Source organism: Gambusia affinis, linkage group LG17, assembly GCF_019740435.1.
Source record: "Gambusia affinis linkage group LG17, SWU_Gaff_1.0, whole genome shotgun sequence".
Classification (NCBI taxonomy): domain Eukaryota; kingdom Metazoa; phylum Chordata; class Actinopteri; order Cyprinodontiformes; family Poeciliidae; genus Gambusia; species Gambusia affinis.
The window spans coordinates 3,868,685-4,152,266 of record NC_057884.1 but is presented as its reverse complement, the minus strand read 5'-3'; the positions used below and the strand labels follow the sequence as shown (position 1 = coordinate 4,152,266).

Below are 283,582 nucleotides of genomic sequence, written 5' to 3'. Positions count from 1 at the left end.
TTTGGTTTAAGCTAGCTAGCATGGTGTTAGCAACCTTCACTGGAGGCTCGACGACTGAGGCGCTCACTGAATCAGACACTTTGTTCAGAGTTGTGTCTTTCACCTGGGAAAGCTGTACGTTGATTATAGCACAACCTTTTAGGTGTGAACAGTGTTTGTCACCAGGACATAAAGAACAGCCGTCACGTCACAGTAAAGCTGATTGTTTGTTGTTGTTTTTTTCCCCCTTATCTGCTTGTAGGATTCCCACTACTTAAAAGAAAACAAATACCATGAATACATTTAGATTCAAAGTATTGGGATCAGTCTTTTCATTGTTTCTGGTGTAAAAATGGTGATTGTCTTTTTCATCATCAGTTATCTTTACAAATACATCCAGTGGAAAACAGCTTGTGAATCAATTAACAGCCTCACAAACTGATGACATTTTTAAATTCACTCATTATTTGGTTGGAGATTCCAGGGAACCGTGTATGTGGAGTAAAGAGTTGTTCTGGACAGCAAGGATGCTTTGAAGGGACATAGAAGAAAGCTGTTCTTGTGGGTGAAAGGTCAAATGTGACGTTCTCGTGTTTCGCTGCGTTATTCATTCAATAAATAACATTCAGATTTATTGTCAATCTAGAGAATTCATCGTTAGATCACTAGTTCACGAATTAATCATTTGTGTTCTAAGCAAAAAAAAAAAAAGATCAAAACACGGACAATAAAATAGTGGCTCCCCAAATCTAATTAGTAACCTTTGACCTGACATGGGAACCGCTATGACTTACTGACTTCACATGGCGTCTTTAATGAACTTAGTTTTACTTTGAAATAATATAATGAACTTTGATGTTACAGACAAGAAAAGACGAGCTGTGCATCGTAACCTCTGACCTCTCATACAGTGACCTCTGTTAAGTTCAGTATGTACAAGTGAAAACAGCAGCAGGGTGAAAGAAATGCTCTCTCAATAAAAGGAGCCACGTTGTCAGTGGAGAAACATGATTAGATGGATGTATTTTAAATTGCTTAAAATTTCAACTTTAGCTCTTCCTGATGACCATTATTTAGTAATATTTTAATGTTTTGCACTGGAAGACTTTTCTGCATGTTTTTTTGTGATTATTTCATGAATCTATACTTACTTATGCTAACAATACAAGTTTATCCAAGTAAATTAGTGTTATAATAACCACGGTGAGACGAAAACCTATTCAGTAACTTATTTAACTCCGTTTTCTGTAACGCTGGATTTGGAGACTCAAGACTTTCTGAAGGCCCAAATAAGACAAAGGGTATTTCTGTTATTATGTCATTTATTGTGAACTTTGACCTGCTGACGAAGTTTAGCACAAGTACCCAGGAATACCTGCTAGCACTTTTCTCTGTTGTCTGATTTATTTATCCAGGACACATTTTTATTAGTAAAGCTGTTCGTCGGCAGGCTTTGTGTTTTTCCTCGCCGTAAATCGTTTTTGTCACGTTTATTGTAGTGATGCCGTTTGTTTTCCTCGGCCTGAGACTAATCCTCGCCCTCCTTGAGGCGAGTGTGTCACCTGTGAAAACACTCCAGGAAATCCTCCGGAGCCCCTGTGCACGGGCTCGCTCTCGGCGCCTCCGCTCCTCTCCGGCATTGATTGGCGGATTCGTCGCCACGGGCTTCTCCGCTCCGCTCCTTTCAAACGATTGCGCTTCTAATCAAACATAATTTACTCACTATCTGAGCGCTCGCCGCAGCCCCGCTCACCCGCTCACCCTCACCCGTCCTCACCCCCCCCCCTCCCTCACCCCCACCGACCCCCAGTAGCCTGTAGCCCAGGGCCTGTTGCCAAGGCAACTGGCATCTAATTTCTGAAGTGTCAGTTTGCATTATTGTCTTCACGCTTTCCAGCAATAACCTCTCTCCTCTTTCTCTCTCTGGCCTGTTTGTCTGTCGTTTCTGTGCAAACACACACCGATACTCATACATGCAGCAGACACACATACACACACACGCGCACGCATGCACACACACACACACACACACACACACATACATACTTTCTCTCTCCCTGCTTGTTCTGTGCCTCCTCTGTGGCCTCTTGCACTTTATCCTTTAGATATTTTTTTTTTCAGAGCCGTCTCCTTGAATTCCTTCTCTTTCACACACACAATGCAACCCAAACAAAACATCATGCATAGAATATGTGCTGCGACTGCAGAAGAAAACCCACACCAAACATTACACTGGCTCTGAGTCTGAACAAATCCAGAGAAAGAACAGCTGGAAAACGAGGCGCCGCCGCTGCACATGTGCATACAACGCAATAATAATAATAATAATAGAAACGTGTTCAGGTGGGAGGTAAGAATGGATTATAATAAATAAACATCAACAAAGACTGCAAACTGCAATGTTTATGTATAGATTTATTCACAGTAACACACTTATTTGTGATTTTGTGCTAATTAATCGCTGTTTAATGTAATTTAAAAAATAAGTTAAGCAAAAAATAATAATTTTCAAACCTCGTTACTGATGAAGACAACAGAAATGGGCGTCTTTGTTAAGTTTGGCTCAGACGTAACGAAGATGAGATGAGACTCTTAAGTTGATACTCGTCAGTTCTTACAAGCTTAAAATTCACACAAAATTGTCATGTGAATTTTAAGTTGACTTTTAAAATGTCGCAAAAAAACAAAACAAAGAAAATGCAAATTGGGTGTGTCTCCATCTTGGACACATAAAGCATAATTTCGTCAGATATTAATGTTACGTAGGGCTGCAACAAACAGGAAGCAGAGATTGTGTATCTATCAGAACTTAGTCAGCAAATGTGTTTCCATCTCATTTTTTCGCACATTATCTCTTTTCCAGAAAAGCCGAGAACCACCTCAAGCAAGTGTCAAACGTCTTGGCAGTTGTTTCGAGTTTCGGCGTTTCCGTCAACCTTTTTGTAACGCCATGCTTCAAAATTTGCACCAAAAAAAAAAAAAAAAAACATTGATAAAAGTAAAAAACGGAAATCACTTCAATGATGCGGCTTTTTGAAGCTTTATTTGGAATCTCTAAACACGCCTCCAAACAAAAGTCTGCACCTGTTTCATTATATTCAGTCAGTAAAGGGAAAAAAAAAAAAAAAGAGGTGAACTTCCAATTTTTGGTTTAAAAAAACAAAAACTGGCAGGAAAAGAAAGAGGAGCTCAGGTGGGTGCTTGAAGACAGTGAGGTGATGCCACAAAGTGAGCAGCGGACTCATAAAACAGTTATGTTAAGTGGAGCGTTTTTGAAGGTCTTAAGTGAGTGCTACCTGTGATCACATTCTTATTAGAAACTGAGAACATTGTGAAGTGTCTCTAGTCGCCTCAGTCTGAGGATGTGCGTGAACGTGTGAGAGCGCTGATGTCGGAAAAAGGGGGGGGGGAAAAATTTAAAAAATACCGTTTGCCAGTCTGGATGTAGGCAGCAGACAGCCGCAGAAAGACGAGGCAGGAGTGGAAACTTTAAAATCACTACGACGTGTTGGAGGAGACTGTGGAGAGTGAATCTGTTGTTTTGGCAACTGAGTGAAACAAGTCTTAGGCTGTGAACTTTATTGTTCAGTTCATCCGGAGAAACAAAATGGCGCAAATATGAGCTATGTCACCTTGTAGCACCAAGGACGTAGCATATTTATCTGAGCCTAAGACCTAGCATAGAGTGTAAGTGTTATTATAAACATTACTGAAGATTTTCTGACCTGCCAAGTCAAAAACAAGGAGACAAAGTAAAAATACAAATGAGCAAATCTCTGTTCTGGCACAGTTTGCTGCTTTAAAACTGAAACGTTATGCATGTATTCATAAAAAGAAAAAAAAAGTACATTTATAAAAATACTTCTGATATAAATTAAAGTCAGCAGAGAGAAAAAGCCTCCAATTCAGAGGTCGGTGCTATTTGTAGCATAGCAGGGCTGCAACTAACAATTACTTTCATAATCAGTTAATCTATCAATTATCCTGACGATTAATTTATGAATTGTTTAAAAGAAATAGCACATTCTACCGATATTTAATTTAACTACTTAAACGGTTTTTATACAATACTAGAAATACATTAAAAGAGATTGCTATGAGATTTTATTGTCTAAAATCCAATCTCATAGCAATCCCTTAGTAAATCTGAACAGAGTGAAACTAAAATTAGTTCCCCTTGATAAGTTCTGGCTAAAACCAATCTACAAAGGTGTTTTATCTTAAATGCAAAATGTATATATATATTTGTATAGTTGTGGCTTAAATGGATTTCTAAATTAGTAACCCGATTAATCATGATCAATCCCAACATTAAAATACGTCTTATATTAATCTGACATCCACAAGCAACAGCAAAGGACAATCTGAAGAGACGCTGGGAGAGATTAGTTGTACATTAACAAGTCAGCCTGTCGGTGGCGCTGTTCTAGCCCAAAATAGCATCTCAATGGTGAACATGTTGCAGTGACACAGACGTCCACAACGTTAATGTGTTTGTCCACGTTTCTAAAGACGTTCCATGAATGATCAGGCATTCCTGAAGGACTTGAACGCTGAATGGGTATAAAACCACTTTGCACCAATCTGATGGTTGTATAACCCAAATAACAGATTCAAAAGAATAAATATCTTTATCGTTGAGCCCATGTGGCTTTTTATTCCGTGATTCATCAGTGAAAATGTTTTCTGATTTGAAAACGTTGTTTATTTTGTCACTATATTGTTTTGCAATGCTATTAATTAGTTACAGACCCGGAAATTAACTCAATTAAAAATGTTAAGTCCCACCATGAAAAAAAATATATATATTTTGTTTTGCGTGTCTGTTAGGATTGCACAAGTTTATATTCTGTGAAAAGAGGAAAAACTCAGATCCACTGCATGAAATGCCTCTGCTTTTTGCTCAGACGTGTCATTAGAGCTATTTGCTTTGCAAATGAGATGCAACAGAGAGCAGGTGCAGCCCAGTGCAAAATTTCCATCACCATCAGAACGATGTTAGGAGTTGTGACTCTATGCATCTTATATTGTAGTTTTTTTACACCTGGGATAAAGTTGACCCGGGCAGAAGGGTGTTAAGAATGACTGCAGTAAATTTCTCTTACGCTGTTGCGTTTATATGGTTGAAATGTTATCAATATATTTTTTTTCCCTAGTTTATTACTCAGTGGTTCAATAGTTATTCCCTGTCACCTCCATACCCATTTCCAGCACAAAGAAGGTGTGGACAATAGAGAAAGAACAAACCAAACTATTATTTTTAGCACCAATAAAGAAAAAAACTAGGAAGGTTACCTGGTGACATGGGAGCAGAAATGTAGTTACAACAACTCTGAGATCTGAATAACTTCTGGCCACAAGTTGTTGTTTTTTGTTTTTTTGTTCCTTTTTTTCCATGTCACCAGACAAGTTTTGTAAAAAAACAAACAAAACTACAGCATTAAAAAAGCTGTTTTTGTTATCAAGGACAAAAAGTGACAGTACGTAATATGAAGGAACTCTTAGACATATTTTGTAACACATAATAAGACCTTTATTTTCAACAAAATGTGTGTTAGCATAACGTTTCGAAGGCTATAGAAATATTTAAGGATTTCAGCTGTATTCAAAAATCATCTCTTCAGCGGCTTACGGATGCTTCACTGTCAGATTTGCTTTGGAGTTCTTCGGTGCGTCGGAGCTCAGCAGGGCTTGTTGTTGAGTTTTGTCAAAGAAACTAGATGTGCCGTATCTTTTTTTTTTTTTTTTTTTTCCCCCTTTCTTGATGCGATACCAGTTATCTCTGTTTGGACTTGTGAGAGGAGGTCTGCTTTATAAACTGGGACTCCAAGGCAACATTAATCTCTCTAAACAGATGTCTGGATATAAATATGCAGAATGCTCTTCGTGTCTGGATGTCTGTAAACAGCCAGTGAGGGGAAGAGAAACATGAACAGAGAAATCTACAAACCGCAAAGCCACTGACTGGTTGGGTGGGGACAATTTTCGTTTGGTGAGTTACGCCGAGGAGAACGGCGTGCAGATGAAACAGGAAGTATCCCCCAGAGAAAGAGGTGTAAAATCGTGTTTTACTGGTAAGTTATTATATTTGGTGTGTGGCTCTGGAGAGTAAAGTGCGTTTTTACAACTCGTTGCATAATATTGGTCAACGGATGTCTGTAGAAATGAACGTGCTTTTTGCTATTTGATTTGCAACTTTTCAAGCATGGTGGAGTGTTTGACTGGGATAAGACAATAGCTGCATTTCCATTGACCGTATAATTGCTCACTTTGACGTTTTAAAAATAAATTGGCATAACGGAAATGGAAAATTTCTCAACTACAAAGTTTGGTGGAAGGGATGAGGTGGGTTTTTTTTTTGGCCGTGTCAAAATGGATTCATTTTGCAAATAAAACAGTTGTTTCATCACACGAGTCACGTGATCAACAACCGGATGTGGCAACAGGCGCAAAACCGTGAAGAAGACGACAGGAAGTCGCGAGAGGATCGTGGAGCGACTTTCCTTTCTTTCTTTTTTTAACGACTTGTCGTGTGAACAAACTTATTAACGTGTGATTTTAATCGCGTTTCTTATTTAATTGAAACACAGCGATTGCGAAATTGTGTTGTTGTTTTTTTATACCAGCGGAGTATTGATAAAGTTTTGCTCACTTCTACAGCAAAAATGCAGCCACTGTTAGAGAATAAAGGGTTTTTCTTTTCCTTTCTGACGTTCACAAAGGGTAAATATGATTTCAGTCCATAGTCTAACAATAAAAAGCTCTTAAATGCCTAATTTCTGACTATGCATCTGAATGTGGAATATGGGTGTTCTTAATAAATATCGACTTTTTTTCATGTCATTTATACCTACAATAAAAAATTATTCAAACTCCTGGCAGATTCAGGCTCAAAGTATTTTCTTTTTATTTGACCAACACTTTTGTTCTGAGAACTGTGTGAGTAATATTAAGATGACTGTATTTTTAAAAATACATTTAAGTGAAAAGATTTCTCCCCCCAACAGTTGAAAGTGTTTACCTTTTCACAAATGCTCGCTTTTTGTTTTGTAAGAGAAATGGACTTATTGATTAAATGAAAATAATTTTCCTAAATCTGTGAGATACTAACGATTCTGTAAGTAACTTTGTTTCTTTTGAATTATTCAGGTTCACACTATTTTTCATGATCTTTGGTTGTGTTCAGATCTCCGCAGTATTTAATCTCCTTGGTTTCAGTCGCTCTTTGTTGGATTCTTAAACTCTTCCTGTCGAATGACTTTGAGCGGATTTTCCAAAGGCGGAGTTTCAGGAAGAGCAGGAGCTTCTTAAAGAGACAGGCTTGATTTGAAGGTGAAAATTATGAAGCCGTACAAGTTGCTCTACGTCATTTCTCCCAGGAATAAACTGATATCTAAACATATTTGGTCAATAATTTGTGGAAAATGCGAATCGCCCAACGTTTGAGTCCAGTCGGTCTCCGCAGACAGGTGCTTTTTTTTTTTTTCCCCCTCTCTCGTATTTGCCCACCTTTTTACCTTCACGTCTCTGAACAATCTGAGCGTTACCACGTGCCCGTCTCTTCAAACCACATCCGGGTTTGAAGAGACGTCGCCCCTGTCCAGGCCATCAAGTCCACAGTGCAGGGCTGAGCCGTAAGAGGCCTCCCAGGACCTGGAAGGTTAATATTTGAAGGAGCGATGGCTCATAAATATGAGCAAAGGGACTTTTAATTAAATAAGCACTTCTTAAATATCCTCCTGAGCCCGCTGCTTTTGTTTAAAGATGAGTGATCGACCGCTATCTCTCCGGGCAGGACCATTAGTTTCGCCACTCCCCGACATACTCCAGCCGTCCCCACTGTCTCTCTATTTTTCCAGATCTGTCAACATCTCTCCTCCCTTTCTCTCTCAATTCCCCTTCCTGCTCTCATACCTCTCGCTCTCCTTCCTTCCCCGCCCCGTCTTCCCAGCCCCCTCCCTCCTTTTGCGTGCGCCTGCTGTCAGCTCCCTTTTCCCTTTTCTGTTTTCATCAGTCCACGTCCCTGAGCCTCTCTCAGGAGGCCCATATTTCTCCGAGCTCGTGACAAGGTAATGAGGCCATGCTAAATCCTGCCACGCCCTGGAGCTACATCAGAAGGCGGGGGGGAGGGGGGTCGTTTCCCGCCTGGCCTGGCCCGGACCCTGACTGCCTGCCTGCCCGGCTGAATGTCTGCTTTGGGTTTAGCATGTCAGCACCTGCTCTGCGAAGAAAACTTTTCTTTTTTTAATCTCCAAAACTGTGAAAAGTAACACAAAAAAAACTTGAGAAAGTTCTCAGGATGAAATAACTTTTTTTATTATTATTATTTTTATTATTCCTCTCTCTCTCTTTCGTTCCCTTCTTCTTCCTCCGGAGCTTTAGTGCAGCAGCAGCCTGCCACGGTCTGCTGATTTCTAGCTGGAAGATGGGGATCGGCAGGGGAGCTCAGTCTGGCTGTGGGCAGCTGAGCCACACACACACACACACACACACACACACCTGCACACACACTCACAAAGAAGCAGGTATGCAAGGCCGCTCTGGGTGTAAATGTGTCTTAACTCTTGTACCGTGTCATTCTTTACATTTCTTTCCGAGCGGGTTATCCTTGTGCTTGCATGAAAGACGGAAATCTTCATATACCGGCATAAACTACATCTAGAGGCAGCAGGAGAGTTCCTCGTGTGTGTGTGTATTGTTCTGCTGTGCATTGAAGCTTCCCGTGTTTGACCATGACGTTCTTCCTCAATAGAGTCTATCAAGAACCTGTGAAGTTTATTAATATCTGTAGCAGCGAGGTACAAGACGAGCATACTGTATTTCACACCATCACTTAATGAAAAGCAGGGAGAATCCTACAAATGTTAATGATACACTTAAAAAAACACAATAAATGAATATAGAAATATAATCTTGCTATTTGGGGGAGATACTGGAGGGTTTGCAGTGAAGCAAATACTGTTGCTGTAACTTTTTATATCACTGTTGGTTCAACATTGTAGTTTAGACCTGGAGGGGACATTTTAGTGATGCAAATGTAGCAAGTGATACATTTGTAACACAGTTGTAAGCATTAAAATTGTTACAAATGCAACAGATGTATCGCTTATTACATTTGTATCACATTGAAAGAATGTTAGCGGATAAAACAGGTTTTGTACAATTCAATTTAACAAAGAGGATATGCGTTGGGTTATCCAGAAGTCTTCTTTTAAACAATCGGTCAGCATAGTTCAACAGAGCAACGCCACTAGCTAAACACTTTTAAAGATTATGTTGATTTACACGACTACTAGGATGTTAGGGGGGTTTAGAGCCCTTTAAAATGCAGATCAATCAATCAATCAATCAAGTTTTTATTTGCATAGCAACAAGGCATCTCAAAGTGCTTTACATCATAAAAACACAAAGTCATAGAGCACACAGTCAACAACATTACGTTTTGCACATCAGATCATTGATTAAAGTTTCATGATTAGGTTTCAAAAGCATCTCTGAACAGCTGGGTTTTTACTCTAGATTTGAAGGAACTCCGTGTTTCGGCTGTCTTGCAGTTTGCTGGAAGTTTGTTCCAGATTTGAGGTGCATAGAAGTTGAATGTTGCTTCTCCTCGTTTGGTTCTGAACTTATTTGAAGAAACGAGGAGCAAGAGCTATGAAATTGTAGGCGTACGGACGGCACACGCTCGGTTTTCCAATATTTGGCTTCGTTACCTCTGAACCGTACAGCTCCGGTTACAACCGCAGTCTTCCCGACGTGCACGCGCTTTCCATGTTGCCTTCATACTTTGCCTGTTTTTACTAACGCCCAGTGTGGCTCTGTTTAAGCCTCCGGCTCTAATGTGTCACCAAGTACTCTGTGTGTATGTATTCTGTAAATTTCTGGTAAGACCCTTTTGATTCACCATACACAGGTACTGAACAAATGTCTTAAACCTGAATACATATTTATGCGGAACTAACAGACAGAATTTTATGTTCCCGCTAACGCCATCTTTAAAAGGGGACACCAAAACATCAAAAAATACATATATATAAAAAATGCGAGGTATGCGGACTCCCTGTCACTAAAGTATGATATTTGGGAACTTTATGGTTTCCCATGGAGCTATAGTGACACAAGAGGCTCAGATTATTCAACCGAATCGGTTTGTTGACCCGGATTAACGGACTCACCAGAAAGCACTGCTGACTCAGATGATTCGGCTGACTGGCTCCCACTTGCTTTGTGTGCCGACTTTGACAATACGAGAGTCTTTCAAAGGGTGGTGCTTTACAAAAACCGGGCAAAAACAAGCACACGTCCAATCTAGAAGAAGAGATCGGCTGTTTTCCCTTCTGGGTGTTGATGTGGGATTATTCAGGACACACTCTAAGGATGGCGGATGGTAAAGGTTGCCATTTTAGTCCTTGCTTCTGAAGATGAGCTCAAATCTAGACCTAGCCCAGCTAAGAACCTCCAAACAGATGAGTTGAGTTGGAACGGACGATGGTTGAGAAGAGGCATTGAAAAGACGGGGTGTGGGGGGAAATTACTCGTTGGAATATGAATGTAGTTTTTGTGTCCTTTTTTTTGTCCCTGAGAGAAATAATGATCCACATTAGGATCTCCTCACCGTAAAACTTCCAAACTCATGATACAAAAATCTACAAACATACACAGAAGGACCCAGCGGGTGAGTGCAGATGATGAAATTCATTTCACACAAGATTTCTCGTTAACAGTAGCGAAGACCGAGGTATAAATTAGGCACAAACAGGAATGTCACAGGTTTTTTAGAGCCTGGACAAGTTTTTGTCACCTCTGAAACACTTGGACCACACTTATGAAACGCCAGTCCTGCAGGGAGATAGTCCTGTAACTTTCAGATGTGTCCCAGGTCGAACACGTGGATCTGATTGCAATGTCACTAACGATACCCTGTAGAATCTAACTGCACGATGAAGAGCTAATTCCTCCTTTTGATTCAGGTGTGTTGGACACCTACCAGTTACAGAACGCTGCGAGAAACTGAGATTATTTCGAACACAGTTTGAGATTTATGAAACCTTTATGTTTCACAAGATATAGTTTTACTTTATTTCCTAGACTGTGTAACTGTGGGGACAAAGTGTTGCTTTTACAAATGTGTGTAGCTGATAAGCATCTCAAAAGCACTAAAAACGTGCGACGCACGTTTAGAGGCCTTGAGTCCTCGATGCGGCCGTCGTGGGTTCGATTCCCGGACCCGGCGATATTTGCCTCATGTCTTCTCTCTTTTCCTGTCAGCTGACTTTCATATAAGGAACACTGGAGCCCACAAGAGACCCCCTAGAGGGATAAAAAAAAAAATTGTTTTTGAATTTGAATGAAAAACCTGAATCTTTTCAATGTTTCTGGCTTCAAGTAAGAAATACATAAAAACCAAACCATGCAGCCTAATCAAAACTGAACTGAATTATTCTCTGTCAAGAAAAAATACTAACAATTTTGAGATTAATCTCAGGAATTTTCTAGGGGAAAAAAATAGAAAATGTTTGACTTTTAAAACTCACAAATTTCCATTGTTTTCTGACAATCTAAAAATTGTTGCAAGTTCTCGACTTTTCAAGCTTAGAAATTTCCAAGTTTTTCTTGTAGGAAATTTCTGAACATAGTCTAGTTTTTGGGCAGAAATCTTCTCCTCTTTTTTTTTCTATCTACAACGGCCCTAACTCGCCGTCGCAGCAAACAAATTAAGACAGAAGCGGCGTAAGCTCCTCTGTCCTGTGACAGACCGCGAACCGCCGCGTGTTCATTAGCACCTATTGATCCACGTGTTTACCAAACACTCTTAATGATAGCTGTGAAAACTGGAGCAGCAAACAGACAGATTGACGCGGGCCGATCCGCGTGCGGGACGGAGCCGAAGGCAGGAGGCGAGGCGATGGCGTGATAATGGAGGCGGTGGAGAGGAAACACTTGGAGAGGATATAGAGACGATGGTCAGGGCTCGCGAGTATTGGACGGCGAGGTAAGGCGAAGTAGGTGAATGGAGGAGTGGGATTGTGTGAGGAGGAGGAGGAGAGAGTGTGAAGTCGGGGCGAAGGAGAGTAGAGGAGGGGGGGGCAGCCATATTAAAAATGCAGCAGTGGGGAGCAGGCCGGGGATTCACAGTAATTAGATGACAAAACGGCAGCGGGCTGGAGATGAGAGAGAGGGGTCACACACAATGCCACTGCCGCCGGGTAATTTGTAAGTGTCAATCACTAGCCTGCCAGGGGAAAAGCGAAAGAGAGAGAGGGTGAGGAGAGGTAGGAGGAGGGGTGAAGGAGGGATGCAGGCAGAGGTAGTGGGAGTGAGACTTAGTATGAGGGTGCAGGCGAGGCCGAGAGAGACAGGTGGAGAGGAGCTGGGGATTTTTTAATACAAGAAATAAAAAGCAATTCGGAAGGAGTCAGGAGAAAGAAAGTGAAAATTTAAAGACAGAGACTGAAAATGTGAGAGCAGGTATGGAGATGGAGATCCAGGTTTTATGATTTGGTGTGGAATATATTTTATAAATGTTCCTGGTATATTTTCTGGCTTGTCAGTGCTTCGAGAGTGACATTTCTCACGTTCGTTTTTTTTTTTTTTTTCGCCCCCAAATCAAAACATGTCCAGGTGTTGCATCACATGAACCCGTCACGCGTGATCAGCGACGCTGTAAAGGGTCTGCATCTGCAAGGTGGTCACATTTTCCATCAAAGAGAGGAAAAAGGGCTGCAAAGTCGTCATACTTATTTCAATAAGAATACACTGACAATAAAAACGTAGCAAAGTGCTGATGAATCCTGAAGAGGAAACAGCAGCTAGTTCTGGATATTTGTGTTGACGACATCGGAAGAGGTGCAGGAATCAATACATTTTGTAGAGTTGATGCATGCTTTGACTCATTTTTAAGAAATATTGAGCCAGAACAGCATCCGGCCTTACATATTTAAATCAACTTTGACGAATGAGTTATGGATAGTCCAACATTTTGATGGAATCCATGAAGTGTTTTTCAAACAATTACTTATTGACCCCCGTTAATGCATCAAAACATAAGTCCGTAACCTCTGGTTGTTTTTACAATGTACATATTAAACTGCATCATTGTGCTGCTACTGCCACCTGATGCTCTTGTAACTTTGTTTAACCAGATGATTCACAGATCAAAGCTGATCAAGTGAAATTGTCTGATTTTGATCGCTGGTCAATTGTTGCGTTACTAAAGTTACTAAAAATTATTAAACAAGGGAAAAATAATGAGTAGAACTAATGTTACATCATCAGCAATGGCAACACATAAAACGACGTTTTTGCTTTTATTTAAAGGGACAGTATCATGTAAAATTGACTTTTTTGTGAGTCAGTTTTGTTCCCTCATCAAAAACATTCCTCAAGTGTTGATTATAATCTGTTTAAACAAGCAGATTATAATCTTGAGGTTTTCATGCTTGTTTGAGAAATCCTTTAATCTCCCGTTGCAACGCAAAACGCCTGGGTGTACCTAGCCCTGCCTTCGATACCACGCCGCTCCTTCAGACTAGCCAGCAGCCATTAGCAAACTCCTGGTGGTACTGCGCATCAATTGAGCTCCTTAAACAAACTGGGTCTCAGTGAAACGCTGTAAAAACTTTGCTAAAGGGTTAATAGAGGAGCCAAGTTGTGATGACTTCCTGAAGGTGGAGTTTCAGACAGAGCAGGAGTTTCTTAAAGAGACAGATGCCCAATTTCAAGGTGTTAAATATCGAAATAAAATTTCTTTTAAGTCATATTTGATACGAAAAGTATTTTTTATAACATAAAAACATGAAGGTAATAAGGTTACTTGATTGTGCTATAAAATGTCATTATGCTCCTGGAAAACACATAATAAAACATAATAAAACACATAATAAAACATAATAAAACACATAATAAAACATAATAAAACACATAGTACTGCCCCTTTAAAACAGAAAAGCAAGGATTATTCACACAGTGGCAAAAATGATACAACAGATTATAGTTCTAATCATGTGTTTATATTTATTTATTGCTATTTTGTTACATACGAAGTGAACACTAATAGTCTTTATTTCGTATGAATTGTGTTTACTAGCTAAATAAACACAATTCATAATATATATTAGATATTATTTTAACTACATGACACTTTTTTGCTGGCACATTGTCATCTTCGTTCTTTGCCAGTTGTTACTGTACCAACCTTCTACCTTTTGGTGACAATGTTTCAGCCACAATCTTTCAGTTTAATTACGTTGATAAGTATTTTCTTAAATAATACAAAATACTCAAATGACATGCATTGTTCAATTGGATATTGTTTTCTGGAGATTCTACCCCTGACTTCCAGTCATTTTTGATTCCTGATTTTCATTTAGGCCGGTTGAATATAATGATAGATGATGATCTCAAATGATCGTCATACCAAAGTAAATATGGATTAATGGCAGATATTATTTACTTGAGTCATATATAACATGAAATTTAAAAGAAAAATGACGTTACAAAATGCATTCAAGGTACAGGAAAGTCCTGCATTTATTTGTTGAAATATACAAGCCAGTGTATTGACATATTAAGCCACCTGTACACCCTGTACCCCTTCAGATAAATGAAACGATCTCTATTATTTAGTACCTGAAGTCATCGATGATTCATTTTGGTGCACCTGGATAACCAGGACGCAACGACCTTCCTCTGTGAACTCTCCAACGGGGACACGTTCGCCGAAACGAAGGCGAACAAGGAAACGGGATTAACCTCTACGGCATTGGCCATTTATGTAAATATTCGTCATGTTATAGGCTAATTGTGTGGCTTTTTTGTTGCACGGTATGACGGACGGTTGAAAGTCTGTGTGTGCGCGCGAGCGACAGGCCTTTCTTTCTTTTCACAGCGGGTACAATGGGGGGCAGTAGTTGGCATCCAGCCAGAGAGTGAGGATCCAACACAATGAGCAAGAGACGGCCGAGGGTTGCACGGCTAACCCGTGTTTCCTGTGCACGCAGATGCGGCAGCATACATCCGTACAAGCATGCACGTGGAGGAAGTTGAAGGCACGTCTTTACACATGCAAAATGCTCATGGCGGTGCGGCATTGTGCGCAGGAGGCAGGGCAGTGACAGGACATGACACGACAAACCTGACATATAAAGGAATCCTCCAGGGTGGGTTAGCGGAGAGGGGAGGGGCCGCTGTCCTGCAGGACCGCTGGCCTCTTTATCTCCAGCCGTCCTCACATCTGGACAAGCATTTACATGCCTACGTGTGTGTACCAGAGAACCTGCACACTTTAAACGGCAACCCCATGCAAAAGTCTACGTTTTTCAGCTATTTTAAATCGACAAAGTCTCGGCACATTCTTAAAATAATGACCCAAGTAATTTTTTTGTACCCCTTTTTTTTTAAATGATTTGAAAACTCAACTCATTTCTTTCCAAAAGATGTTTTAGACAAAAAAAAAAAAAAAAAGAAAAATTATTTGGCAAGAAATCACTTAAGTTATTATTTTAGGAAGGTGACGATATTACAAATCAAGAAATTTGTGGGGGGAAAAACTGGCTTATTTTTCTTGTCCGTCATTAAATTAAACTAGAACATTTGTTCTCGTTTTATTTTGGGTTATTGGAGTAAAAGGAGGCTGAATCCCAGAACACAACACAGATTTCTTCTTCTTTTTTTTTTAAATGCATATGCCTTTTAGGGAATTTTCATAATTACTTTTGTTGGTTTACCTGGTAAAAACTCAGTGAAACGCATTGAGGTTAGTGGCGGTAACGTGACAAAGTGAGAGAAAAAATAAAAAATAAAAAAAGATCAATAGGGGTGTGAATACTTTTTCACAGCCGTTCCTGTTCCTGTGCTTCACTCGGTCTGCATCTCGGCGAGCAAACAGGTTGTCCTCACGTAGAAAAAATCAATTAAAACTCAACCAGTTTCAAAGTTCATCCACTGCAAAGGTTCATTAATTAAATCAGCATGAATAAAGGCAATTAAAGCATTCACAGCTGAAATACAGAGAATAGAAAAATTCATTAAAATCTAACTGAGATAAAGATAGACCAGTAACCAGTGTCTGTGCCGTAATGAAAAGGAGTTTTGATCACTCCAACACACACGCTAAAAAGAAAACTCCTTTGGAAGTCTCTCAATTGGGAAGTGATTAAACTCCTTTTCCTTGTTTATACTTTAGTCAATAATTGGCAGCTTATAATCAACAGTTGAATTATTGTTACTTCTGCTTACCAGAGCTCTTCCAGAGGTAACAATGAAGCCTGAAAGGACATCATGCCGAGACAGCCAGCTGGGGAACACTGGGATGTTGTGTCCATCAAGTTACCGCTAAAAAATAATAAAAAAAAAGGATTAACTAAGGACATTTTTTGTACTTTTATCCTCATCAACAGCTTATGAGAGAGGTTGTTTGATTTGTTTATTTTCTCATCCACAGCTTTACCAACCAGTCTCCAAAATGTCAGAAGTTGGAGAAAATTGTTATTCGCAATTCCTTGTGGCCGTAACACGTAGCCCAAATGTCAAATCTTGTAATGATTTTTTGTTTTGCTGTAGGAAAATTAGACTTTTAGATGTTGATTTCTACAAAGACAGACAGAACAGAATTAGTCGATGTGCTGACATGCTAAAAACCCTAGCTAACATGCTGAAATTAGCATTTAAGGATGACTAACAATGGCAAGGATGAACTATTATCCTAGCATTAGCAGACATGCTAACTATAAGTTGGTGGAAAGTGAAATGAAATTAAAGAAGAAATATTGTCTAAAATTGACTTTTTTTAGTTAAAAATGTTGCTAAAGGGTTAACAGAGGAGCCGTGTTGTGATGACTTTCTGAAAACAATTTCAGAAAGAGCAGGAGCTTCTTAAAGAGACAGAGGCCCAATTTCAAGGCACTAAATGACAAAGTCAAAATTCTTTTAGGCCATTTTCTGTCTGAATATCAAAAATAAACACCACAAGTGCCAGAAAAACTAAAAAAACCAAAACACTTAAACAACTGAAAATCACCCATTGTCTTGTAGACTATTTAAAATTTAAAGGAGATTTTATTCTAAAATAAGAGGAAGTAGCTTTTTAAACCTTAAAATAATGCATTCTATTTATTTGCAAACTTTATTCATTATTCTCTGAGAATAATTTTTTACCTGAAGGCTAAACAATTGATGGCAATTCCCACGATAAACTCTCAAACAAGTACAGGTCTGCTGAAACACGGAAATGTTTTTTTAGTCAAGTTCATAATAACAAAAACAGAGGCGACATTTGTGTGGTGGGATGCCAGATAAAAGTTGCCAATTGCACCTAAAACAAAGTCAGAAATTGACTGACCCAATAAAACAACAAGTTTCCAGTTAAAATCAAAACGGCAGCGTTGCCGGAAAACAGTGAATTTGCGGCTCACAGCTGTACAGGACCCCATAGGTTTCGTCTGTGTTTACGTGCGGGCTTGTGTGTAACCTGACAGCCTGCCACCCAATAGGGGTCCCGGCGAGCGTGAGCTCCATTCGTTCCCACAGCTGCCATTAGCAGACGGAAGAATTGGCTCTTGCTAACAAAGTGAATAAATAAATAGAGCTTAAGGAGCCGTGTTTACCTCCTCGGTCTCTGTTGATTAGTGCTACTTAACGAAAAACAGGATTTTCTGTAAGCGTGGATTAGGGTTTATATATATTTACCCTGGTGATTACAGTCATCTCCGCAATCCTGCCGAGTAAGATTTTAGTACACTGGAAAAACACAAAATCCTACAAGTATTTTCTGGTCTACTTTCACGTGCAAATATCTTATTTCATTTGAAGTAAGACAAAACTAACCTATGAGTAACTTTCCAGCAAGATATAGGACCTTGTTTTAAGTCAATAATTTTTGAATATTGATAAAATTACTAGATCCACTGGCAGATTTATTTTTACCTTTTATAACGAGACATTTTCCCCATGTTATAATTGAAGAAATCTGCCAGTGGAACTAGTAATTTCTATCAATATTCAAGAATTATTGACTTAAAACAAGTGACTATATCTTGTTATGAGTTAAACGGCTGCTTAGGGCCCCCACACCAGCAGGGGGCCTCCAAGTGCACCAAGATAGCATAATAAAATATATATAGATACTTAAAATAACATTGAATAAAACAAACTAAGTCCTATTATACAATGAAAAACAATTTCTATATTATTTTTATAGTTACACGAATAATAGTTTTTTTTCTCTTCCTGCTGTTGGCTGCTGCTATTGCTGGGGAAATATAAGACATCAAACTTGTCAACTTGTTTATCAGCTGATGTTACTTTGAAATAATTAAAATAATACAGCACACTCAAATTCCACTCTGCATCTCAAAATACTTTTTTTTTTCTGTTTAGTTTTCTACTCCCGTACAGTTAAAATCAACAACCATATTAACCAGTACGATGTAATCTAATTATGAATTATGGCAATGATGGTAGGTATACTGCATGTATAGAGGAGCTTAGGAATAATAAAGCATCTGGTGTTTGCATGGTGGTATGGGGGACTTCAAATGAAATTCTGATCAAGGCCCCAAAAACGTTTTGGTCGGCCCTGGCTTATACCCACTCACATTGATTGGAGATGGAAAAGAAAAGCAACAGAAACCCCCTGAAAGTGCAATTCCCCAAATGCCCATTTATTTTTTTACTTTTCTTGCAACGTGGCATCCCCACCTCCACCCCATTCCAGGCCATGCTGCCCTGGGCAGAAACCCATACAGCCCTTAATAAAAAACCACCTCTGAGAGAGATAAACCAAATTTACTGTTGGTATTTACTTCGCCTCGTGCCACAACTTTACTTTTCACAATGTGTTGTCTTAAGTTTTTTTTTTTTTTTTCCTGCCTTAAAGTGGAGGGGAAAAAATACCCTTACTTTGTGTTTAAAACAACAAACGAGGCGCCTGATAACGTATATCTCTGTTATTGCGAGCTAAAGCCGTGAAAACCGAGTCTGTACAGGTCACAGTGTTTAATTTAGTCCCTCCTCGGTGTGTGGCATGGAGCCCAGGGGCCATTTACTCCTGCTGAGGACAGTAAATCTCTTCGGCCAGATTACAGATATACTGTTTCGGGTTTTAGCTCTCCACTTATTTGGGAAAAGAAGAGAACGCCGTGATTAGGAAGAACCTAGAGTGATGGATTGACTGAGCTCTGATGACTTAAGATATTCAGTCATTACCATTAAATAAACTTCACTGTGTGAGTGTTAGTTCTGATGAGTAAGCATGGTATCCATGACAACCCTCCAGTTTTTTTTAACCAGTGGATCATTCAGCTTTTGGCCACGCAGGAGTGAAATATTGTCAAAATGATTAATATGTTATTCAAAATTGTATGTTTTGAAAACTCTCCCGCACACGGACTGGTTCCGAGAGCAAAACGCAGATTTAACATTTTTAAAGAATCCTACAATTTCAATAGCACGTATAAAAAATAAGACATTTATTCAATTACACAGGTCAATAAGTCATTAAGCGACCAGGAATAATGAATATTCACTACATTGAAATAATCTAAACAAATTGTGTCAAGGTAAATGGCCTTGCTACTCAAATGCTGAAATTCAAAACAATAAAAACATGACAAAAAATATCTAATAAATTTTCTCGCTATAGTTTCTGGCATTTAGCAGATTGAAATAATTTTGGTAATTCTACTTGACCTAAAACAAGAGAAGCTTGGTCTGATTTAACTTCAGACAGTGAGAGAAAAAAAATATGTGTGTTTGTCTTTTTATTAGGTTGATAAAAATATCTGGTTTAAGTGTAACATTTTCCAAATGTAGGCTTTTGATCAAAAACTGCGCCGTTTGAATTTAAAGCACTTTCAAGAATTTTATACTTTTATACTGTTGTATTTTCCAGGCACATAGAGCCACTTTATGTCATAATCAGTTAACCATGGTAACTTCTGTTATTATAAAAATCCTGCACATATCAAATTAACATAAAAGAATTTTTACTTTGTATTTTAACTTAAATCGTATTTTATATTTAAATTGGGCCTCTGTCTCTTTAAAAACTCCTGCTGTTTCTGAAACTCCGCCTTCAGGAAGTTATTAAAACATGGCTCCTTTATTAATGACATTTTTATTAGCGTGTCACTGAGAAGTAGCTCCTATAATGAACTCAGCAGATGCACAATACCACCAGATGTTTGCTAATTGCTGCTGGCTAGTCTGAAGGAGCTGAGTGTGGGTGTGGGGGGAGCTGCTCTGGAGCTTTGAGGAGGAGCATTGTCTCAAAGGTGGAGCTAGATCCACTCAGCTGTTCTGCACAGCTGAATGGTTGCCACGGGAGCTTAAAAGATTTCTCAAACAGGGATGAGAGAATCACGGCGCCACTCTATTTATGTTTTTCATGAGGGAGTAACATTGTAACATGATGTAAAATTTGGAGGTCAATTTTATCTTGTTCTGCCCCTTTAACAGATGCACTAGTTTGCAGTTATTTCACATACTCAGTAAGCATGTGGTGACAGTGGAACAAAATAACTCCATTTCTACAAGCAAGTGGTTTTTACACCTGTAAAGCCGTTATATCTATTTATCTATAAAAACTTCCAACTGTGAATGCAGTGAATCAGGCTTCTACAAGTCACTGACCCAATGAGACAGCCATGTTGTTTATTAATACAAAATTAGCAAACGTCACATAAACAGTGACTTGTAAATCATCAGAAAATGCTGAGTAATTCTGTTCGGCTTAGCAGAAACTGCAGCTAGTTTCAGAAATCTTAAGAAACCAACATTCCAAATCTCTAAAGTCAAGATCTTCAACATGCAAAATCAGGCAATGAACAACATGCTGCCAATGCTAGTGAACAGCAAAAATCCTGATATTTTGGAGTGTGTATGAGAGCAATTCTGAAATATGTGTAAAGATCTGCCCTGCGTGGTTTGTTTGTGTTTGTATTTATCCGCTATAGGCCATGGCAGATAAATAATAAACACACACACACACACACACACTGCACTTTCCTCATTTTTGTGAGTATTAAAAATGTACAGCCATAATTTACTTCGATTTCAAAAATATGGTTTACTTTGGTTAAAATCCTACTGCAATAAATGTAACTTTATGATTGCAATGTGTAAAAATAACATATATATGGCTTTTTGATGCACAGTGTTCTAGCTTCTACTGCACAAACGCCAGTCAGTTCCCCTCTATTTGCTGCAGAGAGCTCAGCAGATCGAAGCAGAAAGATCCGCATGGCTTGGCCCCACTACAGATAAGTGTAAAAAAAAGAAAAGAAAAGAATAAAAAACAGGTGGGTTGTTTTTCTAACTTGGGTAGACTGACCCTTTTCGCTTTGACATCGCTGCTGCTTTTGGAAGGAAGGAAAACAAAGGGGAAAAACAAAAACAAAACAAGACAAAAAGTGACATTTATGGTCTTCAAGTGCTGATGCAGCTACAAAAGGGACAAAGATAGAAGAGGAGGATCAGCAGGGGGAAAAAAAATGTTTAGCTGGTGGATGAAAGACTGTAGAGCGAGGATAGTGAGGGGGAGATAGAGACGGAGGACAGAGGGATGGGTGGTGGTGGGAGGGTGGTGCAACAAGATGGAGAGAGACTGCCTGCACATACTGTCAAGGCAGTTAATATAAGGCGTGGAGATAAGGCCCCACAGACAAACATTGACCAAATCAGGCATTTCAGCAGCGCAGCCCCAACTGTCAGTCAGCCTGAGAGACAGACCAACAATCAGCACTTTACCGCTGATAAGGGCTCTACTGGGCGCGTGCAGGAAATAGCCAATCTGCGGCCGGGGCCTGGCGGAGAAGAGAGGAGAGGAGAGGACAGGAGAGGAGAGGAGAGCGACGGCGGAGGAGTGGAGTTGGGGGGAAGGGTGGGGAGCGGAGGGTGTTGGAGATGATGGAGAGTGAAAGGGTTAGAGATGGAGGGGTGGAAAGTGAAATTCAGAGAGAAACGTGGACTGAGAGTTCACAGGCTGTTGAGAGGTTGGAGAGAGCAGACGCGGAGGGGGGGGGGAATGGGATGATGTTCCTCCACACCCAAACGCTCTTGAGGAGGAAGGGATTCAACGGGGGAATAAAAGTGACAGGGTTTTTTTTTTCCTTTTTTTTAATGAAAGGAGGGGACCAGAGGTGTGATGCTGGCTCTTAAAATAGCGTCTCTTCCCAGGTTTTTGTCACCTGGGAACAGCTTGCTCAGAGAGGGTGTGAGAACTTGGTTTAGACCAACACCTTCCATTAATGATTTGCCAACAGCTTTGACTAGCTCATTCTTCAGCGCGCTGGTTCGCCTCTGCCTTCGCCTCGCGCGCACAATGGCATCGTTTCATCCTCTCTATTGATTAATGGCGCATAAGAGTGTGTACAGGAGCAGACCCGCGTGCGCCCCGAGAGAAGGATAACGCTAGCTGCTTTAATGGAAGAATAAGTGCGGGGCTATGAAATTCCCTCCCCATAACAAAATAAACACATCCCAAAATAAAAATAAAAATCTGGACATGGAATGCCTTTGGAAGTCCAAGGAAGTGAAAGGCCAGTGCAGAGCGCTAGTTTAGGTATACACTGACCCCTGCAGGCGGCGTCCGGTAACCGCATTCCCCGGCTTTTAACTTTTGAAGGAATAAATTCCCAGTCGTTTACCTTTTGTCAAACACATTTAGGCTCCTCTGAGCGAAAACAGCAGCGCCAACAGCTGGCGAGTGTTTATTTTCGGAAGCGGGAGTCGGTCGGCGGGCGTGGAGAGGGGCTGTCTGAGCCTTCCTTGATCATGAACCAAACCGCCATTAGCATGACCGCCGATAAACAGTAGGAATCGTAAACAAGCTAATCACCCAGGGCATATTTGTATTCGCATTTGTGTTTGCACGCACTGATGTACAGTGAGGGGGAAAGGAGGGGAGGGGCAAGATGAAAGGGTGGCGCGAGTGTGAAAGGGTTAAGTTCCATCCCTGGTTGCATGCTGCTTTCTCTTGCTCTGTCAAGCCCCATTAAACCTGCTACACCACAGCAATATGGTGCCATCAATTACAGGCATGCTGCCATCAACGCGGCGCGCGCGGAGAGGAGAAGGAGAGGCAGGGACACATAAACAGGACAAACGGCCACATAAAAAAGCCCCGCAGCCTTCCTCTGTGTCTCCTCTCTCCTTCTCTCCTTGCACCTTTCACCTCCGAGGTGTCACTTCGTCTGTCAGTGACCAAACTACAAACAGCAGCAGCAGCAGCAGAAGAAGGGGAAAAAAAAAAAAAACTTGACGCGCTTCAAGTGCACTGTCACTCATGACAGAGCTGATTTGTATAGAAGAAGAAGAAAAAGGGCCAAAATCAATTCGACGATGTTAATTGGAAATGTGCCTCTACTGCCCCCCTGTGACAGAAGTTAAACCGTTCAGGTCATAAGAATCAAAATTCAGGCACACACAAAACAACTTATCTTCCACTCCTCATACTCTCTGCTTTTATTCTTGCTGCCACAAAAGAAGAAGAAAAAGAAACTGTTTTTTTTTTTAAATCAATAAGATCATAGCAGAGTAAGAGCAGTAGCATTGAGCGTTCTTTGTCAGCAACACTTTGAAATCTGTGCTTCCTCTCCCCACGATGCCAAGGAAAACATTCATGTCTCAAGATGTTCCGAGTTATCGGCCTTTCAAGACGAGAAGGACGAAGCCGCCGCTTGGTTAGCGGAACACAAAGACATGCTAGAGCGGAGATCCCGACCAGCTCAGATATGACTCGGCTCTTCTTCCGCCTTTTGTTGCTGGAGAATCTTCAGCCGAAGCTTGAGTTAAACAGAAGGAATTTCAAGCATTCAGCTTTGGTGATATCGCAACAGCCTGCAAAAGAAGTGAAATATTTGAAGGATGTTCATTGAATTCACACCATGCCGCTAGCTAACGCTTTTCACTGTCTCAGCTAGGAGTCAGAGTGTAATTTGCACAAGTCAAATTATGCAAAGAGATTTGCAGTTCAAGGAGAGTGACCTGAAGGAGTTATGTAGCCTGGAAGTGTGGCCCCGACAACAGAGCTGTGCGCTGAGATAATAAAACTTCTCTGCTTTTTGTTTTTCCAAAGATTTTTCTGGCACTAGAGGTTGAGCAGTAATTTGACGGGAAAGAGATGCAGCAAATGGCCCAAAACCAGGAGTTGAACCCAGGACAATCACATTGAGGACCACGACCTCTACGCTTTACCAACTACCCTTTCTTTTCTTTTTCTAGTATATTTTAGTGGGTTTTTTTTCTTATTTTCAATCCATTATTCCAAGCCAGTAGCTTGGCATCTGAAATCTGCCTTTGTCAGGAGGACAGCGCCTTTATTTAATAGTGGTTAGACAAGAACGAAGTAAGTGGGAAGACATGCGGCAAAGGTCATTAGACCGGGACTCGAACCTGCGACATTCGTGTCGAGGACTAGGGTCTACATACATGGGTTGTGCTCTTCCTCTGTGCCACCACAACATCCCAGCAATTAGTCTTTGTGAGATTATTGTCTAGTGCCGTCCGTCATTTTCTCTTCAGCCTCATATCTCTTCTTCAGGCCACATGCCTTAAGATTTAGCTTTGTGGACAACTGTTTGGCATGCAATGGTTGTTATGGAGACGTGGTGACCCAATGATGCAACAATGTGCTGCAGTGACATCTGTAGACATTTTTCTTCTGTCACATACCTTACCATCCTCTGTAATGGTGGAAATGTTGTCATAGTTTCACTTGATTCAAACTTGTTTTTGTTTTTGTTTTTTATTTCCTGTCCAGATTGTAGATCTGGGAAGACGACTCTGGAAGTGAACCTGTCAGATGCAGCAAAAGACTTGAGATTCAGGTGGTCCTCAAGAGCCTGTATCATGCATGTTTGAGTTTTTCTGGAGGTTTGACAGCTGAATGAAAATAATGGTTCATTAGTGGACCTCTAGATGTAATTCAACTATTTGAATCAGTTGAGTTCAAGCGTATTAAAAGGTTGTGTCTGGTAAGAAGAAATCTCCATGGAGAAATGCACAAACAGTTAGATCTGCAAGACAACTCTGCCGTAGGGCAGAACAAAAATGGCGTAAAACTCAACTTCACGTTCATTATGATATCTATAAAGAAAAACTACGTTACTATCATTTAACACTCAAACATGCAAGACAGGCCTTCTTTGCAGATGTCATAAACAAAAACATTAATAATGCTCGAGCTTTATTTGCAACAGTTGACAGACTCACAAACCCTCCTATCACGTTACCACCTGAATTTCAGTCTATTGCCGCCTGCAACCAGTTTTCCAGTTTCTTTTCAGAGAAAATTCAAAAAATCAGAGGATTAATCTGCACATCCTCTATAAAGTCAGTACCAACACTGAACCCAAACAAAACAAATACAGGAAAAATGACCCAATTTCAACTACTTAATTATAAAACCCTAGAGGAAATTACAAGTCAATTAAGCTCCAGTTCTTGCTGTCTGGATGTCCTACCCACACATTTCTTTAAGAAAGTCCTGCCTGTTGTTGCTATTGATCTGATCCAAATAGTAAATACATCGCTCTCATCAGGCGTTTTCCCCCAGGCTTTGAAAACGGCAGTAATCAAACCACTGATAAAAAAGAACAATCTAGACAAATCACTACTGCAGAATTACAGGCCGATCTCCAACCTCACATTCATCAGCAAAGTTATTGAAAAAGTTGTGTGTAAACAGTTAAATAGCTTCCTAACGATAACCAACTGCTTTGACTCCTTCCAATCTGGTTTCCGGTCTCACCACAGCACAGAAACTGCCCTCGTAAAAGTGTTCAATGACATCCATATAAATACGGACTGTGTGAGAACCACAGTGCTGGTTCTGTTGGACCTCAGTGTCGACCAAGACATATTACTGAATCGACTGGAGAGTTGGGTCGGACTCTCCGGTCCAGTGCTTAACTGGTTTGAATCGTACATAAAGAACAGGAATTTCTTTGTTTCAATTGGAAACTTCTCATCAAAGAGGTCAAAGGTCACATGTGGGGTACCCCAAGGTTCAATCCTAGGACCCCTCTTATTCAATATCTATATGCTCCCACTGGCTCAGGTTATAACAGGAAATAATATCAGCTACCATAACTATGCAGATGACACACAGCTCTACATTACGATGTCACCAGGAGACTCAGAACCCATCCAATCACTGAACAGATGCTTAGAACAGATAAATGTGTGGATGTGCCAAAACTTCCTCCAGCTGAACAAAACAAAACTGAAGTTATTATCTTTGGACCTAAAGAGGAACGATCTAGAGTCAGTGCACAGCTTCAGTTATTACAACTAAAAACCAGCGATCAGGCCAGAAACCTGGGAGTAGTGATGGACTCTGACCTGAACATTCAGAGCCACGTAAAGACAGTCACAAAGACGGCCTTCTATCACCTGAAGAACATTTCCAGGATTAAAGGACTAATGTCTCAGCCAGATCTAGAGAAACTCATCCATGCGTTTATCTTCAGTCGTATTGATTATTGTAACGGCGTCTTCACAGGTCTGTCCAACAAATCAATCAAACAGCTGCAGCTGATCCAGAATGCTGCTGCTCGTGTTCTCACTAAAACCAGGAAGATAGAGCACATAACACCAGTTTTAAAGTCCCTCCACTGGCTCCCTGTAGCTCAAAGAATAGACTTTAAAATACTGTTGTTAGTTTATAAATTACTAAATGGTTTAGCACCACAATACATTAAAGATCTGCTGCTGTTGTATCAACCTTCCAGACCTCTCAGGTCTTCTGGTTCTGGTCTGCTCTGCATCCCCAGAACCAGAGCCAAACGAGGAGAAGCAGCATTTAGCATCTATGCACCACAAATCTGGAACAAACTTCCAGAAAGTTGTAAAACAGCTGAAACACTGACTTCCTTTAAATCTCAACTAAAAACCCACTTGTTTAGAGTTGTATTCGAAACGTAATCAATTGCAAATTTATTGACGGAATCTGACTTGATGTTGTGTTTTGATTGTTGATTCTGTGTTGCATTGTATTTTTGTGTTTGATTTGATGTAAAGCACTTTGAAATGCCTTGCTGCTGAAATGTGCTATACAAATAAAGTTTGATTGATTGATTGATTGATAGACCAGTGGTCTCCAACCTTTTTATTTCCGACCGGTCAAAAGTTGGACATTTGGCTGCGGCCTGGGGACACGGAGGGGACCGTCACATAATGCTTATGCATGTTGGTGTTTCTGCTAAGGCCTTTTGTTTTTTATCTATAAATAAATTCTAAATTAAATTTTTTATATATATTTATTTATTTATGGTCACCAAAAAGTTATTTATTTAAATAAATAAATGTATTATTTATTTATTTCTAAATAATAAATGTATTATTTATTTATTTATAAAAATGTAATTTATTTATTTATTTACATCAGTAGTTGTAAATAAATAAACCGGTCCCTGGTGGACCATTGACCGGTCCACCAGGGACCGGTCAATGGCTTTTTTACTGCCCCCCACCCACCCACCCCCGCAGTAAAATTTTCATGTCTTTACAATTACAATATATAATCAATCATTTTAGATTCCCTTATTTTCCAACTGCTGGAGGATCACATGGGGAAATAACCAAAATACAAACACAAAGGAGTAAGTAGACTAAAGGAACCTAATTAGAACAAACAAAAAATAACTAAAAACAAGAAATAAACATAATTAGAATCAAAAGAATCCAAAAGAATCTGAGGAGGACGCCAGTGGAACAGCAGGAACCAGGAGGCCCACGGGACTTTCAACGAAGACTGGAAGTCAGCCTGGAGACCACCAGGACTCGCTACGAAGTCCTGGAAGTCAGCCTGGAGACCACCAGGACTCGCTACGAAGTCCTGGAAGTCAGCCTGGAGACCACCAGGACTCGCTACGAAGTCCTGAAGGTCAGCCTGGAGACCACCAGGACTCGCTACGAAGTCCTGAAGGTCAGCCTGGAGACCACCAGGACTCGTTGCAAAGCCCTGGAAGTCAGCCTGGAGACCACCAGGACTCGCTACGAAGTCCTGGAAGTCAGCCTGGAGACCACCAGGACTCGTTGCAAAGCCCTGGAAGTCAGCCTGGAGACCACCAGGACTCGCTACGAAGTCCTGGAAGTCAGCCTGGAGACCACCAGGACTCGTTGCAAAGCCCTGGAAGTCAGCCTGGAGACCACCAGGACTCGCTACGAAGTCCTGGAAGTCAGCCTGGAGACCACCAGGACTCGTTGCAAAGCCCTGGAAGTCAGCCTGGAGACCAACAGGACTCGCTACGAAGTCCTGGAAGTCAGCCTGGAGACCACCAGGACTCGCTACGAAGTCCTGGAAGTCAGCCTGGAGACCACCAGGACTCGCTACGAAGCCCTGGAAGTCAGCCTGGAGACCACCAGGACTCGCTACGAAGTCCTGGAAGTCAGCCTGGAGACCACCAGGACTCGCTACGAAGTCCTGGAAGTCAGCCTGGAGACCAACAGGACTCGCTACGAAGTCCTGGAAGTCAGCCTGGAGACCACCAGGACTCGCTACGAAGCCCTGGAAGTCAGCCTGGAGACCACCAGGACTCGTTGCAAAGTCCTGGAAGTCAGCCTGGAGACCACCAGGACTCGTCGCGAAGTCCTGGAAGTCAGCCTGGAGACCAACAGGACTCGCTACGAAGCCCCTGAGGCAGGCCGAAAGGCACTGCTGGCGCCAAGCTCCTCATCCGACGCCTAACTAAAATAAAAACAAAACTAGAGTTCATAATATAACTCTGAGCTGGCAACAAAGGAATCTTCTGGTGACGAAGGAGACCTGAGTTCGATGGCCTCAAGTTCCAGTGGCACCGCAGTCCTGCGGGCCTCAAGCTCTCCTGCCAACATCTTTCAAGCGTTAAGCTCTTCCACCATCAGCCCCCTAGTGTCAAGCTTCCCCTGACACCGCAGTTCTGTTGTCAAGCTTTTCTGCCACCGATAATCAAACATGAAGCTTGGAGCCCTCATGGCACTTCTATATTTAGAAGTAAAATATTTTTAGTAAGTAACTTATTGTGTGAATAGAGCCTTCCAGAAATGTCTTGGAGACGCTTCCGAACACACTTTGAGATACAGGCACCTGGTCCTGTGGCTGGTCTGAAACGGGCTGGATGTCTTCTTGGGTTTCCTCTTCTGTTGAGTCCTGGTTCAGATGTTTCATTCTGTTCCTCAGGCAATGGCGCAGCTGTTCCAATTCAAGCTGCATCTCAGTGGACATCTGCTCCAAGGAAGTGCTCTTCTCCTCCAGGACATTCTTTTCCTGCTCCAAGGCAATGATTATGTTGTCCAACGCGGCGTTTTTTTGCTGCAGACCGTTGCATCTCAACTTCAGGGCCTTGTTTATTTCCTCCAAGAAGGTGCTTTTCTCCTCAAAAGCATTTTTTTCCTGCTCAAAAACGCTGCCTTCCTCTTCCAAGATGCTGTTTACCTGCTGTAAAGTGAAGATTTCCTGCTTCAGGTCAATTCTGTCTTTTTCCAAAAACGTGTTTCTCTCCTCCAAGAAAGTGTTTCTCTCTCCTAGAATATTATGTTGCTGCTTCAGGGCAATTATTTCCCGCTTCAGCATAAATTTTTCCCTTTCTAAGACTATTCTTAAGTGGTTCAGAGCGTTGTTTATCCTCTTCTGGGCAGCGTTTCTTTCATCTAGAGCAGTTTTTTCCTGCTCCAAGGAGGTGTTCTTCTGACCCAGGGTGGTGTTTCCCTGTTCCAGTTCAGTATTTTTTTGTTCCAAGACACTTCTTTCCTTCTCCAAGTTGGTGTTTCTCTGATCCAGGGCAACAATTTTCTCCTCCAAGGCAGTGGTTTTCTGCTCCAGAGCAGTTTTTTCCTTTTCTAAGGCGATGTTTTTCTGCGCCAGGGTGATCTTGTCCTTCTTCAGGGCAGTGTTCATTTGCTCCAGGGTGGCGATTTTCTGTTCCAAACTAGTTTTTTCCTTACCGCTTTGACTCATGGTTTGAAGATTTGACTTTTTGTCTTGAAAAGCTTTCGGTTCAGTCTCTAGTTGGGTTACAATCCTTCTGTTCGCTCTCTCGCTCTCTTCTGCAGTGGTTATGACGGCAGCTTTTTGATATGGTCCACAAAGTGCATCACTCTTTGTGACATCAATTCGCGTGATGTCACAAATGATGTCACAACCTCAGCAGAACAACTAGAAAAATGCTGAAGTTTGAATCAAAACAAACTTTATGGCTGAATGCAACTCGCCTTAGCTGATGGCTATTGGAGACAGTTGAGCTGGTAATTTATCACCAAGACTGAAATACGCACTTAGGAGACAGCGGCTCTTGAGGACAATGAACTGGCACAGCAGGGTGCCAACGGTCAAAAGGAAACATTGTGCCCGAAAACAGAAAAAGGGGAAACGGGCGGGCCTGTTGACCCAGATGATGCCAAGGAAGCCACCAATTCTGACTCTCTTTCTGGCCAATGGTGATTACTGAGATTCGTGGTTTGGGTAATGTTATCATTAACCAAAACTATATGAGTTACAACAACATTTAATTTCCCTTTGGGATCAGTAAAGTTGAATTTTGACGGCAAAATTTTACCAAGCATTTTTTTTTGTACAGTTTCTAGTGAAAATATCTTAGTGCACTTAAAATAAGACAAGAACTGACTAATAAGCAACTTTTAAGCAAGATATAGAAGCTTGTTTGAGTAAATAATTCCTTAAAATTGCTGAAGAATTATTAGTTCCATTGACAGAATATAATGCTTAAAACAAAACATTTTTCCCCAGTTATAAGTTAAATAATCTGTCAATGGAACTAGTATTTTTTCATCAATATTAAGGAATCACTGACTTAAAACAAGCTCTTATATCTTCCTGAAAAGTTACTCATAAGTTAGTTGTGTCATATCTTAAGTGTACTAAGTTGTTTGCACAATAAACTAGACCAAAACTACTCTTCGACGCAGCATCGTTCACCGACGGTGGACAACTTGCTTTGTAGTCCTGACCAGTCATCTGTTTGTAGTCCATTTTCAGCTTCAGTAGCAGCTGGACAGCAGCATCAACCTGCAGAAAAATAAATAAAACAGAAAATTTGTGTACCAGTGTTTGCTTTAGGTTCCTGATTTTGCTGTGGTGTCTTGGTTTATATACAGTACAGACCAAAAGTTTGGACACACCTTCTCATTGAATTCAATTAGAAAGTGTGTCCAGACTTTTGGTCTGTACTGTATGTTGTATAATGGTTAATAAATTACATTTTGAAAGCTACATTTGATTTTTATCCTTACAGGACTTTAATGTAAGGTAGCTATGAAATATAGTTTAAATCCCCAGGCTCCTTACCTTTGTGAAATGAAGAGCAAATTTTTGAAGACTTACTGGTAAATTAATTTATTCCCATGTTATAGAGTGGGAACGGATTATATCAGGTGGTTAAAATATTTGGTTCCCCTCCTTTAACTTTGACAAATAATAATCAAATGTCACCAAATCCACAGGATTCGTTGTTGATGAAGAGAGGAATAAACACAGTTAAAGACCTTCTGGAGAATGAATTTGTTTCCATGTTATGGAACGGGAACGGATTATTTCTGGCAGCTGAAATATCCATTCTCTCCTCCTCCCATAAGTTTGGGAAATAAAGAGCAACTGTTTCCAGATTGTCAAAAATTGTTATGTGTGATAGCATGTAGTATACTTGAAATTTCCTTAATCCAGTAATCTGTCATATTTTACATTAGAACAGGATTTAAGAGAAAGTCTACACTCTCATCTTTCAGGAAGTCTTAATTTTGTGTCCTGCTATCAGCCAGCTACCGTTCTCTAATATCAGCAATGAAAAATTATAAATACACACTACGTGTTGGAAAACTGTGTTTGGTGACTGACCTTTATTTCTGTCAATCTGAAATGACAAAAGTTGGAAAAAGACCGATTCTCTTGGCGTTTAAAATAACACAAAACAGCGTAAAAAGAGCTTGTTTATTTATTTATTTTACAATTTTGTAAACAACAGCTGCCGATTAAACTGAATGTTACAACCTTGACATGATTATATGAGTTGTTTTTACTGAAAAATCCATCAGAAGAGCCGTGAAAATGGTCAGATCCGCGCTTCCGACAGGGAACAGATTTTCACAGGGGAACAGAATTTCGCACAAAACCCGTCAAGTGTTTAATGCAGCAGCTCACACCGTCATTTATCCAACGCCTTTTCTTTTTGTTACGTCTTTTATCGCCTAAAATGAGTCCACAAACTATCACTACTGTTTGATTAGTCTAAATTCATGTATGGTATGTTGGGGATTCTATGGGATTTTCTTCAGGAATCGGTTCTTGTGTGGTGTGTTGCTCCTGCCGTGTGGCTGGACACTCGAACCAATCGAACCTGTTGGACTTTTATCGGCTCTGTGGTCACAGAGGTTTGGAAAATCGGCCCACAACGCTCTCTGACTCTGGTCGCTATGGTAACGTTCACACAGGCCTTCAAAATAAGATACAGATTGCGTGCTTTGTTTCTTACTCATTCTGCGGCATGTTGGCGCAAGACGTAACCGACAGCATCTGGTTTAGGATTTTCAAAATAAAAGCTCCTCCAGACTCAATACATAGAACGGACATTTCATTATTTTTTGCGCGGCCCGGTACCAATTGGTCCACGGACCGGTACAGGCCCGGTGGTTGGGGACCACTGCTTTAAAGGGCAATCACAGGAAAATCTGCTTATTCAGCAAAGTTAGTGTACGACTTCACCATGAATATTCAACACATTGCGTTAAATTATTGCAGCAGAATTAAGAGGAAAGTGAACTACTGTGTTGAGATCTGTCAAACTGACAAAAGGGTTCATTTGGTTGAAATCATTAAAAAAACAAAACAAACACGGCAAGTTAATCAGATTTTTATTTGAGTTTAATGATATAAAAACATGCACACATTTGGGTTTTTAAAATAAAAAAACGTAAATATTTGACATTACCATTAGTACGTCACTTAAGGTAAAAGCTCCATTTGTCAAGCAACAACTATATTAATGGACGGATAAGGAGATACTTTTTGTTTGCAAAGCAATCCATCATCCCTTGTGCTGAAAGCACACTCACTAAAGAGGAAGGGCGGTTTTAAATGTTGAGTATTATTTGTCAAAATGAAGGTCAAGATGAAAAAGTAACATTTCTTTTGTTGTTGACAAGCCAAATGGACATAAAACACCAAAACAAAGAGCAAATAATTCTAACCATTTGAAACGTAAACAGTGACAGAGTAAAACAAATAATTTATATGAAACAAAGCCTACATATTTACATAAGGTCCCACACTGAAGAGCCTCTCATGAGGAGTTTATTTGTGACGAAGAGCTACTGCTGCCTGAGCTCTTGGTCTTCTGCCCTCTGGTGGCGCTTGGCTGCCGCTGCACCTTCTGGCTGGAGTTCTCTCGACTCTTCTCACTCTGGCTTGCTCCGGGTTTATTGCGCACTGATTGAAAAAAACAAAAACATAACCAATCAAACAAACAAATTAGAGGGTAAAATAAAATGAAGATGATTTTCTGATCTCTGGTTCCAAGCAGCACGGCACTTATGGAGTCAGGGAAGGCAACGATGGAGTGAGATGAGGCACATGTTGCCAAATTTTGATTAATGTTAAATGAATCCAAAATATACAGAGTCTTCGTATATCTTTGAAAAAATCCAGATTCAATTTATGAAAATAATTTTTTATTTTCCAGATGTATAATTTCTAACTGGCTTTGCTTAATCTGATAAAAGGTGATAAATAAAAACAGTTTCTCTCCCCCATTTTTTCTTCAACTTTTTTTATGCTAACATAAAATATTTACCAACAAATGTTTTAGCATAAGAAAAGTTGGCATAATATTTTTAAATGTCAAGTTGGCATGTTATTTTTATGCTAACATGCAAATGTTAGCATAAAAACATTTATGAGCTAGCATAACTGCGTTAGCATAACTGCTTTAGCATAACTGCGTTAGCATAACTGCGTTAGCGTTGTTGCGCTTTCAACAACCTGTTTTCAAGTTATTTTAGGGAATTTATGCTTTTGTAAATCTAAATTAATCTCCATTTTTAACTGTTTCTTCATACATTTCAGCCTCTTTGAAAACAAAACAAAATAAATGGCATGGTGAATACGAAAACAGTCACGGACGTTCTAGTTTATACATGCTCGCGCGCACAAACACACACACATGCACACAAAACTGTTTCCATTCAAAACAATCAATGGGGTGAGGAAGTCTCTGGTTTTGTATTGTAAATATGACGAGAACTGCTATTTGTGAGAAAAAAACCCAGATGGAAGTGAAGGAGAGGGGACCTTGAGAGTGAGCTGAGCTAGCATCTTGGGGGCCGTAGACTGCAATCTTAGTGTTGACCCTTGCGGATCTGGGGGCTGACGCTGAATGGTGGGCTGCGGCGGGCTTGGGGCTTTTCCCAGAGACCAGAGATTCTTCCTCTTCAGAAAGCAGGAGGCACAGAAAGAAAAGAAACAATTTGTGCAGAACAGAAAGGAAATCTGAAGGAACAGTGGCAAACACAGAGGCTATGCTTGGTCTTCATTTCACCCCCATATAGCTGGAAAGCCCTAATCGGTGAAGAAAACAGGGAGGAATTGGTGTGAGTTTGAACTGAACAATAACTTAAGCAACGTGTGTGTTTTACAGATCTGAAACAGAAAGTTAAGAGCAAAGAAAAGATTGTGGGAGGAAACTAGTAATAATAACAACAGCATTTATATTTGCTGGGCATTACCACGTTACCAAGGCACTGCTGAGGTATGAAGCAGCAAACGGAATTTATTTTTCGGCTCTCTCCGTTGAGATGCACTGATCCGATGTTAATATCTGTATTGGTCTTGATCCATTAGGGCAGATCTATTCAGTTTAATTCCACACTCTGTGCTGTGAGGGACGTCTAATTGCACTGAATGAACAAATGAAAGTTGTGTCGTTTTTACATGTTTGACCAGGCTTGTGAAGATATTGGTGTGTCTGAGTGTGTTGTACTGGTGTAGAGTTATCAAATAAATCTGTAATTCAATCTGTGTTTAGAAAAAAAAAACTGTTTTCCATATTTATCTGAACGTGGAAAATTCTAAAAGCAAACTTCTTCAGACATTTAAAGTCTCGGTGGTTGTAAGGTGACTAGTTGTGACACAGTTCCTGGGCCATCAATACTCCTATAAAGTAATGTTTATCTAAACCGGTCCTTTGAGGTATTTTAGTTTAAGTCTTAAGACAGCTGTTCCTTCCTTGTCCGTCCTAACTTTAACAAACAAACTGACCTTTGACCTCTGGAGGCGCTGCGGTCGTGCTGGCTGTGTGCGAGGACTCTGCGGAGCTTTCAGGGACTCTCAGGCCCGCACACATCGCCTTCAGCGTCTGGAAAACTGCTTGAGGGGCCACGTTCATCTTCAGCAGGTCCGCGATAATCCTGGTCGGGCGACGACAAGTCAGTTCACTTCTCCACTGGCCAAACAAAAAACTTTACATTTCTGCCGATTTGGGACACTCACTTGAACACTTCCTGATCCACTGTGATCCCTGCAGCTTGGGTCAATTCAAAGAGTTCACTCTCTTCAGCACTGAGGACCTTCTTCTTCTTTATGGCATATTTCTGCACGTTACTTGTGACGACCATCACGGGAGAGTCAGGGGCCGTGGCCCCCGTCTGCTGGGCCTGCTGAGACATCACTGGTGGAAACCTGAATTATTGGCGATAACAATAACAACTGAATCAGAAAGTGTTTCTCCCGCCCAATATAAAACCATGGCACATTCGTCTTCCTATTTTTTTAGATATTAACTCATAGAGGACGACAACAACACGTTAAATTAACAAACATACCAAATCACAATGCTTCATTCAATAGGCTTATTGTTGTCATGAAAGGAGTAGTTTACCGATTGTAACGGCATACAGAATCAGTTGACGAAACAAGACGCGCCCAAAATGCGTCACTGATGCAAAATAGTGCCGCGTGGGATGACGGGATATGTAGTCAGAAGCGCTTAGACCTGGTTAGAGCTCGTTAGTTTATGCAAACTTAGCTGTAGCGTCTATTTGTTATAGTTAGCGTACCTGCCTTGAACAGTAATATGTAAGCTACAACGCCGCCTGGCAGCACGTTAAATAAAAAAAGATAAATAAGCGTATATAGTTGCTTTGTTTATCACACTGTTTCATATTTCTTTTTACATTTCACAATTATGCGCTACTTTGTGTCGGTCTATCACATAAAGACCCGCTAAAATACGTTGCATTTTATGGCGTTGACCTGATAAAATGTGGAAATTTTCAAATTATGAAGTTTACGCAGGGTAGCTGCAGATGCTATCAAGTCCTAGCAGACGAAAGCGGAAGTGCTCGGGGGGCTGTCCTCTCTGCTGTCATCCGAGAATGGCCGCCGCTGCAGCAGGGATAAACAAGCAGGGCGCTGTTGCGACGATGGAGTCCTGTCTCCGGCACGGGAGGGGAGCGAATGGAGGCGCCGTGAAGGTTGGAATAATGTCACTGGACATTAACAGCCAGACTCGGGTCGCTGTGCGGGGTTTCATCGGCTAGTTTTGATGTTAATGAGGAGCTAAGGCTGCTGCGTTGGCGTTGTTGGCAACGGATGCTAAAGAGCAATCTAGCTCTTATAGGAACTGCGTATGCATATGTATTTATTTATTTATTTATCTATCATAAAAGGGTTGCTTTCTGGTTGTTTCTTGAAGATGTGTGTAGAATGTAAGGCGGGCAGGTGTTGTTGGGAAGCGTTGCTGCATGCTAATAGAGCTCCGTGTGCCAGTCGCTAGTCGGCGTTTGCACTGGTTCAGGAGCACTGCAGCTGTTTGAAAATAAAGCTCAGCAATCACAAGTTCACGTGTTATAGAAAAGCTGCGCTTTGCTTTGCATTTGCATGAAGCTAACAGAAAAAAAAGAACAGAGGATTAAAGTTAATTGCAACTTTCCCCTTCGGATTCACACTTCATAACTGCATTCCTTGAAAGCATCCTTCCGCTTTGGGTCAAATTAATCGCCCTCTCTTTGCAGTTGTCAAAGCTTCAGAGGACGGGCAGTTCATTTTTGCTTCGTCTGTCGCAGGTGTTGGAGTGTGGCGTGTGTGAGGACGTCTTCTCCCTCCAAGGAGACAAGGTCCCACGCCTGCTGCTCTGCGGTCACACGGTGTGCCATGACTGTCTCACCCGGTTGCCGCTGCATGGCAGAGCGGTCCGCTGCCCCTTCGACAGACAGGTCACAGAGCTGGGTGAGGCACCGGGAGCTGCTACATGCTGAGCACTGATGCAGACTTTCTGGAAAAGTTAAATAGCAAGACTAAAAGGGGGAGAATAGTTTCATTTACTACGGAGCTCCTTGACTTTTTTTTTTTTTCTAACATTTTGTTATGTGTCAACCACAAACTTCAGTATATCTTAATGGGCCTGTGCGTAACTGATTGACACAAAGTACAAAGTCATGTTCAGGAAATTTAAAATATTAATGAAAAAGGTATTTATTACCATTAATTATTTTTGTGCTAGGTGAAATTGAAAACAACGTCTAGAGATGTGTATCTGACCGTTGCACCAATGGTGGATGGTGATCAATTTTTCCCCTCAGAATTATATTAACAGAAAATGACCCAACACTCACAAGTCCAAATTTGAAAAACAAACAGTTTTCATCTTCATGTTTTAATTAAAAGTTAGAATACAAAGAGAGAATTGGTTCCACAGACTTAGACACCATACGGGGGTTATAAAGAAAACCTCAACCATACAGACTGTTTATATTGAAGTAAACTGAATATTTTTTTTGGATTTTGATGCAAAAAGTTTTAGTTTGTTTTGAATTGCATACAGTAAAATGCAGTGGGATTCACCAGCCTGGAAGTGGGCAGAGTGCCCAAAAATTGGCACTCAAAAAGTATCCATTCAACAAATCGAGGCCAAGTCAAATTTATTCATATAGCATGTTTACAACAGCACAGGGTGCACAAAGTGCTTTACAAGGGAAGAAACCAACCAAAAGGCACCAAAAGGTCAAAAACCAAAGCAATCAAAAGCCAAACTTTAGACAGAGGAAAAAGCTTAAAAGACTGTCAGGCTAACAAAGACGGGTAGAAAGGAAAAAGACTAAACATTAATAAAAAATATACCTCGAGTTAAAGTAGAAAAGTATTTTGTAAAACGGCTGCTTGATCAATCCATCAATCATTTAATATTACTAAATTACATCACCAGATGGACTGAAATATAAATGGAAATGATGCATATAAACAACCAAATGAGGCAAAACAAAAATATTTTCCAAATCAATTACTTTTAATATAAAACCTATCAAACTTTAACAAAAACTGCAGCTCTGTGATGCTGAATTGTTGGAACTTCATTGAGTGAAGTTGCTCTTAGTTGGTAAAGTATCCAGATATTTTTCCTCAAGAAAGAGTGGCCATACTGCATTATAAAATAACTCTAGGAAAAGTAAAAAGTACAGTGTTGTAATAATTCTCCTAAAACGAAATTTGACTAAGTAAACGTAAGTATTTACCATCCAGATCTGCACCAGACCCTTGAACACTGGTTGAGTAACCAAAACATGAACACTATGATACTGGTAGGTAAATTGTTCTTTTCTTCCAAAAGGGACAAATAAAATTCAGCTTGTACAGTCGTGATTGAAGTCGCACCTTAATGTGGCCCAACTTGTCCGGCTGGTTCTCTTTCAGTGCTTCTGCCTCTACAACCGTTGGGGTCACAAATTAGTTTCCAGAAATGAAGCTTACTAGTCCAGAATCTATTGGACAGTTCACACCCTCTCTCTCCGTTTCTTCCAGTTTGCTGTAAAAATCTTTTACTCACTCAGTCAGTCTGTCTGTCTGTCTGTCTGTGTAGGGGACTCTGGAGTTTGGGGTCTAAAGAAGAACTTTGCTCTGCTGGAACTCTTGGAGCGCCTCCAGAATGGAGCGAGCAACCAGGCCGGCCTGGCCGAGGACGCTCTGAAAGGCATGGGAGAAGTAAGGCGGAAAAACCTCCACGCATTTTAAAGAAAAAAAAAAAAATACAAAATCCAATCATCTTCTCTCTCCCGTTCCTCAGTGTATAATCCGTTGCGACGAGGACGAGAGCCACACAGCGTCCATGTACTGCACGGTGTGCGCCACGCACCTGTGCGCCGAGTGCTCCCAGCTCACCCACTCCACCCGCACGCTGGCCAAACACCGCCGGGTGCCGCTGGCCGACAAGCCTCACGAGAAGATGCTGTGTCCGCAGCACCAAGTCCACGCCATCGAGTTCGTCTGCCTGGAGGAGGCCTGTCAGTCGGGGCCTCTCATGTGCTGCGTTTGCAAGGAATACGGCAAGCACCAAGGACACAAGGTCAGGCTGCGCCCGCAGACGTTGGTGTTTTTTATTAAGTGAAAGACAAACATGTCTTGTATTTTGATGCTTTTCAAAACTTTTTTTTTTTTTTTACGTTGGTTTGCACATTTCTGCTAATGAGCTAATTTTTAGCTTAGCTCTTTTGCTAACTCCTGAAAACATTTATCTCGCTCAGCTTCATTTCAGACACAGGAATTATTAGAAAAGTTTGTCTGAGGGCTACACAAAAACATCAGACTAGATATCAGTATTATTTTAAAGAAATCAGTGAATGTTTTACTTAACTAAAGACTCCACTGATGAAGAAAAATTATGCCTGAATGCTTTTAGAAATCGTTCCACAACAGTCAGACAAACTGGCATTGGTGGGCACTCTTGTGCTAGTTCACTATTAGCGGAGCAAATTTTTATTTTTTTTTGTTTAGCGTTTTGCTAACTTTGAGCTTTTTAGCACACTTAGTTTCCCCTGAATTAATTTACTTGGTTGCTTTGTAAACCTTCAGTTGGAATAAAGTTCGACATCTGTGTTGAACGTTTTGGTTATGAACTGTTAGCATTTCTTCAAGTAGTTAGCCAATTATATCCATGCTCTTATTTTGAAGGGGGTGAAGATTGTTTACCCAGCTCTTTTGAAATTATATTTAAAAGAAGAAACTGGAACAAAAATAACAGATTTGATCGTGTTGAAGGCAACATACTATGACGGGATATCAATATGTAGAAGTTAGCGCTTTAGCATTAGCTTCTGCATACACCATGTTAATAGAGGTATATTACATACAATTAGTGCTCTAGGGTTAGCACAGCTAACTCTTTAGTTAGCACTGCCCTCCACTGCTTTTTAACAGCTAAAAATAAAACAATTGGCATGGCCAATCAAAAGCCAGACCTAAACCCAAACAAGAATCTGTGGCAAGGCGTCAGCGTTGATATTTACAGCTGCTCCTCGTCTGACAACTCGTGAAAAGGTACGGCTTCACGTTCTGTGCAGCACGCGCTTCTGGAAACGGAAGCCAACCAGATCCGTGCGTCCATCCTGGACATGGCCCACTGCATCCGAACGTTCACAGACGAGGTGTCCGAGTACTCCAGGAAGCTGGTGGGCATCGTGCAGCAGATCGAGGGCGGGGAGCAGATAGTAGAGGACGGCGTCGGCATGGCGCACACGGAACACGTAAGGCGAATGTCTTCCACCTGAATTATGGCGCTTTTTCCTGCAAATGTTTTGCTTTTAAAACTTTTTTTTTTATTTGATTTTATTTTAATTTTTATCCCGGGAGGTCCCTGGTACGGCGGAAAGCGCGCGCTCCTGCGTCCGGGCGTACTTCGCCGACCTCCACGAGACGCTGTGTCGGCAGGAGGAGATGGCCCTGAGCGTGGTGGACGCTCACGTCAGGGAGAGGCTCATCTGGCTGAGGCAGCAGCAGGAGGACATGACCATCCTGCTGTCTCAGGTCTCCACTGCCTGCCTGCACTGCGAGAAAACCCTCCAGCAGGTCAGGAACCTTTTTTTTTTTTTTTTTTTTAAAGCAAACACAAACGAACAATCAGACGGATTCAGACACATCACATCACATCATTTCCCACCGCAGGACGACTGCCGAGTGGTGCTGGCGAAGCAGGAGATCAACTGTCTGCTGGAGACTCTTCAGAAGCAGCAGCACCAGTTCACAGAGCTGGCTGATCACGTCCAGCTGGACGCCGGCATCCCCGTCACCTTCACTAAGGTACCCACTGTCCCCACCTACAGACACTTAAAACAAAACAAAACAAAAACAAGCACCAGACGGCTGACGGACGTTGTCCTCCTCCCAGGACAATAGAGTCCACATCGGACCAAAGATGGAGATCCGAGTCGTGACTCTGGGGCTGGACGGAGCGGGAAAGACCACCATCCTTTTTAAGCTGAAGCAGGATGAGTTCATGCAGCCCATCCCGACCATCGGTACGGCCTCTTGTTAAAAACATGCTGCAATATCAGCGATTAACACATAAATCAAAGATGTTTCTCCTTCCTGTTTCTCCCAGGTTTCAATGTGGAGACAGTAGAATATAAAAACTTGAAGTTTACGATCTGGGACGTGGGAGGAAAACATAAACTGAGACCTCTCTGGAAACACTATTATCTGAACACTCAAGGTATGTTCAGGTTGAGTATTTAGAAAGAAAAAAAAATTACTATCAAGTGGGAATAGAAAATAAACCTAAAGGACAGTATTAAAACTCCACCTAAATCATACATATATGTCTAATTTTCAACTTTCAACTAGCTCCAAAACTTTTTTTTCTGTCTTGAAAATATGTGAAATTAATTGCAAACTTTGAAGTTTTTCTTACAAATTTACAACTTTTTCAGCCTTTTCTTTTTTGCTAATTTCTGAGCTTTATCAAAAAGATTGTTTTAATCTACAATGGTCCTACATGCAGGTGTATTTTTGCCTCTATCTCCGTGCTGCTGCAGTTTTCTTTTGTACATTTCTGTCGTGATAGACGCCTTAAGATTTCTTCATAATGGTCACAAAAGAGTTCTTAAAAAAAACCTTGAGTCTGAGTTTGTGAAAGCTTGCGTTTGTTCATAATGGTCACAAAAGAGTTCTTAAAAAAAACCTTGAGTCTGAGTTTGTGAAAGCCGCCGTTTGTTCGCACAGCGGTAGTGTTCGTGATCGACAGCTGCCACCGAGACCGACTGATGGAGGCGCACAGCGAGCTGGCCAAACTGCTGACGGAGAAGGAGCTGCGGGACGCCTTGTTGCTCATCTTCGCAAACAAACAGGTAACGATGGAAAAGTTTTTATTATGGTTGCTTTCAACTTTACCCTCTCCCGGCCTGGAAACGAGCCCTTCACTTATTTTGGCGCCGCTCGCCTTCGCAGGACGTCCCGGGCGCCGTGTCGGTGGAGGAGATGACGGAGCTGCTCAGCCTGCACAAGCTGTGCTGCGGGAGGAGCTGGCACATCCAGGGCTGCGACGCCCGCAGCGGGATGGGGCTCCACGAGGGGCTGGACTGGCTCTCCAGGCAGCTGGTGGCCGCCGGAGTCCTGGATGTGGCTTAAACATCATCATCATCATCATCATTAATCTGCCATCAACGCGTCCTGCACTTACTCACTTACTGATTTTACCCTAAACCTCCAGGATTCGGCTGAAAGCCCGGTTTCATCTTTCCTCTGGAGTAAAGATGGAAATGCCTCCCCTGGCTTTGTTAAAACCACAGACACCTTCTGAACTTTCAGAATGAACCCCAGTCATTCGTGGTCAAAACCTTCATTTCAGTAACTAGCCTATTTACTCTGAAACGCTCCGTGTGCTGCGACAGTCTAGACTCTATTTTTTCCCATTCAGAGCAGTCCTTGTTGTGATTTTATTATTATTATTTTTCTCAGCTTCAGTTCTGCAAGTTTAGCTCACTAACCGTTAGCTAGTTCAGGTAAGCGACTACAGTGACCTTGTATTGTAAATCCAGCACATCTTTGCAAATGACGTTATCAACAGAGCTAGTAACCAGTTATCGCTTCAGTGAGTCCAGTGGCTTCTAGTTGCCTCATCGCCTGATGTCAGCAACACCTGCTGTAGTGCAATCGGCTCGTTTCGAGTCGTCTTAAGCTAGTTTGTCCAAGTGTGTGAACCTGTTTGATTTTCCGGACTGGACTTGAAGGGGTCGCACTGCTTGTTTCCGGTTGATTGGATTGCTTTCTGTTACAGAGTGACTGTTTACTGAATTTATTTACAGACAGGAAAGGAGGGAGAGATGTAGAGGGGTCGGGGGGCGTTTCTGTGAGCAGAAGATGAAATGCCAGAATTATATTTAATTTTTTTCTCCAGTTTCTCTTTTTGAAATCCGTTTCCGCCATGAATGGGGGAGAAAAATAAAAGCCCAACAGGAAGTCACGATTGCGATTCAGTCATGACTTTCTGAGTCGTGATCTTGAAATGCAAAATTGTAATTTTGACTTGTAAAGTGACGAAGCGTAACTTTCCATCTCATCGTTCCGAGTTTGAATCTCACCACGACTTTAAAAGTCGACATTGACAAAAAAACATTTGCGTTCGAAGTCGAAATTGACGTCGGATCTTACAATTATAACTTTGAATCTCATAAATGTGACTTCCTGTTGGGCTTTTTTTTTTCTCTCTCGCAGCAGAAACAAACTTCGGTATGTGGAGCCAGATGAATCACCTCCTGTTGCGTTAACCTCGTTGTTGAAGAGAAAACATAAAAAATGTGAAACTTTGATATGGGAGTGCGTAGAAGACGGCGCGCCGTTTTGATCCGCCGTGTGAATCCGAGACGTAAACCGAACACTGACACTTCTTAACGACGAACCATGGTTTGAGTTGGATCTTTTATTCATTGCTATGTAATGTTTATTATTTGTATCTATGTATAAAAAGGAAAAAAAAAATATCACAATGCACGTGTGAAAAAGCCTTTTCATGTAGTTTGTGAGAACTGAGACGTGGAAGCACAGTACGCAGTGAAACCTTTGTTACAAGTGGACTTGATGACGGCTTTTGTAAATTATAAATAATGTGATGCTGCAAAAAAAACAAAAAAACACATTAAACTGTTTGACATCATTTGTACGGCTGATGTTTCCTCCTTTCAACAGTTGTGTAACCCAGGACTTGATGGGTTAAAAAGAAACAAAAAACAATCCAACAATCCAGAGTTTTCTTTTAATAAGTCTGTAAAAACGTCCATCACTGTACAGGCGATTGACAGAGCGAATCATTTGATGGTGATGTTGATGATGCTGATGTCTTCGTAGGGCTTGTCGGTCTTGGGGTTGACTTTAGCGTTGGAGATCCTCTGCACCACCTCCATCCCTTTGATGCACCTTCCAAACACCGTGTGCTTGTTATCGAGCCACGGCTGCAGAAGAGCAAGAGAAAACGAGGAGAGTAAAAGTCAGTCAATGGAGTTTCCGGATGAGTCACCAAATTAAATTTAAGACTTTTTAATTCCACTATGGATGGAATTCGTAGCAGAAATGGCAAGAAAATTGCATATTTTGCTAAGTTTTCTACATCTTTAACCCCTGTAGAGCCAATATTTGTTCACAGAATGCAGAAACACCCGTTGTCCGGCACACTGGGGATAAATTTGCACCTATCCAATACGATTGCAAAAAAAAAAAAAAAAAGAACTAGCCAGGTAGCTATCAAGTGTTTATTAGCTAATGGTGGTTAGCGGTAGCCTGAACCACATTGAATCACAGACATCTGCGTGTGACTCAAACTGCTGCTCAACAGGAAAGTCCTGTGAGAAAAAAAATAAAATAAAACTATGTGGCTTGTACGAGTTAAATGAAAAATCTATAGAATATCTTCTTTTAAATTTTGTACAATTAATCGTCAGAATAATCAACAGATCATTTGATTACTAATGTATTTATTTTACTTTAAAAAGTGACGTAAGATAATTATTTTTAATTATATCATATTCAAATTTTCTGTCAACTTTTTAAAAAATTTAACTAAAAAAAACCACAATCGGGCGCTGCTACCACTGCACTTATCTAGTTTTCTAGGGGAAATCCCACCGTGGATATCTTTATATTTTTCCATTTTTGAATTTTCAATGCGCTGTTGTCGCCCACATTTAACACGCCAGTAACATCTACATGAATCTGGATGGGTGCCACGTTCAGGTAGCCAAACGTCAAAGGTGAGAGTCGCCTGCTTGTTCAAAACTTGACAATCCTTCAGAAAGTAACCAAAGAAAAGAGAAGTAAAAGTTGAATTTTTTTTTTAAATGTTTAAAAATGGCAGTAATTCCTGCTTGGCGAGTCGGCCGTGAACGCGACTTACTGTGGGTACCACGGTGACGAAGAACTGGGAGCCGTTGGTGCCGGCGCCTGCGTTGGCCATACTGAGCGTGTACGGGCGGTCGTGCCTCAGCGTGGAGTGGAACTCGTCTTCGAACTCGCCTCCCCAGATGCTCTCCCCACCCATGCCTGTGCCGGTGGGGTCTCCGGTCTGGATCATGAAGCTCTGTGGAAAACGAGAGGCTCCACTTCGTTTGTTTTGGTTTTCTTTTCAGATTTTTGAATCAAAGTCCGGCAATCTCCCAAAAAACCCCAACAATTGTTCCGCCGCTGGTGACAAAAGTCTACCTTAATGACTCTGTGGAAAATGTGACCGTTATAGTAACCGTTCCTGCTGTGAACGCAGAAGTTCTCCACGGTTTTGGGACACCTAAACACACACACACACACACACACAAAGAAAAAGCAGAGATACTTTCTAAATCCTGAAACGTAGGAAGCAGCTCTGAACGCCTGGTGCTCAGAAGTCAAACCTACTCCACGGGGAAAAGCTTGAGGTGGATGTCGCCCATGGTGGTGTGGATGATGGCGCTGTCCGACACTCTCTTGGGCCCCTCGGCCTGAGTGGCGGCCATCACCTCCTCCTTCGAAGGCTTCTCGTTGAAGATGTCCCTGTCCGAGTCGGCGCTCTTCGTGTCCTCTGGTTCTCTTTTTGTAAACTAACAACAAAAATCCCAATGAGAGATTAAAAAAAAAACGGTGAGAAAAGAAGCTGGCCGTCGAGACGAGACGTCCTGCCGTCCGTCTCACCATGTAGAAACGGTTCTTCTTGAAGGCGGTGCAGAAGATGGTGGGGTCGGGCTCCACGTTCTGCAGGGCGGGGTTGTCGGAGGCCTTCATCTCTATAGTGGGCGCCACCTCCATGGCCTTGGCCACGCCCTGGAACAGGCACAGCTGCACCACCCGGATGTTCTCCTGCTTCCCCAGGATACGCACACATCTGGGACGAGAGGCCGGACAGCAAGTCGGCGATTTATAAGAAATAATAGTAACAATAATTGAATTATGTGACTAAAGTTAACGAGAAGCAAAGTTGTCTTAATGGAAACTAGTGGATTTAATGTAAAACGTTTTGTTTAAACCGCCCCTTCCTTTAGATAATGTTTTTATTATTTACAGTCCATTAAAAGAAAATAAAAGTTGAAACGAGAAGTTTACACACACCGAATAAAGAGACAATCAGAGCTGCGTTTCCACTGGCCATAAAGTTCCACAATTTGACATTTCAAAAATAAATGTGGTTAATGGAAACACAACATTTTAAAAAAAACCAAACAAAAAAAACCCTTTTTCGTAAAACGTTTTGGCCTCAAGTTGAAATCTGAGTTTATTGGTTTATTTTGCAATGCTGCCATGGAAACACTTTTTTGCCACATCTCGAGTCACACCATCAACAACCGGATGTTGACACTGACGCAAAAAAATAAATAAATAAATAAGCGAAGGAGGAGACAGGAAGTGGTCAGAGGATCGTGGCGCGGCATGTTTTCAAATGACTTATCGCGTTTCATTTTTATTGCGTTTTTTGTTTAATGGAAACGCTGCAACTCCGATATTTGTGTTTCTTCAACATTAGCGGAAAACTGACAAAGTTCTGCGAGCTTTCGTAATGGAAACGCAGCAACACTCTGAAGTCCAATCAGACCAAACATCTCTTGTTTTTAGATCGGATTCTTTCTCACATTATTGTGGCAAATCGAAATAGTTTTGTTTAATTCTAATTGACCTAAAGCAAGAGAGGTTTGGTGAAAATCAAAGTGTACGTAAACTTCTGGTTTTGAATGTGGAAGAGAAACATAGACATGTTGAAAAAGATGTGATTCTGTTTGCAGTTTCCCACATTGACATGAACTCACCGCTCAGCAATAAATCAACTGCATGATGAATTCAAATCAGAGCAATAATTTAAAATTGGACAAAACGTAGTTAGTTTGCACTACCTGACACTTTTTCCCTGTCTAAGATGAATGATTGTTATTTGTTGAAATGTAATCTTGGTTACCAAAACTTCATAATCCATTTTAATTATTTTGGTTGCTTTGGTTATTTTGAATATTTGAAATATCTTCCATTTCCAGTGGTAAAATTAAAAGTTTTATTTTATCTTTGAGTGGTTGTACTTCAGCTATTATTATTATATTACTTGATTATGGTCTCAATAACTATATTATCATTTATTGCAATCATTTCTGAGACTATTTATCGTCCAGCAGAATGCATCACCCACCGGTTCGTTTCCACGTTGATGACCTTGATGCCCAGCATGGTCCCATAGAGGACGAAGTGGCCCGTCTCGTCGAAGATGATGTTGGTCAGGCGGACGGCGTCCACCTTCTCCAGCTCTCTCTCCACGGCCATCCGCCGGCCGAACTCCATGTCGGGCAGCTGCGGCCGCATCTGCTGCAGCTCTGTGAACATCTGGACGCGCAAAAAAGACACCGGCGTCACGTCACTGCGGGGCGCTGCGGGGTGCGGCGCGGAGGACCTACGGTCGACTCACCGTCAACGATTCGTCGAACACTCTCATCAGCTTCCCTGTCAGGAAGCGGAAGATCCGGACTTTCCTGTCGGACGCGATGGTGGCCATCTTCTTCCCGTCGGGGGAGAAGGCCAGGCTGATGGGATAGGTTTTGTGCTTGGCGAATTCGTACAGGTCCGTGTCCGTTTTGTACGCCCAGCCCACGTGTTTGGGGAATTTGAACTCGTTGGGGAGGCCCGTCCAGTATTCCAGCATTCCCGCTTTGTCGGCCGACACGATGACTCTGAATCTGGGGTTCAGGCGGATCTGGGTGAGCGGCGAGGAGTGCAGCCTGTCGAAGAGGTGAAGGGGCTCGTTGCTCCCCCTGCCGTCGTACACGAAGATCTTTCCTGTAGGCTTTTCTGAGCAGGCCACGGTGCAGATGGCGTCGCCCGGGTTGTAGATCCACTCACACTGACCTGGATGAAACCTGCAGGCACAGAGAAAAACTGTAGCACAGCCAAAAGCATCAATGTGTCTTTAACTTTGCACACATTTTGAAAAGTCGTAATGATACGAGAAAATCACACCAATACCAGAACGAAGTCATAATAATATGCGAATAAAATGGTATAAAGGTAAAGTTGAAACAATACAAAAATAAACTCATTATCTCAACTAAGTAATTGTAGGTTTGTGGCTGAAACATGAAAGAAAGAAAAGTTTTACTCCAACTCTGTAGATGCATGTAAAAATAAATAAATAAGTAAAAATAATTAAATCAATATCTTCTGTGTCCTTGACGTGTCGGACTCACCCCATCTTCAGCATGTTGATCATGTCGAAGTTGACCACATCGAACACCTTCATGGCCTGATCGTCCCCGACGGAGCAGAACAGAGCTCCTTCTGCGCTCACCGCGATGCTCTCAATCACAGCTGCACACAGAGCAACGACAAACGGTCAGAACCGGACCCGGAGCCACAGCGGAACGGGCGTTCGGCTTCAATTCAGCTCATACAGAGATGACTGCGGAAGTGTTTCACAAACTCAATTCCCTCGTCCTCTTTCTTCTTCCAGAATTTCACATGGCCGTCCTGGCTGGCGGTGATGATGAAGTCTGTCCTGGAAACAGGGGGCGATATCACAACACGTTTACACATGTTGACTTTTTCCAATAGATCTTTTTTCAAACATCTACCAAATAAATAAGACCATCATGTTTATTTTTTACAATGCCTGTGTCTGTTATATATGGGTTTTTTGTGTGTGTCTATTGAACTCCAACACTTACAGTTTGTGGATTCAATTTGTCGTCATGATTAAAAACACCATTACAGGTTTCTGACTTAACAAATGTTAATTATTGACAAAAATAATGTGATTAAATACCAAAAGCAGCGTTCAAATGATGATTTCATTCCAAAACTATCTTAGAAAGCGACACATCCTGCACCATTCTGAAGACATTCAAGAGCAGACGAGAAACAAAGTAGGGATGCACGATATATCAGTACTAATATTGGTATCGGCCGGTATTAGTCATTTTTTTAACATATCAGTATTGGTCCGATAAATACAACTGAGTCGATTTGAACCGATATTTCTTTTTATCTTGTTGCCGTCTGTGTCTGGTCCTTTTTTCCTCCCACAAAGGTGTCAAAATAGTGGTGATTTTACCACCATATATATCGATCGATTGATCAATATAATCACAAGTTGTGATTACATCATTATAATCACCATACAATATGGCAAAGAACTTTTTGGAGTAAAGTAATTGTCGACGAACATATTTCAGATGAACATTTTGCAAACCGATGTAATACTCAGCCATCAACGAGTCTCAAAAGAACCCAAAACAACATCTAAAGCACTGCAGGTGTGATTTATCTCAGGTAAGGTCAAAATTCATGATTTAACAAGATGGTCAGTAGTAGTACAGACTGAGACTTTATGCATGAGAAAGTCCCAGATCCAAAACAACAAAAAGCCAATTCTTACATCAGAACTTAAAATACTTTTGAAGTAGGCCTGATCAAAGCAGTCGCTCTTTACTCAAAGTGTCCGATGAGTCCTGCTTCAGGAGTGAACTTTTCTTGTTGCTCGTCACTTACTTTGAACAGACCAGGTGTGTGATGACGTCTCTGTGCATGTAGCTCCGCTCATACACGGCAGCTGATGGGAGGTTGTCCAGGTAGACACGTTCAAATTCGAGCACTGATGAAAAACAACCAGCAAAGGCAGCAATAAACAGAAGGGTTCATTAGAGAAGGCATTAGAAGTTGGACATGACCGCCATAATGTTTTTTAAAACACCACCTTTTCTCTTTTTAGCTTTCGTGGCTTCGCTTGGCATGGGTCCGACCCAGTCTGCATCTTCTCCATCTCCATCCCCATCAGCACCTCTCTCCTTCTCCTGACTATCATCAGCTTTTCGCTTCATCTCCACACTGTTTTCGGTGGCCGCCATTTCTGCAAAGCTTCCGTCTGGTCCTTCTTTGGTTGCGGTACTTCCGGTCGGCTCGGGTTTTCAGTCTATTTCTTTTATAGCTCCAAATGATTCATTATAGTGCACATGTATATTTTTTGTTATACCTAATATTGACTTCAAGCATGTCATTAAACTGGAATATGTTCTAAATAAATTTTCAAATTTAATTTGTGACTTCCGGAACTAAAAACACCCGTTGCTGTTTCCGCGTGCCAATTATCATGGAACATTCAGATTAAACCAATGCTCATCCACTGAGGGGTGCTATTGTATGATATTAAATAAAATATTTCTGTGTATGGTGGGGTTTCTTGTTTTATCTTCATTCAGGTTTACTAATAAACATTAGAAAAGTATTCTCAACTTTAATCATAACTAAAAGTCATAAAATTAAAACAAAATAATAATTACACTTATTGAAACTACCCTTAAACTCGGAAATAAACATTACACTAGCCAACATGGTTGTGGGACGGAAATCATAATAATTCTCTCATTTACGAAAAGCAGTTCTCAGTTTAAGTATAATTCGCTTTCTTGTTACAAATTTTTTATATAAGCAAAGCGTTTAAAGGTGAACTAACGATTCTCCCTATATTACACAAAAAACGTATTAGCTCAGCTGCAGAATGAGCAACATTTACATCCAGGAGCCTCCCACGAGTGGAAAGGTGGGCGCTTTTCTCGTAAAACCTGCAAAGTTTATACATTTGCGGGGTTTTGACAAATAGCTGTGTCCTTGTCAACGGAAGGTAATGTGGGGAAAATGCGGACTGCAGAGTTTCAGGTTAATATGTCTGCCCGTGTGTTGCGTTTTAGGTCCTGTTGAAGACCACAGCAGGGGAGATTGATATCGAGCTGTGGTCCAAAGAGGCTCCTAAAGCATGCAGGAACTTTGTGCAGCTGTGCATGGAAGGTAAGAATTTACCTGCAGTCATTGCAGAAAAATCACAAATTTACAGCTAAATGATCCTGTATCTAGAATACGTGACAGAAAACTGTTGCGTTTATGCTCAGAAATAACGCACTAAACTCTATCTAAATATTAGCTGCCATTAAACAACCATTAAAACAATTGAAAAATCCAGCTTTTAATTTTATACATTTAATTTAGTGGCAGTCAAATTCTACATAGAAAAAAAAAATCAGATTTACATGAAGACATACCCATATCATTTGCTTTTGCTGCTCCTCTGTAAACCTCTGGAGGGATATTATTATTATTATTATTATTATTATTATTATTTTAATTTTATTTTATTAATAATAATAATTGGATATTTTATTTAAATTAGTATCTCAAATGGTACTGCACAATAAAATAAGAAAATCATTTATTGTTAGTCCCAACAGTGTGAGCAAAATGTTGTTTCTTGAGTATCAGAGCACAGAAAAAAAATACTGAAAAACTATAAGTGTGACTATAAATACATATACACATATATAAGTCTTACTGGTGCATCTAAAACAAAAAAGTAATAAAATGAAAAAATAAATCTATAATGAATATACAAAAATATAATGCTATTTTTATACAGCTTAGCATTTTTCAGATCTCAGTACATACATTATATATAAATTTACAAACAGAAACATACTTACAATAGTAAAGTAAATAGTAAGTTAAGCCAAATTAAAGCTCTAAACAGCTGCATTTCTCTCAAAACTCAAAGTGCTGCTGCTCTGTTTTGTAATGCGGTTCTCTCTTATCCAGGGTATTATGATGGAACCATTTTCCACAGAGTGGTTCCGGAGTTCATCATTCAGGGGGGGGATCCGACCGGCACAGGAACAGGTGGAGAGTCCGTCTACGGCCGCCCGTTCAAGGTTGCGATGCTTTTAAAAAAAAAAAAAAAATTCCTTAACTTTTTATAGACATCTACACACCGAAGACGCTTGTAAAGAAAACAAACTTAACTGGCATCCAAATACTTCTTCCCTCCTGAAACGTTTAGGATGAGTTCCACTCCCGGCTGCGCTTCATTCGGCGGGGGTTGGTTGCCATGGCGAACGCCGGGCAGCACGACAACGGCAGTCAGTTTTTCTTCACGCTGGGGCGCGCGGATGAGCTCAACAACAAGCACACAATATTTGGCAAGGTAACGTTTGAAAGCCTGGCATTTCCTCCACCTGGACTCCAGAGGGAGATAACGGCGTGGCCCCTGTCTTCCATCCGTCTGCAGGTCACCGGAGACACGATCTACAACCTGCTCCGGTTAGCGGAGGTCGAATGCGACGCAAACGAGCGGCCGCTGAAACCGCACAAGATAAGAACAGCCGAGGTATTTCACTGAAACGGAAATTTCATTGTGTCTCCTTTTGGTTTGGTTTGGGGGTTTTTTTGGGGGGGGGTTTCCCGCAAGCTTTTAAGGGTTTGTTTCTAATACCTTCCAGGTGTTGCACTCTCCTTTCGATGACATCACACCTCGGGAAACCAAAAAATCAAGAAGGGAAAAGGAAAAAGAGGAAGTGAAAAAATCCCAGTCCAAAGCCACAAAGTGAGTATTCAGATTTTCTCTTTTTGCTGCTGATGAAGGCCCGTTGCACTAGTTGCTTTTATGAAACAGAATTTTTTTAAAAATGAATAATAATCATACAGATATTACCAAACATTGCCTAAACATGATATTCTGTACTGTACAAGAACCGATCTGAAAAGTCCATCATTTTGGACGTTATTTTGATCCATGTGAAATGAGGCGTTAATAAACTATTTGATATTATATGAGTTATAGCTACTTGATCATATTAATTTGATCATTGTGTCTTATTTGTCTTTCTTTACACATATTGCCATTGATTTATAGTGTTATTCTGACAATCAGATAGCGATGCACCGATTCACTTTTTTCACTTCCGATTTCAATGTCTGCAGCCATCACTGACCCAATGCAGAAAAAACATGCTGATTTGATTTAAATGGCTTTTTTTATTTTAAACACAAACATAAATCTACTGAATTACACATTTATTTAATAATTTAATAACAACAGGTTCGGGGTGCTGTGGTGGCGCAGGGGTTTAACATAACCCACATGATGAGGCCTTTGTCCTCGATGCGGCCGTCGCAGGTTCGAATCCCGGCCTGGTGACCTTTGCCGCATGTCTTCCCTTTCTCTCTCTTTACCTACTTACCCGTCTTAGCACCTTCAAATAAAGGCCACCAGAGCCAAAAACACCTTAAAAATCAGGTTCACTATCTCGGTCAAACATGTAAAAACATTAATTGCAACCCAAATGGTTCGGAAAGCGCAGTCAGGAACTCTGAATAATAATAAAGCATCACGTTGCTCAGAGCACAAAGCGTAGAAGTAGACTGAATAGATCCTCCTTTTATAGGTCAGACGCATTCTAACTGGAACTCAATCTAGATATTTTTCAGTATCATGACCGATACAGATATCAATATCAGATCGGTGCATCTATCCAATCGGATGCTTTAAGTAATTTTTTATCTCCGTCATGTTATGTTTGTTGTCGACGATTCGGTGAAAACCATTTAAAAAAATACTGTAATGTTTTTTTTTTTGTTTGTTTTGCAGGAATTTCAACCTATTATCATTTGGAGAAGAAGCTGAGGAGGACGAGGAGATGGTGACTCAAGTTAGCCAGGTGCAGATTTATTCCTACCCTCATTTCACCTCCATCTTCAACTAAACGCCACGTTGTAGATTTTTATCTGTCAGAGGGGCAGTATTGTGTAAAATTGACCTTTTTTGAGCTTTATGTCATGTTATAATGTCATTTCCTCATCAATAATATACCTTGATTATTTCATGCATGTTTGAGTAATCCTTTAATCTCCCGTGGCAACCATTCAGCAGGAGTTTTTAAAGAGACAGAGACCCAATTGTAAGATGCTAAATTATGAAGTCAAATTATTCTGAAGTGATATTTGATATATATTCAGCAATTTTATAACAACTGAAGTTAACATAGTTACTTAATTGGGCTATAAAATGACACTTTGTGTCTGGAAAATACATAAAACTGTCCCTTTTAATGGGTGGGGATACTTTCAGAAGACGTGTAATTGGGACAGTTGATGGATAAACTGCAGCTTGGTATTTAAATCACTTAATGGGTGACGTTTTTGCAGCTCAAGAGAATTTAGGGAAGACCAAATGAGTTTTTCCACTTTTCTCAAACGTTGTTTAATCGCTAACCTTTATCTTTATTATTTTTTTCATCAGACGCTGAAGGGAAAAAGCAAAAGCAGCCACGATCTTCTGAAAGACGATCCCAGACTCAGCTCTGTTCCAGCTGTTAAGTACGTCCATGAGACAATCAATACTGCACCTGTTATTTCTTATGTTTAAAAACATGCCTGTGTTTATCCTACTTTTAAAAGAGGGAAGAAGAAAGCCAGACCCGGGAATGCGGCTAATGTAAGTCAGACGGAAAGCTAGACGGATAAAAGACGAGTCGTGTATCTCTGATTGTGTTCACGTATGTTTAAAAAATATATATATATTATTATTTTCCAGTCAGGCAGCGAGGCAGACGACGGCGATGAGGAATCCGACTCGGAAGAGAAGGAGAGGATGAGGGAGCTCATCAGTAAAAAGCTTAAGAAAGAGAAAGCGGCTGAACCCGGCGAGGCAGAGACAGAGGAGAAGAAGAGCAGCCGCAGGTCATTTTTTTATTTTCACAAGTTTAAACGCAGCTTTTCCTCATTTATAATCCCATCTGCTCTTGGGTTTGGTTCCTAAACATTAAAACGGGGGAATTCACTTGTAATGTAAGGCGACGGCCTGCAGGTGGTGCTGTTGGAGTGCTTCTGAAAACGCTGCCACCAAAACCTTTTATTAGAAATGAACAGTCCAGGTGAGACCATCAAAAGCTTATTTTATTCAGATCAGACTACTCTCATAATTGTTCATCTCAGTTTTCAAACATATTTCTCATCTATATTAAAATAGAAAAAAAGGATATAAAAAAAAAGTTATATTACAATAAGAAATCTAAAAATGTCTCATCTTGAGACGATCATAAACTCAACCCCAGGATTGTTTGACAAATTTGATGTAAAAAGGTCTGTAAACTTCCTCAGCGCTACCTTGAAATTTCACAACCACATGAAGGATTTTATGGAAGACTTTGGCAGCTTCTGGGCGAGGCCCTCCTAAAACAATCCTGAAGTCGTATTAAATTTGTCTTATTGTGGCAGGAAGTTGCTGCAGAACAGCAGCTTTGTTGCATCTGTCGGTTTCTCCACTGGGTTTTGTGGTGGATTTTGTTAAAGCTTTATTTTTTCTTTCTTTTCTTTTTTTTTTTTTTTTTTTGACGTGCAAACAATGAACAAAGGGATGAGTCTTTTATAGTTTAAAAATAGCTGCCGCGTATTTACTGTAACATGGTTGGTTTGTTGTCAAGAAGCAGAAGGTGAAACTAAGTTCTCCTCCACAGGTTTTCTTCAGTTTTGGCTCAGAGAAATGTTAGCCAACGTCTTTTTAACGTCTTAAGAGAGCCACATGTTAGAGATGTTTGATAGCTGACGGTAAATTTGTCAACCTAAGATAAATGTCTCAGTTAAGTTTAATGGAAGGCGAAATCGCTCCGTCTCTCTCAGAAATTCTGTAAAGTCAGCCGTCACAGAGAGACATGTCGGCTTTGTATATTAGAAGTGATGTAAATTAGACATCAATTTTAAAAAAATCATGTTAGACCTGGTTTTGTAAAGTTGAGGCTCACTTACTCTAATAACGTCCAGACAATTACTATGACGTGTGATATCAGAATTAATTTACAGGAATTTTATTCATTTTGGAAGAAAAAGCCTCAAATATCCAACCTGAATTACAGTGACGTGCGGTCAGGGGAAGCAGGTGAGGCACTGCCTCACCTGCCTCCCCTGACCGCACGTCACTGCTGAATTATGCCGGCGGCTTGTTGACGGCGACGAAAATGTTGTGATATTTTCTCAAAGTTCCAGTTACAAAAAGGCATTTATCCAAATATTAACGGGTGTGAATTTGTGTATTTTAGCGTGTTCTCTAGCATAAAGGGCAACATTTTCCATCGTAAGCTCAGAGTTTCCCACCGTCTATTATAAGCCTGGCGGGCCACCAGGCTTTACTTGTTCTCCCACCAGGTGTAGCATTGCTTATTTATTTTAGGTTTTTTTTAACCATTGTTTTTTAAGGCTTTATAGTTGGTGTTTAGGTATTAATCTTCCAGTCTTCTAGTAACACATAACTATCAAGTGATATTTTCAAATTTCCTGTCGACTTTAAACACGGCGGCCGGATGGACGACTGCCCTAGCGCCCCAAGCACCGGGTTTAGCAAGTTTTCTGGGGGGGAAAACCTTGTATGCTGGATTATATTATATTTGAATTCTAAAATAATTAACTTTTAACATTATTTTGGGTGAGCTCCTTATTAAATACTGACCCAATAAACAGAAAATTGTGGGGGGGTTTTTCGCATTGTTAAACTTAGACACGCTTGTAAAATATAACAAAGCTGCAACCTCTTATGTTGCTGAATAAATAAAAAAAAAGACAGAAAGAATAAAGTATGTGAAACACTCAGTTCCCCATGAACAGAGTTGTTCGTACAGAAGTACGGAGTGTGGCTGTTCTTGTAACAAAGTTAAAATTTGACCCCATGAAGTGGATTATTTAACGTCAGCCCTCAAAATCAACCTTGCTTATCGCATCGTGCTTTTTTTTTCTTAATTATCCCCTCCATTTTCATAGCACATGAATACATTTTCGTTAAGTCAACGCCGCTCCGTCATGAATGAGCGCTATTAAAGGTTAACTTAACGAGCTTGTCGAGTGTTTAGATTTCAAGACAAAAAGTGCATTTTGCATCCCGTACCGGATTCTGTTTGGATCGTTTCTCTTTCCCGTTGTGATATGGGCTCTGCCATCTTTAACTCAGTGTCAGCATCAGGATGACCAGCGGCGCCCACTGCTGGATGGAGGCCAAACATCAATAAAAGAAGGTCTAAAACTCTGATAAACTCCAAGTCATCTCAACAGATTTTCCTGACTCTTGCTGTCAACCTCCATTTTCCTGAGCTCCATTTCCATCCACATAAAAAAAAAACCCAAAACAAAAAAACCCTCACGCCTCAGTTGTAGCTCACTGGACCAACATCAGTCGGCCTGCTTTTGGAAAATAGGAATGTTGGCACGCAACGCAAATTACTTTCTCTGTTGAAGCAAACAGCGAATGTGTCTGAGCCAGCAGTGTGTGTGTGTGTGTGAGTGAGTGTGAAAAGAAGGTGATGGTCTGCGGGTCAACGTTAGTCTGAAAATGACCCGAGAAGAACGAATGGTGGTTTGTCTTTCATCTCGCTTTGATGCTGCGGATCGCTCTAGTTATTCCTCCTCCGTATCCTCTGAGCAGGTAGCCCTCAACACGCGTAATGAACGTATCCTTCTCTCATTAGCACTAATGGGACGAGGAGCCGGTCCTCACTCGGTTATATGTGTGTGTGTCCTGACTGACAGCCAGCCCGATGCAGGAAGGCTGAAGTATATTAAACACAAGTGAAGATTGTTTTGCCACAAGAACTGCAACCCAACACAGTGGTTTGTCTTGGCAGGAAATCAAAGAGCAGGCTGGTAGGTACGGTGTTAGTCCAGGACAAAGGGGGCATTGTTGCAGGGTGAGCTCCGCTCTCCCACCGCCGTGAGTGCTCAGCTACTCTCCGCGCGTAGGACAAACAACGACCGGCGTCAGGGTGAAGGGAAAACAAGATGTCATTGAGTCGTACAGAATTATTCCCCTTTAACCTTTGCACGTTTTGTCAAGTTGCAACTGAAAACTCGAGGGTATTCAGCTTGGTTTTGAGGTGACAGACATGGACCGACACAAAGCTTCGCAGAACTGTGAATAGAGATGAAAAATATCCATGGGTTAAAGGGGCAGTATTATGTGAAACCAACTTTTTCTGAACTTTATATCATTTTATAAAAACATACATGGAGTGTTGCATGTTTGAGAAATCCTTTAATCTCCCATGGCAACCATTCAGCCGTGTAAAGCGCCCTGCTCAGAGCTGCAGTTTACAAGTTTCCGCATCATAGCGCACTCTTCCCCTGTGACTCCCCAACTCTGCTCCTTCAGACTAGCCTGCAGCAATTAGCAAACAACTGGTGGAGTAGCACATCTACTGTGCTCATTGTATGAACTACTTCAATAGTGCTGGTGAAAACATTGTTAAAGTGTTAATAGAGGAGACGTGTTGAGACTTCCTGAAGACGGAGTTTCAGAAAGAGGAGGAGTTTTTAAAGAGACAGAGGCTCAATTTCAAGCTGTCAAATTATGAGATCATATTTCTTATAAGTGATATTTAATATATACAGAGTTTTTATAACAACTGAATGTAACACAGTTAATTTATTGTGCTATGAAATTGTATAAAATACACAATACTGCCCCTTTTCAAAACGTATGACTGGATACATACTTTTTGAAAAGTATGTATCACATTTTTTCAGATAGATTTTTTTTTCTAAACATTCTTGAAAACCATGCATCACTTTCATCCTCATCCCTCATATAAATGTTTTTCAATCAGCCATGTCACTCTGATGCAATCCTCTTCCTGTTAAATTGAATAAAACACAATTCTGTCTAAGCTAGAGAAAAGCTCCAGCTTCTCTCTAGCTCAGAGAGCCAGAAAGCGGGTCTTCAGTGTCTGCTGCGTATTAAAGTAAAATTTATAAACCATAGTAAATTTTTCTCATCAAAGTTTGGGAACACCGTGACATTCGGAGTCCCTCTCAATACCAAATGGTTTTCCCATCAGGTCAAATCAATTTTGCTTTGGAAACAGCCACCAGATGATATTCCACTGCATGATGTCATGATTGTGGAAACAAAAAACTTGGAGTGAAGGTTGTCAAGTTATGGTTAACTTCACCTGGGCTGAAAAAAATACATGCACACAATTACATAAGGAATGTGGTAGAATCCAGTTAGGGTCTTAGGCTCAGGGTTTGACACACATTTGTCCCTCCACTGATCAAGTCTTTGTTTTGCGTGTGAAGATGTCCGCTTTAATCGAGAGAGCGGCGCTTTATGAAAGACACCACGGAAACGGGGTCCCAAAAGCGATGTATGCGGTAGTCGGCACCTTTGTTAAAGCCGACGGGGCATGACTGGGGGAAGCAAAACGCTTCCATATGGCTCTGGGACACAATGTGAGCTGCTTCTGCCAGCAGGGCCCGGCTCCGTCTGCTGCTCCTGGTAATCGCTTTTCAGTTTCTGCAGGACGGCGATGTGGCTGCAGAGCCTGTTATTCATATTATCTAGCCGTACTTTTGGAGATTTTTAATGATGCAGGTGGGGGATGCTATAGCCATAAAATACACGGTGACATCCAGCTTTGAGCATTGTCAAAACGAAGTCCTGTTACGGCACGTTCCGAAATAAAGAAGACGATCGGTTATGGGAGTCCTTCCTCCTTGGGTGAGAATCGGTTTCTGTCCCATTGACATTTTCTTTAAAGTCCAGGTTTTGGGGACGTGCTTAAAGAGTGAATTCTGGCAGGTTAGGAGACATATTAGGAATGAAAAAACGCCAATGAACACTTCCAGGTAGGGATGAAAATTTGGGCCAATATTGATAATTACTGCAGATACCAGCTAACATCTCAGTGTCTCTATGGCTTGCAACATTTGAGGTCTACTCCAACTTTCTGTTGTAATGATGAGCAAAGTTAACATGGCTCTGACAAAGACATGACTGCGTTCCTTCACCAACCTCATCACTGAGAGCAACAGCTCTGATGAAACACAAGTTGCTCAACTTTCTAATTTTTTTAATTTTCATTTTTAATCATTTGACCTCTAGGGCACCACTGAAGTTGTGTTTTGCTTTTCGGAACATCTTTCTAACATCCACAGCACTTTCAGAGAGCAATCTTTTATTAAGAAAAGGTGATTTAAAGGGGACATCAAGCCCTAATTATCCTGACCAAGGGGCCATAGCGCAGACAACATGTCACTGCGTATTAATTGGCTGCACCTGTCTCTTGTCATTGGTCATAACCCAGTGAGTTCTCAGGGAGAGGTCACAGAGATCAAGAAAGCTTTCTCTGCCACTTTTGTGCAGACAACTATTTGAGATAATCCAGTTCTTGGCAGCTGGGTCGTGTATGCTTTGGAACGGCCGAGTTTACACATCCCCAGACCCTCAAATGTTGGGCACTTTCTCAATAGTTCCAGGCAGCAATGCGCAACAATCACATGGAGGTTCCATTTACAGGACAAATTTAGAGACGAAGAATTAGATGCAGAAATCATTTCCCAGTCCATACACTGCTGCATATTTATTTTAAACAAGACTTGGAAGGCAAAATTTCATTTTTAAACATATATTTGACTCATCCGAGTACCGTAGCTGCCATGTTCAAAGCTTGATTTCTTTGCCAGTATTTACATTTCTTGATGACAGACAACTGTGTCTGTTTTTTGCATTTTGGAAAAGTTACAGAATTTTTCTTATGAACCGTACAGTCATCACTGTACTATTTTTAAGGTTGTCAAATTCCTGTGTCAGCTGTAGACTCCGAGCAGACGCTGCACGGTTCGGGTTCATGAGGGATTTCTTCGTCCACTGCCAGTCACCTTATATGCTTTCTTTATGAAAAGTTAATCATCCACAGCTTTCTGGTTTTCACATTTTTTACATTTTCTGAAGGAATGACAGTAGCTGGCAGCCGCCAACTGGAATCTGGTTGCCAGGACTTGCTGGGAGTCACAGAAAGGATTCAGAACGGCTTTGCCAGTTTTGGTCTATTTATCTGGAGGTAAATGACAAAACATGAGTGAGGAATGAGAAGACAACAGAGGGATTGGTAAACACATGGAAAGTCTTTTTGGTAATTCCTGAAACTGATACTGATACAGAAATGTTATTCTTCATTGAGTTCAGAACTGAAACTGAGTTGTAAACAACATTTCCTTCACTTTTTATAACTGCTAGCATGTTTAGGGCAAGTCGGTTCTAATTTTTAATCATGACACCAATCTCAAGTTAATGTTTGACAGCAAAATAAAAATATGATAGGGTCATTAGCCCAACTGTTGGTTGAGTACTTTGGCATTTTTACCAAATCAGTTAAAAAAAACATTGTACAGTGACGACACAGTCAACATTAACAGCCAATACTTTGGTCCGGATGTCAATATCACATAGACTGAATAATTTCAAAATTATTCAGTCTATGAATAAGTTACATTATGACAGCCCCAGGCTAGCCCAAAATTGTGTGTTGGCCCCCTGGGCATTGCCTGATACACCAGATGGTCTATCCATACGGTCAGAGCATCTCCAAACATGCAGCTCTTTTGATGCGTTTTTGCTCTGTAATGTTCAGTATCTGTCAACAGTTCTCCAAAGAAAAAACAATAGTAAACCAGTGACAAGGTAATGGGGGCCGTGGCTAATCGATGTACATTGGAATCAAAGGCTGACGTTTGAAGTCCTAAGACGTTCATGCTGTTTCCAAGGCAGTGATTCAATGGATCCTATAGAATAAAATGTATCCTGTGCCCCTCATACTCTGTATGTACCCAAGTGCTTCACCTGCAATGGGGTATGTGGCAGCGTGGTTGGGCAGGGTGTTTGGTATCTAAAAAGAACCTGCAAGTTTATTTTGTTACTTATGGCAAAACCATCAAGTAGTTAGCCGGTTAGCACCTGTCTATAAAGTAAATATAGTGTTACACCCACTGCTTAGCAAACATGTACAAAGTTCTATGTTTTAGATCAGGGGTCTCAAACTCCAGTCCTCAAGGGCCGCAGTCCTGCAGTTTTTAGATGTGCCACAGGTACAAAACACTGTAATGAAATGGCTTAATTACCTCCACCTTGTGTAGACCAGTTCTCCAGAGCCTTAATTATTCTATTCAGGTGGTGCAGCAGAGGCATCTAAAAGTTGCAGGACTGCGGCCCTCAAGGACTGGAGTTTGAGACCCCTGTTTTAGATGTTTTCTTGCTGTTGCTTTGCTGTTGCTCAGCAAAGTTGGACAACACATTGGAAAAAAGTTGCTTGGTTTGTTGAATCTCAACAAGTTGCTAAGTCCAAATTCTACAACTAGACTTTGGAGTTAGCAACATGAACGTATGGTGGGAAGGATAATTTGCCTCATTGATGTGAAGCCGACAAATCTCCAGAAACGATGTGATGCTGTCCTGGTCAATATATGGACCAAAATGTCTGAGGAAGGTTTCGAACGCCTTGTTTAATCTTTATGATACAGAAATAAGGTATTTCTGAAGGGAAAGGAAGTCCCCAAAATCTGTGTGGCATTACTATCGTGACGCAATGTCTCATAAAAAAGTTTTGTTTTCATCGCCTCTGAACAGATCTTGGGAAGCAACTTCCTGATTTGGTTAGAACATTTTTTTTCTTGGTTACAACCTTATTTCTAACTGATTCCTTGTGTATTTCTCAGAGAAGCCCAGGAAACTAAAAGAGGAAGAGACATGACATCAAGTCACACACAGCTGTTAATATTTCCCAGGCCCAACCAGTTGACACCCCTTGGTAGGATGCCTCATTGCTTTTCCTCTGACAGAGTCAGAATACAACCAGTGTAACATGAGCTACAAGCGACAAACCAAAGCCAAAGATAAAAGCAAAGAAAATAATAGAAGCAAATGTCAGTCCAGAGAGGCAGATGTAGGTAACAAAAGCTTCCATTGTTTGTTCTGGAGATGCCTCACATGCTGCTGGGCCAAGGGCCAAGACTCTGCAGCTTACCTGTGCTTTTGGGCAAGTGAATGGGATTACACCAATAGTTGTCAGGCAGTACAAAAATATAATTATTTTCTGACATAACATTTCTGCTCTCTACATAAAGTAGTATTATTCCCTAACTTATGAAGAGGAACAATAGCTGGCATTGACAGTCCTGTTGAGTTGAGTCTTTAGCCAAGAGGGACAATATCTTGGATCAAGGATGTGCCTTTGCCTGCCTCTGCTATCCTGCTAAAGGCTTTAAAGGAAAGGGAGGCCACGGCCAGTCACTGTAAATCTTAATGTAGTGCCAATTTGAGCAGAGGAAGTATAAAGTTTGTTTACTACCTCTGGCACTAACAGGACTGTCCAATTCTTGTACTGCAGAACATTTTTGTGATTTACTGCACACAACCAAAGTTTGTTGTACAGATTTACTTGCATATTCGATTTTTGACAGTGTTCTTTGAAGGGTTGTGGATTTTTTTTTAATTGGGACAAAAATATAAAACTGTGTGCTACATGGAAGCCAGAAACTTTGGCCAATGCTTTAAGAACTGAGGTGCTCATAAATTTACATCACAATGTAAAACACAAGCTTTTTGTTTTGTGTCTTTTTATATCTGCATGGTCTGGTTCTACCAATCTGCTTTTGACTTTCGACTTGATGGCGTTAATCTGAGACTTGATGTTTTCGACTCTACACTTACTAGTCTTGACTTCTGTCTCAAGGGTATTTTTAACTTTTAACAGTGGGCGTGGGTTTAGACTTAATGATCTTGACAGACCTAGTGATCAAGGCTTTAAGCCAAACGATTTTGACTTTGGACCCAGTGACCTTGACATTAGACCCAATAACCGAGTATGTTGACATGAGACTCAGTGGTCTTGACCTTATATCCGATCTTGACTTTAGACTTAATGTTTGTGACTTTACATCCAGTAATCTTGGCATACGGCGCAGAGATTTGATCCAATAAAGTTGATTTTAGACCCAGTGGCCTTGACTTTAGACTGAACCATTTTGAAATTAGACCGATTGATCTCGATGTGAGACCCAGTGATCTTGGTCTCTAACCCAGTTGTTTTGACTTTACACTCAACCATCTTGAATTTAGACCCAGTGAACTTGGCCTTCCAGTCAGTCATCTTGAATTTAGACTCAGAAATCCAAACATTAGACTGGGTTATCTAAACTAGACGTAGTGGTCTTGACATGAAACTCAGTGATCTTGACTTCTAACCCAGTGCGTTTGAGCTTAGACTCAACTATCTAGTGTTTGAACCTGGATAACTTCAGATTCAGTCATCCTCAGACGTGCCAACATTAGACAAGGTGATCTTAACTTTAGATGTAGTGGTTTTGACTTTTGAACTGACGATCTTTACCCTTCATTTAATCATCTCGAATTAGTCTTTTTGGTAACTGGCTTTTCCACTTAATGCTGTTAATGGTCTTTTCTCACATTTCAAATTACACGAATTCAAATTATTCCAAACATTTTATAGAATTTAAGTATATCAGTAATAGCTGCAGTTTTCTCTGAGATAAATTTGAAGTGAAATATTTTTGCTCTAAATATTTTTGTTAGAAATTAGGACCCAAGTTTTCTGGGGAAAACCTTGCCGTGTCGGTAAAATCATATCCAAATTGTCAAAATACCTCATAAATGTTCAAGACGACTCACATCACCTAACATTGTATTTCCATATTTACAATTTGAGAAAATGATATGAAAAGCTTGTTTTAATTGTTATTTTGTGTCACCTGCAGTCTTACCCTCCCTCTTTATTGCAGGGCTGGTAAAACTGGTTGCAAGAACTTGCAATCTGCATGTTGTGTCTGTTTTCTCAGAGTTTGTTCCTTTGCTCACAGTGATGAATTAAAGAAGGAGGTCCGGCAGCTGAAGAAGGAACTACAGGCCATAAAGCAAAGGAGAGAAGAGCGTTTAAATCCTCCTGCAGAAGAAGTCAAGGAGGGTATGTGCACAGCTTTTATTTGTCTGGTCTGTATGTACATGTAAACGTTTACTGGCGCAAGCCATTAAATGTTGAATTTATTGGCGTTCCAGGACAAACTGTAACTGTACATGCATCTTATTATAACTTAGGTGCCTTATTTTTAATGGCTTTCAAAAGTACTCTGTCATGGCTCCAGCTTTCAGTGTGAACACACGCTCTAAGAGGGTGGTCCATGCTGCATTCTCTGCTAATGCACACCAAGTCAGACAACCCTCTGATTTAGTCAATTAGCTGCAGAAGTTTATCCTCTCTCCAGGGGTCTGCATTTTTGTGTTAGACTTGCTGAAAATTGCATGGTTGGAAATTGTTGAGTGGCCGCCTGTAGTTGCACATCAAAACCATATCGTGTTTTGTTAGCTTGCAGTTTCGGCCAATGCAATTCTATAAAAATAAAAAAAAAACTGACCCCAAATCTCCTCGGGGTCCTCGCCACACCGCAGTCTGTCATGCTCTTATCAATTTTTGCAGGGGGGGGAGGTGGGCGGTTTGTGTTGTCTTTTTTTTTCTCTTTCTTTTGTTGGTGCTGAAACACACTTTTAACATTACAGAACACACTTAGGCACAAAGGTTAGCCTAAGATTCTGTGTGTGTGTGTGTGTGTGTGTGTGTGTGTGTGCTGTTGTGCAACAGCAGAATAGCTTGCAGGGGGTTCTTCCAGCCAGAATTTATAGGAAACAATGCAATGATGAGGGGTTTAGTTGCTCAAATGTTGTTTTTCTCTCCACAAACACTCATGTGGGTTTTTTTTTTTAATACAGAAACTGAGACCAATCCTAACTTGTGTGATTTTCTGAAATATATTTGGTGAAAGAAAGCAGAGCTGGTCTCAGTGTAATTTGATGATTTTCTTGGATGCACTGATCCAATATAAATATCGGTATCTTTCCTGCTATTGAATTGAATTATAGACAGAGTATCATAATAATGTGCCAAATCCATAAGGGCAGATCTATTCAGTCTAATTCCGTGCTCTAAGCGACAACATGCTTTATTATTTATTTTATGTAATATTTAGAATGCCTAGTTGCACTTTCTGAACCATTTGTTTGTTTGTTGCAGTTTATTTTTGCATGTTTGACCAAGGTAATTAGTCAATTTCTTTAGAATTTATTTCACACTGACTGTTCTACTCCTAGTTGGACAAACTCAACAAATTAAAGTTGTGTTGTTTTTACATGTTTGACCAAGCTTGTGACGCTGTTGGTGTATTTCAGCGTGCTGTACTGGTGCAGAGTGATCAAATAGGTTTGTAATTAATTTATGTCTGTGTTTAAAAAAATTCAATTCAGCTCCATTTTCCTGCATCGGATCGGTATCGGCCGATGGCACACCTCAGATATCGGTATCGGAAGTGAAAAAAAGTGGATCGGTGGATCCCTAATTATTACGGTGGCCAGCCTTTACTTGCACCTACCTTAAGATTAGTCTTTATCATAGAAGGTATCCGACCTTCTCTCTGTGCCTCCATAAGTCTGAGGCAGGAGTTGAGTTTAAGAGGCCGTCATTACATCTCCGCGCTGGAAGAAACGGTTAATTCCATTAGATGGAATCCGTAGATGTCTCGGGCCAATGACCACTGCAGGGGAGACGGATGTCTGACCAAGCGCCGTAAATCTCCGTGCTCTGCTCAGCCGCAGACGAGCACTGTGGCCAGGATTTGTTTCATCTCGTCCCACTGGGGGAAACGGCGCAGCTGAATCGCGGGGCTCACATTGACACCGCCGTCGCTCGAGCCCTAAATCTCTCTCCGAGTTCAGCCGCCGTCTCGGCGAAGACCTCGCCTGTGGTCAGCGCGAGCCCTAATGCGCACGCGCATTCAAATTTTCATGTTTGTCATTTCCGAAGAGCAGGGTTAGCGTGTTGTGTGTGGCCTCCAGTCCAAACCCAGAAATCCATATAATAATATGAAAGTGTTGGAACTAGAATACATTAAAAAGTGGTTCTACAAAGTATTTTTCAACGGAGCCTGAATACAAATGCATACCACATTATTCAGATTTTTATTTTGTAAAGATAATTTTGAAAAACAGCTCTCTTTTTTTCCCCCTTTTTGTTTCTTCAGCTAGTTTTAAATAGTTGTCACCTGTATTTTCTTGTTTTTATTTGTTATTATTAGTTAAATATTGATTAGAATTAGTTTATTTTTTATGAGTTATCGTGGTAGTTTGTTCTTTTATACTTTGGTACATTTTTTATAGTTTACATAGAGTATTGTGATTGTATATTCATCCTTTGGGCAATGAATATGCAACAGAGGATACTATTTTCAAAAAAATCTTCAATTATTGTTGATCAACCGACTCACTCTAGTGTCTTTTTTTTATGGGCTAGCCCATAACTGCCACCAGGAAAGATTTGGAGGGCCGTAATTTGTTGATAGCTCCCAGGAACTGCGTGTGTGTGTGTGTGTGTGTGTGTGTGGGTGTGTGTGTGTGTGTGTGTGCGCGCGCGTGTGTGTGTGTTTGGGGGGGTTGCTTGAAAGGCTAATAAATGGATTCATAAACACAAAAGCAAAACATATTATATCTATAATTTCAGTATGTTCTAGTTAGTTTTATAAATGCACATTGTAGTTCCTGTTAGCTAAGATTTTCCCCCCATTAATTACTGTATATATTTATTTCAGTTAACGAAAATGTTTTTCCAATTTCAGTTTTAATTACTTTGTTAGTTTTAGTTAACTATAATGACTTTGGTCCACACAGTCTCCATCAGTTGGTCCAAAGTTAATATTTAGTCTTTCGGCTTGGTGTTCAAAAAACAAAAAATAGCACAATTCATAATCTTCCACCAGGGGGCGCTTGTTGTAGTCCACTATTGTATACAGATTAACCCTCCTTCATCCATCCATCCATCCATTTTCTGTTCACCCTTGTCCCTAATGGGGTCAGGAGGGTTGCTGGTTCCTCTCCAGCTGCATCCTGGGCGAGAGGCGGGGTCACCCTGGACAGGTCGCCAGTCTGTCGCAGGGCAACACAGAGACACACAGGACACACAACCATTCACACACACACTCACACCTAGGGAGAATTTAGAGAGACCAATTAACCTGACAGTCATGTTTTTGGACTGTGGGAGGAAGCCGGAGAACCCGGAGAGAACCCACCATGCACAGGGAGAACATGCAAACTCCATGCAGAAAGACCCCGGGCCGGGAATCGAACCCAGGACCTTCTTGCTGCAAGGCAACAGCTCTACCAACTGTGCCACTGTGCAGCCCAACTCTCCTTCATCTGTTGTTAATGTCAGATTGTCTTCGTTTTCCAATCCTGCTCTTATATCTGCAGTCTGTTATTCTCCCTGTGAATTCATTAGTGGTTGGTACAGTTTATAAATAGTTTTCTAATGTGATTTATCCTTATATCCTGTATTTCCAGGAACGTTATGAGCATATTGTTAAGCTTCTAATTGGACACTCTTTAACATGTGATAAAGAATATTGTTGCCTCACAGCTTGACCTCACCCTTCTGTGAATTCCTTTCAAAATTGTTCGATTGTTTAAGAGATAAGGGGCGTTTTCATCTCTCAGTAGCAGCGTTTTGTCATTCACAACGGCCTTCGGTTGCTACAACATTAGCAGGTTGATTTGTTGCCCCCCGGAGCGCAGGTGACAGGAGAGGGGCAGGAATGCAGCTAGAAAGGCCATCAAACTTGAAGGTTGTAGCTGCTGACAACAGCTGGAAGACGGTGATGTGTGTTTCTCGTGTGGAACCCGAGGGCATCATCAGTCAGCATGCAGCGTGTCCCGGGAAGGCAGCTGCAGCGAGAAGGCCGAGTAGCAGAGGTGACGGAGGGTGGGATGGAAGGAGATCACTTGTTGGCCTCGTAAATCAGGTTGAAGAAAGTTTCCCCTAAAGCAGCACGGTAGAGAGCACTGCAGTAGACAAACCAAAGTTCAAGGCTTCCTTCATCACATGTGACGTTTCTGCACAGAATTAATCTTTATGATTTTTCTCTCCAGATAGAGCCTTCTTGATATTAGAAGGTCATTTTTTTGTACAAGTAACTTCATGTAGAAAAACTTCCACTCTGAAGAGTGTGGCAGTTGTTCTGATCAATTAGAATTTAGCTGAGGTACATTCAATCGTTGAAAAATGTCCGCCGCCAAGCATAGAACTGTCACATTCGGGTTGCCAGACCGTTTCACGGTTCATCTCTAACAAAGATAACAAAACGCATTACTGTGGAGTTGGACAGCCTGAATTCACAGAGGTTAGCGAGCACAACCACCTGCAAATGTCTGCAATACGCAAGGACTTGAGACCCCTTCTAAAAATGCTTACAATGTTTTATTTTAATAGTTTAAGCACCATACATATTACAATATACGTTAGTATTCACAGTGGAAACTGTCTTAGCACTACCGCAGAAGCTATTGTCAACAGTCTTCCTTGTCTCCACTGTTGGGTTGCATCCAATAAACACTGAAAAAAATGAATGGCGCTCCTGGATTGGCTGCTTTACAAATGTGCCAGCCGATAGGATGTGAAGGAGCTTTGTGTTTCCGTTTCCCAAGATGCCTTTTCTTTCAAATATTTTAGATATGCTGTATCTGCAAATAGGCAGATTTTCTTCAAATGATTTGATAGTTATGTTACACCAAAAAAATCAGCGAATAGGTGCAGTAGCAAATAAAAATCACAGCATGTAGTGAGTGTATGTTCCCAGGTCACGTCATTCAATCTGCACTGGACTTGCCCACAACTTGAGCAGATATAACCATAGACTAAAAACAAACAAACTACACTGCATTGTAAGTCGATCAGCATTTTTCTCCTTCTCTTTCCTCTTGAATGAACAGTTGACAAACGAGGACATTGTTTCCATTTATAGAGACGGAGGGAGAACTGCATGCCAACGAGTGGAACACTGTGGTCCAGCTGACCAGGGATAAAATGAAGATGGTCGCCTAAAAGTCCAAAATCAGTTTGCATGAGCCCTAAAATGACACAGTGTCATTGTCTAATCTTAACTACCAACTTGGAGAAATTATACTTTTAAAAATTAAATAAGCAATCAAATAGTCTTTAGAAAGCTTTCAAATATTGATAGTTTAAATCACTGCAGATGTTTCCAGCATCCTCTCCAAAGGAGAGATTGGTTGATTTTTTTAAATAAATAATCAAATTTATTTATAAATAAATTTATTTTTATTTATTTAAAATAAATACATTATTTATTTTTCCATAAATAAATAATAAATTCTATTTATTTATTTATGGTTGCCAAAAGGGTATTTATTTAAATAAATAACAATATTTTATTTACATAAAATAAACAAATGTATTTATTTAGAAATAACTAAATTCATTATTTATCTATTTATTTGTTTATAAGGAAATTATTTACTTATTTATAAATATAATCTTTTATTTATAAATGTATTTATTTATTTAAAGGATATTTATTTATATATACATTTATTTATTTTAAATAATCAAATGTATTTATAAATAAATTAATTTTATTTATTTAAAATAAATAAATGTCTTATTTTTTATTTATAAATTTATTTCTTTATTTATTTTAAATAAACTTTTATTAAATAAATAATAAAATATATATTTTATTAAATAAATATTTAATAAAATAAATATTTTATTTTATTAAATAAATATTTAATAAAATAAATATTTTATTTTATTAAATAAAATATTTATTTTAAATAAATAAAATATTTATTTATATAATATAAATATTTATATTAAAAATATTAATTTTAATATATATCTATTTATCTATAGATAAATTTATCTATTTATAAATGGATAAATGTATTTATAAAGAATTTATTGATTGATTGATTGATTTGCTTGATATTCTATGATAAGGAACATCAAGCAAATGTTCTTTATTATTTTGGTTTATGATGGCCTTAGTTTGCATGGTTGACAGGTGAGAAGTCTTCGCTGTATAACCCTCAATAGTCTTGGCCCTTTTACTTGTTGACAAATCCTTTTGTGAAGTTTGCTTTTTTCCAACTAAAACAAATTGGCATGGTGAAGTCATACCTCCCAACCAAAGACCTTGAAAAAGTGATTCATGCTGTCATTACCTCTCTGTTGGATTATTGTAATTCCTTGCATGTTGGACTAAATAAATCATCTGACATCGCCCACGAACCATCCAAAATGGTTTGTCTTTCTTTTAACAAGTACTAAAATACAAGAACATTTATCTCCATTTCTGGCCTTTCTTCATTCTTCTGTTTACCTTAAGATGGATTTTAAGATGTTTTGGGGTTTTTTGGCTTGGCTCCAGTCATATCTCTGTCCACAGGCCAGTAAGAGTACTTCGGTCAACCAGCCAGTTTCTCTTAGACGTTCCGAGATTCAGGTTAAAATTCAGAGGTGATCAGGCTTTTGCAGTTTGTACACATTCGAACGATTTACCTTTTTTTATACAGACGGCAGAGACTGTCAAGTCTGCTGTGTCTTTACTTCAAGACCCATTTTTTTGTTGTTTGGCATTTGACTCAGAGTTTGAGTGTCTTTTCTAATGACAAGCATGGAGTGTATTTGTATTTTGTTTGAACTTTCCCTTCATTTATGTTTTCTTGTTTTAATTATGATTACCTTGCTTTATTTCATTGAATTTTACAGCCCTTTGGTCAACATTTGTCACTTTTGACGTCCGTTTTTCTTGTGCCATCTTTCCCCAGTCAAATCCTCTGAATAAATCACTTCAAAAACACCAACACACGAAACAGAAACACGTGACATTGAAACTCATACTGTCATAAAACCCGACAGACTGGTGTTTACTTTGTTACATCGTTTATTTGGCTTCGGCCAAACACGTCAGAGCACCCAGCCACTGTCTGCACATCGCGTCCAGACAGGTAAAACTCTCCTCGTGCTCGCCGTTGATGTGACATCACATTTTGTTGGGGAAAGAAAGCGCTCCTCCAGCCAGCAGACAGAGCTCACCGTCTGCCACTCTGACTTCACAGGCTGTGTCGGAGCACAGATTTACGGTGGGCTGCTGACTGCACGAGCTACCGTTCGGATTGTTGCTCCTGAATAGTGTTTCCACTCATAAGTTGGGCTTAATTTTCCTTTTAACGTCATCGTATTATCTGTGGGGTTGCACGTAGCAATATGCATCCTAGTGTGAAAAAAAAAAAAACAACTGTCTGCTCTTACTTCAAACTTTGGAATCTGCGCCAAAGACTCAGAATAAGGTCGTTTCTGTCCTAGACCAGAGAAGTGCTTTTGTTAGCAGCTAGGGGCGGGCCCGCTGGAATCAGCAGCCAATCAAAACATTTTGTTTCAGATCGTTTGGTTTTAAAGCACAAAAAAGTAAATCCGCCTCTGAAAATAAATCTAAACGTCCGATTAGCATCAGAATGTTTAACTCTCGTCTCCCTGCAGTTTATTTTCAAATCAAACCTTCCCAGAGTTTAAGTAGGTCAACGTGCCGCTTATAACTGAGGATGTTCCGCCAAATCCATAAACTTTATTTCTGACTGTGTTCTCGAGTCCTGTTGGTCTTTCAAAAATCACCAGGTGGCGATCATAAATCTCGCTCCGAAAGCTGTTTAGCTCCCGTTTCCCAGCTGTTGGTGTCGATGAGAGATCAGCCGATCAGGATTGCGAAGCGTTCACAAGGCAGTTGGTGGTTTCGAAACAGCTTCATTGAATTATGGTGGGACATATGAGAGCATCTATTTGCAGGGATACAATGATAATTTGTGTGGTTAAATTGTCTCCATACACATCTTTCACAAAAATACTGAATAAATTGAGCAAAATAAAACCTAACCCAATGATGTAATTGCTTTGGCTGTCAGGTGACGGATAAGTCTTTTGGATCCTCACGATGTCTCTTGGCAAATGAAGGATGAATCCTTGTGGTTTCCTTTTTTGGTCAGTAGTTTTCTGGCTGTACAAATTTTTGTCTAGCCTCTACCTAATGTGAGACTTGCAAAGATGTTGTTTAGATGTTGTTCTTGGTTCTATTTTGACCTCCAAGTTGATTTGTATATAGCATATTTAGCAACAAGGCAGTTCAAAGTGCTTTACATCAGTAGTTTATTACCACCAGGGACCGGTCAATGGCTTTTTTACTGCCCCCCACCCACCCACCCCCGCAGTAAAATTTTCATGTCTTTACAATTACAATATATAATCAATCATTTTAGATTCCCTTATTTTCCAACTGCTGGAGGATCACATGGGGAAATAACCAAAATACAAACACAAAGGAGTAAGTAGACTAAAGGAACCTAATTAGAACAAACAAAAAATAACTAGAAATAAGAAATAAACATAATTAGAATCAAAAGAATCCAAAAAATCTGAGGAGGACGCCAGTGGAACAGCAGGAACCAGGAGGCCCACGGGACTTTCAACGAAGACTGGAGGTCAACCTGGAGACCAACAGGACTCGCTACGAAGTCCTGAAGGTCAGCCTGGAGACCAACAGGACTCGTTGCAAAGCCCTGGAAGTCAGCCTGGAGAACACCAGGACTCGCTACGAAGCCCTGAAGGTCAGCCTGGAGACCAACAGGACTCGTTGCAAAGCCCTGGAAGTCAGCCTGGAGAACACCAGGACTCGCTACGAAGCCCTGAAGGTCAGCCTGGAGACCACCAGGACTCGTCGCAAAGTCCTGGAAGTCAGCCTGGAGACCACCAGGACTCGTCGCGAAGTCCTGGAAGTCAGCCTGGAGACCACCAGGACTCGTCGCGAAGTCCTGGAAGTCAGCCTGGAGACCACCAGGACTCGTCGCGAAGTCCTGGAAGTCAGCCTGGAGACCAGCAGGACTCGCTACGAAGCCCTGAAGGTCAGCCTGGAGACCACCAGGACTCGTCGCAAAGCCCTGAAGGTCAGACTGGAGACCAACAGGACTCGTTGCAAAGCCCTGGAAGTCAGCCTGGAGACCACCAGGACTCGCTACGAAGCCCTGAAGGTCAGCCTGGAGACCACCAGGACTCGCTACGAAGTCCTGGAAGTCAGCCTGGAGAACACCAGGACTCGGTACGAAGCCCTGAAGGTCAGACTGGAGACCACCAGGACTCGTCGCAAAGTCCTGGAAGTCAGCCTGGAGACCACCAGGACTCGTCGCGAAGTCCTGGAAGTCAGCCTGGAGACCACCAGGACTCGTCGCGAAGTCCTGGAAGTCAGCCTGGAGACCAACAGGACTCGCTACGAAGCCCTGAAGGTCAGCCTGGAGACCAGCAGGACTCGTCGCTAAGCCCTGGAAGTCAGCCTGGAGACCACCAGGACTCGTCGCGAAGTCCTGGAAGTCAGCCTGGAGACCAACAGGACTCGTTACGAACCCCCTGAGGCAGGCCGAAAGGCACTGCTGGCGCCAAGCTCCTCATCCGACGCCTAACTAAAATAAAAACAAAACTAGAGTTCATAATATAACTCTGAGCTGGCAACAAAGGAATCTTCTGGTGACGAAGGAGACCTGAGTTCGATGGCCTCAAGTTCCAGTGGCACATGATCCTGCGGGCCTCAAGCTCTCCTGCCAACATCTTTCAAGCGTTAAGCTCTTCCACCATCAGCCCCCTAGTGTCAAGCTTCCCCTGACACCGCAGTTCTGTTGTCAAGCTTTTCTGCCACCGATAATCAAACATGAAGCTTGGAGCCCTCATGGCACTTCTATATTTAGAAGTAAAATATTTTTAGTAAGTAACTTATTGTGTGAATAGAGCCTTCCAGAAATGTCTTGGAGACGCTTCCGAACACACTTTGAGATACAGGCACCTGGTCCTGTGGCTGGTCTGAAACGGGCTGGATGTCTTCTTGGGTTTCCTCTTCTGTTGAGTCCTGGTTCAGATGTTTCATTCTGTTCCTCAGGCAATGGCGCAGCTGTTCCAATTCAAGCTGCATCTCAGTGGACATCTGCTCCAAGGAAGTGCTCTTCTCCTCCAGGACATTCTTTTCCTGCTCCAAGGCAATGATTATGTTGTCCAACGCGGCGTTTTTTTGCTGCAGACCGTTGCATCTCAACTTCAGGGCCTTGTTTATTTCCTCCAAGAAGGTGCTTTTCTCCTCAAAAGCATTTTTTTCCTGCTCAAAAACGCTGCCTTCCTCTTCCAAGATGCTGTTTACCTGCTGTAAAGTGAAGATTTCCTGCTTCAGGTCAATTCTGTCTTTTTCCAAAAACGTGTTTCTCTCCTCCAAGAAAGTGTTTCTCTCTCCTAGAATATTATGTTGCTGCTTCAGGGCAATTATTTCCCGCTTCAGCATAAATTTTTCCCTTTCTAAGACTATTCTTAAGTGGTTCAGAGCGTTGTTTATCCTCTTCTGGGCAGCGTTTCTTTCATCTAGAGCAGTTTTTTCCTGCTCCAAGGAGGTGTTCTTCTGACCCAGGGTGGTGTTTCCCTGTTCCAGTTCAGTATTTTTTTGTTCCAAGACACTTCTTTCCTTCTCCAAGTTGGTGTTTCTCTGATCCAGGGCAACAATTTTCTCCTCCAAGGCAGTGGTTTTCTGCTCCAGAGCAGTTTTTTCCTTTTCTAAGGCGATGTTTTTCTGCGCCAGGGTGATCTTGTCCTTCTTCAGGGCAGTGTTCATTTGCTCCAGGGTGCTTTTCTCCTGCTCCAGGGTGGCGATTTTCTGTTCCAAACTAGTTTTTTCCTTACCGCTTTGACTCATGGTTTGAAGATTTGACTTTTTGTCTTGAAAAGCTTTCGGTTCAGTCTCTAGTTGGGTTACAATCCTTCTGTTCGCTCTCTCGCTCTCTTCTGCAGTGGTTATGACGGCAGCTTTTTGATATGGTCCACAAAGTGCATCACTCTTTGTGACATCAATTCGCGTGATGTCACAAATGATGTCACAACCTCAGCAGAACAACTAGAAAAATGCTGAAGTTTGAATCAAAACAAACTTTATGGCTAAGTTTTCTGTCACTTAGGAGACAGCAGCTCTTGAGGACAATGAACTGGCACAGCAGGGTGCCAACGGTCAAAAGGAAACATTGTGCCTGAAAACAGAAAAAGGGGAAACGGGCGGGCCTGTTGACCCAGATGATGCCAAGGAAGCCACCAATTCTGACTCTCTTTCTGGCCAATGGTGATTACTGAGATTCATGGTTTGGGTAATGTTATTATTAACCAAAACTATATGAGTTACAACAACATTTAATTTCCCTTTGGGATCAGTAAAGTTGAATTTTGACGGCAAAATTTTACCAAGTATTTTTTTTTTTTGTACAGTTTCTAGTGAAAATATCTTAGTGCACTTAAAATAAGACAAGAACTGACTAATAAGCAACTTTTAAGCAAGATATAGAAGCTTGTTTGAGTAAATAATTCCTTAAAATTGCTGAAGAATTATTAGTTCCATTGACAGAATATAATGCTTAAAACAAAACATTTTTCCCCAGTTATAAGTTAAATAATCTGTCAATGGAACTAGTATTTTTTCATCAATATTAAGGAATCACTGACTTAAAACAATGTTATAGGTCCCGATGTCAGAACTGCTGTAACAGTGATGATGCAGTCTAGAGGAGGAGTCAGTAGCGAAGTGTAGCGCTGCCTTTAGCTTCCAGATTGCTTCTCTTTTTATTTGTAAACATACAAAACCTTTGTATCATATAAAAGTAAACCATTTCACACTGCCACTGGTCTACTTTCATAAAAGCCGAAAAATTCACCTGATACTGTTGAAATGAACCGGGGCACATACATTAAAAAGAAGAAATCAACTGCCGCAAAACCGGAGCGTAATCTTACTGTATTCCTTCTTTTTAAAGAAAAACTAAATAAAACTTCTACAATATAACGGTCCTACAAAGAGACGTTATATTTCAACGGCCCCAACTGAAGAAGTTAAAACATAACGGTCCTCGGGGCGAGAGGGTACAACAGTAACACCACCCTCGTCCGAAAACACCAACACAACAAGTACACAGAAACCGCGGCTCAGGGATACACCACGTCAGCCAACACACAAACATCCTACAAAGTCGTCTTAGTGGACTTCTTCCACTATATACTGACCTAGAGGAAAAAACATAGAGGAGTCAGCAGCGAAGCGTAGCGCTGCCTTTAGCTTCCAGATTGCTTCTGGGGCAGAGCGGAAGTCCATCCCAAAACCAACCTGGAAGCAACGCCCCCTCAAACGAAGGTTCCGCTTGGCCGCCACCACTCCCGTCCCCACTCCAGGAAAGCATTATAACTGTAAACAAAAATGCAATTTGTTATTTTGTTATTTTCCTTTTAGAACATAGAATACATTCTATCTAAAACTATTTGAAAATTTATTTTAAAAACTAAATAATGTGGTGGGATTTTTTTAGGTGCACCACAACAAACTCCTATATCTTCCTGAAGAGTTACTCATAAGTTAGTTGTGTCTTATCTTAAGTGTACTAAGATGTTTGCTTTGCACAATAAACTAGACCAAAACTACTTGGTGAGATTTAGTGTTTTTGCAGTGAGGGAGCTGAAAACAATCGGAAATCATTTTTACTTCCAAAAGATGTGAAAAATCTTTAAGTTATGCACTAAAATAGAGCATACTGAAGGTCGTTTGGATTTTGTCTAATACTGCAGATATTTACATGGACTATAAAGAGACGTTCAATCTCTCATTACTTCAGATCTGCAAGGATTATCAGTGTCATTTTTATCTGAATAAATATTTATCTCTGCTTGTTCTAGAATTGCTTTGTGTTAATTCTGATTTGTTCATTTTGTTGACGTCTGTTCATTATTTATTTATTTATTTTGTTGTTGGGTCGTTGCACATTTAGACTTTTATTCCACATGGTTTTGGACACTGTTGTTGCGAAGGGATTTCTGTTCTTTTATCACAGTTAGTGTGAGCAGCATAGTGACGTTAATCACACTTATTTATGTGACTGGTTTCCCCCAAAAAAAACCAAGAAGAGCATTTGTGTTTTTGGAGCTACGCCTAAAGTTACCTAAAAAAATGGGTAATAAATATTTCCCATCATCACATTTATTGTTATCACAATAGTACAATAAAATATTGTGGTAAAACATTAATCCACATCGCTTTGCCCTGATCTGTAGAGTAGTTTTCAAAGTGTTCCTTAAGTTAATTTCTCTTTTCAGGCTATTATAAATGCCTACAATAAGTTGCATTTTTGTGTTTCACATGTTACTAAACAGAGGAAACGTCGGCATACGGTCGTTAACTTGTGTTGCATTTGCGTGTCGTCTTTCTGGCGCAGAGAAAAAGCCAAGCAGCGAGGCCGTGGCGGAGTACCTGGAGGAAAGGAAGAAGTACGACGAGCTCCGGCAGCGGAAAGGGAAAAAAGGCTCCAACAGAGAGGAGCAGGTAACGTCTCGCCCACCCAGTTCCTCTCCTTGGAGTCGCTCCGCTTGGGATTTGGTGAAAAGCTAAGATGGATGTGTAACGAATCTTCGCAGACGTTGGCCCTGCTCAACAACTTCAAGTCCAAGCTGTCGTCAGCCATCACCGAGGGAGCAGAGGAGGAGGACGTGGAGGAGCTGGCAGAGGATGACGACAAAGGATGGTCAGTGAGATTCACACTCTGATTTTGTGTTCAGGTTTTTGTTTTGTTTTTTTCAATTTTTTTAATTGTGGCTGTACGTTTTCCAGGTCTTGTAAATCCGATGAGGACACCGTTTGATCTGTCATTTTGGCTTGGCGGTGTTGCCATAGTTACTGTTTTTAGCTGGACAGGAATCTAATGATTTTCACAACACAACAGTTTCAAACTCAATGCCTACTGGGAAAAGTAGTCAACCATATTTGATACCGCAGCGATATTTCTGAAAGGTTCTTTCTAATTAAGAGCAACAAATATGATTAATTACAAAATGACTATTTTAACTAAGGCAAAAGCAATAAGTGAGGGACAATTCAGCCCTTTAAAAAGGACATCATCACTGGGCTGTTCGTCTCCATGGAGACAACATTTAAAGACATAGCATTAGCTTATGTCATCCTGGAGCAGAGTCGGGAAGTAAAAATTGCTTTTACTTTGACTTTTACTCGAGTAAGTTTATTATGAACTATTGCTACTCTTACTGGAGTGAAATTTAACCAAAAATTGTTTTAACCAAGAACTTAGTTGCTAAAAATATTTTTTTAACTTTTCAGACAGTGGCTTCCTCTGGGCTCTCATCCCTGTTAAGGACCAACTTCGGTATTTTAAATTCCAGGTTAAAAGCCGTTTATTCCCATAAATTTCAGTTCATTCTGAAGAGACGTTTTCAGCTTTGGACAGCAAACAGTGAACAGGTCCCACTGTGAAGCCGACCTCTAGGAGCTAAAGCTCGCTCTATGTTGGTGTAGATGTATGTGAAAGTTCAAGTTGTGCTTATGTGTGTGTATGTTGTGTCTCTGCATGTGTGTGTGTGTGTGTGTGTGTGTGTGTGTGTGTGTGTGTGTGTGTGTTTGTCAGGCTCAGAATTTTCCTCGCAGCCACCAGATTGGCCATCAGGAAATCAGCCCTGACGCTGTGTTTTCCTCTCATATTCTGTTTTTCACCAGAGATCTCAGACGGCACCGAGCGAGGGGTTTGAAATGAATACCATGTGTGTGAATTTGAGAAAAGTGTCTGCGCGCGGGGAGAGAGATTTTAGAATAACAAAACCTGTACTTGCTATTAGTCTTGAGACGCTCTCTGGCTGCGTGTGGGGGGGCCTTAATGAATTTGCGAGAAGCGTCGTCTGGCGCTCGGAGCGTCTCTCGGCCAAAGATACTCCTCACTATGCCAGGTAGGGGGGGGAGGTTGCATAGCAGTCCTAGAAGAAGAAGAAAAAAAAACACAGTGGGAAGTCTGTGCCACTCTAGAGGAACTGTGAACAGAATGTGGGTTACAACAGGTCAGAGACTCAAAGTCAAGTCTGGGCCAGAGGAGGTAAACTATTCCATCTGTGTGTGTCTACGGCTCCTGGCTCTCTCCCTCCTCAACCCCTTCAGCTAACGCTCACATCCTCCCAAAGTCTACCAGGCGCCCGATTGGCCGACTGTCACCGTCGCTTTGCCGTTTTCTCTTACGAAACGCAGGGAAAACAAACCAAACACCTTTTGCGTCACGGCAGTGGAGCGCCGTTTCGCCAAAGCGTCGAGTTTCCGCGCGCCACGCAGAGGCCGAACGGTTGGCAGGCTGTCATCGCCGAGGCTGGTAGACGAATTACCGGAGGAGGCCCGCTCACACAGCAGGGCTCCAGAGGAGCCGCCAGACTCTGGCTGTGACACTCTAGATGAGCTGTCACAACAAATGAATACAGGAAACACACACACACACACACACACACACAGGGGCTGATACAGAACTATACCCCAAACAGTTTGCCGACAATATGGAAGCTAGAAAATACCAAACATGGTGAACAGAGAGAACAGGAGTTCCTCCAGAAAACCTGGAAACGGTCACCAGGAAATCAGTCCTGATTTCCTTTCATGCTGTTTTTCAGAGATGTGTTTGACCTCTGGTGGTGGGGTTGCCATGGCAACCCACAAGCCTCCCACCGTTTTTGTTATTTTTTTGTGTAAAAAAAATGCTAAAAGTTGCAAAAAAATTCCAAAAATATAAACGTACACGTGTGTGTGTGCGTGTGTGTGTGTGTGTGTTTGTGATTCCAGGCGTTGCTCAGCGCTGCAGCCTCCTTACACTAAAACACATTCCTGTAGGTGAGCTGGTGTTTGTCCTAAACATTCAGTCTGGTTTGTGTGTAGATTTTATTCTTCAGATGGCTTTGATTTAAAAAAATAAATAAATAAAATGTTTGAGTGGGAAATTTCCAAATGTGCAAATCATTTGTTTCCCCAAAGCAAGCACCAGCTCAGAATATGTTACAAAGTCTAGAAAGTTGTGGAATTTGATTTTCCAGGTCAGAAAAAGTATGAAAATAAATATAGAAAGATGAAGAAATATTTGTAATTCCAGGCTGCTTTCCCTGTTCCATTGTTCTTCCTTCATCAGTTCATTTCTTGTGTCTTCCCTTAATTCCTTCCTTGTTCTTCCCTCTTTCTTTCCCTCCTTGTTTGCTACCTTCCTTTCTTCCTTCCACATTCCCTTCTTTTTCCTTCCGCTCTTTCCTTACTTGTGGGTTTTCTTCCTTTCCTTTCTTCTTCAGGAGGTTACTTCCTTACTTGTGTTCTTCTTTCCTTCCTTGTCTCTTTCCGTTTTCTGTCATTCCCTCCTTCCTTCCAGTTTCTGATTTTTTTTTTTTCCAAGTTCCTGTTAAATCCTCCGTCAACAGTCCTTTTGAAACCAGGAGGGAAAACTCTGCACTTTGTTAAAAAACAAAACAAAACAGACATGCTCTGACGTTGCATACTGCATACTTGTACATTTTTCAGTAATTAATAATCGAGTTAATTCTGCTGTTTGTGGCTGAGTGGAGGAGAGTCGTCTCAGTCGAATCCTCTGCTTGGACTTTGAGCCCAGACCTTCACACAGACGAAGCTGCTTGACAACAGACGGTCTTCTCTTCTTTGCTGCTTCCGTCGACCAACAGCTGAAGAAATGTTTTTGCTTCTTTATCTGCGAAGTGCCTGACGCTGACGTCTCCTCGGAGGAATTTACCGACGGCGGAGAAGAGAAGGCCGACTGGAGAGATCGAAGATGCGTCAGCTTCTCCGCTCGCGGGTCAGATCACGTCGGTTTCTCGCAATCTGAACCCCTGGCCGGTCTGTTCACAGGGTGTCCCTGTGTCCTTAACGAGACGAAAATTACACCAACGTTCAGGTTTGTCTTGTTGCTGTTTGTTTTTGGTGGGTAAAGGGAGCAGGCTGCTCATGTGACAGTAGCCATGTTTCCATTAATCATAGAATTGTGCAAATTGAAACAACGAAAAAAAATTTGCTAAAAGGAAACTCGCTAATTTTGAAAAACGTCTTGGCTTTTTATATTTATATATATATAAAGTTTGTCCGCTAGGATGAGGTGGGTTTTGTTTTTCCAGCTGTGTCGAAAGAGATGTATTTCGCAAAACCGCAGTGGAAATACTTTTTCCGCATCACAAGAAGAAGAAAACAGGAAGTAGTCTTCTTCGTGGTTTGCTGTTTGCTTTTTTGGGACGACGAGCCGCTCACAACATCACACAGCTCATAAAAAGGATTGTGGGAAGATTAACGGAAGCAGAGAAGTAGTGGAGAAGTGGTTTGGTTGTTTCTTCCCAAAGCATCGAAAGGACAGTGAAATATATAAACAATATCGGTAAGTATTGGTGATTGGATATCTGGCTCAAAATCGTCTGTCGATATCGGCCCAAATTTTCACATCTGGTCATCCCTAACTAGAATAATTCTGCAAAGAAGAATGGACCACAGTTAATAATGTTCATTCATTAAAACACGATATTTTCTGTTTCTTTTGCTTTGTTTGTTTTGTGTTTTTTCACTAATGTAATGTACCACACCATCTGTATAAAAAAAAAAGAGCAGTGGGCCAAAATTCCTCAAAACTGTAACATTTGTCGTTGCTGATTCAGCCATTTTTTAGGCTTACTGGATTTCAAAATTTTCTTTATTCCCATTTAGCTTCTTCTTTTTTTTTTTCTATGATGATAACCTAGTTTTCCAGTTGGTCGGCAGCCGAGCCGATCGGCCTGTAGGCAGAAGCGCTCTGGAGGACTGACTCAGTGGAGGCTTTGAACTCAACCCGCCTCTCTCCGTCTGGTTTAGGATGGCGCACGTTCTGCAGTTCGATGAGCAGAGCAGGAAAGTCAAAGACGCCAACATGCAGGACGAGGACACGTTCGAGATCTACGACCCGCGCAACCCCGTCAACAAGCGCCGGAGAGAGGAGAGCAAGAAGATCATGAAGGAGAAGAAAGCCAGGAGGTGAAGTCCTGAGGTCAGGGGTCACGCGCCGCCCCGCCCCGCCCGGCCTCTTTCCTGCCGCTTTTCCCCCCCAAACAGTCTGTTAGGTTTAAAGATCTGTGACTGAACAGCTGTTATGGACAAACTGTAGATGATTATTACATGAAATGCTTTTCACTTCTGACTTGTTGGGCTTGTGCTGTGGGTGGGGGGTTCTGTAAAAATGTCCAGAAAGATCAAATAAACCACATTGATGTGAATTTTGGATCAATGGTCCTTTTTTTTCCTCCATTAGTTGCTTCTGGACAAACAAAGTTCAAACATGGAGTAGAAAAATGTCAGATTATTGTGCAATAATTATCTTGTGTTTGAGTCAGAAAGCAATTCATTTACTCTTAATCTGCTTCTCATTTTATCACTTTAGACGAAAGAAGATCAGGGCCAGTGAAAAAGAAATAAAATAGAAAGAATTCTCTCGGAGCTGATTTTAATCCCTGAATTCAGACGACTTTCTCAGAATTCCGACTTTAATCCTCCGAGATCAAAAGTCAGAATTAATCTGAATTCTGACTTTACACAAATGTTCTACTTCATCTCATCAAATCACAGTGAAATGTGTCGAAGGTCACAGTTACATCATGACGACGTGGAAAAGTTTGCAGACTGAATATTTTTGGCAGCAGTTTTAACCTCTAGTTGTTTTTGGATAAGTGATTTGCCACCGCAGTGTGTGTGTGTGTGTGTGTGTCCGTGTGTGTGTGCGCTAACACACCATTTCTCTTACTCCGCTAATGGGATTGTGTTTCCATTTTTGTCTGGAATAATAGGCAGAGTTAATGTTGCATTATGGGAACGCCCGGTGCCTGTGTGGTGGTGAAAATGTGAAACAGGTGAGACACCGATCCTCTAACCGTGTTCTCCTCTGGGGCCCTTGTCAGGTTCAGATGTGTTACTGTTGACTTACTTAGAGAAGCTAAAGAAAAAAAAAAGATGACGAATAGCTTGAAGCTTTTAAGTCTGAGTTCAAAGAGTTCTGCGTTTTCAGGGTAAGTCTTCTTCCTGTCTGCGCGTCGCCTAAAGAGCTCCCCATTTACTGGAGCTTTTATTCAGCTAATGTCATCTTTAGGGGTAAAAATATATTTTCCTCATTTGTTTTAATCATTTTAATGCATGTTAAAAAAAAACATTACAGGTACGTCTTTGGGAATACATTACATTTTTGCTTTTTGTTTTATTTCCCAGAAGAGAAGTAGTTTTGTTGCACATGTGGTCTCGTCCTTCACTCTTTTAAACTTCAAAGATTTTCCACTGTCAGGTATTTATTTGATTGAAGATGGACAGGAAAGCTTTGACTGCTTTTTTTTTTTTTTTACAAGGACGTCGCCCGACACGTGAATCAGTAATTGACGGTGCAAGCGAAGGACGGGACAGTGTAATCCGTCTCCATGGTGATGGATTACACTCAGCTCAGAGCATGAAGCCACTCTTTACTGTGTAGAGTCACTCTAAAGGAGCCGAGGTCATTATAATATTCTCACACTGTACCGCAGCAGATGAGCTCTTAATACAGGCAGCAAGTCTTGAGGTCTTGAGTGTCACAGGTTCCTCTATCTTCTTGTTTGCTTCCTGTGAGTTCAGACTGACCTTTGGCCTTTTTATCAGCCAGAGTCACACAGATCAGGCCTAATTCCCTACAGCACGGATTCACTCTGGAAATACGCGTCATAAGATTCCCCTCATGAAGTCGGAGTTCCAACTCGGGAACAACGTTCCGCTAAACCCGTCGGCATCGACGGTGATATCGATGTGGAGAAGCATTGAGATGGTATAAAGTATCTTCAAAAAACTACTAAATCCAATATATGAGATTGAATAGTCCTGCCAGGACAAAATTTAAGACCTGTGATTAACGCATTTAAGACCAACTAACATTTCTGTCACGTATTTAAGCCTTTCTAAGGCCTTAATTTTAGATACATAAACACAAGACTTTTTAAGGATGCCCTGCAATAACAGAAGAAGCCTTTAGTTTTTCATGGGTACGCCTGACATACTCGGCTCTGCTGCTTTTCCTCACCAATTGTTGGGGTCAGGACTGGGGTCAAAATTAAAATGTCTTAAAATGGAGGTGGGATACAAGATCTTGTATCTAATTAAATGTAAAGTATTAAAGAGATTATGTTGCTTTTAACCAGAGTATGAATGTATGTTCAGAAAACAAAAAATGTTTTCCCTTTTTTTAAAGTGAAATCCTTTGACATTTAACATTTTTGTCTGATATCAGCAAAATGCATTTTTGCTTTGCATCGTGGTTAGAAGTTTTGTTACAACAACTAACCAACCTGACACACATTTTCTTTCCTTTTCTTTTTCTTTCACTCGGTTGTATGCTTTCACACTCTAAAGAATTATGTTCTCTATACTGTATGCCACTTTGTGTGCTCGTGTTAGCTTAATTGCTAGTTAGCACCTACAACCATTAGCAATTAGCACAAGTTACAACCACAAGTCGCTCAACTCAGGTGTGATGTTATTTCTGTTTTCCAATGGGAACCGATGGATGGGGCATCACTCCCCAGAGACTGTAGCACCTTCTGCTAGCTAGCCTCGTCCATTTCCTACATATGTACGTTTGGTAAACCGTTCCTGACCCGTCCAACTGAGACTGTTTGATAAGGTAACTTGAGTTCAACCAAAGGAATAGTGACGACATTGAGAAATCAAAGAAAAGATTCCGTCAATTAATACTGAAGCGTTTTATGCATCAAGGCTGCTCTGCCTCAGACTTCCAAGTACAGAGCAGTCACTGCATTTGTCTCTGCTGACAGCTCTTGGTCTGAGCCTCAGTTAAAGGACAGCTTTCAGAATGTTCATAGGTCGCATTAACACAGCAGACATTTGCTTGTGACTACACTAAAACACTGAGTCAGTGTTCTTTCTGCTGGAACTGGCTCTGGAGAAAGCCGAAAGGCAGTTCCTTTGTCGTCAATATAGGCGAAAAAGAAAATAATGAATGGAAATTAGTTCAAACAGCTAAAATGTGTAGACGGTTAAAGGTCAAATTCAATTTGGTTTAATCAAATCAGGGCGTTTAGTAAATAAAAGCAAGTCATAAGATTGGTTTTGGTCCAAATTTAGTACAAATAAAACCAGCTCATCCCAGCCATATAGTCATTAGACACATGACGTCCAAATCAGGCCAAATGAAAACACATTACAGTCAAGTTGAGCTGATCGTTTGACTCCAAATCATTAAAACTAGTTATCTACAGAAGACCACCTGATAATACTGAGTTCATTTTACACCATCTTGATAAGGCTTGTGGAGACTGTGGACAGAGACCAGGAAGAAACCTCCAGCAGAACCAGACTTTGAGGAGAAGCTCTGGGGACGAGATTCCTGGGTCCCAAAGCAGAACCAGTTAACTTTGGGAAGCCTCTTGTTTCAAGGATCTCATTCTTTCGATCACATCTCATGACCACAGGTGTGGGTCAGATGGTTTTATACGTTGTGCAATTACAGTTCATGCGGCGATATAATGAAGGATAACAGAACAGGTTTTCCAAGTGCAGAGTGCTGTGTCCAGGTTTTTCCTCTAAAACAAGCAGATCCAAGACTTCTTCCCCTTTTATGTGCTTCACTTGGATAAATATCCTCATGTCTTTGCTTAAGTTTCACAGCCACTTTATAAGATTTATTTTATTCACACAAGCCAGCTCTACCTACCATTTTTTATTTATTTTTTTCCCTCCGCATAGCTCAAAATCTACTGAAAAAGAGTTTCTTGTGTTCCACTGAGCTGAAATTACTCTAGTTTGAGTACAGGGAAATGAGGCAAATCAGCGGCTGAGCTGCGGCGCCCTGCGTTGACGGTGTGTTTGTTGACAGCAACACGTTCCTCCGGAAGCTTCCTGGACGTGGTTCCAAACATCGTCTGCCACGGCGATTGGTCAGAGCAGAACAAGAATCGGTGCCTCGTCTTTAAAAAGCAGATCAAGAACACCGCTGTGGCTAAAACCAAGGTTAGCGCCTCCCCCTCTCCGTCAACAGGAACCCCTCCACTCCCCTCAAAGCATCACAAATATTTCACCCCAGAATTGGGGTTGGATTATTTAGCATTGAGTTACATGAGTTCTAGCAAACATCTTATTCCGATTGTAGGAAACGCAGCCCAGGAATTCACCGTAAGTATGAAGCATGAAAGATATTTAAAGAGACCCACAATCACATAGCTTGTAATATTATGGTTTGGCAAGCTTGAAAGCCAAACAGTCAGAGTACATGTGCTGCAGGAGTATTTTACATATTAGCTTTAGTCAGACACAGTGGTTGCTGGTTAAATTTGATCATGTAAGTTTTGTGTTTCCAGCCACTGTGACTGTGTGAGGGGATGCTGGTGTCAGTTTGTTGGCCAGTCTAACTAAAGCGGACGAACCACGGCTGTAGAATGTGGCGCAGATGTTTGTGGTTCACCCAGTAATGCGTCCTGAAGATTTAAATGTTGTTGTGACCTTTCTTTTAAAAAAAGCAGTTTCAGCCAATTATTTTTTCTACTTGAATGCTCCAAACTTTTTGTAGCAAGATTGACAATGACTTCAAATTCTATTATTGTAAATCCAGAATTATATAATTTTCATTAAAGCCACTTAATTCTGACCTATCAATCATTTGGACATAACCCCCCCCCCCCACCTATTTTAATAAATGAGGGAGCATTTATGATGCCTGTGACACTAATCTGTACAGTATCTGCCTTTCCTTGGTGTAGGAAACATTTAACACTGTAGCTTCCACAAAAATAGCACTGCGGCTTTCACACACTATGTAGTCTATTCATCTTCACCACTGCTACAACTAAAATATTGCATCACAGACCCACTGATAACATTCCTTGATCTCAAGCTAATATGTTGTCTTCAAAAATTAACCTCCACTCACCTCTGCATGCTGGAAGCATGAGACTGAATGTAACAGTGGCAGCTTCATCTTTCTTCATTAATTCAACTGATGATGAGCTTATTGAAGAACTCAAGGAACTACCCCTGATTTTGATTGCCCAGAAATCTACCCCAAGGCAATCAGTTGATTCTATATAAAAGAAATTAAACACAAAAGGATGGCAAAAGCAAAATACCCAATCCTGATGTAGGCTTTCATAGGGAAGAACTCTATGAAAGCTTCTTGAATCACTCTAATTAATTTCAGAGAGCTGGTTGATTAGTTTGTCTGGTGAGCTCAATTAAAAAAAATCTACTTAAGAAGGATGTTCCACATTATTAAGCAGGCCACAGGTTTCAATCAATATGGGAAAGAGAAAGAATCTCTGCTGATTAAAGTGCCGTTTGAGAAGGTATGAAAACATTAGATATTTAACGAAAACTAATGTTTTGTGAAGAGATTTGTGGCTGATTCAGAACAAAGATGAGTTTGTACAGATAAAGGCCTCATGAGGAAGGTTCCTGTTAGACTAATACATGGGATTATAAGAGCAGCTGTTAAAATGTCCTTACAAAGCAGCAAACAGTTGAGGATGAGCTGGGATGAGCTGGTTTTCAAGGTGGAGGATCCTCCAGAGGCTTGTGGTCCATCAACCTACTATTGGACCAACACTAACCAGAACTCACAAGCAGAAACGGTGGCAGTGGGTCCAGCCACACATCAAGATTAGTTTTCAAACAGACTTGTTCACTGAAGACTGCTGTGTAACCCTGGATGGTCCAGATGGACGCAGTAATGGATTGGTGGTGGATGGACACCACATCCCAACATGGCTGTGACATCAGCCAGGAGGTGGTGGAGTCATGCTGTGGGCTGAAATCATGAGGAGAGAATCATTGGTCGACCCCTTCAGAGTCCATGAAGGTCTGAAAATGACCTCAGTCAATATATGGACTTTCTGACTGATCACTTTCTTCTGAACCTTCTGAACCTTCAGTAGCAAAATCATCTTCATCATGACGAGGAATACCACTGTGTCATTGGCTGCTATGGGCATGAAAGGGGAGAAACTCATGGTGTGGTCACCATCCTCCTCTGACCTTTGACCTCAACTCTATTGAGAACCTTTGGAGTTTCCTCAAGCAGAAGATCTGAATGCAGTTCATATCAAACCAGCAGCTCTGGGAAGGTTTTCTGACATCATGCAGAGAAATTCAAGCAGAAACTTTCTACAAACTCACAAGTTCAATGGATCAAGAATTGTTCTGTGATATCAAAGAAGGTTCTATGTTAACATGTAACTCTGTCTGTTAAGATGTTTTTGACTGAAATAGCTTTTGATTTTAGTACCTGTCAACACTTAATGCTGAACATTCAAAGATGGACCGTTTGCACTTCTTTATAATCCATAAAATGTTTAGAAAATCTGCTGTGCATAATAATTTGGAACAGTGCATTTTGAGTATTTATTTTTTTTAAATTATTGTTCTCATTGGGAGTTTTGTTCAGTGAAATTTGATTTATACTGTAATAGTTCATGACTTGAAAATTATACTGATCATCATTTGCATTGAGCATTTAGGAAAATCTGAGAAAATATCACTTGCATAATAATTTTGAACGCGGTGTAAGGTTTCCCCATGTAAGGAGCTTGACAACATAGTATTCATTGGAAAAATGGGTCTTGCAAGGTCAGAAAGGACACACAACATAAAGACACACAAGACTGGACGCCATACACCAACACACTCTATACTCCCAGGTCCAAGTACCAGTACCCCATCCTGGGTCAGGGGCCTGGTTGTCCAGATGGTGAACCCAGATGGCAAACAGAGAGCAGGGCTCTGGAAAGACTCCAAGCTTTTCTCTGCCAGCTCAAATGTGCTGCTAATGCGTGTTGCTACAGGATGGTTTAAAGTGGCAAAGCCTTAGTTATTAGTATTACTTTACTGCATTGTTTCTGTTTCTTTTTAAGGACAGGAACAATGTGCAGATTCGGCCAGAGAAAAAGCAGCTTAAAAGTCCAAAGCAACTTTGGGAAAACCTAAAACTATTGATTGAAATCACTTTGCATGATTACATATTACAAACTATAAAGGAATTAGGGTTGAGCAGATATTTTTGTGGAAGACTCTAATCAATACTTGGCTGAAATATGAAAGCTTTCACTTAACAAAGTGTCATTTAGGAGCCAAGAGTTGGTGAACTGAGCCAAAGAACTTGCACTCTGCGACTCCTTATCTTTAAACTATGCAGATTCACGTTCACAAAGAAAAAACCGATCTAAGTAGTGTTGAAGTGTGGTCTTGATGTTGCTCAGAGAATAAACCAAATGTGAAAGTAAATTCCCAGACATGGCACACCTCTAGTGATGTTTCAGCCACAAACTTCAGAGTATTTTATTGCGCTATAGTGACAGTAACTAAGTTACTTTCCAAGTCAAGTAGTAACTAACTGCAGGAAAGTAACTAACTGCAGGATTAAGTAACTTTTTAGTTACTTTCAGCAGCTGCTAACAACAACGCTCTGCCTCCTGTGAAAATCACATTGAGCTTTGCCAATACTTAATTGTAAGTTATTTTATAATGGTAACATCAACAATGTGTCTCCACTGATAAGGTTGAACTGAAGAGGAGATTGTACAAAAAATAAAAAACATGAGTAATTTGTGTGGTCCACTGTTGTCTGGAAAACTCTAAGAAGAATTTTAAAGCCCCCCTCCCCCCAGCCTCCAGATTCTGCGTTACGCCCCTGAGTTTGATGTCGCAGCACAGAGCTCCTACTGCAGCTCCACAGCTCCGATGGCTGCGACACTTACCGTAATATTAATAATTATAACGGTGCTAACTTGCCATTATAACTATTGCCAACTACGGACACGTTTATTCGTGGCTGTTTTCACGTTTATTGCGCTGTTCATATTAGTCTCGATGTTTGCAGTTTTCTGGAGCGCAACGCGAAGCTCGACGTCATTCAGAGGTAATACATTAACTTGACATTAACAAAGACACAGCGGGACGGATCATCCTGGAAATGATGAACAGGGAGAGACGGAGTAAAACTACCTTAATGACGGACAAATTCTGGGATTTATTATGAGTCTCTGCTTATTTCCAAGCCCAAATGAGCAACTTCACGTTCAAAAACGAGCCCAAAAAGGCGCAACCCGCCGCTCATTAAATCTGCAAGCGACTTTAAAAAAATGAAGCCCAAAGCCGCTTATAATAATCGAACTTGTCGACAGAAACTCAAAATAGTTCCAGTTTTTCCACCAACAAAACGCGCATCTCCCTCCATTGTTTACATTTATGTTGCATAGAGACGTCGGTCACTCGACAAGACGAGTAGAGGAAATACAATTAAATAACTAAAGAAGATAGTAACGCAAAAATGATTTTGATAAGTAACTGTAGTCTGACTACTGGATTTGAAATAGCAACGCGTTAGATTACTTGTTACTGAAAAAAGTGGTCCGACGTCAGTAACGTTACTGACATCACTGGCCAAAACATCCTCTAAGGGGGGAACATTTCCACTGATCCCCGCTCCACACGCGCACCCCACAGTACCAACTTTTTCCTAAATCCACAGAGTTGATCGTGTGCGTAAAAGACGTTTCTCTCACATCAGTAGACAGCAAGCAGATAGCTTTTCCGGTTTATTTTTTTTTCCCTCGCACCGCGCCTCCCCTAAAGTGCTCTGGCGCCCCCCCGGGGAGGCGCGCCTCACACTTTGAAAACCGCCGTTCTAAGGGTTTAGGAAAAGTCACACAATGAACTTCTCAACAGCGCCCCCCGACAACTTTCAAAACACCCTCCACATTGAGGTTACTTTATTGTAGAGACATGATATTTGGTACACTTGTACAACTCCACAGGACCAACAGAAAAGGCTCTGGAACCCAAGCTCTACACTAAACAGGAAGTCGGCCATCTTGGATTGAGCATCTGATTTTTACCAAATTTTGGCTGTTTACATCCTCCATATTTGGTTGAACTCCTCCCAGAGATTTTGATTGATCAGTTTCCTACTTAGTCATTTTGCTCATAAGGCATGACGGAATAACAGTTAGCAACGCTGCTTGCAGCTTTATTTTTTGTAATTGTTTTATTATTTATTATAAAAAAGACTAGCCTTTTCGGTCAGGTGGGAGTACCAGTTTTTATTTGGCGAATGCCAGTGTTACTCTTTGCGACCATGTTGGCTGTATGCTTAGCATCGTCACTCAGAAGTCTCATTTGTCCCCAAACTTTAACTTCCTGGTTTATGTCTTGAGATGTTGCCTCAACATTTCTACATAATGCACCAGTTCCACAACACCACCATACATCTTATTGGGATCATTGTTAGGATGATAAACCAGCTAGTTTCCTGCTCTTTTTTACTCAAAATGTAACCATGGCAACTGTGCCCAGAGTTGTTTCCTCCCACGTATGATGTTTTCCATGTAGGGCAAACAGTGCAAACTTCTGTGCCATTCAACTGATTTCTCTTGCAAGGCGCTCTACCTTATATAAGATGCTCCGTACATCCTTTTTTTTTTAATGAGTCAGGCTTTAAAGTTTTATGTTGACTGCTTCTTTACATAGTTTTGTCTGTGCCATCTGAAAGTCGGAAAGACAAAAGAACAGGGACTTTGAAAGACTGGGATCCAATTAAAGATTTTGTCTTTTAATTAAATGAATTGCCCTGAGGCAGATCATTCCATCTTTTATAGCCTCCTTTTTGCCGCAGTGAGAAAGCGGAACGATAACACTTAGTAGAACTTACGGAACCTATAAAAAAAAAAAAAAGATGACTCAATGTAATTTTTTTTTGCGCTTCAGCCCATGATTACTGACGGCTACAGGTCACTAAAAATGATAAATGTCAGGGAACATTTGTCTCATCGTAGCTGCCAAAAAAATTTCAACTGGACGATCACAGCTTGATCGGATTTTATGAAGAGATTCACCTTTTTCCTGTCTTCTGGGAAGGACATGTGAGCAATCTAATACAACTAGAGAGCACAACTGTCCCTGTCATCGTCCGTCTCCTTTAGCTTGTTGTCATTTATTAGCCGAAGGCAAACAGGGCAGCGGAGGATAAATCCTGACATAATTCATTGGTGATGCACTTCATAATGTTCTTGCTGTTATAAAGTGCCATTTACCCAAGCGAGGCACATATCTCATCACAACAAAGAAAAATGCCCTGCACTTTACTCCAGTGGCCTAAGTGATTGGCTATTGATTCTTCATACACATAATCCACTTACCTGTCCTCTCTCTGAGCTGACAGGACGGGCTGGACGGGGACAGCACAGCAAGAAGGAAATACTCCTTGAAGGTGACTTTCCCTCCAGCCAAATTATGATACATGCAAATCCAGAAGACTTAAGCCTTTAATAAACTTGTAGCACACACACACACGCACACACAAAAGTATTGAAGGAACACAAAGTCGTACAGCTCCAGCTCACCCAGATTGAATACAGAACGTCTGTGAACAGATGTTTCTAAGCAGCCTGGTAAAAATAGAGGGTCTGGACTCTGAGCTATTGAGAAGGATTGCTTCCTGGAGGCGTGGACTCTGTTAAAGGTTTTAACAGAGTTAAACAAAGACAAATGTTACCAAATCGCTAACAGTTGTCTGGGAGTTGTGCAGTTTCTATTTCGGTGTCATGAAGCTAACCAGAAATTGTCTGTGCTAGTGCTGTGCTTGTGTAACTCTGCACTCTGCAGTTCACATGTTCCGTTAGTAGTTTTAGACGATTAGCTTAACCTGGGATGACACGGAGAGGTACACACTGCGCGCGCTGAGTGACTGAAGCGGTACCAACACTCTCCCATCCGAACCTGGCGCTGCAGGACAAACAGTCCCAGATGGTGTGGCTGGAGATAGTGCATTCACAGACCCAAGGGGGGTTGAAGAGGAAGGGGTTGGGGGGTTTGGGGGTATGACAGGCAGGAATGTTGGCCTGGGATGGGAAGGTCACGGCTCCAGCACCTGCTATCAACAGGCCTCTGTCGTGTTAATCCTTACTGCTCTTTCCCACAGCTGAGAGCTCAGAATGAGCTGTTTGCAATCAAGGCCCTGAAAAAAAAGAAATAAATAAACCTCAACACTGTATGAACCAGGAGGATGTGCAAAGAAACCCCCCCCCCCCCCCCCACCTCCACACACACACACACGCACACACACACACACACACAGCTGGAATAATCTGCGAAGCATCACCCAATCTGAAAATTAAAAAAATAATAATAATAATTCTTTCCAACACGCAATCCTGAACATTCACCCAAAGAAAATTTGAGTTTTCATTTATAAAAGAAAATTTAATTTATAAAATTAAAGAATGGCCCAGTCAAAGTCCAGACCTAAAACCAATTGAGAATCTGTAGCACAGATCTGTAGAACAGATTGAGAATCTGTAGCAACCCCTACGCAGTTCCTCTGTATTTTCATCTCTCTTAACCGATCCATTTTAGTTTTCTCCCTTTAACTTTGATTCCTTCAGTTGAGTTTCTACCGGGCCAATCAGCAAACAGAAGAAGTTGTGAACAACGATGTTGGTTTTCTGTGGATTATTTTTTTCTTCTTTTTTTCTGAATTGTAGTGTGCCTGTAGTTTTATCAATAGCAGCAGAGAAAGTGAATGAAGCCACTCACTCCAGGTTGGCCAATCTTCTAAACATTGAATTAACATCAACAACCATCTTATTAGTCTGGGCACTTCTCTAGCTCCGTATGCTAATGTTCAAATGTCTAAATGTTTGTCTATGTTCTGCTGATGTGGAAAAAAACACCAGTTTCAGAATTACAGCGTTTCCACTGAGTTGAGAAACGAAATGAAATTCACGCGTGAAAAAACATTGTTCACGAGATAAGTCATTAATTCGGTCATGACGCTCGCGCTTATTATGAACATGGGAACAGGCTGATTCTGGTGTGATTTTAGTTTAATTTTATTTTTTAACATTATCAGGATATAGACAAAGATTTGTGCACATTTGTAATGAAAAAGCAGCTGATGTTCATGCTTTGGATAGGAGGTTTTTTGAAACCGGCCTTTATTTTTTTTCCCGATGACGTAATTTATTTTCGTTATTTCAATTTGTGCATTTTTATGGTCAACAGAAACGCAGGATCCAATCCGAGAGCAGCGCCACAACTCTGTGGGTTAAAGCGCTTTAAAAGGACACAAACTCTCTTTGAAGGACTTCAGCACAGCTTGAGCAATCAGACCTGCTGCTATCGCCGTATCTGCGTGGCTTCGCTTTGTAGTTTAGCTCCTGAGGTATTTCATGGCTGATAAGCAAAATGCAGTGGCTTCTCTTAATCTCAGAGGTTTCCATTTGAAGTGCAGAATCACAGAGTAGAGGAGAAATCTGTTCCCCGTCCTCTGCACACCTCTTATCATAAACAGGCTGTGAACACCATGTCTCCACACGCAGATGCGCCAGCAGTCACTGTGACAGTTGTCCAGTTGGAGACACATTTTTTACCAGTCAGGGAGACTAATGGAGAGGGGGGGGGGGGGAATCTTTCCAAAACTGTCAACACACTCGTCGGAAAACTCCTTCAACTCTTGCTGATTCCGTGGGATTCGGGAGGCTAAGTATACCACGGGTTGCTAATCAAATGCAGCTGATCATTAGCAGCTGTGTGACCAGCTCGGGTCTTAGCGGTTTGCTGGTCCGAAGAGTCCAGATGTGTGTGTTTACACAATGCCAAGAAGGAAGACATCAGCAATTACTCTGAAAAGAAACTGTTATCCATTAATCTGAGGAGGGTTTGTAAATCCATTTCCAAACTTTTTGAAGGGGCGTTCCCTTTGACTTGCACCCGACTACTTAAAGGGGCGGTATTATGTATTTTCAAGGCGCATAGTGTCATTTTATAGCACCATGAAGTAGCTGTTGCTGTAAAAATACTTTGTCAAATATAAATTAAAATAAATTTGACTTTGTAATTTAACGCCTTGAAATTGGGCCTCTGCCTCTTTAAACACACCTGCTCTTTCTGAAACTCCGCCTTCAGGAAGTCACAACATGGGTCCTCTATTAACCATCTAACATTTCTACTCGCATTTCACTGAGACGTAGCTCCTATAATAAGCGTATGTGCAGTTCCAACACATGTTTGCTAATTTCTGTTGGCTGGTCTGAAGGGGCTGAATGAGGCACAAGCTCAGAAGCTTGGAAACTTCAGCTCTGAGGAGGAGCTGTGTGCTCAAAGGCGGAGCTAGATCCAACCAGGCGTTTTGCTCAGCTGAATGGTTGCCATGGGAGATTACCCCCCCCCAACCCATGTTCATAAACATGTAGGAACAAATCACACTCCAGGTGTGTTTTGGATGGGGAAATAACATTATAACATAAGTTAAAGCTCTAAAAGGTTTACGTTTCATGATCCTGCCCCTTTAAAGTTTGTGTTCTGAGTCCAGCAGTAGGGCAAAGTTAAAATAAATCATTCAATCTCTGACATAATATCGTATTCATGTCATAAATGAGTGTAAGTAGACCTCTGACCAGCCCAGGATCTCTCTCTCTGTCTCTTTGTGTTTCTTTGAGCTCTGCAGGTCAGAACTAATGTAATCCCAGAACCCCACAGAAGCTAGCCCTATTCTCAACCGGTTCTGCTAAGCCAAAACAGGCCACCATTCTCTTTCTGTAATGGGACACCGCGGATTAGACGGAGACGGCGGCATTTCCCAGCCGACTGGGCTTAGTGGCTGTTTATTTGGACTTAATTACCAAGGAGAGTGGAAACCCTACAGCTTCCGAAGACGGAGCCCTTTCAGTCCAGGACGAAGCAGGAACAATGACTAAGACGGTTCGGGGAAGGCATTTGACTCTTCTCCCGGTGGTCCACGTTTGTTCTGTCGAGTCTCAGAAGTTGATGAGACCGAAATATTGGATTAAGAAAGGTAAGAATTATGAGTGCTTCCCCTGTTTGAACACCATAACCCGAGTCGGCGTGTAAATGGATCTCTTTGGCTTTGGTAACACGTTTGCTGACATCATGCCAGCAGTTGTTCTCAAGCTGTGGGTGCTTTCCAAGAGCTGAATGAATGAACAAGAGTTTATCACTCTCTAAAACCAAAGAGACGCCAACTGTTCTTGTCTGCAAATGTTTGGACGTGCCTGATGGTACAAGGCCTATGGAAAGTATTCATCTCCCCTTCGATGTTTCACGCTTTCATAAATCAAGTTATCAATTTGAGTTGGATTTTTGGACGGAAAACTTACATGACAGTACATGACAGTACTTTATCGACATGTGTAGCATGTAGATTAGACTACAGGCGAGCATCACTCCTCCCCTTCAGGTCAATATTTAGTTTGGTTGAGTTCACAGTACTAAACCTGTGTCATTATGTGAAGTCTACTTTTTTTAAGCTTTACATCATATTATTCCCCCCATCAAAAAACATACTTGGAGTCTTGCTTTGACTTTTTTTTCATGCATGTTTGAGAAATCCTCTAATTTCCATGGCGACTATAAAGCTGTGCAAAATGCCTCGGTAGACCTAGCTACGCCTTCAAGGATGAAGCTCCTCTGAGCTACCGTTTCCAAGCGTCCGCCTCAGAGCAGCCCTCACCCACTGAGCTCCTTCAGACTAGCCAGGAGCAATTAGCAAACAGCTGAGCTCATTATAGGAGCTACTTCTCAGTGAAATGCTGGTAAAAACGTTGTTAAAGGTTTAATAGAGGAGCCATGTTGTGACGACTTCCTGAAGGACGAGTTTCAGAAACAATTTCAAGGCGTTCAAAGAAATTTAACTTACAGCATTTTTATAACAACTGAGGTTAGTATAGTTACAGTGGTGCTATGAAATTTCACTGTGGCTGGAAAACACATTACAGCCCCTAAAAGTCAATAATTCCTTACCATGGATGAAAAGGTACTTGTTCCATTGACAGATTGTTTCATTTGTAGTATCATAATCTTTCAAGTCTACTAAGATATTTGCACTAGAAACCAGACCAAAAGGTATTTGGTAAGATTTTGTGTTGAAGAAAATTTGTAAGCTGCAGCAAAACATTTTAGACCAGGCCTGGCGACTGACAGTCTCACACCACACCAGCCCTAAACATACAACCAGAGCTTCGACAAAAACTGACTTTTTCCTACCATTTCACAATAGCTGCGTTTCCATCCACAAAAAAAAAAAATGCGCAAATTGAAATTACGAAAATATATTCGCTCAGTGGAAACAGTGCAATTTGGGGGAAAAAATGTTTTTGGATAAAAAGGGCTTTGCTCTAGATTGAGGAGGTTTTTTTTTTTGTTTTTTGTCTGTATCAAAATTAGGGTATTTTTCAAAACTGCAATGGGAACACTTCACATCACTCCAGTCGTATGACGCCATGTTACTAGTGGCGGAAAAGATTAAGACAAGGACAGGAAGTGGTAGGAGGATGATGGCGCCGCGTTATTTTTAATGACCTATCCCTTAAACAGTTATTCATATGTGAGTTCAACTACATTTGTTACTAGCACAATTACGAAATGTATTTTTTTTTTTTTACATTAGCCAAATATTAATTAACTTTTGCGCACATTTTTAATGCAAACTAATGACGCACAATTTTGTAATAATTTATTACATAGAATCTTTATATGAAGTGGCAAAATGTGAAACACTCACAAATGCCCCTCTGTAAAAGCTCTTTATTGTTTCTACCCCTTAAAAAATGGTGAAGAGCTGCACCACTGCACTTTTTTCACTATGCGTAATTTCAGTTTGCATGCAGTGAAATAAATGTACAAGTGAGACACAGCAATAAATTAGCACATTATTAACATCCGAAAAGGAAAAAAAAGTAGTAACAGTTTACCAACATTAATACTGAATATAAAATAAATGCAATTAATCACATGACGCTCATCATTTCTCTACAGACACGAGCAACGTGACATTCAGACATCCAGGTTCACAGCAATGAGTACCAGCTGGACTGAGTTCAGATCTTCGCTCCGTGATGGCTGCTGTTCCCCACAGCTGGGTCGGTCCGTGCAGAAAATGCTTCTCAGCGTCCTCGCTGAGGCTTCTGCGGCTAATAAAAAAAACTGTTCCACATCGTCACATGGAAGGTGGCTACCAAAAAAAAAAGTATTTTATTTTTATTTTTTTTAAAAGTAGCAGCAGCAAGTTAACAGCCTCAGAGACGTCGTCATGCACTTCCTGTGTTGGCGCTCGGATTTGTCCCCCAGTGCCGCCCGCGTAGCGTTTCAGAGGTGTTCCCTTTCACACCCGGCAGAAATGTCACTTGGATAGAAAAGATCCGTAATGTCCGGGCAAACGTCCATTTTGGTCAATTGGACGAACAGCGTTACCCTTTTTGAACAGCAAAAGTTCCCAGTGTGAGGTATAAACAAGTAAAAAGAAAACAGAAAATAAAAAAAATCAAACACGACCAGCATTTACCAGCAGAGATACTAACAAGTGTATCAACTTGTCTTATTTGGCTCAAACTTGAACTTTTAAGCACACTGGAGAAGGGTTTGAATGGAAGCACCTGTCGATAGCACCAGAAGCCCGGAAGGCTCTAAGTCTTGGAGGCAAGAAGGAGGAAAAGAGGAAAAACCTAAAATAAAAGAAAGAAAGAAAAAAACACCAGTAAAAACTGAGAAAAAAAATGGAAATGTTTTTTGTTTTTGTTTGTTTGTTTCTAACAAAGACAAGGAAAAGAGGGAGCCACTTAAAGGAATAGTTCAACATTTTTTAAGCTAAGTTCTGTTATATCTTAGCAGACGTAGCTGTATTGGGAGGCTAACTAACAGCTGAGAGGGGCTGACAGAATGATGTCTCAGTAAAATTCATTGGTGTCTTCACTGGAAACTAGTGAATATTCTTGCTTTTTACTCCGCTTTATGTTTATCATATGAATACTTTAAGAAGAACTGTTTCACGCAGGAAGATTATTGGTGGCGCGCAACCTCTTCCTTCATTTTCCCACTTCAATAATCATTAGCTTCCCAATAATTAGCCATGGGATGGAAAAGTATTAAGGGCTCAAATGTTCACCTGACGTTTTGTGACATTCAGTCCCCTCTCAGACGGAGTGTTAGCTTTAGCCTCTGGGTCTGCTATTCTGAATTCATGCGAACCAAAGTCATGCAAAGTCTCTTTGTAGCGTAAGAGAATAATATCCATACCGTTAGTCAAATGAACAAGGTGCTTCAAACGCTTCCTCAAAATGAATCCCTCACTCGTGAGCTGTGCTCTGACTGAGTAGAAGTTGAGAAAAGGCTTCTTGTTGGGAATGTTTCATGTGGTCCAAGCAAATTCAGACAGTCTATCTGGGGTTAATGTGAAATTCTGCCCTACTGAGTAAAGCTGATGCACCTGTCTGGGCGAGAAGTAATGGATGCTTCTGTAACCATGTGTTAGCTTCTGGTTTTAGATTAATATCATTTATAATAGACAAATCCGTAGAGTATACACAATTCTAACATGGATTGCAGTATAATTCCATTCCAGCACACAACGTTATTGATTATAAACTCAATCACATTACATTCCCTTCCATGGCAGCAAGCTACTGTTTGACAGAGACAGCCGAGGACGCTCTGTTTGGAGTTGTACAATAAATATACAGTACACACGGGTCCTCGACTGTGTCTGAACTGTAAATTGGAGTATTTACATGGGAAAAAGTGCACCAAAGCCAAACGTCAACCCAGCACCTTCTCAAAGGCGGGAATCCAGCGGAGCGGCTCCCCTCTTTCTTGTGTTCGTCTTGTGGGTACATCGTGTGTGGAGCAACGTTGTCCAGCCCTGTGGATTTACACCACAGCAAAACACGCAGGAAGACTGACGATGATATCGTCGATTATTATTATAATAAAAATAATATCATCCAACAGTTGATCTTCTAAATTCCACTTCACAGAAGCGAAAAATACAAAAAAAAAAAGATATAAAAAAAAAGGAGGAGTTTCTTTCAGCGCTATGGGCTGAGCAGTGGTTTGATTTCCACCAGGAAGGAGGGGAGGAAGGGCAGGACGAAGGGCTCCGACAACCAGGGAAGGCCTTTTCTTGCAGCTCTGGTCTCTTCTTCTTCTGACACTCGAGGACTGAGTAGTTTTATCAGCCCTCCTATTTTTTCCCCCCACTTTTCCTCCCGCTCAGTGCTTTATCCCTCCATCTTCTCTGCCTTTGTAACCATGTCGTTGTTTATCACTACTCGTTGCTTTTGCGCCACGGTCAGTGCCCCTGGCAGGTCTTGCAGCACATCTGTCTGAAGTAGCCTCGGCTGCAAAACTTGAACTTCAGCACCAGTGGGCAGTAAGCCACTTTGTTTACATCTTTGCATTCTGGGGGGAGAAAAAAAAAAGGAACAATGTTTGGTTGAGAGGGAACAGCTTTGATCAGCATGTAAGCCTTTTAAATAGTTAACCAGCATGTGTTTTTCATTTTCAGATACAGCTGACATAATTCAGTCAGAATGACAAGGATGTGAAATATCAGTACATAGAAGGTTGTTCAAGCTCAAAGGGAAACTGTGTCACTATGAGCTTGTTGGGGAAGCAAGTACATCCTCAGAGGCTGGTTCAAGCTAACTAGCTAGGCCTTTGGATGTCCACAAAAGAGAACCAGACACAGTAACAGTGTTCTGTAAAATGCTGCTGTTAACACTGCTAGCACAGTGTTGGATCCCACTGATCTGAACATTTTCATTTTCAGTTGAATTAAAGCGCTAAAGTCGTCAAAAACAGCGCACGTCTGATTAGCTTGCTAGCTTAAACCACCGTGATGACGTCCAACAACCTGTAGTGAAGTTCTACAGCTAGTGAAGCTTTTTCTGATAATAACTGCATAAAACCTCACTTCAAAGAATCCGAAGTAACCCTTTACTCCAGAACTAGTCAAGAAACAAATGGAAAATCTTCTGTTTCCATATCAGCTGGTTATTAAAAACATTATCCCACATGTTAGATTTAGGCTGCCACTTTGTTGTTCTCTGTCTTTTATCCAGAGATTAGCAAAGAAATAGACTGATGACCAAGACTGGATGAGATGCAGTTTGACCAGCCGATTAGAAACTCAAAAATATGACCTTTTTACCAAGCAAATGCAGCATACCTGCAATATCAAGCTAACAATACTCTGCTCTGGAAATTGGTTCAGCAAGAAGAGGACTCAGACAAAGCTACTTTTGGTATCAGGAAGGTGTTTGGAATGAAGTCAGACGAAGAACAAAGTGTATTTATTTTTGCAGAAGCATGTTGACACCACATCAAGGCTACGACAGGCAGCCTAGCTAAACTTCAGCACGTGATAATTTGCTATTTGGGTTTATTTATATCATATTTTAGGCCAGAAAAGAAGATGTTTGTTATTCATCTGCACCCTGATTGGGAATGTTTTTTTCAAATGAGCAGAATTGCCCAACTCTGCAATGGGAAATTTACAACAAGACACCCATTAGGCTAACCATGCTAACTGTGCTACACGTTAGTAAAGTTCTTTTGGGTTTAATTTGAAACAGTTATGAAGCCAATGCTCTCTTACATGTTGGAACATCACATCTGCTCCTAACATACACAATTACTGACCAGGAAAGGTAAACAATATTCTTTTGTAATTATAATTAGCTAAAGCTATAACTCAAGATGGGCTAATCTCAGCATTGGCTGCTCAAAACCTTACAAAACCAGAGATTTGCTCTAAATCTCTGAATAGTGCATCTCTACTTTTTATCTTATGATCAGCTTATGTTGAAATTTGACTCTAATATCGCTAACTACCATAAAGTGTTATTCCACAAAAGCTGCAAGAAAGAATTCAATCAATGGAATTAACCTGTGAAATGGACTAAAATATATATTTGATGCATGTTTGATCTATATTTCTTTACCCTGATTGTTGCAGGTGAACTTAGGCTTAGAGAATGTTCTTCTATTGATCATAGGTTAGTGAAACTACCAGGTTTAACACTTAAACTACAGCTAGTTTATGCTAGTTTGTGTGGAGCAGGAGCCTCAACAGAACAAAACTCTGCAGCTACATTTGGATACAGAAACTAGGACTGAGACAGATTCTGGCCTCGCTCACTAACTGGGCAGACTGCCATTTCTGGGTTACACACACACATACACACTTAAAAGTCCTGCTGGATGCCAGACAAGCAGTGCTCTAAATGCCTTATCAAGATCAGAGTGTCTTCCCTTATTAGGCTTTGGCCCCTGCCTCCACAGAGCCAAATGAAACGAGACGTTGCCTCACTGCTCTCCGTAAAGGAACAATTAGCCTACAGCTAATCCCATTAGCCAGCCTGTAAAGGCTGCTCACGTTTTCCATTCGGCCTAATCGAGAGCCCCCTCTGTACGCATCCGAATAGCCATCCATCATGTGTAAGTGTATATGGAGGCTCGAGCTGCTTCGCTTTGACCACGAGCCAGCATCACTGGAAAGATTAATGTAGCTGGCAAAGTGTAGAGGTGTGTGTCATCCAGGAGTGTTTGGGTCACAGCAGAACTGTGAAGTTGAAGACAGAGATGGTTTATAACCCTTTCTGCTTGGCGTTTGGGCAGAAAGCCGTTTGGTGTCCGAAAGCTTTTATTCTTCTCCCGTGCGCCCGTTGCCGTAAACCAGGGGTCCCCAAACTCGGTCCTGGAGGGCCGGCCTCCTGCATGTTTTAGTTCTCTCCTTGGTTTAACGCACCTGAATCAGATGATGGCTCGTTAGAAGGCCTAAGAAGATCATTGATCTGCTGAAAAGGTTGTTGGTGCCACCAGGGAGAGAACTAAAACGTCCTGGATGCCGGCCCTCCAGGACAGAGTTTGATGACCGCTGCCGTAAACGTTCTCGTCTAACGGTCTTACCGTCGCTGCTGGAGTTTGGGATGGCGTCGCACTTGCTCTCACACTGCTGCATGGTGGCGGGACGGAGGGAATCTGGACACTCATTGGACATCTGTCCGGTGTAGGACAGGCAGGTGACCGTCCTCATCTGCTGACCCAGGCCGCACTGAGCTGAACACTGAAACAGAGTCATGGCAGAGTATCATCAACGATGATGGTAAACCTTTGACACAATGCTCAGGGTTACATGCTACCGTCCAGTGGTGGACTGTAACGGAGTACGTTTGCTTAAGAACATTTTTTGAGTATCTTTACTAGAGTATTTATTTTGGGGAACTTATGACTTTCGACTCCACTACATTTCTAGGAAGTTTGGCGTTACTTTTTTTTGGCTAGATTTGTAGTCCGCTGCTGCTGTTTCTCTTTACTGAAATGCTATTGGCCACACGCTATGCTCCTCACGAGAAAGGGAACCAATCACAGTCGCCCAGCACACCTGGGATTTGGAAGGATTTTCAAACAGCAAGTACTCCAGTACTTTAACTTAAGTAAACTTTTGACTGATCAACTCTTACTTGTAGTGGAGTAAGATTAGTTTTAGTGAACATTGTTGACAAGTTACTAGGAGCTCTTTGGAGGGTCTAAAGATTCACACCACTGGTCTACAGCAAGACTCCATGAGCTGCAGTTTACGGTCAGATGGAGTTTTGCTGGTTTTTGTGAGAGTATCTGAACACCACCACCAGTTTCCTTTACTCTAAAGGATGGCAGGTTGCAGGAACTGTTCAAACTTGGTTCCCCGTCCACCAAGACAAGCTGTTAAACATCCATCCAGAAAAACAAAAGACGCCTCTTGCTAAAGGACAATCACATCTTTATGTTTTTTTTGTAACCTTTGTTTCAAAGTTACATGTTGTAAGATCTTTCCACCCTGGAAAGAATCTCTTGTATTCAAAAAAGCTACACACAAGCAACTAATAAATATTATTAATCGGGACTGATTCCCAGAAGAATGAAATGTTTTATTAAAACGAGCAAACTCTGACGGCATGCGGGTCAAGCTGACTCTGACTCTGATCTTCTGGAGGTAACTAATGAATGTCTTGGTGGGATGTGACCCAAAGTGTTTTTTTTTTTTTTTGACTAACCTTTGTCAATGTGCCAGTTGTAATAAAAACTGATGTTTGGCCCTTTAAAGTTCTCAAAAGAACCAGAGAATCAAACAAAGGCTAATAAAAACACAAAGACGGGGGGGTGCCAGCTCACCTTTGACTTCACTGCAGTAAACAACATTTTCCTACAATGAAGCAGCTGAGGTTTTGTGTTGTGTTTCCTCACTCTACGCATTTACATCTTCTTTAGAGGGTATGATTTAAAAAAAAAAAAAGTGACTCTTTTTCTGTTTGGATTTTAAGGCGTGGTCGAAAAATGTCAACATTCTGAGATCAAAGTCAGAATCAATATAAAAAAATAAAAAAAAAAGTGAATTGAAATAAATTCTGACTTTTTCTTCAGAATTTTGACTTTAAACTAAAAAGAAATCTGACTTTTTTCCCTTAAAATTGAAGCCAGAATTCATTAAAAAATTTTTTTGATGCATTTTAAAAATTAAATGGAAAAAAAATTCTCAGATTTAAAATCATAATTCTGTGAAAAAAGTCAGATTTATTTACTTTTTTTTTGCAGTGGTCCTAATCATCCTCTGTAGACATCAGGGTGTGATCTCATCGAGTGTTTTTATATGATTCGGGTGTTTCGCCAAACTTACTTCAATAAAATAATGCTGAATATATAGGTGGATGTGTACTTTACCTGTACTTTGTTCTAATCAGCAAAATAAAGAGATTTTTCATCTCAATCATTTTTTTCCTCAATAAAAAAAAAAAAAAAAAAGCTGAATAAAAATAAAAATGAACAACCTGTGAGCACAAAAACTGAAGTCCTACAAAGCAGGCTCGGCTGCGGCTGTGCAGCGTGAGCTAACATCCTTCTTCCTGTCACCTTCAGAGATTTCATCTCCCCCTGCCAGATCAGCGACCTCGCATGTCATCCCTTCCCAATTAGAGCGTCTTTATTATGGCCGGCCCTGACAGACGGCGTGCGTCAGTGGTGCAACGTATGTGGGATTTGAACTCCTGACCTTTTGCCCTCAGACTTTCCACCTCTCTTTTTCTACCCATGCAAGGATAAAAGCTGCTGCAACATCTGAATCATGACATCGTGCCAAGGCGAACACGGCGTTTAAAAATACCACTTTCACTTTAAATTACAGATGAATCCTGCACAAAAAATATCCTGCCATAATTTTTTTTTTGCACATACAGCTATGTGTGACGCACAACTTTCTGGCTTCTTCTCGCCCGTGTGAATCAGCTGTGCTGTAATGTGTTCAGCAGATTTTTTTTTTTTCAGGACGCACTCAGTCATGTCAGGCTGAGCTCAAGAATGCTACTCCTCTGTGTCTCTCCGTCCAAACCGTGTTCCTGGAAGTGACAGAGAGTCCTGCTCCGAGGCAGAGATAAACTTCAAACAGCCAGGAGGATATTACTGCCAACAATCACACACAGGCCTGCTGGAACGCTTGGGCCGCTGCGCTCGCGCACACACACACACACACACACACACACACACACACACACACACACACACACACACACACACACACACACACACACACACACACACACACACAAATACGTGTCACAGGAGCTCACTGTGCAACATTCAGGTGTAAATTATACAAAAACTACCATGTTTTCGATTCAAACATTGCTTCAAAATATTAAACAGCATGCTATGTTTTAGAGGTTTTACTCCAGGTTACATATTTATGCTTTTTCTCACACACGACAAACCTTTATATATTTTATTACGTGCATATCTGGGACATACATTCATTTTCTATACTTCTAAAGTAACCAGTTAACCTGATATTATGGTCTATAAAAAAAATTTATCAGATTAATCACACTATCCGTTGTGATTTATCACAATTAATCAATATGACTAACTTTGTAAGCTTGACATATGAATATGAATGCAGTTATGTTTCTTGCAGGAATGGTTTAGCCCCTCCTTCTGATGCACTACAACCAATTAAAATGGAAATAATTGTCTGTGTTTTAGGGGGGATGTAGCAGAAAGCAGGTAGTGGAGTCTTTCAGTACTCAAAAGCTACTAAGTAGCAAATCTTTCTCGGGGACACCTGACAGATAATTTTGCAGTTCTAGGCTGCCCCCCCTCCCCCTCTTTCTGATGCTTCCCTGGGCAACTGCCCATATAGCACCTGTCAAAAACTGCCACTGTTCACGTTTTCAAAAAAATGTTTAATTGTATCAACCAAACATGTGTGAAGATTCTCTGCTCTCCAGGTTTTTATATTCAGAGAGGTTTAAAGGCAGTAATTTTGTTTTAAATGCTAACTTAGAAACGTCCCTCGCCATTCATTTCCTACGTTCCACATTCAACAGATTCTGGACATTTCAAAATAAATGCGACAACACACAATTTTATTAAAAGCTTTGTGCTTTTCCATCGCAGGATGTCGACTATTTTGAAGGAATTTAAATCTGAAAAATTGTCAGATGTTGTGAAAAGCAGCCAAAATCTTTACAACCAGCCCAAAAACAGTTTTGTTGGGGGTTTTTTTGTCCCAAAAGAAGCTCTATTGGGTCAATCTAGCAACCCCGCTCCAGTCGTACCTGTCCCCACTCCCCAGGGATCCAGCGAGGAGGAGGGCAGCGCCCCGAGCTGCAGCGCATTCGGACCGGCGGCTTGTTGTGGCTCGGGCAGGTGGTGGGCGGGAAGGTTTTGGTCAGGTCGCTGCTCTTGCACAGGGCGATGCGGTGCTTGAAGCCGGGGCCACACTTTGGCGTGCACTGAGGCGCGAGAAGAAAACGATGTAAAGATCCCAAGATCCCAACGGCGCAGTTAGCTTCAAGAGACTAGAAAACGTCGTCTTACCTCTGACCATTCCAGAGTTACCCACTTCGGCGGGCAGGACTGGTTGTTGCAGGACTCTCGCTCAATGGGTCGATGAGTCAGGCAGAAGGTGTCTTCCAGCGTCTCCTCCTCAGTGGGGCCAATCTTCCTGATACACAGGACGGTCCTGGTCCGAGTCCCACCGTCACACGTCTTTCCGCACTCTGACCAGTCACCGATAAACCACCTGACCGAGAAAAGAGAGAAAGTTACCGGGATGCCGCGAAAAAGAAAAACAGGAAAATTACAACAACAAAAACTTGTATAATACCTAACAAAAGTTTTTACATTTTGAGCAATCGACTTTTCCTGTAAAAACTATAAACAGTGGAACAAGCTACCTGCTAGTAGCTCCAGAAGTTACTTCAAATCTAGTAAAAATAAATAAATCTCATTAAGGCCACTTAGAGCTGTATTCACTGAGTAATGTGAGTCATAAAACAGAATCAAACAGATAACATTTGATACAACAGAGTAAGCGGATGAGCAAAAGGAAACAACCGCCTGCTTGATTTTAAGATGTAAATCTTCAGCAGCGTGGATGAGTGTCTCTGTTTGGTTGGCATTTAAAACGAGACAATTTTAGCAGAGCCAGTCACTGACCTACATTTGTATGTCATCCCCATAGACATACAGGAAAATATCAGTAAAAAAAACTGATAAAAGGATGTAAAAAGAAAACAACAGGGGAACCAGAAATGAGCCTTGCAGAACACCACAAGGCAGCAGAGGCAGAGTCAGAGGAGAACTGTTCTCTCCTGATGGAGGATGACCTCTTGTCCGGTCAGAAATCCAATTAAAGAAATGGAAGTATGATGCATGAAGAAGACATTTTGGGCCATTTTCATTTATCTTTATTGTGCCCTGACTCGATGCCCAGGCGTTCCTGATAAACCCGACTTGCCTTGCACCTGTTCTCAAAAGTTTAAGATTCATTTATCAGGGTAACATCAGTCATTTAAAAAGTGTGCAACGTCATCTGTATAGAAAGTTTATTTTTAAAGAAAGAGATGAAATAAGGTTGGCAAGCGTAGCGAGTCTTATCAAGTGGACGCTGCATACGCCTAGAACCTCAGCAACTAGCTAACTACTGGAAGTAAAGACGTATTCTAAAGCTTATCTAGAAAACAACGTTCAACACTAATTAGGACCTTGCTGGTCGTACGTAACCACATCGACATGAATGATGTCAGTAAGTCGATCGTGGCTACTTGGCAGCCAGCTAACGATGAGCGTACTTTAGTGTCCGGTGCGTCATATCGCAGACCAGAACGGCTCTTTTGGCCTGGAGAAAATATGACATTCCTGGTCAACTCTGTCTACACACTAAAAAAAATTATCATAAAACAACAGCCCTCCAAACATTTTCAGCCAATGAGATATTACATCATCTGCTGGAATGTATACAGAATTAACAACTTGGTCAAACATCTGTGTCAGCTTTCATTAGCAGAGCCCATAAAACCTGGCCATTCTAAAACAATGATGTTTATGGTCTTCTTTAGCAGGCCTTTCCTGACTCGCTGAGGGGTTGTTTGCCTTCCTTAGCAGAAACAAATGTCATGTGTGCGCCATAACTCAGCACAGAAATGCAACGCTGCAGCTTTAATCAAAATAGATGCGACGCGGCACGTCCGAGTCCGCCGAACACAACTGCGGATAATGAACGTATGCACTCATCCTCCATCTTCCAGGCCTTCGTTCTTTGTATTACAGATTGGACAAGGTGTCAGAAACATTTCTCAGACAACTTTGGTCCATATCTACATGATGACATCACATAGTTGCAACAGATTTGTTGGCCGCGCATTCCTGATGCAAATCTTCCACTTAGCCGCATCCCAGAGGCGCTCTGCTGGGTTGAGATCTGGTAAATACGAAGGCAACTGGGGTCCAGTGAACTCATTTACATTCTCAAATAAAAGACTACGGCAGAGACAAAATTCACTCGTAAACTCACCAAGGCTGTCAATCGATTACACATTTTAGTCTGATTAATTACAGAGTAGCTGTGAATTAACCATGACTAAATAATATTGAAAACAAAAGTTTTTATTGATTAAAATAAAATGCAGCAGGGATCATTTCTCATGTCTTTGATGCTTTATCATGGCTCATGTTTCGTATTTGTTCGAAGCAGTTCAGTGTTGCCTCGGTCGAGAAAAGCTGCACGTTGTTTTGTTGACAACAGTAATATAATTCGGCCGTTCTTCCTGTGCTCTGGGGTGGAGAGGAGAGGAGAGGAGAGAGAAACAGAGACGGAAATGATGTTCGAACGCAGCGCAGAGTTCGTCCAAAAAGTACACAACCCTGTGTGTTGATCGTATGCAAAAAAAAAATTTTTAACCTTAAAAAAAACCGCAAACTAACGTATGAAATTTTTATAAAGATGAAAGAAGTTTATAATTACATCAATATAATAAAATAAAAAAACCAAAAAAAAGGTAAAAAGTAAAAAGGGCCACTCTCAAAAAAGGGATAATAGAACAAAAGCACTCAAATATTACGAACTGTTAATCCTCCAAGAGGATTCCTTCACACCATATTTGTTTGGTTTCTGTATACTTAGTGGTTTGATATTACTATAAGATTTTATGCTTCACCTTTTAGAAACTCTGCAAGTGGGCAACCTTACAAAATGCAGGCATCTTGTGAAACAGCTTATTCAGCATCAGAGGCCCAGATCATCAGTCCTGAGACACTGATTGGGTCCGTTGGGCTGTTTCATGTAGTTTTATGCCATTTAAATCATAAGTTGTTACTGGTCACCACACACATAAGGATGAAATGTTACCAGAAGCGCGCACACACATAAAACTATATAATTTAAGCTTAGGATTTATGGATCTGCAAGCATGCAGATGTTAGCAAAATGGTGAAGGTTGTTAAATGGTGAAGGTTGTTGGGGTAAAGACCAGGAGGGTTGATGAGCACTTTGGAGGACTAAATAGAAGGTTTGCATGTGTCATTATTGTTGGGACAGAGGTTGGGTTGATTTAACCAAATATTGGGTCTAAACCTGAGACCTCGTTTTAGATTAGAGAAGAGATAAAGGAGACTCATCGCTCTTCAGAGACCGCCATTGTGGACGACAAAACACAGCGAATTCTGCAGCACATCCACATGTCAAGTTATCAAAGTCAAGTCAGTATAACTGAACTACTTCCCCCGCTCTTTGTTTTTGATTAAAGTTTTTTACTGACCTATGAAACGTGAAATCCTGGACCTTGTTATCTAGTTGTACTGCTGACAATTAGTAGTAAAACACTGAATCCCATTTCCTTTTATATATCACCCAAACATTTCAAATTTAACACGTCATGTTGACAATTTGACAGTTAGAACCAATAGTAGTCATTGGCACCTTGTGTATGTGACCCAAACCCAACCAGCTGATATTACAAGCTCAAACGTTACGGACTCTGGAGGACACGGCTCGGGGTTGCAGTCTCTCAGGTTCTCTGGCGGTTTGCTGTCTGGCTCACAGTAGCTGTTCTGCACCACCGAGTTGTCGTCCAGCCTCTTACACACCACCTCCTGCTTCTGGGAGCCTGCAATCGGGAGAAAAAACCCCACCCCCAACAAAACAAAGATCAATACGGCAAGTCGGCCCTTCAGATGCACGCCAGGCGCCGTGTTTGGGTATTGTTTGCGTTCTGCAGCAGATCCAGACATGTAAATTCACAGTTCTTTGCGGGATATGTTGGCAGATGGCTTTTACAGAGCAGGGAGCTCTTTACTTTGGCTCCTGCCAGAGAAAGTGAGGGCTACCGTATCGGTGTCGCACCGTCCGCTGTGTGAAGGCGTGTGCAAGCATGTGTGTGTGAGTGGCACACTAACCTGTGCTGGGTCTGTTTGGACCCTCAAGGGACATATTCAGCGTTAGACTTGTCTGGCAGATGTAATGAGATATGGTTGTAGGTGTGTGTGTGTGTGTGTGTGTGTGTGTGTGAAGAATAGGAAGTCTATCCATCTGGGTTCTGAGTGAAACACAGTTAAGATGAATAGCCCAGGCCTTGTGGTTAAACAGTTTCAGTTGTAATGTGTCAAAAAGTGTTTGTTTTGGACATATTATTGGTTCAGTGACATACTAAATGCCATTTAGTGATTCCTTGATCTAGTCCTATCAAAAGGGAGAATGATTAAACCCCATTTTGCTGATTTAAATCCCCGTACGGTCAGAAGACGCATACATTTGGCTCAAGTTACAAAGTTCTGATTTACAATACAAAGTGGAGTTTAGGAAACAGGAAAGCCAAACGTGCTTCCCCACAGAAACAAAAAAAAAAAAAAAAAAAAACTGCTCTGCTGTCGACTTGGAAATCCTTCCCCAGAATAACCCACAAGCTTACTCAGTCATGCTTTTACAAAATGTTACAGACCCAGTCCAGGCCACGCTTGACAACTGCGTAGAAGCGCTATTTATTGTTACATGAGACTTGTATCTTTTGAGCTAAAATGTTTGGTTTTGCTATTCTTGAGGTCATGGACAGCATTTCACTGTGGTCTCACACTAAATGTCTCATTTTGTAAGACGTGTAGAGCGGTCGCATCTCTGCGCAGCACGGGTAAACCAAAAGCTCATTCACAGAATGAATTTCCATTAGACTGGATCAAATCAAAATATATTACAGTATTTTGCTAGTACACTAAATACTATATACAGGAAAACAAGAAGCTGTTTTGAGATCCCTGTTGAGGCCCACACACAAGATAATAGTTGTGTGTTTCGATATTATTTCAACAATGCAATCAAAGCAGTTTCCTCTGTATGCTGTCAAATTACATCAGTGCCAAAAGAAGTCCAATATTATTTATTTTTAAGAAGTACTGGCCCTTTAAGGACATTCCTAATCTTGGCATGGCCTTAAATAAAAATGGGTTTGGCACACCTGAACTAGAGTCTATTCAAGAGTCTAGAAGAATGTAATCAACATTTTTGTCCTTTAATGCATCTGCAAACTCTAAATAGGTTGTTTAGGTTGCTTTTGGAGTAATGGCTTCTTCTTCTCTGAGCGGCGTTCCAGGCCATTTTTCTGGAAGTTGCATGTGAGCAACTTCTTAAAAGAAGAATGCATCATGTCTGATGAATGGCTGTTTCTCTTGAATATCTCTGTGTTACGAAAGGGTGAGACTGTCCAGGACAGACGGACGGACAGGCGGGCGGATCACATTTTAGGGAGAAAGGGAGCTAAAATGGGGTCATAAAGTTTGATTAAAAAAATATAAAGTTGGGCAGAAAGTTTTAAACAAAAAAAAATATTTTGAGATTGAAAGATAATGTTGGAACTGAAAAACTTTAATTAAAAATTAAGATTAGAAATTTAAAAAATGTTCATGTGGAGTTTTTTTTTCAGCTTCAGATTTTTTATTTTCCAGTTTCAAACCTTTGGCTCCGTTTTAGCGTGGGGGCGGGGCCTCAGATGTGGAATCAAGAATCGCAGTTCACCACAAAAACATCTTGAATCTGAAACGTAGTTATGAAAATATTTTTTTTGTTTGTTTTCTCAGGTTCAAAATCATTTTTCAGTTGCAAATCTTTAGGTTCAGCTTAAATTTTTTTTTCTCCTTTCGGATAAACTTTACGGCCCCAATTTAGCTCCATAGAAACGTTTGCAAGCCTCAGGGCACTGATTGTGAAGAACGGGGCGCCAGCATCGTGTTGTGTGTGTTTGGATGAATAAGGAATTGTTGCACTTTACAAAACAGAACGCTATGGGGAATTAACAATATGTGGAAATATTGAAACAACATCTTTAGACATCAGCCAGGCAGCATTCTCAGCTACAGAGTGATGGAAGGACAACAAAGTACATTTTTTGAGTGGTTACAACATCGCTGAGATGAAAATGTGTGTGTGAGCAAGACAGCCTATGTCACTGACTCTGCTTCATTAGTTTTGTCAAGAGGAATGGGCCAAAAATGTCATAGAATCAAGAAACATTTACAAGGCAATACAAGAATTTAAGAAAATGTATGCAAACTTCTCACCTTGTTTTTAGAAAATGCCAAATCATTTCAATTAATAATTCTAACTAACCTAAAACCAGCAGAGTTTAGGCAAACAGATGTAACGTGCATAAATATAAAGATGCAGGTTGATTCCAGAAAAAGGTTGCTAGGTAACAACCTCCACATGGTCCTGATACCAGAACTGATTGGTATATAAACACACTAGCTGGGTTTCCTTTGCAAATGTCCACAAAACTTTGTCGATGTTCTGCTGATGTTGAAGAAACAAAATTTTACAATTGCAAAGAAAAATGCAATCAGGAAATAATTGCCATTGAAATCACACATGAGTAAGTTTGTTCATGAGGTAAGTCATTAAAAAGAATGCAGCGTCATTATCCTCCTACCACTTCCTGTCGTCTTCTTCGTCTTTTCCACCAGTAGAAACATTCAGTTATTGATCGCGTGATGCGAGGAGTGTTTCCTTTTCAGTTTTGCGAAATAAACAAATTTTGGTACAATTCTGACATGTTTCCATTAAGCAACTTTAATTTCGTAATTCCAATTTGCGCATTTTTATGGTCAATGGACACAAATTAGTGGCAGAGTCTCATTTCACAAGCATGAATGTAACAAATGCATGATATATATTCATTTTTTCCACCGTTCCAAGATGTTTGACGTGTCAATCAAAATGTAAAAAGTGCAAAAACTACAATACTGAACATTTTACTAATGTTCTGACATTTGGCCCCAACATTCTCTGAACTTAAAAAAGAAATCTTCCTATGGCGGCAGGAATAAGAACAGTAATCCCAGGCTTACCACCAGCGCAGGTAGCCGAGCACTCGGACCAGGGCGGGTGGTGCCAGGAGAAGCCCACCTCGTTGTCACCGCTTCCTGTCCGCTGGATGGGAACGTTGAACCTGTAGCGTATTCCTAAGTTCTGTTCTTGAAGGAGAACCTGCAACAACAGCAGGGAACAAAAAGGTTCGCTTAGCTTCTCAGACTCGTAGTAGATATTTATTGAAAGGAGAAATGCTTGCAAGAGAACTAGGAGGGATGAAGTCAGCGGCAGAAAGAGAACCACTAGTGTTTCTGCTGGTTTAGACCAATCTGGACAACCCACAAACTCACTCTTTGGTTGCCTAGCAACAACTTGTTGAGTAACTTGTTTTGAGTGTCACTTTGATCTGTCACATGAAACACATGGAGGTTGTAGCTTGACAAATGTGGGAAAGCTCAAGGGGCGTGAAGACATTTGCAAAGCACTGTTCATCCCGCTAACAGTGCGACAGACATGAGGGCATTACAGTTCATCACCGCACTGTTCTCTGATCGTCACTCGAATGGCAAGAAAATACAGCAATTCACCAACAAACCTGAAGAGAAAGATCAAAGGAATTGATGTATAAACATCACCACCACTGGGTGTAAAATAGTTTATGATCACATTTATTGGAGGTCAAGTGTGCTAAAGCAGTGATTTTATAGGAACTACCAAAGAGTTTATGAGGAGGGGAAAGAAATGTGTTTTTTGAAAGTTATGAGCACAACTTCAAACTATAATTAGCCAATTCCACGTCCTACTTCTCTCTCGCTGTGAAATACAAGTTTGATTTTTATCACTTTTCATGTTTTTATAGCACTGAGTTGGACACCAAAAACAGCTTTCCTACCATAATGGAGAGGTTTTCGTTGGTGGGTCCCAGCGCCTCCAGAGACTCGGGTTCATCTGTGGGTCTCCTGTAGTGGAAGGCCGTCCCGGCGATGTCAAACTTCCTGGGCCAGTCGATGGTCCAAGCTCCATTGATGTAGTAATCGTCCTCTTCGGATTTTAGAGCTGAGATATTACAAAAAAAAAAGAAAAAGAAAAAGTAAGAAAAAGCATTTGAAAAGAGGATTTATGACTTTAAAGACTTGGAGCTCGTCACCGAAACATGCAAAAACGTGACCAGCACTTATAGAAAGGATGTCCGACTGACTATGGAGAAGGTTAGCAATTATTTTTAATGAATATATATAAATAATTTTTTTACCAAGAAAAAAAATCTAAACATCTTAATTTTATAAATAGATGCTTCAACATAAAGGTAAACAGTTTGTGCCCAGGATGTGTGGGATACTAGCTGCTCTTTTCCTGGATGACCTTCCTGCCTTAATGAGTCACTGGAAACCAACCAAATTAAAAAAGCTTCACTAGTTTGGAGTTGCATTTGACTTTGTAAATCGCCTTGAAATTGGGTCGCTGTCTCTTTAAGAAACTCCTCCTCTCTCTGAAACTCCGCCTCCAGGAAGTCGTCACAACATGGCTCCTCTACTAACCCTTTAACAACGTTTTTACCAGCGTTGAACTGAGATGTAGCTCCTGCAATGCGCTGATGCGCAGTTCCAACAGATGTTTTCTAATTGCTGCTGGCTAGTCTGAAGGAGCTGAGTGGGGGTATTGCTGGAGGAGAGACTGCTCAGTGAGGCAAAAGCTAAAATATTTGGAAACTGCAGCTCGGTAACACTGTTTTTGAAGGGGTGTGCATGAGACTGACATGACACTGTCATAAACATGAAGGAGTCATGAATGTTTATGACTGTTGTCTTGAAGTGTCATTTGGTAAATAATAACACTTTTAATGGACTTTTTATGCAAATTTTAGTGCAACTTTGCATTTCATGACAACAGTTGTAAACATTCGTGAAGACTCTTTCATTACATGACAGGTGTCATGTCAGTCTCATGCACAACCCTTCAAATAAAGTGACACCCTGCAGCTCCAGGCATGTCTTTGATAATCACAACATGATATAAAACTCAAAAAAGTTCATTTTACATAATACTGCCCCTTTAATCAAAAATTGATGGGGTCTGAGGGCAGGCCCGGCAGGCACTGAGGGGCGTTGCCCGCCCACAGAGTCAGCCGCGACCCCCTGGACTGGAAACTGTTTGTTGTTTTTACCTATCAGTGACCAACTCGCTATTATTCCTCTATCAATTTGATACAGTAGAGGCTTCTGCATTTGCATATCTGTGCCCTCTGTCACTTTTTTCAGCAGCTAACACGACGTGTTAACAACTGTTTAATCCGTTGTTAACACGTCGTAACCTGTTTTTCCGAGCTGCCTTCAAACACACCAAGAACGCTGAGACACTTGCGCTGGGTTTACACCTGTGAGGCAGCGACAGAGACCTGCTGCTGCTGTGCAGAGCTCCTCAGGTTTGTGTTGGAATCATGGGAGAAAACCAGCAAAACGCAAAGAACTTTTCACAGTTTTTCCCCCAAACCAACCGAATGAGTTGAGAAGAGATGTTGGATGCAGGTAATGATAGCTAAAAGATGACTAGCTAATAATTCAGCACCTTAACCTTGTCAACTAGTAGCTTGTAGGCTACTGATGTTGTTGTCTATGTTCAGCCACATAGATTCATTTTGCCGCCCCAAAATAAACTCGTCTGGGGCCGGGGCTGTCTGAGGGTCAGAAAAAAATTCACAATCAATTCAAACATGTTCACTGAATCCTTGATGTAAACAAAGGCCAAATTATGGCAACCTTGTCGGTAAAGAGCATTCAGGTGGACTAACACACAAGAGCATCATTTTCAAAGTTACGTTTTCTGTGCATCCAATCAGGAAAAACAAACTATGCAGTTACTTAATATTCCGACACTCTGTATCATGTTCTGCAGATTGTCCTCCACAGCCTTTACTTGACAAACAACGCTCCTTAACATACCACAGCCTTCTCCTTTATCTATAAATCCATTTTCAGCACATCTGGCCATGAACTCGAGCATTGTGATTTTTTTTTTTTTTTTTTTTTTGATCAGCGCAGTCCGCAAATATTCCCCTCCCTCACCACCACCACCCGTCTCTGTATTTATGCTTCCTCATGCAGACCTAATAAAACACTGGGGGGAAAAAAAGTCCAAACTTCTCTAACCAGAGGAGCAGAGAGTCAGGCAACGCTACATAAGAACAATATTATCATTATCAACTGAGGTCACAGATGAAATTCATAACAAAGTTGCAAAGCGCTCGGATGGGAAAATAGTAGCCTCCCCCCCCAAAAAAGCAAGTCGTTAAACTGTGATATATGAACATCATATCCTCGGCGTTCCCGGAGGAGCAGGCAGCTGTCACCACGGCCCTATAAATCCGACGCGGCTCTCCGCTTCAGAGTGTGACTTAAGTCGTCCATCAACGCCGTCCGGTATAAATCCAACACGCTGCCACACGTCTTTCTGTGGCTAACGATAAGACGCGGGGCGGGCTTAATTGAATCCGGTCGTCTGATTGTTTTGCTTCTGACGCTGCCAGCGATGTGAATACTATTTTTTTTTTTGTTTGTTTAGTTTGGAATAAAGTGGATGAATCTGATGCCAAGGTGGTTATTAATAGGATTCGGGGAGGCTTTTTTTTTTTCTTTTTCTTTTTCACTTATGAGAGACTGTGTTTTACGGCTTCGCTTTAAGCAAGAGGAGGTTTCTCCAATTTGCTTTTTTCTTTTTTTTTAAAAAAGACGTGAGGAAATGTGGATGACATGGACCTAAATATGAAACAGCTTGACTTTGCAAACTGCCAAATCAGCGCGTGGCGGTGAATTAACTCCTCTACACATCAGCAAAAAAGCTAGACTGTATGGGAATCTCCTTAAAATGCTTGAAATTTTGCTCAGCTGCATGTTCGTGCAGGATTTCTTACCTTTAATTTTGAAAGAGGTGAAACGTTTGAATATTGCTAAGAATATTAAATCTCTGCAGTGATCCAGATCTTCACGGCACAGTTACAAAACGTTACTAATTCTCCTGTTTTCTTGTTACTCTTGTATACATTTTTTGCTGCCGTGCTTTGAATCGTGGCCCCTGTCGCCTGACCTAATCTCAAGAGTGGTTCAGAAAAATTTAGATGTTTATTCTTATTGTTTTGCACACACAAAAAAAATCTTAGGCTGAGGTTTCAAAAATTGCACCGCAGCTTTAAAAAGCAGCCAGAAATGAGGTCGTCTCGGGATTATTTTGGACACAGTGCGATCTCGATCTTGCCACAGAATGGCTCGTTGCTATGGTTGCAATATATCAGGGGCATAATAATTCATCTGTTTTCTGAGATCAAAAAGATTAGAGCTCCACATAAGATGATCCCAGCTGGGCAAAAAGGCACACACACCTCCAAATTGCCCATACAGTGGACCCCCGGTATTCATGGGAAGTAAGGACCACAGCAGCACGCAGGTAACTTAAGTCTGGGAATGTTGGATGCCCCTTGAAGTTTGTTCAAAACAAAATGAATTTGAAACAGAAACACAAAATGTTTGGAAACTGAACAATAATTCCACACCCCGTCAACTGAGGCCCAGATCACAGGCTAAAACAGAGCCACCATGAAAATAGGCAGCTCTAAGCGGGTCTATGGAGCTAAATTATGGCCATAAAGTTTGTTTAAAAATAAATAAATAATTTAAACTGAAAAAAATTTTTACCTGAAAAAAAGCTTGAATCTGAAATGTAGTTTTGAATTATTTTTTCAGTTTCAATGACATTTATTTTTAGAGTTTTATGCTATTTTTCAATTAAATTTTTTTTCAGTTTTAAATCTTTTTTTTGCCAGTTTCACATTTCTTTCCTTTTATGGCCCCAATTTAGCTCCATAGACCCACTTACAGCTGCCTATCAATAGCTCAGCCACCAAATATACCTTAAAATACATTCATATCTGCAGTGGAAACCATCTTAGCACTAAAGCTGAGGCTAACACCTAAAGTCTTTTTTATTTCCACTTTTGGGGGTGCAACCAATCAACCAATCAGGTTCAAGGAAGATAAATAGTGAGACAACTGAAGCACTCTGGGATAATATTTAAGTGCAGTTGAGTCCCAGAGAAACTGGTGTTAAACTGCTATCTCACTGCTAACATGATTAGCACCATGTCAGTCGTCTCAATAGCACCACCTGCTGTGAAGGGGTAGAAAATGCCTAAATTCATCTAAGGTGTCTCATGACTTTTGGCAGAAATTTGTTTTGTGTGCGAGTAGAGATCATTTTGTCCATGAGGGGAGTTTGTATAATGTTTGTTTGGAATATTCTGACAGGAAATTAACTCCATAGACACTCCCTGCTGATTCCAACATATTTTGGCATCTCATACCACTAACTTGTTCTCAATAAGGTTGCAAAGAGAAGCAAACTGCAGTCTATAACTCACCTATGTAGTTCTTTGACACGGCGACTTCTCTGATCTCGATGTGAACCGATCCTTTTGGGATCTGAACCACCTCCACGTAACCTGGGAAACAAAAACAAAAAAAAAAAGAAAAGAAAATTTGAAGGGACCGTGATTCCCCCTCCCCACCCAACCTCCTCTATGTGACATATTACTCCAGCACAGACGTAGACAGACAGCACAGAAGTAGGAGTACATATAGATTAAATTCCAAACCAACAACCCAAAAAGGACAAAGCAACCCTGCAGGAGGACAAAACGGTTCTGTTTTTTAACCCCCTTTTCTTTTTTTTACTGTCCATCATGCACACGTCGTATTTTAGGTGGTTTACAAGCCATACCATAGAAGGAGAAATATGTTTTCTCCTACTCCTGCTCTCTATAGACAAACCCAGACTGCACTAAACACCAAGCGGCTGAATTCTGCCCTCCCTGACCTAATTAACAGGAAAAAATACATTTCCATCTGTATCTTGACACAGCTACGGTAATCGTGATAAAGGGAAACGATTACCTTCCCAGTTCCAACCAAGTACAACACCGGTTTACCAAAAGAGGCCTGAGTCACATTATGGTCTTACAAGCAAAGCAGAAAGGGCTATCTCGGTTCAGTGCCGCAGTTCATCAGTGGAGATCAAACACATCTCTGACATGTCGACCCTCTTCTCCTAAACGCCGGTGCAGGAGGTCAGACATGGTTTACCTCCTCTGGGCAGAGAGTCGTTGAAGAGCCCCTCGGTGGCCTCACAGGTGCTGCCGTCCCCTCCGCACACACGGCAGCGGTCTTCTCTCGCGACCGAGTCCAGGATGTTGTCGCAGCCCACATGCTTTGGAAGCAACAGAGGAAGAGAGGCAAAGTCAGGATTGTTTTAACTGATTAAAGGCTGGGATTGTTTCATCTCGGTTCATGTTAGCTTTACCTTACGTTTTGTTTGAATTTTCTAATGGATAGATTTAGTTGAGAACAAGCTAAGCTACTCGTATTCAGTCTGACAGAAGGCTTACAAAATGCAAATTCAACATAATTTATGTGGTGATAGACCAACATAAAGTAGCTCATAACTGTGGAAGGGAGAGGAAAATGACCAAGGACTACATTAGCAAATTAGCGAATGGCTAGAAAACCTACGTACAAAAAACAATGGCTGCTCTGTTTTTGACATGTATCATTGCTTAAAGTTCTGTCCTTGAAGAAATGAATTTGAATCGAGTTGAATACACGTCATTTCCGATTTCTTCTCCGATGTGTTCAGGATTATGTGCAGTGTAAGGTTAGCGGCCCACTTAGCATTTAGTTTGTAGGACAAAAAGTTCTTTTTTTTGACCCACCTGGCAAGGACCACACAATATCACAGAACGTCTCAGAAAATTCAATGAAATCAGTGATTGGAATGACACACAAAAAATGAGAAGCCTTAAGATGTGTAAATACAATCCAGACATTAGCAGGTTAGCTGCTTTAGATAGTTATGGGTTGAAAAATGTTAAAAGTTTCAGTCATATACAAAAGTTCAAAGATTTTTAACTAATATGCCAGAGAAACTAGGAACGACGTGAGTTTTCACTACCTGTGTGGAGCAAAGCGCTGCCCCTCCCCTATTGTTGCGCCACCGCAGGTCAGCTAGCCAAAAGAAGGCTACTACGACTCTTTTCTTTTGCGAAAAAAATATAGAAAGTCATGCTGTGGAAACTGAAACATGACCACCCATGGATCTTATGAAGGCAGTACTGTTTTAAAAGGGCGATAAAGGCATGTCTGCCAAGCAGCAGACTAGGCGGATAGCCATGCTAATGTACAAGCTAACGTTAGCTTGCTATAGCAGTGTTACTCTATAAACGGTAAAGCAGCAAAAAGGTATATTCTGTGCAGTTGGAATTGGAAACTTTTAGTTGGTGTTTATTGAATGTAGCATCAAAATGTACATAAAAACAATAAATAAATCTTAGATATTATTTGTTATTTTAAAAGAAGAAGGAATGCATATTTATTTGGTTTAAGATAAAAGTAAAATTTTTGTAATATTCTCATGTTTAAATTGTTGCATAGACAGTTATACTGTATAATATGGTGATTTCTTCATCCATCCATCCATTTTCTGTTCACCCTTTGTCCCTAATGGGGTCAGGAGGGTTGCTGGTTCATCTCCAGCTAACATTCCGGGCGAGAGGCGGGTTCACCCTGGACAGGTCGCCAGTCTGTCACAGGGCAACACAGAGACACACAACCATTCATAACCATTCACACTCACACCTAGGGAGAATTTAGAGAGACCAATTAACCTGACAGTCATGTTTTTGGACTGTGGGAGGAAGAGAACCCGGAGAGAACCCACCATGCACAGGGAGAACATGCAAACTCCATGCAGAAAGACCGCGGGAATCGAACCCAGGACCTTCTTGCTGCAAGGCCACATTACCCTCCCTTACACGTTTTTTCTAATGCTTTTCTTTCTGGACCAGAGTGAGACAATTGTGCTATTAGCTTAGGTTCTTATTTTTGCAACACTTTTAATCGAGAGCAGCCATGTCAGGATGGGTTTGCGCAGCGTTTTTTTACTGTTTGCAGGCTTGCTGCGTCCTTCTGGCAGAACCGTCCCAGTGATTTCTGTCTGTTTCCAGGGTTTATGCTACGCTAAGCTAACAGCTGCTGCATATGAGGGAAAGCTAAGCAGGTTTATTGAGAGCTGGCATCAGTCTAACAGAAAACAAATGAACACGGTTCCCTCCTAGAGCTGAAACAGGACGGGCTCATCCAGTGTGGGGGATTTCAGAGGGAAGGATTTGTCTTTTGTTTATTTATGAAGGAAGTCACCAGAGTGCAACAATGCCCTCCACCTTTTATTTAGCCAGTATTCCCACAGCCTCATGGAAATCCACTTCCTCCACCGTTTTAACTCCAAATTCAGACATTTTATACATGTGCTGTAGTATACCAATAAAATGTTTGTTGTTGCTAGAAAGTTAATCCTGACTTTACTCTTTAATGTTCTGATAACACTAACTATATGATAATTCAGCTCAGTTCAAAGTCAAAGTTACCAGATTACTTTGTGTTTCATTTTTTATTTTTTTTTTCCCCACCAGGGGGTCCTTTTTGTGGGCTCTAGTGTCCCTTATATGACAGTAGGCTGACAGGAAAGGGGGGAAGACATGCGGCAAATGCCGTCGGGTCCGGGAATTGAACCCGCGACGGCCGCATCGAGGACTGAAGGCCTCCAAACGTGGGGTGCGCTACCCTCTGCGCCACCGGAGCACGCCCCAACTTTGTGTTTCATTTTGACAGCAGACTTTGGGAGCTCACTGACATCCAGCGCCTTGATTCGTCATTTGACACCTCGGCTTTAAACCATTCCAGCTCCTTCCGTATATTTTTTTTTTTTAAGCACAACAATACACAAAAATCAATCAGATTGTGGGGGAGAGCATCAATAGTTCAGCCTTGCCACAGATTCTCAACAGAATTTAGGTCAGGACTTCGACTAGGCCATTCTTACAAACTGCTCCGATCTACACCACTCTGTTATACCTTTGGTTTAGTGGAAGATGGAGGAGCACTGATAAATCGGCCCTGATTTTCTTAATTTTGCCAGATCTTCCCCCCCCCCGGCAAAAGCCTAACTCACCAATAGTCAGGTTATATCTGCACGTTCGCAGTTAACAATAGTCACACTTGTTGCCAATTCAGCGACTGCCTTGCTGTGTTTAGCAACATTTCAGACAGAAACATCGGTATAGGGGTAAAATCATAATCGGCAGGTCAAGTGTTTTGAAAATCGTAATCGGCAATCAGGAAAAAAACTGTAATCGGTGCACAGAAGGTAAAGTTCTGCCTCAGCCTCGAGTCTGTTGTGGCCTCCATCAACTCTGCTGAAAGCAAAACACCATTGCATGATGCTGCCACCACCATGTCTCACAGTGGGGATGTTGTGAGCAGACAGACTCTGTTTTACACCTCAACTAAGACGTTCCTCAAAGGGAACTAAATGCAAGTGTTTGTCTTTTCAAATTTTCTTTGTAAAACTGAAGAAAAAAGTAAAATTGTTATGTGCTACTCCTTGTTGGCACATAAAATACAAATAACAACTTAGTATTGCTTTTAATTGTAAAATATTTAAGCAATTCTGAGTTGGAAAAAGAAAGTTCATGGATCAGAACCTCGGAGACAAAAGTGGGTCGCAGGATTCAAATTGTAAACAAAAGAGCGCTGGTCAGCTTCTGGCCATCTAACAACACGCGGTGTGGTGTGCGTTTCTGTGTGCGCGTGTGTTGGTTCCACTCTCTCTTTTTTTTAAAATGAGAATAAGATTAAAGTTGTGGGCAGAGCCGCTGCATTTCTGTGCCAAGATGGAATTTGTACGGTCAGGTGGAAGTCAAAGCAAATACTTTAAGTGAGGAACCAAAAAGTTATTTCAGCTGCATCTGGAAGATTACACAGAAAAACCTTCTCCTGCACGCACACACACACACACACACACACACACACACACACACACACACACACACACACACACACAAAAGCCCCACAACATGATTTATGCTCATGAAAACAAAGCGAGCACCAGCTGCCAGCTCCTTTCAATAAAACCGTATTTTGCCTTGTTATTAAATCGGCCTTTTCAAATATAAAGAAAATCGTTATTCAATAAAAACTGGATTTTTTTTTTTTTTTTCTGTTTTATTTACCATGAAACAATCCAGAGTGAGGCTGCAGGGCCCTGATAAGAGCTCCTCCAGCGTCACTCGATCGCAATCAGAGACTCAAAGACCTGATTGTTCCTCACTGGAGAGTTGTTGTTTTTTTCTCTTCTCTTCCTTTTTGCTTCGGGAATCGTGTTTATAGAATTCAGCCGTCAAAGATGACCCAGCGCCGAGGTGGAGGAGGAGGAGGAAGAAAAAGGGGAGAAAAAGAAGGGAAAAGCCGAGATAGAGCGACGGCGGAGCGTTTTATTTGACAAAATTAAACGGCCAGCGTTTACAATCACAAGAGCGCACTTAAGATTACGCGCTATCGGAGCGAGCTCGCGCTACGGCCGTGTGATGAATGCGGGCTTCCAGGGCGCGCGTCTCCGCTTTCCTTTGAGCTCACTCAGACAAACCAAAGGGAGGGTTTTCTCCTCTTTTCTAGGGAATTAAGTATAATTGGGAAAATGACCATAACTGTAAAATGTTGACTTAATCCAGAATTATTTCAGAGGGAGGCTGCTGCTGCATGAAGTCTGGAGCCGTGCGAACAGACCTAAATAATCGGTTTCCTTGCGAGCGCCGCTGTGCCAGGTTATGACTGTTTTCAGGGCTTTGTTTGCGACTCGCTCTCTGCCTCTCATTAGGGCTGAGCTGAGTGAAGATCAAAAGTCACAATTCTGAGATTAAAGTCAGAATTATTATTTTATTTTTTTTTTCCCTTTTCGCAAGCCTCCAAAGACAGCTGTTTACAGATGTTCTCCATCCAATCCGGATGAGTCGAGCCATTTTGCAAAGAATGTTGCAGAAATACAAAATCTTTTGTTCTGGTTTCTAGTGCAAATATCTTAGTGCAGTTGAAACAAGACAAAACTAACTTACAAGTAACTTTTCAGCGAGATAGAAGAGCTTGTTTAAAGTCAACGATTCCTTTTGACTGATGAAAAAAATAATAGTTGAATTGGCAGATTCTCTCAGTAATAAGAAATTTTCCCGTGTTATAAAAGAACATTATTAGGGAATCACTGACTTAAAACAAGCTCTTATAGCTTTCCTCAAAAGTTACTTGTAAGTCAGATTTTTAAAAAGTGTACTAAGATTTTTGCAACACAAAACTGGACAAAAAGTGCTTGGTGAGACTGTTTCTGCAGTAGAGTGAGGAGCAGCCCATGGCGTCACGAGGCCTGCTGAAGAACTCCCTAAAACAGAAGCTCATCAGGCTCCACCTGAGTCCTGGATTGTATGAATTGCTGCCAAGCTTTGCTTCGGGGCCAGCATGCAGTTCGGGAATTGGCCATATCTCCCACAGTGAAACACAGAGGAAATTAGAAAAAGAACGTTGGGTAACTTAACGTAATCCCTGGTTCTTTGATGACAGAGTGAGGTGTTTCACCAACACATCCCTTCTTACATGGGCACGGAAATAAACTTGTTTGGAATGAGTTGAGGGGGTAGGTTGGCCGTGATACTGGATGGTGGGTGGAGCCACGGTCACGGCTCAACTTGTCTGTCACAGACAGACGTGATGTCATTGGAGCTTCCATAGTTGGGTCACACTGAGGCGATTCCCATAGTGAAACACCTCACTCTGTTATCAAAGAGCCAGGGATTACGTTAAGTTACCCAACGTCTTTATTGTTGTACTTTCCTGCTACGTTTGCTAACATACTGTGCGACTCCAGGGGGCTAAGCCCCCCTTTGTCTTTAAACCTTAGTATCACCCCTGGAAATGAGCTCAATCTCAGGATTTAAAAAGCATTTTTTTTTTTACACCCCCCCCCCCACTCAGTTTGGGGTGTGAGTACTTTTGCAAGCCACGTTTTATTCCTCAAATAATCTCAAATATTTCTTCTTGAAGGCTGTTACAGTACTCAAAAACTACCAAGCTAGATTCCATAAAAGATCTCATAAAACACATTAATTTATGCACAAATCTAAACGTTAATGTTTCTGTATAAAAACAACCACTTAATTGAAGTTTTTCCTTCAGATGTTAGGGTAAATTCCCTTGGCATGTGCTCAGCATTCCAGATGAGTGATGCTTGCTCGCCTTACCTTACACTCCCCATTGATGCAGATGTCCAGAGAGTCAGCCTGACATTGGGTGCCGTCGACGACAGCAGGGGAGCGCTCCGTGTAGAAGTTATAGCCCTCCGCCAGGCAGTTGAGCGCGCAGGGCTTCACGCCACCTGGAACACACAGCGAACACGTCGTCACCTCCAGCTGAGCCTGCGCACCGAGAGAGGTCGGCGTGACCCGAACCCTCGCAGTACCCGAGCCGCACGCTAAGCTGCAGCAGGTGTTGACAAAACGTAAAGGCGGAGAGAGGCAAAATAAAATCCACCCACCAAAGCAAAAAGACGAAACGTGAAATCCAAAAGAAACGCAACGACCTGCCAACGACAATTAGCGTGCGTACTCTATCCGTTTCTTTTTTTGTACGCAAACATGAAGCAATGTAGGTCAAGAAGTCAACGGTTGAACTGAACAGCTCTTTTGACAAATGAGATCACACTTGCATTGCAAGAATTTCAATTTCCCAAAATCTCTGCTAGTTCGACTCAACTATGTCTCATCTCCTGGTTGACTGTTGACCCCGAGATGCAGCGAGTGAGGAGTCCAGGACTCCAAGTTTGGTCCAGCAGCAGCGGCTGAAAAGATTTAGAGGAATGTCAGGAACTCTGCAGACATCACACAGAAGTGGCTCTCTGTTGGTGTGAACGGGGAACACGGCTCCAGAAGGGCCTGCAAGCTGTCAGCGGTGACACGGAGAGGACGACAGACCTCACTGCTCTGGGCTTCTACAAAACAGGCTTCCTATGCAGTCTGGACAGACTGGACGGGTCTGGGATCCGATTGAAGTATTTGAAATGTTTGAGTAGGTATGGAAAAGGAGAGTAGAGTATTTATAGAGTATGTTTTGTTCCCACTGTCTCCATTCCTTCATTAATTTCTCTTTCATTTGTAAAATCTAACCACTGTGGATCTTTTTATGGATTTAAAGGGGCCATATTATGTATTACGTATTACAAAGTGCCATTTTATAACACAATCAAGTAACTGTATTGTTATAAAAATAGTGAATATATCAAATATGACTTAAAAGATTTTTGATTTTGTAATTTAAAGCCTTAAAATTGGGTTTCTGTCTCTTTAAAAAACTCCTGCTCTTTCTGAAACTCCGCCTTCAGGAAATTATCACAACACTGCTCCTCTATTAACCATTTAATTATGTTTTTACCAGCGTTGAGAAGTAGCTCCTATAATGAGCTCAAAAGATACTCAGTTCTACCAGGTGTTTGCTAATTGCTGCTGGCTAGTCTGAAGGAGCCGACGGGGGAGTCGTTAAGGGACGGTTCCTCTGTGAGGCGGAAGCTTGGAAGCGGCAGCTCAGAGGACGAGCTTCGTCCTCGAAGGCGGAGCTAGGTCCACCCAAGTGTTTTTCACAGCTGAATGATTGCCACGGAGACTAAAGGATTTCTCAAACATGAATGGAAGAGTCAAAGCAACACTCCAGGTGTGTTTATAAAATATGATATAAAGCTTAAAAAAGTCAATTTTACATAATAACACCCATTTAAGGGTTGGCTTTAGCCTGTGATTGTTGCTTCTTTCACGAGGATCTTGTGGAAAAACGTGCTGCAGTCGTGAACTCACCACCAGTGTAAGGCTTCCAGTTGTAATACTTCCCACGGAAAGGCATGTTATCAAAATCAGCGCACTGCTTCTCCCTGAAATCTTGAGATCCAGCTGGGCATGCCTGGGAAAAAAAATAGATTTTTTAATACTTAGGATTTGACTAATCCAACGCTTAAACATTATTCGCTTCTTTTTTATTTTCCTGTGATACAAATCCCAGACATGTTAAGTAAAGATCCATGTTATATCCCGCCTCTCACCCAGTAAACACTGGAGATAACATTACTTTCAGTCAGAAGAAATGTTAATAGGCTAAAAATTTTATTTTACCAAAACACCCCAAGGGTATGAATAATTTTGGCCTCATCTAAAAATTCCACCTAAATATGAAGTACTTGTGCTGACGCTATAAAGCACAGCATTTCTGTCCAAAATGTATTTTATTCATTTTTTTTTTTTATGCATGAAAAACATAAAAACTGTGATTTTATCCCCCCCAACTCTCCTGAACCAAAGTTTACATAAACACCTTTCGATATCTGTGTGTAAGTTTACCCACGCAGAATCCGATCACAATAACTCCATCTCCAGTACCTCCAGTTCGCAGCAACGGGCCAATAAAAACGCCAGGATCTCCCCCAGAGACAGCAGCAAAGGACAATTTAAAAATAAAAATAAAATAAAAAAAATCTGAGCATCTTCCAGCGTTTCATTGTTGACTCAGTGGGAACTGTGGTCCGCGTCTCTCTAGCGCTTACTTTTCATCGGGAATCTGTTCTACGATAAATAACTGATCCGATTTAGAAACAGAAACAACACAAACCGCAGTCTGCGCGGGGAAGCGTTCGTAGTTTTCACCAAACATCACACACGCGCTCGCAGAATTCCCTGGACGGAGATCGGTTGGCGGTATGAAGCAGCGGCCGGGGCCTCTTGTTTGTTTTCCAAAGAAAGCACTCGCCGCTTGCTCGCTGTTATTCATAAGATTTGCGGTTAAACGTCTAGTAGGGCTTAAACTATTTCAATTTTCACCAAGAGGGGGGAAAAAAACCCAACAACAACCAAACAACAATTTCAAAAATAGTTGAACAGAGGTCTCAGTTTGCAACCATCTTAAATAATTGCACAAAGCAAAGCCCTGAAGCTTGGAGAAAACTCATGAGAATCAGCTGTGAGACTGACACAGAAGTGTCACTAGCGATCCAAAATGTAAAATAAAAGCAGAATAAATGCAGACATACCTGGGGAACAATAAGGACTTTTGTTTCCAGGCAATGTTTCAGATTAAGGATGCACCGATACACTTTTTTCACTTCCGATACCAGTATCGATATCTGAGGTTTGGTATCGGTCAATACCGACCCGACACAGAAAAACAGAGCTGAGTTGACTTGAAATGGTTCTTTTTCTAAACACAGACATAAATGTTCTGAATTACACATGCATTTGATAACTTTCCACCAGTGCAGCACATTTAAATACACCAATAGCTTCACAAGTTTGGTCAAACATGTGAAAACAAACTGCAACAAACATTACAAATGGTTCAGAAAGCAATTAGGAATTCTAATTTTGATGCAACATATATAATAAACCATGACGTAGATCCTTATGGATCGGGCACATTGTCACCGATACCCAATCTAGAATTTTTTTCAATGTTGGGACCGATACGGATATTAATATCGGATTGGTGCGTCTCTATTTCAGATAAAAGAGGTCTGATGACAGACCTCATATGAAAATAATGAATACATCTAAACTGTTAGAGTCGTTTTGGAGGTTTGATTATTCTGCGTTCCTTAGCCTCTTCCTTTGATTAGACCAGTCTTGCTTCTGTTTTATTTTCATTCGATCCTTCTTAGTGTTTCTCGCTATGTTTATGTCTAGTTATTATTTTTTTTCTTAGTCTAGTCCTGTTGTTTCTCTGCCCTGCTTTGCTCCTGGATTCCTGGTTTTTTTTTGTTTTTTTTTCTGCTCTGGCTCCCTGCGTCCCTCGTGATTTTCTCCCAGGTTCTTTCATCATTTTGGGGTCATTAAACATTCCTCATCTACAAGCTGCCTCTGCGTCTCTCCATTTGGGTCCATTTTTAAACTACACATCAAACCAACCTGGCCTTGTGTAAAAGTAGAATAATAGGTGCCCGTCTTGTAAAATTATACAATAACTGTAATGAACCACATTTTCTTGGTTCAATTTCATGAGCAAAACTTTTACAATAAAGAAAAAAAATTTTAATAAATCACTTAACAAGAACTTGTATGGAAACATGCAGTGAGTGAAAATATCTCACTAAAGTAGACAAAATGCACAAATGAGTGAATTTCCTGCAAATAATTTAGTCACTTTTAGGCCTGTCATAATGAGACATTTTGCTGCACAATAGATTGTCCTAGAGGATATTGCGACAAATGACAATATTGTTGCTCTGAGACAATTGTGGACCTTGATCTCAGCATATCTGAGGATGAGGGACACTATGCTGTTAAAAAACTGTGTCTAACGTCAAATGTCACCATCTCATGGTCGTGTGATACAAGCCGTCGACTCTCAGACCTGATTTAGGTAGAAATGTAAGAAAATCCACTGAGGAAAATATGAGAAGTGTCTTTCTTTTCAAGAGTTTGAGATGATAAATAAAGAAAAATAAACTTTGCAGTCGATCAAGGTGTATGGAATAAAGAGACAGGGCCGGCCCAAGCTTTTTTGGGGCCCTATAGGCATATTTTCATTTGGTGCCCCCTCTCCACCTACATGTCAACACCAGAAGAATCATCATTCTTAAGCTACTCTACTCTAGCTATGATTAGCATCATTTAATTGGCTTACATCATACCAGGGTTTTTATGGAAGTTGATGTTAACCTTACAAGAGTAGCAAAAGGAAAAGAAAAAACACAATTATTTGGATTTTGAAATGCAGAGGGGTATTGAAGTATTTTCACTATTTGAAAGTATATCAGCTGATAAACATTGAATTTACATTAAGCAAGTTAGGAAGTTTAATTATATTTCCACAACAGTGGCACAAACGTCCATCAACAGCAGAAAAAGATTAATTTATTGTGTAACTACTATACAAAATACTATAGAAAAATTTTTTTTTTGCAAGTGTAATAGCAAATACTATATATATGTATATATAACTTTTTATCATCCTAACTTTGTGCTCTTGAGGGCCCCCTGGTGGTGTGGAGGCCCTAAGCAGCCACTTAACTCGCATTTGCCTTGGGCTGGCTCTATACCATGATATGGACATAAAATGTTATTGTGATCTTTTGTGTCACGGTTGTGATAACAATTAAGATTATAATTAAATTTTTTACTTATTTTCTAAGCTAAAAAAAAAAAAAAAAAAGCAAGATGTTGGCTGCATGGCACATCATTCATGGTGCAACAAACACAAAGGTTGTTCTAGAAGCCCATCCCCACCTGAAACAGGCTTCTTCAGGACACCACTTACTTTAAAACATGTGATTCATGTCACTAAACTGTACACAGTACCTGCATTTAATCCTATTTTTGAATTGATATGAATTGGTGCTGTTACGGAGTAAAAAGTGGCTAAAATAACATTTTTGATCACAATGTCACCTTACCTTCTTTTTATATAACATCAATATCTGAAATTTATCATGACAGCGATACATCCAAACTCTTATCGTGATAAGAAGTTTTCCATGATAAATGATAAACGATACGATAAATGCCCTCCCCTCAGGCAAAGTCTTAAAAATGGACTCACGTCGGTGTTACAGGATCTGTACCGTTTTCTCTCTCCAAGACAGTACTTTCCTCCTCCAGACGGTCTGAAAGGAACAGGAGATGTGAATGAATGGAGGGGAGGGAATTAAGAGAGACGGGAAAAAAGATATTGTTAATTTGGCATCTCGAATTACAACCATGATTTATTTTTAGGATGCAACACTAGAGCGAGCGGCTGCACGCCGCACACGGACAAGTTCTGGTGACAAAGTCTCTGCCGGGACACAGAGAAGCGTGTTTGTGTGTGAATGCGCTGCCTTGCTGAGTCTGCGTTTCATTCATGAAACCCAAGCTCCGCCGAGACCCCTTAAGTGTGACGTGACATTTAGGTTTGGACGAGACGAGCGGTCTGTAACTCCAGAACCATTCTCTTCTCAGAAATCTTTTTTTTTTTCTACCTCCACTCCGTCTTTGAGAGATTTATTTTTCTTCTTTTATTCCTCCTTTCTCCTTCATTAGCCTCTCTTTTTCCTCCATGATTATTTCCACTTCAGTGCAAAAGAGGCTCCTGTAATGAATGTGTTCGAGGCTCCTCTGGCTGTGTTTATTCATCCCTCCCCTCCACTTTGCACCGATCCCTGAGCTGCGCTGATTACCGTACACAGGTGGTCCACATTACGCTGGTGCCTTCCCTTTCCCACCCTGTTTCTCTCTCCACCCCTCATCTTATTCGCAGTCTCTTCCTTTTTTGTCTTCCCGTGGCGTGTTGGATGAAACACCTCTGCTTCCAAAACAACAGAATGCGACAGTGGAAGGAGAATAAAACCCCCCCAGATGTCTGCATGAAGGCCGGAGATGCTCTGGTTGCTTTAAAATTAAAAAAAGACAATTAAAAAGCATCACCAACCCAAAGCTTTGAGGAATTATCCACTTCAGGTTTGACTAGTTTTAAAACTGTTAAGATTTTGAATTGGAAGGTGATCATTTGTGCAGTAGCTCTGATTTGTTCTTGTACACTTTAGTTCTGAATTTTTCGGGGTTAAGACGTTTCACATTGAACATTAACTTCGTCTAGTTTTGGATGCCGTACAACTGGAAGGATTCTTGGGCTATTTTTTAAACTTTCGGATAGTTAGTCATAAAGCGTAACGGTTAGCAGTGCACCGATTGCAGTTTTCAGGCTGATCTTTAAAAAGCCTGACCTGCTGATTCCCGATTTGGCTTATACTGATTTTTTTTTTTGTCTGAAATGTTGCTAAATATGGCAAGAAAGTTGCTGAGTTGTTAATGGTGGGGTGACTATTGTTAACCGTAAACATGCAGATGTGACCTGGTGGACAGACGAACCTCTCTCAATGCAGAGAAAACAGGACAGTGGTTGATTTTTTAGAATTTTTCTTTTTCTTTTGCCGATAAGATCAGTGGATACGATTGGCTTCACATGGCCGATCACCAAAAAGTAAGGAAATCAGGGCGACTAGCTGATTAGCATCTCAAATGCTAGCTGAACTACGACACCAAAGGAGTTGAAAAGGAGGCTTCATGGATGGAAGGCGGGACCAATGAGAGACGGAGGAAGTTCAAAACATCTTTTCCATCTATCTGAACAAGCATGGATTATACCCCCGACTCCAACATCTCTCAAACGACCAGACAGGAATTACAAGAGGAGCGGCAAAAGCAAATGACACAGATTAGCAGTGCTAGCCAACAGCTGATAAATATCATCTCTGCTGCCTGGATGTTGAGCTGTTAGCATGTGATGAGAGTCACGAGGGTGTCATACAGCAACAGCCTTCAGTCAGAGGCCTCTTCAGATTCACTGCACGACTGACTGATACTGGAGCCTCTTCCTTCCCACAGCGTCAGCATCCATGACGACATTTTGAGTATTGGCAACATTTAATTTTTTCGGGGGGACAAATGAACTAGGGCTGTATAATATGGCTCAAAAATATTTCATGATTTGGAAACATCGTTAGAAGTTTATTTTCCTGGAGTGTATAGGATAACCTATCAGTTTGCTGACTAAAAGGTGTATTGTTTGACTTGTCAATTGCGGGAAATGGGCGTGCTGTGGTGACGTAGGGGATAGCGCAACCCATATTTGGAGGCCTTTAGTCCTCGACGCGGCCGTCGCGGGTTCGATTCCCGGACCCGACCGACATTTGCTGCATGTCTTCCCCACTCTCCTTCCCCCCTTCCTGTCAACCTACTGACATATAAGAGACACTAGAGCCCACAAAAAGACCGCCTGAAGGGGGAAAAGAAGAAGTGGTAAATCAGTGTGTAAGACTGAAAGACAATCATTCATCACTCTTCAACATTTTTGTTTTCTTCTTTTCACCGCAAAGTGAATTAGGATTAGTGTAAAGTGATTTCATTTGAATTTTTGGTGTTTTTCCAAAGGAAACATGTCAGATTTAGGAAGATCGTTTTCCAAAGTCTATTAATAATTACTTTTCAGTATCAAAAAATATTTGCTTCACGTATGCCACTGCCTCAAGCTTTATGAAAGCAAATGCTCATAAAACATAAATTAAATGGGTTTTTTTTCAGTCTGTGAATCAGGAATAAATCCACCCGAAAAAACATTTCAGAGCGTATTTTACAACAAAAAGCAGCCCAGTTCCTGTCGCTCTGCTCCCACGTGGATGTAGCGCACATGCAACAAACAAAATAGACACAAACACACACTTGTAGGCAGGACCTGGGTGTGTGTGTTCGGCTTGCTGTGGCTTACTTTTGCCTACTTACGCTGGGCTGTCACAGTGCCTCATGGAGGAAGATACGCCGCCTCCGCAGGTCCGGCTACACTCTCCCCACAAGGACCACGGCCCCCAGCCGCCGTCCGCGCTCTCGGGCCGGGAGCCGAAGGCGACGCATTCTCCCTGGAAACACCACTGGTCACGGAGGGGCGAAAACAAGCAGAGAGCAAAAAAGGAAGGTTTTGTTAGTATAGAGTTAAATCTGTTATTACGTAGCGGTGGAACTTGATTAAAATTAATCGCAGTGTCTGTACTGAAAGAATCCCATCGTCATCAAAAACTATATATGAACGAAATAAGCAACATATAAACCCTTTTTGCTCCTGAATTATTGAATAAATAGACATACAGGCTCAACAATGATTGTTTTTAATCTACTTTTTCATCTGTTGTGCAGATGATTCAGCCCTCATTTTGGTGCAAAGTGTTATTATATCCATTCAGCTTTCAAGTGTTTCAGGAATCAGTCATGAAACTGTTTTGGAAAAAATCTCTCTACAAATCCTGACGTTCGCATTGGGAACGATGACTGGCATTGAGTTGCTATTTTGCATCAGGCTAAGTTCTTTTAGCCCAACAAGTCTTTTCCAGTTGGGTTCAAGTTTCTTAGCAAGGAACTTCACTTTGAGACAGTGATTAAAATAATATCAATGAAAACCTGCCATCACAACCCCTATAGTTGTGCAACTAAAATAAAAGCTGGTTATATAATCATAAGAAAAGAAAAACTTTCACCTATTATATGACTATTTGAAACATTCTAGCTCATGGCTTGACAATTTCCGTGGATGTGTGATGGTTCCCGAGGCAGGAGAGGAACAAAAAGAGCGCAGAGTTATTTTTCAGGGGCTAAGCCGGTCAGCGTTGGTGGTGGAGGAGGGGATCAGAAAGTGGCTTTTGTCTCTCCAACTGGGTCAGTGGGTTATTGTCCCACTGAAAGTGAAACTGAAACGGTCAAGGTGAGGGCTTCGCTAGGGCCACCGTTCTATTTGTCTGACTCGCTCCATTCATGTGCCAAGGCCCTGTCTAAACAAGAATAGCATTAGCAGAGGGAGAGAGGACAAAGGGATCGGTGCTCAAAACTTTAAAGTATAATTCATATCCATGGGTTCGTTTGAAGACAGTAAAAACTCAAAAGCTTGACTGATCCTCTCTTATCCCCTCCACTCCCTCCTATGGTCTCTTCCGTCAAACTCGCTGCTTCTCTGCTCTTCATACGCTAGAAGAGAAACGGCTGACAATCATATTCCTCCAGCAGGGGCAGGGCCCCCCCATTCCTCCCCTATGGTTTCAACCTGGGGCCTCCCTGTGTACGTGGGCTCCGGTCCTCAAAGGCTCCAACCAGCTAATGGTAATCACAGGCGACAGCTCATGACGCTCTCCTATTCTTCCCTTTTGGAGCGCGGACCGTCCGGCGACAATGGCTGCTGTAATCCACGTTAAAACTGTCTCCCCCTAACCTGGCTGGCATAATCAGAGGCTTGATGACCTACAACTCTTCAGGATTGGGTGAGTGTGTGTGTGTGTGTGTGTGTGTGTGTGTGTGTGTGGGTGTGTGTGTGTGCGTGTGTGTGTGTGTGTGTGTGTGTGTGTGTGTGTGTGTGGGTGTGTGTGTGTGCGTGTGTGTGTGTGCGTGAATGGCAGCAGCAACTGGAGGAGAGCATGTTTATGGAAAAGAACCCTTGTGGAAGCTGAGATTGGTGAATGTCACCAAACAAATGATCGCCAAAAAGGGTTAAAGGAAGAAAAGCTAAAGAAAGTCTACGGACCTTAAAAGGTAAGGCATGTACATCGATGACGCCTTGCAAAAGTATAAATTTCCCTTGAACTTACTACCAAAAAAACTATTTTATTTCATAGATTCACCCAAAGAAGTACATAATGATGAAGTGTAGGAAAATATCAGATGGTTTTTACGTGAATGCGTAATGAAACTCTGGTACAAACTCTGGTTGGCCTACAAACCTCGGTCTCGGTTCAGTTGAAGTGAACTCTGGTGCGGTTCAAATGGATATGTGATCGCCACGCAGACAGGAGCAGCTTCCTGCTCCAAAAGCAGGAAGCTGACCATAGTGCAAGGCATTCTGGGTAAAATACAACCAAAACAAATTTCTGAGTGAACCGTTAGGAGAAATAGATCGCAGTCTTTAGCTAAAGACAAAAGAGAAATCCTACAACAGCTAAAAACCAATACCACTCCATTTTGTTTATGTTTTGTGAAGACAGAAATCTTCTTCAGAGGTTTTTATGTTGTTTCCTTCCGTGGTTCTTGGTGCAGCGCCACCACAGGTGAGGAGGTGAACAGTTTTCTTTATGTTTTTTTGCCTGCTTAGATGCATCCACTGTGAAGCTAGTTTTATTACGGCTTTAAGGATGCTGTGACACAGTGGAAAACGAAACACAAACTAATTCCTCGACTGGTTAACTGTTAGCTGTCATTCCTTGTCTTTATCTCTTCAATAACATATTAAATAGACATTATCTTAATAAACCAAAAGTAAGCTAATTTTATTTTTTAAAAAACTAAAAAAAACAGGTCTTGCATAGTTGCTGTATTCAACAAGTAAATATTGTCCAAAACCTTTTGGAGTTTTATCATCCTCGTTTTTTCTCCTGTTTTTTTTTTCCGTCTTTACTTTTGACAACAAAGGTTGAGCAATGGTCGCTGGAGTTAGCGAAATGTAACCAATAAAACAGAAACTCTAAACACTTTGTCTTGTACCTAAATAAATGTTTAAGAAGATTTTATGTGGATGTAAAAATCTCAAATTAATTCTTAAATTGTGGACCAAAGGGCCAAACAAAATCATCCAGAGGGGCGCAAATGGCCCCCTGGCCACACTTTGGACATCCCTGGTTTAAGATGAGGTTCAATCTTCTAACTGGTTGTTAGCTGTGGGTGATTTCATGAGTCTGGAAAAAAAAAAACTAGTTTCTTTTTGTTGTGAAAATAAACTATGGAAAAGTTAGGAGAGGGGTTCTTTTAGGTTGTTTCCAATATTTTTTATATGCAAAAAAAAAACAACCATGTGACTGACTTACCCCTTTCTCAATGCTGCCAGTCTGGCACAGAGTCCCCTCTGCAGCCGGGATACTGTTAGTTACACAGCGGTTGCTTTTGCTAAGGCACCAGAGCTCTCTACACACTTCCTAGGAAAGAAGGCAAAAAGCAAGTTGGTCAGAATAAATCACATCAGCAGACTGGAGGGCTGCAGGGGGTGAACTGTTGGGAAAAGAGTGAGGCTGATTTATCATTGGATTTTTGTGGTTTTCCTTTTGGTGTTTTTCTTCTGCTGCCTGGCAGTTGTGAGATCAGCAAAAACAAAAGAAGACAAATGACAGAAATTAATCTATGAATCAACATCATTTGAGATGAAATCAGAAAACGAGAGGAGTTGAGACCGCGTCTTGTCTTCTGACATCAAGAGGCCATATGCTTTAGATCACAGTGCATCTTAAGCAATAAGCCAAGGGTCATCCGGTGCTCTTAATGCGCTTTTATGAGAAATGAAGAGTCAGCTGGATCAACAGCATGACTAACATTTTTTCTTTTTTTTCATCATTTGCCTCAGAACCACATGGGACCGTGACATCAGTTCAAGAAATCCCCATTTTGGCGCCTCATTATGGGAAACCATGGGTGAGCAACAGGCCTCCCAAGTCTAAGATGAAGACAAGCTCCAAGCCCTGACAGATATCTGCACTATTACTGAGCGGCAGGGCCAGACTAAGCCTTTTTGGCGCCCTAAGCAGATTTTCATTTGGGGCCCCTATGCCAATATGTCAACACCTGATGCGTTTTCATTCATACGCTACTCTTATGTGTGTAAACGTGTCTGTTGTGATTTTCAGAAATGAGTGGTATTAAAGTGTGCCATAGTGTTTTAATTATTTGAAAGTAACATCAACTGATAAACATTAAATTTACAGTGAACAAGTTGACAAGTTTGATGTCTAACATTTTCCAAACAGCAGGAAGAGATTAATCTGTTATGTGTGTACAAACTACAAAAACAATAGAGAAATTGTTTTTCCATGGTGTTATCCAATGTTACTTAAAAAAACCAACGGGGGGCGTGCTGTGGTGGCGTAGGGGATAGCGCGACCCATGTTTGGAGGTCTTCAGTCCTCGACGCGGCCGTCGCGGGTTCGATTCCCGGACCCGGCGACATTTGCTGCATGCCTTCCCCCTTCTCCTTCCCCCTTTCCTGTCAGCCTACTGACATATAAGGGACACTAGAGCCCACAAAAAGACCCCCTGGTGGGGAAAAAAACCCCAAAAAAACATTCCTTTAAATAACACTGTAATTAAAAAAAGTTACATTTTTTAAAAACATTTTTAAAACATTTCAAAGTGACATTCTTAAATGTCACATTCTATTGTGACGTCACCATGACAATCATCGGTTTTAGCTGTGAAGTTGTCAACATGATGTTAAATCTTAAATGTACGTGCAACATACAAAAGAAAAAGGGACGCAGTTCTTTGCTACTAACCGTGTACACTGCGACAACTAGATTTCAAGGTCGAGAAAAAGTTTGAATTTAAAAATTAGTGAGGGAGAGGGAAGTAGGTCAGTTATGCTAGCTTGACTTTGGTAATTTAACATGTAGATGTGCTGCAGAATTCGGTGTGTTTTGATTCAGTTAAAAAAGAAAGGGCGACTCACACACCAACTGCGACAGATCATCAGTAGAGCAGAGGGTTAAATTAGCTGATCATCCACCACTGTGTTCAGATGACCATTTATTAAAAATCGCAAAATAAACTTTGAGCTTGAAAGCATAATACTGTAACAGACTGAATGTTCTGTGCTTTGTGTGGGACTTTTTAGTTTGTTTTTTGGTCTTGAATCCTGATACACTAGAGGAGCTGTTGTCAGTCAGTTGCTATGGCAACAGTTCTGTGTGTAGCATCATGTCATCACCCTGGTGGCGTGGGATCCCTAAGCGGTAATCAGCCGCTTCACTCTCATGTGCCTTGGGCCGGTTCTGCTGAGTGGTTCTGAAGCATCGCTCCTGGAACTCCTACAGAATCCATTTGGACTACCGCAGAAAAGGAAGGCAGCATAAACGGATCATCCGTGCTACCAGAACAGTCCTGTACAGCCTTGCATTAGATTTCCCATTGAGCCAAACTGGATTGCCCCCCATCTCTCGACTTCAAAGGCTTCTTTTACGGGACAGTTGTAAGCGGCAAATGAAAGAGAGTTATGGCTCCTCGCATAGATCCTGAGACCCGGGGTCAGCAAATACGCCCACAGCTCCCAGAGCCTGTCCATATTAAATAAAGCAGCAAACTGACACTCTCAGGTTGCAAGTTCTCCCCTTCTGCCAGGTGCTTTCAATAAGCCACCGCGCCGCTCCGTTCACTATCATCAGCCACACTCAAAGGTCAAGCCGTCCAGACCTCAAAGAACGCGGATGAGCGCTGGGACGGATTTATGCTAGCCAACGACAAGCTGACGATGAAAAAGACTTTTCTAATACAGGCATCAAACGGTGCTTGTTTTATTTGAAAGGTTTCGGCTTCCACTGCACTTGGGAAGAACTCCCATCTGTGCCGGTAAGCTTCCAGTGTGACTCAACGATGGGATGGATCCACGTAGCTAAATTACCGCTGTAAAAAAAAACAAAACATCCTCTCTTGACGACTGTAATGCTTTTCCCACCTCTGACGCAGTCTCAAGCTGAGATTTAAAGTCCGTGACGACCCCCGGGGCTCAGTCATCAACAAGGGTACGCTTAGTTAAAGCCTCTAAAGCCCATAGTCGGAGAAATATGGTAGCTGTGTTGTTCTGCACCAGTGTTTCCAAACTATGTTGGGCAATTCCCCACCAAAATACCAAAAAACACAAAATAATATACTGTGTGTGCTCTTCAGCTCAAGAAAGTTTTGCTTTTTCATTGTGGTAGATTTTTAACAAATCTATATTTCCCTTCAGGTACCTACCCTGCTGGACATGCCGATCAAGACGGTTCTGGCTAGCCTCAAAGAAATTAAATATTTCATGTTCTTTGAATTTCAATCTAAAGTTACAGGTCATTCGTTACGTCCAATGCTGGTCACTGCCTTCCGACGCAATTCCGCTCCACTTTAATCTCTTTTCACATGATGTTCTGGAATTTCTCCCGTTGACTTGGATTGCCTCCAGGAAAATCTCTAGCAGGCCAATCAGTGAACAGAAGGAGAGGTCGTGATCAATGACATTGTTTTTCTTCACTGATTTAGACTTGTGGTCTGCCTGTAGTTTTAGAGATGGTGACAGAAGAAGTGAACGAACGAACCATTCGTTCAATTCAGTCCCTGTTGGCCACGCCTCCAAATACTGAATTAACATCAATGACCGCCTCTCTTTGGCACTTCTCTCGTCGCAGTGGAGGACGGTTGCTGGCAGCGCATTCTTCTTCCAGTAAGCTTCACGACACCCAACCGGTGAATTACATGCATCGCAGCTAAACGTTAGCATTGTCTTTGCAGTCTAAGATGTAAAGCTGCAAATGTTCAGATAAATCAAATTAATTTTATGTCATTGTGACAATGGGACAGGCTACAGTGATATTCTGCCGTCCATTGACATGAAGCAAACGCGCCACGGTGTTATTTTCCTCCCTCTGACCTCTAACTTGCACAATAATTTAAAGGGAACAAAAAATAAAGCACACATACTTAAAATGTGCTAGGATGACACCGGGCAGATGCCAGACTGCTGTTTTTTATTACACAGTTTCGTGAGATCATCTTTGTTTGAATCCCAAACCAAACGAAGAAGTCAGCCATGCGGGTTTTCGTTCTGTTAAATCTTACACGTCTGAGTAATGTATGACAACGCACAAGCAGCTCATTCCCACACCTCTGTAATTTATAGGCTAAAAAAATAAAAAAATCTTGTGGAAGCCAGTTCCAAACAAAAAAAAAAAAGAGAGAGAGAAACTTTAAAGGAAATATCTCTTTGCTTATTTAGGACTAAATTTACCATTTTCTTTCTTTGCTAATAAAATATGAAACACTCACTTTATCATTCTTCATTTAAGCAACTCTGCTTTATTTATCCACGCGTGGCAGTGAATTTTTTACGCAGAAGATTAATGAACGTAGTGCAGATTTCTGGATCCAATTTTGCATTTTCTCTATCTTTAATCCTGCAAATCATTTTTTTTCCCCTGTCATTTCACACACTGAGCCAGAGGAATGACGTGTTAGGCAACATCTTTTACCAGTGAAATACTGCAACCATAAAATGACTCTGCACATTTATTAATGCATATATGGGCAAGATGTAAACTATCAGATATCGGATAATATAATAGTATAAGAACAATAATTTTTTTTTTAAAGCATGAAAAAAAGTTAATAGTTGGAGTTTGATCCACAAACGAGGCATTTTAACTTATTAGACCTGGTGTCCTCAGGTCTCCTCTGGAGCTGTGATTATAGGGGGAGCATATCAATCATAGAAGGCATTATCATTTGATTTCCATAATAAAACCTCCAGTCATGCTGTGGTGGATTGTCTCCATAACTGTGTGTCTGTCATCCTGATCTAAAACCACAATTATGAGCTTAGGGGCCAAAACAGCGGGACGTCATTTTGGATTCTGTCGTAATCTGCTGTCAGATATTTGTTTCAATAAAATGTAATAACCCAGATAATCTCTCATGTTCTTAGCAAATCCCTGTTTAGTGGAGATTAGTTGGCTTTTTCTTCCTGGTTTGTGCCAAAATATTTATGTAATGAGCAGCAATCTGGGTCCACTTGTTGAAAAGTCTGCACGTTTTATCCTGAAGTTGCTCTTGGTTTTTGACTGCCTCTGTCAAAGTCTTGTAGAAGGTGGACTGAGAGCTGAATTATTTAGCAACTTTACAGCCTTGGAAACAAATAAAACAACAATAATTAGCCACATTTAATCCCCACACATTCAGTGTTAAATCTGCTAACATTCTGGATTTGAAGGAACATTTTCAAAAGGCTGTTTAATAATTGACCCCAATTTGTCGTACATCCATCCCTGCTTTAATAAGACGTGGAGTCTCACAGGGAGCCATTTGGGACCACTTTTGTTTCTCATTCATATTACTGATCTGTCTGGAACATAAGTTTCCTTATTTCCTGTACTGATATCGTCCTGTTAGATTTTTATAAATGTTTCCTGGTATCGATGGCTAGAACTGATGCAGAACTTAAAGAATATTTTGAAGTGCAAAGAAGTTATTGCTTCATGTAAATAAATCTAAAGTCCTCTATAACTATTTGCCACGGCTTATTTTATTGGATCTTATGCAATAATCTATTGTTGTTCTGCAAAACATTTTTGTAGAATTGTGATGTCTGACTCTATGTGTGATCATTCGGTGTCGCTATTTAATTATCTTAAGATCGTAACCAGTATTTAACTTGTGTTTTCATTTCCTAAATGAACTGTTTCCCAGGCTTTATTCTTAGGTCCATTTAAAACCTTACTTATGAAAATTTGTAAATGACACAATCATGAGACTAGACCAGAGCCTAGCATCATAAGGTCACTGTGTGATGGCTAATCCCAACTTAAGTTACAGAACTGGAAAAGTCATCCTGGATGAGAGAAGAAACATCTTCAAGATAACTAAAGAAGTCCAGTTGCCTTCATTTAAAAGACTTTTTATTTCCTGGACCACTGAGGATCTGTACCGTCATATTGCAAAAATCTTGCTGTTGGCGTGTATAAAATAGTTTATTTAATAAGTTTCAAGTTATGTAAAATCGTGCCGTACGAGCTGCAAAATTAAAACTATTGCTTAGCGGTAGCTACTCTGTTGTCGCAGGAGGCTTCATCCAATCACATATTCATGAGCCAGATATGGATCTGATTAAAAATAGGCTGATACCGGTAACTAAGCAACCACCTGAGTGCACTGGCGAATGAGAAGGAGATTACTCATGTGCATAGGCTAGCAGCTAGCATGCCTTGCCTGGTCACCCACCTCCTCTGATTACTTCCTGCTTCCTCTCCTGGCCATTAGCATGGCTAGACAAACGTTAGCATTGGATATGTTGGCAACTAGCACCTGTGACTTCTACTTTCTTCTTTAAAGGAATCTTTACCAAGCAAGCGTCATTCATTACATCCACTGACGTGTTGTTTTCACGGTTTACTGGACTCTAAAGTTTCCCAACAGTTTTCATTTTGCTGCTGATACCACAACAGAAATAAAACCAACCTGGATCTGTTAAACGTTTTATTGTCAAGTTGAGTTGAGTTTGACTTTATTGGATGTAGTGCAATAAAATAAATAAATAAACTAAGTTGTATACAAAAAATAATTACATTTTAAACAAAAGCAAGCCAAAGAAGAGCAGCAGTGAAATATATTTACACGCTCAAATGAGTCGGTAGGAGAACAAACTTATTTTTACACCAACACCTTACTGTTCATGCTGGTTTACTGAACAGTAATTTAGCTCGGAATAAGGGATTAAATGCTTGTGCAGAATCAGCACTGAGATGTTATGGCAACATTCTTTGCTCTACAAAAATAACCAGAAGTATAATTGGTGTTTTAACATAAAAGTGATATTCTGGAGGGTCAGGACTAGGGAAATGTTTTGATTTTTTAAAATGTTTTTTCATCATTATTATTCTTAAAGCATTACTGCAGCGGGCCAGATGCTGCCTTCTTACCCCATACTTGCACTGACGCGAGGAGGTTCCGTACTGGAAGCGACACTGCTCGTCGGCGTCGTACAGCTGCCCCGGGGCCACGGTCGGATACAGGAAATCTTGTTTTGGAGGCTCGTTGTCCAGACACGTTCCCCGACCTGAGCTGTCGAAAACACAAACCTACATTAGGACTGTTTCCAACACGAAGAGGCCTTCGCTGCAGCCGTCCGCAGGACCCAGCACACCTCGTCTGCTGCTGCTTGACTCATGCGCTTTAACTACCAAACCACCGCGGCGGGACGCTTGTCAGAGGTCCAAAATAATATGTCATTAATGTCGATATTACACACCGACGCCTAATAATGAAAGGGAAGAGACAAACAAACAGCAACGTTCCACCGGAGGCAGCAGGAAGGAACTGACCGGCCCTCTCTGATTACACGCCTCTTTGATACGATACTGTATATGTCTCTGCCTGGACCGTATCCATGGAGGAGCCAATAAAATGGCAACGCAGGTGAGAGAGAAAGATCTGGAGCGGGTTCAAAGTTGTGCGCTCACACCTGAGTGGGACTTAAATCTCCGTGTGCACCCGCCTGGTCCGTTTCTGACTCCAGAGGTTTCCTGGAGGACGTTACGTGAACAAACGGCGTTGCGGAGACCAAGGAGCCCGGCGGACAGCTCGGGCAGAAAGCAGTGGTGATGTTTGAAACGGTTTCTAAGAGAATTTGAGAATGAAAGGAGAATGAAAAGGGGCTGGTTGTTTTTCTCATGTTTCTACCTCTTTCTACCAAATACAGGAGAAAAAAAAAGTCTGGTGCGTTGGTTTCCGGGGGACTCTTACTCGCAGAGACTTTGGTTTGCATTTTATTTCCTGTTTTGTTTGTTTTGGGGTTTTTTTTAGATATTCAAAATGTCTTCCAGCACCAAATGTTCGTTAGTAATTAAAGTTTATTGATCTTTGAGAGGGTGAACTTTATTTTATTAAGCCATTACCATGCTGAAATTGTCTTAAGACAACAATATTATCGTTTATCGTGACAATTTGAGGATAAAATGTCCCAGAAATTATAGTGATAAACTATAATATTGCTTTTTTGAGACCACTTTAAACTAATATAATAATAAGCATGATAATAGCCTATTAAATGTCATAAATTTAAGAACATTTAACAATGGAACTGGGACACATTTAAAAGATAATAAAAAACAATCAGGACCACAATAATAAAAATGGATCATGAAGCCTCAGTATCCAAAACTGCATTTGAAAAACCAATAATCATTCAACTTAGACGGGGAAAACTGGAAAAAGTGAAAACTGTCTACTTTGTAGTATCAAAATGTTTGCAGCGTTTCTCAAAAGTCAACAATATTTAAAATTTTTAACGACCAAATGAAAATCACTGCGCTCATTTTAATTTATGATACGAATAATGGATTTATTGCTTATTGGGAAAAGCTTACATACATCCTATTGCTTAAAATAAAACATGCAACCAGTCCAAGTTTCATTTCATTCTTTGTCAAGACAGGAGAACCAACAGACCAGAGAACAACTCCGCATCTTGTCCGTCGAGGGAATCAGTCATCAATAAGAGAAGCGGACAAACCCAGACTCTCTCTGTGCGCTCTGGGCAGACGCCGCGGAGAGAGAGAAAATGATCACGCCGCCAACATGGCCGCCGCTCTGTGACGTGGTCTGCTGTACTCGGCCAAATTCAGTAGAGTAAGCAGAAATATTCTCTAATAAGCAGCACAGTCAGCGATCAATGAGCTCACGCAGCGTTCATTCATGTCACTACAGAGACGACGCTGGCAGCGCCGGGGCCAGAGGGATGATTCACTCCCACCAAAAAAACCCTGCAGAAAAAAACCCCCCCACCAAAACACTAAAACTGAGTTCAATAAACTTCCTGACCATGGGGATTTATAACAAATTGGCAGGCAAATTGGGAGAATATATGACTCCTAAAATGTGAGTGAGGGTACTCATAAAACATCCCTACAAAACAAGGCCAATACCTCCGCCAGGGTTGTTTACTTGGCAGAGAGACGCCTGCGCGACATCCAATGCTCCGCTTGAGAGAGCGAAACTAAGGATAATTAGAGTTTACACACACAGCTCTTGTGCGAAACGATGAAAAAGAAAAGGCAGTAAAAACCCAGAGCAGCCTAAAAACAAGCTTCTATAAGGCACAGGTATGGTAGAGTTCAAGATTATTCTCCCCAACGACAAAAGTTTTTATCGCTTTGAGCCGTTATCCGCTTTCAGGAAAACACTTTTACAGTGACGATGTGCGCTGTGTAAAGGCAACACGTGGTCCCAGTAACAATGGTCTTCAGTGTGGAAGTTGTTACTGAGGGAAAATGAGCCAAAGTTAGCTTTTCGCCAAAAGATTTTTGACTCGGAACAACGTAGGATGGAAAGATGCGTCTCAGTGAGAGGTGTCAGTTTATGGAACAATCTTATCCTACATTTAAAAGAAATTTGAAAATAATAACAAAACTATATGGCTTTGAATAAGTGGATGTTTTGTTGTGTATTTTCTTAATGTATTATATATAATTTGCTGTACTCTTCAGAGTTGAGTAGCTAGTATTCTTTTCATGTGAAACGGGGGACAGATTTAAAGTTTTACTTCTTTCTGCTCCTTTTCATTCATGATTTCTTTTAGTTGTTACATGAGCTATTCTAGGCTGAAAGCCCTTATTAGTAATTGATTAATTTTGATTAATCGATTATTGAAATAACCATCAACAAACTTAATAACTGACTGATTGTTAATTTGTGCATACAGATTCAAAAAAAGGTGATTTGATGAAAGAAAAACACACTCAGAGCAAAAACTAGAGCAAAACTGTACAAATTTTTATTTTTTTTTTACATTTTGCCTTGCAGATAATAAAGCAACTTCTGTGTCTGTAAGCGTGTTTTACACAGAACTCCTTAAGTGTCAGTTTTAGCTTCACACGGTTCAAATTTATTTAAAAAAAAAAAAGTTAATTGTTGTTATTTCTAATTTTCATTATTGTGATCTAACTACCTAAGCTACAAATGATCAAGCTTTCACAAAAACTACTATTTTTACACTTTAGCCAGTAAAATTTTTATTTTCCTACTTAAAAAGGGACTGGATCATTATTTATTTATTTGCATCTTTAATTATATTTCTAATGTTGCATAAAAAAGGGCTAATGTGGTTAAATGAAAACCCCGCAGAAGTGCCAGTTTTAAAATCCAATCAATCGATTAATCGTCCTAATGACCGATGACTAAAATAACCGTTACTTGCAGCCCTAAGCTTTTTACTGAGCGAATGAAATAAAAATGAAAGGAAAGTGGACAGGGAGTGCAGTTTCTAAAGAGGAAAACCCTTTGAGTGGATCTTGCCGCGGAACTTGAAAAGCGCTTCGACGTCACAGACGGCTAGAAGGAGGTCTGGTTGTGAGCGAGCGGGGCGGGGAGAGACCGACCGAGGAACGCTAGGGGCAGCCGAAGGCAGCAGGTTGTAAACCGAGACATCTGGGAGCGAGCAGGAAAACATCCAAGCACCTTTTTCCCTCTTCGGCTCAAAACGCACACACACACACACACACGCACCCACACACACACACACACACACACCCAGGCGAGGGCCAACCCACTCAGACAGTCCCACGGGGGGGGGGAGCAGCCGTCATCCACTTACTCGAGAAAGCTGGTGATGTAGTCTTTGCTGCAGGCGGACCAGGAGAACGGGTTGGTGTTGGCCGTTATGTGAGCAGCCATCAGCTTGGCCGTCTCGTGGCCCTTGGTGCCGCAGGAGTTGCCGATGCCGTCGTGGTTCATTCCGAAGCTGAAACACACGAAACAGGAAGGTGAATGAGAAGCAGCCGCGAGCGACCGCGGGCCGTTTCCTGCAAACGCACAGAGAGAAGCTCCAGGTTGCCGATGAGAGGAGGACATATCCGCCTCAGTGGAGCTCTGAAACAGATGTGGTGGCAGGGGTCAGGGGTCAAACGTTGTCTGGGCGGTAACCCAAGAAAAAAAGAAGAAGAAAATTCTAATCACCGCTCGGATGCCTGCCTGTCAATCAGCGCCTGCAGGTCTGAGCAGGTCGCCGGGGAGAGCGGCGGCCGGCTGCAGCCAGGACGCAGGAATCCTCTGGATCCGAGAACAGAGAAACTCCCAAACAGCTTGTGTTCAGACGTGAAAGGATTTATGTCGAAAAAAAACCAAAAAACCTATCATCATCAAATAACGGAAAGCCTTATCTGTCTGGAAAGAAAATTGAACGATAGAGCAGGATGTCAAATCAGACTCTTAGGAGCACAAATCAGGTCTGATGCATATAGCAAACGCGACCGCATGGCGCAGTCTCAAGCTGTTTTTCTAAGCCTTGCGTTTATGACATTTTACCCAACTCTGGAAATAAATCAGGCCGGGTGAAGCCCACGCCAAGTAGCGCGTGTTTTTTTTTGTTTTTTTTTTTAATGTTCTTTTCTTATACATCCTCCAGAAGCCGAGACTATTTTTACAACCGCCCTGCAACAGAGGCAGACACGAGACATAATAAAGGAACTCGCCATCTTGCTGACCTCTCCCTGACAAGGATACGTAGACTAATACATCATCATTATTATTGTTAATATTTTTTTCTTTTTTGCTTTATAACCAGGCGGAGAGCAGCAGAGATATGTAGGTGGGAGACACGTCAGCAGGAGGAGGAGGAGGTGATGTTTGTTTAGGAGCGAGGAGTCGGAGTTGTGAAAGGGATCAAAGGTGTTTAGGGACGACCTGAGGCGAGCTTCACCTGACCGACACGGCCTGGAAACCTGACTCCGGCTCATAACGCGCAACACAAAGCTCCACAGGTCCTGTCTGGAGTTCACCACAAGTGAGCATGCCAGTCGTGTTGAGTGGCGTTTTTGGTAACCTGGCCATTGATTCAACTCTCGCTTCACTGCTCAGTTGGGGCTTTCTCAGAAAGGAAGTCGTGAATGGTGGCGTTGATTTTCTGCGCCGCCATGATGCTATATGCATAATTTTGTCCACAGCAGTGGAGGAAGTGAAAACAAAGATGTTCAGTCCGTCTTGAATCTGTTTCCAAATATTGAGAGACCTTCAAAAGCCGCCTCATTCGGTTCGTGGAGGACGGTTGTTTACAGCTTCGTAACGCCGAAGAAGAATCAGCAAATATAAATACTACAGAATGCTAATATTTCCTAACTCGGGCTGTTGGAGAGACGTCGGCATGGACTGCAAACCAAAGTACCGGAGAAACTCAAATTTGCACCTGATAATTGGGCAAGATGACAAATCGGGGGAGAGCCCAAAACAGAGCAATCCATCTGCTGGTGTTCACTGCAACCTGAAGAACGACAGCTGCTCAAGAGTTCCCGTGCAAGATCCGGTCACAAAATCGTCTAAAGGGACAGTCCCGGATTTCTGGACTTAATGACTCATCGCGTGTACAAACGGATTCACATGTGATTTTAATTAGGTTTCTTATTTAGTGGAAATACTGAGAAAGTTTCTGCACAGGCTGCAGTCAGCAGAGATGTTTGGCTGCAACGCGCAGCAGCATGTTCAGAGATACTTTATCTTCACCAGCTAATCAGTAGAGGGGTGAAGTGAAGAACTGACAATTTGGGTTCGAGCACAAGAAAGAAGAATGAGTCAAACCTTCAGAACAACAATCTGACAGACGGATAAAGTTATATAACTGAGAGTTATTGCTGCATTATGAACTCATGCAACATTAGGAACTGAAACTTACCAAAGACTCTTCGGAGAACAAGGTTTAAAATCTAGTAAAGGTATAACAATCAGATAGATCTTGCCCATCTTAATGAGTTAATAATGGAGTAAAAAAATATGTTAAACGTTTATGTAAAAACAGAAAGGAAGTCGACACAATGCTCACAAAGACAGAAAACACACAACAGGATCTGTGTTTCTTTGAAAATCTGTTGAAGGTCGTATTCACACCTGGTGGAGCGGAAAACTGGGTTCAACAAGAGACTGAAATTGCAACATTTCTTACACTTTCAGCTGCTGTGGATCTCTTTCACGCTACACTGTGTCAAGGCCCAAACCCTTCAGAAACAATCTGTTCCCCCGCTGGCCTGTGGTGGCGCTACATCAAGAAACATATGAAGAAAGGACACAAAAACCTCTGAAGAAAAGACCTAGCAGATCTTCTTTCTTAAACACAAATGAAACGATGTCAGAGGTTGTAGGATTTCTCTTTTGTCTTTTGGAAAAAGACTACGAGCCGCTAGTGCTAGAGACGCGTGTTTGTTTTGGTTGTATTTATTTGTTTGCTGTAAAGTGCTTCCTGGTTTTGGAGCGGTATTCGGTCCGCTTGTCGTTCACATATGAATTTGAACCATGCCAACCAAACCCAGACCAAGGTTTGTAGACGGACCAGAGTTGTTTTTTGTTTTGTTTTTGGTCCAGATCAGAGTTTGATTGCACATTCACACCTCACCAAACGAACCTGGCTTTCTAATCAAATAAACGTGAATTCGATTTAAGCTGACTAAACACAGCTGAAGTGCATGCGCCACAAGATGCAGAGCAAAAAATTTAGCAAGACAAGCTAACATCATTAGAAAAAAGCAAAGTCTCAGACATTTTTAACGTATTTTTAAGAAATTCAATTTTCTAGAAAGCCACACAATTAGCATCTGATTGAGACTCGATTCAATTTGATTCAATTCCATTTCATCAAGGACAGCACATCAAACACTGTTACATTTTAAAAACAGAGCAACCGTTGTTTTGTGCGTAGCTTGTCTAGCCACAGGATCATTTGCAAACCCAATCCTTGGTTGGACCTTGAAATAACGGATTCTGAATCAAAGATCAAACATGTTGAATTTCGGGGGCGTGCTGTGGTGGCGTAGCGCGACCCACATTTGGAGGCTTTCAGTCCTCGATGCGGCGGTCGGGGGTTCGATTCCCGAACCCAGCCGACATTTGCCGCATGTCTTCCCCCTCTGTACATCCCCCTTTCCTGTCAGCCTACTGACATATAAGGGACACTAGAGCCCACAAAAGACCCCCTGGTGGGGGGAAAAAAAAAAACCTGCTGAATTTCTACGACAATAAAGACTATCACGACATTGAAACACGAGAAAGACCTGACACTGAAACTCTTGAATCCCAACAAGTCGCTTATAAGCTGGACTGTTTCGTTTCGCCTGATCCGTCTCCATTTTGCATCGTAACGTCAAAACTAATATTTCACGTTAATATCTCGTTGTAAAAAAGCCTTCAGAACTCACTTGTGGCCTATCTCGTGTGCGATGGTGAAAGCCGAGCCAAGGCCGATGTCTTCATTGATGCTGCAGCTTCTCTCCGGCTCACACATTCCAGCCACGGAGGCCAAGCCTGCAGATCCACACACGCCAGACAGACACACAAACACGGGGTCAAGGCAGTGCATTCTTAGGAGACATGGTCATAAAAACGGGTGACTCCTCAACAAGCGCAAATGGAGATTCAGGATGGAGATTTTAGTTTGAAATCACCCGCATGGTTGACTTAAAAAAAAATAAAAAAAAAAGACTCAGGAAATGTCTGGACAGGGTTATGGATTTATACCTATAGGTTTGCGGTATGGGCTATTGGCTACAAAGGCAGGGATTGCTAGCGCCGTGCCTCAGCAGAAACCTGTCAGACGGTCTCTGTTTTCCTCGTAGAGAGGTGGAAAAGGGTTGGGGGGCGGTGGGGTTAAAGCCAAAACCGCTCTACAGTCCAGGTGTCGCAGGTTCTTTTTTTTTTTTTTTCTCCCCTAAAGCCTGACAGGTCAGATAAGGGGACCGCTGGCAATTCTTCACAGATTACATCTACCGGCCTGAGAGGGGATCATATAACAGCACGAAGCAGGTGTGTGAGTCTGTTTGAGAGTGTGTGTTGAGTTATTGTGTAATGGCTTACTTTGGCTAAAACCATTCCCATACTTTTTTTTTTTTTTTTTTTTTAAGTTTGGCTTTTTTTTTTTCTTTTTTTTTTTGTTTTTCTACAAAGTAGTGCTGCTCGAAACCATCTGGCCTAATCTAATCGAGTTGAATCTGACTTGATTGCAAGAAAACTTACAAGCTCACGAGTTAGCAGCAATCTTGTTACGATTCAGGACATGAGAGAAGAAATTATTTAACTGAACGAGGGCCAGTAACGTCCAGGCATTCGTTTTGTTCTTGACTCTTGTGGAGTTCCACTTACTGAGCCTTGAAAAGTATTCATATCTCCCCAACTGTGCTCCAACCATTCAGGGTTTCCCCCAGAAAACATGCTAAACCCGGTGTTGGGGCGCAAGGGCGATCCACAAGCGGCCCACCGTGGTTTTGTGTTAAAAAATGTTAAAAGTTACACAAATTTGGAGGTGCTCGTGCACCTCCAAATTTGGAGGTGCTCGTGCACCTCCAAATTTGTGTAACGTAATTTGGAAATGTGTGTGAAACCAATGGGAAGAGGCAGGGAGGCCGCAATTGGTGGTCGACCTCTCGCATGCCCAGTTCAATATGTCAACTATAAACCTAGCTTAATCTGTATTTACTATCGGTGTTATCTTTGTCTAGAAAACCCTATTCAAGTTCCCGGTGGGGTGGGGGAGCAGGTAAAGCCTGGTGGACCGATACGGGTTACAACACTCTTGAGGAAACCCTGCAACCCTAAACATCATTGCAATCGAGTGGTGGGTATTCCCCAGAGACATGGCAGAAAAACCTCCAAAGGGAGACAAACTGGTGGCTCCCTGATCAGCACCTCACCTGAATCCTTTCGATGTGGGGAAGCAGTGGCTTTCCCTATTTTGCAAGAGCGAATGGACAAAAGGGATCTTTTTGTGTCCAAAACTGGTAGACATACCCCAAAGATATGTATTGCTTTCCCCTACTTCACAATAATATGCTACTTTCTGTTGTTCTGTCACATCAAATCCAAATGAAATACAACAAGATCAGCAGTAGCCACATGATGGACGAATGGAGGATTCGCTTCATGCCAAAGTTAGCCTGATCTGTCACCATATTCACAACAAGGACAGCACTGCTTGCCTTTCCACCTCCTGGACTGGTGGTAAACACTGTTCAACATTTTCATGCGAAGCCTAACAGAACTCCCAACTTAAGGTGGCTTGGCTTTAGTATCCTCTTCGCTAAGAGGCTAAAACAAGAATAGACTCGCAAATCAGGGGGCTACTGAAACCATTACCGTGGGGGGGAAAGAAGGAGCCTGAAGGTGAAGAAATAAGGAGGTGAGGGAGGGGAAAGGAAGAAGGGTGGCTACTCTACGATTAGCCTGAGAATGTTTGTGTGTGTTGGGTTTGGGAGGACGGGGAGGGGATGAGAGTGAGTTGAGTGCAAACACACACACCGCACTGAAGGCTGTTTTCTTAACACCAGGGCGTACTGCGCATTATCTTCCAGCCCCGTGATTACTCGGCGACCCTTAGGGTCTGTTGATCTGACCTCCGAGCGTGATCCCCGACGAAGAGAGGGAGAGCAGGGGAGAGGGGAGGACAACGGAGTGGAGAGGGGGACGGAGAGGAAGCCGACCAGATGCCAGGGCAATTAAGGCGACCGGGGGGAATGTGACGAATGCGGTCAATCTGTCAAAGCACCCTAGAGGTCACAATATTACCTCCGAGATATACTGTGGAGCCTGCGGGGCCTTCACCCAGATAAGATGGGGAGAGATGGACAGGGAGGAGGTTTGAGGGGGAGTTGAAGGGGCAGTTTACCACTGGTTGATGTCCTACTCACCCCCCAATATCAGCAAAACCTGGTTATCACCCCATCATTCCCCAACTCTCCCTGTAATTGTCTCTTTCCCCTTCCATTTCCCTTTCAACTCCACCTCCTCTACTTGCAGTCCATCTCCTCTTTCTACCTCACTCCAACAGCCCCACCATTCCTCTCCCCTCCCCAACACTCTCACCCTCTCTTTTCGAAAGCCGCCAGTGGACGTGTAAACACCTTAAACAAACGGAGGTTAGAGTTGGAGGACAGACACGGAGAAGTTTTATGAACTGGAGGAACCTAAGAGGAGTTGACCGCAACTCGTCCAGGTTCTGGGCCCCCGGCCTCAGCCAACAAGCATGGGGGTAGGGGAGAGGGGCAACAGAGGAGCTATATTAACACAAATTAAAACATCCTTCTCATTATGTCTCACATGAACCGTCTGGAGTTCTTCTGAAGGAGACGCACAAAGTTGCTAAATAAAGTTTGCCTGAGGACACGCTGAAGGCCAAACTAGAAAACCAACACAGCTAGTTATCGTGAGTGAAGTTAAACAACTCACCTAAAGTCCCGCAGGGTTTGTTCTTGTAGGTGCAGATGTCATATCTAAAAACAGGTTCAGAAAAAAAAGGAAGAAGACAGAAACACAAATATTAACGTTAAATTAACCATTTTCTTTTCACGTCTACACAGCTTTTCCTCCGCTGGCTCCTGGCCATTCCATTCTTTCTCTGTTTAATCACAGTCTGGCCAGATATAATCTCAGCCTTTAGTATAACAATGGTGAAGTCATGACAGGTTTGCTTCTAGAAAAACACCTGGTTCCCTCCTCCGTCCACTGCCAGAGCTTTCTGCAGCCTTAGCTACAGCGCTCTAACGCAAAGCAGAACAAACAGAAAGGCTTCGGTGGACAATAACGCCACACGGACGTAATCCAATAGAGCGGAAGAAAACTCTGACACGCTCCAGCAACACGTAATACAATTCAAATGAAGGATCCGGTCATTGCCGAAGCTTTTAATCTATTAAATTCAAGAGCGCCATGAACTGAATTTCCGCCTTTTCTGCGACCGTCTTCCCTTTTGAGTCACAGTCACTTTCACGACATTTATTTGTTTTGATTGATTCCCTCAATCTTTACTGTTTTCTGAGCCTGACAGGTCATATTTCCCTTTCTCAACACTGCACTGTGTCAAAAGAACCAAACCCTTTGAGCAAACTGTTCCCCTCCACACCTGTGGTGGCGCTGCACCAAGAACCACTCAAGGAAATGACCTGAAAACCTCTAAAGATGACACTGAGCGCAACTTCCTTCTTCACCAAACCTAAGTAAAAATGGAGTAGCGTCAGATTTTAGCTGTTGTCTTTTGTCTTTCTCTGCGTATTTCACTACGCTTAACTTTGTAAGCTTGAAATGTCAAAATGCACACTTCCAGAAAATGTTTGACAAAATGTTTTAGTGTCTCGCACCAAACATCTCAGTTTTCCAAGTTTTCTCATTGAGCAAGGTTTTAAAGAAGTAATTTTGTTTCAAACGTAATTTAGAAATGTATATTAAAAACTGGTCAGGCTTCGATGGAAGGATAATTCACCGTTGCAATAAGTAGGCTACATGCTGCCTTGATTTTATTCAAACGTCCGTCACAGTGAGGTTTTTTTGGTTGTCTGGACGTTGGTTTTTTTGTTGTTTTTTTGGGATGGGAATGTTAACTTTTTGTGGCACTAGTTGACTTTCTTCGACATTAATGTGACAGAAAGAAGGAAAAAGTAAAGGGGAGGAAAGCATGCAGCAAAGCGAGGACTTGAACTCAAAGTCACAGTCTGTAACCTCTGCATGCGGAGCGCCTGCACTAGACATGGTGTTTCTTAAAGCAAAATTTGCCGCTGAGCACAACAATCTGACTCTCCTCGCTCAGCTTTAGATGGGCAAAGGGATTAATCTGGTTTATGTAACATTAACACATTAAACCTTTTAGATTAATTGCATGTGTTACCGTAATAAAATTGGTTTATTTGTGCAAAACTGCAATGGAAACGCTTTTTTCACGTCACAAGTCAGTAACAGAATGTTTCTACTTCTGCAAATTACAAAGAAGAAAACAGGAAGTAGATGGAGGATCGTGATGCGACATGTTTTAAAAGATTTATTGTATAAATAAACTTATTCACTTGTGATTTTGACTGCGTTTCTTATTTAATGGAAACACTGCGACCGCATAATTGTGCTTTTTTTTTGTTTTGTTTTGCGCACATTTATAATGGTGACAGCCCTAGTTAAAATAAAGCTGACTGTTCTCCAAGCCTAATTTGGCCTTCTGCCCCTCAGAAGTTGACATGTTGAAACATTTAATTCTGCAACACTCCTTACTGCCTTCTGAATGTAGCCTCTTGTGCTCACCACATTCAGCTAGAAATGATAAAAAGCAAAAAGAGCCTGGAGAACATCAAGTGACAGACAACATGAAAGTATTCGCTAATGATGGAAAAGCTGTTTTTTGTACAGAAACCAAAAGCTCCTGTCAATCAAAGCCTTCCTCCCCAGACCAAACCAGAAGGAGAATACAGTTTCCAGTTGCTACGTAACCCGGCCAAAACACTTCTGGGTACATTGAAGCCTTTTTCCAGCTAACGTCAGGATTCTTGCTGCTTTATGCTAACAGCCTTGACATAAATTGCTGGGTGACAGGTACAGTACGTCTGTAAAAGCACAATTTATTTCCAGTACAGAGTTCTTTATTCCCTCACAGGCAGGTATACACACTGTACGGATGTGAACCGGACCGAACCGGTAGCGCATAGCTGGCGGCTGCTGAGTAACCTGCAAGCTATTTGCTCTAAAATGAGACAATTACCCTGAATCGAACGCTGGATCGCTGTGCTGGCAGTAAGCTAAGCCTGTAGCGGCAGCGGGAGCTGCAGGCCGACTCTTACCGGGTGATTAGGACGGCGTTGTCGTGATGAGCCATTCCGTTCTCGGGAATGCTGTTCCCGCTGCTGTGATGAGACAGGATGGACCTTTGCCACTTACAGAAACTGTCCAGAGACTTGTCAGCATGGTGATTAATTTCCAGGTTTGGCTGGGAGAGAGACACGTGCAACACAGTGCAGCATGAAACAGCTGCATGCAGCCAAGTGATGCATAGAGTACAAACCTGTTCACATCAACACATCCTGTCCTCTGTTGTGGCCTATTTGGTACATGTTGGACGTAATTATTAGATTCTGTTTAAAAGCTTGGGGTTTGCCGTTTTTATAAACATCTCATTTTGAATGAAGCATCAGAAGTTTTTTTATTTATATAAATAATATATGAGGATAACATTTTGTTATTAAGTGTTTTTCTCTCGCCGTTTGGTCTGAACTTAAATCAGACCAAACTTTTCTGGCTTAATTTAGTTAGAATTGCCTAAATGTTTGTCACAAGTCATGCAGTTTAATGGTTCACCCTGATTAAACTGGTCAAATGGAAAAACATTTGAATTCAAGGAAATTTGCAAAATTTTCTCTAAAATAAAAAAGGTTTTCTGGCATTTAGCAAAAGAAAATAACTTTGGTAATTCTTGCTAAATTAAAACAAGAAAAGTTTGGTCTGATTTAACTTCAGATGGCGGGGGGGGAAAAAAAGGTTTGTGTCGTTTTATTCAGCTTATGTAAATACGAGGTTTCAACTGTCAGTATCTTTGAAAAAGCAGATGTTTTTTCCATCAACCATACTGTATGTTCTGTGCCTCTAAAACCTTTAATCAAAGCTCCCTGAGGAGCGATGCTGGAGCGCGGCTCTCATGTACAGCACTGTCCATATGGTGAGTAGTCTATCTTCCCTCTGCCCCGTTAGCCACGGCAGTCAAATAAAAATACGGCAGCTCACTGATGCCAAGAGCATCCGTCTTTACACCCACTGCAGACAAGAGAGCTCCAACTTGAAAAGGTGAACGATTCAGGCTGAGGAAAAGAGACTCGGACGTACCTGGTCCTCCGTGAGAACAATTAGACGGGTCACAATAATGTTCACAACATTTCCCAGGCTGGAATCACGGTACAGTTTGGCAACCTGACCTCCAGAAAAGAAGGAAAGACACAAAGTCAGATGTCTTAGCCCCGTGAGTCCATAAATCCGCCGCTAACCGCGGACATCTGCAACCCGTTAGAGCAAAGAGTAGGACCAAACTTACAATATTCATCACAGACAGGATGTAGTGCTCTATGTCTTTGCGTCCGTGGTAGCCGACCATCATCTTGTCGGCGACCACGAGCGTCTCTACGAAGCGCTCGGAGCTGACGGACCTCCGGCGCCTGTGAGCGCCGGCCGGCTGCTGGCTGGAGTTTTGAAGGACGGGGGACAGGTGGACAGGGGAGGGTGTGCTAAACTGGCAAGGTGCGTTGCTTTTAGTGATGTCTGTGAACGACATGGAGGCAAAGAGAGAGAGTTAGGACGGGGCAATCAGAATGACATTGTTATCAGAGAGGACTGGTTTGTGTGTGATAGAGGCAGATCGGGAATGTTCCCCTTTGAACCTTTGCAGAGTTTGTTTTATGACCCAGATGCTACAGGAGGAGCCTTAACGTGGTACGTGTTAGCGCATGCTAGCTTCCAGCCAAGGACAAGTCTTTCCTGCTTCTTACAAAGCTCTTGGACTAAATACCAAAGTATCCACCTCGGTCTTTTTTCCAATTTGCAGTACATCTGCATAGATATATATCTTTTTTTCCCTCTTTAAAAACAATTATCCTTATTATTAATGGTTATTGCTTCTAAAATGTCAGACGTAATTACTACTGGAAGCACCTTGTAAATGTTCTCATACTCCTTGAACTTCTTCGTGTTTCTTTCCGTTACAACCTTTGATGTATTCATGTTTTATGTGATAGACCTACACAAGGTATCACATCATTGTAACGTGAAAGGAAACTATACAAAGCTTTTCAAAACTACTTTACACTTCAAAATCTGAAAACTGGCATGTATTTATAACCAGAACGTAACGTAACCTGAGGCTGTGTTTATAGGAGACCACTGTCTGGAAGCTGCCGTTATTTTCGGATGTTGATTGGGGAAGACAAGGCCGCCATGACACCCTGAATGCAGAATAGTTCTTATGCCAGGACACGAGATGTTGCCGTGTTTTCAGAACGTCGTCAAAACTTTGGACCCTTATCTTCCACTTCATATTGAAAACAATACGGCCTCGTCCGTTATTGGTACGCCGTACGGCTATACACTATGCCGTACTTCACATTTTTGCGGCGGGAGTTACTGAAACGTTCCCCTGTGAGACACAGTGTCAAAAAGCACTCCGAACACTGGTGACGTGTAAACGAGTAGCTGAATTGCAACAAAAAGGCTGCAGAAGTTGAAAGCTGGGAAAATCCTCTGGGGACTCTGCATGTATGAAAGGCTCTGCTGAAGGAAAGCCACACAAAGTCCAATTTGAACACAGCAAGCATGTGGAAAAAGGTAGTGACGCCCAAAACCGATTGTTCTCACCTACATGCAAATAGATCCATGGGGGGAAAACCTAACGCTGCACGTCACAGCACCGTCATCGGGAAACGTGGTGGTGGCAGAATCACTCACTGTGGATGCTTTTCCGAGTTGACAGAGGGATTAATGGAGCTAAATACACCATTTTAGGGCTAAAAGACGCGAGACTGAGGCGAAGGTTCACATTCCTGCATGACAACGACCCAAAGCACAGAGCCGGAGCTATAATTAAATAGATTATGGGGCATTAAATTGATCCACTGAAAGTCCACATGTGAGTTCAACTGAGAAAGCCGTTGATGAACACCAAACCCTCACCATCCAACCTGACTGAGTATTTCGGAGAGAACACAGAATAAAACATCAGTATTTATAAAAGCAAAGCTGACAAAGAAATACTAAAAAATATTTCCATCTGAAACTACAAAGACAGTTTTAACTCAGGGCGATGAACTCCTACAATTTTTATTGGTAATATGATTTGAAAGCTGTGGATGCACTCTACTTCACGTTGGTCCGTCAGAACATCCCGGTGAGATACGCCGAAGTTCGCGGTCGCCATGCGACAAAATGTGAAAGAGCTGAATCCTTTTGTACGGCGCTGCATCCCCCCTGAAGGGGCTTTTGTGAGAGTCAAAGCGACGCTTACTCCTGCCGGCTGAAAGGTGTTTGCCGCAGGAGCTCGTTTTGGCACACAAGAGGTCCAGTTATGTCTACCAGAACCCGGGCCTGGTACCAAACCAGCATTTCCTCTGACCTGCTATGTTTAGCTCTTCCTTTACGTCAGCTCCACCCACACAGAATCCAACCCAGATGGAGGTTCACCAACCTGAAATGCCACAGCTGAACTCCTGGCTTTGCTCTTGCGGCGAGGGGATGGCAGACGTTTTATAAATAACATGTTGCTGAGCTCCGTCCAGGCTGCGTTCGCTGGAGGTGGCGGAGGACGTGTTCTTTAAAGGCTCTATTAAATACTGTTCTTCCTCTGTTGTTATGACGCCGTGCTGGTGGGGTGAAGAACATCACAGTAAGACACAGGTCAAAAACTACGGGGGAGAAAAATTAAATAAAATCATGATAAATGCATACACTGAATAAAAAAGTCTCAGAGGCGATATCATACAAACAGGCTAATTTTGAGTTAATCTGTGTTCAGGAAAAAGATAAAACGCAGATATCTGAAGTTATGAAATGAAGATATCTTCAGAAATCTGGCATAATATGTCAGTCCTGGCAAACAGCTTCCCGTTCGGTTTAAGTACCCACAATATACAAATGATTCTTTGTCTTAGAAAGCGCTGTATTCGTACAGTTGCTAGGCAATTTGAGTGCACTTTCAAAATATACCTAAATGGAAAATGCTCATCTGGCATATATCCACTAATTGGCTTGGAGTCGTCGCACAGAGGAGATGTTTTCTCTGCGATCCAACAGCCCCAACAAACTACAGATTGTAGGAAAATAGGAGTGGAGTACTTTGTTTAATAATACCAGTCAGTGCACAAAATACCTTCAATTCTCATACTGTTTAAAGAAATGAAGAGATAATTACAGAAGTGCATAGGAAGTTTACTACTTTTTAATCACATTTGGGACCTCGGCGCATCATTTTATTTACATGACAGCAACAAGTTTCAATGTGTTTTACTAGGATTTTAGTTGATGGACCAACAAAGCAATAAAGCACTGTAATGTGTAAGAAATCAGCTTCTTCCAGGACTAAAGTGTAATCACCAGCTTCCCTGTCAATGAATAAGAAACGAATCCCCACAGCATGATGGAGCCACTTCCTGATTGGGGATCGTGAGCTCAGGGTGATACGCAGTGTTAGTTTTCCTCCACACACTGTTTTGCACTAAAGTACAAAAGATAAATACATTTTTTTTAAAAGTTGCGTTTTGGTCTCACTTGTTATGATTTTCTTTCACCACTATTTTTATTGCTACTTTTCCATATTAGTCATGTTTGCGTAGACCACAAGTAATCCATAGTGGCCTGGCCAATTCAGAACAGCTCTATTTAAAAACAGCACACAGCTGGGGCGTGCTGTGGTGGCGCAGGGGGTTAGCACACCCCACGTTTGGAGGCCTTGGTCCTCGACGCGGACGTCGCAGGTTCGACTCCCGGTCCCAGCAACCCTTGCTGCATGCCCTCCCGTCTCCCCCTCCTCACACTCCTTCCTGTCTGCCTACTGTTGCAAAAAATACAAGCCACTAGTAGTGCCACAAAAACTCTTCGGAGAAAAAAATGGGGGGAAAAAAAAAAACAGCACACAGCTATAGGACTCTAGTTACCAATCCGGTGATTTCTGAAAACAGTCAACAGCTGTGTTTTCATTACAAATGAGCGCAAAATTTTGTCAATATTCCACTAATGTGGAAAAAATACAATTTGACAACGGCGGCGTTTCCACTGAGAAACTGTATTTAAGTCGAACATGAGCAGGTTTGATCACACAACAAGTAATTTAAAATAATGCTGTGCCATTATCCTCTAACTACTTCCTGTTGTCGTCTTCTTCATCTTTTCCGCCAGTTGCAACGTCTGGTTGTTAATCATGCAACTCGTGTGATGCTAAATAAATAAATAAAATGTTTCTATTGCAGTTTTGCTACTCAAATCAATTTTGATGCAACCGAAAAACCACCTCCTCTTAGCAGGAAAACTTTTTATTTAAGAAAGTCTTTTTTATTAATATTATTATTGCTGTGCTTCCATTAAGCAAATTCATTTTCAACATGTCAAACTGTGTGATTACATGATCAGTGGATACACAGCTAATGATCCAAAGCAGAAGTGCTAGCTTTGTTTTTCTTAGATCCCCTGTTCACCAATCTCATGTCATAGTAGTCTCTTCCTGCGACTCTTTTGTTTTCCTGGCTAAAGGTTAGCATCACTTAACAGTAGCAGGCTAGCAGCAAAGACCATTCTTCAAAGTCACAGGTAGCCGTAGTAGCACTGCTTTAGAACAGCTGAAACCAATTCTCTACTTGTTTCTAATTACGAACAGGCCATTAACACTGCAGCACAACTAACCGCTAAAGTAATTTAGAAAAATAGCCGTTTAAAAACTACAAAGAGCCATCGCTTCAAAGATCCAAAAGAACACCAGCTACTACATCTTCAGTGGATTTCAATGTCAGTAAAGCCGAAGATGGCGCTTCAATATCAGCAAACAAAAGCCGCCAGCATAGAAGTTGTCCTAACAATGACTGCCGTCTGCGTTTAATGGGCATTGCTGTGAACTCCTGAAACTATGAAAACTTTCTGAAGCATACATAGAAACAATTTTATGCCAGCAGTCATCATGTGAAACCTTTTTAACTTCACCACACAGTACCATCGAAGAACAGAGTATGCCTCTGTTTGTGATAATGCTGACAAATTTGTTGGTAGTCATAAAACCTTCTCAGAGGGAAAAGAAAGACATTTGCTGAAGTAGAATCTCTATTTGTTTTTGTTCATGTGTGTGCTAACATTTACCTTAGCTAGCAGCTACAGAAAAGGAGCAGCTTAACAGCAGTAGTGCTAACAAAGTAAATGCTAGCACCGTGGGTAAGTTTTCCTTACCAGCTGATATTTCTTGAAAAGTCAGTCTTGAAAATTGTCTGGCAGCCATTTTATTAATCATAATTTCAGGGATTATATTCAGGGGTTTTAAGTGTCAATAAAGCTGTAAAGGTAGAACTTTGAAGCTGACAAAACATAAAAGTTCATCGGACGAGGGCTGTTGCCTGAGAAGACTCAAAACAGTGCCGGGTTGCTAGAAAACATTGGTGTTACTACATTTTATAACTGAAAAAAGTAACAATTATAAATATTATTCCTGCAGCACAGCTAAGTACAAAAGGAAGTTAGAAAAGGCCCAACACACCTACACGTTGGGAAATGCTGAGTTCTAGGTGCAGCCATCCATAATCGCAAAAACAGGCAGCAATAGCTTAGGAAACTCTGTTGAGTTGGAACTATTAACATCTCATTATTTGCCACTTTAGTTCTGGTTTCTCATATATATATATATATATATATATATATATATATATTCAGTATTCTGAATATATATATTCAGTATTCGGAAACACAAAGTACTTCATAAAATTCCTATTCTGTCCAGTGAAGCAGTGTTTTACGTACATGTGAATTGGTAATCTTTTGTTACTTTAACGAACCAAGAACAATCAATTACCCCAAAACAAACTTTAAAACATTCCTCTTCCTGTTCCAAGAGCTTGTGTGGAGCACAAACAATGAGAAGCCCAATCGGTTTGGGTTTATAGCGAACACGGTCTTGGCTACGCAAAACCCACAATAAAAGCAATTCAACACGTAACACACTCCCATGTAGGAACACGTTCGATGCAAAGGTTTTACTAGTGTGTGATGTCAGGATCTCATACCGTCCAGACAGCTGATTACATTAACGCACGGACACAGTTTTTGTCCATTTTTGGTGCTGGAGGGGGGGTGAAAAAGCAGCAAACACTAATTCAATTTATGATACTCAGCGCGGGTCTTGCCAACACATTTGGCCACATGTTTGCTCCGCATGATTCCGGTTGCCAATAAGAAGCTGGGCCCTTTCTTCCTTCTTTAGAGTTACTCGAAGCACGGAGGGATAGCAGCTATTAAAACCTCGTCCAAGTTCTTGATTAGCAGGGAGACGCTGGACAGTCACAGAGTCTCTGGACGACTAAAAGCCCAGACAGGATAATTAGACACTTTATTAGTGCTTCTAAAAGTTTGTTTTATAGTGCCTTGCATGACTATTAATATCCCTTGGAGTTTGGTTTTTTTTTTCATAACTATTTTGTCACTTTAGAGAACCACTAACTTACATTTATTTTATTAGAATTTTATGTGACTACTAACACAAAGAATTGCATTCTTGTAAAAAAGAAAAAGAAATAAAGGATAATAATAATAATAATAATAATAATAATAATATGTGGTTTTAAAAGTACAAATAAAGTATGAATTGAATTGAACAGATACGCTAATGCCATAGAGATGTTAAGCTAGCTGTACTGATTTATAAAGAAAAGACGTAAAGGACAAAAATCCCCAATCAAAAATGTGGTGAAAATGACTCAAAAGATTCTCCTTTTAAAGCAGCAGTATTATGTGTTTTCTATGCACGTAGAGCCATTTCACAGCATAATCAAGTATTAATGTTATATTCAGTTGTTATAAAAATGTTGTATAAACCAAGTGTGACTCAAAAGAAATTTGACATCCTGATTTAATGTGTAAAAATTGAGCTTCTGGCCCTTTAAGAAGCCCCTACTCTTTCCGAAACTCCGGATGGTTGAATGGTTGCCATGGGAGATTAGAGTAAAGGATTTCTCAAACATGGATGAACAACAGGTATGTTTTTGATGAGGGGATAAAATTATAACATGACGAAAAGCTCAAAAAAATGTATTTTACATGACACTGCTCCTTTAAAGGAAATGAGACCGGTATCTCACAAAAGATAACAAAACTATGTCAAAGGAGAATCCATTTGGAAGGATGTTTGTCATTTTGAATTATTTGTTCTTTACTAATATTTTTAAATGTTTAGTAAAAGTTTATTTGTAAGGTCAATGTCTGTTTGGTCCAATGAGATTTTAAACCTCTGTGGGTCTTTCTTGATTAAATATAGTAATAATACAAATTTATATTGTTAGAATGATAAAAAAAAAACAACAACAAAACGTGTTATTAGCAAAACATAAAATGTTTTTCTTTTTAGAAGAAGGTTTTGCTTCAAAGTTTGTTCAAGAAAATTACTTTTCGTGTAAAGGAGTCTGGGTATGATGAGGTTACAGGTTAAAAGAGCAAAGATCACTAAAATGATTTCTGATTGACAGGAGATCTGCGTCTATAGAGATGTTACGTTATTGCCTTATAATTTTTCCTTTCTGTTTGCTTCTCAGCGTCTGTTATGCCACCAGGCTTGTTGTCTGCGACATTAAACCCTAATAAAACACTCTGACATTCGTGGCAAAGAAATGTGAAATAGTTTAACGTGTATTAAGACTTTTGTGCTTGGTGGCATCCCTCAACTGTACATGTACATAGAGCTGAAACTAGAAGGTTACATACACAGTTTAAAAAAGATATGATTTTTTTTTTTTTTACACCGTCTGACATAAAATCAGAATAAACTTCTTTTTTTTTACGTCCTAAATGCCAAAATAATGAAACTGAATTTTTTAAGGCCATTTTTATTATTTCAATTCAAACGTTGTGAACACCCAAAAAGTAGATAGGAAACAATAAATATTAAGCTTTTATATGTGTGTATTTATTCAATCATTTAGTAGCAAAAAAAGGTTTTTGAATTGAAAACATTTACTCTGTTGATGTCTAGGTTTAGATTAAAACGTGATTTATTAACCAACATCTTGAGAATTTTAAGCGCAGTCTGCCAGGCTAACAGTTAGCATTGAGATTAACGTGACAACCGGAGGAACGTGAGCCGAGCTGCTGAGGCGTCACATTCCCAGATCGCAGACATTGTTTGTTTCTCCTACATGAGCATGACCTCACTCTGAGCTGCCAGCAGACTCGGCCTGCCAGGTGGAAAAGAGCCAAGACAACCAGCGGGATCCTCCGGCTGAGCAGCGGCGGCAGCATGTGTGAGTTATCTGACGTTTATGTGAGGGTTTGTTTGATGTAAGCGGCGTGAATCGTCTCGTGCCCTCGTCGGCTGAGAGGCGCGCGTCGTACTCACCAGGCCCTTGCAGTTGCTGAGCGCCACTCGGGTCGTGCTGTGCTGGCTCCGCAGGGAGCCGACGTAGTGGCAGTGGTCCAGCATGTCGTGACGCCACTCGGGCCCCTCTTTGCCCCAGTACTCCACCGTGAAATGCTTCGACACCAGGTTGGGGTTAAGCGTCAGGTTCAGGTGGAAGTGCTTCCCGTACGCCGACAGCCTGTAGAAGATCCGGGAGCCCGGCGGGTCGGCGGCAGGTTCCGCCAGGGCGCGTCTCCGGCGGCCCGGCCGCTGGTGCTTTACAGTGTAGCTCAGGAAGTTCCCGTTCTCGTCCACGCGCACCGGGACGGTCAGCTGGTAGTGCTGCAGGTAAGACAGGAACTCCTCTTTCACAGGAACGCGAGAGAAGAAGAGCAAAAAGATGAATCAGTTGAGGGTTTTGTTTTTTTTTACCAATTGTCCCACAGCGTACACCAAAACACTGCATTTAATTGAAAAAAGATGAGTGAACAACTTGACTTTAGTGAAGGTTTTGCTAACACTCAATTAAACTAAGTCCAGTGAATTTTTGGGTGCATGTTACAAGACTGACTTTAGTTGAATAAATGAAGTGGATTTTCTATCTGGTTATAACAAGTAATTCATTTAAAGGGGCAGTATTACGCAAAATTATTATTATTTTTTAGATTTACATCATGTCATAATGTTATTCCCTCATCAAAAACATACCTGGGGTTTTTCTCAAGCATGTTTGAGAGATTCTTTAATCTCCCGTGGCAACCATTCAGCTGTGAAAAACGCCTCAAAGTGGAGCTGCAGTTTCCAAGCTTCCACCCCACAGAAAGCCCCTCCCCCCCGCTGCGCCCCACTAAGCTCCTTCAGACTAGCCAGCAGCAATTAGCAAACACCTGGTGGAAGTGCACATCTGCTTAACTCATTATACGAGCTGGTAAAACCATTGCTAAAGGGTTAACAGTGGAGAGATGTGATGACTTCCTGAAGTCAGAATTTTAGAAAGACAAAAAGGTTTTAAAGAAACAGAGGCTCAATTTCAAGGCTTTAAGTTAAATTTCTTTCAAGTCATACTTGAATATATCATTTTTATGAATACTGAAGGTGACATAGTTAGTTGATTGTGCTACAAATTGGCACTATGTGTAAGCGTCTTTAATTAAGTTGACAGTCTCCTGATGTGAAAACTTTTTAAAAATTCATAAAAATTCATTTAAATCATATCTGAAGTAATTTGAAAGGCTGGGGATCTGGGGGGGACAAAAATCAGTGGGGATTATTCCAAAAAGATGATCTAGGCACAAATTAAAAAAAAAATTGGGAAGGTGACTATATACAAAAGAAATTCAGCTTCAGGTGCCGTTTAAATAATTACAACATAGATTTATTAAGTTAGCTTAAGTTACACTCAGTAAAATTACACAAGTTAATGTCAGTCAGTCAGTTTTCACATATTTCTAAAGTATGGAGAACCAATTAGGTTTTACAGTGCTGTCCTACCTTGAGAGCTGTGCGAAAGTCTTTGAAATTCCGAAGCTGCCATCACCACTAGGCTCAGCGTCCAAGTCAGCGTCTTCCACAAAATTTCCATAATTCGGGGAAGGCTGTGACATGGGGTGCGGCTAGAGGGCGCTACAGTCGGGTTAGAGGCGCAAAGTCAGTCTGGCGCCGCGCCGTAACAGGTCCATGGTTTCTCTTCTTCACTGAAACGCTCCCGCCTGTGTCCCGCGGCTCATTCAAGGTCTCAGATTTCCCCCGAAGGCGAGCCAGTCCACATCTCACAGGCCTCTGAATGCATGTCAGCAGCTCGGGGGGAAAACGCCGTCCTCCATCAGTCCCGGGCGGAAGTCGAGAAATCAGAGGCTCTGTCTCGGACGCCTGTCCTGACTGACCCATCTGCGTTCCTGTGAAGGACATCAGACTGGGTTTTACCGTATGTCAGAACTATTGCTTTTGAAATCAACCCGTTGATCATGTATCGGAATATTTGGTTGAAAAAAACATAAAATGTAAAAGCACGTTTTAGTTTGAAATGATCTAAAATGACAAATGACTTAAAAAAATATAGAATTTAACCAATTATTAGTTGTTTTGATTTGGGCAATGACTCTTCACTCAGGTCAACCTTCCACAAGGGGGCGTCTCCCAAATGAAAAAAAATAAATAAATTTAATGCTCGTCAGTGGCAAACCAACAGTCTTTAATATTATAATAAGCACATCCAATCAACAGAGTCTGAGCGATTCCTCTGGTTTTAGATCATCTTTAGCTTAAGATTTAACATCTTTAGACTGCTCAAACCTGGCTTTGGTCCACCTCGGAGTTTGAATATCCATTCACACCTCCCCAAATGAACTGGATTTTCTAGGCAAACGAACCAGAATTCAATTAAAGCTAACTAAGCAGGGCTGGTTCATTCAATAAAGGTGCTATGGAAATTCAGTCTGTTTGCTTCATAGGTTTGCTAAGCTACTTTCCCTATGGGCGTGGCTTGACCGGTTCTTCCTCAGACAACCCAGGCCAGATTCGTCTACATTTGCAGATACTGAATGGATCTACCCCATTTTTTTGGAATCAGCAGGTGCAAGCCGGACCTAGCTGAGTATTGCACACAAGCGATTTAGTTGACTGGTCAGTGGATTTATGAACAGCAACGTCTCAGCCGCCATTATCAACCTGTAACAAGACCGTAGAAGTTTGGGAGATGACTAGATGCAAAATCAATAATTCCACGATCAAACCTTGAGGTTGAAATGTTTTTATCAGGGTAACACTGCAATGAACAAATATACCAAGAGATTTTGGAGAAACCGGCAATTGACATAAGAAGAGCACTGATGATAGTTTCGGTGGACCCATTCTTCTTCACACACATTCCCACCAACTTGGCTAGAACTGAACCAGACATTAACCATATAGAGTGAGACTCAACGGAGAAGAGGTTTTAGAGAACCTGGGGAAAAAGCAGCCTTGTGCAGAGCAATGAACACAGGTCATAAAACAATATCTCAAGCTACGAAGATCACACAAATTACAATTTAGTCCAAAGAATATGGCAAACCTGTCTAGACATAGCAGTCAATCTAAACTGACAGTATTTTGGAAATGATCCAGAGGTCTGGTTAAGGAAGCAACTGAAAGGGGAATTATTAGCCCACGATCTGACCTGGAGTGGCAAGAAGAAAGTTATTGTTTAAAAGGATAATTTAGGAAGTTCTGTTTGAAAGGTTGCCAAAAGCCATGTAGGTGACAAAGATGAGACCAAAGTGAAACTTTCTTCCCTGCCTGTAAAATGCTGTGCCTAATGCTGTTGTCAAGCAGAAGAGGGTCTCTGTGAAGCATGGTGGTGGAAACGACATACTGCGGGGATGCTGTCCCTCTGAAGGGAAAATGGATGGGGGCCTATGAGTTAGGAGTTAGGAGACCAGTCTACATACTGCCTCACATTCAATAAGCAAACAGCAAGACTTTACAATGGAAAAGCTTTAAACTGATGTTCGCTGAAGCTCATCACCCAAACTTACTGAGTTTGGGCTGATAAAAACAAACCCTGAAAGACTAGAGGCGAACGGAAGATGATTCTGCAAACTGCTGACTTGTGGGAGGGGTGGCGAGGGAGGGCACCGCTCTTGTAAGAACCACCACTGTATACTGGATAAACAGAAGGTTTTGCTTCACCTCATCTTCAGCTAAAACATCCCAAAGCTCCGGGCAGATGAATGGAGGCAGAACCCAAACGCGTCTCGCAGTGTCAACAGGTTCCTCGACAGATTCTCCACTTTACTTTTTGCCTCTTATTAATCACACATTGATGACAGTTTAATGACCGACTCGGTGGGACTTAAAAACCGGAGGATTTGTGACGTGTTGAAAGGCGCGCGTGAATCCCAAAACGCCGGCGTGACCGAATTTCTGTACGTCGATGATTTCTGACGCGGGGACACGTCCGGTGATTTAAAAAAAAAAAAGGAGTGGTGGGGGTGAGGGGGGGAAGTGTGGCGAAAGTGACTCGGAGAACATCTCGGGTTATGAGTGTATTTCCCCCAGCTGTGGAGCTCCAGCGGTCCAGACAGAGCTCAGCCTACTTGGCCACTCTGACCCAGACAGCTGGCAGCCGGCCCGCATGCATTACACCGGTACCTCAAACGCAACCCTCCGGGAGCCCCAACAAATCAAAATAAACCTCGCCGCTTCTTATTATTATTAACATTCTAATTATTTGCTGCATGCAACGTGGAGATCTTCAAAGTTTGTATACGGCCATCCTGCGGAGCTTCAAACTCTGCAGACATAAAAGAAAGAAATGAGAGAGAAGAAGAAAAAAAAAACCTGTGCGTAAAACGTTGCGTTTATTTCCATGCAACCGGCTCCCAGAACTACCCCCAGGCTTCAAACTCGCGTCGCCCGAAATAAACTGAGGCTGCATGTAAATGCGGCAGTGCAAGAAAACCCAGCCTGAGAGGATTTAACTGCAGGCACCGAGAAAACGCAGCGCGAAGATACCGACCTGCTCCCTGAGAGGTGAGAGAGAGGAGTGTGGGGAAGAGATTTACCATGCCCATCCTCATTGTCAGCTCCGGTCCGAGTGTGCAAAGTGAAGCTCGGCACAAAAGTCTTCTCCAGCCCTTCTTCTTCTTCTTTTTTTTCCTTTTTAAAGTTCCGCACACAAACTTCCTCCACTATGCTCTTCTCACCTCCTGTTTGAATTCTGCCATCCTCTGCTGGATCTGCAGTGAGTTCTCCCCCCTCAGCCCGTGGGGACACCCGAAAAAAAAAAAAAAAAAACTAAAAAAAAAAAAAAGAATTCTTACTCAGCTTTTTTTTTTCACTTTTTTTTTTTTTTTTTTTTTTTTAGAGGAGTATTGTACTTCCAGTAGAAGGGTCCAATTTAAAGTCTATCTACTCCCCTTTATAATCTGGACTTTGTGTTCATGCTTGTGGCTCAGCGTAGCTCTGGAAGGTCTGGATAGAGGAGGAAAGGAGAGAGAGAGAGAGAGGGGAGCGGGGGAGAGTTGCATCAAACAGCAGGAAAAGTTGGCTGGGAGGCAGCTTCTCCTCACTCGCAGAGGACCGGGTATGTCCAGGACGGCTTCAAATTGGCTGCTTGCGTTCTTTTTTTTTCTTTTTTGCACAAACGGAGGGGGGGTGGGGGGTGACGTCAGTGCAGATGTGCCTCTCTTCCATCAGCTGTGCGCATGTCTATCAGTGCTGGCCTGAAATAACACTTGAGCTCTTTGAAGCCCTCACTGAAGAGACTCGCATCCCCAACTGGAAAGGCTCCGGGCAGCTCCACGGTCTCTCTGTAGTAACAACGTACGTCTACATATTTCACGATCATCGTTTTAATATCGGTCAAATGGAACAAAATTCAGATTCGGAAGGAAGTTTTCATTTATTAAGGGAGCATCTATCCAAATCAACCTGGAAGCTTCACAACTCGTGAGCCATTGCAACGACTACTTACTAATGAGTTAATCTGGAGTTGGTCGATCTTATCCATCAACTAACAAATAATTGATAAGCGGCCATTTTCTTAAAAACCTGAGTTTACTCTGGTATCAAGAGTGCTAACTATCTTTCATATAAAAGGGCTATATTTTTAATGATATGCTTAATTTAAATAAAAACATTAAATACATTATTTTGTGTCCAGAGTACTACACACTGAACATTACGGTTTTCTCACATTATAAAACATAGACATATTTATGTAAAATAACAAAACATTGACTAACCTCTTAGGTTGCTGAATATAGAAAAATAAAATATAAAAATAAGATATGTGACACACTTAATCCTCCATTAACACAGATGTATACAGAAATACTGTTTGCCCTGGAAGGAGAGTTAAAACTTTACACCACAAAGTGCATTAATTCACGACAGCCCGTCCTTACTGCCACAATATTTTTTTCCATCATGTTACAATTTTTCTGCTTTATGTATCTTACCTCTCTGTCGGGTCAATCATTTTTGAATGAGAAGTTGACGCGACTGAATGAACCCTGTCAAGGTGAACTTTTCGTGTAGCTATATTTCAAAACAGAACCACAGTAAGTGCAATTTCCATCCCACAACAGACTCCTTCTGGGCTGTTTCTCTTTCCCGTTCAGGTGCGGCTCCGCCATCTTTGTTTCTGTACGGCTCCGCTTAAGGATGACCACCAGCACCCTCTGCTGGATGGCGGCCAAACTGAAACACTGGAAGAAGGTCTAAGAAGATGTCATTAGTTAACCGACTGGAACTAATTTTAATCTATTAAAAGTGGATTAATTGGTTGAATCCCTAGTACCAACTATGGTGCTTAAAGTTACCATTTTAGATAGCATTTTAGATAGCTGGCGATCAGACTTTTGCGTCACTTTGAAGGAACTTTGGCACACTTTCCTCAGCAGAATTATTTTTAATTCAGCTGGAGGATTTTCAAGCAAGAAACACCTATTTAAGGTCATGCCAAAACATTTCAATTAGATTTCGGTCCAGACCTTGCCTTATGGTCATAAACTGGTGGCAGGACTTTCTCCTTCAGTGTTTTCTGCTAGAATACCGAGTTCAAGAGTGCCACCACCATGTTAGGCATTGTTAACCCTGATGTAATGAGATGCACACCTTCCAAAAACAAATCCACATAATCTCCTTTTACCTCACCGTGCCTCATTATAGCCTTGGGGATCATTAATATATTTTGGAAAAATGCGAGATGAGCCTGTGAGTGTTCTTGGTCAGCGGTGGTTTTTGCCTTACAAACCTCCCGTTTTTGCAGTCCCCCCCCCCTCCCCTTACCTCCCAGTCTTTCTTTCTTCTTTTTTGAATCATGAACCATAACCAATGCAGGTAAGGTCTGCAGTGCCTTAGATGTTGGTTTTTCCTTTGTAAACTCCTGGTCGTTTTTAAATCAAACACTTAAATATTTTTACTTAAAACCCAAGTTTAACATTTTAGAGACTGAGCACATTCATTTCCACGTTAAATTAGGATTTTGGAGGTATTTACATACTGTAGCACATGCTGAATTGAAAGCAATCGCCTCTATTTTTTTTCTAAGCCAGTCCTTCATCCTTAATTGATTTAGTTCAGTAGGGCTAAACCAACCCATTGACTCAATCGAGGTTCTAACTGGGTTAGATTTTCAATCTGAGGTCAAAAGACTTGAGTTGAAAAGAATCGATACTTGAATTCCTGAATAAAGTAATACTTGGGTTGAATTAAAGGATTCTGTGTTCAGTCTAGTTTTGCATTAAAAGTGATCAGATAAAAAAAAAAAAACTCATACAATCTAATAAGACTTTTGTTGACCACAAGATGAATTAATCATTTTATATTGACATGTAACAATAGAAAAGAATATTTTATCCTCCTCTTTGGATCTTTATTTCAAAAGAGCTTACATTATTATATTAATAATGTTCAAACAATGTTCAAAACACAATTGTTCCAAGAACCTACCTGTTCAATTGCAGTAAAATTTTGAATAGAAAAATTTTACTAGTTTGTGTAAACCAACTTTTTGACCAAGTCTTTTGGCCAAAGTGTTAACTACTTGGCGAATAAAAGACTAATGCTACTTAAGTGAAGAAATGCCTTTTCCAAAGTCTCCTACAGCCACTGACAGTAAAAATATTTGAAAGCATTTAACCATCTAATTATTTCATATTCGATCTTCTTCTTCAGGTTATTAGTTATTTCTAAATGGTTACCAGTAAACAATGATGAGGCTTCTTCTGGTTTCTTCTTACTGCCAACAACTTGGTTTAGATTTTTTACTCTACGTTTGGTTCAAACTAATTTAGGAGGACCATTGAAATAAATCCTGTGAAACTAATTCAGAGAGACCCTCAAATGAGAGTTAGATTGGATTTACGTAACAGTTATGGGAAAAATTACTTTTCCTCTTGCATTCAGTTTCGTTACATTTCAGTGTTTCAGATTTTTAATTATGACTTTGATTATGGGAGAAAAGTCTGTCCTATCCACTGGCCCAGTGATAAAACACAATCTGAAGTTTAGAAATCACTAAAACAGAACCTGTCTGACCATATGAATTGTACTGGAAAAATATCATAAAGCAACACTTCATGTCCTGATCTGAAGAACTTCAAGAACAGAAGAAATAAAATCATGAACATTGATTTCAGTCTTGAAAGGGTTACAAAGGCTTTTCTGGAACTGAACCACATTGAGAGCCAGTATTCATATCAAGAGTTCAAAAAGCTTTGCTTGCTTTGAAAATGGTCAAATTTTCCCATCATGCCATTTTAATGCTTTGTGGATGTTTTATTGAGAAAGCTCCAAGTTAAGATGTTTGGAGCTTAACATAAAGCACCTGCACTCTGCTGGTCAACTGGATGAACTGAAGAGACTACACTTTTCTTTCGCTTACAAAAAAGACAAATGCTTAGGAACATTAACAATAGCAAAAACAAAACAAGTCAGTCAAATTGTTACATTAATACGGTGATGGTGTGATTTTTCAGGTTATCAGAATGTGAAGAAAGATTTTTTGAGACAGGTGATCAAAGCACAAAATGAACAATAATCCAGTGATAATGAAGCCTAGTAAAAGCCAGTCCCATGTTCTACGTTTTGTTTCGTATACAGAGGGTCTTGACTATTGATAAACGATTGCCATCATTCGCCCACGACGTCTGTAGGGCGCCAGTCCGATGCTATGAAGCTTATCCGAAGTTGCCTGCGCTGTAAACAACCGTCCTCCACTGCGCTGTTGGATTCGTTCACTTCCACTGCTGCCATTGTTAAAACTCCAGCCACATTAGGATTGTAAAACATCATAGAAAATTGAAGTTTGTCGTTCCCAACTTCTCCTCCTGTTCACTGATTGGCCCGGTAGAAATTCTGCTGGAGGAGTCCAGAGTTAATGGCAGAAAAATTAAGTTGTAAAGCGAGATTTGAATCGAATAGTGCATTCGATTCAAATCTCAATAATGCGATAACTTGGCAGAAAATCTGACATCACTGTTACTTTGTTATAATCTTGACAAAAATCCAAATTTGAATGTAGCATCATTTACAATTTCAGCTATGGTCTCCAAGATATTACAAATAAATAAATAAATAAATAAAAGAAAGAACAATTTTTTTTGATGGAAACACTTTGATACCGTCTTCACTCACGTGGCCATTTGTAAGGACTCCCACTAAGAGATTAAACTTTGGTAATACCAACTAATGATTACAGAAGAAAATAACAGTATGATTTGCCCGGTTTGTATTTAAATCTGTCTTAGCAACAGTCAGATGAATGGGAGTATAAAATGTTTTTTGTTATTTAATAAAAATTTTATTTTATTTTTTTTTTTAGAAAAAAATCAGAAAGCATATCTCAACACACGTGGACCTGCGGGTTCCCCTTTAGAGCCGCTCTGCTCGTCCTCGCCAAGAACCCACGTTTGAGAAGCCGCGGCCTGGGAGCTGCTGCCTAATGACAGCCCTGTTCAGAGTCATTTGGAGCGCGTCTATCTTTATTCTGTCGGAAATTGAAAATCATGCTCCTTCCTGAGTTTCAGTTACAGCCGCTCATTATGTCGGGAGCCCATGTCATTACAGCCAGGTCGTTATTATGTGAGCTCATAAAGCAGAAAGACTGCGGAGGATGGAGGAGGGGGGGGTCGGTTGGTTTCATAGGGAAGCAGCGCCACCGTGTGTGCAAAACGGAGCACAGCACGGCACTTACAAACACGAAGGTTCAGAAAATTGTTGAAAAGAGAGTCATGGAGGAAAGCAATGGATACGCAAATGTATCTGCGGTTGTAAAAAATCAAATGGGACAAGGTGTGGCGCTGGTGCGTCAGCTTCTTGGTTTATGGCGTTGACATGTAGGGACAGAGTTGAATGTTTTGAAAAGCCATGAGCATATAATTTTTACGGTTTATAAGTAAGCAGTATTGAGCAATATGGTGCTATTTGTCATGTCTGTTTATTTTAAGCAGAGTCCTTGTGTTTTCTGATGTGCAACAACCTTTTTCTGTGACGTGTTCAGTTATGTTCAATTGTTGACCATTTAAAGATCCATATTTTTATGTTTGAAATATAAATAAATAACCTGTTCCGATGGGACCCAAAACAAGCTTTTTGGCTAATGTGCAAAGTTCTTTCTGCATAAGAGAAATACAACACTGGCGGTGGCAGCATTGTTGCCAGAAACCCTGGAAGAAAACCTGGAGTAAGACTTTTTCTTTACTTCTTTTTTTTTTATTGTGGTGGATATTTATCACCACAATCCAAACCTTTACAACCCAAAAAAGCCATTTTCTATGCCAGAGGGGCACATCTTCTAAATATGGAGCCAGCACTACAAATTCATTGCTTAGACTGAAGGCTGTTCATGTTTTAGAATGGCCTAGTTGAAGTCCAGACCTAAATCTTGGGTGTCATTTCAAAGAATTTTGAAAACTACGCATCAGTTCCCTTCAGCTACCCAACTGAGTGCTCATGTATGTTGTTCTGTAATGTACAATTTCAACAAAAGACATAGATTTGTGTGGTTATAATGTGAAATAATATAAAGTGCAACAAACTATGGAGAAGTTTGAGGGTATGAATAGAGTTTAAAGGGGCCCTATTATGCAAAATTTTACACTTTGTAAGTTTTTAAACTTCCATTTGTGTCTCAAATGCTTCTAGAAACAGTCAATTTTTTGGTGACTGGGAAAACAAGTCATTTCAAAAAATCCCCAGGATTGTTGAGCCAGAACCTGTACCGTTACCTAGCAACCCAAGCTGAGCTCCAGCACGTTAGGTGAGCTGGCTTTACGGCTGTGTGCTTTGTACAATGGCTGCTGTAATAGGGTGACCAGACGTCCTCTTTTTCCCGGACATGTCCTACTTTTCAGACCTAAAAAAAATGTCCGGGGGGAATTTCAAAATCGTCCGGGATTTTGGTCAACTGCCTCAAAACTGCCGATTAACCAAAATGGAGTCGTTGTCCCGATGCATATACCCAGTTTATTCTATGGCCATACCTAACAAATATATTAAAGCTATAAATCAGCTGAACTTTAATTTTATCTGGAAGAATCGAGTCCACTACTTAAAGAAAGCAAATATGGTTAAAGACTTTAAAGATGGAGGTTTACAAGCTATTGACTTTGAGTGTTTAAATGCGGTTTTAAAGGTAAACTGGTTGAAATCTTTTCTTATGAATGGAAATAGTATCTGGTATTGTCTCCCCAAAGGTTTGTTTAAAAAGATTGGTTGCATAGATTTTGTTCTTAGATGTGACTTTGATGTCAACAGACTTCCTGTTAAGTTATCTGCCTTTCACAAGCAGGTTTTGCTGTGTTGGAAACTAATGTACACACACAACTTTACTCCTCACCAAACTCCCATCTGGAACAACAGATATGTGTTACACAGGAATGAGTCTCTGTATTTGGATCTCTGGATGGAAAAAGGTATTTGGTCCATAAGACATTTACTTAATAACAGTGGAGATTGGTTGTCTTATGACAAATTTTGCTTGTTGTACAATTTGAACTGCTTACGTACTCAATTTAACACAGTGAAGAACTCTATCCCCACTGCAGTCAAATATCTGGTTCAAAATATAAATATTCACTCAGCTAACCTTCAGTTACCATCTCTTCAACTGTTTGGAGTTAACCTTTTGGACAAAAGTAATTCTAACAAGCGGATGCGTCAGCATCTAACTAATTTTATATTTCCTGTCAGACCAAATAAAAACTCCATTTTAAATCTGTTTTCTGACTCAGAGGTTAATAAGTGGAGAACTGTTTACCTTAAATACCCTCTGAGTCCTAAAGTTAAAGAAGTTCATTTTAAAATTCTCAATAACATTTTTCCATCCAGGGAACTATTAAGACAAAGATTCAACTTTGATACCAACAGCTGTACCTTTTGTGACATTGATATTGAAACTACAGATCATCTCTTTTTCTATGGTGTGCACGCTGGAGCATTTTGGAGAAACTTCCAGGACTGGATCTCATCAAAACTTTCCCTGCATTGTTCCTTAAAAAGAGAGGATATCATATTTGGAACCACCCACAGAGACAAAAGAATTGACCTCATTCTTAACAACCTGCTGATCCTCGCCAAATTCTTCATCCACTCCTGTAAATGGGGAAATAGAAATCTTGACTTTTCTGCCTTTAAAAACCTCCTTATGGTCAACCACTTCAGAACCTTAAAACTGTTGAAAAACAAGCAGGGAATACAACTTTTGAACGCCTATATTGATCTAAATTTATTTGAGATTTAATGCCCCTTTGTTTTGTCCTTTTCTGTTTATTTTAGTCTCTGCTATCACTTTGTTTGATATCTGACTATTGTAACTTATAATTTTATTTTACTTTCTTTATTTTTATGTTGTTTTTTTTTGTTATAATTATGTGTGCCATAAGCCTGTAAGACTTGTTTTCTTCTTGCGTGTACATGCCTCGTGGTATTGTAAACTTGTTCAAATTGTTTAATAAAGTTATAAAAAATAAAAATAAAAATTTCACGTTGGAGCGTAAACTATGAGTTGTGGGATGCAGGGGGGCGTGGCCAGCAGCAGCTGGATTTAAAGAGACAAGAGAACCTAGAAACTCATTTTGAATGGAGCTCAGAATGGACAGAACCTGACACACTATAATTTGATTTCTAAGGGATTTTGTGCAAAGAAAAAAAAAAGTAATGATAATGTATTGTATTGCCTACAGGCCAATCCTAATCTGGTAAAGGTCAGCTTTACGGAATTACACATGCAGCTGCCTAAAATAAAATGCAGAAAAGAAATTGCAAAAGCTTTTCCATTGTCACTTTTTGAAGCTGTTTCGCGTTTCTAATTGCAAAAACTAAATGATGCCACTCCGACGTTTTTTGTTGTTTTTTTTTGGCTCATGGTGCAAAAATTTGAAAACCATCTAGTTTCCACATCTTATGACCATTATGTATTAACTCAATTAAAGTAACACAATAAAAGTGAGTATAAAAGCATCGTCTTATTTCAGCTAGTTAACGCCGATCCTCTCACTCTTCGTGTTGGAGCGGGGCCACCGCCCAGGTGAGTCAGTCCAGGTTGGAAGGCTTTACAACACGATCTAATCTAGCTTCCTGCAACCAGCGTCCATAAAATTCAAACTCTCCACCAACTAACAGTGCAACTCGTACAAGATAAGGTGTTTATGGCATGCTGTCAGACTGTCATTAATAATGCATGGTTTTATCTTGCAATATTTATCGGCGCTAAAGGGCGGGTCGTTATTAACGCGGCTCTCAAAGTCCCTGAATATCAATTTGGTTTCACATGAAACACAGTCCAAACATTTATTTGGTGGGAGCGGTGGGAGTGGGGGATAATAACACACACACACACACACACACACACACACACACATATATATATATATATATATATAAAATTCCCTTCTCACCCACCGCGGGTGGTGATTCTTCTTCCTCTTAGCTCGGGTCCTCTACCAGAGGCCTGGGAGCTTGAGGGTTCTGCGCAGTATCTTGGCTGTGCCTAGGACTGCACATTTCTGGACTGAGATGTCTGATGTTGTTCCTGGGATCTGTTGTAGCCACTGTTCCAGTTTGGGGGTGACTGCCTGAGATGACCACAGGCACCACTGTGGTCTTCACCTTCCAGGCCCTCTCCAGTTCCTCCCTTAGGCCCTGGTATTTCTCTAGTTTTTCATGCTCCTTTTTCCTGATGTTGCAGTCACTTGGTATTGCCACATCCACCACAACGGCTTTCCTCTGTTGTTTATCCACCACGACTATGTCTGGTTGGTTCGCCCTCACCATTTTGTCTGTCTGGATCTGGAAGTCCCACAGGATCTTAGCTCGGTCATTCTCCACTACCTTCGGGGGTGTTTCCCACTTTGATCTTGGGGGTTCCAGTCCATATTCTGCACAGATGTTTCTGTACACTATGCCTGCCACTTGGTTGTGTCGTTCCATGTATTCTTTCCCTGCCAGTATCTTGCACCCTGCTGTTATGTGTTGGACTGTCTCAGGGGCCTCCTGAGACAGTCCAACACATAACACATATATACACAGTAAAAAACGAAGTGTCAATTTAACACCTATAGAGTTGAATTTAACTCCGTTTCAGATAACATTTGGTCCCACTCGAAAATAGTGTAAAATGTACTCTATAGCCAGTGTCAAATTTTCAGAGTTAATTTTACTCATTTTAGTGTCAAAATCAACAAGTCAGTGAGTCAAATTATTTAACACTATTGTTTGTTTACACTCTTCAGAGTAATATTGTTATTTTATGGAGTTAATTTTACACTAAATTTACTTACAAATTTACACTTTATTGTGTTGTTGTTTTTTCCTTTCTAGTTTTTTTTTTACACATATACTATATAATGCTAAATTTTAGCATTGTATGGCTTTTATAAAATCTACCAATCACAATAAACACAAAGTTTTAAGTTCACAGTGACAACATTTATTCAACTTTATGATCCAGTGACATAATTACTGTAACAGTGTCAGTTTAACCATCTTCAAAACAATGTTCACCAAAGATAGCAATACGGGACAAACAAAAAGAGCAGTGTCATTTGCTTCATATGACATTTGTATGTCAAAGGGCTTCGGATAACATAGATGGTTGACATCAAACACAACAAAACCTTGCATCATTTTAGTAACTTCATAAGCATGAAAATGTTCATGAAAAGATACTGTACATAAAGGCAATGTAAGCAGCAACAATTTGTCTTTAACTATGAACACAGACTTGATCTGGTAAAAGACAGGCATTTCAAATAAATAAATAAATCAATAAGTTGGTCAAGGGAGCACTGTATGACGTACCAAACACATAATGGGTCTTAAAGAGCTCATCAAGAGCTCCAACTGAACATGTTGCCTTACATGGAATAGCATAGTTGTCAATCACAATGAAGAATGGGTGAATACTGCTTTGGATGGATCCCTGGTCAAGGAGGTAGGGCTGGGTACGATGTGTGATTTTGTCAAGATGCTGCTGCACACTGGTTCCAACCTATATTAAAAAAATAAATAAAAACATGACAAAAGTATTTAGTGACAAATTTCTGAATGAAGATCAGACAGAATAAAATTTTGAATTGTAAAAATGAAGAGACTGAATTCTGCTTTTTTTTTTTTTATCTTTAAGCAACTGTTAAGCAGTACCTTTAGAAATCTGATGAGGTGATCCACTGCTTGAGATGCAGACATCTTACTCGGCCTCTTTCGTCCTTGTGCAGATGGTGGTAGCAGATGCAGCAGAAGCAAAATAGCAGACATGTCACTATCCCAACCTATAGACCAACAGCTTCATGTTACTATCATCAAACATATGAATTTGTCATAATTACCTAGAAGACCAACATACCGTTCTCAGCTTCAGCAGCCAACTCTGCATTCCGCAATAAATCCAAGAGCTCAGTGGTGGGTACCAGGCCATGGCTTTCCTTTATAACCTTGGATTTGAGACTGGTGGGCCACTTCTCCAAAACTTTATTGGCAGTGCCTTCGCCAAACAGGAGTCTGAAATCTTGTTCTATCTGAAATGCATAAAAAAAAGAATTTCACACAGTAATAAGACAGTAAATGGCCTGTACTTGCACAGTGCTTTATGAAGTCCAGAGGACACCAAAGTGATTTACACCACATTTAGTCATTTACATGCTGATGGTGGTGAGCTACATTGTAGCCACAGTTGCACAAGGGAAGACTGACATAAGCAATGCTGCCATGGGCTTGTGCCACCAAGCCTTCTGAACACCACCAGCAGGCAAGGCAGGTCAAGTGTCTTTCCCAAGGACATAACAATTTAGAAAGAGTTGGGGTTCAAACTGGTGATACACAAGTTACAGGACAAACTCCTATGACTGTTGCCACTAAGTATTTTAGTAGTGTAAGAGATAAAACTGTCTTACCAGTCCTGGTGTCTCCAGAAATCTTGGAAAGACAGAGAAGACATCTGCTGCTTTCTTTTCATCATTGACCATTGAATGACGGTAATGGAAGGTAGCCTTCATCTTCTCACGGACAGTGTCATCATCAGCAGAGTGTTTCAAAACAGCAATAGCTGCTTCCACTTCCTCATCTGACAGCACTTTGTCAGCAGTGAAAACCCTGGATTGACCATGGCCTGGTCCACCACCTTAAAAAGAAAGTTTCTAACTCCCAGCCACAGATTTTACATTACTTTACATATATACTCAATATTGAGAAAACTTACTTTTGGGAGATTTGCTACCTGAGGCACCCCTTTCCTCTGCAGTTTTTCTTTGAATAGTCTTTAAACGCCAAGCAAGGTATCCTGAACCGCTCTCTGGATCATAGTAATGCTCCTGTCAATAAATACAAGCAGACTTACCATTCCATAAACATCTTTGAAGGTAAATATATATGCTTAATGTTGCTAAAACCGTTTTACTCACATATCCATGTTTTGGTCCTCCAGATAGGGAAATAGGGCAAAGATCCCCTGAGCATACATCACTCTGACACTTTTCTGCTGGAAAAAAGAATAACAAAAATAAACAACCATGCAAGACATAGTTTAATAGTTAATAAATATGATTCAAAGATAATGCCATTTGAAAACTGAGTTTATATTCCGATACACTTGAACATAATCAATACAAGCAATATGGCCTATTAGCTGCTACATCCATGATGCTAACCATGCTAACATGACTCGGTGGGTGCTACGACCCCGAAGTACCCACGGAATCTGGGCCTTTGGCAAAAGGCAAAGTGATTAATACTATTAAAATTTATAACAGTTAAGTATTCTTACCTTGAAAGCCTTCGGAAGAAAACAGCTAATATTTCGAGGTGGACAACTTGTCTAGCATAGGGCTATCCCTCGGCTTTCTCCGCTACCCTGAATGTGAACAATGGAATAAAACGGGAACAAAAATGAGGAGACATGGAGGGGTTTTTCACCACTAACAAACCAAGTCATGGTGCCAAAACCATTTGCTACTCTAGTACTCCCGCATAATAGTTGCGAACATATTTAGTGGATAGCAACAGAAGCTATATTATCGTTCTTCATCACAATTAATATCAAAATACGTTACCAACACCAGATTGTTAAAAGTTACTTACCTTTTCTGTAGCAAAACTCCGTTCGTTCAGAATCCAAAATGGAAATAGCCGCCTCACGAACTTCAAAAAACTGGTGCTAGTCTTCTTTCTTCCTCTTCCTCCTCTTCGCGGTTGCCAAAAATCTTTACCGTGCGTTATTGACACTTGGCAGAGTCAAAAGTTTCACTGCGTGAATGTAGCATTTTACTCTGACTTTTAACTCCGATGTCAGAGGCGATTTACACTCCATATAGTTAAAATACTCTATTTAGATTAAATTAGGTTAACACTGAAATATTAACACCACATTTTATATATATATATATATATATATATATATATATATATATATATATATATATATATATATATATATATATATATATATATATATATATATATATATATATATATATATATATATATATATATATAGTTTTCTGGCCGAACTTTAAAAAGCGCCTGACCTGCGGTTCATTCCGATTTCGGCCGATATCGATATTTCAGTCTGAAAAGTCATAAAAAACAGTTGCTGACGATGGGGTTGACAAAGAAAGAGAGAAAAAAGAAAGAGAATTATATAGTTACTTTTATTGCTGGAGGGTAAAGAGGGTACGAAAAGGAAATAGAGGAAAACGTGAAAATTTAAGCTTTAAATGTTCTCCAGGTCATACTTTTGAGGGTGTGCTATATAAGAAAAATCATGTCAGCCTATTGTTTTCATATACCTTCAATGTCTTTTTAAAACACTTCTAGTTTATGCGAAGAAATGCTATAATACGCAGGTTTTTGATAAGCAAATTGCGTATTTTTGGGAGTGAAATTATGTTGTCTATATGCTTTTTTAAATGGCATCTAACAAAAGCCCAAGAATAAAAACATCTATGAATATGAAGCATTACATAGATTTGAGGAACTCCAATTCAATTTTAATTTTCAAGAAATTTTATCAGTTCTTTGCGTAAAACATCCAATAGAAACAAACATCTGAGGAACTGTTCGGGTGGCATTCCCCTTTTAAACAGATCTTGTGTCAAATTTCGCCTCTCTAGTGGAACCTTAATTTATCTTTAAGCTTTTTTCACACACACCTTCAAACTTCCTTCCAGGATTTGTCTCACATTTTCCTTCAATGTGATGCCGTCGTATCCAACATGGAACATCACATGAGCTGTAAATGTTTCCTGAAAAGAGGCAAGTGGAAAAAAAAAAAAGAAAAAAGGAAAGAGCCTCACCACTCACTGAGGTTTTACTGCCTTACCGTGGGGGGGGTGTGTGTATAGGTGTGTTTAACGATCTATTTTCCAGAAACGTGTCATCACGATTGGACGGGCGTCGCACGTACGCGGCCCCAGCCGGCCACCTTTGGTCTCAGATAAAGGCCCCCGTCGCCTCCTGCTCTCTACCTGTCGCCCAGGAGACGAACTCAGCGGCATCACCGTCCTTCTGATCTCCACCTGGTAAGATTTGCTCTTCTGACCGCCTCACTGGAAACCACGGCTGTTTGACGCTTGAAGCGAGGAGAGATTTTGCGGAGACCAGTGAGGGAGGAGATTCAAGTGATTTGGGGATTCTCTTCAGGGAGAAGTTTTTTCATCGTCGTCGTCATGGCTGTCACCAACCAACCAGGCAGATACGAGCCCTCCGACTTCCAGACGGGTCTGTGCGACTGCTGCGATGACTGTGGAACCTGTAAGGAGCTCTCTACTCTCTCTCTCTTTCTTTTTTTTTTCTTTTAATGAATTGTTTGAAATTTTGATCATTTTCAGCATTTTTCAATCGCTACACTGTAAAAAAAGGGGCTGAAATTACAGCAGGATTACATTAATGAGTCTGCAAAAGTTAAATGTTAGTTTTATATAGCAGTGTTCTATGTAAAGAGTACAGCATAAAGTGACTAACAGTTTGTATTTTCAAAAACAGCTGACAAAACGTATAGTTTTTTTAAATTATTTGAATGTCATGTTAACAGAATTGATTTATGACTATACGATATTATTCTGCCTCTCACCACCATTTGTAGTTTTAAGAAATAAATTTGATAATGCTCCTGTGTTGCTGCCGTAAAAACTACATAAACATTTTGTTAGTCAGTTTACGAAAGCTCCCCGTAAAGTAAACGCCACATTTATGTTTCCCCACTTTACAATATTTGTCTGTTGCTATTTCAGAGAAAGAAAAAAAAATTTACTGTCCAAAAGCAATCAGAAGGTGCTAAAAATGTAGAAGTATCTCTTGACCCTTTTCATATTTTGTTTTCTGCTTCTTACCGTACCCTTATCATTACACTCCCAAAGTAGTGTAGAAGTTCTTATGTATTTTCTTTTACAATGACTTTTTTTCTTGACATATTTCAACATACTTAAGTGGTCAGTGTGCAGCTATCCCACAGTCCGTCTACGCCTAAGCTTAAGCTATTTAGCTAGCATGAAAGCGAAAAGAGCACCAGGAGCTGACGTCGCAGCGGAAACTTGTCAAAAGTCTCACCATCTCCTAACGTTTCCTTTGATGCGGTTCCACTCGTTGTGTCTTAAGGTTGCTACGGGTTTTTCTGCTTCCCATGTCTCGGCTGCTCCATCGCCAGCGACATGGACGAGTGCTGCCTGTGCGGCATCGGCATGCCGATCCGCAGCGTCTACAGAACCAGATACAACATCAAGGTGAGCTCCACGCAACGATAGCAGGTTGAATTCACAACTTCTACTGTAGAAGCAGGTAGAGAAGAATGTCCCATTAAAGGTGGCATTAGAAAGTGGTTAAAATAAAATGCATCTGAAAGAAGTTATTTGACAAGACGTATTTAATTTAATATTTAAACTACTATTTCAGAGCATGGGTGGTTAAAGTAAATATCTTCTCAGCAACGTCAAAAGTTGGTTGAATAATTATCTGTCCGTTCAGCAGGGAACCGTCCCTCCCCACAGTGTAAGCACCGCATGGAGCCCACAGGGCTGGACCCGCCCAGGGAACCATTTATGCCAGAACCGCCTCTGTGTACTTGACAAACAGCAGCAGGACAAAAGCTGACAAGTGAAAAACGTTTTGAGATGCAACTTAATACATCATTTAGGTGTTATTACTACAATACCTTTATGACAAAGGTGTGATTCTCACGCTGCCTTGGCAGAGTGACAGATGAGGGACATTACTGTCGCCACACAGTGAGGTCACTTTAAACAGACTTTTAAAGAATAAATGCGTTTAAAAGCGATTACTTTTTACCTCCACAAGCTAAAAGTGTCGCGTTCTCGCAGTATTTTCCCAGGAAGCTTAGCTGTATCATCAGGATAATGTATTTATTTGAGAATTATCCAGCATCCTGTATGCCAGAAAGGTGGGAGTCACAACCACTAGTTTCTACGTTTGTTGTTCTTCCTTTCGAAGATCTTAACAGGGCAGTAGCCCAGGGCTCTCATTTCTGGGGGTGGCCCAAAAGATTTTTATTTTCCTATTTCTTTCATGAATACGTTGGCCTGTTGTTATAAACTGCGAATTAATTAATCGCATGATGAATGGAAATGTGCTCAATAATTTCATGATTTATACTTTTTCTTTTCTCTCTTTCTACCAAAAACTGGATGATAAAAGTCTTCAGTTTGGCAAGACTGAAGACTAAAGTGTTTTAATTAATTTTTTTAAATAAACAAAAACATGTAGAAGCTGCATGAACCTCTTTGTTTTCAAGTACCTGTTTAAAGCCCATATAATTTATAACCCTTGCTTAGTGTAGCCTACATCATATTTCTGCCCACACAAACTGAACTGCCTCCTGGCGTCCATACTTGTTTTGTTTTTTGTTTTAGTTGGTCTATTTTTGACTCTTTATCAGGTCGGTCAGGAAAACCAACCTCTCACAGGAACTGTTTTTGTGCTCGTAGGGATCTCTGTGTAGGGATTGGTGGGCGGCCGGTTTCTGCCCAGTGTGCGCCACCTGCCAGCTGAAGCGGGACATCGACCGGAGGAAGCAGCAGGGCATTTTCTAAACAGGTGAGCGTCTCACGCGCTGAAAACACCATTCGATGTTTGCGTAACTGAGGCGTGTTTCCTCTATGCCTTACAGACGGGACGTCATGACGACGGAGAACCCGTAAAGCTCCCCCTGGACTGATAAGGAGGAGCCTTTCTTCCTCTCTTAATGAAGAAATGATTCCGTTTATAACATTTTTTTTTCTTACGTTGTGCCGTTCACCTTTTCCATCAATAACCTCGTGATTCTTTGGTTTTCCTTTATCCACGAACCTTTGCTCCACATCGGGAAGCCATGTTTATCTCCTGCTATTAGACCCACCCAAGGGTTATGATGTCCTGCGGTCAATGTTGAAGGAATGAAACCCAGCGGTCATTAAAATATGCCGCTAATAGTTTAACATCATGTTGCAAAACTCTTGGTTTCCGTCAACACTAGCTTGTAAAACTGTTGTCATCTTGCACAGGGAGGCTCTTGGAACACGTGAAAACTTGACTTTAGATTAAATAGTTTTAATAAACACTGTTTGGCTATATGTGCTGTCTCGTTTCTCTTTCATTTTATCGCAGATTTTCTCTTGAATCTAAGCTTCACAAAATATCACCTTTCTTACTTTTTCGTTTCCTGGTTTCCCTGAGTGTGCCTCCACGTTTCATAATGCAGATTGTCAAAATAAATTGACCGCGACATGTGAGGTCATATCCTATGTACTGTTAACCTAAAGAAGGAACGCCGTGATTTAAAATAAATAAAAGGAAAAAAAAACATCCATTATTCCTGTATGACCAACAATTGTAGGTAGAAAAATAAGGAGTAGATTTCCGCCAGAAAAACTCCAAAACTTTCTAGATAAAACAAGGACATTTCTGAGCTCGACCAGCCAAAACTTTGCAAGAAAAAAAAAAACTCAGAAATTTTTAGATTAATCTTAGAAATTTCTAGAACATTTTCGACTTTTCAAGCTCAGAAGATTTCTATTAGATATTGGAAAGCAACCCAAAACACAAGCCATGTTTGTTAGTTTTACTTTGTACAACATCCTTCTCCACACTTGCTGTCTAGCTGTCTTCCTGGAGAATCTTCAAGGTAAGACAGTGAGAAAATGTGTCCAAAACCTGTAACCTTAATCAGAGATAAATAAGACTGAGTTTAAACTTCTAAGCTCCCGATCAATTCTTAGTGACCAAAATGTGAAAACATGGAAGGTTTGATTAAAACTAGAACCAGTCAGATTAGAAGGAACACAGCTTTATTTGTTGTCAGTATAACTTGAACATCTGCTGAATCATAATTAAACGTATTGAAGGTATAAAAAAAACAACAAACAAAAACCCAACAGATTGTTATTAATGCACTTCAACTCTGTAAGAACATCCGCCACATTTGTTTTTTAAAATTAGAAATGTTTCATCAGCACAGTTTACCAACATCTGAAAACGCATTGGAATATTATGAATGAATTCTGACACTATTAAGTAATTTGCAACACCCTGACTAACATTAGCTGATGTATATTCGGCACTATTATAGCAGTTTAATACAAAAACCATCGTTAGCTCACCTGCACCGTCTGAGCAGCAGCTGCTTTCCTCCCGCTGCCACATCGCAGCAGTTTCGCGAAATAAACCAATTTCCATACGGCCAGAAATACACATCACCCTAGCACTAAAACTTTTCATTGATAAACTAGAGTTTTTGTTGTTAGTTTTTTTTTTATTGCCATTTTTAAGGGAATTTATTTTCGAATTGTCAAACTGCGTAATTATGTGCGCAATCAATGGAGACACCGCTGTTGACAACATTCCCAAAACATATAGCTCGTTTTAAAATGAATAAAAAGTTGTTTACCTCAATCCAGTTGAATTACATGACCCGTTGTTAAAACTAGGAGATATGTAGAATTTTAATTTTGAATAAGTCTGCCATTGCTGAAGGAAAGGTAAACTAGTCAAACTTCTGACAGAAGCTTCTTGATCCAACAAAAAAATGACTTTGCAAACTTAACATCAAAGGGAGTCTATATATGCATTTGAATCTGAATAATTATTAATTTATAATAATTTCCGACCACTTGTTTTGTGTAACTGTGGCAACAAGTCATTGCTTTTACATTAGCATTGTATTAGCATGCCAAAAGCTCCCTTGAACTATGACCCCGAGCTCCATAGGAGTTGGAAAGGAGGCTTATTGGATGCAGCAGCTGTTAGCATGCTGTGAAAGTCATGACACTGTCATACAGCAAGTCTTCAGTCAGAGGCCTTGTCAGATTCACTGCGAGGTTGACTGCAACTGGAGATGCTTCCTGCCCACAGCATCATAGTCCGTGACTCTTTGAAGATCCCTGGATGATACGAGTTATAAGCCAAACTCCTGCTTTAATAGAGCTGTTCACATCTACCGATGATCCATAAAGTTTATTTTTGACTAATATTTTTCTTGTACAACTTTTAAAACTAATTACTGTTAGATCATTGTTACCCTTAAAAACCTTAGTTGATCATTGTAGGCCTCATTTATTGTATTTAAACATATAGATAAGAGGCTTTTGAGCAAAAATAACTCCAAATGGAGTTTTACTGTTGCTAAAACAACAAAAGAAAACAAACAAAAAAAAACTATGGCAGCTATTTAGCTGAAAAAGTTACTTTAACTTTAGATTTATTTCTCTTCACTGAAAATACAGCTTTGTACCAACAAGGATGCCATTATTCACCAACACGCCACGTTGTCAATTTTATTATATGCCAACATATGAGGCCAGATTGTTAACATGTTAATCATTAGTCGCTCTTGAAAGTACATTCACTGGCTTCCTCCACGGCTGGAGGATTGTTGTTATTTAAACAATATTCATAATAATAACAATAAAAAAAATACAAACAACATGAAGTTCTTCTCGGGTGTTTTAATAACTGGGGCTTCAGAGATGACATTGTTTGAGTAGAAAGACAGAAGTGGAGATGAGGGGGTTGTACTGATGTTCACTGGGTCATCTGGGTTTCCATAGCCTGGGCTGCCCACTCTGGAGCTGCCTGGCGAATCTTTTCCAGCAGGTTGTTGACTTGAAAACACAGAGACTGGATCTGTTTGTCCCAGGTGGGAAGGGGTTCCCGGGCTGCCAGAGACACAGAAAACAACCAGATGAAGAACACGCAGGCCGTGTGACGCTGCTGAGGAATCCAGTGTAACGAGGCTGCCCCCTTCTGGACACAAACGTTAGTAACAATTTTGCTAGTGCAAAATCGTCTTTTTTGTACTGAAATGCCAATATCCCCCCTTGGGGATATTGGCATTTCAGTATCCCCAAATAAATTCATAAATTACTCAATGAGGTTATGTCCCCTGTGTTGGATGACCGTTAATTCAAAACAGTTTTTCAGGTTGTTATTTGCAGCCTTGCTTATTTCATAACCAGGCCGATTAATGATCAGTTTAATGTTTTATTGTGAAAATGCAGAAGGATTCTTGACATGTATAGAAGCCGGAGGCCAATTCAGCGTCTTAAACTTCTTGTCGCGATCTTCAAATCGCAACAAGGGCTGAAACGAGTAATTGTGACTGTGAATCGATTACTGAAATAATTGTCAATTACTTTAATCATTAACTAGAGGACACAGACAAAAAACAAGGTCAGTTGATCAAAGAACACACAGCAGTAAATAAGCCAAAGCTGTCCAAAAGAACATAGAAATATACATTTTGCATTCAAGAACAAAAAAAAAAAAAAAGACATCTTTGACTGTACATATGTTTACCCAGAATGCCTCAATGAAGTTTAAGTTTCACCTGGTTTAAATTCTGTAAAATAAATAAAATAATAATAATAAAATCTCCTACTCAGCACTTTTTGCAGTATAATTATTAATCAATTAATCAAAAATAAATAAATAAATAAATAAACAGATCCTCCCTAGAGTGTATTAATGTTAAGTCAGGTAGAAAAAGCTGAACTTTCCACATGTTGATGTTAGAAGTATTATTTTAGTTGCAGATTTTTTGTTTGCTCTATATGATCAAACATTCACTAAAGAAATACCAATACTGTATTTTTGGAAATTAATTGTTTATTTTCTTCTTTAAAAAAGACAATTAATTACTTGTTTGTTTCTATTTTTTTATTTAATTCTAATCTTGTATAAAATAAGTGGTTAAAAGGAAAATACAAATAAAAATTTCATGCAATTAGTCCTAAGAATAATCGGTTACTAAAATAATCTTTAGTTGCGGACCCTAAACTACTCATGAACAGTTTCTGTTTTGTGGCTCAGTATCCCGCGGCAACCGGCTGCGGATGCCGGGGAAGATTTGTTTACATGAATGGCTGTACTTGGCCTGCCTGGTGATCCCTCCTATCCTAAAGTTTGCCCTGTAGACCTCGGTCCAAAGCATCCGACTCTTACCTCCATTTTCCCATGATGCATCCTGGTACCAAGTGTTTACTAGATCAGCAAAAGATCCACCTGACCCTCCAGATAACGTTTCTGATGTGCAATGAGCTCCAGCTAACTGCACATTCAGACACCTCACCTTTTCCTGCTTCTAACACGTCAACTTTGACGGTGTGATATATTAACGTACTTACATTTGAACAAAAAAAAAAAAAGAGAGAGAAAGGGACAGCGACCAGATCAAAGAGACTCACTTTCAAAGTGAACGATGCCGTCTATCTGGTCAATGAAGCCGTTCATGCGTCCCTCCGTGATCATCTGTGACGCAATCTTCTCAGCCTGGACACAGAGATGTTGTTTGCTTATTGCTGGTGAAACACATAATCTGTAGGACAACAAGCATATCGGCAGCAGAGCGAATGTCCTGTTTGAACGCGAGAACGTTGAGCCGTCACCTTCGCCGGGGGGATTTCCAGCAGCGCTCCCAGCTCTTCGAACGTGATGTTGTTGTAGAGTTTGCTGGCCGACAGCAGGTTGTGCTCGATCACGGCTCTGTCCAGGATGCTGGAGCCTGAAACCAGAGAGTTTCTCATCTCTAGCTGTTGCCAAATTTGTAAAGTTAAAACAAAACACAAAAAACAAACAAAAAAACCAAACAAACTTAATTTTATTTTGGTAAAAATTGTTCCAGATATGGAAAATGTGCCACTGTTTTTCTCTTTGACCCTTTTGGAGCTCTGACATATTTGCAGGGTATAAAGTCATGTGTCATTTCACATGAACATAACAACCAACAACAAAAGTAAAAAGTGATTTTGTTACGCAAATGTAGGTGATAATTAAAATCGGTATCGGCCGATGTCGATCAATTAAAAAAACAAAACAAAAAACATATCTGTATCAAAATAAAAGTGAGATGATATTATCATCTTGTTGCTATATGTGTTTCTGGAAGGGGAGGGGCTTGGCCGTGTGACAGTGACAGTGATGCAGCAGAGGATTGTGGGTATTTCCCCAAAAGCACAGAAGCAATATGAGCACTGTGGTTGTTTTTTCAGTGTTGAAAGCATAGAAAAATGTATGTATAGATAAATATTGGATATAATTGTCGGCCCAAATTTTCAAATCAGTGCATTCCTAATTCATATATTTCACTAAAAGCAGCAGATCCACCATTTTCTTGTAAAAGGATTGGTTCAAATCTTTTTTGGTTTGTCCCTTTAAACTTTTCCGAAAAAAGAAACTGAACTTTGTGAAGATGTATGTTTTGTTTTCAATGAAACATACAGGTTGTTTCAAGATTAAAGTTTCCTGAAAATAGAACCAATAAAACCAGGAGTGATAACACACCCAAAGAAATCTGCAAACATTAAATTTGCTTATCTTTTCTGAAAAGGAGAATTACAGTCTATCATCACAAACCATCAGATCTGGATTAAATCTCTGTAGCGAGGGAATGATTAGGTCCAGAGTCAATATTCACACTGGAGCTTCTCTTTTTCAAACTGAGATTATAAAAAAGTTTATCTGCTGCGGATAAGATAATAACTGCTCATGCTTGGTAAGCTTTGTTTGCACATGATAAAATGAAACTTTGCTGAAATACGGTAAGAACTAAATTACATAAGGTCTTGTAGAAAAAAAAAAAGAAAGAAAGTTGGTCACAGTTGGTGTAAAGCAGGGCTAAGCAACGTATGCGTTTCTGTTGCGTTAAAAAAATACAAAAATAAAAAATAAAAAATCAGTCGTCTGTTACCGTCTGCCGTTGTGGCTTTCTGATGGGGCATTAGCATCGCAGCGAACTCTTGCAGCTGGTTCCCTCTGATGATGCGGTCCAGGTACATCTTCTCCAGGATCCCGTAAGTGGCCAGCTGCTGGCAGCGCTCATCTTTGAAGAGAGTGGCCAACATACGGGAGCGCTGCTGGCCTGCAGCGGATCAAAAGTCGAATGTTGGGAAGCAAGACAACAAAACAAACAAAAGCACTATCGGCCAAAGTTAGCAAGTTTTCAAAATACCAGAATCGGTTCGATGAGTAAAACTGGCCGATATTAACCACCAACAATTATTTCCATCTTGTCTGCGTTTGTGTTTTTTCAAGGGGAAGGTGGCAGGGTTGGTCATGTGGTATCTGCAGTGTACACTTCCACTAATATGGTAATGCACTAATAGCAAAGCTAATCTTTTTGCATAGCGCTTCAGCTAATCTACCATACTTAACTTCCCCTAAATAAATGTTCCCAATAAATCCTAATCTAATCCTCTAGGCTGCTTTGTAAACTCTCAGTTTCAATAAATCTTGACAATCTGTGTTGAAGCTTTAATTATTGAAGCTTGTATTCATGCTCTTATTTTGAAGTCTGTTTACGCATCAGTTCCATTTCCTCTCCTCATAATCACTCTCTGGATTGGACATGGTATTTGTAGTGGTGGAAACCACTTACACAAATCTGCTAATGCACTAACAGCAGAGCTAATTTTTCATATAGCACTTTAGCATTTCTGCTAACTCTGAAAACGTACTTTGCGTCCCCTAAGTCAATTTTCCTGATAAACCCTAAAGCGCTACTTTAGTTGGTTTTTTGTCAACTCTCGGTTTGAATAAAGGTTGACAATCTGTGTTGAGGTTTTGGTTATTGAAGCCTGTATTCACGCCCTTATTTTGAAGCCTGTTAACACAGCAGTCCTGTTTCCTCTCCTCACATTCTCTCTTTTGTTTTTCCCCCAAGAAACTTTATTGACCATTTGTGGCGAGTACGCTACAAATGAACAAGTGTTTATGTTTAGTTTTTTGATTAAGATTGGTATATATTGATTATTGGCCAGCAAGAGTAATATGGAATATACTGGGCGAAATTTACATATTAATGCATCCCTGATATAATGACAAGTAAGGAAAGAACTGATGAGATCATTTCTGAAAGATGCAAGTCAAAGTCAGATTCCCTGTACCTGCGGAGGCCAGGATGGTGCAGTTCAAGGCGTGTTTCAGCGCCTCCAGTCGTTCACTTTCATGGACGATAGACTTATAAGACAGCTCGTTATATCTCTGCGCAGCTTCAATGAACTTCCTCCTGAAATCAAGGACTCTGGCGTAGCACACCTGGCAAAGAGCAACAGCTTTAGTCGCAGTACAACAGGAGGACAGACGTCACCGTAGAGACTTTGCACTTTGTTTTCGATAAAGAGATTGTGCACCTTATAGTGGATCTGCAGCTGTTCGTTCGACGACTCATTCTGAAGCAGCGAGGCTCTGTTGATGTAGGCTTCCGCCTGCACGGGGTCGTCGTCTTCTAAGTAGAGCCGGGCAATTTTTAGGTACGTGTCCAACTTATAGTCGACGTTATATTGCCTGTGTTGGGGGGAGAAACCGAAGAGGCGTTCAAATACCTAAAACTTTTACAGAGACCCGAACGTTCATCTGTAAACAAACTACGTACTTTTGCCCGGTTTCCAGAGGAATGCCAACTAAAACTTGTGCTGCATTTCTCCAGTCTCCTTCCTTTTCATAAATGGTTGCTAAGTGCTGTCTGACTGAGGCCACCTGAAGACACAGGAGCATTATTTAGCCATGCAGGATTCAATCAGTTATTTTCTTTAACTTTACAAGGAATTAAAGCTGAAGTAGGCAACATTTATAAGAAATACATTTTTTTCATATTTGTTTAAATTGTCACTCCCTGTCAGCAGAGCCTGCTGTGAATGCTAAGGTTAGTTAGCATGGCCACCGATGACGACGGTTTTCCTGTAACGGTGAATTGTTTCTCAACACGTTCACAAGGTTGCTTGACAACACTAAGACCCGCCCCCTGGCTCCGATTGGTGGTTTTTAACTGGGAGCGGTGGAGAAGTTCCATCTTTTCGCAGATTACCTGTGCCATCTTTTACCGTCATGACGTGGTGACAGTTTTAACAAATATGTAAGCAGAACATAAAGAAATCTACCTGTTCCTCAAAGGAGATGACCCTCGGCTGGATCTTTTCCAAGGTGAAGTGATACACCGCTTTAGCCGTGGCGTCCGGCAGGCTGGGCAGGTGCGTGCAGAAGTCGGTCAGCAGCTGTCTCGAGATGACAAGGCTGACGTTCTCATTGACCACTGTAAAAAATGTAATTTAAAAAAGCGTAAAATTTCACAGTAGCTCGAAGAAACAGACTCGTAGATGAGGCTGGCCACATGAGAAGGATATCCGTGATGCATACTCGCTTCGACAAAGGCCTTCAAGGACTCCAGCTGCTCTGCATCCGTCAGCTGAATGGCCTTCTCCAAAATCTGTCGATATCTACAGAGAAATTTTACTGATTATATGCAGCACTAAGGTTTCTTATGGAAGTCCTCTTAAAAATGTGAAATAAATGTTTAATGTTAAAGTAATGACAAGAAACAAACAGTTCCGCAAGAAAAGGAGATAGAAGACATCCCCAGAACCAGAACCAAACGAGGAGAAGCAGCATTCAGCATCTATGCACCACAAATTTGGAACAAACGTCCAGAAAAATGTAAAAGAGCTGAAACAGTGACTTCTTTTAAATCTCGACTGTTTAGAGTTGTATTTGAAACGTAATCAATTACAAATTTATTGACGGAACCTGACTTAATGTCGTGTTTTGATTGTTGATTCTATGTTGCATTGTGTTTCTGTGTCTGATATGATGTAAAGCACTTTGAAATGCCTTGCTGCTGAAATGTCCTCTACAAATAACATTTGATTGATTGAATTTGATATACCAATCCCCAGGTCAGTGGTTGAAATTGGTCATTTTGCTGCAAGTCAAAAGTAGGAAATTCTTATTTTTTCGTCCTGATCAACTCAACATCCGACATGTCGTAGTTTAAGTCATTCGCTCTCAGAAGAATAAAAGAATCGTTACAGACTCCATAATGTATCTGCTTTTCTTGGATACAGAAAGGAACAAGTGAAAATGAAGTTTAAGATGCATCTTGTTCAGTATTTGCCTGTCTTCATAAGAAATACACTCACAGAGGATTATATTCGCAATATTTGTGGATTATTTGACATTCTCCCTGAACCCATTAATAAGCATTGCAATGTGTCTGTATGATGCAAAAAATAGCCCAATTGTAACTCGTTTTAGGTTTTTATTCTACCTGCAAATTAAAAAGCAACGTTAGCTTCCATGGAAGTCAGCAAGCGTCGCAAAAGTATGTCAGTAACCCAGAGTAACCTCTTGCTTCGTGAACACAAAATACTCTTAAATTGCACTACACTGTCACACTGAAGCGTTCAGTCTAACAAATTGCTATGTGGCTAATATAACTGAGTGAATGACATTAGCATAGCTAAATCTAGCAAAGCTACATTGCTACTAGCTAACACAAATGCGGCGTTTCCGCTGTGAACTGATTTTTATTAGCAGCTTATGTTATGGTCCACTGATAGCTACGTACTTGGCAGCAAGGTCCTTGTGAGATCCGGTTGAATTCATCAACTGTGCAAGCTCCTGTCTCACTTCGGCCGCCATTGTCGCTAAATGTGTTGCTAAAAAATGTCAACAACACCCGGTGTGCTAGTCTCTGTGTGCGCGTGCAGGCTGGAAGTGCGCGAGCTGAGCTGCCGAGCTGTGTGAAGCTGACACCCCTAGCTCCCACCCAGCTAGCCTAGCTAAGCTTCCTCCTGCGAGTCACATGAACGCGCACGCTGAACGCTCAGACATAAACACCACATTTTGTCGTATGTATTGTTATAGCGTTAGAATCCCTGTAATAATTTGTAAAAGTAAAAGCAGATATTTTAACACTTATTTAGCAAGATTTATAATTGTTGACTAGCACTTTATGAAGGAATAAACTTCATAAAACCAAATATATGAAAAGTGAAGTTTAGATAGATAAAATTATCATTTTTTGGTGTAAATTATCCATTCCAATAACAGTTCGATATAGCTTCTTTGGTGAAAGTAAACCACTTATATTGTTCAGCAATCTGAGATAGTAGATAATATCAACACGACTTACCAAGAGAGACGACACTTTTAAGTGTAGCTATAATTTGTCCATATAGAGGTAAAATGTCTATCATAAAAGTTTTTTTCTCTGTAGTTGCAATGTATGATGCTGTTTCTTGATATATAAATTAAAAACAAGAGGCAATGGAGGCCAGAAAAAAATTACCAGGACTGGGGCGTGCTGTGGTGGCGTAGGGGCGTAGGGGATAGCGCGACCCACACTTGGAGGCCCTGAGTCCTCGACGCGGCCGTCGCGGGTTCGATTCCCTGACCCGACCGACATTTGCCGCCCATCTTCCCCCCCTCTCGCCTCCCCCTGTCAGCCCACTGACATATAAGGGACACTAGAGCCCACAAAAAGACCCCCTGAAGGGGGGGGGAGACCAGGACCAAAACTCTGCCCACATCATAATTAAATGGATTTGAATGTTTGTCTTAAAAGGAAAAAAAGGTAGGACTAAGTGAGGAGATCCAGCAAAAACCGAACGCATGGTATGATCAATACGTCATCATAAATGTTTAGGTTTAGGAGTATCCTTGTTGGTGCTATTTTTATACTTTCATAGGTTTTAAAGTGTTAATTTGAATTCTTTATAAAGAAAATCTGCTTAATATCACCGCTGTTTAGATTTTATATATTTCTAAGACGTGTGACGACGTTAATTGCTTTTCTGTTATAAGTAAAAACTGCGCTGTACCTTTAAACAAAGTGTCACGGTGACGTCGAACGTGGAGGGCGTGGCCGCTCTGTGAAATGTCAGGGAGGAATGGCGCTCGGCGCGGTATTTTGAACAATCGCCTTTTCCTTTTTTTCGGTACACCTGGAAACGCTTCCCAGCGTTAAAATCTCGGGTAAGCACGGCTGCATATTGGCCCTCTCTACGCTTGGCTGCAGCGTATCCCACCGGAAGCTGCAAAGTTAAGGATGTAAATAATGTTGAGGTATAATGTTGTGCTAGCTAGCTCGGGTTAGCCAGCTCAGCAACTTCGCTAGTACAGTCAGTTTCTCCTGCCCGCTGGGCTGGCTTCATGAAGCTGCTGCTACTGATCATAAAGATAGCCAGGAAGGCGCAGAGTTTTCCTAGAAATGATCATGTACAGTATGATGAATGTTTAAACAATTTTGGGGAAAAAGGGGCACTTTTTTTCAATGTAGGATATGCGGCTAGTATTTTGTGAACCGTCTGGTTAATTAACTTACTATAAAGTAAACACTTCAGCTGGACAATGACAGGTTGTGGTCGGTCTAGTGACGCGATTTTTGTTCTGTTAAGCGACTGACCTGTTAATACAAGATGTGTAAATTATTACTGATGAGCACAAGTCGAATCAGACACAGAGTGGAGTCTGTTATATTGAAACACATAGTTACAGCAGCTGGAATTGTGCCACACAATGTTTGCTTCTAAATGGATTTCTCAGGTGACAGGAGCAATTAATGAAAGCTAGCTTTGTTTACACTGTCAGTGTGTAGAAAGAGTATACCGCATCGCTGAGTACACATTTACAACAAGTTTCTTATTCATTTCCAGCCTTGTTTCTACGTGTTTTTTTAACGAGGTGTCTCTGTAAAAGTCGCAGTCGAATGGGGGAAGAATATGAAATGGATAGTGTTAGCCGGAGAGCTAACCGAGTTGATGACGAGGTAAAAATGGCGGATCTTTCGAAATCCAACTCCGGCCTGAAATAGTAACGCAACGAGCTTGACGCTTTCCCCCCAGTCTTTTACCCCAAGCGGCATCACGTCTTGGGTTGTTTTTAATACAGACGAATGCAGCCCGCGTTTATTGGCTGTCCTTCTAGGCTCATGGGATCACTCCGAGCAGTGAGTGTGTCTGTGTGGAGTAAATATGGGGAGGGCAGAGGGGAATTCATGTATGAGCGTTTCGCTGGATTAATGTGGAGCAGAGTGCGGCAAGACAAAGATACGCCGGAGATAAACGGCGCGGCCTAGCGGACCCACCGTCAGCTGTCAGCTTCTGTCAAAATCAGCTCGAGTCCAAATGTACCTCCAGCTCATCACTGCGTTCATTTAATCTTCCTTCCCTGGCAGCTAACATTACAGGTCAAGTTCTCAAAGCGGGCATTTTGGTGTCAACTCACTGCTAGCTTTGGCTTGGCTAGCTTTATGTTTGTTTAACCCTCCATTGGTTAAAGGCGGTGTGCATTGCTATCCTGTTGATGCACATTTGCATTACACGCAGCCAGTTGAATTAAACGACGTGTTCGGAAGTTGATAGTTGAAAGGTGAACCATTCTCTTAATTTCATCTCCATTGTTTTTGTTTCAGTTACCATAGCAAAGCAAGGGAGGCATTTCGTATTACAGCGTTACGCACAAGGCAATTCAGAAGAAAAAACCACACTACAGTTAGCAGATAAATACATTAAAAGAGCTACCATGCAAACGAAGTGTGACATCTAAAGACAAAAGCTATTTGAATGTAAAACTATTAGAAAATGCATCTTTGATAGAAATAGGGTTTATGAGAGAACCATAGAAATTAAGTGCCGCCCTCATTTAGTCTTGGGCCTTAATAAGCACATCTCTGCTCATATTTAAAACAAGTTCCAGCATTAAATGCTCATTAGAATTTAAAGTTTATAAATCTTTGAAAATGTGTTCTTTATTTATTATGCCATTACAACATTACTGGAAAACGGTCTCTAAACAACAATATTATCGATTATCGCTATAACTTATGGGACAATTTATCGTCCATCAAAATTTATTACCATGACAGTGCAGCAATAAAAAATAAAATAAAAATTGACTTGTGGTTATTTCAAGATATTTCCATGAACTTCACTCATGAACAGTTTTTGTCTTGTTTCTTTTTTGGGTATTTTATGGATTTGTTTCATTAGAGACTTGTATCCCATTCAGTTTTGCTCTTGTTTTGAAACTTCTCATTTTTGACACATCTAATAGAAATGTTGGTTTTATTATTATTATTATTTTTTTTTTAGGTCTAACGGAGAGCTAAGACACAGCAAGCATGGATGTGGTGTCACCAGAGCTCAACAGTCTCCTTCCTGATGAAATCATGGATACGGAGGCGATAGAGGAGGTCCCTCACTCCCAGTCAGAGCCCACGCATGACACGCCTGTCCCCATGGAAACAGACGCGCCTGTGACATCGGAAAGTTTAAACATCTGCTCCAACGCCGCTTCGGCGGAGCGCGTCCAGGCCGTGATCACCCCTGCATCTGCAGACTCCGCCCCCGGGAGTCAGTCTTCCGTCACGATTTCCGCTTCGTCGACCTTGTTCACCATCAAGCCCGCCTTGGCTACTTCCACGGCTGCAACCAAAACTACAGACAGCCTCACCGGGACGACGGTTTCCACGAGCGGCACACAGAAGCTCATGACTCCGTTTGCCTTTTCTGCCGCCAACCACCAGATTATTCTGAATAAGGTGGCCTCGGCTCAAGCCACGGAGGCGGCGAAAGCCGCCTCGACCCAAGTCATCAAACAAGAAGGGCAGAAACTTTTGGTCACGACGATAGGGAAGTCGGGGCAGCCAATAGTGCTCCAGTTGCCCCACACGGGCAGCAAACCCGGGGTTTCACAGACTTCAGGGGACGCGAAGTCTCCAACGCCGCAGTTCAAAGTGGTGACTATTGGTGGGAGAGAGCTGAAACCAGTGGTGGGGAGCGCTGGCAACCAGGTGACCACGTTACAAGCCCAGCAGCTGAAGACCGTGCAGGTAATAATGCTTGGTTTGTGTTCATAACACAACAAGTGAAAGGGACGCCAACTGAGGATTTAAGATGGCTACCGATGTATCGATGACCTGAGTTAGCCAATCTGACATTCTGTCTTCTGGTTGGAGAATAAAATCCTGTCCTTTTTTTTTTACCTGAGTGGTGAATGCACTGTACACAAACACCAACAGGTCGTGACGACTGAAACAACTGACTGAAGACGAGCCAAAGTTTACTCTACGATCAGTAACTGCGTTTCCATTACAAACGTGCACAAAACCTTGGTGATGTTCTGTCAGCTGTGAAAAAGCACAATTTTGCAGTTGCTGCGTTTCCATTAAATAAGAAACGCAATGAAAATCACACGTGAATTAATGTTTCTTCATGCTTCATTGACAATAAGCTACAACGTCATCCTCCTACTACTTGCTCTGTTTCTTTTCTTTTAGTAACATCCAGTTGTTGTTTATAAGATTGGTGAGATGCGAAAAAGGGTTTCCATTGTAATTTTGCCAAATACACCAATTTTGATAAATTAAAAAAACAAAAAAAAAACAACCTCCTAGAACAATTTTTATTTATTTTTTCCCCCAAAATTGCCATGTTTCCATTAAGCAAATTTATTTTCATAATTCCAGTTTGCGCAATTTTATGATCAATCAAAACGCAACTGCTGAGGTGTATATAAAGGAGCCGAAAGAAGATATTTACTAGGGATGCATCGATTGCGGATTTTAATGGCCAATCATCAATCTTTAAAACTCCTTAACTGAGGGTGCTGTGGTGGCTCAGCGGTTAAGCACTACCCTTAATCCTTGATGCGGCTGTCGCAGGTTCGATTCCCGGCCTGGTGACGTTTGCTGCATGCCTTCCCTCTCTCTCTTTACCTACTACTTTCCTGTCTTGGCACTTTCAAATAAAGGCCACCAAAAAAACCCTTAAACTTAATTGTCACCCTTTGATGGATTCATGACAACATCCGTGTCCTCATGTTGTAGATAAGATCGGTTCCACATATAAGCATCGTCCGATCAAATAAGGAAATCAGGGTCGACTTATCTGCACACCCAAATTAGTAATCCATGCATACTGAAACCACGTCGGTCTAATCCACATCACTTCTCCATTACAGTTTATATTGGTCCTAAAAAAGAAACCTGACCATCAAGCAAATAATTCTGGTTCAGACCATGCATCTAAACTCTATTTTTGATTAAACAGTTTCTCTGCTCATATGCTTAACATCTTCCATTTTGTAAATAATTTTTCACACCCAACAAGGGTTTATGCAGACCTGCCGGGTATAGTAACCGTAGACTTTTGTGTAAACAAACACCTAATGGAGCCCAGCATACAGGGTTACGAATCATAAGAGGTTACAGAAAGTCTCTAGATCCCTGTTAAGATGCCGGATGTTTGTGAGTTGCAACCTTCTCCCATGTAGTGCAGCCTTTTGTCCTGTGCGACTCGGCTGAAAAGCAAACAACTCTTAGAGGAGAGGAAGAAAAAGCAACAACTGCAACAGCCTGTTAGCATGAGTGTGTGCACCCTTATGCTAATACTTGTTGGAGTGCCTTTTACATCAGACGTCCACATTGCATCATTCCTATGCTTTTCGTTTCAATGACACTGAATATATTTTGTAATATTGGTGTAAAAACTTTTGATATGAATGCATTAGGATTTTTAAAATTTTTTTATTTATTAACAAACATCTGGTGTCTCCAAACTTTTTGTCATGTGGGCCAAAGTCAAAAGCGTCAGAACTTAAACACTACAGTTACCAAAAATATTGTGATTAAAAAAAAAGTTATTTACTCAACTATAAACTATTATTTTATTCATTCTACTTTCTTATATATGTATCACATTGGGATTGTAGATCTAAAACTTCAACTGTTTTTATTTCTTGTTTTTCTTTTCAAACTCTGGGCTCAAATGGAGAAAACTAGAACAATATTTCATCTATTCTCTGCAAATGAAAAGAGAATATTGGTCAGTTTTTATTTGGAAAAACTCTTGCTGGACTTGGCTGAGATTTAATACAGCAATTGGGTGTATTTTAAGGTGTATTTTAGGCTCTGCCAGTGAGGAGATGTGGTCCCAGTTACCATGGCAATGGAAAGAAACCAGAAAGTTTGGAAAGAATGATGACTTTCTGCTCAAGATTTTTGTGTGTAGATTTGAATTTAAAAGTCTTAGTTTTGTCCTTTTTCTTTATCGGGGGTCCTCAAAAAAAAAAAAAAAAAAAAATCAGCTGCAAGTAACTCTGATTTATTTCTTTATTTTTAACTGCTCTCGTCCTTTAGATCCCCAAGAAAACACCAGCATCCTCAACTGCTCCAATCAAGTTCATCATCACAAAGACGGTCAACAGCAAAGGCCTGAGCCCTCAGACATCGGTGACTCCTGTTATCGCGGGTAAGCGTCTCCTCTGACGCCACGACTACCTGCTGCATTCGATGCGTGTCTGCCGCGTTAACGCTCCGCGGTGCGTTTCCAGGGCGCGTGGTGACACAAACGTCTCCGGCGATGTCGCCGAAAACCATCACGCTGTCCGAGCCCCACAACACTGCGATCCAGAGCATTCCTGGCAAAAAGATCGCCATCTCGCCACTGAAGACTCCCAGCAAGGTGAGCTGCTGGGAGACCTGCTGGGCTCAGTGTGTTCAGGCTTAAGACGGCGCTAAACACTGAGCACTGACGACCGGTATTGATTATTCTGATGATTAATTGATTAATCAGATGCAAAAATTGGCCCATTCTGCAGATTTTTCATCTAACCACGTCTGCTTGTTTCATTCGGTATTGGAAATGCATAGCAAATTGCAAATGAGCTAATTTAATTCCTTTTTGCTCCTTTTTTTAGGAAAGGAGCAAAAAAAAAAGGATATATCGTGATATATCAAATTGGAAAAAATTGGAACACTGCAGATTTTTCATCGAGGCCTTTTTTATGCAATATTAGAAATACTTTAAAAGATGTGAATAATTCAAATTCTTTGTAAAACAATAAAATGAACATTTTATTGCCTAAAGTGCAAAAGCACAGCATTCCTTTAGTGAATGCTTGATCATTTGTAGCAAAGGACGCATCTGCAGCAAAAAATAAATAAACTAAGCTTAAACTTGTAAAAAAGTCAGTCCTGTTTATTACATTTCATCCATACAGCTTATGGCTAATTCGCTGATTATTAATTATTATTTTTATTTATAACTGGATGGCAAAATGTGTGTAACAGGATGGATATATATATATATATATATATTATTTTTTTTAATTTTTTTTTTTTACATGACGGCGTTTCCTCTGTGGTTGGGGCGTAGGCAGTTATTCATCCAGTGGCCCGTTGTGTTTTTGAGTTAAAAAATGTTTAATGTTGACAGGAAATTTGAAAATATCACTTGATAATTATGTGTTACTGGAAGATAAGTATCTGAACACCAGCTATAAAGTCCTAAAAAATGCAAACATTTTTAAAAAATTTAATAAATAAGCAATGCCAAGCCTGGTAGGGGCACAAGATCAATCGCTTTCGATTCAGATAAAACCTAGTTTAGACACTGATGTGTAAATATGTAATCTGCATGTTATTTGTGTCGTCCAGGTAACCGTGGTGTCAGTGGCTTCCCCGCCGTCCAACACCAGTCAGAAGTCAGTAGCTTTGCCTGTCAGTGTAGCACTTGGCCAGCAAATTCTTGCAGTCCAGCAGTCGGCGCCTGCATCTCCAGTCAAGGTGGCCACCAGCCAGACGACGGCGCAGGTGAGGCCACCTGCTGCATGTCTGCAGAATCCTCTGCTCTCCTTTTATTCCGGTTATCCTTTTTCTGCTCAATAACCCCCCGCATTTATTCGCCTTAAACCTCGTTCTGTGGTTTCTTTCTGAACCGTCTCAGAACATTAAGCCTGTCCAGTCTGTCACCGTGGGAGGAGTGGGCGGCTCCCAGTTCAAGACCATCATCCCTCTGGCCACCCAGCCGAACGTGCAGCAGATTCAGGTGCCGGGAAGCAGGTTTCACTACGTCCGCCTCGTCACGGCGACCACGGCCAGCGCGGCGGGGCAGCCCAGCGCTCCCAACACCAGCTCAGTGCCCACGGGTAAACTAAACTCCTTCCGCTTCCTCTGCTAATTCAGAACCAGCTTTCTTGTGTTGGCAGGAAATGAGGATGAAAACGATTAATCGATTATTGAAATGATCATTAACAAATTCAGTAATAAATTCAGTGCTAACTGGAGAATACAGTCAACGACTGCCTTTAAGAATTGAAAAGGGAATTTAAATGTTTATTTGTATTTAAAGTATTGTTTATATTTTATAAAAGGCTTAAATGGTTAAATGAAAAATCTGCAGAAAGTGCCAATTTCAAAACGGGTTAATCAATTAGTTATTAGAATAATCAATTAATATTCTATAATACAAAAAATTGTTAGTTGCTAAATAATGGTTAGCAACTGCCTGTTGCTAGCAACTAATTATTTCTTATTTGCTAACAAGTAGGTAGCAACTAACTACATGTATCAATAGTTACTTCATTAAACGAATGCTATCTTGTATTTTAATCAATGTTTATTTTCTTATAAAAAGGAATTTAGTTACTCATTAGCATAATTTAATGTTTTCTAATATTTCACAGAGACTTCTGCAGAATGTGCCAATTTTTGTCTTATCCGATTAATCGGCAATTAATTGCTTACCAAAGTAATCGTTAATTACAGCCCTTCTCGGAAAGCGTGCCTGGAGCTTACTGTGTGTGTTTTATGGTTTCCAGGTAAACCTTTAGTGGTGAACACCGGAGCGGTCAGGATGTCGGTCCCAGTTGTCCAAGCACAAACAATGAAACAAGTAAAGCAGACGCTGTATGATTCGCTGGATTCTGGGGCAGTTTATGTCTGTGAAATGTTCCTAAGCTGTCCTCTTGCATTCTGCTGCCTGTAGGTGGCGCCCAAGCCCTTGACGTCTACACCACAAGTGGTCACCACCACTCAGACTCAGCAGCGACTCATCATGCCCGCCACCCCTCTGCCCCAGATCCAGCCCAACTTCACCAACCTGCCCCCAGGGACCGTCCTCACATCTGCCCCCGGTGGCAGCAATGTGGGTTACGCCGTTGTTCCAGCACAATACGTCACACAGGTTAGTACGGCTTTTCTTCATTGGTTTTCTTGAAGCATATATAGAACATTTCTGATGCGGTAACGTCTTTTGTTGCAGCTCCAGCAGTCACAGTTTGTGACGCTCGCCAGCAGCTCTAGTTTTCCCGCGTCCAGCAGCATCCAAACTCAGGCCAAACTCCCTTATAATGGGTAAGACAGGACAGCTTTTATTTTATTTGGCTTTTATACGTATTGCTTACAGATTGTATTTAATCCATCTCTACTGACGTTAGAAGCTATACTTGTTCTCTGTTTTGTCCGTGTTTTAATATGATCCATTGCTTTAAAGCGTGTCGGCAGCAGAGACGACCTCGAGACCCAGAAAACCATGCAACTGCACCAAGTCCCAGTGCCTCAAGCTGTAAGTCTGACTGGTTTGGCTTCATTAAAGTTGTAGTGGGTCATGTGTTCACTGTCGGGGTTCGTCCAACATCTTGGAAAGAATCGAATGAGCTTTCATCGCTGTCGAGATCTGGAGAAGGGTGTAAAAAGGAACAATGAGTGAGAAAAAAATTACACAATTATGGTTGCTCTTTAATGTATTTTTTTGTTTTTTTTACATTGAATGATGATTAAGATTTTTATGTTTAAATTGCCTCATCACAAAATCAAAGTTTTTTTCGTTATTATTGTGGTTTTTGAAGATCGATTAATCGCATAACAAAGTAATATGAACTCCAATTTCCATTCTGATGATTAAGATTTGAATTGCAATTTTGTTTAGAGACATCATAATGCATGTTATTTATGATTGCAGGTATCTGTGGTTTTTATGTTAGTTTAATTTATAGTTTTTGGTTGTTTTTTTTAATTATTATTTTATTCTAGGATATGTAAAATGTCTTCCAGTGTTAAGTATTGTTTACTAAATTAATGTTTACTGGTCAAGAGAGCGAACATGCATTATCAATGCGTTCCATATTATATTGCATAATTAATCTTTGTTTAATCAGTCCTCCTTAGAAAATCCTTCGAAAAATTTTTAAAGGAGATGCAGAGCATCAAATTAAGTTTTCTCATGTTTCCTCCCTCAGGTACTGTGACTGCTTTGCAAACGGGGAGTTTTGTAATAACTGTAACTGCAACAACTGCTTCAACAACCTGGAGCACGAAACGGAACGACTCAAAGCCATTAAGGTAGTTTCCAGGTTCTGTGTCAGCAGGGATACTGTCGCTTAAACCGTTCGATGGAAACTGAGAGGAAGTTTGTTTGTTTTTTTATACAGACCTGCTTGGACAGAAACCCAGAGGCCTTCAAACCTAAAATTGGCAAAGGCAAAGAGGGCGAGTCGGACCGCCGGCACAGCAAAGGCTGCAACTGCAAGCGGTCGGGCTGCCTGAAGAACTACTGCGAGTGCTATGAGGTCCGTGTACCTCCGTCTCAGCAGTCGGGCAGGAGTCCCATTCAAAAAAGAGAGAAAAAAAAATCCTTTTTATTTTCCTTTTTAATTAAGTTCTTTCTTATCTTGAAGGCAAAGATCATGTGCTCGTCCATTTGCAAATGCATCGGTTGCAAAAACTTTGAGGAGAGCCCGGAGAGGAAGACGCTCATGCATCTGGCGGACGCGGCAGAAGTGAGGGTCCAGCAGCAGACGGCAGCCAAGACCAAACTGTCCTCACAGATCTCAGACCTGCTGATGAGGACGACTCCTATTATATCAAGTGGAGGCGGGAGGTACTCAAACACTTCCATCCTTTTCTAACATTTACTTAAATAGAACTGCAGCCATCAGTTTTTTTGTTTGTGTTTTTGCCATTTCATATCCAAAATCAGTTTTAAGAACTGTAATATACAAAAATGCACAATCTAAAAATGTTTATTATGAGCCTTCCTGCTGCGAGCAGTCGTTACTTAGTTGAAAATTTAACTGAGTCGCCATTATAAGATCTATCAGAAATGGCGTTCCCCAGGGGTGTGTTCTTGCCACCCTTCTTCTCTAGTCTCCTCCAGGAGTGATGGACGTTCTGAATAACCAGAATCCTTATCGTCACCTTTGTAAAATAATGGAAGGCGATTTAATTTTAATTTAATTTAAATCTTTATACCGTATCGCCTAGCCTACAGCTGCCACTGTAAAATAACAATCCATCTTAGCGCCGCAAACATTTGAACTTGAGGAAGAAAAGTCAACACGAACAAACATGGCGTTTTGCTTAAACCTCTGTTTTCTCTTTCCTCCCGCAGGCTGCCATACACGTTCGTGACGAAAGAAGTGCTGGAAGCGACGTGCGAGTGTTTACTAGAGCAGGCCAAACGGGCCGAACAGACTCGTCAGCCTCAGGCTGAGGCGGAGAGGGTGATCCTGGAGGAGTTCGGACACTGCCTCATGAGCATAATCAGCTCCGCCGGGAAAGCTAAAACAGACTGCGCCTCCATCAACTGCTAGGCCGAACTCTTCTGGCTCGCTGTCTGCAAACTCTTGGGCAAGGAAAGAGCCGGGCCCTCTGGCTGCTCTCCGGAAACGCTGCAAGCGGAGAGGTCCTCCAGACTGCTGGAGTTAAGCTGCATTAATAGACTTGAGCTGGAAAACAAAAGGACAGAGCACACTGCCTCCGAAACATGAACTTCAGCCCGATTTATTGCCCTCTAAGGGCTCTCCGGATCTCTCCTCGCCTCTGTTTCTATTTTGTACACTCTATTCTTTTGCCATCCTGACGTTTTCCAAGAACCCCTGTATTTTAATGTCAACAGTTTATCTGTGTTTATTAGTGGACAAACTATCTTTTTGATATTTATTTTAACAAATCTTTGTAATCAAGTGTGAGTGTTAATATGCAAGGTTTAGAGCTCTGCAGTCTGTCGATTATTAACCGAGACTAGGCTAAGCTATTCCAGCGGCAGTAATTTTCTACAGGTGTACAGAGAGAGAGATCCCTCCTCATAGCAACTGAACACACTTAGGCTGATAGAGTTCCACATTTTCCCCGAGGTGCTCTTTTATGCTTTATTAAACGCATACTGTACATTAACTCACAGCTGACTTGAGAAAACATTAGATCCACATGACTGATGTTCCTGCGTGCCATAACGACAAATTACCGGGATTTACACCAGCTGTTTTCGTCCGACTTAAAATTTTGTTTTAACGCTCCCGCGGTCGTAAAAGAGCAAATTGACACCCTGCGCGTGGGGTTTCGGGAACTGACGGTTTCCTTACATCAAATCGGAGACACGGCTATGGCGTCAACTACCGACGACATACCGCTGGTTTTGCTCGCGCGCTAACGCTAACTTTAAAAAGCGCGACGACCGCGGGAGGGGTTAAACGTAACAGGTTCTCACTGCTCAGATACCCAGAATTTAAATAGACCTTTGCAAAATGATACCCAAAATAAAAATAAACTCGCTTGGTTAAAGTCGTATTGGACGTGCACATCCAAGATAACTTTTGTTCTGGTTTTGGAAGTAGCTTCACAGGTTTACTTGCTGCATTTGTTAAAGAAAAAAATAAACCCATGCCACCTTCTGTTGCCCTCCCCGCAAACAATCTATTTTAGGGACGCACCAATATGAAAACTTTGGCCAATATTTACCGTTGCCATGGCTTCTCTACTTCAGCTATGCGGCCCTCAGTTCTGCCCTGTATCATAATTTTTATTTCAAGTAAAAAAATAGTGAAATACAAAAAGACAGGAGTAGGTAGAAGTAAAATAAAAACTAATTCCCATTACTCTTCTTTTACAGTATATGTCATGATAATTTCTAAGTATTATTTCCATATTTGATACAGTTCAGGTTATTATATCAACTAATAACACTTTATAACTCAGTCCCAGAGAAAAGGTTATTGATTTCTTCAATTTCTATCATCAGTACAACCCCCTCCTCAATTAGTAGTTCTCAATTTTTTTGTATTGCTTTGCTAAATTGCTTGTTTGTGCTTTGCTTCAACTCCTCTCTGATGCCATTCCAAATACACTCCACAAAACGATACACATAATTCTCCTTGTAGTACGGACAGTGTTATTTTTTTTGATAATTAAGTTGACCTCTTAAATTGTACCTCCTCTTCTCCGCACTAAACATTTGTTGAATGTTTCCAGGAAGTAAACAGATTTTTGTTTTAAACGTAAGAACTGTTTTATATTTAACCACATCCCATAATTTTTGTGTTTGCTTCCAAAAAGAGCTTGTTCCCTAAAATGCAGATTGTGAGCTATTCTAATAGAGTATATTACAGTGGTTGTAAGTTGTTTCTTATAAGCGTTACCCCAAACTTCCACACTATAACTTAGGAACGGTAATATTAGAGATGAAAACAAGAGGAGCCTTGTGATTAAGCATGTAACGTGTTTTGCCCAAAATTGAAATTGTCTTTGCCAGTTTTGATTTAACTTACTTCATTTTGGATTTCCAGCAGATTTTATGGGCCAGTATCACATGGAGACACACTTCATTTCAAATACTATTCCCATTTCAATATTATCAATTTATTATTTTTTTACTGTTGTATGTACAGAAATATTGAATCAGAGGTTCATATGTAGTCACCATTGTATTTAGTTAACAGGGTTCAACACACTCTTCACCACCAGGTAAGAATGTTTGTGCGTATATCAAAGTGAAAAGCAAGAAGCTAAAGTTTCCTGAAGATTTAATTTTCTAATGTCACCACTTGATGGCAGTGTTCTTCCAATAGTGCCAGCTGAACAACAGTACGACCAACTACGTCACCGTGCAGCTCAAAATGAGCCTTTTTACGATCATTATCATAACTCATGAAAATACTTTGCTACAGTGAAAAAGAAACGGAAGATATGTATAATACGTCTCGGCACATTCCAACCGCTAGGAGGCCGTAGCGGCAAAAAGTGAGTAATTCAGAGTTACAGTGGGTGGCGACACCTTTTTGGTTGGTTCGCTGCTAACAACCATTAATCGACAGCAGAAGAAGAGGAAGGCGGAAAAGTTGAGGCCAACGTGCAGCTGCAGTGTTTGGAGGAGTTCAAAAGTTTTTCTTTCTATCTGGGTACAAAAACTTTTAGTTGTATTTTTTTTCGCTTATTATGTGCATTTTAAGCAAGTTTGTGAACGAGACTCGACGTATTCCTCGGTTTTCACGCTATTTCAAGAGGCGAGTTGGCTAAAATAGATTCTGCAGTATAAAAATGTATCTTTTACTCCATAATTGATTTTGAATTCAAAATTAACATTAATTTGTCCAATTGTGTTGTTTGACTTTTCACACGACGCTCTCTCGTGGCGATGGAGAAGCCACGTGCTATAACTCACAATTCGCTTTAGTTTATTCAGAGATCAGTAGAAATTAAAGTGTAGCTGTAGTAACAAAATTGAATTAATTAAAACATTGCTTGTTAAAACGTCTGACCTAATTTTGTTTTCCAGGATATGTTAATCAAGTGGAGCTGATTTTTGTTCTTAGAGGTACGTATTGTAATCCGGTTATGTTCCTGCCATGTGCATTGCTGTCCCAATGATTATATCAATCACTACCCATCTGACCCATACATATGTATGTATGGGAGAGATTATGGATAACGACCAAAATGAGGGTGTTTTAATTAAGGTCATGTTGAGTTTTTGCCATTTCTGCATGAGTTAACATTTTCTCATTGTTGCTCTTTCAGAGTTGGCCTGGTTTGCAGAATACAGAGTTGCAGATGAGTCACTCCTCATTTGGATGGTATTGACACAACTACGCCTTACAAAGATTGACCAGTTGTATTTTGTTTTTCTTCTTAATTTAGTAAATACATTTTGAAGTAGACATGGAGTGAGAGTTTTTCTTTCCCCCAAAACGTTTGCAAAGGGTGTCTGTTAAAAGCTAATAAGCCACAAGTACACATGGAATAGTTACAGAAACCTTTTATGTCATGTAATATATTTGTATTAAATTGAAAGAATATGTAATATGAAAATGTCTTAAGATAACAATTCTTCCTTTTTAGAATAATCAAATATTAAGTAGTTGGATGATTGTGTTGGTTTCAACAGAACTGGATACAGTTTTTTTTATTTCACCCAAAATGTTGGCTTTTAATGAAGCTTATGCATGTGAGGTCAGGTGATTGTGTGAAGGACTGAGGAAATACGATTGTCTTAATGTTGATACACTAGTTAAATTCTGACAAATCTTGACTCATACAAGATTACAAGTAAAGTTAATTGTGTGTAGTTACAAAAATAGAAGTAAAGTACTTTATTTAGTTTGAGCAGTTTCTTTAAAAGTTTTATGACATTTAAACAAAAGTGAGTAAAATATTGTTAGAAAATGAAAAACCCAAATATTAGAAACAAAATAATACTGTGTTAAAATTAGGATGCTCAGATCAAACGAAATGTGTAGGGTTACTTAAAAAAAAACAAAAAACCCTGGCTTCTAAGAAAACTACAAGATGCGTATGTCGCAAGTAATATGTCTCTTTAAATTTCAATGTATAAATGTATATGCTCAATTCATTAAATATAAGACGTCTGGAAGCACTGAAACGTCCATCTTCGTGTGTTGTTTTATATTAGTCATTTTTGGATAGTTTATACGGTAGTATTGCTAGTTTTTAATACAATTGTTTTTAAACATATTTCTATTTCCACAACTGTGTGGGTGTTTACATTTATTCATTAAATACTAGAAATATATGGAAAATTAAAATAAAATTCTTTAATAAGATGTATTTTTTATCAAAAGCAGCTGCTCTTCTAATACAATGAGCATGAGTTATCCTAGCTTCTTAGCTTGCTAGCAAGGGAAAAGACGATGCGGTTCGTCTACCCGGAAGCTGATGTTCTTCTTCGTGGGAGGAGGTTGTTGCTTAGTGCCACGTTGATGGAGACCAGTGGGGACGTGGAAATCTGTCCTGAGAGTCCGCAGCCGGGACCCGGTAGCCCGTTCATCTGCCTACACACCCGTTATTCATCGGAGCAGAATCGAAACGGGAACTTCTTCAGGCCGGAGCTTGTGTCTGTTTGTTCTGTTGTTGCGTTCATGTGAGGAACGGTTCAGAAGAGAAGGTAAGCCGCTTTAGAGAAGTAATAAGATCTGTGTGTGTGTGTGTAGGTCTGTTACTGTCTTTCATATGTAGCTAGTACGGTACTAACTGGAAAAAAAAAAAAAACCCATGTCCTTTACCAGAACAGGTAACACTCTCCCAGATAGCTTGTGGAGTTGACAGTAACATATGGATTGTGTTTCAGCAGTAATGTTCCCAGTCTTTTAAGCTTTTTGTTATCCTGCATCAGCTTTAGCTTTCTGCTAGCTCGGGTGTTTTTCCTTGTGAAATCAAGCCAGATTTTTAATTTCTTGAGAGAAATCCGCTTTTCTGTGAAAGTACCCTCCTGTCACTTAACATGAACCACAGAAGCCATGTGAAAACGAGGCCTGGCTCTGTTATTCTGTAACTAAGCTGTCGCAGAATCAGACTCAACTGTAAAAAACATACCTTATATTTCTGAAGTGTCATTGAAGCCGTGCCAGGTTAATCTCTCTTTAAGTACAGGGGAACCTGATCAGATTCTGGAGGTCAGTGAAGCATATCAATATAAACAATTCTGTGCAGCATGAACCATTAAAACTGTTCCATTTACAACTTTTCAGTGTTTATTATTGTTTCTGAAAATATTCACACTGTCATTCTCTTTTTGTTACGTCCGTGTACTTCATCGGGATTGGGAAGAGCTAAAAATGGTCCCATGTTCAGCCTGCTGCATCTGTTCTGCTTGTAGAATGATTAACTTTGAACAGCACTGTTACAGTCCGTTAATCTACAGCAGTTATGTTAAAATGCTCTGTAGACTTTACACAGATTTTTATGAAAACAAAGTATGTTGCGATTAAATGAAGAAGCGGTAGAGTAGCCAAAAATTTGCACTCAAGTAGGAGTTGCACTAAGTAAAATTAATAAGCATCAACCTGAGAAATGACTCAAGTAAGGGTAAAGAAAAAAAGGTATATTATACAAAAATCTACTGAAGTATTAACATTGTATTTAATATGTTAAAATGACAAAAATATTTTAAAGGCTAAAATTAAAAAAAGACATACCAATACATAATATGATTTGAAAATAATGCTTTTTTTTCTTTTTCTTTTTTTTTTTTAAAGAAAATAAGAAAAGCAATAATAAAACTTGTGTATAAACAATACCGTAGGTCCTCTCACTTTAGCTTAAACAGCAGGTGTGTGTGTGTGTGTATCTGATGCATTTTTTTGGCTCCATGTAATGAAGCTACTAACAGAGGGTAGAGTGTACAGAAAGTTTTACTCCAGTAAGAATAAATGTAGTGTCCAAAAAGTCATTTTTTTTCTAAAAACAATGTTGGAAGAATAGCTTTATGATGGCTCCCCCGCCCCCAACAAACAAAGCACAACTTTCACCAGTTCTGTCATAATTTTAATCTGTCACGTTCTAACTGTATTTTTGTTTTGCTTTTTCGTCCAGGATGAAACTTAAAGAGATCAACCGTACAGCCATCCAGAGCTGGAGTCCTGCTCAACACCACCCGATCTACCTAGCAACAGGTTTGAGCCTAATAATAAAAATAAAGGGATTTAACTTTATTATTTTTACCTTTTGACACCAAAAGGTATCAAAAGGAAACTAGCTAGGTTCTCAAGCAAGCTAGCAAGTTGAAGTTGTTCTTGAATATAAATGAGTCTTGGAGTCTCGGTTGCCATGGTTTGTGTAAATGACTTGCTTCTGTGGTTTTAGAGCTATAAGGAAAGGAAGACCCGTCTACTTAAATGGTGTATTTTTCCGGTTCTGTTCGTTGCAGGAACGTCCGCACAGCAGCTGGACGCCTCCTTCAGCACCAATGCCTCCCTGGAGCTCTTCGAATTGGACCTGGCTGACCCGTCTCTGGACATGAAGTCGTGCGGCAGCCTCTCCTCCGCTCACAGGTGGAGAAGAGTTTCTCTGCACCGCCACTGTTAGCTGAATTCTCCTGTTTTTGTGTGTGTGTGTTTTGCCCTTTCTCCTCTCACACGTTTAGTTTTTTTTTTTTTTTTTGCTTCCCACAGATATCATAAACTGGTGTGGGGCCCCTACGGCATGGACGCCCAGGGCCACCCGTCCGGCGTGCTGATTGCCGGCGGGGAGAACGGCAACGTCATCCTGTACGACGCCGCCAAGATCATGGCCGGAGAGAGCGACGTCATCATAGCCGAGAGCGTCAAGCACACGGGGCCAGTTAGGGCCCTCGACGTCAACCATTTCCAAGTATGTAACCGTCCGGCCCCGAGAATAGTTTTTTTCTAGATTATTTGCCTTTTAGCTCCAATAAAAAATATATTTATGCTTTTTAATCTTTTTCACATTACATTTTTTAATATAAAACTATTAGACAACCCAGGTCATTCTCTTTAGGAGAGAGTCTGTCTTGGAAAACCAGTGTCTTTAGTCAGAGGCTTCTTCAAGTTCGCTGTAACATAGACTGCTACCGGAGATCTTTCCTTCCCACAGCCGCCACCAGCTACAATAAATCTTTATAGAATTTTGAATTAATATGAGCGACAACATTTCATTTCCTTGTGGGATCAACAAAGTATTTTTTGAATTGCAAAGTAGTAGTAATGAGAGACATGAGCCTTATTATTATTATTATTATTATTATTATTATTATTATTGTTATTTTTTGACATTTTAAGTGAGAACTTGCTAAAACTGTCGCAATAACCTGTTGATCAATTAATCACATGATGAATTATAATAAGCTCATTACTTTCCATTTTGATGATTAATCATTCATAATATATTTTATTAAATTTTTTTTCTTTATATTTATTGTTTTTGGCTGTCATGTCTCAATTTGGATATTTTAAAACATCTTCCATTTTCAGCGTGGAGTGTTCTGAACAACATTAAAGTTTACTAGACTTTGAGAGAGCAAACTTGCTCCACTGATATCGATTGCATTATTCAATCCATATCAATGCTTTACTTGATAATGGTCTCAAAATAATAAAATGCACGCCACATTTTTTAGTTTTAGTTATGTGCTATGTTTGAAAACCACTTTCCCAGTTGGATGCTGCTTTGTGTCACATAAAAATCTCAATGGGTTTCAGGTCACATTTTTATGTGACAAAGCAGCATCCAACTAGGAAACCCATTGGGAAACTTTGAATATTTTTCAAGGTGATTTTTATTCTGACTATTTTTGCTTTTTTTTTTCCCCAGTCAAACTTGGTTGCATCTGGTGGGAATGAATCAGAAATTTACATCTGGGACATGAATAATTTCGGCTCTCCAATGACACCAGGACCTAAAGCACAGGTACGTTTACACTGCTGACAGCATTTTTAGCTTTTAGTAATTCCTAACTTAGCTAAAAGTTAAAAATTCCTTTAACACAAGTTGAAAAAATGCCAGGCTTAACCTTGCAACAGTGATTACCTTCCAACATTATTGTGGAACGTGAAAAGCGCCAAATTAGAATAAATAAATAACTTAATTAAATTGTCATTAACTTGATAAAACTGGAAATGAAAAAAAGAAATAACTTATTAAATGTAAATTTGTTTATTTGTTCCTCAATAAACATATTCATTTTAAAAACTAGATATAAGTTATTTTATGTTTCTGTGCTGAAGCACATCGTGAATTAATCTCATGTTTGAATCAGCCAATCAGACACCAGGATTTTTCATCATCCAGCCAATTGAGGTGGATGGGTAAAGTTGACAGTTTAAATTAATTCATGATACACTTCAGCATAGGAACATGGAATAATTGATTAAACCATGAAACAATAACATCTAGTCTTTAAAATGAATTCTATAGTTATTAAATCATTTCTGCATTTATTTACACTGCAAAAAAAAAATTTACACATTTCAAAAGTCATTTTATTTTTTGTAATTTGGCATACGTCACTCTCCATATTATCTATGTTGAGTCTGCTGACACTCATTCCATCAAATTTAAATATATCGGTTTTTTTTGTTTGTTTGTTTTTCTCTCTCTCTCTCTCTTAAAGCCGCAGGAGGACATCAGCTGCGTGGCGTGGAACAAACAGGTCCAGCACATCCTGGCCTCGGCTTGCCCGAGCAGCAGGGCCTCGGTGTGGGACCTGCGGAAGAACGACCTGATTATCAAAGTCAGCGACCACAGCAACAGAGTAGGTCCTCCACCGGCCGCGTGCAGAACATCACAGAGTGGGGCTGAAACGATTAATCGATTATTGAAATGATGGACAACTAATTTGGTCATCGATTAACAGAGACCCAGCAAAGGCCATTTATTTACATAAAACCAACACATCCGGAGCCAAAACTGCACAAAATATATTGCATTTAAAATCAATAAAAAAAACACCTTTGTGTGTAAGTGAGTTTTAGCCAAATCTCCTCAAGTGCTCTAGTTTCAGTTTTAAATTTAGAACTGTATGCTATTGCATTTTAGGCAATAAATTCTTATTTAAAAAGGAATTGAATAATTTGTTTATTTGCACTGTAATAAACAAATTTCAGTGCAAACTGCAGTTCTAATGTGTAAAAAGGCTTAGGCGGTTAAATAAAAAATCTGTAGAATTTTTCATTTTTTATAGGATTAATTGCTTAATCGTGAGAATAATCGATTACTAAAATAAGCGATAGTTTGAGCCCTGTGGAGCGTGTCTCACCCTGCTGCTCTGCTCCCATGTGTCTGCCTCCAGATGCATTGCTCTGGGCTGGCCTGGAACCCTGAAGTAGCCACTCAGCTGGTCTTGGCCTCAGAAGACGACCGGCTCCCGGTCATCCAGATGTGGGACTTGCGTTTCGCTTCCTCTCCTCTCAAGATTTTAGAGCACCACACGCGGTAAAAAAACTTCTGTACCCTTCCTCTGGCAGGCTTTATTCACGAGTCTTTATCTTTAGGCTTTTATAATGTAAAGGTAAACAAAATCGATGAGTGCTGCATGTCAATATTAGAGACTTTTTGGTCATTTTTGGTGTTTCAGAGTTGGTTAAATCTCCTGTTTGGCTCTAAAGAAAAAATAATAATTATGCTCACCCTGATGTAGGGTGTTAACCTCCTTAGGCCACACCCTGCCTCATTACACAGAAACATATCACCTGCTATGGTTAAAGGGGCAGTATTATGTATTTTCCAGGCATTTTATAGCACAGTGAAGTAACTACGTTACCTCGAGTTGTTATAAAAATACTATTTTTATCGACTATGACTTAAAAAAAATTTAACTTTGAAATTTAGTGCTTTGAAATTGGCCTCTGTCTCTTTAAGAAGCTCCTGCTCTTTCTGAAACTCCGCCTTCAGGAAGTCATCGCAGCATGGCTCCATTAACTCTTTAACGACGTCTTTCCCAGCGTTACTCTGAAGTGGCTCCTATAATGAGCTCAGCAGTTTCACCAGGTGTTTGCTAATTGCTCCTGGCTAGTCTGAAGGAGCCGAGTGGCTGTGAAAACCTTTCAGTCTGTTAGAGTGTACTCCCGACCCAGTTGGTCTAATGGTGCTGCTCCATTTTGTGCAGAGGGGTCTTGGCTATCGCCTGGAGCTTGGCCGATCCGGAGCTGCTCCTGAGCTGCGGGAAAGACAGCCGCATCCTGTGCTGGAACCCCAACACAGGAGAGGTAACGCTTCCCCCACTCTCTGTCACGCCGGTTCGTCTGAATGTTCTTCACCTTCTCAGCATTTGGTTCACGAGGGAACAATTGGCCCAAACCTCCAGGTCCTGTACGAGCTGCCCACCAGCAGTCAGTGGTGCTTCGACATCCAGTGGTGCCCCAGGAACCCCGCGGTGCTGTCGGCCGCGGCCTTCGACGGCCACATCGACATCTACTCCATCATGGGAGGCAGCAGCCAGGCGCAGAGCCAGAGGCACGCCGATCAGGTGAGGGCTCCACTATTAAGCCCATCGCAATTTAAACAATGAGTCAATGAACCGCGTGATATATGAAGAGAAACGCAATCATTTTCATTTGGTTACACATGCATGCATGTACATGTGTGCATGCCACACATTTCAGCTATGTGTCTCTATAAAATTGACACATAAAATCACAGTAAAATGTTGAGCCTCTAACTGTGACTTCTTCTGCGTCTGTTATCATTTCTGCTTTGTGTTGTGAGATTTAGTGAGATTTTCATTGTCTTACTTTGCTCCGTTTCAGATCAGCAACTCCTTTGGGAACCTGGACCCGTTTGGGACGGGGCAGCCGCTGCCTCCGCTGCAGCTGCCGCAGACCCCCGCCGCTCCGGCTACCGTCAACCCCCTGAAGAAGCCCCCCAAGTGGATCCGCAGACCAGTGGGAGCCTCCTTTGCCGTGAGTCGGCGAAGCTTTGCTCCGTTTTTTGTTTTTTTTTGTGGAAACCGCCGTCGTTTACACTCTGTTTTTTGTTTTGTTTTTTTCTCGTAGTTCGGAGGGAAGCTGGTATCGTTGGAGAACGCGAAGCCTCCGCAGCCTCAGCAGCCCACGTCCCACGTCGTTCACGTCAGTCAGGTCGTCACGGAAACGGCCTTTTTGGAGCGCTCCGACCGGCTGCAGGCCACGCTGAGCTCGGGCGGCTTCGTGGATTTCTGCCAGGAGAAGATCAGCGCGGCTGCGAACGAGTTTGAGAGAACAATTTGGTCCTTCCTGAAGGTAGGACCGTCGATCTGTTTCAAAGAAGAGTTTCCAGTAAAACACACGTGTTTTTTGTTTTTTTTAAAAGTGATTTTTGGTTGCTAGGTGAATTTTGAAAGCAATGTTCGCAGCAAGTACCTGGAGCTCCTGGGCTACAATAAAGAGGAGGTCGCCTCCAAGGTGACTGCTTTCACATAGTCTGGCTTTAGCTCAAACTTTTCTTTCCATCTTGATGTCTTGTGATAAATGTGTTTGTGATGTTTTCAGATTTCAGCAGCTTTAGAGGAGAAACCTGCTAACATCCCTCAGGTAAGCTGAAACGCTTGATTTGTGTGTTTTAAGGGAATTTTTTTAAGGATTTTTGGAAGAAGCGTCCAGAAAAAAAAAAAAATTGTGCTCATTACTCAGCTTTTTCTCACAGTAGCATGGAGTTAGACTAATGCTGCATCTTATGGCCACAACACCAATTTAGCAGATTGGTGCTAAGCTAGTAAGAAATGCACAAATTTAATTGTTTTATTAACATTTATTTTCTGCCAAAAATAATGACTGTTATTATTATAATTATTATTATGATAGTAGTTGTGTATCAGCTTGTGGCTGTGGGTTTGTCATGTTGTGCAATAAGGAAGTGTTGCAAGATTTCCTCTCCTGTTTTTGTAGCTTCAGGAAAAAAAGAGCAAAGGAGAAGTTCAACCCGTATGAACTGAAATAAAATCCTATTTAACTAACTTCCCAGTCGGAAAGCGAATTAAAATCATGTTTGTGCCAAATAATTTGCATGCAAATCAACATTTAATTTTGAAGCAGCCATGAAATGTTTTTAAGGTCACTTTCATGTAGCAAGAAAATTCTGGTGAGGAATAAATATGGGGAGTTTTGTTTAGACGCTTCATTTCATCTATTTGTAAATAGTTGGATCCATCCACCATTTTTGGGCCTTCATCCATCCAGCCATCTGTCCACCATTTTTATGTCTGTCCATCCTTTCATCCATCATTCCGTACATCAACTCCTTGTAACAACATGAAACCCAGAAATGTTTCCACACAATGAAATGAGACATTGGGTTGTCTGTTTCTTTTTCTCTTTCTTTGTATTTTTTTTTCTCAGATCCTCCATCTTGTCTCAACTCAGTCCTGAACTTGTCTTTTTGCTCTGCAGCCGGACTTGTCCGCCCGCGCTTCTCCGCTGCCTCCAGCAGACCTCAGCCTGGCGCCCCCTGCTGACACTCCAGAGGCAGCGTTCGACCTGATCGCTGCCTCAAACCTCCAGCCTGCAGCCGCGCTCCAGCTGAACTCCACTCCAGATCCGGACGGCGAGGAGCCGGCAGAACCGGAAGGTGGTCCTGACAGCGAACTCGACACCAACATGGTGGAGGAGGAGGAGGAGGAGGAGGAGGAGGAGGAGGAGAAACAGGAGGAAGAAGAGGAGATTCCTCTGAATGAGGTACAGTTTGATGAGAACTATTCTTAAGCTGCATTTAATATCACTGCACATGCAGGGGATTGTAATGCAATTGCTCTGGAAGAGAAAGTTTATTGTCTCCACTGTTTGGCAAAAGTTTGTGCAGGTTTAGTCTTGCTGCCCGTCCTCGGTGCCAGTTGTTCGGGTCGCTGCATACCGCTGGTGATTCTCTATTAGGAGCCACTGAGAGGAGATTAATCAATGAGAATATCTGCCACTCAGATTAATGTGGGTTCATTCAAGTGAAGGTGCTGCAGCGTTCATGTTGAATAACTCCCGTTGAAACGGCAGCGGGAAAAAAAAATTCAGTTGAACTCGGTTGCATTTTTTTTTTTTAAGTTACAAGAACTTCCCAATATTTTCTTGGCTTGTAAGTAAGTCTCAAAAAAAAAAAAAAAAAAAAAAAGGATCATAGATGTAAGTGTGTTGGGCTTTTTAGGCAAACAAAGCAGGGTTTCCATTGAAAATGGTGAAACCTGGGGCTTTTTTTATGCAGTGCATATCCAACGTGACGCCATGTTAGACTTTCTGAATTCTGAAAATATCACAGAAGATAATCTCTGTTTACGTTTTGTGATTCCTAACGCCTGTTATTTCCAATCAAATTTGTTGCAGAACCATTCTGGAAAAATATATGAAAAAACATGTAAAAAATCGTGATGCAAAATGCGTTGCAGAGGTTTATAAAGGACTTATGGACTTACATAAAACACATTATAAATAAGATAATCACAAAAAGGAAACAGTCAGATGGTAATAGAGAAAGACAAACTGATGGGACGTAAGGAAACAAGAATATGGCTATAAAAATACAAAATTCTGAAATACAAGACATCTGTGTTGTGATGCTGTAGCTTTTTGTTTGTTTTGTTTTTTAAGAATTATGAGAAGGAAGATAAATTTAGGACATGGAGGTCTCTTCTATGAAGTGAAAGATGAGTGGTCAACCCTGGGCATTGGTCATTAACTGCGTTCTTTATGTTTTCCAAATGGTTTGTGAAACTTGAATTTGAATCGTGACACACCTGAGAACTTTGATTTGCTATTTGTGGAAGTTGTGACGTTAGACTCCTCTTAATTGTCTTTACCAATAACTAAAACTCCCTGTTTGGTCCTGACGTAAATTATTTTTCATTCACGTTGTGAAAAGTGCATCTCTTAGCCTCTCTGGTAGTATGGCTCTGGATTAAAATGTGTTGGACCACAAAATTGAGCCTTTTCTGTACTCCCTTTCCTGTCCTCTTTCTCTTTTTTTTATGATTTGAAGTTATTCTGCAGGTTTTAGTTTTGTGTAGAAAACATTTCGTTTTATGCTTCAGGACCTGACGGCCCAGGTGGAAGTGGAGGAGAGCAGTCCTGTTGCGACGCCAGCAGAGATCCCCCCTCCGGTTCCCACTCCTGCTGGAGGAGTCCAATTCAGTGTCAGTCAAGGTAAGAGAGAGAGAAAGAGAGAGAGAGAGTTTTGTTTTTTATTTAGTCAAATAAAGCTCTTTTTTTTCATGACAATATATTAAGGTATGGTTTTGAACCGATGTGGCTCCTTACACAATACGCCGAGAAGCACTAGGTATTCTGACAGCTTTGTCAGTGGTGGGTACCACAATAATGCTAATGTACATAGTATTGAGCGGTAGCTAATGCTAATGTGCTAAACCAACATAGTATTTAGTGGTAGCTGATGCTAATGTGCTAAACCAACAAAGTATTTAGCGGTAGCTAATGCTAATGTGCTAAACCAACAAAGTATTTAGCGGTAGCTAATGCTAATGTGCTAAACCAACATAGTATTTAGCGGTAGCTAATGCTAATGTGCTAAACCAACATAGTATTTAGCGGTAGCTGATGCTAATGTGCTAAACCAACAAAGTATTTAGCGGTAGCTGATGCTAATGTGCTAAACCAACAAAGTATTTAGCGGTAGCTAATGCTAATGTTCTAAACCAACATAGTATTTAGCAGTAGCTAATGCCAATCTGCTAAACCTTCATAGTATTTAGCAGTAGCTAATGCTAATGTGCTAAACCAACATAGTATTTAGCAGTAGCTAATGCTAATGTGCTAAACCAACATAGTATTTAGCGGTAGCTAATGCACTAAACCAACATAGTATTTAGCGGAAGCTAATGCTAATGTGCTAAACCAACAAAGTATTTAACAGTACCTCAAATTAAACTCTCTTTATTTTATTGGTACGAATTTCGCTTTAATTGTTGGGGAAATAATGTTTGGTTCATTTTTAAAGTTTGATCACACCATGTAAATTTTCTATAGCATATTATTTTTAAAAATCTTACTATTAATATAAAAATGTCACTGTTTTTCTTTCTTTCCACTAGATGTGGATGGGCTGATCACTCAGGCCCTGCTGACTGGAGACTTTCAGGGCGCCGTGAAGCTCTGTCTCCACGACAACCGAATGGCAGACAGCATCATCCTGGCTATCGCCGGAGGAGCCGACCTCTTGGAAAAAACCCAGAGGAAGTATTTCGCCAAAGCAAACAGCAAGATCACCAAGGTGACTCCTGGAGGGGGAACAAAAACGCCGCTGTGAGAGTTTGCTTATTAAAGAGAGTCTATTATTTATGATGGAACTGTGCGTCTGTCCCGCAGCTGATCAGCGCCGTGGTCATGAAAGACTGGCACGACATCCTGAAGACGTGCGATCTGCAGAACTGGAGGGAGGCTATGGCTGCCGTCATGACCTACGCTCAGCCCGAGGAGTTCTCTTCCCTCTGCGGTGAGGCGACACACCCCTGTTCTTGTTATGAACTTATCCCACTTTTACCACCTTTACCTTTACCTCCTTTTACGCCTCCGTTTGTCAGACCTTCTTGGCAGCAGACTGGAGGCAGCAGAAGACCCGCAGCTCCAGTCTCAGGCCTGTCTGTGCTACATCTGCGCGGGCAACGTGGAGAAGCTGGTGTCCTGCTGGAGCAGAGCTCAGGACGGACACTGCCCTCTTTCCCTGCAGGTTTGTGGATTTCTTCTTAACACACAAACGCTGCAATCTGAATGAGGAGGCTTCAAAATGGCCGACTCCCTGTAGGGGTGGGCGATATGGACTTAGAATTTTATTGCAATATTTTGAGGTACTATTGTTGGTAAAAGAAAATTACTTATTCTTTAGGCAATAAATACTTTTGCAGTACAGTGACTACACAGCAATTCTAGCACCACAAACACCATTATTGTTCTTAGATATGCTTCTTCAGGATTCCACTTGAGTAAAAAACTGAGTTATATCACTAGACTGCAGGCAGTAATTGTATTTAATCATATTTGAGTGTACTGATATTTATTGATACTTTCATGGAACAAAAAGTGGATAAAGGTTTTTTTATTTTTTAAATTTGACATCAACAGAAATTTGTCAAGGCAGTCAATAAATCAAAATTCTTGAGTTTTTCATAATAAATGATAAACGATAAACTTCCTGTTGGTTTTGGTCGCTGACTTGAAGAGAGTTTTGTGTTTTTTGTCTGTTACTTACAGTATTTCCAATGTCTGTTATACACTAATTGGCCTGACTGAATTTTGGGGGGCGCTGTTGAGCTTTTTGGTGTTACACATTTTTAATTCAATTGAAATCTAAAAAAATTTATTTCATACAAAGTATGAGGTTTTTAGTTTGTTTAGACTCCAAAAATCTCAGTGACACGAGACATCCTTCAGTTTCGATATGCCTTAACAAATCACTGGCATGCCTGTGTAAAACATGAAGATAATAAAAACATTTTAAATCTTGATGACATAATCTATGGTTTTTGTGTCTAGAAGACTATAGATGGTGATAGTCGTGTCTAGAAAAACACAAAAACCAAAATATCGATGGATCCTGAGCGTGTTTTATTCTGATTATTCCACCCTTTTCCACCTTCGTTTGCCTCAGGACCTGGTGGAGAAGGTGGTGGTGCTGCGTCGGGCGGTGGAGCTGACCCAGCGCTCCGGACCTGCAGCGATCGGCATCCTGCTGGCCGAGAAGATGAGCCAGTACGCCAGCCTGCTGGCCTCTCAGGGCGGTCTGTCCACGGCCATCACATACCTGCCCGACAACACCGAGCAGGTCTGCAGCACAGCTGTTAGCATGGTTCATTTAGGTCAGGGGTCACCAACGTGGGTCCCCGGTCGCCCGAGGGGACCTTGTCAGTCGCCTGCGGAGCAAGTTCTAAAAATAGTCATCGTCATTAGGGAGCACTGCCAAAAAATTTTTAATTTAATGTTTTTACATTGAATTAATAACATTTGTTTATATTTAGATTTTTGTTTAAATGTAAATTACAAAAAATGTTTAAAATAAATTGCTTCATGCATAAAACACTTTTCTATGGTTAAAGTTCAGAACTCCGCAGACGCCTGCAAGATTTTATCGGAGGGCAGCTGCAGCTGTAGGGCTGCACCAATTCTGCCTACCTTCAGATTTTCCTTGAAGTAAAAAAAAAAAGAAAAGAATAATTTTTGAAATTTTTATTACCGAACCCTCTTTACAATTAACAAAATTGTGGAGAGAAAAAAAATCTTGTGTGTCAAAACATCTCGCGCACATCTGAGTCTTTTCTAACTTTTCTTTTTTTTTATTTAAAGGAAAATCTCACAGTGCCTCCAGCTGTACAGCTGCAACGATCCAGACTCTCTGTCACTTGTGGACAATTTAGAATCACACAGAAAAGCTCCAAAAGGGAATCAAACTTAAAACTCTGAACCGAGAACGTCTGATCACATAAGAGCAATTAACCATATCTGCCATGGTGAATTATTACTGATAACTATTGTCAGTAATCCCTAACATTAATATGATCAGGCAGCATGTAATCATATATACATATATGTATTATTGTTATAAAGGTTGAGCCAAGAAAATATATGCCTCTATCAAACAAGTAGCCCTTCGTGTTGCTCTGTAGCCGTGAAGTGGCTCCCAGTCTCAAAAAGGTTGGTGACCCCTGATTTAGTTTAACCTAAATACACTAGAGTTTGTTTGTTAGTCTGTAATGTTTGTTTCGTATGCACTAATTGGTGAATTAATTAAAAAAATGACACCCTACCCCCCTCTATGAAGTGTGTACTCAGTCGAAGTGTACATAAGGGTTCGGGGCCGCAGGACCTAAGCCTGGCCGTGTGAGTGTTGGGCCTCAGTTCGATCTCCATCCATCCAGGTTGCGGTGCAGCAGCTTCGGGACCGTCTCATCTGGGCTTTAGGACAGCAAGCAGCACCAGCACAAACCCACCGAGTTGCATCTCAGCTGCCCGGCCGCCCAGCTCTCCCCCAGCATCCGTTCCCCCAGGTCCAGCCGGCGTTGGGCCCTCAACGTGCTGCAGGAGTTCCAGCACCGGGCCCTACGCCTGCTTCTACCCCGTCTCAGCCACAGTATTACCAACCGGTATGTTCTCCTAACGAACCGTCAAAGAGTTAAGGGTTTTCTCACAAGTCGTGGTTTAAAGGTGCAGTATTGTGTAAAATCTACTTTTTTTTTTTTTTTTAGCTTTACATCATGTTATGATGTTATTCCCACATCAAAAAATTGATTTGATTCTTTGATTCTTTTATGATGTTTAATCTCCATGACAACCATTCGGCGGTGGACCTAGCGCCTCCTCAGACCTGCAGTTTCCAAGCTTCCTCCAAGTTGCCTTTCCTCTGGACTCCCCCTCTCTGCTCCTTCAGACTAGCCAGCAGCAATTAGCAGGCACCTGGTAGAACTGAGCATCTGCTGAACTAATTGTACGAGCTACTGCTCAGTGAAATGGTGGTAAAAATGTTGCTAAAGGGTTAATAGAGTCATCATGTTGTGATGCCTTCCTGAAGGCGGAGTTTCAGAAAGAGCAGGAGTTTTTAAAGAGACAGAGGCCCCATTTCTAGGGGTTAAGATACAAAGCCAAATTTCTTTGAAGTCATATTAGCATATATATCATTTTTATAGCGACTGAAGGTTACATGATTGTGCTATAAAATGACACCATGAGCCTGAAAAACACACGTTACTGCTACTTTAAATAAGAATTATCCAGCTCACTCCGACTGCTCATCGGTACTACATCCCTCTTTTTAAAATCGAAGCTTTCCCTTTAACTCGTCTTCATAGTGGTGTTCCTCTCCCTCTGTCCCATGCTGTGGCCATCCCTCCTCTGTGGCATCACCCTGTGTCTCTGTTTGCTTCAGGTGAGGGCTGCCTCCACCGTCACCTCCTGGAGTAACCAAACTCCCACAGCCCTCCCAAATGTCCCTCCTCCTCCTCATGTAGGCAGCAACCCAGACCAGCAGGTACACAAACCTCCGTCCCTGAATCGACATGCATCCTGTTTAAAAAAAATAAAAAATAAATCCAGCTTTTATTTGTTGGACCCATGCTCCATGTTCAAAGGTGTTGCTTTGTTATGGCGACGCCCTCCTCTGTAGCCACTTCCTGTCAACCGTTTGCATCTTCAAACTGTCTTTGTTTGGATTATTTCACTGCATGACTTGCATTTTTCTTCATACATGTAAATGCTTTCCGTCCTTTGATAGCGAACCGCAACCTTTAGCTGAATGGATTTTTGTGGGAGCCAGTTTAGTAGATAATTAGCTCCTCCTCTTTCTTTTGCTATTAGTTTCCCTGAAATTGCTTAAATCTTTCAGGCGGAGCCTCCGAACCCGATGTACGGCCTGCCAGCCTGCAGCACACCAGCAGCCCCTTCGGCCTCCTCCACTCCTGGCTACATGTACTCTCATCAGTACCAGCGTAAGTGGGACTTCAAGTGTGTTATTGGTTTTCAGGTGTAATAAAGCCGTTAAAGTGAACATGAATTTCCATGTCTTATTGTTTTAGAAACCAGATATATGACATGTATTATGCAGAACTTATAAACGAAGCCCATGTGATGCCCAGACACACTAACCAGGCTTAATATGACCAAATCAGCACTTCTGAGGTCTTGAACTGATGTAGCTCCTTACACTAAGAGACACTGGGTATTCTGACAGATCTGGTGGGCACCGCCAGCTAAAACTTTAGCTGCCCTAACCCTAAAGATGTAATCCAAATTAAACTTATTGGTCATGTAGTTTTACTTGCAAGAAATTTCATATGGCCTTCATTGGTTCTGCTAACGCTAACTACACGTAGAGCATGCAGTGAAGCCGTCCTGTTGCATGTCGCAGCTGTTTTGTTGAACCACAGCAGGTTTCTCCACTAACAGAACTTCCCGTGTGCCTCCCAGCCCACCCCCAGATCAACCAGTACCCGCCTGGAGCTGGGGGGGCTCCTGTCTATCAGCCTCTTCAGTACTCTTCTACCGCTCCTCCTCCTGCTGAGCCCTCCTCCCCTCCTCACCCCCCCGGCTTCCTCTCTCAGTACACCCAGCCCGTCCCGCCTCCGCTCTATTCGGGACAGCCTCCTGCCGGCCACGGCCTGTCCTCCTCTCCTCCCTCTCGCCCTCCTTTCTTTCCCGCCTCGTCTTCCTTCTCCGCTCCGCCGTCCTCCGGCGCGTCTTTCCAGCACGGCGGGCCAGGATCTCCCGTGTCGTACATGGCGCCTCCTCACCATCCTCCACCGAGCGGAGTCTCAGGTACACAGCTAGACTCCGACCCCGGGCTGATCCCCGCCTCTAAGAGAACAGGTCTGCATGGCTCTGACCATCCTCACTCTGTCTGTCCTGCTAACCAGCTCACTCACCCTCACAGGGAGCCGAACGAGAAAGGCTCAGATTAGTTGTGATAGTAGTTGTAGAAGGTAGTGTCAGAAATAGTGGTAGTAAAAATAAGCATATTACATATTTTAAGAATACTAAAAAAAATAAATAGGTAGTGATAATAATGGTAATAAAGATAAAGTAAATTTTAAAAAAGTAAAAAAAAATGTAAGAAGGTAGTGTTATTGATAATAATAATCGTAAGAATTAGAAAATTTCTGAAAAACAAAAACTGACCCGAATGTTCTGCAGTCCTCAAGTTTAAGTTTAAAAGCCTAAGCAGCTTAAAACATCAGATAGTTTTTGTTGCATCTCATAAGATTGTCCAGAATTAGCTCAAATGTTACTGTTAGCTAAGATGCTATCAGTAGCATCCGGGCTATCATTGACTTGCGCCATTTACTGAGCAAGCATGAGTGTTCAAAGTAAAATTAGCTAAGATGCTAAGGTTAGCTAGAATGCTATTAATAGCATCTGTGCTTTCAGTAGCATGTTGGCTGACAGCGACTTACCCCACTCAGGTCATCTTTAGCTTACATGTAAAAAAATGAGCTAAAATGCTAACATTAACGTCATTGTGTTACAATGACTGGCCCTACTGTCATTGTACTACTGTCAGAAAAATAAGAACATTATTTTAAAAAAATTAAAAACAGTTGATGGTTGTTATAAAAAAATATTAAAATAATATGAATGCATAATAATGAACTTAAAAAAATGTGTTATCCTTGTTGGCAGAGGTGTATGATTGTAGAAACTCCTAAAGACAGATTAGTTTAAAAATTTTCTGATGCTCAACTAAAGAAGATGTAAATGAAGAAATAATGTTGGATTTTTAAAATTTCTACAGAAATTAAAATATTCAGCACATAACATGATTTAGTTAGGTTGATTAAACTGATTACAAAATGAAGCCACGCTGCAGGTTGGGTGTTTCTCCCTTCATGGTCGCTGCTCGCTCACTGATTGGCTGAGAGCAAAAAAGGCAGACAGAAATCTTTACTGGGAAAATGTAGAAATGGTGTGGCGTTCATCTGCATGGCTTTCTGTTGGTAATGACTTCAAATTAATGATGCAATAAAGACTGCATTGGTTTCTAATCTCAGCATGATTCATCAACAAGGAGTCGGCACTTGATTTGTTTTGGTTGTCAAACAATCTGGCAAAGAAATCAAACTTTACTTTCGCTTTAATTCATTAGTAAAACACTGCTGTATGTTTATGTGAAATTTAAACGATTGTTCTGCTTGGTTACCAGTTTTAAAGATGTTGAATTTCATTAAGAACTGCCTTTATATGAAATGTTTGTGTATAAATATACATGTACAGTGTAATGTTGAATAATGAAGAGTTTTCTAGCTGTGTCGGAGTTTATCTAGCTCTGTTAAAGGTGTCAGAAAGGACAAATTTGGAACATTGTGTGTTGGCAAATATTGAAAAGGTAAAACAAACAGCTGAGGTGTGTGTGTGTGTTTGCGTGTGCGTGTGTGTGTAGGACCTCAGAATGGCTGGAACGACCCTCCGGCTCTGACCCGAGCCCCAAAGAAGAATGTAAGTCTGCATTCATTATTTATAAAAAGAAACACAAAAAAACTGGGTACTACTATTATATAAATGTTTCCATCCAGGTACCATTAGCATGTTTCACGTAGCTAGCATGCTAACAGAAATTATGCACTAATAGACAGGGTTTTTTTTTTTTTTTCTTTCGCCCCCAGTTGTTGGACAAATTCTGTTCATTAGGATTCAAGACAGATTGGAGAAAAACACACAGTTCCTACCTGTTTGGTGTCTAGAACTCGGTTTAAAAGGCCAAACAAAACACTAAATCTTCAAACAGCACAAAGGCTACAAAACCACAAATGGACCTACAAGTAGTCTGGAACTACTTGTAGGTTCCAGGAACTACGACTCCTGGGGTTTCTCAACTGTAACAGTCGGCTTTTCCTTATTTGACCAGACCAGGAGTTTTTAGATGCTGAAATAGAGTAATTTTTGGGGCCTGCCCATAGCAATGCATAAGGAGAGCAGTGACTGACTTGCGAAGCAAGTCAGTCACTGCCTCCATGCATTGCATGGCAGGCACCTATTGTTCTACACCCAATAGAATGTCTCTTTATTATTTATTTTTCTTCCGTCACCCGGAATGCGGCTCGCATCTTATGAGCCCACCCACAAAAAGTGGTATCAAAACGCGGCTCGATCCCGGAGGTGTGCAATTACTTCTGGTGGGATTTGGAGTTACCATGGCGACGTAAAAAGCAAAAAACGACCCCAAAATCACTAACGAGCTCACCAGGTGAAATCTCGTCGTCAAGGGGACGAAGCAACCTCTAAATCTTAAAAATACCCTATTTTTGAGGATTTTCTGTGTCGTCATAACTTCATGTAGAAACGCCATTCAAACTTCATTTTGTAGATACGTCCGTGATCTCTTTTAAAGTGAAGACAGCACGTCAATATGTATTATGGTTTGTCCACAACTTCTTTCTAAGCGACCCAAAGTTTTTGATTTTTGGAAAAATCAGAGGTGAAGGTCCGCTCGCTAGAGTGAGAGTCAGAGCGACATTTTGACCCCAAATCATTTTTTAACTCGCCTCACGCTCACAAATATTGCATGATTGGTATGAAACTTGGTCATGACATTGATACGCGTGCCTGCTCCGGTCAAATGTTTTCAAAAATTATCTAGCGCTTACAGTTTTCTCTCCAGGTGCTTCAGAGCAAAGTCATGCGCCAGGGTAGCAGACAGATCTCACTGATTCACTTCCATGTATTTCTGAAAAATTTCAGACCTTGGCACACACTTTTTTTATCTCATCGCTGTTAATACTGTGAGTGAGGTAGAGATATGAATGGCGGACTATGTGAGGCGACAAATAGCCCTCTCATATTCTTCAAACGGTTTTCGAATATGTATTACGGTTCTAACGGGAAACAGTTTTTTGCAATGCTTTTTTTAGTCAAACTGGCTGGCTCAAACAGAGAATTGTCTCCCCCTGGATGTCTCACTCACAGCTGGCAGAGAGGATTATTTACCATGGCAACGGAACCCAGAGCAGGGAGAGCAGCTGAGGACTACAAATACGCATCACTGTAGTTCGAACTACTAGTTCAGTTAAAACAGAGGAGGACTGAGCTGGCCTTTACAAAAACTTGCTGCTATGGGCTGTATATAACTAATTTAACCCTGTCACTGTTACACATGGGATGAGTTTGGCCCTTTGAAATGAAGCTTACTGAAAATTTCAAAATAAAAGCCCTTGAAAATTTTTACATCAGGTCATTGCTTTTTTGAGCGTTATATGACTGATTTAATCCAATGACTGTTAAAAAAGGGATGACTTTGACCCTTTCAAATGAAGCTTAACAAAAATTTCAAAATAAAAGCCTTGGGAATTTTTACATCATGTAATTGCTCTTTTTGGCTTTATGTGATTGGTTTATCCAAAGCACTCTTACACATTGGATTAGTGTGGGCATTTAATATGAAGCTTACTGAAAATTTCAAAATAAAAGCCCTTGAAAATTTTTACATCAGGTCATTGCTTTTTTGAGCGTTATATGACTGATTTAATCCAATGACTGTTACACATGGGATGACTTTGACCCTTTCAAATGAAGCTAAATAAAAATTTCAAAATAAAAGCTTTGGCAATTTTTACATCATGTAATTGTTTTTTTGGCTTTATGTGACTGGTTTATCCAAAGCACTCTTACACATTGGATTAGTGTGGGCATTTAATATGAAGCTTACTGCAAATTTCAAAATAAAAGCCTCAAAATGCCCTTCTGATAGTGCACCAGAGGCGGTGCAGTGATATCATTCTGCATTATCTGTTTATCCGAGGTTAGGGAACTGCCTTGCGCAGCAAGGCAGTTCATTAGCATTAGCCTTTTAGCTTAAATAAGCTATTTTCTATTTTTCAGACTTATTAGCCATGTTTAGTATACTTAATGGAGTAAGTAAATGACAGTAAACATTCTAATGATACCCCACATGGTACTGAAAGTATTTATGCTTACATTAGCATATTTGTTCATTTTAGCTAATACACTTGCTTTATCATACTGAATGTTGCATGTCCAGCTTACTTAACATTCTTGTGATTCTCCACATGCTATTGATTACATTGCAGCTTTCTTTAGCATCGATGCTAATTCTTAGCATCAGAACGCTGGGTCCAAACCGACGGGCACACTTTGGCAGGCCCCAGTTAAATTTCTTCAGGAATTTTCTAGTTTTATTTTTATGATTTTTTTTTCCACAGCAGGTTCCACAGAACTACACCCCACCCGCCCCCATCACGACTCCCATTCTGGCCCCGCCGGGCGCCGACCCCCAGGCTCAGCCCATGTCGTCTGGAGGCCCTCAGGATGTGCTGCAGGGTCTGCAGGGCCCCCAGGTCCCGTACTCAGGCATGCACCAGACACAGCTCCCCAGTCAAAGCATGAACGCCTCAATGCCCAACATGGAGGGCGCACCCGGAGCACCGACAGGAGACGCCATCCAGGTACGGACGTCTCGGGTCAATCTAACGACGACCTCAGGGGGAAGTTCCACCGGACCTGTCCATGTCGTCTCGACATGAGAGCCGTTGTAGATAGGAAAAGATAAATGAATACATTTCCACCAATGAGCTCAGAAACTTTGAGATTAATCTAAGAAATTTTCTAGAAAAACCTCGGAAACTTCTAAGTTTCAAAAGTGTGCAATTTTTGACTTTTGGACATTTTCTAGGTTTGTTTTTCTGGAACATAGTCTTTTTTCTATCACATTTTCACGTTTCAAATTCAGAACTTTCCTTGTTTTTTCTAGACAATTTCTGAGATAAATCTCAATTTTTTTTTGTTTAAGAAGTCTTCAATTTTCAAAACAATTTCTTCTGGAGTTTTTTTTTCCCCTGGCACATTTGAACGTTTCAAATTCAGAAATGTCCTCGTTTTTTCCCAGAAAATTTCTGAGATAAATCTCAAAATTTTTGACGTCTTTTTCTGGCAAATTTTCAACCTGAACCTCAAATATTTCCAAATTATTATTATTATTATTATTTTTTTAGAACATTTCTGGGATGAGTATAAAAATATCTGCGCAAAATGTACTTCCTTCCTTTTTTTTTTTTCAAATGTACGACGCCTCTAATCATGGCCGCCGTTGGCTCCTGTCAGCCTCTGCAGTCGATCCCCGCTGAGAAGATCATGAAGAAGCCCATCCCTGACGAACACCTGGTGCTGAAGACGACGTTCGAGGGTTTGATCCAGAAGTGCTTGGCCGTAGCGACCGACCCTGTGAGTGCGTCATGGACGAGCTCTTGCCTGTCCTCCGTCTCTGTTTTACTGTGTTTATCCGTCCTCTCCTCACAGCAAACCAAGAGGAAGCTCGACGACGCCAACAAACGCCTGGAAGCGCTCTACGACAAACTCAGAGAGCAGACGGTGAGTGGGAGTGTTTCTCGCTGCTACGGCGACGCTGGTGCAACTGTTTCTTCGCAAAACGGCCGCAAGACAGTCAGATTGGATGACGAGAATGTGTGCACATCTTTGACTTTGACTAGACCACTTTAATACCTGCATTCATCCAAACTGCTATGTGAAAACTTTGTACAACTTTTTACAACTTCATATTGTTTTTTATAAAATAAATGAATAAAAGATATTTATTTTTATTATACCAAAATAAATATACTTCTATTTTGGTATAATAAAAGTCATACCAAAAGTCATATTATTTTGGTCTAATATGACTTTATTATTGTATTATTATGACATTCTTCTCATATCATGACTTTATTTTTATATTATCACAACTTTTTTCTGATATTTTATGATTTTATTCTCCCATTTTATGACTTTTTTACAGTAATATAACTTTATTATTGTATTACTACAATCTTCTTCTCCCATTATGACTTTGTTCTCATATTTTGCGACAGTGTTTTTGTATTATCACGACTTTTTTCTCATTTTCATTATTTAATTCCTGTATTTTGCAACTTTCTTGTACTACTTCCGCTTTATTATGGTAGTATTATGAATTCATTCATGTATTTTATTACTCTGTTCTCATAGTATTACGACTTTGTTCCACGATTTTCTCATAACATTAGGACTTTATTCTCTAAATGAGAAAACCTTTTTGCTTTTCTCTTAGCCTGCTCCTAATATCCCTCTGTAGACTTCTGAAGCCAGTCGGTTGCTTTGGATTGAATTTATTTGTGACGCTGCTGTTTCTCCTCCGCTCAGCTCTCTCCTGCCATCATCGGAGGACTCCACAGCATAGCGAGGAGCATCGAGTCTCGCTCCTACACCGAGGGCCTGAACATCCACACCCACATCGTCGGCAGCAGCAACTTCAGCGAGACGTCCGCCTTCATGCCCGTGCTGAAGGTGGTGCTGACGCAAGCCAACAAGCTCGGCGTTTGAGGGTCCGAGTTCGTCGCCACGGCGCCGCCGGCTGCCCGTTTCACATCCGGTGAAACGGCCGCCCGGTGCTGCCCGGTGCTGCGTTCGGTCGGCGACGCGAACGACTCCTGAAATTTCTCAACTGTAACGGTCGGCTTTTCTTCGTGCCATTCGCGTTTATTTTTTTTGTTGTTTTTTTTGTTGTTGTTGTTGTTCTTGTTTTACGACGCAACTCAAACAAGCCATGCGGTCGGTCACGCTGGGTGGTGAAAGTGAATATTGAGTCAAATAAGGGCTATTCAGAAAAATACCACACCAACCTTTACATGGGCTGGCGAGTTCTGAACCACCGCTTTAAATTGGACGCGTCAATTAATATGCAAAACCTCTTTTTAAGGTAAAACTGTGTAAAATAAAATAAAAAAACAGTCAGGATTGATGATGGTGAAAAAAACGGGACGTTTAAAGACAGGTCTGTGTTCCTACTCAGTGTTATAATGTCACAAATTAAAGCTTAATATTAATTACGTATTAACAGCAGATTTCTGCTGCATGCTTTTCGCTCACACTGCGTTCAACAATGCGACAAGTTTTAGATTTAGGAAACTTTTCGCTTGTTCGTCTTTATAATCTCAAATCTGTGCACTACATCAACGCTTCCATGCCTTCCAATCCACAAATTTATTCTTTTTTAAAAATTTTATTTCAGGTCCATAACATTTGCTGTGAACCTTCAGAAAATCATGTTGACTAACTTTAAACAAACTGGGCATTATGTAATTGGTGCCAGTTACTTTTTTTAAAATCCATGTTTGTGTCGTGATGTCATGTTCTGCTCGCTTCCTTTCACCACTGGTGGCGCTGTGGTCAACACGTTGGACCAACACGCTGTCCAACGCAGTGAAGAAGACCCTCCTGTCGAGAATATCTCTGTTTTTATTCGATCCGTTTTTTTGGGTTGTTTTAAATTTCTGTCTTACTTTCATGTGTTTTAGCAGTGTAATCACGAGGCTCAACAGCGTGCAATGAACTTTACGGAAACAAGCTTATCGTATTCCAGCGTATGCATGCGCTCACTCACACTCGGCTCGGCTGTCTTTAAAGCGTTGAGAGGAAATTCTGTGCTGATTCGTCGGACCTCAGAGGGAACCTGGATGGACTTGATACTTGATAAGTCATTCCAGCAACGATGAGGGCTGCCGCCTGGTTGGTCGACCTCACTTTCTGTTCTAGGAGAAAACAAGTCTTTTTGTTTCTGACTGACTACAGGCAATATTTTCAATAAATAGTATTTATTTACAAATTACCTTATGTCTTTGTTTCTGGTTTTTTTCTTTTTTTTTTTTTTTTAGTTTGAGCAACTGGAAATAATAATGTTTTGAAGTTGCCACCAGAATAGTGAGTCTCAGCTAAAAATTAGGGTGATGACAAAAGTAAATAAATAAATCTTCAAAACACCAGTGGGAACATGAAAGAAAAAAGGTTTTCCTATGAACTAAAAAACAATTTTAGTTAATAATTTTAGGACTGATTCTTATTATCTTTTGTGAGAAGCCTGTCTCCATAAAGAGCAGAAGCAAACTTCTTAGTTTAATTTTTTTTTATTGTTTTTAATGTTTAGTCAGATTTTAGTTTAATATAATTGCTTGTGTCATTTTTCTTTTAAATTATTTTATTTATTTATTTTAATTAAATTAATTTTACATCACAGTATAAAATACATGGTGACGGTACAATAAATAACCTTAAATCTATGTCTGCGCAGGAATGTGAGTAATTTTGTGCTTATATGTAACAGAAACAATGGAAAAGTCACATTTCAAGTTTTTGAAGTGCAGTCTGGAGTTCCAGTAATCAGCGATATATTTGGAGCCATAGTCCACTTTGTTCTCTCTGGTTTATTCAAAATTATTAAGAAGCACAAGTAAAATTACTATTGAGTCTAATAAACCCTATAAATCACACACAATTATACTTTTTATGTAAAATGTATATGTTCACATTCAGTGGATTCTAATGGGAAAATCATTTATGGCTTCAATATCAAGAATTCTTTTATTTTTTTTAAGTAAATTTATTTTAAATCATGGTATTGCTCTGTGCAAACATGATTCAGTGTTTTCCGTCCTCCACCTGTATTTCAAGAAGCTCCTGTCCTGAAAATAAACGGGCCAATCAGAAACGATTCTGGGCCATCACCTTGTAGACTTTCTTCTTCTTTGTATTTAGAGAGAGAGGTGTGGATCCCCAGGGCACCCTGGTTCTTTTTCCGCCCATGTGCCGGGTTGAATGCAGCTAAAGCCTCGGGAAATATCTGGTTTTAGCTTTCAGCAGGAGAAAGTTCATTTTCTATTCAACTGAACCCAACTGCATTGAACGAACCCACCGAACCCAGGGAGAGGTAAGGCCTCGCCTCACACAGTAAAACACCCGCTTTCGCCGTCCGACTTTAAGACGGAGGAACGCCACGTTTCGTGTCAGGACGTGTTTGTGACGTTGTTACGTCTGACTCCCTCCGTTTATTATTTAGCGGTGGAATAGATTTCTCTCGGTATTTTTGGACAATTTAAGCGTTAAAATATGGTCACAGTAAAACTGTGACTGCAGATATGACCAGAACTGTCATTAGAGCTGCAAGGAAACGCGCTTCCTTTCACCAAGTTTAATGGCTGAATAGCTGCAGCTCAGGTTCAAACGGAATTAGCTTAACGTTATTCTGCTTTTATCTGCTCTGAAATGTCTTTTAATAATTAGTTTCATTGCCAAAAAACAAGAATAAAAGAGGGACATGCAATATTTCTAACAAGAGATGCATTGAATTCAGCTCAATTTAAAATTGAGCTATGAAAATAAAACCGACAACTAGAAATGGAAAAACTGAAGATGTTATAATTGCTTATTTGCTTTCTATATGCTTTATAGCTAACAAAGAGCTCATTATCGTTATGTGACGTAATGCTGTGTGTGTGTGTGTGTGTGGGTGTGTGTGTGTGTGTGTGACATCAGAATGGTGAACATGTGGTGGTGCAGACCGCTGGTCCTCTTATCTCCCATCCTCTCCATGTTTACTGCTGCTGGACTTTGGGTCGTGTAAGTTCAACCTCTTTTTGACCTTTATTCATAAATAAATACATAAAGAGTTGATGCCTAAACAATAAATAGAGACTGGACAAAAAACCAAAAACCAACAACTCGAGAATCAACACGACTCATCAATAGATTATTAATGTGCTTTTGAGTTGGAGAATCAAATGGCAAAAAGGTTTTTCTAAAATCTTAAAACTGTAACCAGGATATGTTTAAAAGAAATTACTAATACCTGTACCTTTAGTGAATTCCTAAAACAGAAATATTCAAAGGTGAACTACCATTAAAAAAATGGACTTCCTCAATATCAATTTAATATTTATTAAGAAATAAGGAAATTGAAACATCTTATTATGGTAAAAAAATAAATAAATAAAATAAACTGAGCTAAAACTCCTTTATCAGACTATTAAATGAGTTCTCACCTTTTCTTATGTTTAAAATTATTTAAATATAAACCGTTTATAGTTAAGTCCAACAGTGTTCATATCCCTAGATTTAGTTGTAAAGAAATATTTTACTTTTACTGACATGCTTTGTGTGATGGAGGTAAAAATCAACATCTCGTTATTCTGATAGAGAACCTGTGGACAGATTAGGGTGATGGCAATGAGTATTTCCATCCTCATAGACATTGTGAACCCCTCCAACTACACACAAACTGTCAAATCCTCTCCTGCATAAAACACTCCACGCTTGGCTACCAACCATTGGAGGAGTCGTGTTTTCTTCTACGTACTACGTTTCATACGTTTCTACCAGATACTTTTGCACGGTAGAACATTCCATACGGCTACATCCTGTTCTACCATAATTTGCGCTCCTTATCTAACAGCTCCTGATCATCATATCCTCGGCTGGAACATTTCAAACTATAATGGGAACACACAGTTTAGCAACAGGAAGCATTACATTTGATATTCAAAAGGTGTGATTGCAATATTCGAAAATACGCAAAACTCACACAAAAATGAGTATGATTGATTATTACATTTTTATTTCTCCACAACACCAAACGCGTCTGGAGCGTCAGGCGCGTCAGGTTGACATTCAGAGTCTTAAGTGGAGGCGCGTCGAGGGCCGTCACGGCGTGATTTGAACCGTTTGGACTGTTTTGACGCCTTGAACGCGTCAGACGCTCCACCTAGACGTTGAATGTAAACCAGATGCTCAAAGCGCGTTTGGTGTGAACCCACCATTACTTAAAAAGCAGATTGGTTATTTTTATTTATTTACTTTTTCCCACTTTCACAAACTTTTTGATGGTAAAAGCCAAGTGGTAAAATGTGATGTTTTTTGAATGGTGCATGCTCCACCGCTGCAGCGCATCCTGTTCCTAACACGCCTCTGTGCTTCTGTTCTGCCACCTCAAACAGGTACTTCATTGCTCTCCACCATGGGAAAGTGCTGCCTCTGACCTCAGCATACAGGTACGACTTACTCTCGCTGAGGGACAACCAATATTTACACAGTGGAATAAGATCTTCTTTTGTTTTTTTATTTCTAGAAAGGGAAATCTATCTGCATATCCTCCCTACATCAGGTAAACACTGCACTAGTCCTACATTCTCCTTTTAACAGTGAAGCCAGAGCCGCTTGCTGTTATTTTATCGTACTTTGTGTTTTATCAGCTTCACAGGGAATTTCCCCCCAGCCAGCTGCTACTTCAGTGAGATCTTGAACCTGGCAGCGTTCGCAGGTAAAGAAACGCCATTCAGATACAAAGTCCAGGCTGATGGCGTCTGAAGGCAATTGGTTGCATGCAAAGAAAAAAAGAGGCTAAAAAACAAAACAAAAAAAAACGTTTACCGTCATGTATCATTTTCTTTCTACTTCACCATCGTACACCACTAGGTGTCACAATTTCACATTAAATCCCAATTAAATATATTAATGTTTGTGGTTGTTGTTTGGCAAAATATGAAAAAGTTTAAGCGGTATAAATCCTAATTGTTCTATTTCGAATAAACTTTCTGATCATGATTGGTACGCTGTCGTTGACCCCTGTGGCTCTTCCCACTTTCACCAATCCTCTGTTTCAGCGTTTGTCGTGGGCATCCTCAGGTACTTCCAGCTGAAGACCAAATTAGACAAGAGGTGGCTGAACATTTTCAGTGTGGTGTGTTTCTCCATCGCCTGTTTTGGGATGACGATTGTGGGAAACTTCCAGGTAACCGCTGATCATTGAGAAATCAACTCCAAATCCGGACTGTGACAGACTGACTCGCGTCTGTTTTTGTAGCTCCTTGAGATGTCGGTGATTCACAACTTGGGCACGTTCCTGGCGTTTATACTGGGCAACTTGTACTGCTGGCTTCAGACTTACATCACCTGGAAAGTTAACCTGAACAACCAGGGGAAGGTGGTTGCTATCGGCCGTTTGGTGCTGTCTGCGGCCATCTCACTCTGCATTATACTGAAGCATGGTATCCTTTCACACTGACAACTGGTAGTACTGGGTAAAGGAAAACTTGTGACCCAGTCTCAGGTTTTCTCCATCCTCTAGCAGGTTTACTTCTAGGATTGTCTTGTGTTCAATTACATCCATCTTCCCGTCACCTCTATCCAGCTTCTCTGTCTCCTGAGGAAAAGCAGGGTTCTGCTACCACCATCTTTCACTGTAGGAATGGTGTGCTTAGTGTTTAGAGTTTCTTTTCCTTTACACAGGGTTTTAGAAGCAAATTCCAAAAGGTTCCTTATAGATCTAATCTGTCCAGAGTACCTTCCTCCATATTTGCCTTCTTGCCTAAAGGCACGTTGCAGTGTGACATCACAAAGATCCCGTCCCCCAGCTCACTGCTGGAGGGCAAAATCCTGTTAGCCGATGATGACTACTATTAGTTTTAGCTATCAAGTTGTCAACATAATGCGCTAAATCCTAAATGTACATGTGACATAAAAGAAAAAGGGTTTGCTACTAATTGTCAACATTACAATTAGAGAACAAGGTCAGGAAAAAGTTATACCTTTAAAAAATAGCTAAAGAAAGGGAAGTAGATCAGTTATGCTAGCTTGACTTTGACAATTTTACCAAGTAGGTGTGCTGCAGAATTTCGTGTTTCGGTTCAGTTACAAAATAAAGAAAAGGCGACCTACACGCCAACTCTGGTGTAGAGCAGGTATTTAAATTAGCTAATCAAACGCTGCTGTGCTAATCTACCGCTGTGACAGATTAGCTATTGCTGTGGTAGCTAATGGCAACAAGTCTGTGTGTAGTGCAGCCAACACAGAGAGCAAGAGAAACAAAAAGAACACAAGTGGTTTTGAGTTATTCTTCAACATTTTTTTGAGTTATTTTCCCTTTGCTGTGGCGGGCTGTACTAAATCATAATACCTACATCTCCAGGTTTTATTCTATTAATAGAGTTGTTCTGCCGCAACAGTGCAGCTATGGGTGGCAAGTAAAAGAATTCTTTTTGCCCTCCAGCGTTGTGCACACGCGGGAAATTGCCAGATGTAAACCATAACATGCAACGTGTCTATAGTGAGAAAAACATTTTTACATTTCTTAGCTCCAATTTGTTGATCTGAGACAGAGAACGGTGGTTTACTAGGAGGACATTAATTAGCCTGTTGGTTATTAGCAGAAATGTTCTAGGACTCTGTTTTGTTTACCAATGGTGGGCATCACTAACTATTAGGCTAACTCTGAAGCACTTACAGTAAACTAGACATTAGTTTTCACAACAGCCAAGTAAATTTAGAAAAATTCATGTAGGGGAACATAAGTAGGGTAAACATTTTCCAAATTATTAAAAGGGCTAAAGCGCTGGATGAAAAATGAGCTCCGCTATTAGCGCATTAACACCCTACCACTGTTTGCTATTTGTCTTAATGTTATATTTGTGAGATTCAATGTTCAGTTATTGCCTTCCCGTCTTCATCCTTGACTCTCCCGATGCAGTCCTGGCTGTTATCCCCCACATGCACACGGTTCGCTGCCAGTGGGCCGTGGTCATGCTCTTTCTCATATACATCAGCACTTTTGCCATTGACTTTCGTCACTGCCGCTTTGAGGTGGTGTGCCGGGACACGGTAGAGCGTCAGAGTCAGTGTGAAGATGCTAATGGCTCCAGAGAGCAGCAGCTAGAGCTATAGGAGTGCCACAAGGTCTTGTGTTTGAACACCTGAACATATCTCACTATTCAAGTTGGTTACAATGTCATGTTACAATGTTATGCTTTGTATTAGTGTTTCATATATATATATATATATATACATATATATATATATTTATCTTCATGATATATTTTGATTTGTCTTAATGAGATACTTGATACAGCTTCATGTTTACATCTAAGGAAGTTTGGTCTTCTAACTGGTGCTGATCGCCGCTAAGCTGGATGTGACACTATGATCCTGCACTGATGGACGGCAGACAGGCAGGCTTGTATAAATCAGATTTGATCAATGCAACAGCTGAGTCGCAGTGTGAAAAAATTAAATATGTCAGGGACCTTAAATTTATCACAAATTCTGAGCAGAATAGAGGAGATTTGTTGGTTTGGTATTGGACAACTCCATGTCTCCAATTGGAGACATGGAGTTGAAGAACAATGTGTGAGCTCTAAAACATGTTTGGATTATAATGTGTGAAACTGCAGACGAGTAGACAGAGAAAAAGTAGAACTCATGAACTCTGATGAGGTTCTGGACTGAATCCTTTGAAAATGTTGACCTCCTTGTTATAGGATGTCAACATATGGCTGGTTTAGCCTTGGTAAAAATATACCATCAAACTGGAAGAGATGCCAAACAAATAGATTTTAAATGTTTAAAGCTATAAGTTGAGATTTTCATGACAGAAAAATGTGTACTTTTATTTTTGATTACAAGAATGTATGTTATTACTATAGTGTTGTACTTCATTTCTATTCTCTTGTTCTGCATGCGTCACATATGTGAAAGGTTCATTCATTTCAGCAGAGCAGATCAAGAAGTTCAACTCGGACTCATTACACAGGAAAATGTTTCAGATGTTCATGTAAATCATTCTGGCTTACAGCTACGAAAAGCTAAAACTCAATTTGACTAATTCTGAGTATTAAATACATAAGAAAAATAAAAAATAAATAACTGACACTTTCCACGTTGTGGAGAAAACCACAAAATTATTAAAGCTGGATGTTCCATTGATGTCTCCAAGCGTATTAGATAGGGTAGAAAGTTGAGTGGAAGGAAAAATTGTCCAAGTGAAATAAGATGGAATTTCTTATTCTTTATTGTACATCTGTGGCTCTATGTAAACTTGGTTCATACAAAATTTTATGTATCCCCTACTTATCATAACAATGATAGGTAGTTAGCTAAAGCTAACCGAGTTTGCTAAAAATTCATTTCTGCTTCAAAGTCAAGATGCCGACAGTTTCCTAGTAGTAAAAGTTTAGATATTCAATCATTGCATACAAGAGTTTCGTCAAAAAAAATAAAAAATAAAATAAATGGTTTTTATAGTTTCATTTTAAAACGGCTCAAACTAAAGAGACGCAGGCGTCTTGTGTGAGAGAAGGTGTTTATTTCTGAATTAGTACCGACTCCGTTTACACATTTGATCGTCGCTCCGGCACCGTTTTCCTCCTCCGTTACAGACGACACACGTTAAGACAGACAACGTCTGCCTGCCGTGAGGTTAAGACTTTCACACAGTGATTCTACGCTCTAAAACACAACCAGAGGTTCCGAATGAAGAGCGTCTCGTAGTCGCACAGGCAGACGACGGTGACATCACGCTCCTACACAAACAGCTGGAAAGTGGAAGTCAGACACACGGTTCACCTAAAAGTTCAAACGTCAAGTAATAACCTCACAGTTTCTGTGATTGCACAGCACCTATCCACGGTCTCACAGTCCAGTTTGGGTTGCCATGACACCGACCTCCCGCTTCTGGTCGTTACATCACTCTGTACAAATGAAGGCATTCCTGCCGTGATTTCAGGGATACAAACGCCAAGCAAAGAGCATTCAGCTTTTCCACATTTTGTCAAACTTCTATGTGTTTTATGGACTAGACCAACATAAAAAAGGAGCAAATAATAGTAAAGTGGAAGCAAATAACATTTTTAGCAAATACAAAATCTGAAGTTATTTCTATTCAGCTGCTTTACTCTGATACCCTTAAATATAATCGCAGTGGACAGAGAAGGTTTTAGTCATTTTCATCTACGTCGTGGCCTAAAATTACTCATTTTGCAGCACATTTTAAGTAAATTTGTGATGTTTTATTTTTTACTTTATTTTTGCCATCTTGTAAAAAACTTGAAATGTTACACATAACCTTCCCTTTCCTCTGACTTTCTCATCAAGTTGTAATCTATCCTCTCAGAAAAAAACCCATGTCATTGTCCTGCTGCTGCCTCTGCACTAACGTCTAATCTCTGACTGATGGGCATTAAAAATGTATTTTAAATGTGTGGAAAGCAACAGCGAACACAACTTCTGTAGAGAAATGGAAAAGGATTGACTGGAAAGCAATGACTGCAAAAGAAGTAGCAACAAGCCTAATATGACAGAGTTGCAAGGGCTAGCTCGTCTTTTATCTTCTGGTGGAGAGATGCAGTGGTTGGTCAGAAAAGGATGAAGCTGAAAATGAAGCGAAATTGCAAGAACAACGACCGAATTTGCATTTGTAGCATCTCTCTGGAGAGACTGAGAAATCCAGATGTTCTGTGAAGGCGTCGCAGGTATATTAGAGAACAAACAGGGTTGTAGTTGTAGAGATATTTTTAAAAAACCCACACAGCTTAAAGAGCAACAATGCAAACTATTCTGAAAACATCTTCGCTGCGACGCACAGTGGTGACAACGTGATGTTGTGGGGTTTCTATTGATGGAAAGAAAACCTGCTGGAAAGCCGTAAAACCCTTGAGACGGAGGTGGAGTGACCCTAATGAGCAATGTTCTCGTGTTGGAGTGGTCTAGTCAAAGCAGAGACCCACTGAAGCGATTGGTAGAGAACTTTGCTTCAGAATCACGCAGGGCACACGGCAAGCTTTCATCGTCACAAAAAAACACGGTGGTGGCAGCATCATGTTCACCTGACTGAGCCCAAGAGCCGCGGCAAAAATTTGGTAAATTTTTTAAAATTATGTACCAGATTTTCATCACAATTACGCACAATGTTTTGTTGGTCTACGGCTGACTGTATATATATATATAATATATATATAATATATATATACTGAAGTTTCGAGCTATGGCAAATGACAAAATGTGGAAAAGTTTGAGGAAGAGGAATACTTATTCAAGGCTACATAATTAGCCATACAGTAAACAAAAAATAATAAAAAGTCCCAGTTCCTGCCAACAGTCAAAATCAAGAACACCAGAGTAGATATAAAAGTTAAAAAAAAAAGAAAAGAAAGAAAGTCAGGGATGGTAGAGGAGAAGCGGACTGCCTCAGCGTTAAGCTCGCCCCGTCAGCTGAAGTTGACTAAAGGAGGTAATGAGGTTGTAGTGGGCGCTCTCCTCGTCCGTCAGCTCCATGTTTCCGGGCCGGACCACTAGCAGGACGTTCAGCCCGGCTTCCTCCGCCGCTTTGGCCTCTGCAACCACAAAACCACGGGTGAGGACGGTTTGACACAAGCTTTCACCGCGAGGCCGGTTCGCTCTCCAGCCCGAGAACGGCGACAGCTCACCATACGTTTACGACACAGTCAGGAGTTTTTCCAACGTGAACCTGGACGGATCACACTGTAGATGTAAATATAACAACACCTGAAGCCTCTCAATCTGACGCCCAGTCCGGTACGAGAGTAGCATAATCACACAGTGAAGCGAAAGTATTAAAAATATTTGGTTTTCACCTTGATGACAAAAATTATTACAATCCAAAGAGACATTTTTGTCTCATCAAAAAATGTCTTGGAGTCACAAATATTACCTCACTTTAAAAAAAAAATAAAAAAATGTTGGTAAATACTACAGGAAATCTGCTGTAATTTTTATATAGCAACTATTTTATTCATCTTTTTTGGTTTTAATGTAAATAAAACTTCTTTTTTTTTTTAAATGGCGGCTACATTTTCTTCTATTAAATGTTGACATTTGCAAAAGGTTCCCAGAATAATAAGAAAAATGGTTGTAAATAAATTGATTGGTACTTTTAGTGTCAATTTGTTACTGATATTAAATACAATCACTCCATGAAAAACTGGAAATTAGCTCAAATCTGAATTTGCAGTTATATCCATTTCTTTTTTTTTAAACTACAGTGGTTTTATTAATCGTTTTCAGTCAACGTTTTTCAGAGCAGTTGTGACTCTGAAGCAGCAGAACAGACAGGAAGCCGGCATAACCGGCTCCTCCGGTCCAGCCGGTCCGACACGGCGAGGCGCGGCTCACCTCTGCTGACGTCGGTGAGGAAGGTGATTTCTTCCGGCTGACTGTCGATCCGCTCGGCGATCCGCTCGTAGCTCTTTGAGTCCACTTTGGCTCCTATCGTGGTGTCGAAGTGGCCGTCGAAGAGCTGAAATCACACACAGGACCGGAACAGTTGGGACAACACGGCGCTCCGAACTTCGCGGAAGCAAAAACCCCGTTAAGTCTAGATGAGCGGCTCACGTCTAAAACGTCTCCTTCCACCGAGTGTCCGAACAGGAGCTTCTGGGCCTCCACGCTGCCAGAGGAGTAGATGTAAACCTTCAGGCCGCGTTCCCGCCACATTTTGATGGACGGCACCACGTCGGGGTAGATCCTGTTCGCAAACGCAACACAAACATAAACACACGACATCGTCAAGAAATGCAGTCATTTTTCAAAAAATAAATATTTTTAAATCTTGGTAAGTGAGCGAACACATCGGCGTACTTACTCGCCTTTGATTCTCCCAGACGTGTAGGCCGCCCTCCACATGTGGCCCTGCAGCTGCTTGAGCGCCGTGGACTTCCTATCCGCCGCCATTTGCCACATCACGTTCTCCACCACCTCCCTGATGGCCTTCTCCTCGTCCGTGTGGACCGTCTGGTCCACGGTGTGGACGGGACACGCCCGGTTCTGCCTCATGTCCTCTTCCATCTAAAAGGACAGGCCGGGCTTTTAGAGGGTCCGTTAGATCAGTCGCTGAGTGTTTTCCAGATCCCCAGTGATTCTCAGTGTAATACACAACGCACCTGCTTTTTGAGCAGATGGACATCTTGTTTGCACTCATCTTCCTCCCAGTGAGCGGACAGGTGATCCTCAAGATGATCTCTGATATAAGGAAACAGTATGTCCTGAAAAAATGATAAAATCACCAATACAGAGAGTCAATTGCTTGTATTTCTTTAAAAAAAATAAAAAAATAAGACCTATATTGGATCTAATATTATGGTGCATTCAAGCCACCTTGGTCTTGATGCTTCTTAAGTAAAATACAAAGACAATTGGCAATTCTCATGGCAACAGACGTGACTGGGTAAAATAAAAAAAGGAAAACAATCTCTAAAAGGGGCTTGGTTGATGACGTCAATCTTCACGAGAGGAAAGCGCTATTTACGCCACTAATCGTAGAACGTGAAGCTAGCATAAAGGATCTGTATGATTTCTGAGCAAACAATGAAAGCAGGAAAGCTAAACACGAAATATAAAGACATTACTGTTTGTTTGTTTTTCTAACCGAAAAACAATGTTTTACTATGAGCTAGCCGGTACCAGAAAGCTGTTAGCACAACTAAATTTTCCTTGAACAAGACTGTTGGTTTAAACAAATAAAACTCGCCTTAACAAATGTGATTGGCGTAGTGGTTCCCTCGATGTCCAGTAAAAGTGCAGTGGTGCAGGCAGGAATCGAAACCGAGGCCATTTTTGACCCGAGTGTTTACCGCTGGCAGTGGGTTAGCTGGCTGACGTTAGCTAAGCTAGCAGGAGCAGTACTATGTTACAGCCCAGCAGCGCCCCTCTCTTCCCGCTTCTCTGGGCCGGACAGGCGGGACACGGTAGAGTTTAGCAACAAAACAAGGTAAACCAGGGGTTTACCTCTAACTGACTGAAGACGCCATTACACCACAGTTAGCTACCGCACAAAGCTGTCACCAGCTCACATGTTCTGCTCTGTCGCTTCAACCTCCAGTCCAGCAGGTGGCGATATTATCCCCTTTGACATAGACGCCATATTGTGAGTGGTATTTTGTAAAATCTATCTATCTATCTATCTATCTATCTATCTATCTATCTATCTATCTATCTATCTATCTATCTATCTATCTATCTATCTATCTATCTATCTATCTATCTATCTATCTATCTATCTATCTATCTATCTATCTATCTATCTATCTATCTATCTATCTATCTATCTATCTATCTATCTATCTATCTAAACATAATATAAATTAAATACACAGGGTTATGTTTTCAATTATTTATTCGTTTTAATTATTTCCCGCTTACAGCTGACGAAAAACGACATTTAGATATGCTATTTTTTGGTAAAATAATAAAACACTACTACCACCCTTTCAGCAATATTTAACACAGAAATAAAATTAAATAACTTTGTAGTAACCCCTAATATATTTATGTGGATTTTGTATTATTTAAGGTTAAACCTAGCTCAAGTGTTTTGTTGTGTTTTGTCAATTAACGATGTTTTAGTACTAACATAAACATGCAATACTGTATAAAAAAATTATCTACTGAAATACACTAAAAGTAAATTTCATTGGGCTTCTCTTCGCCAAACTGGGACACACACTGACGTCTCGTTTATCGTGCGACTAGAAATGCACCCTATGTTTATACATTGTATATCATTTTGCAATGAAGAAACAATCACATTTGACGTCATTTTTCTTATTATTGTTAGATTTTTCAAATAGGTATGCTAATCAACGTAAGACTCAGAATTTGTAACTCTTCTTTATTTATTCTCACATTTATGTCCTGTATTTGTTTATAGAAAGACAGTTGATTTCATTCTGATATTATTGTTTTTTTTTTATTTTTTTATTGTTTGCTAATGGTTTTCAATAATTACACAGTACAACGGAATGTTTCCGTTAAACACTCCGAAACGATAGATGGCGCTGTTCAACATTTCACTTTGTTTACTGACGTGTTTAGAAAGCGCAGAAGGAGTTACTGCGATGAAAACAAAACGACGCTCAGAAATTAACCCTTAAATTTATTTAAAAAAAAAAACTATATCTCTTTCCTTCTGGAACGCAATCCGTTTATTTTACTTTAGCTTGTAATAGATTTTTTCAAGCCGACTTTGAACGCCTGATAGGGACCAGCGTTTTTCTTTGAGCACACTTGATGATAAATTGCCTATCTAGCCTCTAGCTGTCAGCTTTACCGTTAGCTTAGCTCCTTCTCGCACTGTATTGTTTTGTGTTCCTTTCTGGAGCCACTTTCGTCGGAAGCAGGTGCTGATAAATTCGAGACATGTCGGAAGATTATGAATTCAGCGAAGACCCGAGCATGATGAGAATGGAGGAGGATGGGGAGGGCAACTGTGACGATCCCATGTCCGCCTCTGGGGACTGTGGCCTGATGGGAGGAGAGGCCGACGGATCGAAGATTGATGCTAGTAAAAATGAGGAAGATGAAGGGTATGTTTACGGTGACTCGACTCATATTTACTGTTTATAAAATGTTAATATAGTTGAGCAGTATGTCATAGTTTGTCACCTACTTGGATTCCTAATGACCAACTTTTTCTGCTGGCACCTAAACATGTCTGGAGGAATAAAAAAGCGTCTGCGTTTGTAATAAAATCCAAAAACTAGTGTTTTATACAGCTTTACATACAACAGTTAGTCTGCACGGTGCATGGATGGACTTGTTTTGCTCCTTAAGGATATGTTTGATAGGAAAATCAGTCAAAGTCATAAATTTGCCAGAAGCAAATGATTATTTTCTATAATCAAATTCATAAATTTACAATATTCAAACTAGGATTTTCTCTGACATTACAAAGTCACATTGCTACAACCATATTTATTGCATTACTATCCACTTTGCCTTTTGCAATTACATTATTATTAATGTAGTGACAATTGTGGTACAGTAAATAGTGCAGCACTAAAGGAAGTGGACTGTTTTGTTAACAGGAAGATGTTTGTTGGAGGGCTCAGCTGGGACACAACCAAGAAGGACCTGAAGGATTACTTCACAAAGTTCGGGGAGGTGGTGGACTGCACGTTAAAACTGGACCCTATGACCGGGCGCTCACGGGGCTTCGGCTTCGTGCTCTTTAAAAATCCAGAAAGCGTTGAAAAGGTATTCTTGTGCTGCCAGAGGCTGCGCTTTTCTAGAAATTCTGTTGTGCTTCTTAAATTTGTAAAGCAAAATATTCAATTTATTTATTTTTTTACACTTTATTTCTTTGAAGCCTAGTTTGGCCTTACTGTTGGTGTTATTGGAAATATTTCACAATGGAAACGTCTCAAGACGTTTTTATACCATCTTTGCAGTGGAGGATGCATTACTGGAGCTCATTTTCCACTTAGCGCTTTTGCTAACTTTGAGAACATTTAGCGCACTTAGCTTCCACCGATGAAATTTTTCCTGATAAGCTCTAAAGTGCTAATTTACTTTGTTGCTTTATAAAACTTTAGTTGAATAAAGTTCGACATCTGTGTTGAAGTTTTGCTTATTGATTGTTGTGTTGTTTGTAGTACTTCAAGGGCAGATATAATTTCAGTTGAAGTTAGCATTTTGACATTAGCCTATGCTAAACATCATGTTGGTGTTACACTTTATCATTATCTTCTGCTAAATATCATGTTGGTTAGCATTTCATCATTATCTTCCGCTTAATACCATGTTAGTGTAGGACTTTAGCATTAGCTTTGGCTAAGTGTTGTGTTGGTAGCGCTATAGTGTTAGTGGAACTAATATTTATAAGTGTTTTAATGTTTGCTCAGCTAACTTTTTAGCTAGCAGTGCCCATTACTGAATCTCTGCAGAGTTGCATTTATTTTCTTTGTATTCATTTTTTTTTTTTTGAGAATACATCCACCGGTCTGCTATAATACTAGTGGAATGTATTTGGTGTTTTCTTAAAGGGGTTCTTATGTTAAACATGCCTTGAAAGGCTCTATTTTGTTTCTGCTGTTCTATTTGCTTTCTTTCCATGTAGGTTGCCTCACAAAAGGAACACAAACTCAACGGGAAAGTGATTGATCCCAAAAAAGCAAAGGCCATGAAGAGCAAGGAGCCTGTGAAGAAGATCTTTGTAGGTGGGCTGTCCCCAGACACGCCCGAAGAGAAAGTCAGAGAGTATTTCGGTGCCTTCGGAGAGGTTTGTGGTCTCCTAAATTACAAATGTTCCTGTGTTATTTTTCTTAAACCCACTGGCTGCCATGACCGTGCTGTAAAAAAAAAAACCAGGTGGAGTCCATCGAGCTTCCCATGGAAACCAAAACAAACAAGCGGCGGGGCTTCTGCTTCATCACCTTCCAGGAGGAGGAACCAGTGAAAATGATCATGGAGAAAAAGTACCACAATATCGGGCTCAGCAAGGTTCCATCTGTCTTTTTTTTTTTTTTTTTTTTCTTTTAGCTTCATAAATACCCGTGTAGCAGCGTCTTTAAAAGGTACAATAAACAAGTGTGATTGGCTCCCTCAGTGTGAGGTGAAGGTGGCCGTGTCCAAGGAGCAGTACCAGCAGCAGCAGTACTGGGGAGGCAGAGGAGGGTACTTGTCCAGGTCTCGAGGGAGAGGTGGGGGTGAGTTTCTCACGGCAGACCTCCAGCTCCACCTGGTGGTCAGTTCAGGGAATGGAGCAGAAAAGCAGCACATGACCCAAAACAAATTTATGAGAACTAATCTCATAATTAATAATGTTTGAAAGGAAATTTTGCTTACACAGGTTTCATAGTCCATTTTATTTTATGGTTTGGGTTCTGTGTGGTTTTTATTTGCTTTTTAATTTATTTATTGTCTTTAGGTGTTTTGTCTTATTTTTGATATTTAAGATGTTCCATTGCTAAATGTTCTTACCAAAATTAAAGCTTATCAGTCTTTGAGAGGGCGAACTTGCATAATTTTTGCCATTAAAGGCATTTTACTTGAAAATGTTCTGAAAGCAACAATATTATTGATTATCACGATAATTTCTGGGAAAATGTGTTGTCCGGCAGAATCTGCTGTTGTGAGAAAGGAATAATTACTAAATTTAATCAGTTACCGCACTTATAAGAACGTCCTATTATTCCCATGTATACTACTCTGAATGTCGTGCTTTGTAATATAATCTTTGTGTTTTACACTTAAATTTAAAAATTATGTGGTTGAATCATAGAATTTCAGCAGAGCCACAGCAAAAATGCATTTTTTTTTATTATTTGTTTTAGTTGTTGCTAAAATAATGTTCATATTTGAAGTTTGGCAGGCAATAAACAAACAAAAAAAAAGCATATAGATGATCTTCTATTAATACATTGTAATCTGTGTTATGTGTCTGCAGGTCCCAACCAAAGCTGGAACCCGGGTTATGGTAACTACTGGAATCAGGGATATGGGAATTATGGGAATTATGGAAATTATGGTTATGGCAATCAAGGATATGGTGGCTATGGAGGCTGTGATTACTCTGGATACAACAATTATTATGGATATACTGACTACAACAGTGAGTATTTGTGGATATATAGATACGTGCATTGCCGTTGCCAAGGTAACACGGTGTGACGGCAGGTTGTGGCTGTTGCAGATCAGTCTGGTGGATATGGGAAGTCACCACGGCGTGGTGGTCACACCAACAGTTACAAACCGTATTAAAGGGACAAACCCTCCACCTCCAAGTAGGTACGTACCACCAACCGCATACTGAGCACCGTTGAAAAACTTCAATTAGCTTTTTCTAAAAAAGAAAACTTTGGTGTTTTTACAATATTTGTGTAATTTTGTTGTTCTTTCTTGTTTTTTTTCTTAAGTGCTTTACAGTAGTGGTAACGTAAAAAGGCTCTTGTGACAATTATTGAAGAGCAGCCGAATCTTCTGCTGCCTTTTTGTTTTTTTGTTTTGTTTTTTTGTTGCAATCTTCTCTTTGTTGTTGTTGTTGTTTTTCTTCGTTTTAAACCGTAAAGTTAACAGGTAAACTACTGCTACTACAGTAAATGGATGCCAAAGTTAAGGATGTGCAAAAGGAAAACAGAAAAAGGAAAAAAAAAAGAAAAAAAAAAGAAAGAGTGTGTTGTGTCCTAACTCTGACATACCTTGTTTGTACCTGCCAGCGGAGCTTCCTTGCAGGCCATGAGCTGACTCCCAGATACTCTCAGGGCCCGCTCAATGCGGACCGGGTATGAGAAGCATACGCTCTCGAATGCTGCCGTTTGGTATGGTCTTACAACATCCTGTATCCGCATTTCTAATCTTAAGAGAAAAAAAAAGGGGACACGTCCTGCTTTGTCATCTTTCTTTCCATTTGTTTCCTTTATTTATTTTATAAATATATATCTCTATTTTTTTTTCTGCAACTGTCTTTTGTAATGTAAGAATTTAAAAATCTACACATGTAATTGTGGTTTTTTCACAGGCCCTTACTCCCCCACAAGTAACGATTGATAACGTTTGAATAAATAACGATTTGCTTTCCTAAAGGATACATTCGTCATTCTCTGGATTTTCCAGTTCCTAATGTTAACATATGTATTTAAAAAAAAAAAATGCTTGTTTCTTTATTTAGCTAAAGTAGTCCATGAGCTTAAGCCTGGTTTGGACTCTACTGTGTTGGGGGATAAAGTGCTTTTAATTTGTGTAAATGTATTGTTCTTGTTTTTGTTTTACTGACAGCGATGGAAAAAGACTCCTCTTTTTGTTAATTTTCCCTGTAACACATTTTCTTCTTATATCCATTGATTAAAACACACACACACACACACACACACACAAACTCAATCAAAATGTCACCACAATTCCAGAAATTTGCATGTAATGCTCACCATAATGTGTATCTTTTGACCAATCTGAACGTATTTATTTTTAATTTTTTTCCCCATTTAGTATTTTGACTTCTTCGTCAGGATCCCAACTTTAATTCACACACATTTTAAAGCTGTAAAACTGTTAAAAATAATTGCTTTTATCACGTAGGCTGTTTAAAAACAGGGGAATCCTGTCTTTCTTTAGTAGCTGAAGACTTGTCGCTCATCCACGGCTGACTTGTTCCTGTTTGTTTCCCGCAGGCTTCGGCGGCGAAAGCGTCGGCCACAGAGACGATCCAGCTGGAGACATGGCTAGTTTATGAAAGCAAAACGAAGACTGCTTTGAACCCACCGTACATTTCTCCTGTATTTACCCAAGTCTTTCAGTGTCCTTTTTTTTTTTGTTTTGTTTGTTTCTTTTTGCATCCGTTTAGATCGTTTCGGGGTCTCCTCACGTCCTCGTTTTTCCTTGGTTTGTGTGAAGTTCTCGCTGCTTCACGTCGTCCCGACCGACGCTTGTAGAGACGGCAGCAGAGAGACGAGATCACAGTTTTACCTACTTTATGGTGTTCATCAGTCATATAATACAAATATTCTTACAGAGTTTGACATCCATAAACGTACATTATATACATGTGATGTATCGGACATTAAAATGATCAAAATAATAATAAAAAAAAACCCCAACAACAACCAAACAAAAGCTCTCGTCTGTGTTTGTTGAAGAACATGGATCAAATTGGTTTTGCGTTCATCTGGAGTGTCACGGTTTCATGCCAGCAAACTTAATTATTATTATATTCAATCTTTCTTTTTTTTCTCCCACAACTTCACATTGTCATAGAGACCTTAATGGATTGCCATTCGCTGTTTAAATTTAAATTTACATACACATCTCTGAGATATGAAACAACACGTTTTATGTGTGCAAATTAGTTGTCTGGTGGCGACTGCCTCCGCTTTGGGGGGTGAGGTGAGGTCAAAGGTTAAATGACTCGGGTGGCAGCAAGGATTATGAGAATCAGGATGATCAGCACAATCACGCCGATTATGATCATCATTTTAACGTTCTTCCACCAGTACTTCCGGGCGACCCGCGTCGACGTTCTCTGGAAGGAGTCGGCCTGAAAAAGCAAAAGAGCGAATTATAACGAACCTCTTCTGAAGGAAGGACCTTTGTCAGGGTTTGAGAAAGTATACACTTGGACTTTTTCCTTGTTTTCTAATGTTACAACCACAAACTTCAGAATGGGATTTTTTTGTGATAGACAAATATTTTTTTTTCCATCTTTCTACAGATGTTTTGAGCACGTCCTCTACCTTTTTTGAGGCTGAAACAGCCTCTTTGCAATCACCCTAATCTTTAGGTTCTTGCGAAGTTTTAAGTCGGACAACTTCAAAACGTTTAGCGCTTCCAGTGTTAGCAGGGTGTCTGCACATTCTTAAAAAGCCTTACTTTTTTAAAATTTGAAATTAGAGTCATAAAATGTCCTATATTCATAATTAAAAGTTGACATTAAATACGTTAATTACAGGTCTTTTTTGGCACCATTGGGATCGATTTGACAGTGAAAATGGGTTTTAAGAGGACACGGGCCGCGCGGCATCCTGCGGGTCTTGAATTTTGTGTGGCAGGGCAAAATATTTAATTATTTAATCTCTTATATTTACTTTTTAGCTACTTCTTGCTAGCTGCTAATATATCCTCGCTAGTTAGCTCTCACTCGCTGTGACCTGCCGATACTGCGTGTTGGTCTTAACGACGGCTTCATCCGGTAAATATACTCCACCTGTTTTTGAGGCTTCTTATTGTGAAATACGTAAGTACCATCATAATACTTCTGTTTCAAAACAACTGCATGATAGTTTGCTGCTTGTGTACATGAATGAAGCAAGCTAATGGGTTTATAGTGCAGGACAAGTTAGCTTCCGTCTGCATAGTTTAGAGTTTTTCACTTTAGCACCTCAAATGGTTGTAGCAGTGGTGTCCAAAGTGTGGGCCAAGGGCCTTTCGTGGACCATGGAATGATTTTGTGTGGCCCCAGACAACAAGAATGATACAAACGAGCTCTGGTGCCGATGAATTAAAATCTTATGAATTTTAGGGACCTGTAGTATTTTTGTCTTGTACTTTGCAGACTTTTTGCTTTCGATTTTGTTGAATAGGAAGCAAGTCCACAAACATTTAGCAACTTTTACTTGGTGCACCAATTCACCAAACTTGACTGACTTCTTTTTAAAGAAAGACAGAAAACAATCAGCCTGCAAAATGTAGGAAACTTCACATTTACAGATCCATGTGATTTAGAGATCCAATTTCTTTATGAAGCTTTGCTCATTTTTCTAAATGTTTTGTTTGTTTCATTTATTTAAGGGAAAAAAATAAATAAATAAAATGTTTGTGGCCCTTTTAACATGAGGTTTTTGGTCCACCTGGCAAAACGTTTGGACGCCTCTGTTTTACTAAGATTAAGTTCTGTTGGAAAACTGGTTCATTTGGGTTGGAATCAGGAAAAAAAAAAGCTTCTTCTGCTTGGTTAATTTTCCAGCGCAACTCTAAATTTCTAAAAATGATAATTTGGGCATGAATTTATTTTCAGTGAATAAAGGAAATGCAGCATTCTGATAGGCTGCCACTGGCCGCCGTAACCTTAGCTGCTAATCAAAGCAGCCAAAGGAAACAATAGCATTTACAAGAAGACACAATGGTGTCTGCTGCATTGGAGGAAGTTCGGATGTTTAGTTTGGAAGTGGAACTGAATGAAATTTGAATTCCTCCTGTGAGAGTTTGGTGCTGTCTCACCAGCCTCGGCTTCCATTTTAAACATGGCCGCTCGTCACATTGGGCCAATAATAAACTGCTTTGTTTACATTCTGACTGTTTTCATGAAAATAACACAAACAGCACTGTACTGTCACTGTTGGCGATAATGAATCAGCAACGTTTGAATACATTAAAATACAGGAAAGCATGATAGCGCATTAAGGAGTACATTTCCTGCAAAGAGTCTCAGGAATTGTGTAGAAAGAGCAAGGTCATTTCTGAGATTAATCTCAAAATTTCTATGTTTTTTGGTGGAGACTTACTCCTTTTTTTTTCTATCTGCTTTGGTTCTAATATTGTTGTAGAAAAGTACGGTATACCATTACAGCTAAAAAAAAAATGCTGTTATATGGGATTCCCAGCATGACACTGTGCTGTAGTTTGACCTCTTTTTCCTTACATATGTAAATTATTTAATCTAAATTAATCTCAAACTGAAACGATTACCATGACAATTTGTGATGTTGGAATCTACTCTCTTTCGGCTAAACAACTTAAAACGTATCTTTGTTTTACAGTTTAAAGTGCTCACATCGTGCCAGTGCAACCAACATCTGTTTTCCGACGGTCAAAACAATCAGTATGATTACAATATTTTGCCTCTAGAACACCTGCAAAATAGAGGGTGTAATAAAGTAAAAAGTGCGTGAAAAGAATTTCCACCTCACTCCTACAACCCTCGATGCTTTGCATAAATTTCGTGGCTTACTTCCGGATAACCATTCTAACGTGTGAGCTATATCTCCCTCTCGTAGAGCAAATACAGATTAAATCTGATTTTTGAAGAAGTAAAAGCGTCTCCACCTTAAAATTTGATGGCATAGCCAAAGCTGTACCTTCACTCTTAAAAGATTTGGTGAATATCTGACCTCTGATTATGTTGGTTGGGTATTTAACTCTCGCTATGAGCAGAGAAGTGAGGTAAAGTACGATTTCACTTAAAGCAAATCTGCTAGCAGTACAGAACTGGGCATTGACTACACTGAAGTGTCTGCATGCATTGATGAGTCCTCTTAAATTAAAGGAAGTACATATTATGTAACTTGTTATTTCTGAACACAGTATCATAGCTGATCTCTTAATCATTTTTCGAGCTAAGCATTTCTTCTCTGCTTATCGGTCGTAGCTGAGCTGAAGGTTTGTGTGTTTTCTTTTTTCTTCTCTGATCTTTTGCTGATAAAATGAATCTTCATTCATTTTATCAGCAAAAGATCCTTAAGCCCGACCAAACCTGAATCTGATCACAGAACGAATCAACATGTTCAACACACACTTCTTACACGTGAAGATGTGAATAGCGCCGGGAGGAAAAATGATGTTTGTAACTGTTTTCATATCAAAACAAACCAAACGAAGGAGACATTCAGCAGTGCGCTCTGCCCCCGTTGGATTGAGATTCAGATTAGCTTTACTTTGGTAAATTTACAACAATTCAAAACAGGAAAACAAAATCCAGTGTTATTTTACAAGCCAATAGTTCACCATATTAATTTGTCTTTGGAATCATTATGTTCTATGGAAACACCCAAGTGTCAAAAATCTATCTTTGGATTTGAGGTCAGAACCACTGACATCAAAACAACTCCACTACATGATGCTGCCATCACCGTGCTTGTATATTTTCTCTTTCTTTTCTTTTTTTTTCTCCTCAATGTTCTTGGTTAGGAAGGCCTCTTTTTGTGTTGGATAAATAAAACATTTCTATCCTTTTGGAATAAGAACATTTTGGTAAAAAAAAAAAAAACATACATAATTCAAACCCTCAGATGAACGTGACATTAATTTGACGGCGTTCCAATCCACAAAAAATCCAAAGTTTTCATTTTTGCGTCAAAGAATGTTAAAACACATCAATTATGTTGCTGTTTCTGAAGGGGAAATTAAGTTGGAAATTAAACAACTTGAATGCAGCTGTCCCTGTATGTCTGCGATTATTGGGCGATGATGTAGGAAGAGATTTAAAACTTCCCTAGCACACCCAGGCTAATTTGTATTGAAATGTAACTTGATCTGTGGATGCTAAGCCCTGTGTGGATACAAGAAAACACTCTAGTAAAAACATTCAGGTTAAACGTACAATATAAAATATATGCATTTGTAAATTTAGTACAACATATGCGGATTGATAATTGACCATCACATAATTATTTTTTTTAAAGGATAATCTGCATAATGCTGTTTTTCTTTTTTACTGCATCATTTATCCTCTGCTATCCTCAGTCACATAATCTAGATTATTTTTAAGCTATATTCTATATATTTTTTACCATGATAATATCAACGTGAAAACTGATTTCTATAAAATCATGACAAATAAGAATATGCACCATAAAATGAGTGATTGAGTGACTGTTTAAAATGACCGACCCAATTCAACAGAGGTCCAGTCAAATGGTGCTGGTTGTCTCACAATGAGTGGACTGCAGAGATTGTCTCACAGGTGACTATAGTTTAAAGACTAGTAGGTCCATTCGCTGGTTAGTCAGTATCCATGGCGACTAATTTTCTCTTAAGATTGTGTTGTACTGTACTACTGTACTGTTGCGTTGGTTCTTCACCAGTCAAAGCTTTATGGGAGAGTGGCAGTGACAGACATTTCCGTAACAAATGTGCAAAAATCTTTGTCTATATTCTGCTAATGTAAAAAAAACAAACAAAACGACACGATTTTGCGATTGTGGCGTTTTCATTAAATGAGAAATGTAATCAAAATCACATGTGAATAAGCTTGTTCACGTGATAAGTCATTAAAAGTCATGACAGCGACAGATGCAAACAGCTACATGAGAGATAGTCATAATAGTTTAGTTGTGGAGGTAACAATCTATCAGACATCAGAGGAGACGATGGCGTCTTATTCAGGTGTTGGAGCGACAAGCTCCGCCTACTTGGGAGCGGCTACGTATGCGGCGTTTTGGGGAAAATTGTAGTTGGTTATTTTCTAAAAGAGCGATGGATTCAACATGTTGGAATGATGCAACTTTTTATGAGTTGTACGATGCTGCACATCGTACGAAAGAGCCAAAGACAACCTGTTAGAAGAATTCTTTTATTTAGGTTTGTCTACTTATGAATTTATTTTGAAAGGTTATGTTTTCATATTATTATTCTGTGTGATTTTTACTTAGCTTCTTACTTAGTTTATTTTCTTTGTAGTACATCACTAACTGTTTTTTGGATGTTGGCCTGGAGGCTAGAAACATTTACACATTCCTGTGTCCTCAGCTGATTTGATCAATCTACTATACATTCTTGTCTTTTTAGCTACTGTGGTCCTTGGCTGATTGTTTTATTAGCTTCCTGTGAAACTGATTGGTAATGGTCAGCCTCGTGTCCTTGTAAGGGCATGTCAACAGAAGGTTCCAGATCATCCTGTAGTTAAGGTCTTTGATCCATTGTCTGAAAAAGCCAACCTCCTTCTTTGTAATCATAATAAAAGGCAGTTGGGGACTGAGAGCCGACGGAGTTGATCCCGGACGAGCCCCCAAAATGTTGGGTCTATTTTAGTTCCTTGCAGGTTAGGAACTAAAATAGACCCAACACAACCCATCCTCCTCCTACTACTTCCTGTTGTTTTCTTTGTTGTTTTCTCCAGTAGTAACATCCGGCTGCTGATTATGTGACTCATATGATGCGAAAAATGTGTTCTCATTACAGTTTGACATCTGTTTCTTTCTTTGAAGCAGATGTGGTTTTGTAATTTTAAGTTGCGTAACTTAATGGTACGTGAATCATAGAGTAAGCGGTTTAAGCTTCCACTTCATTTTTTTATCTCGTACTCACAGATGCTTGGAGGTCGTCCGTCTTCCCGATGAGGTCGTCTATTTTGTCGCCCCTCTCCAGCACCTTGTTGATGTTGTCCTTCAGTATAACTTTAACTTCATTGACCTGACTCTGGACCTGGTCGAACGTGCCGGAGGAGGCCGCGGCGGCCGGCTGAGGGTTCGCGTCAGCCTGTACGGGACACAAACGGTGGCGACCGTTTTCAGTTGTGGCTGGGGTCAAACATTTAACGGAAACTGAAAGTCTCGCAGGCAAAACCACACAGAGGAGCTCCTGCCGTGGGTTCCTCTTCCTGGTACTGTTCTGTACAGGAAGCGCTTTGACGCCTGACCTATTTTCAACTGGATCTGTTTGACATAAACTAGCTCTAAATCACAAAAAAAAAAAAGGTAAACTGAGTCGAGCTGAAAACCGGGGACCCACTTAAAATATGAAGAACATCCATTAAAAATAAACCCTAAAGGAAACTTTTGTGATTAAAAAATAAAAAGTTTACACTTACCATAGTATCTTTCAATCCCAACGGATCAAGCTCAGCTTCATATGAATCAAATCAAACAAAAGCCCTCCAGCTGCAGTCCCACCTGTGTGGTAAACAAAAGCAGGGGATCTTCAGGGTCCTTCTTCTTCTTCTCTCACATGACTCACACAGCCTGGGCTGAACAAATTCTTGCTAAAGGTTGAGCCTCCGCTCAGTTATCCATTAACCAGCAGTCGCCTCAATCAAACTCTCAAAATGGTTTCAGAGCCGTTTACCATCACCAGCAAAAGAATGAGAGCAACTCTGCCCTCGTTGAGGCTGCGCTTTCATTTCCTGCTTCACAGAAACAGAGCTGCTGCATGTTCATTACCAAGACAAGAACAGTTCTGTAGTAGTTAAATGAGGGGGGAAAAAAAGAACTAGTTTGTTCAACACATCTCTTAGTTGCATATTGCTACGTGGTTTTCTTCTTTTTTTTTTGTTGTTGTTTTTTTTACATACCATCAGCTGTTTGGAGAGGATCCAGGCCGGCGCTCTGCTGATATGTCCGGGCAAAGGGCTGTGTGTTTTCGACACAGGCAGATTTGCAAGGCAATGAAGGGGGGTGAGGTGAAGTCACGCTCTTGCTCCACTTCATTTCCTCATCCTGCACGGCGGCGGCGGCTCGTCATTTCAGTCGCCATCAGCTTCATGCAGACCAACAGTGAAGCAGGAGTTTCTCTCTGCTGTAGTTTCTACCTTTTTAGGTTTTACTAGATTACACACTCAGTTATGTATTGTCTGATCTTTGTGACCCGGCTGTACGTAATGGAAATAAATATGATAGTTATTTTGTGAGCGGTTTGTATCTTTGACCTCAATCTTTTTTTTTTTTAGAAGCATGAATATTTTTTTTTTCTTGGTTTCATGTGTTTATTTGAAACAAACTATTTGGTAATCGTGTATTTTTATACACTTCCTTTGCGATTAAGATTTTTCTTTTTTCTTTTTGACAATTTGTGGAGATAAATTGCCACAAGCATTCTCAAATCTTGCATGTAATTTAATGAAACTCTATGTCACTGTGTTTGTTTTGCGCTGTTTTCCAGTTTGTTTTGGTTCTGATTCACATTTGATTCCCACTGAATCCTAAAAAATGTTGAACTATGAAGCATGAAACCAAAAAATAACTCCGTTACCTCATGAATGCTATTTAATGGAGTCATGTAACCACGTTTCCTTACAGCATATTTCGAACACCTGTTTGTTGCAGCTTTGTGCCTCTTTACACCCTGATCCAAATTATTATGCAAGTGATATTTTCTCAGATTTTCCTAAATGCTCAATGCAAATGATGGTCAGTATAATTTTCAAGTCATGAACTATTACAGTGTAAATCAAATTTTACTGAACAAAACTCCCCATGAGAACAATATATTTAAAAAAAACTAAAAAAACTCAAAATGTTCCAAATGATTATGCACAGCAGATTTTCTAAACATTTTATGGATTATAAAGAAGTGCAAACGGTCCATCTTTGAATGTTCAGCATTAAGTGTTGACAGGTACTAAAATCAAAAGCTGTTTCAATCAAAAACATCTTAACAGACAGAGTTACATGTTAACATAGAACCTTCTTTGATATCACAGAACAAATCTTGATCCATTGAGTTTGTGGAAAGTTTCTGCTTGAATTTCTCTGCATGATGTCAGAAAACCTTCCCAGAGCTGCTGTTTTGATATGAACTGCATTCCACCCTCAGATCTTCTGCTTGAGGAAACTCCAAAGGTTATCAATAGGGTTGAGGTCAAAGGTCAGAGGAGGATGGTGACCACACCATGAGTTTCTCCCCTTTCATGCCCATAGCAGCCAATGACACAGTGGTATTCCTCGTCATGATGAAGATGATTTTGCTACTGAAGGTTCAGCTCTTCTTTTTGAACTATGGAAGAAAGTGATCAGTCAGAAAGTCCATATATTGACTGAGGTCATTTTCACACCTTCATGGACTCTGAAGGGGTCGACCAATGATTCTCTCCTCATGATTTCAGCCCACAGCATGACTCCACCACCTCCTGGCTGATGTCACAGCCATGTTGGGATGTGGTGTCCATCCACCACCAATCCATTACTGCGTCCATCTGGACCATCCAGGGTTACATAGCAGTCTGTTTGATAATTAATCTTCATGTGTGGCTGGACCCACTGAGACCGGTTCTGCTTGTGAGTTCTGGTTCGTGTTGGTCCAATAGTAGGTTGATGGACCACAAGCCTCTGGAGGATCCTCCACCTTGAAAACCAGCTCATCCCAGCTCATCCTCAACTGTTTGCTGCTTTGTAAGGACATTTTAACAGCTGCTCTTATAATCCCATGTATTAATCTAACAGAAACCTTCCTCATTCTGCCTTTATCTGTACAAACTCATCTTTGTTCTGAATCAGCCACAAATCTCTTAAATATCTAATGTTTTCATACCTTCTCATACGGCACCTTAATCAGCAGAGATCCTTTCTCTTTCCCATATTGATTGAAACCTGTGGCCTGCTTAATAATGTGGAACATCCTTCTTAAGTAGATTTCCTTTAATTGAGCTCACCAGACAAACTAATCAACCAACTCTCTGAAATTAATTAGAGAGATTCAAAAAGCCCTGAGACACAAAACCATCTACAAATTTATTAGCACAACAAAAACTTAATCTTTCTGACACTTAAATCCAATTTGAATAATAATTTGGAACACGATGCATATAGTTCCTGAGCTTTTTTTTTTTTTTTTTTTAAATCAATTTCCTTTTGTAGTTCTGGACCTGGTTTGCAACAATTTTCTGTCTCTACTTGTTGCTCTGTTTTGGATGGAAGCCCATTTCTGCCATGAAAGAAAACAGAAAACCCCACCAGGAAGTCGTGTTTTCAACTTTCAAAGTCATAAATTTAGACTTTTAATCATAAAGTCATAATTATGAGATTGACAGTCGTAATTAAGAGCATAATATCTTTGACAGTCGAGACTATGACAAAACTCAAAAATCCTGACTTTAAAACTTGTAATTATCCTTAACGGCGATGTTTACTGTAATGTTTGGGGTTTGTCTGTAATATGGGAGGTAACATCGGCTTTCTACAGTTTGGGTTTTTCACTTTCGTTTTGATTCTGAAATCTGGGGTTTTCCAACAGAACACTAAAGCAAAAAAAAAAAAAAAAAGACAAATCCTGTTGTTTTTGGCTATTCATTATTCAAGACACAATTTTCCAGTTATTACATACTTTTAATATCCTTACTCCAAGTGGCCAAAGGTCAAACTAAATTCTCACCGTCTTTGTTCTGAAATTCAACACAAAAATTCATTTTTGTTAAATCAAAATGTGAATGTGCCTTTTTTTTATTTTAATTTGCTCCATAAGAAACTAAAACATGTACAATTTTATTTAAGCAAACAACAAAGCCAGATTTGTGTGAAATTGACCTACAAATTGTAGGAAACTTCAACAGGGTCTCACACAAGCTTGTTATTGTTATGACACAGGAGTACAGCTGGTAACATTTTTGGGATGATTTGTTTGTTTTCTGGGCCAGAAAAATTTTATTTTTGTCTAAGGTCAACAACTTGAGTGAGACATTAGTCAGTCTTTCTAAAGCACTTGCTGTTTTTTTTAACAGGTGTCCATTTACACCAACCTATGGAAGAGGATAAAAGCCACTGACAAAAAAAAAAAAAACGAAATAATAATAATAATTCTAACTTTAATCCCAGAATATTTTTTTTCCACAATTCATTCGTTTCTGAATTTTGACTTTAATCTTCTGAAATCAAAAGACACTAGGTTAAAGTCAGAATTTTAGGAAAAATTTCTTTTTTATATATACTAGCCGTGTATGTTTGCAGGCCATGATTCCTCACTTCTAGATTTCAGTCCAGAAACCGCACAAAGTCCTTCAGAGAGCAACACATGGCAGCCCTGGTCTGTGTACCATAGTGAGTAATATTACATGTATTTTACTGTCGTAAAAATGCTCTGGTTCCAGTTAAACGTATTGTAAAGTGTAACACCACAGCGACACCTAGCGGCTCCTTTCCTGACAAACATTCCTGGAAGGTGTTCAGCCATCAGCCTGCAGGGTTCGGAAAGGCCCTGAAAACTTTCACCGAGATGATTTGTAGCAGCTCATTTCCAAAGGAGCGCTGAAGCAAAAGTTGACCCGGCGGTTTTATCCTGCTGATTTTTATCAAAACCAACCTCCACACTTAGTTAAACATTTCTTTTTACAGCCACTACGGTCATAATCCAGCTCTATTTCTTTCCTCTTTTTCTTTTTTTTAACTCTGCGTCGCCACGTTTGAACTCCGCTAAACCTGCGTTTCTCTTCAGCAGAGATGAACCCCAGCAAAGGAAAGCGCAGCGGGAAGACTTTTCTGTTCACGTCCGAGTCTGTGGGGGAAGGACACTCCGGTACTGTACCCACTCAAGCTTCCGCCGACCGACACAGCACACACACTCACACACACACACACGCAATGGCGAAGGAAGGCTGCAGAACACACTGTCTGCACATGTGCGGATTCGGTCGAGCTGTTCTGAAAACGATACTGCATGCGGAACAGCAACTTGCTAACTTCACGTTAGTAAGTTGAAGTCACTTCAATGGCACTTAAAGACGACAACGGACTAAACATTTAGTATATGCTACAAAATTTTCATATGAAAGAAAGTTGAATGGGAATGGTTCAGAACATTTGTATGGAGGTTCAAAAGTGCCAACTTTTATTTAAATTTTTATTATTTTTTTGTACATATTTGTTAAAACTGGCACCATTTTGTGACAGATAATGAAAAGATCCTCCGCCTCCTCCGTTTGAAGAAATCCATTGCTTCTGGTCAAAATAAACAAAAAAACAATCAGAGCCAGGAGGAGGGGCTTAGCGCTGCCAATCACCCTCACAGACTTGCTGCTAAATGTGCTAATGGCGGAGAAATAACTCACCGTTACAGGAAAACCGTTTATCTGCGTTATCCGTGACTGTAGCAAGTAGCATTAGTAGACAGAAAGTTAGTGAGGTGGGGTGGGGGCACGATTGACAGCGCTAAGACCCGCCTCCTGGCTCTGATTGGTTGTTTCTAGTTAGCACTGGGAGAATTTAGAGGTGCTTGATTTTTTTTCCATAGATTATTTGTCTCATACCGTACTGTCACGACATAATGACAGTTTGAACAAATATGTAAAAAAAAACCCCATATATTTCTATAAAATTTACATACTGCAACTTTAAATAAAAAAAACTAAATAATTGAATGATTGCTTTAATGACTCAACAATTAAGCAAATATAGAATTTATTATCTCAGTGAAGGACATATTTATTTCTCAAAAGTATAGTTATTTTAATTGTCAGTTTTGCCTATTAAAAAGTGTCCATTGGGCGGGGTTAACGTCTTTATGCAAAATATATGGTGTAAAGTGGGCTTACAGGTTAACCAATCAGATTTATTTGACAAGCCACAGAGGCAGTTTAAGTTGTCATGATGCAATAATTCAGATAAAAATACTGAAAATAATTATTGACATAACCACATGTGATTTAACAAATATTTATAAAATTTGATTAGATCATTATTCATCGTCTACACCTGCATTTGTAGTAATAGTAATTTCTAATACAAATGATTTGCTTACAATAATATAAATGTACTTAAGTTGTTACAGTAATTCATAACTATCAGTGTTTTGCAAACCAGAACTAAATGGTTTGCAAAACCTTTTTCAAACTTGATGTCTTTTGTTTCTGCAGATAAAATGTGCGATCAGATCAGCGACGCCGTCCTGGATGCTTACCTGAGTCAGGACCCGGACTCTAAGGTGGCCTGTGGTGAGTCTGAACATCACCGATCTCATAAATGATGTTCTCTAATCATCTCTCCTCCTGTTCATCTCATCTCTTGTGTATATTTTTCCACCCTTTTTAGCACCATTTGAAACAAACAACAACAACAACAAAAAACACAGCAGCGCTTTCATTTATTTCTGTGCTTCAGTTAAACACCCCATAATCCTTTGCTGCATCACTATCACAGTCACATGACCGAACAAGTACCACACGACCAGCTGCCTCCACGAACACAAACAGCAACGGGACGGAAATAAACATTGTTTGTTAACATTGGCTCAGTTAACTTATGAAATCGATACGATGTGGATTCCAATATATCGTGCATTCCCTGTAGAATACTGTTGTTGGCATCGGTGTTAAATTTGCTTATTAAAAAAAGGTTAACTTTGGAAACTCTGTCACATTAAGCAAAAGCTGAAACGTAAGAGATTGGCTAGCGATAGTGGAAACCCTGATCATGTGTTGAAATCCTGATTCCAGAGTGTGTGGCAAAGACTGGCATGATTTTACTGGTTGGAGAAGTGACATCTAAAGCCATCGTGGATCTCCAGTCCGTCGTCCGAGACACCATCAAGAAGATCGGCTATGACGACTCGTCAAAAGGTATCACGTGGTTGACTCATTCGTGGACGTTTGCAGGTATGTCCGCAGAAAGTCTGGCAGCAGCTCAAAAACCCGCTGCTTGTTTTTGTCCTCAGGTTTCGACTACAAGACCTGCAACGTGCTGGTGGCCCTGGAGCCGCAGGCCGCAGAGATATCAGACTGTGTTTTTGAAGGAAGAGATCAGGAGGACATCGGGGCTGGGGACCAGGTTCAGTATCTGACCTGTACCTGATACACAGAGAGTCCGAGCATCCTCAAAAAGTCTTACATTCATGTATCAAAATTAAAGCCTTCAAATGTCTTCAGTTAATAAAAAAAATATTAAAAGTCTTAAAGTTGTTGTGGCAGGACTACTTAATCTCGTATATTCTCGTATCCTCAATGCGGTTGAGGCTACCGCTGAATAGCTGCTAATATACCCTTATTAGCATGCTAGCCAGCCAGCTTTTTTGTGTCTGTCATGGATAAGTGCAAATTTATTGCCAAATAAAACTTGACAACCACAAACAAATAAAAATTACACAATGCCAAAACCGTAAATAAAACGGGTTATGAAGTCTTTCTAAACAGATATGCCCTTCAAAAAGTATTAATCATCAGAATGGACGTTTTTGAGCTCATCTGAATTTATTGTGAGATTAATTGCTTATTGGGACAGGCTTATTAGTGGTAGGACCATCAAGTTCATTCGAGGGCCTGAGTCATGAATGAACTTGATGAAAGTGTGTTCAAACAAACAAAAGACGCCCAGAAAACAGGAGCAGGCGAGGAACAGCAGAGCTTAATGGAGGAAACAGTGACAATAGAACCAGAAGAGCTAATTACAGGTGAGTGGATGCAGCTGGGGAAGGATCAGGTAGGGGCAAATCAGGAAATGTCAACAGATCTATAATGGAAGGCTTCAATCAAAGCATATCCATCTATTAGTTTTCGTTAAAGTCCAGCCCAAAAGGCATTGGGCACCTTTAATTACATGATGTTTTTATTTCCAGGGCCTGATGTTTGGCTACGCCACTGACGAGACAGAGGAGTGCATGCCTCTAACCCTCCTACTGGCTCACAAACTCAACCACAGGATGAGGGAGCTTTCGCTTAACGGAGAGTGTCCTTGGATACTACCAGACTCCAAGTCACAGGTGTGGAAACTCACCCTTCAGCGTTTTGTGTCTTTGTTCTGTTTTCGTTAGCCCCGTTGTCTCTGTCGCGGTCCGTCAGGTTACGGTGGAGTACCGAGACAGCGAGGGCGCCCTGGAGCCGCTTCGCGTCCACACCGTGGTCATCTCCGTGCAGCACAGCCCCGACATCACCCTGCAGGAGATCAGGCACAACTTGATGGAGAAGGTGGTGAAAGTTGTCGTTCCTGTCAAGTATCTGGACGAGAAAACCATCTACCACCTGCTGCCGAGTGGCAAGTTTCTAATGGGAGGCCCACAGGTCGGCGTTGACGCAACTACAGGCTTGACAAATCTTTTCTTTTTAAAACGCAACATGTTGGGGTTATGCTATCTGTGCCTACAGGGTGACGCAGGACTCACGGGACGTAAAATCATCGTGGACACCTATGGAGGTTGGGGCGGCCACGGAGGTGGAGCTTTTTCCGGGAAGGACTACTCCAAAGTGGATCGGTCAGGAGCCTATGCAGCCCGTTGGGTCGCCAAGTCTCTGGTCAAAGCGGGGCTGTGCAAGAGGGCCCTTGTTCAGGTGAGACCCACCCAGTGTTCCTGATAACTGCAATAGCAATGGGACGCCGGGTTCCCCTTAGAAAAACCTACGCCAAGCTTGGTAGTGAGGGCACTAGTGCAGTCCACCATGTTCTTATGTAAAAAAAAAATGTTGAAAGTTACAAAAATTCAGAGGTATCATGTATAATTGGTGAGCACTTCCCCGATGCGTCAACTATGAATCTCACATACCCCATCGTTACTGTCACTGGTCCTGGTGTGTTAAAAACTCAGTTTAATATGAAGAATTGACGCTTAGCCTGTTTGCCTGCCAAGCTTATAATCCACTTTGGGGAAACCCTGTGATGGAAAGCAATAACAGGAGCTGTGTTTCAATTACAGATGTGCACAAGACCTTGTCAATATTCCGCTAACGACAAAAAAACACAATGTCGCAATTACATAAGAAACGCGATTAAAATCACACCTGAATACATTTGTTCACTCAATAAGCTGTTAGAAAACATGCCGCGGCATCGTCCTTCTGACTTCCTGTCATCTTCTGCTTGGCTTGCGCCAGTGGCAACTTCTGGTTGTTGGTCATGTGACTCGTGCGGTGTGAAAAAATGAACAGTTTTGCAAATTAAACCAATTTAAATAGAGCTAAAAAACAAACGTCTCATCCTTGCGTCAAATCTTTTTTTATCGATAAATGAGTTTATTTCGAAATTGCCATGTTTCCAGTAAGCAGATTCATTTTGGAAAGGCCAAATAGTGCAATTCTATGGTCAGTGGAAACGCAGCTCGTGATGCTTTCCGTGGTATTCCTCTCAGATCTCGTACGCCATCGGCGTGAGTCACCCGCTCTCCATCACCGTGTTCCACTACGGCACGTCGGACAGGGACGAAGACGAGCTGCTGCAGATAGTGAAGAAGAACTTTGACCTCCGACCTGGAGTCATTGTGAGGTACATGAAGTCCGTCCCACCCCCCCAACCCCATCACGTAAAAGCCCTGAAATAAAAGCTGTGCATGTGACACCGTTTCCTGTCATTTACAGAGAGCTGGGACTAAAGCGGCCGATTTACCAGGCCACGGCCTGCTACGGTCACTTTGGAAGAGAAGAGTTTCCATGGGAACAACCAAAGAAACTTGTGTTTTAACTCAAGATATTAACAGATATGCCCAAGATCATTAGCAAAATACGTTTAAGTGTTGATTTATTTCTTTGTTCACTAATGAAATCACAGATGAAGATTTATGTAAACCGTTTAATGTACAGTCGTAGACACACTATGAAGGTCTGTATGTCTAGCATATTCTTAAAATGTCTTAAATTCACGTGTCTAAAATCAAGGTCGAGAGAGGTCTTAAATTAATTTTAAAAAATGTAAGTAGGTCTTAAATTTGTTAATCATAGGTCTTAAATTTGTATTCTATGTAGTTTAGCTTTTCTGTCAGGCAAACATTTGCGTCACACGCAGACATCGTCATTTCATTCTGTGACTTAGCAGAACAATTAGCGTTCTGCTAATAGTTAGCGTTAGCTAAAATAGGAAATGGTAATGAACTCATTTGACATCCTGTAAATGGATTTAATGATGAGATTTTTTCTTCTTTTCTATTTTTTTGAACTTTGAATAGATTTTATTGTGACCTGATTCTTGTTTGAAACTTCACCACAACCTTCTCCCTGACCCGTCCGCCGTCCTCCTTGAGCTCCATGTTCTCCCGTTTTTTTCTAATAAACCTCTGAAGCCGTCACTGAACAGCTCTTATTTTACTGAGTAAATTGCAAGCATGGAAAGACTTTTTTTTTTTCTTGCAAGTTCAGCTCTGTATATCCTCCACCTGTAGATGGTGCTGTTGCTTCACGCATGAGGGATACGTCGAACCTTTGACCTTGATGCTCCGTTCAGTCATCAGTCATTTGTAGCTGTTGCGTTTAAGGAAACTGATGCACACTGACCAAACAGTTAGATCAGCTGCCTCCAAGAAACTGTGACTCGTAATGTGACGACATGCTGAGTTCACCATGCACACGTCAAATATCATCTGTTTTTCCAAGTGGGAGAAAACCAACCACACCTCTGAGAGCATTGCGTAATTCATCCAACAGGCTGTTGGGAGTAGCAAGAGGATGCTGCAATGTTGTCAAGAGGACTGAACTCTGTGACATGTGGCGAAACATTGTGTGAGACTGAAACAAAATGGAAGCAGTTGTGAACCCTGGTGAGGATGTTGAGGCTTTTCCCCTTCAAAGGTGTGTCCAGACTTTAACCGTGAAGTTAAAACTTTAATTTAAAATGTTTTTTTTTCTTCTTCCGTTTTTGTTAATTTAGTTTTAGTTAACCCTAATGGCCTCGTGACGTCGTAGAGCCAGAGTACTGGCGCCAGCAGTGAGATCTTCTACCTCTCCTGATTACTGGAGACACTTTTTTTTTTTTCTAGAATACCTCTGTCAAAAAAAATAATTATTCCTAATTTTCAATCAGCAATTCGACGGTGTTTAAAAGGTAATTGAATCCTGATGCGGGGACAATTATTCATCATTTAAGATTATTTGCATTAATTGGAAATATTAATGGGTTCTTTTGGGCGTAGAGAGGAGATGAATATTTGGTCACAGAGGAGCTCCACCACTCCAGGCGCTCACACATCCGCTGATTTTACCCGACAACCTCCACGGCAGAACAGAGGGAGCCTGGAGTTTGGGGGGGGGGGGGAAATATTCAAAAAGTGAAAGTGATTCTAAGGAAATGCAGAGACGAGCTCAGGAAAATCCTCGGTTAATGTTTCTTCAAAGTATCTTGAATTACAATTGCAAATTTCCAAGAAATTCAGCTTCCTTTTATTTTGCCTGTATTGCATCCAATGAAGACACTGAATATTTCTTCCTTGTTGTCATGGTGACATTTTGCCGGTAAACCTCAACCCAGCCTGATTATTTCTCAGATGGGTTTGGTTTTATTTACTTTTCCCAGATACAGAAACTAGACTAAAACCCCAGTTTATGTTTCCATGCGGCCATATTGAATGCTGATGGCCCTCTTGGCAGCCAAAATGGATTCATTTTATCGGACATTTTCTAATAAAGTCACATAATTCTGGTTGATTTTTTTATTCCTGGATTTTTTATGTTCTGTTCTCTTCTTTTACTTTTATTTAGATTTTTCTTATTCTTTGCAGCTTATTTACTTATGATTGGATCTCACTTTAGCTCGCCATTCTTTATTAATTTTTGTCCCTGTTAAATGTCTGCTTTATGTTTTATGTTTACTTCCTGCTCCTTTCTTTCTTCCGTCTACATGTCTGGTCTCACACCTCACAGCTGCAGCTCATTACCAATCGGCTATCGGTTCTCTATTCCAGTAGAATAGAGATACCTAATATTCAAGCTCCTCATTTTCAGTCACTACTTGCTGGATTTTATTTTTACCCACCTTGTGGTGTTCCTTGTACCTCCAGATTTCTATTTTCTTCAACAATTTCTAATTTTATTTTTGTGATATTCTTATTAAATAAATCAATTAAGTTTATTTATGTAGCACAATTCAGCAACAATGTGGTTCAAACTGGCTTATATCATAAAAACATAATAAAGCAACCTATTATGAAACAAACCTTACATTTTGTCAAACGTCATCATCAAAAGCAAACATCCATCAAATATATTGATCAGTGTTCCAGTTTAGCCAGCTTTAAACTGGTGGAGCTTTAGCCTTGACTTAAAGGAAGTCAGCGTTTCAGCTGCTCTACAATTTACTGGAAGTTTGTTCTACATTAGACGAGTGTTAAAACTGATTATTGCTTCTCGATTACGTTAATCATTTTTGGATCTCTGTGCTTGGGCCCTTCTATAATTATGACAATGACATAAATATTAATTTCCATGTGTGATCAAACGTAAAAAAAATTCTTCTACAAAAACAGAAAGGAAATTAAAGTAACTTTAGGCGACTGTGTCGGAAGATTTGCATCTGGAACCGAACGTCACGGGATTCTGCAACTTTGAGTTTATGACGACCCTTTCAAAATAAAAGACTAAAAGTGAGACATTTTCTTAAAAATAAAATACAAACACCATACACAGAACAGGGTTGCCTTGGTACGTAGATAGGGTAATCTGAGCATTTCAGAAACTGCCAATCTACTGGTGATTTTTCAACCACCTTTGAGGTCAGAGGTCAGAGGAAAATGAGCAGGCTGCTTTAAGGTGACAGGGAACAATAAAAGGACTTAGAGGGACAGTAGCGCAGCGCCTCAATTTTTTGGGGGGTGGACACAAAATATTTTCTTTTTTTTAGGTAAACGCTGTTTTACAAACATTATTCTACTGTAATGTATGTAAAACTCAGTCTGAACCCAGGCTAGTTATGTTAATAACTCGAGATTTTAATGAATATAGGATATATATATACGTATTTGAACATTTCAAAGTTGCAGTAGACTGCTTTGGAAACGACGTGGAGCCGTTGGGCTGGGGGACACATTAGACCTACCGCCACTAATTCACACTCGCTGATGTTGAAATTTTCATGAGTAAAATAATTTTTCTCTGTGGCACCAAAACTGCGACGCACGTCTTTGTTGATGCGGCCCTGCTCGGAGCGGATGGGGCTGCGGCAGCAGGAAGATTTGATCTTATTCTGTTTCTCCTTTAAAGTTCTCTCGGCGTGTGTAATAAGCAACAGTTTTGCATTTCACCCGTGAATTTTGTTGGTAGTGAGGCTGCTGGAGCGACCACACAGGCCTGCTGGAGGAGGAGGAGGAGGACGGCAGCGGTGAAGGGTTGAGACGAGGGAACGGTCTGTTAATAACAGGCTGGAGGAGCTGATTTTCTGATTCAGCGCTCAGAGCCCCTTGATTACTTTGACAACCTGTTAAGAAATTCAGGAGGGCGACGGCCAGCTCATAAAATTTGCAGAACCTGATTGACTTTAGGATATTTTCATAAAAGGGCCACCATGTGTGTGCGTGTGTGTGTGTGTGTGTGTGTGTGTGTGTGCGTGTGCAGGCTGCTGTTGGCTGAGATGGAAATGAGATGGGAACTATATGTATTTTTTTTTTTAGCTTTTTTATTAGATCTGAAGGAAAAAGGGATCTGACTCCTCAGCTCAGGATATCAGGCCCTCACTCACATCAAACAGATGGAGATTGGATCTTTTTTTTTCTTTTTGTTCTTTCCTCAAAGATTTCTCTACAGGTATAAATACTTAACTTACTGAACTTGGTTGAATTATAAAACTAGAGTCAGTTGTTGGTTGTTCCAATCCTTTGCCATTTTATACTTTTTCAGATTTTATTTTTTCATACCCAAGTATTTCAGGTACAAAATGGACGTCCAGTATCTCTACATACTATTTATGTTTCAATTTTCATATATATATATATATATATTAAAATTTTATCCAATTTTTACTTTCTATTTTATTTGATTCTAGTGAATCAAATAAAATATATAATAGATAAATATTAATGTAAACACGTTTTGGCGAACAAAAAGCAGTCTGAAATCAGTCTCCACGTGTAAATAAAAATACTTTAATACACAAATAAGTAGTGCAGTGGTTCAACTGAACATTGGTTTTACAAGATTTTAAGTAGCTATTTCCTCCTGGTGATTTTTTGTTTTTTTAAACATTACGGGCAAAACTAAGAATTTTGTTTTAATATAAAAAGAAATCTTGCTTTTAAAAATGCTAAAGACTCAACATCAAAACATATCCTGCAACCTTCATTTTTCCCCCTATATCAGGGGTGTCAAAGTCAAATGGACGGAGGGCCAAATAAAAGCTTTAGCTACAAGCCGAGGGCCGGACTGATCGAATGTTCATTGAAATTTTTTTAAATGACGCATATAGTCTAGTGAACCTAATTGAACCTACTGAAAACCTAACAAATATATTCCAATATGATCAGATAAATAAAGCAATATTTTCTTATGGCTCTGTCAGTAATCTTTAATTTTCAACAGACACAACTGAAATATTTTTAAAATATAATTGGATTGAAATACAATAAAATAAAGTGCAAAAATCTATCTAAATTTGCAGTACCGTAATTCCGCCACACGTAGCGCTAAGTGGGAAAATTCCAACGGTTTCTGAAAGGGGAGACGTTTCACTTTCCAGCAAGTATCGGGTTAATACGGTAACTTCGCAGCTGCAGAGTGTAATTAATCCGGGGGGCACTGTTTAATAGACGGTATATTTCGGCAATAACTTGGTGGATATTGAAAGTTCCGGTTGTTATGGATACATGGGTAAGTACATCATCTCACAGAACATTTAAAGAACTACTTACAGTTCAAATAAGGAAGATATTTTTTGTCAGACGGGGTGCCGGCCTGCTGCGGTCTGCGGGCCGGTTCTAATAATAAATCAAGATCATCCCAGGGGCCGTAAAAAATCTTCTCGCGGGCCGGATGTGGCCCGCGGGCCTTGACTCTGACATATGTGCCCTATATTAATATCACCACATAGCGCCTCGCGCTGGACAAGTTCACTCAAGTAACGTTACTATTTGATATCGCGATATTGAGATTTTCACCGGTGTCAAAAAAAAAAAAGAAAAAAAAAAGAAAAAAAAAAATCCACCGGCGTCACCCGAAACGAGACGACATGGCACCCGCCTAATTCGTACCTACCAGGACGTTTGGTGCCTAACTCCACAGCTCACCCAAGTTTTATTTTTGTCTATATGTAAGTGAATAAGACCAATCACAAATCAAAATAGCAATGAATATCGTTGTGTGTTGTGCTGACAAAGAGTCCCGTTGATTTTGCAGACATCTTGGTTTAATAATTACCGTTAGCAGCTAGCATACGGAGCAGTAACGCGTGGAAGCATCTTCAATCTTCACCAGTTGTGAATATCGGTTTGTAAAAATGATTAATCAATTTTTTTTGTGAAATAACTTTAATCTCTTAGGCTAGAGAAAATTTCTCTCAAATACGCAGACAAAGTGACGTTTGTATGTTTAGGCCTGATTGAAAAGAGAACCAGATGTGAACTACTCTTACACTAGAACCTTGAAAGTTTGGAAAAGGACGTTATTTCCCTATTATAAGAAAATCCACCTTAAGAAACCCTGCTGACTTCACTGGCTAAAAGATGTTTGCTCGTATGCAGATCATGGACCGCCATGGATACTTCCCTCCTGCCCCCCTTCTTTAACTTTTCTGTTTTAATGTATCACCTTGAAATCCACAGGGCCCCCTCCCAGGAGCCCCTTTGTCTATGAATGCTAATGGGATCTCTCGGTGTTAATAATAAATAGAAGCTGATAAAATAATTCATTTCTAATGTCCCTCTCAGACCCCATTTTCCCTTCCGCCCCCTCCAGTCTCAGATTAGTTTATCGAGACTCAGCCGCCCTCCAAACACTAAGGCTTAATTATTTAAAATGCCTAAAAAATTCATCTCTTTTTTTTTTTGGGAGGGGGCGCATAAAGTTATTATTCAGCCTGTGAAATTTACACAAAAAAGTGGTGGAGGTGAATTAAATATTCAGCAGCTCACAGGCGTTTCAATTATTTTTCAGATGCAGAAATGTTTTTTTTTTTTTTTGAACGCATGCGGGGTGAAATGAGCATTGTAAGATGGAATACTTTGTGCGTGAGCGTAATAATACGGCGTTGTCAATAATTCAGGGCCAAATCTCAGAGCCGAGACTTCCCACATTTATGTTTAATCACATTCGGGGAGCAATATGGATACTATTACTTTAAAGTCATTTGTTGTCTTACGCCCTGAAGCCGCGCTGAAAAAAAAGAGAAGAAGTGAGACAAGTGTCCTCTCTGCTCGAGCGTTTCCTTAGCTTAGCTTAGCTTAGCTTCGTTTGAGACGGTAACGTACGCGCGCACACACACGGTGCTGCTCTCTCCTTTCCCCTTCCCATCAATCTTTAAGAGCCAACAAAGCATAAAAAAAGATGTCTCCATCCCCAGCTGTAATTCAACCATTCCTCCGTGGATCCTGTACACGGTATCGCTCAGCCACAACACAAACGCTTTTGTTTGCTGGCTGTCATCGTGCTGTATTATTTAGAGGCTAGACCAAACACAAAGTCTTCTTCTTCTCCCCTCCCATCCCTGCCTGATTCATTCGGCTGCTGGCTCCCCGGGCCTGTCGGCGCATCTACCGCGGGGATCAGTTTCACCACCGCAAACCCTCTGGATCAGATCAGATCCAAATGGGACTCATACTCTTAAAACGCCATTGCTATCTTTGGCAAGAAGTGGGAGGATGGGATGGGGGGGTGGGGAGATGGGGGGGGGCTTCGCACTGGGAACCAAACTTTGAGGAGAAGAGGTTGCGGATTAATAACAGTTTAAAACTCCCTTTGTGTAATTGGGAAGGAACAAAGCGCGACAACGTGCGCTAAATGATGGGCTTGGAGACGTTTCAGAGTCTCAAATTAATTTAAATTGCTTGTGTGACATGCCCAGAGGTTCTGGGTCAGTGTTTTTTCCCCCCTCCCTCATTCATTCTCCTCCTCTGTCCCTGTTTCACCTACTATATAAATAAAGAAATGAGACAAAAGTTAGAGGAGCTATAGATGAATCTAGAAAGTTCCCCCACCCTCCACTCCACCTTTAAATTTTAAAGACGGAGTATTATGTGTTTTTCTAGCCACAAATATAGTTCCATCTTACATTTATGTTGCCTTCAGTTGTTATAAAAATGCTATCGATATCAAATATGATTTAGAAGAAATTTGACTTTGTAAATTCACACCTTGATATTTTGTCTCTGTCTCTTTAAGAAACTCCTGCTCGTTCTGAAACTCTGCCTTCGGGAAGTCATCACAACACTCCTTGATTAATATGTCTAACAGTGTTTTTACCAGCATTCCACTGAGAAGTAGCTGATACAATGAGCTCAGCTGATGATCAGCAGTCCCACCAGGTGTTTGCTAATTGATGCAGGCTAGTCTGAAGGAGCTGGGTGGAGGAGTCACTCTGTGAGGCGGGCGCTTGGAAGCTTGGAAATTGTAGATTTGAGGAGGAGCTTTGTTTCGAAGGCGGGGCTTGGTCCACCCAGGCCTTTTGCACAGCCGAATGGTTGCTAGGGGAGATTAAAGGATTTCTCAAACATGCCTGAAAGAATCAAGGCAACAGTCCATGTATGTTTTTGATGAAGAAATAACATTATAACACAATTTAAAGCTCAAAAAAGTAAATTTTACATAATACTGCCCTTCTAATAGAATGAACAATTAATGTTTTTTCAATGTCATTGCGTGAACAAACGTATCACGTCTAATTTTAGTTGCATTTCTTATTTAAAGAAAACACCGCAATTGTGAAGCAGTTGTTTTGTTGTTTTTCTTTGCGTTAGGAGAATACCAAGTTTTGCACACATTTGTAATGGAAACGCAGCTGGTGGGACCATCTTTCCCAAGATGAAAGTCTCTCTTTAGTCTTTCTTTCTTTCTTTTCTTTTTTTTAAACCTACTTACTCTCTTCCTTCTAGGCTGCTGTACTTTATTTGAACATTTGAAACAACACAATTGTTTTTATAAAATAGAACAAGAACTATGTTCATTAAGAACTAATGAATATCTTGGTATCTTCAAGACATCTTCCAGTGAGTCTCACTAAAGGAGAGCAAGACATTATTTTTCTTTTACACAGCAGAAAACATTTAATTCTGGAATCATTAAATGACAAAAATGGATATTAGGGATTTGATATCTCAGATAACAGTTTTGTTTCAGCTTAAAACTTCACCCTAGTAACGGGCGTGGCGACCTTGTGTACTGAAAGGACAATGAGATTCATAAAGGAGGGAAATAAGAAAGGAGACACAGACAGAGAGAAAAATGTGAAAGGAAATGTGTTTTAAACATTAAGAACGCTGTAGCCATGATGAGCTGTTGAGGCTGTTAGTGAGAATGTGTTATGCTATGACACACACACACACACCTACGCACACTCACATGATCCCCACAGACCCCGGGGCCTTCCTCTGAGGCGCCCTCAGCTGGGTGACAACAAACCTGCCTGTCTGATTTATGAAAATGCAGATGGAGTTTATATTACACCCCCTCACACACACACACACACACACGCACGTGCGCCTCTGTTTAGCTGTGAGGACAAAGGAGGGTCAAACGCTGGAAGAAATGTGTCAACTCCACAGCAGCCGGAAATGTAGATGAGATCATCGGCTGTGTGTTAGTTATGATCCATCTCTGCAGTGACATTGTCTTACAGACTTCAGAGAATCTGGGTCTACATTTGATTTCTGTATGCTTATAGTGTCTCGACACACAAAACCTATGAAACTCACAGTAGCTGCGTTTCCACCGACCATATAATTGCACAATTTGACATTTTTTTAAAATAAAATTGCTTAATGGAAACACAGCAATTTTTTCTATTAGCAGTTTTGCCACTAAGATGTGTTTCTTGGCCGTATTGAAATTGGTTTACTTCGCAAGTCTGCAATGAAAAAGCTTTTTTTGCACATTACACAAGTCCGAGGCATGATATAAAGAGATGTATTTAATGTACGTGTGTGCATGTTATACTCTTCCTTTAAATATATTTTGTGTAATTTAATAAAGAAGACAGCAAATTACTCTGTTTTTAAGTCGTATATGCCTCACGCTGCAGGTTATTGATACTTTGTAGCTCTTGCTTCAGGCGTCTCACTGCTGTGTTTGCAGAAAAAAATGATTTACCTGATGAAGTCACCAACAACAGAAAGTTCTCAAAGTTAACATCTGTCGCCTCGGGGAAATTTGTTTCACGCTGTTACTTCTTTATGAATAATAATAAATCTGTCACGCTGCAATGTTTAGCGTCCGTCGTTTGTTGTTTAACAAATGCTGGCTGAGGCTGCTGACGCAGGTCAAGCCTAAATCTCATCTTCTAGTTCCCATATCTCCAATGTACAATTTTTATGGCTGAAGACGTCAACTAAAGTAAGGACATTTGTGTTTGGGATTATTATGTTTTTTCTTTGTTTTAAAAATGTTTCATAGTGGAAAATCTGCTACCTTTTTAGAAAAGAAGTTTGCTCCTCAAATTTTGCCACATTTGCAGCAACCTGGAACCCTTATATCGAGTGACAGTCAGAGCTACTACCAATATGAAGGTCAAGTTTCATAAAACAAATGATATCAGAGACAGGCAACAAAATGGGCCTCAAAAATCAGTCTTGTCCTGATTTGTGGTTCATGTTTGCAGAACATTGTGGCCTTTGGATTTCTACACAGACAGGAAAAGACTCAATAAAGCCAATTTTTGGCTTGATAGGGCGGCCAGGAAGTCTGTCATCAATGCCCTTCAAAGCCATTTCTGTGTGCAAGGGAATCGGAACATTTGGAGGAGCGTGTGTCCAGCACCGACATCAGCCGGATTATACGGTGAAGACGCTGAGAATACCACAATAATTACTATGGAGACGTTGCAGCATGACGTCACGTACCCAAAACCTTGCCTAGCTTCCTGCTGGAGGGCAAGAAGCTGCTGGCCAATGACGACCACCATAGGACTTAGCTGTCAAGTTGTCAATATAAATTTTAAATGTGCTCATGAAACATAGATGAGAAAGGTATGCAGTGGTTTGCTACTAATTGTCAACAATACAACAACTAGAAAACTAGTTTAGGAAACAGTAAAAATTTATTTATTTAATTTCTTTATGAATTGCTAGAGAGCATCATGAGGGAGAGGAAAGTAGGTCAGTTATGCTAGCTTGACTCTGACAATCTTAACATGTAGATGTGCTGCAGAATTCGGTGTGTCTCGGTTCAGTTTAAGAAAAAGGAAGAAGGTTGACCCACGCATTAATTTTCCAAAAAATCATAAGTAGAGCAGGTGTTTAAATGAGTTAATCAACCACGGCTAGTATTCAGACCATCACTTACTAATAATTGCAAAACGCTGGACAAATAAAACTGGATTGAACGTTGCGTTGTTGGTGTGAGAAATGTTTGAGTTAAAATTTTTGTTGGGGCGTGCTGTGGTGGCACAGGGGGTTAGCACGCCCCACGTTTGGACGCCTTAGTTCTCGATGCAGACGTCACGGGTTCGACTCCCGGCCCCGACGACCTTTGCCGCATGTCTTCCCCCGTCTCCTCGCCCTATTTCCTGTCTGCCTACTGTTGCAAAAAATACGAGCAAATAGCACCGCAAAAACTCGTAGAAAAAATTTTTAATTTGTTGCTAAATCCCGATTCACTAGTGGAGCTGTTGTCAGTCGGTTGCTATGGCAACACATCTGTGTGCAGCGTAACAGACAGTAAGGAAAATAAAGAATAAGAGTGGCTTTGAGTTGGTCAATCGTTTTACTTTCATGTGTGGAGCATTACAGTTTTTGTCATGAAGTGTCACTTGGTATATATATATATATATATATATATATATATATATATATATATATATATATATATATATATATATATATATATATATATATATATATATATATAAACACATATATAAGAAACATTATTAGAAGTCTCTTTGGGATTATTTCAAATAAAATGGACACAGAGAGGAGAAAAGGTTTGGAAGGAGTAGAGGAAATAAAGAAGCTTGGATGGAGAGAAAATCCTTGTCGTCTGTTTCTGAACCTGCAGAAAGAGAGAAAACAAAACAGAGAGACCACAACTTCTGTGATTTCTGTTTCGGGTCCAAAACATATTTCAAACTTTACAGTTGCCTGATTTAAAAAAAAAAAAAAAAAGTTTGATTGTTAATGTCTTTTTTTTCTCTTCAAACTTCAACCATCTCATCCAAGAATCAATACCGAACAAGGCGTCTATGGCATTGGTATAAAAGATTTGCTGAGTTTTTCATCAGCACCACTTACATACGCAACTCCACTGCTTCTATCCCAGGTTCATGTGCTTGTGATTTGCTAAACACAGTGCATATTATGAGTGAATCCTCTTTTTCCTCAAATATAAAATGACTGATGATCTTTGTCCTGGCTGGGTTAAGGTTAGGGTTACTGTTTGATTAAGGTCACAACAGAGAACACAAAACCTCAGCACATTTCAGCGTTAATGCCAAGCTCACATGAGAGCCAGAGGTGTGACATAGCAGCGACAGACTAAAAGATCTTGCTTACATGCGTGCGGCAAACACCATCGACCAAACGCAGCACAGTGGGAAAGGCTGAGGAGCAAATTTACACCTGAGCTTTGCAGAGGGGTATGGGGGGGAGGGGGCTGACATTCAGAGGTGTAAGGGAAACCCAGCGGTGATCATATTTGTTGCTTTCGGCTGAATATTCATCACCTGCAAATCATTTTATGTCAATGAGAAGTGGAGCGACGGGGAGGTTTCATAATCAGAATTCGTAATCTTCTTTCTTTAAAGAGGAAGGAGAACAAAGAGAGAAGAGAAGGAAAGAGGAAACTGGTGGAAGGTTAAAGGAACTCTTCTTTGCCTTTCTCACTGCTCTCTCTTTCTCGCTAATGCTCCTTACATGCGTTGATCAGGCACCTCCTTCATTTTTCACCTCTCTTTCCTTCCTCTCTTCTTTATTCCAGAGTCCTCTCCATCCTCCCTTTTTTCCGTCCTTCCCTTCTCTTCTCTTCCCTTCCCTCTCCCGTCTCCGCCCTTTTAGTGATTAATGCGAGTTTTAATTGTCATCCTCACTCTTTACGCTCATTATAGTGTATTATGCAGCAGTTCGGGTATTAAAGTTCAGCAAGAGATTTCATGCATACTGATGAGCATGTAAATGAGCCCAGCACGAGCAGATACCAAGGTTTGTGTTGTGTGTGTGTGTGTGTGTGATTATTCCCAGGAGAGAGCCAGACTGTCATTATCACCCTCGCCAGCCACTGTAACCCAGCAGAGAGTCCATACGTGGTAATGGGACGCCCAAAGCGTCCCTCATACCAGCGTACCGGGACGTCATTAGCGTGCAGTTGTGTTGGAAGTCAGGTGTGTGAGAACATTTAGAGAAGTTCACATGCCTCATCCTCCGTATGTCTGGCTCTGTCGCAAAACGATTGATTAGAGGTACAATGTTATGGCAAGATAGCAGCAGTTGCACAGAAGTTAAGTGCACTTGCTACGTTTCTTCCTTTCTGTTTTGTTTCTCACTATTTGGTTCCTGCGCTTGCTGCTCTTGTCCAGGCGACTGCAACCTGAAACGGTCGAAGCTAAACTTCCGGCCTCGGGAGCGTTCAGTTAACATGATCCTTTTGATTAAGTGTGACAGTTTGTATTTAGTCTCCTGGTATCAACCTCCCACAAATCCATTTGGATATTGGGAAAAGAAGGAATTTGTCACAAGAAATGGAGGCAATTGTTAGGCTTGACTATGAAATCTCAACCTTCCTCAGACAGCGAGTCTTATGTTGCTCACAGAATAAGTACATTTCGCCCG

General features: G+C 40.7%; 17 protein-coding genes and 1 long non-coding RNA gene across 36 annotated transcripts in view; 9 read left to right on the top strand and 9 right to left on the bottom strand.

Annotated features, from left to right (window-relative positions):
* LOC122847216 overlaps positions 1–16,300 on the top strand; it is a 26,643-nt gene extending 10,343 nt beyond the window's left edge. Inside the window, exon 6 of the long non-coding RNA XR_006373352.1 lies at positions 16,219–16,300. This is a non-coding gene — a long non-coding RNA (uncharacterized LOC122847216). The remainder of the gene's footprint in view (positions 1–16,218) is intronic.
* A 186-nt stretch (positions 16,301–16,486) lies between these two features.
* Positions 16,487–29,914, bottom strand: LOC122847100 (protein hook-like). 3 transcript variants are annotated; one of them, XR_006373334.1, is made up of 2 exons: positions 28,745–29,914; positions 16,487–16,566 (listed from the first exon to the last, which is right to left on the bottom strand). XR_006373334.1 is itself a non-coding variant. In XM_044144463.1 (2 exons), exons 1-2 carry the CDS (start codon positions 29,912–29,914, stop codon positions 28,929–28,931), a joined length of 897 nt encoding a protein of 298 aa, XP_044000398.1. In that variant the 3' UTR covers positions 28,444–28,928. The 3 variants fall into 3 exon arrangements, 2 of the variants coding, with proteins under 2 accessions (XP_044000398.1, XP_044000397.1); XM_044144463.1 differs by lacking the exon at positions 16,487–16,566 and having other exon boundaries at positions 28,444–28,939; positions 29,029–29,914; XM_044144462.1 differs by lacking the exon at positions 16,487–16,566 and having other exon boundaries at positions 28,444–28,939; positions 29,045–29,914.
* A 2,889-nt stretch (positions 29,915–32,803) lies between these two features.
* On the bottom strand, positions 32,804–36,332 carry mzt2b (mitotic spindle organizing protein 2B). 5 transcript variants are annotated; one of them, XM_044144466.1, is made up of 5 exons: positions 36,215–36,300; positions 35,453–35,641; positions 35,222–35,370; positions 34,256–34,393; positions 32,804–33,394 (listed from the first exon to the last, which is right to left on the bottom strand). In XM_044144466.1, exons 2-5 carry the CDS (start codon positions 35,626–35,628, stop codon positions 33,249–33,251), a joined length of 609 nt encoding a protein of 202 aa, XP_044000401.1. In that variant the 5' UTR covers positions 35,629–35,641; positions 36,215–36,300; the 3' UTR covers positions 32,804–33,248. The 5 variants fall into 5 exon arrangements, with proteins under 5 accessions (XP_044000401.1, XP_044000400.1, XP_044000399.1 ...); XM_044144465.1 differs by lacking the exon at positions 36,215–36,300 and adding an exon at positions 35,841–36,013; XM_044144464.1 differs by lacking the exon at positions 36,215–36,300 and adding an exon at positions 35,785–36,003.
* Positions 36,268–43,880, top strand: trim23 (tripartite motif containing 23). Its single transcript, XM_044144461.1, has 11 exons — positions 36,268–36,435; positions 37,027–37,189; positions 38,817–38,938; positions 39,021–39,299; positions 40,294–40,476; positions 40,583–40,798; positions 40,895–41,029; positions 41,118–41,247; positions 41,331–41,441; positions 41,951–42,075; positions 42,176–43,880. The coding sequence occupies exons 1-11, from the start codon at positions 36,268–36,270 to the stop codon at positions 42,353–42,355; spliced, it is 1,812 nt and encodes a 603-aa protein (XP_044000396.1). The 3' UTR covers positions 42,356–43,880.
* An 85-nt stretch (positions 43,881–43,965) lies between these two features.
* Positions 43,966–50,113, bottom strand: ppwd1 (peptidylprolyl isomerase domain and WD repeat containing 1). The gene is made up of 11 exons (XM_044144460.1): positions 49,911–50,113; positions 49,706–49,808; positions 48,610–48,713; positions 48,406–48,526; positions 47,631–48,078; positions 47,358–47,548; positions 45,881–46,070; positions 45,608–45,789; positions 45,419–45,500; positions 45,114–45,296; positions 43,966–44,175 (listed from the first exon to the last, which is right to left on the bottom strand). The coding sequence occupies exons 1-11, from the start codon at positions 50,059–50,061 to the stop codon at positions 44,032–44,034; spliced, it is 1,899 nt and encodes a 632-aa protein (XP_044000395.1). The 5' UTR covers positions 50,062–50,113; the 3' UTR covers positions 43,966–44,031.
* A 416-nt stretch (positions 50,114–50,529) lies between these two features.
* Positions 50,530–82,797, top strand: cwc27 (CWC27 spliceosome associated cyclophilin). Its single transcript, XM_044144699.1, has 14 exons — positions 50,530–50,753; positions 50,902–50,998; positions 51,797–51,909; positions 52,038–52,181; positions 52,266–52,364; positions 52,477–52,580; positions 53,625–53,694; positions 54,276–54,352; positions 54,434–54,470; positions 54,570–54,715; positions 64,667–64,770; positions 77,967–78,073; positions 78,166–78,272; positions 82,400–82,797. The coding sequence occupies exons 1-14, from the start codon at positions 50,712–50,714 to the stop codon at positions 82,560–82,562; spliced, it is 1,410 nt and encodes a 469-aa protein (XP_044000634.1). The 5' UTR covers positions 50,530–50,711; the 3' UTR covers positions 82,563–82,797.
* On the bottom strand, positions 74,283–75,763 carry LOC122847221 (protein hook-like). 2 transcript variants are annotated; one of them, XM_044144701.1, is made up of 2 exons: positions 74,512–75,763; positions 74,283–74,422 (listed from the first exon to the last, which is right to left on the bottom strand). In XM_044144701.1, exons 1-2 carry the CDS (start codon positions 75,416–75,418, stop codon positions 74,412–74,414), a joined length of 918 nt encoding a protein of 305 aa, XP_044000636.1. In that variant the 5' UTR covers positions 75,419–75,763; the 3' UTR covers positions 74,283–74,411. The 2 variants fall into 2 exon arrangements, with proteins under 2 accessions (XP_044000636.1, XP_044000635.1); XM_044144700.1 differs by having other exon boundaries at positions 74,528–75,763.
* An 11,579-nt stretch (positions 82,798–94,376) lies between the features above and the next one.
* On the bottom strand, positions 94,377–171,833 carry adamts6 (ADAM metallopeptidase with thrombospondin type 1 motif, 6). 4 transcript variants are annotated; one of them, XR_006368655.1, is made up of 26 exons: positions 170,329–170,703; positions 167,276–167,679; positions 165,785–166,149; positions 159,896–160,070; positions 157,757–157,980; positions 157,552–157,635; positions 156,516–156,661; positions 154,147–154,190; positions 151,128–151,233; positions 147,545–147,691; positions 143,874–144,015; positions 137,256–137,363; positions 134,203–134,348; positions 131,486–131,549; positions 127,759–127,861; positions 126,157–126,290; positions 120,125–120,248; positions 119,404–119,484; positions 114,889–115,052; positions 114,035–114,173; positions 110,679–110,808; positions 107,240–107,444; positions 106,978–107,154; positions 103,298–103,454; positions 100,157–100,786; positions 94,377–99,054 (listed from the first exon to the last, which is right to left on the bottom strand). XR_006368655.1 is itself a non-coding variant. In XM_044096738.1 (25 exons), the coding sequence occupies exons 2-25, from the start codon at positions 167,364–167,366 to the stop codon at positions 100,677–100,679; spliced, it is 3,366 nt and encodes a 1,121-aa protein (XP_043952673.1). In that variant the 5' UTR covers positions 167,367–167,679; positions 171,727–171,833; the 3' UTR covers positions 94,377–100,676. The 4 variants fall into 4 exon arrangements, 3 of the variants coding, with proteins under 3 accessions (XP_043952673.1, XP_043952672.1, XP_043952675.1); XM_044096738.1 differs by lacking the exon at positions 170,329–170,703 and adding an exon at positions 171,727–171,833 and having other exon boundaries at positions 94,377–100,786; XM_044096737.1 differs by having other exon boundaries at positions 94,377–100,786.
* Positions 171,834–179,813: 7,980 nt separating this feature from the next.
* On the bottom strand, positions 179,814–182,246 carry LOC122819750. Its single transcript, XM_044096736.1, has 6 exons — positions 182,170–182,246; positions 181,968–182,079; positions 181,663–181,889; positions 181,116–181,287; positions 180,914–181,041; positions 179,814–180,761 (listed from the first exon to the last, which is right to left on the bottom strand). Exons 3-6 carry the CDS (start codon positions 181,762–181,764, stop codon positions 180,519–180,521), a joined length of 645 nt encoding a protein of 214 aa, XP_043952671.1. The 5' UTR covers positions 181,765–181,889; positions 181,968–182,079; positions 182,170–182,246; the 3' UTR covers positions 179,814–180,518.
* A 1,926-nt stretch (positions 182,247–184,172) lies between these two features.
* LOC122819748 (placenta-specific gene 8 protein-like) lies at positions 184,173–187,326 on the top strand. Of its 2 annotated transcripts, XM_044096734.1 has the most exons (5): positions 184,173–184,284; positions 184,406–184,516; positions 185,360–185,484; positions 186,703–186,811; positions 186,885–187,326. In XM_044096734.1, the coding sequence occupies exons 2-4, from the start codon at positions 184,432–184,434 to the stop codon at positions 186,805–186,807; spliced, it is 315 nt and encodes a 104-aa protein (XP_043952669.1). In that variant the 5' UTR covers positions 184,173–184,284; positions 184,406–184,431; the 3' UTR covers positions 186,808–186,811; positions 186,885–187,326. The 2 variants fall into 2 exon arrangements, with proteins under 2 accessions (XP_043952669.1, XP_043952670.1); XM_044096735.1 differs by having other exon boundaries at positions 184,230–184,516.
* Positions 187,327–189,676: 2,350 nt separating this feature from the next.
* cops4 (COP9 constitutive photomorphogenic homolog subunit 4 (Arabidopsis)) lies at positions 189,677–196,821 on the bottom strand. The gene is made up of 10 exons (XM_044096733.1): positions 196,587–196,821; positions 195,380–195,459; positions 195,124–195,275; positions 194,619–194,722; positions 194,377–194,530; positions 194,131–194,281; positions 192,936–193,106; positions 191,635–191,750; positions 191,434–191,518; positions 189,677–189,906 (listed from the first exon to the last, which is right to left on the bottom strand). The coding sequence occupies exons 1-10, from the start codon at positions 196,658–196,660 to the stop codon at positions 189,773–189,775; spliced, it is 1,221 nt and encodes a 406-aa protein (XP_043952668.1). The 5' UTR covers positions 196,661–196,821; the 3' UTR covers positions 189,677–189,772.
* Positions 196,822–197,864: 1,043 nt separating this feature from the next.
* lin54 (lin-54 DREAM MuvB core complex component) lies at positions 197,865–210,075 on the top strand. The gene is made up of 14 exons (XM_044096732.1): positions 197,865–197,995; positions 200,113–200,852; positions 203,160–203,271; positions 203,354–203,484; positions 204,459–204,614; positions 204,748–204,949; positions 205,622–205,695; positions 205,789–205,986; positions 206,065–206,156; positions 206,296–206,367; positions 207,041–207,143; positions 207,233–207,370; positions 207,479–207,681; positions 208,192–210,075. Exons 2-14 carry the CDS (start codon positions 200,142–200,144, stop codon positions 208,391–208,393), a joined length of 2,394 nt encoding a protein of 797 aa, XP_043952667.1. The 5' UTR covers positions 197,865–197,995; positions 200,113–200,141; the 3' UTR covers positions 208,394–210,075.
* A 2,706-nt stretch (positions 210,076–212,781) lies between these two features.
* On the top strand, positions 212,782–236,369 carry sec31a (SEC31 homolog A, COPII coat complex component). Of its 3 annotated transcripts, none has more exons than XM_044096730.1 (28): positions 212,782–212,979; positions 214,407–214,486; positions 214,741–214,864; positions 214,985–215,183; positions 216,144–216,239; positions 216,943–217,083; positions 217,621–217,763; positions 218,437–218,536; positions 218,635–218,796; positions 219,077–219,229; positions 219,323–219,547; positions 219,635–219,709; positions 219,797–219,838; positions 220,694–220,978; positions 222,316–222,427; positions 223,333–223,511; positions 223,607–223,733; positions 223,822–223,967; positions 224,886–225,059; positions 226,150–226,374; positions 227,154–227,255; positions 227,610–227,712; positions 228,191–228,538; positions 230,157–230,212; positions 232,933–233,175; positions 233,831–233,950; positions 234,026–234,097; positions 234,905–236,369. In XM_044096730.1, exons 2-28 carry the CDS (start codon positions 214,408–214,410, stop codon positions 235,082–235,084), a joined length of 4,011 nt encoding a protein of 1,336 aa, XP_043952665.1. In that variant the 5' UTR covers positions 212,782–212,979; position 214,407; the 3' UTR covers positions 235,085–236,369. The 3 variants fall into 3 exon arrangements, with proteins under 3 accessions (XP_043952665.1, XP_043952664.1, XP_043952666.1); XM_044096729.1 differs by having other exon boundaries at positions 228,191–228,589; XM_044096731.1 differs by lacking the exon at positions 228,191–228,538.
* An 843-nt stretch (positions 236,370–237,212) lies between these two features.
* Positions 237,213–245,144, top strand: tmem150c (transmembrane protein 150C). Of its 2 annotated transcripts, none has more exons than XM_044096728.1 (8): positions 237,213–237,464; positions 238,070–238,153; positions 239,527–239,580; positions 239,658–239,693; positions 239,782–239,849; positions 240,193–240,320; positions 240,393–240,576; positions 242,433–245,144. In XM_044096728.1, the coding sequence occupies exons 2-8, from the start codon at positions 238,071–238,073 to the stop codon at positions 242,486–242,488; spliced, it is 609 nt and encodes a 202-aa protein (XP_043952663.1). In that variant the 5' UTR covers positions 237,213–237,464; position 238,070; the 3' UTR covers positions 242,489–245,144. The 2 variants fall into 2 exon arrangements, with proteins under 2 accessions (XP_043952663.1, XP_043952662.1); XM_044096727.1 differs by having other exon boundaries at positions 237,218–237,464; positions 242,055–245,144.
* Positions 242,383–248,213, bottom strand: enoph1 (enolase-phosphatase 1). Its single transcript, XM_044096726.1, has 6 exons — positions 247,845–248,213; positions 247,258–247,359; positions 246,960–247,162; positions 246,710–246,842; positions 246,491–246,614; positions 242,383–245,691 (listed from the first exon to the last, which is right to left on the bottom strand). The coding sequence occupies exons 1-6, from the start codon at positions 247,926–247,928 to the stop codon at positions 245,552–245,554; spliced, it is 786 nt and encodes a 261-aa protein (XP_043952661.1). The 5' UTR covers positions 247,929–248,213; the 3' UTR covers positions 242,383–245,551.
* Positions 248,214–249,178: 965 nt separating this feature from the next.
* On the top strand, positions 249,179–254,696 carry LOC122819740 (heterogeneous nuclear ribonucleoprotein D0-like). Of its 3 annotated transcripts, XR_006368653.1 has the most exons (9): positions 249,179–249,678; positions 250,180–250,348; positions 251,211–251,372; positions 251,462–251,593; positions 251,700–251,799; positions 252,540–252,704; positions 252,786–252,880; positions 253,309–253,410; positions 254,260–254,696. XR_006368653.1 is itself a non-coding variant. In XM_044096724.1 (8 exons), exons 1-7 carry the CDS (start codon positions 249,512–249,514, stop codon positions 252,851–252,853), a joined length of 963 nt encoding a protein of 320 aa, XP_043952659.1. In that variant the 5' UTR covers positions 249,179–249,511; the 3' UTR covers positions 252,854–252,876; positions 254,260–254,696. The 3 variants fall into 3 exon arrangements, 2 of the variants coding, with proteins under 2 accessions (XP_043952659.1, XP_043952658.1); XM_044096724.1 differs by lacking the exon at positions 253,309–253,410 and having other exon boundaries at positions 252,786–252,876; XM_044096723.1 differs by lacking the exon at positions 253,309–253,410.
* Positions 253,734–261,849, bottom strand: si:ch73-234b20.5 (uncharacterized protein LOC449923 homolog). The gene is given in 4 exon segments (XM_044096725.1): positions 253,734–255,122; positions 260,606–260,776; positions 261,588–261,689; positions 261,691–261,849. Coding segments are annotated over 4 exon segments (444 nt in total). The 5' UTR covers positions 261,724–261,849; the 3' UTR covers positions 253,734–254,984.
* Positions 255,141–270,982, top strand: mat2al (methionine adenosyltransferase II, alpha-like). Of its 3 annotated transcripts, none has more exons than XM_044096722.1 (10): positions 255,141–255,773; positions 265,442–265,519; positions 266,856–266,933; positions 267,435–267,557; positions 267,653–267,765; positions 268,550–268,693; positions 268,773–268,991; positions 269,076–269,258; positions 270,053–270,186; positions 270,279–270,982. In XM_044096722.1, the coding sequence occupies exons 2-10, from the start codon at positions 265,444–265,446 to the stop codon at positions 270,379–270,381; spliced, it is 1,173 nt and encodes a 390-aa protein (XP_043952657.1). In that variant the 5' UTR covers positions 255,141–255,773; positions 265,442–265,443; the 3' UTR covers positions 270,382–270,982. The 3 variants fall into 3 exon arrangements, with proteins under 3 accessions (XP_043952657.1, XP_043952656.1, XP_043952655.1); XM_044096721.1 differs by having other exon boundaries at positions 255,141–255,818; XM_044096720.1 differs by lacking the exon at positions 255,141–255,773 and adding an exon at positions 261,666–261,690.
* Positions 270,983–283,582: the final 12,600 nt, after the last annotated feature.

Excerpts from the sequence above, each read along its gene's own strand:
- lin54 (XM_044096732.1), top strand. The coding sequence starts at position 200,142 with ATGGATGTGGTGTCACCAGAGCTCAACAGTCTCCTTCCTGATGAAATC. Across the intron at positions 203,272-203,353 it reads GGTGACTCCTGTTATCGCGG|GGCGCGTGGTGACACAAACG; the intron begins GTAAGCGTCTCC and ends GTGCGTTTCCAG. Across the intron at positions 204,615-204,747 it reads CCAGCCAGACGACGGCGCAG|AACATTAAGCCTGTCCAGTC; the intron begins GTGAGGCCACCT and ends GAACCGTCTCAG.
- LOC122819740 (XM_044096724.1), top strand. The coding sequence starts at position 249,512 with ATGTCGGAAGATTATGAATTCAGCGAAGACCCGAGCATGATGAGAATG. Across the intron at positions 249,679-250,179 it reads AAAAATGAGGAAGATGAAGG|GAAGATGTTTGTTGGAGGGC; the intron begins GTATGTTTACGG and ends TTTTGTTAACAG. Across the intron at positions 251,373-251,461 it reads ATTTCGGTGCCTTCGGAGAG|GTGGAGTCCATCGAGCTTCC; the intron begins GTTTGTGGTCTC and ends AAAAAAAACCAG.
- LOC122847221 (XM_044144700.1), bottom strand. The coding sequence starts at position 75,418 with ATGAGTCAAAGCGGTAAGGAAAAAACTAGTTTGGAACAGAAAATCGCC. Across the intron at positions 74,423-74,527 it reads CAGACCAGCCACAGGACCAG|AAGTGCCATGAGGGCTCCAA; the intron begins GTGCCTGTATCT and ends TTCTAAATATAG.
- adamts6 (XM_044096738.1), bottom strand. The coding sequence starts at position 167,366 with ATGGAAATTTTGTGGAAGACGCTGACTTGGACGCTGAGCCTAGTGGTG. Across the intron at positions 131,550-134,202 it reads AGGCACTGTGACAGCCCAGC|ACCGTCTGGAGGAGGAAAGT; the intron begins GTAAGTAGGCAA and ends TGTTCCTTTCAG. Across the intron at positions 119,485-120,124 it reads CGACTCTCTGCCCAGAGGAG|GTTACGTGGAGGTGGTTCAG; the intron begins GTAAACCATGTC and ends TTTGTTTCCCAG.
- mzt2b (XM_044144466.1), bottom strand. The coding sequence starts at position 35,628 with ATGTCTCAGCAGGCCCAGCAGACGGGGGCCACGGCCCCTGACTCTCCC. Across the intron at positions 35,371-35,452 it reads GTGGATCAGGAAGTGTTCAA|GATTATCGCGGACCTGCTGA; the intron begins GTGAGTGTCCCA and ends TCGCCCGACCAG. Across the intron at positions 34,394-35,221 it reads AGCGCCTCCAGAGGTCAAAG|AGGAAGAATCTCTGGTCTCT; the intron begins GTCAGTTTGTTT and ends TGCTTTCTGAAG.
- trim23 (XM_044144461.1), top strand. The coding sequence starts at position 36,268 with ATGCTATCAAGTCCTAGCAGACGAAAGCGGAAGTGCTCGGGGGGCTGT. Across the intron at positions 39,300-40,293 it reads GCAAGCACCAAGGACACAAG|CACGCGCTTCTGGAAACGGA; the intron begins GTCAGGCTGCGC and ends CGTTCTGTGCAG. Across the intron at positions 42,076-42,175 it reads TCATCTTCGCAAACAAACAG|GACGTCCCGGGCGCCGTGTC; the intron begins GTAACGATGGAA and ends TCGCCTTCGCAG.
- cops4 (XM_044096733.1), bottom strand. The coding sequence starts at position 196,660 with ATGGCGGCCGAAGTGAGACAGGAGCTTGCACAGTTGATGAATTCAACC. Across the intron at positions 193,107-194,130 it reads CACCATCCTGGCCTCCGCAG|GCCAGCAGCGCTCCCGTATG; the intron begins GTACAGGGAATC and ends GATCCGCTGCAG. Across the intron at positions 191,519-191,634 it reads TGGAAATCCCCCCGGCGAAG|GCTGAGAAGATTGCGTCACA; the intron begins GTGACGGCTCAA and ends CTCTGTGTCCAG.
- cwc27 (XM_044144699.1), top strand. The coding sequence starts at position 50,712 with ATGAGCAACATTTACATCCAGGAGCCTCCCACGAGTGGAAAG. Across the intron at positions 52,365-52,476 it reads ACAAGATAAGAACAGCCGAG|GTGTTGCACTCTCCTTTCGA; the intron begins GTATTTCACTGA and ends AATACCTTCCAG. Across the intron at positions 54,716-64,666 it reads GAGAAGAAGAGCAGCCGCAG|TGATGAATTAAAGAAGGAGG; the intron begins GTCATTTTTTTA and ends CTTTGCTCACAG.
- enoph1 (XM_044096726.1), bottom strand. The coding sequence starts at position 247,928 with ATGGCCTCGGTTTCGATTCCTGCCTGCACCACTGCACTTTTACTGGAC. Across the intron at positions 246,615-246,709 it reads TGGAAGGAGACGTTTTAGAC|CTCTTCGACGGCCACTTCGA; the intron begins GTGAGCCGCTCA and ends GTGTGATTTCAG. Across the intron at positions 245,692-246,490 it reads CCTCACCGACGTCAGCAGAG|AGGCCAAAGCGGCGGAGGAA; the intron begins GTGAGCCGCGCC and ends TTGTGGTTGCAG.
- tmem150c (XM_044096727.1), top strand. The coding sequence starts at position 238,071 with ATGGTGAACATGTGGTGGTGCAGACCGCTGGTCCTCTTATCTCCCATC. Across the intron at positions 239,850-240,192 it reads GAACCTGGCAGCGTTCGCAG|CGTTTGTCGTGGGCATCCTC; the intron begins GTAAAGAAACGC and ends CCTCTGTTTCAG. Across the intron at positions 240,577-242,054 it reads CTGCATTATACTGAAGCATG|TCCTGGCTGTTATCCCCCAC; the intron begins GTATCCTTTCAC and ends CTCCCGATGCAG.
- ppwd1 (XM_044144460.1), bottom strand. The coding sequence starts at position 50,061 with ATGGCGGCCACCGAAAACAGTGTGGAGATGAAGCGAAAAGCTGATGAT. Across the intron at positions 48,079-48,405 it reads ATCAACATGCTGAAGATGGG|GTTTCATCCAGGTCAGTGTG; the intron begins GTGAGTCCGACA and ends CTGTGCCTGCAG. Across the intron at positions 45,501-45,607 it reads CTCAAGCTTTTCCCCGTGGA|GTGTCCCAAAACCGTGGAGA; the intron begins GTAGGTTTGACT and ends GTGTGTGTTTAG.
- sec31a (XM_044096729.1), top strand. The coding sequence starts at position 214,408 with ATGAAACTTAAAGAGATCAACCGTACAGCCATCCAGAGCTGGAGTCCT. Across the intron at positions 227,713-228,190 it reads GTACTCTCATCAGTACCAGC|CCCACCCCCAGATCAACCAG; the intron begins GTAAGTGGGACT and ends TGTGCCTCCCAG. Across the intron at positions 228,590-230,156 it reads CCCCGCCTCTAAGAGAACAG|GACCTCAGAATGGCTGGAAC; the intron begins GTCTGCATGGCT and ends GTGTGTGTGTAG.
- LOC122847100 (XM_044144462.1), bottom strand. The coding sequence starts at position 29,914 with ATGAGTCAAAGCGGTAAGGAAAAAACTAGTTTGGAACAGAAAATCGCC. Across the intron at positions 28,940-29,044 it reads CAGACCAGCCACAGGACCAG|AAGTGCCATGAGGGCTCCAA; the intron begins GTGCCTGTATCT and ends TTCTAAATATAG.
- LOC122819750 (XM_044096736.1), bottom strand. The coding sequence starts at position 181,764 with ATGAAGGCTACCTTCCATTACCGTCATTCAATGGTCAATGATGAAAAG. Across the intron at positions 181,042-181,115 it reads GGCTGCTGAAGCTGAGAACG|GTTGGGATAGTGACATGTCT; the intron begins GTATGTTGGTCT and ends GTTGGTCTATAG. Across the intron at positions 180,762-180,913 it reads ACCTCATCAGATTTCTAAAG|GTTGGAACCAGTGTGCAGCA; the intron begins GTACTGCTTAAC and ends TTTTTAATATAG.
- LOC122819748 (XM_044096734.1), top strand. The coding sequence starts at position 184,432 with ATGGCTGTCACCAACCAACCAGGCAGATACGAGCCCTCCGACTTCCAG. Across the intron at positions 184,517-185,359 it reads CTGCGATGACTGTGGAACCT|GTTGCTACGGGTTTTTCTGC; the intron begins GTAAGGAGCTCT and ends TTGTGTCTTAAG. Across the intron at positions 185,485-186,702 it reads GAACCAGATACAACATCAAG|GGATCTCTGTGTAGGGATTG; the intron begins GTGAGCTCCACG and ends TTGTGCTCGTAG.
- mat2al (XM_044096720.1), top strand. Across the intron at positions 265,520-266,855 it reads TGTGGGGGAAGGACACTCCG|ATAAAATGTGCGATCAGATC; the intron begins GTACTGTACCCA and ends TTGTTTCTGCAG. Across the intron at positions 270,187-270,278 it reads CGACCTGGAGTCATTGTGAG|AGAGCTGGGACTAAAGCGGC; the intron begins GTACATGAAGTC and ends TGTCATTTACAG.